Raw genomic sequence first — 282,683 nt, 5'->3', positions numbered from 1 at the left:
AAGCATCTTTTAATTTCATGGCTGCAGTCACCATCTGCAGTGATTTTGGAGCCCAGAAAAATAAAGTCTGACACTGTTTCCACTGTCTCCCCATCTATTTCCCATGAGGTGATGAGACCAGATGCCATATCTTAGTTTTCTGAATGTTGAGCTTTAAGACAACTTTTTCACTCTCCTCTTTCACTTTCATCAAGAGGCTTTTTAGTTCCTCTTCACTTTCTGCCATAAGGGTGGTGTCATCTGCATATCTGAGGTTATTGATATTTCTCCCGGCAATCTTCATTCCAGCTTGTGCTTCTTCCAGCCCAGCGTTTCTCATGATGTACTCTGCATATAAGTTAAATAAGCAGGGTGACAATATACAGCCTTGACATACTCCTTTTCCTATTTGGAACCAGTCTGTTGTTCCATGTCCAGTTCTAACTGTTGCTTCCTGACCTGCATACAGGTTTCTCAAGAGGCAGGTCAGGTGGTTTGGTATTCCCATCTCCTTCAGAATTTTCCACAGTTTATTGTGATCCACACAGTCGAAGGCTTTGGCATAGTCAATAAAGCAGAAATAGATGTTTTTCTGGAACTCTCTTGCTTTTTCAATGATCCAGTGGATATTGGCAATTTGATCTCTGGTTCCTCTGCCTTTTCTAAAACCAGCTTGAACATCTGGAAGTTCTCGGTTCACGTATTGCTAAAGCCTGGCTTGGAGAATTTTGAGCATTACTTTACTAGCGTGTGCGATGAGTGCAATTATGCGGTAGTTTGAGCATTCTTTGGGATTGCCTTTCTTAGGGATTGGAATGAAAATGGACCTTTTCCAGTCCTATGGCCACTGCTGAGTTTTTCCAAATTTGCTGGCATATTGAGGGCAGCAATTTCACAGCGTCACCTTTCAGGATTTGAAATAGCTCAACTGGAATTCCATCACATCCACTAGCTTTGTTCGTAGTGATGCTTTCTAAGGCCCACTTGACTTCACATTCCAGGATGTCTGGCTCTAGGTGAGTGATCACACCATTGTGATTATCTGGGTGATGAAGATCTTTTTTTTTTTTTTTTAGGATAGATTAGATTCAGGTTAAACATTTTGACATCAAGAATTTAATCAACAAGTCATGGGTGTTGCTGTTTGCTTTATCCTGTCTCGCACCAGGAAGTCCATGATGTCTTGCTGTCCCATTATTATTGATGCCAAGTCTGACTCCAGGGTAAGGTGGTGATCATGTCTCTCCCCAAATGTCTGTTTTTCCTCTTCCATCAGAACCTGGGGTATCCAGTTTCTTATCCATGGATGGTCCTTGACTGAGCCAATAATTGGAGGTTGAACCATGATTTTCTAATTTTGTCCTTTCACTTGCATTTCTCAGCTGGCATTCTTCATTTGAATTTCATTAATTATGAGTGGAGTTGACCATCCTCTCAAGTGTTTAAAAACCATTTAGATTTCTCTCCCAGTGAATTGTCTGTGTTTCCATGGGGACCTGGGCAATTATGGCACAGCGTGATGAGGGCTATGACCAGGGTAGGAACATGGGGTTGAGATAGAGCTGGGAAGGGACCATGGGTCTGCCCCACCTAGATGATGGACATGCCAGGGAAGGCTCTCAGGAGATGGAGGCTCCTGATATGGGTTCCTCCAAAGCAGACCTTGAGACAAGAATTGAAGGAGAAACAATTGATTTGGGTGATGAATTAAACCCTGGAGGCAAGGGGGGGAAATGAGACAGGAAAAGCAGCCAAAGAAGGTGTGTTATCAAGCAAGTTAGCACTGTGAATGTCTAGAGCTTAGTTTCCATGGGAAAATTCTGAGGCCATTGTAAAGTACCTTGGCATTATACACTAAAGGAAGAGAACTCTTGTAATTGTACACCAAGTCCAGTTCGTCATTGCTTAAATGTTTGTCCTTGGGGGAGAGTTAATTTCCCAGCATTTCAGGCCTGCCTTGAAGTTGGCAGAGTGGGCTCTAGTGACCACAAAAGCCCTCAGGCAACAAATGTGGGTGTTGCTAGCTGGGGTCAGCCAGCATGCACTGACATGGTACAAGTGAGGACCACTGGCTTCTGCAGGGATCTCTAAGCAGAGATTCTAAGGATGTGGAGACATGAGTCTGTTGAAGAGACGATGGGGAAAGGGATGCATGCTCCAGGCAGAGAGAGAGCAGCAGGTGCCAGAGCCCAGAGGTGAGAGTTAGGTGAGCCTGAGGGACCAATGGACTTTCATGTGGCTGCGGGCAGAGGTGAGAGGTGAGGCCGTGTCAGACCGGTTCAGCCACCTTTAGGACTTGTCACGTCAGGCCGAGGGCACAGGGGAGTCACTGGAGAGTTGGTTTTTAAATTTATTTTTGGCTGTTCTGGGTTTTTGTTGCTGCACACGGGCTTCCTCTAGTTGGAGAGAGCAGGGCTACTCTCTAGTTGAGGTTCGCAGGCTTCTCACTGCAGTGACTTCGCTTGCTGGCAGCGCACAGGCTCTAGGGCCTGCAGGCCTTCAGCAGTTTCGGCGCGTGCGCTCCAGAGCCCAGCTCAGTACTTGCGGCACACGGGCTTAGTTGCCTTATGGCATGTGAGATCCTCCCAGACCAGGGATTGAACCCATGTCCCCTACACTGGCAGGCAGATTCTTAACCCCTGGATCACCAGGGAAGCCCACCTGGAGAGTTGTGAGCAGGGAAGTAACATCAGTTTGGGTCCCAGAAATGTGGAAAAGCTCAAACTGTGCATACTGGCATGCCAATGGATTAATCCACATTGGAGGCTAGATGTTCCTTCCTCGCTAGTGATGGGACTCCTGTCCTTCTTCCATGACAACTAGGGATGGACTGGGCTTGAATGTGAGCTCAGGGCACAGTGAGATGGAGAGTCTTAGGGAAACATTTCACTTGGCCCCACTACTGGCAGATTCTAATGTATAATACATGTTTTTTTTAATAACAGCTCTGAGGGTTTTCCATGTGCCAGACACTGTGCTAAGCACTATATAGTCATTGTCTCAGTTGAGGTGATATTTTTGTCATTCTGATAACACAGATGAGGAAACTGATGCTCAGGAGGATGGAGTTATTATTAGGTCAAAGCCAGAAGCTAACAAACACCCAAGTCCATAGAAAATGGAATTATGATTGAGACAATTAAGGATTAAATATATGAGTAAATCCTTACAAGGGGACAATTTATATTCATTATACGAGGAAGGTTACAATTAAAAACAAGTTACAATGATATAAATTACTGTAAATTTTCTATTTAGCTTAGATTACTATAAATGTAAAAGGGAAAGAAAAAGCAGGTTAACAAAAAATTATGTAGAATTCAATTTTAATTTTAAAAATATATGAATCATGGAAGGATAGTCAATAAAAGTGGTTCTGTGGTTAGACTGGGGTGGGTGGAGACAGGCGCAAGAGAAAATGATGAGTGATTTTTTTTCCTTCTTAATTGGATTTTCTGGTTTTCCTACCATTATTGTCTGAATTTTGCATCCCCACAAAATTCATATGTTGAAGCCCTAACCCCCAGTGTGACCGTATTTGGAGGTGGGGCGTTTATTGAAATAATCAAAATACCTAATAGGACTGGTGTCTTTTAAGAGGAAGAAACACCAGATCTCTCTCTCTCTCCTCTCTCGAGCACCACGGAAAGGCCATCTGGGGACACAGTGAGAAGGTGACCTTTGACAAACCACAAGAGAGATCTCACCAGAAACCAACCCTGGCGGGACTTTGATCTTGGACTTTCAGCTCCCAGAACTGTGAGAAAGTACATTTCTATTGTTTAAGCCACCAATTTGTGATGCTTTGTTAAGGCAGCCAGAATAGATTAATACACCTACAACAGATTAATATACCTATATTTTCAAAAGAATTCGAAGTCAATTAAAAAAAAAGATACTACTGGATTTCCCTTTACTCCTGGAAGAAAAACTAGTCTTGGTTCCCACACTACAGGCTTCAAAGAGGAAGGAATTAACGTGGTCTGTGTCTGACTTTTTGCAACCCTATGGACTGTAGCCTGCCAGGCTCCTCTGTCCATGGGATTTTTTGGGCAAAAATACTGGAGTGGGTTGCCATTTCATACTCCAAGGGATCCTCCCCACCCAGGGACTGAACCCAGGGATCAAACCTGCATCTCCTGCATCAGCAGTCGGAGTCTTTACCACTGAGCCATCTGGAATCCCCTCTGTGTTCTGTAGCCAGACCCTTTACAGAAATCCCACAAGAAGAGTACTAATGTCCACACTTGACAAAAGGGAAAACAGGCTCAGCAAATATGAAATGCCGGACCTCACATCACTATCTAGGGGCCAGCCGAGCTCATGCTGGGCTCCAGGTCTACCTGATCCCCAGATACACCTGAGTTCTCTTCCCCTCCTGCCACTGTCTCCATGGAGCAAGTGCTGAAATGGTCACAGACATGGGTGGGATGGAGGTGGCCGACATCCTTCGGCCAGTAAGCATCAGTCAGGAGATTTTCCTTCCAACTTCTGGGCAGGATGAATGGTTCTCCTGAAAGTTATTAATAGATGTCACCTGAAGGAATTCACTGGGAAAAATCCTAACAGCAAATGATTCTAATGGCTACATTTATTACATCAGGAGCTGCTGACTCAGGAAGCTACAGGGATCAGAGAAATGCCATAAATGCCGTAAATATGAGGTTAACCAGGTATGAACCCACAGGGTGGGGTAGAGGCTGTGGTGAGTCATAGACCACAAGTCCCACCCTGTGGGGCCAGATGCGTCCTATACTGCCTTACGGGAATGCAAACCCAGCTGCCAGTTATTCTGGGTTTTCAAGAACCTGGAAATGCAGATGTTCATGGGAAATAGTTCAATTAAAATTTTTTTGGTAGATTAAAAAAAAAAAGCCACAGGGAAGGCATAACAAAATGACTTGTGAGTCAGAGTTAAACTCTCATACGGTTAGTTTGAAGCCTCTGTTTTTGATAATTTAATTTTGCCACAATCCTGGAGGCAGTGTGTTAGTTAATGTAGCACTAGCCACTGTAACAGCTAAACTGCCAAGTCATAGGGACTTTACGCAGTTGAAGTTTATTTTTTCACTCATATTGATCCAGTTAGCAGCAGGTGAGGAGAGAGGCAGGGAGTGCAGTCAATCTACCTCGGTGGCTTCAAAGATCACCCAGGCATTGACATCCAATGGGCATTGATCACTAACGGGCAGATAGTGAAGAGAGAAAACAGAAGACCAGATGAGCACCCCTCAGTCTGCCCACCTTCATTGGACAGAACGCTGTGGCCACCTCACTTGAACACAGATCAGAGCTGGGTTTGTAAGCCCCTGGCCTGTGACAGCCACTTTCCAACAACTCTATTCTGCAGACCCATCCACAGATCTTATCCATCCCTGCCTCAGGCAGTTATTATCATCTCTGGTTTATCAGTGGAGATCCAAATCCCAGAGAGGCAAATTGACCCATGAGAAGTCACATAGCCAGGAGCACTGTTTTTCTGACCCAACCGAGGGATCATTTTTCTACCTTAACCTTTCCCAAACTTGCCATCTAGTGAGCATCACTTGTTTAATATACAGATTCCTAGCCCTCATCCCAAACCCTGAACTGAATGTCTGGGGGGAGAATGTGGTAACCTGTACTTTCACTGAGAATCCCAGGATGCACCCCGGAATTGTCTGGGGAGCTTTGTGAAATGCTAATCTCTTGGTTCCAACCCCTAGAAATTCTCATTCAATTGGTCCATAGGGAGGGCCCCTGACATGGACCTGTTGTCAAGCTCTCAGGTGACTCTGATGTGCAGCCAAGACTCAGAAACACTGCCTCTGGTCCCCAGTCTAATGGAGCTGGGGGAGATTTACAAACTAAAGCGGCAAGAAAGAGGAAGGAAGGAAGGGAAGGAATGAGGGAGGAAGAAAGGGAGAGATATCACGTGATTCTCAATCTTCAGAATCAGCATTTAAAAAAAAAAACTTTTGGCCACACCGCATGTGAGATCTTAGTTCCCTAAACAGGGGATCAAACCCATGCACTCTGAAGTGGAAACATGGAGTCTTAACCACTGGACCACCAGGGAAGTCCCAGAATCAGCATTTAAAAAAAAACTCTTCAAATGATTCTAACATGCAATCCATGTTGCGACCTACTGAATAAATGGACCAGAAGATTCTGATTCAGTAGATTTGGCATAAGCCAAACTTTCTGTATTTTTAAAGTGGAGACTGTGATTCCACTGCCCTAGGGCTTTGCTACTCAAAGTCCGATCTGAAGTATCAGTGCATCACTGGGAACTTGTAAGAAGTGCAGACTCCCAGGCCCTACCCAGGACCTGCTAAATCAAAACCCACAATTTAACAAGACCCCTAGGAGATGAGCATGAATGGGGGAGGCACTGCTCTCAGGCTCACAAGCTTTTTGCCGGGAGGACAGCAGTTTAGTCCTTCAATCAGGGTCGGTCCAGCTTTTCTCCCATCTCCACTCACCCCCTTTTGAGGCTGCAGAACCTTTTCTAGTGTCACCAGCATAGTCTATCCTCAAAAGATAGACTGTTCTCAAAGGTCTGGGCCTTGCTGCCCCCATACCATGGGCATCTGTTCGTGGATACTTTGTTAGAAGGTCTGGGCATGCACACTGGTTGGTGACTCAACAGGGGGCTTGCAGGTGCCTCCAGCCAGAGCAGGACATCACAGATGTGAGGCATTGACTTGAGCACCAGATCGTGGGATTGGTTGCTTCACAGGAAGATCTCTTTACGGACTGCCCTGGTGGTCCAGGGAGTAAGAGTCCACATTTCCAATGTAGGTAAGCCTGAAGTTCAACCCCTGGTCAGGGAACTAGACCCCGCATGCCGAAACTAAGAGTTCACACGCCACAGCTAAAGATCCTGAGTGCTGAAACTAAGACCTGGTGCTTATAAATTAATTAAAGAAATATTTTTTAGAAAGAGGAAGACAATTTCTTTAGATCTGCAGGTTGGAGAAGGCAGACTTGTTTTGTGAGGTTCTGGGACCAACCAGAGTCATAGGGATGGAGGGTGCAGTTCAATAGAAGGAAAAGTTTCAAATGAGCAGGAAGGGCCTGAGTCAAGCAGAGGGAGCTTCTTGTTCCTGGAAGTTGAATGGCCTTCGTTCAGAGGCACCTAGATGCAACCTCTGGATTGGACGTGAGCTTGGGGGAGACCCCTGGTGGAGGCTGAAACATATAGTGCCCTAGAAGACAGGGAGGCTTGGTCAGGAAGTGAGAGGACCAAGATAAATTAGGGTTCCATTGTGCCCGTCAGTCATGAAGGCCATTTGGCTAAATATAAACTATTGTTGGTGCATGAAATAATTTCCCTGTGGGTCCCCGCTAGCATGAAAGCTCAGTGAGGACACTGGCTGGGCTGCTGGTGGGGTCCACGGCAGCTGACATACAGTCTGGCATATGAGAGCATCAGCCCAGTAAATGTTTGTTGATGTAAATGTAAATGGCTGAAAGTGAAAATGTTAAAATGGCTGAAAATAGGTTTAATCTTTTCTGTTTGTGAATGGTAATTTTTGTGCACTCCTTTTGTGTCCTTTAAAGCGTTTTTGTCAGGTGTTCCGATTGAGTTTTTCTTGTTTTCTCATTAAGTTCGAATTCTTTTTCATCTAGCCTCTCTCTACATGGTGTTCATTGTAAAGGTAAAACAACTGAAATATCCTAAATTGCCCATGAGAGGGAGTTTGCTAAATCATCGGTAGGGGGGCAGGGATTGGGGAGGGAACTTCCCTAGCGGTCCGGGGGTTAAGACTCCACACTGCTAATGCAGGGGGGCTTGGGTTTAATCCCTGGTCAGGGAACTAGATCCCAAATACCGAAAGTAAATATCTGGCATGCTACAGCAAAGATTGAAGATCCCACATGCTGCAACTGAGACCCAGCACAACTAAATAAATAAATATTTTAAAAAATTATTCCTGAACTCTCTTCCCCCAAAGGCTATTCACCAATACACATTAAAAACTTCCGAGCTGGAAGGATCCCAACAAGACATCAACAGCATGGTCTCTGGATGAATGATAGTATGAGTGTTCTCTAGGAATTCTCTATGAACTACTTTCTGCTTGGCTCTATCTTCTGACTTTTTCTGTTCTGAGTATCTGTTACTTTTGAGTAGGAAAAACTAGCCAACAGGAACTGGACCTGTTCTAAACTTGATTATCAACCTCTCATTTATTTTAGCCAGCTTTATCTAATTGACTGTATATTGTCACCCTGCTTATTTAACTTATATGCAGAGTACACCATGAGAAATGCTGAACTGGATGAAGCACAAGCTGAAATCAAGATTGCTGGGAGAAATATCAATAACCTCAGATATGCAGATGACACCATTCTTATGGCAGGAAGCGAACAAAAACTAAAGAGCCTCTTGATGAAAGTAAAAGAGGAGAGTGAAAAAGTTGGCTTAAAACTCAACTTTCAGAAAACTAAGATCATGGCATCCGGTCCCATCACTTCAAGCAAATAGATGGGGAAACAGTGGAAACAGTGGCAGACTTTATTTTTGGGGGCTCCAAAATCACTGCAGATGGTACTGCAGCCATGAAATTAAAAGATGCTTGCTCCTTGGGAGAAAAGCTATGACCAACCTAGACAGCATATTAAAAAGCAGAGACATTACTTTGCCAACAAAGGTCCATCTAGTCAAAGCTATGGTTTTTCCAGTAGTCTTATATGGATGTGAGAGTTGGACTATAAAGAAAGCTGAGCACCAAAGAAATGATGCTTTTGAACTGTGGTGTTGGAGAAGATTCTTGAGAGTCCCTTGGACTGCAAGGATATCTAACCAGTCCCTCCTAAAGGAAATCAGTCCTGAATATTCATTGGAAGGACTGATGCTGAAGCTGAAACTCCAATACTTTGGCCACCTGATGCGAAGAACTGACTCATTGGAAAAGACCCTGATGCTGGGAACGATTGAAGGCAGTGGGGAAGCCTGGCGTGGTGCAGTCCACGGGTTCTCAAAGAGTCAGACATGACTGAGCGACTGAACTGAACTGATCTAATTGACAATGTTTTTATTTGTGAAAATTGCACATTGGAAAAAAAAGTTAATGTTACCAATAACCAGTGAGCAAGGAAGCTGAGAGCCAAAGAAGTAAAGGGCTTTCTGTGCGCCAGAGAAGCAGCCGGTCGGGGCAGAACGCAGGCCCTGTCTCCCTCCCTCTCTCTTTCATTAAGTCACAATGCAGGGGTGTTTCAGGCATCCATCATCCATGGCTTCACAGGCTGGACATTCTGCTGCGTGGATGGTCTGCATGGATTCCAGAGACCAGGCAGAGTCCTTAGCCCAGGCAGCTTCTTTCGTCTGCCCTTTGCTGTGCTGTGCTTAGTCGCTCAGTCGTGTCCGACTCTTTGTGACCCCATGGACTGTAGCCCACCAGGCTCCTCTGTCCATGAGGATTCTCCAGCCAAGAATACTGGAGTGGGTTGCCATGTCTTCCTCCAGGGTATCTTCCCAACCCAGGTCTCCTGCACTGCAGGCAAATTCTTTACCGTCTGAGCTACCAGGGAAGCTCAAGAATACTGAAGTGGGTTGCCTATCCCTTCTCCAGGGGATCTCCCTGACCCAGAAATCGAACCGGGGTTTCCTGCATCGCAGGCGGACTCTTTACCAGCTGAGCTACCGGGGAAGCCCTCATCGGCCCTTACTTCCTGTAAAACCACAGCAGGCTGCAGAGCAAACGCACTGAACTGCTGACGGAAGTCCTGCCCACCCACCCAGCCCCAGGCCGGGAGCTGTCTGCCCACTTCATAAAGCTTTTTAAAAATGTGTTTAAAAAAAGCAAAATAAACAAACAAAAAAAATGTGTTTATTTTGGCCGCTGTGCACAGCATGCAGGATCTCAGTTCCCAGACCAGGGATGGAACTGGTGCCCCCTGCGTGGGAAGCCAGATTCCTAACCACTGGACCACCAGGAAGTCCTGTCTGCCCACGCTGAAAGTCTGCTTTTGGGAGATCTGCAAAGACTGAAGGCAGGCCTTTGTATTTCTGTCACCTGGGACGTTACCTGGGAGGATCCAGGTAATACTGACAAGTCCTCCAGGGGCATTTCCTCAAGGCTGGCTGTGGCTTGCTCTGAGCTAAGTGAAAGGAATGGGGCTCTTCTGTAAGGGTCCTTGGCATTTTGGGTTGGGCTTGGGATGGGGCTCTAGCCCTTTTTCCATTTGGGTAAGACCCAGTGGAGGTCAAAGCTAGTCAAAGCTATGGTTTTTCCAGTAGTCATGTATGGATGTGAGAGTAGGACCATAAGGAGATCAAATCAGTCAATCCTAAAGGAGATCAACCCTGAATATTCATTGGAAGGACTGATGCTGAGACAGAAGGTCCAATACCTGATGTGAAGAGCTAACTTACCGGAAAAGACCCTGATGCTGGGAAAGACTGAAGGCAAAAGGAAAAGGGGGTGACAGAGGATGAGATGGTTAGATAGCATCACCGATTCAATGGACATGAGTTTGAGCAAACTCTGGGAGTTAGTGAAGGACAGGGGAGCCTAGTGTGCTGCAGTCCATGGGATCATAAATAGTCAGATATTACTTAGCAACTGGAAAACAACGACAGTGGAGGGAACGTGAGAGTGTCCCTGCTGCATCAGAGCCCATGGCAGCAGCCCCAGGCTCTGCAGAAGCCCAGTAAAGGCTGACTATGCTGCCTGGGAGATACACGGGTGAGTGGATATCAGGTTTCACAGCTGAGAAAGGAGCTTGAGGATTTTTTTTTTTTTCCTGGCTTCTGGGCAGATGGGTGCATGGCAGGTGCTCTGGGGGCCCTAAGGTCAGCCTGGGATACATTTTGCCCTGGAGCCCTGGTCTGTGGTGAGGCGTGTCTCTCTGGGCTAAAATGATTCTTGGAGGCGGCTCCTAGGCCTGGGTGTCTGCTGGGAGATGGTGCTTTGGAAGAGCAATCAAGAAATTCTGAAGACAGAGGATGGGGGATTTGAACTTGAAATCCTGGCAGCTTTTCTGTTCTGAGCATCTATTACTTTTGAATAACAAAAACTAACCAATAGGAACTGGGCCTGTTCTGAACTCGATTTTCAATTTCTCATTTGTTTTAGCCAGCTTTATCTAATTGACCATGTTTTTATTTGAGAAAATTGCACCCATGGGAAAATGGACCAGGCAGGAAGCAAGTTAACACAGACATACAAACCCTATCCAGGGTTTGTGGGACACCTCAGTTAATTTATTAACGTTATAAAAGGTAATGTATGCGGAAGTGCCTTGGGCAGGAAACCATCTCCCATCAACTCAGAGAAATGTGTTAAATAAAAGTGACCTTATAAAAGGAAGGGCAGCCACAACAAGCAGACTTAAACACACTCATCTCACTGATGGAGAGGGTGTAGGGAGGTGGGCCTGAGTGTGTAAATGGGCGATAATCTTTCATTCAGGCAACTTATCAGTGTGTTACTAGAGACTTTAAACAGTTCATACTTTCTTACTCAAGTGTTCCAGGTATAAAATTCTACTCTAAACAAATAATCATTCTTACATACATACACACACACATGTTTTTATGTGTATGCATGCGTGTGTGCAAAGTCTCTTCAGTTGTGTCCAACACTGGGCAATCCTGTGGACTGTAGCCCACCGGGCTCCTCTGTCCAAAGGATTCTCCAGGCAAGAATACTGGAGTGGGCTGCCATGCCCTCATCCAGGGGCTCTTCCCAACCCAGGGACTGAACCCATGACTCTAATGTCTCCTGCAACGCCACCTGGGAAGCCCTTTGATGTGTGTGTGTGTGTGTTAGTAGCTCAGTCGTATCTGACTCTTTGCAACAACATGGACTGTAGCCTGCCAGGCTCCTCCATCCATGGAATTCTCCAGGCAAGAATACTGGAGAGGGTTGCCATTTCCTTCTCCAGGGGATCTTCCCAACCCAGGGATTGAACCCTGGTCTCCTGCATTGCAGGCAGACTCTTTACCATCTGAGTCACCAGGGAAGCCCCTTTTTATGTGTATATGCACACAAACAAGGGTTTTTCAGCTCAGAGTTCTTCTTATTTTTATTGTTATTTTTATTGAAGTATAATATACATACAAAAAAAAAATGCACATGTCCTAAGAGTACAGTTTGATGAATTTTCACAACTAGGAGGACCCATGGACCCAGCACCCAGATGGAGAAACCATATGTTATGAGAGTCCCAGACAGCCTTTCTGCTCCACTTTTCCAATCACTTCTGCCCCCCACCCCCACCATGTAACTTTGACCCTGACTCTTTTTTTTTCTGACTTTTAAGAGCATAGATTAGTTGTATTTTTTGCATTTTATATAAATGGAATCGCACGGTATGTGCTCTCTTTCGGAGTTCTTTATTATAGAAAACTCACACACATACAACACACACACACACACACCTGTCCAAAAAATAAAGCAATGGTTAACTACAATAGAAATTATAAGTATATTTAAATAATGGACTAGAATTCGATCATTAAAATTATGTTTTTGGAGCTTATTTTGTGCCATGGAAGATGCTTCCAATAGTTAACAGGAAAAAAAGCATAATATAAAACTGTATATAAGTTTATTGGCAATTAAAATAGATACATTAATAATTCATAATAATAATAACAGCAGTTGATATTTGTTGGACACTCACCAGGAACCAGGCAGTGTCCTATTACATCACTCGCTCAATTCTCTCCAAGCCCTCTGAGGTGGAGCCTCTATCATTAGCCCCATTTTTCAGAGCAGTAAATGGAGGTACCAGGCTTGGGCAGCATGCCAAGGCCACACAGAGGGGTGGACGTGGTGAAGTCAGACTTCTAACAAAGCCAGCCTGGCTCTCAGGCACGTGACAACACTATGACAAAATGCAGACGGGGGTCATCCCCGGGTGCCAGCACTGGGGGAGAAAGTCTGCCAACCGCCGCAGAGCCTCCCTGGGCTTCTCTCATCAGAACCCGAATCCTCTGCAGAGGGGCATGAAGGGGGGTGGGTCACAAATGCGTGGCATCTGATGCCCCAGAGATACTGCCTGCGAATTCCTGGCACCTGGGAAAGGCTCTGTCCCTAGCCTGATGAGGTCTGGCCGATTCAGCGTTTTCTTCTGTTGAGTGAGCTGACCGCCTTGCAGTCAATTCCTTTTCCACTCAAGCAAATCAGAGTGGATTCCTCTATGCTCTGACACAGGTTCATCCAAGGGAGTGAAGGGGAGGTAAGAAGCAGCGTGGTGCCGGGAGGTCCCGGCACGGCAGAGGGGCAGAAGAGGAACCTGGGGAGGAGATGGAACAGGAGAGGCAGCGAGGATGGCCCTGAATGCTGGGACCACAGAAGCTGGGAGGGGACTGAGTTAAGGAGGCCATGTCCAGTGTCAGATCGTGCACAGAACTCGAGCAACGTTAAGAACTGAGAAAGGGGCTGCTGGATTCAGCAGCAAGGAAGCCTCTCCTGCCCTTGGCCACAAGCACTTCAGTGCGGATGGAAGTCTGGTTGAAGAACGAGAATCAAAGGGGAAGAGACATTGACTGTGGTTCTAAAGGGGAGATAAGGACAGGTGTTTAAGGGAAATCCAGGTAGAAGGGGGCTTTGTGGGTTTGGGTTTTATGGGCTGTTTTTTGTTTTCATTTCTTTTTTTTAAATATGGGAGAAGACACATGGTGTGTTTACAGAAAAAATAGTGTGAGTTTCCCGAGAAGGTACGTGAGACAGGCACCAAAGTGACATTATGCTGGGGGCTGGTCTCGGAGGGAAGACCCTCTGAGGAGGAGGAAGGGGAAGAGAATGGCTGCAGAGACAGGCAAAGACGAAAGGATGAAGAACAAGATCTCCAGTGGTGTCTGTGGACACACCGAAAAAAAGGTGCACTTGTTTTTGTGTGAAACCTTTTCCTTTTCCCTCAGGCAGAATAAGATGCTCATGAATTATAAGTAAATGTCAACACTTGAGAGAGCAGACCAGGTTAGAGAACAGGCAGGGCAAGGAAAGAATTCTTGGGAGTCAAGGCTGAGCCAGGAATCCTTGACACAGCAACTCAAATGTATCAACAGAGTAAGCTGAAGACTCTTTATCGAGACACAGCTTCATTCAAATTAAAAAAAACAAACCCCGCCATTGTGAAGTTGGCAGCTAAGTATGAGAGCCTTGAGGCTTTAGCTCAATAGCTTCAGAGCAGGACTTTTTAAAATCTGCTGCTCTTGTTTTGCGTAGGGAAGACAGGGACAGGATTCAAAAATCAGAACACAAGGTCCAGGCAAAGAAGTCTGGCTGCCCCCGCCCCACCATTCTCTGACCTGCTTCTCTTGCTGTCCTGTACATACATATTTTCATTTTTTATTCAGACAGAAATAATACAAATAAATATTCCTAGCTTGCATTTTTTCTTTTTTCCTTCCTTCTTCCCTCTTTCTCCGTTTCTCTCTTTCCTTCCTTCCTTCCTTTCCCTTTCTTTCTTTTACCGCCTGCATCTTGGAGGGCTGTCCTAAGTCCACAGAGAGCTTCCCGCTTCCAGGACCTAGCACCCCTGCACGTGGCTGCCCCGCAGTTTGTGTCTAGTCTGTGCAGATGGACACCTGGGTTGTTTCCATACTTTCGCTTTTAACAACCAATGCTGCAATAGCTAACCTTTACACAAGTCATTGCATAGACGTACAGATGTCATCTGCAGGGTGGGGTTGCTAGACTTGTCACTGCAATCCCTCCAGTGATATCTGAGACAGCCTGTTGCTTACTGCCCCCATGGCCTACCTCCAAGCCCACCCCATGTGCTGTCAAACTTTGGGATTGCTGCCAACCAGAGGTTAAAATTGGTGTCTCTGTGCACTTTTAATAAGCATTCATCTTTTGCAAGTTAAAACTGAGCATTTTTTCATGTTTGTCATTTGAATTTCTTTTTCTGTGAACTATCTGTTTATATCCTTGGCTCCTTTTCTGTTTTGCTGCTGCAGAAGTTCTTAACCAGGGGTCTTTTTCAGAGGGTCTTGTGACTCAGATAAGGTTAAGAATTAAGGGATAAAAAGAACAGTCACCCTAATCCAATACATATCTTGTTATACTTAAGAGGATTTTTTTTTTAGTTTTAAAAACATTTATTGAAATTTAATACATACACAGAAAAATGTATTTATACTATGTCACAGCTTGATGAATCTTCACAAACTGAACACACTCCTATAATGGACATGAGACCAAGAAACAGGATTACCAACACACCAAGAAATAAGTAATCCTTCTCAATAAATAATCCCTCTGGTCCTCACCATTTACAGACTCTTTTCTTCTGTAGTTTCATTGCTTGATTCTATTTCTTGACCTTAATACCTTCCTGATGTCATCATTCAGTTTCCATGACAAAGCTGAATGAAATTTGATCAAGAAGGCAAGTGATTCACAACTCTCAGTCTTCAACAGTTCTGAAAACCCACTCTACTCTGTAAAAGAGTTTTATCACAATTACGGAAGCAACGATCTTAGGGCGGCCCCTGCTGGTGACCAGTTGCTGCTGCTGCTGTTACTAAGTCGCTTCAGTCGTGTCCTACTCTGGGCGACCCCAGAGATGGCAGCCCACCAGGCTTCTTTGTCCATGGGATTTTCCAAGCAAGAGTACTGGAGTGGGGGTGCCATTGCCTTCTCCGCTGGTGACCAGTAGTTACCAGGAAAAGCCTCCCGTTTCCTCTCCAGGCTCTCCGGGACTCGAGTCGCTGCAGACTTACTGTGAACCAGTGCACAGGAGTGTCAAGTACAAATTGCCACTTACGTCTACAAGGATTAAATTGTGTGCTGTTGCTGCTGATGATTTTCAACACTCCCTGAAAGGAGTTCAGGGTGGAGAGCAGAGATGAGGCACTCTGCTCTGGGAAAAACTGGCAGAACAGGTCTTCAGATAGTTGGACACTTTCAGGAGCCCACTTTATGAGCCCAATTCCTGTATCTCTTCAAATCTAGAAAAGCACTAAAATCCTTCATGGTGACAACTACTCCTCATGATTAGCAGAAACTTTCTGCAAAAAGTATGCACTCGATTGCATGTACACCAAAATCACATATATACTGACCTTCCCCCTGCCTCTCTGAGCCATTTCCCAGAGCTGTCTGAAATAGTGTCTCTTGGGCTGTAGTCCTCATTTTGCTCCAAATAAAACTTAACTCACAACTCTCCTGTTGTGCATTTTTTTAAGTCAGCAGAGGGATACAGTGAGGTCACTTAGCAAGGCAACTGGAAGTCCCCTTTCCCTTCCCATTCCCTCAGCCAACATCTGAGGAAGGCAACTATCAACTAATGGACCACAACAGCTTTGGGGGCTATGAATAGAATGACAGGGAAGTGCAGTTAATCTTTGCTTCCCCACCTCTTGCCTATTCCTCCCCAAACAAGGGACTGTTGTGAAGGGCCCTGCTGACTAATATTAACTTATCAAAGGAGCCAACAGCCCCAGTTACGGGTCTCAAAAGCCAGCAGGCAAATAATTATTTACTGAGCAAGATGATGGATTGATCAATTGGTGGGCTGTCACTCACTCAGTAGATTCTGTAGCGTGCTCTGTGCCAGGTACCCTGGCCACATGATGCAATCCCACTGATGATGGGCAAGTGTGAGGGCCAGGGGAACACCGGGTGTAGGGACATTTAACCTACATACCCACAGGGGCAATAGAGGCTGGGGTGGGGGGAAATGGGGGAAAGCTGGAGGAGGAAATATGCTTCTTGCTCTCTGGAAGCTTAGAATCTAGTTAGAGACACAAGAAATGTATGACTAAAAGGCTAAAAAAAAACTAACTTGAGGTGGTGCCTGGAGTTGAGAAATGTCACTTGGGACTCCAGGCACCTCATTTCGGAGCCCTGGAGACGGAGAGGAGCCCAGGGCTGACAAAGCTGACAGGGGGGAGACAGAGGAGCTGGAGGTCCTTCAGTTGCTGTGGGGGGCAAAAAAATAAAAAAGATGTCCAGGAAGCCAACAGGCCAGAGTGGGATCTCAGGGAGGAAAGAGCGGGGAGGGTCACCACCACTCAGGATATGTCCTTAGGGCTGTGGATCCAAGAACTCTGCCATGTCAGGGGCCCCAGAGATGAACAAATTCAAGGATGTGGACTCAATGAATATTGGCTGGTGACCTAGAGATCTGATGCCAGTTTATTCATGTACAAAGGAAAGATACCTTCCCCACAACTAGAACACTTACCGCTTGCCTCCCAGGGTTCCCCCCACCTTTAAAAAAAAAAAAAATTTGGCTATGAATGGCAACCCACTCCAGTGTTCTTGCCTGGAGAATCCCATGGACAGCGGAGCCTGGTGGGCTGCAGCCCATGGGGTCACGAGTCGGACAAGACTTAGTGTTTAAACCACCACCACCAGGAAGTCTTAGCACTGGAATTGCAAGGGAGTGACCCCCTGCCCCACTTGTTTCTTTCCTCGTGATAGTTCCCACCTCTCGGGGGGTGGGGCTTGCCCTCCCTACGGCTTCATCAGCCACCTGCGTGCTGACTTTACAATCTCTTTCCAGTCCAAATCTCTCACTTGAACTTCAGACCCGTGTCTCTTCCTGGTCCTTGGACACCTCCATGTGGCTGCCTCCAGAATCTCTCAAGGTCAATGTATGTAAACTGAGCTCATCATTTAGAAGTATTATATCACAGGAAGGCACAGCCCATGTGTGAGCAGACTCGAGCTTGAGCACCTCCATTCAAATTCCAAATCCAACACTCACCAGCTGTGTGACCTCAGGCACAAGTTACTTAGCTTCTCCTGGCTTCAGTTTCCTCATCTGGAAAATGAAGATGATAAGGATAATCACATGGGACCATTGCGAGAATTAAAATGAGTCTTCTAACACATAAGGAAAGCTAAAGAAGTACCAGCTTTTATTGTGATCTTCTACTTAATTGTGGTTCATCTGTCCCCTGTCAACTGGATTCGACAATGACATTAGAAACAGGCAACGGGAACTTCCCAGGGAGTACAGTGGTTAAGACATCACACTTCCAATGCAGAGATGAGGGGATGTGGACTTGATCTCTGGTCAAGGAACTAAGATCCCACATGCTGTGCTGTGTGGCGTGGCCAAAAAAAAAAAAAAGAGAGAAATAGGCAACAATACCCATTCAGTTGCTCAAACCAGAAAGTCAATTGTTATTGTTGACTTCCTTTCCCGGCCCCTACTGGTCACATGCAACTTCTGATTTTTTGAAAATCAAAAGCTTTGATTTTAAAATAAAAAAAAATTATTTTAAATCAAAAGTTATCTTCCTATATAAATTGTTTCTGCAGTATAATTTGATGGAGTTAAGTCTCCTCTATTCAATCACTTTCCTGGAGAAGGAAATGGCAACCCACTCCAGTATACATGCCGGGATAATCCCATGGACAGAGGAGCCTGGTTGGCTAGAGTCCATGTGGTGGCAAAGAGTTGGACACACCGAGCAATTGAGCACACACGCACGTTTTCCACGCCTTCAGTCACTTGTAAGATTCATGTAACAAGAAGGAAATCAACTGTTGGAGGAATTTGACAGCTACCTTAGCTTTCTGATGGGCTTCCCTAGTAGCTCAAACAGTGAAGAATCTGCCTGCGATGCAGGAGACATGGGTTCAATCCCTGGGTTGAGAGGATGCCCTGGAGAAGGAAATGACTACACACTCCAGTACTCTTGCCTGGAGAATTCCACGGACAGAGGAGCCTGGCGTGCTACAGTCCATGGGGTTGCAGAGTCGGGCACGACTGAGTGAATAACTTTCATTTCATAGATTCTGACTAGATGGCATTACTATGTGTGTTAATACCAAGTCAATTTCCTGAACATATAGTCTCCACATAAGTTCAGGGCCTTTTCTATGGCTAGAAAGATCCTGTGTTGCCGATGTAGGTGGCAGACTGGGATTCTGGTTCCCTCAGGTCACGTGTTTTGTGGCTTCTCCCTCATTCTAAGTCAGGAGGTACCACACAATGAGTCAGACCTATAACTAATGACTTGAAACTTCAGGTCACATCACTGAGGTCTGAGTTAACAGACTTTATTTCCTAGAGGCTCTCTCTCACCTTCCAAATACTCCCCGAGAAGTGAGCTACATCCTCAGAAAGCATCCAACTTTATGATGAAGACATGCTTACCTAAAACGAAGCATTTAAAACCACTTTTGTTTTAGTATTTTAATGCCATATGGGTATAAATAAGGTAAAATGAAGAATTCATCAAAACTGTATGGAGCACCTACTAACCTCCAGGATCTGTCTTAGGCTTTGGGAATTCAATTCATCTAGATATAGTCCTAGCCCTCAAGAATGTGTGGTTTTATCTGAAGCAGTATTTTCAAATGACAGCTTAAGAACACGTCTTTGGTCATGATGAAATTCACTTGGGAAATTCACTGAGGGAAAAAAAATGCATATTTTCCTGTTTCTTTCTTTTTTTTAAATAATTTTGGCCACATGAAGCAACTAGAGGGATTACAGTTCCCTGACAAAGACAAAACCCTGGCCATAGCAGTCCACTTTTGTTTTAGTATTTTAATGCCATGTGGGTATAAATAAGGTAAAATGAGGAATTCATCAAAACTGTATGGAGCACCTACTAACCTCCAGGATCTGTGTTAGGCTTTGGGAATTCAATTCATCTAGATATAGTCCTAGCCCTCAAGAATGTGTGGTTTTATCTGAAGTAGTATTTTCAAATGACAGCTTAAAAACACATCTTTGGTCATGATGAAATTCACTTGGGAAATTCACTGATGGAAAAAAAAACGCGTCATATTTTCCTGTTTCTTTTTTTTTTAATAATTTTGGCCACATGAAGCAACTAGAGGGATTACAGTTCCCTGACAAAGACAAAACCCTGGCCATAGCAGTGAAATGCCAAATCCTAACCACTAGACCACCAGGGATACTTTCCTGTTTCTTAATCTTTTCTAAGAGATGTTGAGAGATGTGCAGCAGTGGATGGCCAAGCTTTTGAGACTGTTTCAATCCTTATTCTGTCACTTTCTAGCACTGTATGACACAGAAAAATGGGCGACAGAACAAGTTATCTGAGTCCAAGTTATCCTCATCTGTAAAATGGGCAAAAATCACAAGAATATTAAATGTGCAAACATGTGCATGGCTGTTGCATAGTGGAGGACAGTCATTATCAGCATTATTCGGCTTGATGTTGGAAGTTTGAAATTAACAGGCTTTTTTCATCCGTTGTCAGTTACTGAGCCTCTCCTACTAACAAGGAGATTTAGAATGTTTTACCCAGCAACCATGGCAGGCTTTAACCACCTTATCCAGTGACCTGTACACAGGTCAGGCCTTCCAAGATCTAGCTGTAGGTAGGTTAAATACACATTTTCAGCAGCCTATCTAGTTAGGTGATTATAGCTAAGGTATTGGGGAGTGGGAGGGTCCAGTTTTGGTTCCGGTGACAACTTCACATAAAGGTTGGGCAAGGACCAACTTTAGCCCATTCTATTGAGGAGAGTCATCTTTTCCCATACAGCGCTGACAGGTGCTCTGAGAGATGCAGACGGGAGTTTGGGTGCGGTGAGGAGAGGTACAGTGAACTCCGCAGAACCACTCTTCCTGTTGGAGGGAGTGGCAGCTGAGGGGAAGCCCACCCCTTCTCAGCCTGTTATGAGTCATACAAATAGACAAGATACCTAAAAATCACCTACTTAGGTGACCTGCCCAAACCTTTTTGCAAAGTTTAGTATGCATGTACGTCTCTCTGTCGACAGGGTCTACAGATCTCTCCAGATTCTCAAAGGAGTCCATGCCTGGAAAACAAAAACAAAACAACAACAACAAAAAACGAGATTCGCTGAAATAGTCCGAAGGGAGAAACTGAGGCCCAGAGATTTTAAAGCGAGTTGCCTCAAGTCGAACAACAGGGATATACTAAAACAAAGGCATTTCAGTTCCGATTCCGGTGTCACGTTCACGGTTCTGACCGTGTCGAATAGCTCCTTGCTTTCTCTGCAGCCCTAGAAGATTCCTTGGGAGGCGAGGGCTCTCGTCGGAGTTCTGGAGATGTCGCAGGAAGTTCAATTCGGGCGTCGAGGGGGCTCTTGCCAATCGCTCAGACGGGGTCCATTGCCGTGAAGATCCCCACCATCATGGCCTCACCCCCGAGGAATCCCGCAGCCTTGTCGACTACAGGTACGGCTCCAGACACCAGGAGACCCGAAGTTGAGGCGACTGGCTGGTGAAGCACAGCCACTCACTCACCTGACCAAGGAGGAAGCGGGCAAACCCCCAAATCCCAGCCCCAGCGAACCCTTCGCGGAGGGAGGAGCCAGTGAAGAGAATAACAGGAAATGACGTCAGGCGCACGTGTTTCGTGAGCGGCTGGCGCCAGGCTTTTGAGACGCGCGGCCATGGCCTGGCGCCTGCGCAGCCGCTGCCTCCCGCGTCGCCGAGTCCCCGAGATGGGAGGAGAATGAGAAGGGGGCGGGGCGCGTGCCTGGGGGACGCAGGCGCAGTGCGACTTCGGAGGCGCTGGTCGTCCCTCCGCGGATTTGGATCCGGGTCAGTCAGGCGCCGCGATCGGGGAGAGACGTTCTAAACTGACCGGACTGGCTTACCGGAGCGCCCCTGCTGCGAGAAGGTGAGTATCCTGACGTGACGCGGACGCGCCGCGTCACCGCGTCTGGGCCTCCCGGCCCGGCCTGGCCACGGGCGTCTTCCTCTGGGCCCTCCCGCCTCACGTCTAGCCGCGTCGCCCGCCGGCGCTGGCCGCCTGGGCCGGGCCGTCCGGGCCGGGCCTGCGCCTCTCCGCGTCCCCTCGGCCACTACGGCCTGGCCCTGCCAGAGGCTTTTCTCTCTCGCCCCTTCCCGCCTCCGCGGCCCCCGCCCCGTGCCTACGCCCTCTCCCGCCGGTCCACAGCTTCCCCTTTTCGCTCTCCTCGGCCGCCCTTTGCCCCTTCCCGCCCTTTCCCGCTGGTTCCCGAGCCCTAGTCTCGTTGGCTGCCTCTTCGGCTCTGTTCCCGCCTCCTTCTGGATCCTTCACCCCTTTGGCCCGACGCAGGCCTCTCATCCTGGCTGGGGGAGTATCCTCAAGGGGAAACTTTGCAGCGGGAGAGCCCGGGCGGGTTAGGGCGCCGGACAGCTTCCCACTTCCCGAAGCCCCCCAGGCCCTGACCTTTCCCCACCCCATCTTGTTTAACCACCGACCCAGTTTCTGGGTGAAAAGAATTAACGTTGTGCTCTAGCACCGAGGGTGTAGAAGTTGAGTGGGTAGAGAGAGACGTGAACGGCCGATTGTTGCAACTTCGTCTTGTTTGCGTCTTTCAGAGTTGCTGGACAGGATTTTCTTTTCCCGGACTCCACGCTTCCTGCTGGGCTGGGAAATTTTCTAAAAGCTTTATTTAACATTGTGATGACACGCTTACGCGTGGATCCTTTATTGATCGTTCTCAGGTCTTTTCAGGGTCCGGGAAATTTGGACCTAGGCTTGTGGTTGTTAAGTGGGCTTGGTTAAAACTGCAAGATATAAATAATATTCTGAGATCTACTCTTCGTTTAAAGTCAGAGAAAATTCAGGAATTTGCCCTTTTGATGAAGGAACTTAGAAGAATTTTGTGTTTTTGTTTTTTTGAAAGGTTAAGGGAAACTCCGAATCCCCGTGTGATTTGACTTAAAGTAACTTTAAAAGTTTGACCTTTGCGGGGATTGTTCAATTTCAAGAAGATAGTACAGTAAAAATCGGCAAGAACGCCTCCCACAAACTTAATGAAGATAAATCAAGTGTAAGATCCCCAGAGTTGGTTGTGCAGCTCTTGATTTGAGTGAATGGGAAGAGGGAGGAGCATGGTAAAGCCTTTTAAAATTACAAACACGCTACTATTTAGCTGTTAAGATCATACCTGAGATTCACCTTTGCTCTGGGTTAATTTAACTGAAGAAAAAGATGAGTAATCAAAATGCTCGAAGTCTGAAAATAGTAGATGGAACTTCATTCCTAGAGTTTTAGTCAGTAGCCAGTCTTATTCTGGCCTGTTTTGGTTTGTAAATGATGGATCTTTTACTGTGTCAGTAAGAATATTAGTGGAGTTTGTATTAACATCTGGAGGTCACCTACAGTATATTAAGTTAGCCCTGTATAGTTAAAAGCTTTATATGAGTGCAAAACATCCTAGCACAGTGTTAGGGCAGGAATGGGGTTCATAGTCCTGGTGTCAGGAATGGGGTTCATAGTCCTGGTGTCAGGTTCACACTTAGACGCCTAAGCATCCAGACTAGTGCTAAAAGTACATCGTAGTGATTCTGTCAATATTTGTGTAAGGAATGGATTTCTGCCCGAATGCATATGTAGATGTGATGTGTGCTGATCCAGAAGAGGGATTGTGTGGGGTCCACAGGAGTGGGGAGACTGGTTCAGATGATGTCTGTCTGTGAGGGCCAGTGTTTGACTGGTCATAAAGTAATTGAGGAAAACTAATAAATAAAAACTTTATTTTAGTTCTGCCAGCAGGAGGAATTTGTTTACAGCCTACAGATAGCACCGTTTTAGATGCTGTGGAGCTTCAAAAATAAGAGAATATCTGATCTTTGGTCACCCCTTTCCCCAGGTACATATATATATATATAGGACGTTATTGTGTATCTGGGAGAGGAGCCTCCTCTAAATCTAGAACTGAATTAGGAGCTAGTGAAATACGGAATCGACACGTTTCTTCTGGTTAAATAAACCAGCAAAATATATGTGGGGAATGTATTTCAGTATTTTGTTTTAAGAAGTTGAGGTGAAAACTAGATGAATTCTTTTGAGACTGTTTTCAATGTTCTCAGAGAAGTCTACCTAAAATACCTTTTATACATAAATAAAACAAATAGTCTTGATTCCTTGCTTCCTAATTCTGCCTCTGGTACTGCACGGTTACATTATCAAACATATCATGACACTCTGACCTTTAGAATATTAGAGATCTCACAATAACATCAAACCCACCCCTGAGAAATGAGGAGATATAGAATCAAAGAGGCTCCAAGGATCCAGGCACTGCTCACTGGGAGAGTGCCCAAGGAGGGGTGGGGGTGGGGGGATGGGGTAGCAGGTTAGAAATAGAGAAGGTGAATGCTTAAAAAAATTCCTCATTTTATTATTTTTTTGTTTTACTTTTTTCTTTCTGATTTCCAGTAATATGTTTATAGAAACTCATGTGTTTTTCATTCCGGATTTGGTATCAGGAAATTTTTTACCCTAAAAGTAAAAAAAAAACAAAAAAAAACGGTGAGATTAGAGTCAATGAATTGATTAACTTCTCTATTGTATCTTGTTGTTTTGGTTCGTCTCCCCCCCCCCCCCCCCCACCTTTTTGGTTTAAATATAAAAATCGGGGTGGGAGAAACGGAGAACTTTGGTTAATCAAACTAGTTGATTAGGTGGAGATCATTTAAAGGCTTATCTGTAGAACAATTTCAATTTTTTCCTTTACTTCCTATCTTTTTAGCTACCTTTAAGATTTTGAGTTACAAGTATAGTTCATCTATTTTTGTGAGAAAGTATTAGAAGCTAAAGAAAGCAAAGGTATCAATCTTATAGATGTGTGCGGAGTAGTCAATATCACTGAAACATGTTTGTAATCCTGCCTTGATAGTGGTAACAACTTGATACCTATCTGTGTGAATATTAATACAAGTATAAATATTGATAACTGCTTCAGGATTGCCTTAGAGAAATGCTGTCATGTGTCATGTAGTTACTCTTATCTGAAATGTTTAGAGTTAGATGAGACAAAAAATAGCGGGTTTTTTTGTTGTTTAAAAATTTTTGTTGAAGTATATATAGTTGATTTACAATATTGTATTAGTTTCAAGTACACAGGAAAGTGAATGTTTGCATATACATATATACACTTTTTAAGAGTAGCGTTTTAAAGATCAGAGTCTTGTAGGCTAAACTTTTCCCTTTTATTTCCAATGCAATGATCATCTTTTCTGTAGGTTTCTAGACTTCTACAACTGGAAAGATTTCCCTTCTTGTTAAAAAGTATACTGAAACACAGATTTTAGGTAATGTGATCTAATTTCCAAAACTGTGAAACAGAGTATTGGCATCAAGTATTTGGACAATTTAAATACCATCATAATAAACACATGTTTTCTGTATCATTTCATTTGTCTCCTCTTAAATAAAACCTGCAGTTTCCTAATCATTGAAACTTCCTTTTAGAAATAGAAATTTGCACTTTATCCCACTAAGAAGCAATGGTAGTATCAGGAATACAGATTTTAACCTGTTTCCACTTTGCTCATTTAATTTTTATTTTCTTTTTTTTAGTATTAACGGGAACATCCGTAGTATAAAAACTTTCACAATGAAATCGGAAGCCAAGGATGGAGAGGAGGAGAGTCTACAAACTGCTTTCAAGAAACTAAGAGTGGATGCATCAGGGTAATTAAATATGAAGTATATTATTGGGGAATTGTTTACTCGATTTAAATAGACATTTCCTCAGGGGAGCTCTTTCTCTTCTAAAGTTTCTTTTTATTTGTAGGAAGTATAAAATGTTAATAGTGTGATATTTTACCAAATTCTGTATAACATTGTTCTAAAAGAAACTCTTCTGTTAAATTTTGAGAAGTAGCTGCTCATTTGTATTCCAAGGTTGGGAATTATCCTTAACTTTGGAAGAGTACCGCTTTCCCTGCCCCCTGCCTCTTTTTAATCACACATTAGCAGTCAGTGTCGCAACAGAGAGTTCCTCCTACTCCTCTAGGGAATCACAGTATTTTTCACTGAAAGTGAGTTGGTTCAATAGGAATCTCTGCAGACATTGTCGATTTCATGGGCTCTGATCGCGGAGCCTATCACTATGGAAACCTCTATTCATTAGGGTTCTGTCACTGAGATCAATAGTCTTGGACCCTTTGGCCAAACTAATTAGAGCACCTGCAGACCAGCTGCTGTCTGAATGTTAATATTTCACCCTTTGCAGAATGTTTTATACAGGACTCTTCATCCCCATTCTTTGCCCCAGGCCAGAAGATATCTTAAATTTTAATGGATATAACAATATTTCATTTCATGAATGGAAACCCAACACTCAGCAAGACGCAATAATGACTATTAAAATTTATTACTCATTTTACTATGCCCTCAACACTGACTGAAGTACTCTGTACATATCATCTAATCCTCACTACCAACTTAGAAGATAGACAGCACAGAGTATACTGTATAGTTTACAGAGGAGCTACAGATGAATTGTCTTGTAAAAGGTCACATTGGTAAGACGTGGTAGAGCCAGAATTTGAACCCAGATAATTTTTCTCCAGAACCTCTGCTCTTAACCATTCCTTTTTATGGTACCTTGAAGACAACATGAAGAAATGCATTCAGTACCTGGCACATAGTAAAATTAAATAGATGTTAGTTGTTACAGCTGTCTGCCTATTGCTAATACTGTTTTTGGCCTACCAAATGAGAAAATTTATGCTCATAGATTTGCACAGTAGCTGTTACAGGTGCTGACATTCGTTTCCATGATACTGCAAATAAGTATCTTCTCCTAGTGATTTTGCCAATACAGTCATCTTGCTGTTAGAATTGATTAGTACTTGCTATTTGGGGAAGCAGAAGAACACGTAGTTCCTGACTTGAGTCATGGTGTGATTTCTGGTATAGACATGCAGCTTTTAATCAGGAAAATACTTATAAATGCACAGGTATACGTAAATCCCTTAGTGTATAAATTTACTTAGCTCTTGATACGCAGACTTTTTTCCTGGTTATTTTCCTTGGAACATAAAATTAAGCTATTTCTGTGCCCCTAAAAATTACTTGGAACATAAAATCTTTCAAAATACAGTTTATGTACAGTTTATGGTCCGATATTATTTGTTCATAGCTTGCAGTCTACTATGTGTAAAATTATAAAGAGAAGGAGCAGTGGAGAACATCTGAGAAAACCAAGTAAGGGTACGTGGGGTGAGTCATTACTGTGACTAAGCAGAATGCGGCTTGCATAGTGTATCAGACAGTCCTAGTTGGTGGTTTGGAATTGTTGCTGATTTACAAACGGAACATGTGAGGTACTGACTCATAAACTAACCAAGCCTTGCCAAGGAATTTAGTATGATCCTGTTGAACGGGTTTTGGTTTCTAATGGTATTTGTCTTATCAGGATAGACTCTGTATATTTAATTGCAAAACAATATAGTCCTTTTTTTCAGACTGTATATATATATTTAGCATAATACATGCTTGTTATGTATAAATCATAAAATGGATAAAAAAGTAAAAATCACAACTTACCATTACCACTGTTACTATCTAAATCATCTGTAATATCACTTTCTTTACACAGTCGAAATCATAATATATGTACAGGTATTCATCCATGCTGTTTTCCCTTAATATTATAAGCATTCTCCCATGTCATTAAAAGTTCTTTGTACACTTAATTTTTAATAAATTCCTAATATCCCATTGTATACCGAATGACAGTAATTTTATATAGTATGGTATTTTCTGTTATTAGACAGAAATTACAATTTAGTTATTGCCAGCTTTTAAATTATATTTCAGTGAGTGAACATCTTTTGACTTAGTAGACTGTCTCTTTCTATAGGATATTTGTCAGTACCACAGCATGTATAGTAGGAGCCCTGTGTACGTGTGTGTGTGTGTGTGTGTGTGTATATTGAAAAAGTCCAGAAGAATTTGATGTTAATGTTGATCTCTGGATTGTGAAATTAGAGTTGATTCTTTTCTCTTTTAAATTTTTTCATCTTCTTTACTGAGAACCCACGTTACTTGTGTAGTTTTAAACTGCAGAGGTTTAACTGAGTAATATTTCAGGTTTATTGGTTGTAAAAATCAGAATATTTTTGTATAAGTTGTATAGTATTTGAAAAAGGATTCATTTAGATTGAGTCTCCCAATGTTAGATTGAGTTTCCTGAAGTTTATCCTCCTGAACTTAGTTTCCACAGCTCTGTTTTGCCCACATAAAATAAGTGGTCAGTGTCATTAGCATTCTCCCTGGACATAAGGCCTGATCTGCCCCAGATAAACAGTCTATTTATATCCGACTGCTGGTTATACTTAAGAGTCATTCTTTGGCTTACGATTTTGCAACTGTGAACTCTTAGGGATCCTCCAAATTTGGTTTTGGAGGACAGTTTACAGTAAAAGCTGAGCAATTCTTGAGAAAAGCAAACAGCAAAGGCAATAAAGGTATTAACACAAGTTGCATTTGGGTTGGTGAGAGCAGTGTGTTCTCCTGGCGTGGTTTTCTAAGCAGTAAACTCTGTTCTTGTCTTCAGGTCCATAGCATCTCTGTCTGTTGGAGAAGGCACAAGTGTCAGAGCGTCAGTCAGAGCAGCAGCAGAGGATACCAAACCTAAGACCGTGTGTGCATCTAAAGACAGTTGGCATGGGTAAGAACTTCTCAGTGCAGATGGTTTTTATCCCAGCACCTTGACGTATTACTGGATTTTCTTTCCTGAAAATTCAAAAGAGAATGTCTTACGATACAGAACCCAAGATGCACCATTAAAGAAGAACCTTTCTTCTCATTGTGAATTTGCTGTATGGCCTGGTCCGTAGTCAGTTTTTATAAATGTTCTATGTGTGTTTGAGAAGAATGGCTCTCCTCTAATCATTCTTAGGTTTTATAAATGTCCATTAAAGTAAGCTTTTAAATGTCTTATTTACAGGATCTTTTTTCAAGTAATTTTTGTTGTTGTTAGCTTGGCCTATTAATAATTGAGGGTTTGTTGAACTGTCCCCCACTGGAGTACATTTGTTTATTTTCCCTGTAAGTTCTATATTTTTGCTTTATTGTTTTGAAGCTGTTTTGTTTATAGGCTAAGTTCATGCCAGTTTAGAATGTTTTCTTCCTGATGAATTGAGACTTTTACTGTATTTAGTGACCTTCTTAATCCCCCATAATGGCTTTTGTCATAAAGTCTGTTTTGTCTGGAGTTGATAAAACTAATACAGTTGTCTTTTAGTATTTGCCTAGTGTATCTTTTTCTATTTTATTTTCAACCATTTTGTGTTTCAGAATTTTTGGTGTGTCTGATATAAATATGTATGGCTTATTTAATTTTACTCAGTCTGATAATCTTTTTTTTTAAACTTACATTTATTTTGATTATTGATATATTTGGATTTGTTCTGTTCTTTTATACTGTTTGTCCTGCTTTTTCTTTTTTCTTTCTTTTATTCTCACCTTCCCTCTTCTCCCCATTTAAAAAATTGTTTGAAATATGTTTGTTCTTCTCCATACCAGTTTTCCTTTCATTGGTTTGGAAATTACATACTTTTGTTTCTCTTAGCCCTCCTCCTCAGAACTCTTTTGCTCCAGTCTCCTTCTGCGATGTGATGGCCTGGTACTTTAGTTCTGTCACTCATTTTTTGTCTTACCAGTTCAGTTTTATTTACCCTACTTCATTTTATTTAAATTAGAGAGTGTTTGTTTAGATTCATCTCATGTACACTTTCTTTACTCTCACCATTGTGGCATCAGACCTTCCATGTAGCATCAGTGTCTTCCTAAAGAAGTCTGTTATTTAGGTTAAAAAGGGGAGGGGGCTCTCTGTTAGTTGTCCATATAGAATGTTTCTCTGAAAATGTCTGTATTTCATCCTTTTTCTTGAAAGTTATACCTGATTTAATATACCTGAAATCATGGTCCTAGTTGACAGCTGTTTTCTCTTAGCACTTGAAGGTATTGTCTTCTGGCTTCCATGTTGTTGTTGCAAAGCCTACTTTCAGACTTAATTTTTCTTCTTTTGGCAATAATCCATCTAGTCTCTAGCTGCTTTTAAGATGTTCCTGTTGTTTTTGGTATTCTCCAATTGGTTGTCCTGCTTTAGCGTGTGCTTCTTGTGTTTGTAGATTCTTTTGCATCAATTTAGAAAATTGCTCGGCCATTATCTCTTTCAGATTTGCTTGGCAATTTTGAGCCTTTTTCTCTTTGCACAATTCTTATTAAAGACTTTTTATAAAAATTACATAATGTGCCTGATAATTCCCAATATCTGAAAACTTGAGAGTATCTAAATCTGTTTTTCAGCTGTTTCCAGTGATAGAAATGAATTCTAAATCTGTCGTTCTGTCGATCGAGTGACTGTTTGTAGCATTAGCGCCCCCCGCGATGGTACTGACACTGCCTTGTTCAGAGCATGCAGCCCAGCACTGAGGTTTTTCTAAGTTGTCTGTGCAAGGTGCTTCCCCAGACCACTGGTCAGAGGTTCCTAAGCCAAGGGTTGGGACAGGGCAGACAGGTCTTCTGCACCAAATGTTTGGTCAGAGAAATGTGACTTAAAACTACCCTTTACCAGTCCTGTAGTAAGGGTGTGTTGGAGTTTTTGAGATGCACAGACTCAGGCAGCTTGACAATGGAAGTGGGTACACGTCTTTGGGGAGAACTTACTTCCACTCAATCACCAGAGAGATGGCAATTTCCCAACCATGTTAAAGGATCTCTTTAGAAGAACTCTGTATCCTAACATCCTCTTGTGTGTTTTTTCCTCTTAGGTCTACTAGGAAGTCTTCACGAGGAGCAGTGAGAACCCAGCGTCGACGCCGTTCCAAGTCTCCTGTCCTTCATCCTCCAAAGTTCATACATTGCAGTACAATAGCTTCTTCCAGCAGCCAGCTCAAGCACAAAAGCCAGACTGACTCCCCTGATGGCAGCAGTGGGCTGGGAATTCCAACCCCTAAAGAGTTCAATGCAGGAGAATGCTCAACTTCTCTCGATACTAATCACACAGGGGCGGTTGCTGAGCCTTTGAGAACTTCGGTTCCAAGGCTCCCATCAGAGAGTAAGGAGGAAGATTCCTCTGATGCGCCCCAAGTCTCCCAAGCAAGTCTCCAGGCCAGTGATCTCTCTGACTTTCAATCGGTTTCCAAGCTAAACCTGGGCAGGCCATGTGCATGCGTAGGCCAGGAGTGCCAGTGTACGAGGTGGCAGGACATGGAGGTGTACTCCTTCTCAGGCCTGCAGAATGTCCCCCCCTTGGCCCCAGAGCGAAGATCCACACTGGAGGACTACTCCCAGTCGCTTCACACGAGAACTCTGTCTGGCTCTCCCCGTTCCTGTTCTGAGCAGGCTCGTGTCTATGTGGATGACGTGACCATTGAGGACCTGTCGGGCTACATGGAATATTACTTGTATATCCCCAAGAAGATGTCCCACATGGCAGAAATGATGTACACCTGAGAGTGAGAATCTCCTTCCTATGCTTTAACCAATGAAGGGTTGTCAGAGAGTTAGTTAACAGCAGACCTTGCAGCTACTTTGTGTGAGAAGACATCTCCTTCTGCTCACTGTGCTTGCAATAAAAACTTTTCTTGGCATCTCAGTCAGTTAATCTTCGTTCTTTAAACTTTCTGAGTTCTTACATACCCACCAAAGTGAGCAGATCATTTAGAAATGTCCCTGGGGGATGAACAAACGGTCATTGCTTGACTGGTAGCAGTGGGTTTATGGTGAAAGCCTTTGAAAAAACAGTGCATTTTTCAAATGTGTGTAAGATTTGGGTGCCAAGGAAAATGAAATGTGGTTTTGTAACTGGACTGAATATGTGTCATGCTGTAGTTGCCAGCCCAGCAGTATTAGAAGTTACACAACTGGTTTAAATCATCTGATTTACATGAGATTTATTGTGTCTTTAAAGGTTTCTTATGTTACTGTTAAGCCAGAGATCTAAGGTTTAGATTCAATATAAATAAACTGGCTGGCCTGCCCTATATTGTTTGAGAGAATCATTAACCATCACCAAGCAGACCCCTGGTGGTGCTATTCACCCTGAGACACATCACATAAAATTTCTTACATGAGAAGCAGCTTGGAGTGAGCTGCTTCATTGCGGGAGACGGGTGTGATGTTTGACATTGCTGTGTATCTGCTCCATCTCTAGCATTCTGGTATATATGGTATGTTTCAGTCACTTGCAGTATAGATCTCATACCTCAGTTTCAAATGTTCTGGATGGACAGTATCTCTTTGCACTGCCCTCCTACCCCAGCAGGCCCCAAAGAGAATTTTATCCATGCCATGTCCTGTAATTAGACGAGATCGGGTGCGTTCAGGGTGGTATGGCCGTAGACCATGTCGTGTAATTAAAGGCCGACCAGGCCACTGCTCCTCCAAAGTTTGGTACAAAAGTCTGTCCCCAGTTTCCACTGGAGGAAGAACTCTCTCTTTCCCGGGTGGTTCCAAAGTGAATTTTACATACGGCCATATAAGGCAAGAGTACTGGTTTGCCATTCCCTTCTCTAATTGAATATATCCAATGAATATACTCCAATATTCATTGGAAGGACTGATGCTTAAGCTGAAACTCCAATACTTTGGCTACCTGATAACGAAAAACTGACTCATTGGAAAAGACCCTGATGCTGGAAAAGATCAAAGGCAGGAGGAAAGAAGGGGACAACAGAGGATGAGATGGTTGGATGGCATCACTGACTCGATGGGCATGAGTTTGAGCAAGCTCCAGAAGTTGGTTATGGGACAGGGAAGCCTGGCATGCTGCAGTCCACGGGGTCGCAAAGAGTTGGACACAACTAACCAACTGAACTGAATCTAGGCCATTAGTGCTTCAGGTTATAAAGGCACCTATGGCCCCTCCCCCTACCCACTCCCCAACTTAACACAGCTAGCGTTTTGCTTTACTAGAAAGAAGTGGAGCAAATTGAGCTGAATGTGTTACTTGAATTAAAATAGTTCCTAAGTCTGTTAAGTCTTTTAAGGTTTTAGTTTGCTTTTCAAAGCAGCAGTCCAATTATTAATTCTGTATATTAACAGTCACAGGAGAAGGGTGAGTGATGACCGCTTCTTTTTTTGAGTTGTTAGGAGAGTCAGAACTGAAAAGGACCAAGTTCCAATGGCTGAGTAACCTGTTGGAGAAATCCACACTTGGACAAAAGCTTGGCAACCCCAGATTTGCAGGAACGAGTTGTAAGATTTACATCTCAGAATCTTCCTTTAAACGTAAATCTTGGAAGTCCAAGATCACGCCACTCAAAACCCAGTTGGGCCAGCTTTAATATGTGTCCCTAATTGGAACAGTTAACCATTTGTAAGTCCAACTTACGGGACCAATGTTTGTCACATGTATTTTGGAAGACATTCAAATTGTGGTTTGAGGGATTTTTACTCTGATGTTTTGGAAAGTAGCATCCTGACGTGTAACTTCATTGAACATTCATTCAAGAAATCTTTACTGAGTGCTGACCACACAGTCATGCTATACTAGGTGCTGGGAATAGGACATCATTTTATCCTTGGTGGAGAAGATGCTATGGAGAGAGAAGGATTAGGAGACAGCAAAGGCTAGGGCAGGGAGAGGGGTTGCTGTTTCACTTGGGGTAGTCAGAGAAGCTTCTGTGAGGAGGTGACATTTGAGCTGAGACCTGAAGATAACAAGAGTGAGCCATGTGGCTATTTGGGGGAAGAGCATTCCTGGCAGCATTCCTTGAAGCAGGTGAGGTCACAGAAGCATGGGTCACAGGCAGATCATGGATACTCGTGGGCCGTTTTAAAGGCTGATTTGTGAGGAGACAAGGGAGCCTTTGAGAGGGTTTGGAGGACAGGAGAGACGTCAGACTTGCCTTTTATAAAGAGCACTGGCTGCTCTGTAGACTAAGGGGAGCTAGGAAATGGAAAGGAAGGAGGCAGTCAGGAGGCTACTGCAGTGAATCAGACAATGGTTTCAAGTGGCTCGGACCCTTGGCAGTGCAGGAGAGAAGATCTATTCTGGAATTATTTTGAAGGTCGAGCTAAAGGGATTTGCTGATGGATATAAGGTGTGATGGATATGAGGATATGGGCTTCTCAGGGGGTGCTTGTGGTAAAGAGTGAGTGAATGAAAGTCGCTCAGTCATGTCTAACTCTGCGACCCCCTGGTCTGTAACCCGCCAGGCTCCTCTGTCCATGGGGGTTCTCCAGGAAAGAATACTGGAGTGGGCTGCCGTTGCCTTCGGGGATCTTCCCAACCCAGAATCAAACTCAGGTCTCCTGCATTACAGGCGGATCCTTCAGCATCTGAGCCACCAGAGAAGTTCAGTGTAAAGAACCCACCTGCCAATGCAGGCGACATAAGAGACATGGCTTTGATCCCTAAGTCAGGAAGATCCCCTGGAGGAGGGAATGGTAACCCACTCCAGTATTCTTGTCTGGGAAATCCCATGAACAGAAGCGCCTGGCAGACTTAAGTCCATAGGGTCTCAAAGAGTCAGACACGACTGAAGCAATTTAGCATGTGTGCACATAAGGTGTGAGGGAAGGATTGAAATTAAGGATGATTCCCAAGGTTTAATACAGTGGGAGGTGGCTGGAGGAGCAGATTTGGGAGGAGACTTTGGGAGTTTGGTTTTGATATCATGTAGAGATGCTGAGTCGGTGGTTGGATATGCAACTGAAGATCAGGAGCGGGACAGGTTGGAGATCCAAGGTTAGGAGCCATCAGGGTGTGGGTGTTACTGAAAACTCTACTACCAAAGGAGATCACCTAAAGAGTAAATGTAGGTATACAGTAAGAGGACCAAGCTCTGGGCCAATTTCCAAAGTCTAGAGCTCAGGGCAATGAGGAAGAACCTGCAGAAGACTTGTGTGGGAGCAGCCAATGAGGCAGGACAGAACCAAGAGACAAGCCCTAGGAGTAGAGTGAAAAAGCATCTCAAGACGGGAGTTGTCAGCTGCCAAATCAGAAGGAAAGATGAGGGCACGTAGTTTGTGCGGGTGCTGGGCTTTTTTTTTTTTTGGAATGAAGATAGTTTTTGCTTCAGACAGCTCATAGGTGGGGGAAGGAGTCAGCGTGTGGGAAGGCACGTAACCCAGCCAGATCACTTGTCTGGGGAGGTGAGGCTTCTTTAACTAAGTCTTCGGTGCTGAGAAGGAACGTGAGACCCGAGTAGATTTCTGTGTGCATTCCTTCTCTCTGTTCTGGATTTTTAGTCCCTTCCTCTCCTCCCTCCCTAGGAAGCAGTCATGCTAGAGAAGTTGAGAAGGAGACAAGGGAAGCAAGTGACTGCGCCTTCTGACCAAAGAACAACCCGGTGGAGTGAGAAAAACCTGCAAAAAAGAGAGAATGGGATAGCTACGTTTAAAAGCAGTTTAAAATTCGTTCCAAGTTTAGTATACGTTTCAAATGTAGAACTTGGTTTTTCTAAGAAAAATCTGTTGTAATGCACATATGGCCACAAGGGGTCTCCCTTTCCCTGAAACGCACTGGTTTAAAGGGAGAGGCAAAGAAGTGAGGGCTGGTCAGGTAAATCCGGTACCAAATTTGGCAAAAAATTTACTGAAACTTCTGGCTGTGCTGCACGGCCTGTGGGATCTTAGTTTCCCGACCAGGGATTGATCCCGTGCTCCCTGCGTTGGAAGTGCAGCATCTTTACTGGACCGCCAGAGAAGTCCTCACTTAAACTGTCAAGAAATCAGTGTCCCTTTGCCAATAATATAATTTATCAGTTTGAAAAGGGGAAAACCACAGGGCAATGTTGAGTAAATACCTATTGGGAAGAGTAAGGAGTGCTTCATTGTTAAGGTACTTAGTATTTAGGGGGTGATTCTTCCCTTTGGTAATAATTTTATTAAGCATGATAGTATGAAAAGCAACTTATTTTTTTAAATTTATTTTATTTTATTCAAGTATAGTTGATTTACAACATTGTGTTAATTTCTGCCTTACAGCGCAGTGATTCAGTTATATGTACACATGCATTCTTTGTCATATTCTTTTCCATTATGGTCCATCACAGAATATTGAATATAGTTCCCTGTGCTACAGTAGGACCTTGTTTCTTATCCACTCTATATATAATAGTCTGCATCTGCTAATCTCAAACTCCCACCGCATCCCTCCCTCACCCTGCCTGCTACCTTGACAACCATGAGTTTATTCTCTATGTCTGTGAGTCTGTTTCTGTTTCATAGATAACTTCATTTTTTGTCATATTTTAGATTCCACACATAAGTGATAACATGTGGTATTTGTCTTTCTCTTTCTGACCTACTTCACTTACTAAGTGATAATTTCTAGGTTCATCAATGTTGCCTCAAATGACATTATTTCATTCTTTTTATGGCTGAGTAGTATTCCCTTGTGCATATGTACCACATCTTCTTTATCCATTCACTTGTCGATGGACATTTAGGTTGTGAAAAGCAACCTCTCGTGTGAGGGTAATATTAATAATAGCAAACCTTTATTAGGTATTTAGTGTCTTCTGAGCCATTTTACAGGCTTCCACAGGTGGCGCTAGTGGTTAAGAAACTGTTTGCCAATGCATGTAGAGATAAGAGACCCAAGGCAGACTTCCTTGGGTTGGGAAGATCCTCTGGAGGAGGATACAGCAACCCACTCCAGTGTTCTTGCCTGGAGAATCCCATGGACAGAGGAGCCTGGTGGGCTATGGTCCATAGGGTCACAAAGAGTCAGACATGACTGAAGTGACTTAGCATGTGTGCACAAGTCTTTTTACACCATTAACTCACTTAATCCTCATCCAGCCATATAAGGTAGATACTATTATCCTTGAACCAGAATCCTTGGGAGCGATGTTCAAGAGGGAGGGGACATATGTATACCTATGGCTGATCCATGTTGGTATTTGGCAGAAAACAACAAAATTCTGTAAATCAATTATCCTTCAATTAAAAAATAAATTATTAAAAAAAAAAAAAACCCTGAGAATCCTATGCTGCTGCTGCTACTAAGTCACTTCAGTTGTGTCCGACTCTGTGCGATCCCATAGACTGCAGCCCACCAGGCTCCTCCATCCATGGGATTTTCCAGGCAATAGTACTGGAGTGGGTTGCCATTTTCTTCTCCGGAGAATCCTTTGAGATAGGTCCTTTTGCAGACAAAGAATTTGTGACTTAGAGAAATTAACAATTAGTCCAAAGCCACACAGCTTGTGAGGGCCAGAACTAGGATCTGAACACAAATCTAGCTCTGTGGCTATCTACCCTACACAACAGATGGTGAGTAAGTAAGGGCATGGATCTGTACATTATTAAGAAACTGTCTCTTAATTGAAAACCTACAGTGATTCTTTCCCGGGAATGAGAGTCAGATTTGTCCAAGGAGATTTTAAAAAGAATGCAAGTGCCGGAGCCTTCTCCCAGGACAATCCAGTAGGTTGGGGAGGGGGTGGGATTCCAGAATCTGTTCACGTTTTTAAGTTGCACAGGTGATTCTTACGTGTCCCCACCCTTGGGAGGGAACCGCTGTAGAGAGGCTTATGGATGAAGAGTTGCTACACTTGGAACAGCTTGCTAGGACACCGCAGCCAGCTACCCAGCCTTAGAACCGGATTATGCCGATTTGCCTGGCGTTTAAACTACAAAGGGTGTTGAACTCAGAGTCCTCTGGCTTCCATTTGGAGATGCTCTTTCCTCTCCCCTGGAGAGCAGAGGTGGAAAGAACGCGTGGCTTTCCAGGGTTGGTCAGAAGTGGCAACAGCAGAGTTCTATGGGGCCAGCACTGAGGTGGTCTCTGCAGTGAGCCGGACGAGCAGGCTGTCAGGCAACCTTCAGGGCAGGGGGCTGGGGTGAGTCAAAACCCAGACGAGACAGTCTTTATCTACTGCTTTTTGCTGCATGTCTGCTTGGCAAAGAGCTCCGAGGCTGGGTGTTTCTATCGGGGGGTAAAATGTGGGCAGAAAAGGGTTTTTTAAGGCAGGGTACTGAAGAAGGAAGGAACCAAGCGGCGATAAGAACCAGGATCAGCTAAGGGTGAAGGGAGAGAGGCTTGTCTATCCATTTCCTAAACAAGAACACATCTTTGGTGGTGACTTGAAGTGGCCTAAGTCATCATGGGATTCAGAGTATGACAAGTCAGTTTGAAGTCAGATAATAATAGTTGAATGTTCTCAAGTGCCTTCTGGGCTTTTTGTGTATGTGTGTGATTTCTATCCTCCTCACTGCCAACCCCCCCATCTTTCTCACACACACAGACACACACGTACACACAGCTTCCTGTGCTTGGCGGCTCCTATCTTTCACGGAATTACTGTGTTCCTATTAACCCTGGATTCAGTTGGGATTTCCATTTTTTAAAAACAAAACCCTAAATCTTGTATTTATTTATTATTTTTGGCTGCACTGGGTCTCTGTCTCTGCTCGAGGGCTTTGCTCAAGTTGCGGTGATCGGGCTTCTCGTTGCGGTGGCTTCTTGAGTTGCGGAGCATGGGCTCTAGGCGCTCAGGCTCAGTAGCTGTGTCTCGTGGGCTTAGCTGCTCCAGGGCATGTGGGATCTTAGGGAACCAGGGATCGAACCTGTGTCTCCTGCACTGGCAGGCGGATTCTTAACCACTGGACCACCAGAGAAGTCTGAAATTTCCATCCCTTGGTCTTGGCCACCGCCTCTCACCATGGAGATTTCTTTGTACCTTTTCCTGGAGTTCGGTGGGAACCCGAGGGCTGGTCAGCCCCTTTGCTCTTGACCTTGCCCTAGGAGCTTTCTGAAATATGGCCTCCCAGGCTGTTAGGAGAGCACAGCAAAAGAGAGTTTGGAAAGAGAATTAAAAAAAAAAAAAAAAAACCATGATCCTTGAGTATTTCTAGAGGATCTCCTGGCAATAAAACCAGTCATGCAGGGTCAGAACTAGAGAGCAGAGGGCGGGCTCCTCACCCTTGAGAAGAGAGAAAGGGAGTGATCCAGATGATGCTTCTTGCACGGGGCTCTTCCCGGGGTTTTCCCAGGGTGCGGGGGCAGGGACGGAACTGGGGCTGTCTTAGATCTACTTTATCTTCCCCACTCTGTTTCCAGAACTTCACCTTTCCTCCCGAGTTCCCTCCTCCACTTTCAAAAGCATATGTGACCCCATGCCCGTTCCTTTCTCTTTAGGTCACCAGATTCTTTTATGGGGTTGGCAGCGATGCTCTGATAGCCCCGGGTCCTGTCGGGGCATGTGAGTGGTGCTGGGGCTGAGGTTCGCCAGCTTCTACACTCAGGGGGATTTGAAAGTGTTTCAGGACTAGGTCTTCCTCTCCCCACCCTGCTGGACGCTCAAGGGACAGGGAAGGTGGAAGGGAGCTCTTCTTTACCCAAGAGAAGAAAAGCCGCCCGATCGCCCCTGCTACCCACACTTCGCTCTCAGCTTCCCTTCCTCATCCCTCCAGCCACTCCCGGAGTCTGAAGCACTAGCCCAGTTTGAAACACCCCTCCCGCTTTGAAGGAGGCTGGGCTGGCCTGGGGGTTATTTTGGGAGCAGCCTCTGAGATCCAATGGCCTTGTTAGGGCAACACTGACCTTTCCATCCCAGGAGGAGGGTAGGATTGGAGGGGGGCGGGGCAGGGCGCGGAATCACAGCCCGGCACACCCAGGGGGGTGGAGGAGAAGGGGGCCAGCCGGCTGCGGGAATTCAGCCTCTGGGCTGGGGGCTGTCACCGAGGAAAAGTTTTCCTTTTTGAAGACGGACTGGGGATCCCTCCACCCCATCCCTCCCATTGCACTTCTTAAAGGGATCACAGCGCTTTTCCCTTTGACTCCATGGAAGCCAGGTTGGGGACACTCCGTGGAGACTTCGAACCTTTCCTTCCCACTTCCTCCTTGGCTGGCAGCCTTCCTCTGGCCGACTGAGTGGGGGCCTCCCAGGCATGGCACTGACCGCCCGACCCAGTGCTGACTTGGCTCCTGGGTTCCTGCAGCCTCGGGTGGCATCTCGCTTCCCCTCTCCCGGGGCGCGGTGAGTTAGGGGGCGCCCAGCCCTGAGCTGCTTGGAGAGAGTTGCTGGCACCCCCTCTCCCCATCACCTTCTCCCCCAAAGCTGGAGAACGGTGAGGAGGTCGGGGGCTACGATGAGATGAGCGGGGGTCGCTTTGATTTTGACGATGGCGGGGCGTACTGCGGGGGCTGGGAGGGGGGCAAGGCGCACGGGCACGGCCTGTGCACGGGCCCCAAGGGCCAGGGTGAGTACTCGGGCTCCTGGAACTTTGGCTTTGAAGTGGCGGGTGTCTACACCTGGCCCAGCGGAAACACCTTCGAGGGATACTGGAGCCAGGGCAAACGGCACGGGCTGGGCATAGAGACCAAGGGACGCTGGCTCTACAAGGGCGAGTGGACACACGGCTTCAAGGGACGCTACGGGACCCGGCAGAGCAGCAGCAGCGGTGCCAAGTATGAGGGCACTTGGAACAACGGCCTGCAGGACGGCTATGGCACTGAGACCTACGCGGATGGAGGTGAGCCCGGCCTAGAGCCTGCAGACCTGGGGAGGGGCCAGCTGGGGTGAGGAAGGTGGTGGAGGGTGGGGCAGGAGGGGCCAGGATATGATTTGCTGTGTGGCATCGGGCAAGCAGCTCCACCTCCCTCTGCATCCATTTCATTGTCAGGAAAAGTGAGGCCAATAACGGAGCTGTTGAGAGAATTGGCAGACATGCTTGGTACAAGGCCTGCCATAGAAACACACATTCAAGACACATTCAATAAGACACCATTGCGACTGTGGCAGGCTCGGTGTACAAAGAGCTCTGGAATTTACTCCAGAAGAATTGGTACCTAATGTCAACTTTCCCATGAAAGTTATTTTCAGCCAGTAGATCATGAAGTGTTCATTCATTCATTCATCTATCCACCCCCCACCCACTTACCCATTTACCCATCCATCCATCCACCCACTCAGTCATCCATCCACTCATCCATCCATCCATCTATCCATCCATCCATCTATCCATCCAAGCATACTTTTGTTCAGTGACTATTTCTGTAGTACCACTTATTCACGAGGCATTGTAAAAAGGGTTAGAGGTAGAGAGAAATAGAATAAAGTCCATGGGTTCAAAGATAGGCTTGCAGACAAACAATTATACGCAAGTATTCACAGAGTGCTGTGGCAGAAAAGGGAAGTTAGGTCTGAGGAGGTCAGGGGAGGCTTTAGAGGAGACATCGGAACTGCATCTTGATGGGAAGAGTGTGCCTGTGAGGCTTGTAGACAGTGGCCTCAGGTACAGGTCGGGCTCCTGGCTGGGTTACCTACTGCTGGACATCTGGTGAGGGCTCAGCCTCAAATGCACCTGGACAGTAACAGGTTGTTAACAAAGTTTTCGTGGCACAATGGCTGGCTGGAGTTGGACAAAATCTGGCTCCACGTTTCCTAATTTGGTGACTTTGAGCTGTTTTTGGAACCTCTGCAATTCAGACATTTATACTGGCCACTGCGCAGAGCACTGGGGACGAGCAGAGAGCAAACCTCACATGTTCCAGTTACCAAGTGGAGATAGTTCCTGCAGGCTTGCTGGGCATCAGTGAACCAGGCAAAGTGGTGCAAATATGCATGTGCAGAAAGTTCCTTCCCTTCCCTACCCTGTTCCTCCTCCACACAGTGTGTGTGTGTGTGTGTGTGTGTCTTGGGAGCATGGATGTGAGTCACAGGGACACAGCAATATTTCTGGGAAACTACAGGCTGATGTCCCAGTATGTCTAAAACAGGGAAAACCCATTCATTCCTTCATAGAACGCCACTGATGTGTCAGGCGCCCTCCCGCAGCAAGTCCCAGGGTCCGAGGCAGTGAGCAAAGTCCTCAGGAAGCTCCCTGTCTAGTGAAGAAAACAGAAAGAAACAGGAAAACAAACACGGATGCAATTTCCAAAAGTTACCTGTGTTACGGAAAAACTAGCAGAGAGGGAAGAGGGTGATTTTTTTTTGGAGGGCAGGTGTCTGAGTACTAGGGTGGGGAGGATGGGAGAAGGAAGGAAGACCCCAGGCAGAGGGAATGGCGATTACAGAGGCTCTGAGGCGGGACTGGGCTTGGCATGTACGAGGAACAGCAAGAACGCCGGGGTGGTGGGAGAGGTGTGAATGAGGGGCACAGTCTGGGCTGCCAGGGCTGCCGCTGGAGATGTGGGCACGGGCCAGGGCACCAAGGTTTGCAGGGCCCGGGGTTTTAGCCTAGGTGTGTCCAGGAGCCCTTCGGGCCAGGTCATAGGGAGGTCTGCCCCTCTAGTTTGTCAGAAGCCCAGATTCTCCGCTTGGATGAGACAGCCCCACATCCAGGGGGTCTGGAAACCTCAGAGATCCTCTCCCCCGAGCGCAACCCTCCAAAATTAGATGTGGCTGCTGCTTCGGAAAATCTCCTTAATCAACCTGTCACCAGTTTTCCCAGGGGTTGTTAAGGACCTGCCCTTTGCCCCATCCTGGGTAGCACTGAGAGGAATGTGGACAAATAAGATGCTGGGATTAGGGACGGCTGGGAGCTGGGCAGCCTTGGATCACCACCGTGCCCCTATCGTATTCTCTTGTCTCTTGGAGCTTCAGTTTCCTCATCCCGAAGATGGATTTATACTAACCTCTCCTAAGCTGTCTCATGGGATGAATGTGCAGTTGCCATTATTACTATTAACCTATCACTAACTCATTCAGTAAATATTTATTGAGTGATTATTAGGAAGCCAGCACTGGGTGGACTGTTGAGGGGGGGGGAGGATGGGGAGAGTGTAGAAATGAACAGGATGGGAGAGGTCACCCTGCCTTCCAACGTAAGAAAAAATTGTGTTGGGTGCAAAGCAGGGACATGCTGGGGGCTAAGCGAGCAAGAAGCAGGTGGCTAACCAGACTGAGGCAATCAGGGAGGCTTCCTGGAGGAAGTGGCAAGTGGGGCTCTGAAGTACAAAGTGAGCCAGGTGACAACGGTGGAGGATGCTTGCTCCGGGTGGTGAGAACAGTGTACAAAGACTGAAGCCTAAGCTTGCTGCCCAGCGGAGATCAAGCTGAGATTTGCGTCTTAGTCTCAGTTTGAGAAGCATTGATCAAAGTGACATCACGGCTGCTTTCTTCCACTCCTTGGCTTACCTTGCAATCTGATGCTACAGGTGTCTGCCTGCTCCAAACCAAAGAGTAGCTTTCCAAACTGGAGGTGTTGACCCATTGGCCAAATCAACTTAGTGGGTTGTGACCTGCATTTTAAAAGAAATGAAAGAATAGAACAGAACAGAATAGAAAGTATCAGAGTGTTTCATAGAGAATGAGATTAGAGTATTGATTTCTGAAATGTTTGTTCAGTTGGAGATTATATATATATATATAGTGCATCAAAACATCTGTTTCTGTGTATATCATGATTCAAATGTATTTTTTGTTGCAGATCATGGTCAAAAAATAGGAATATTACTGTTCTAAAGTGACTTGACCTGACATCTTCATGGCTGCCCCCGTCATTCCTAAACCCACAGACCATCCCCTTCCCCCTCTGCTTTTCACTTTGGCTGGAAGTTCCAATTCTGTGGTGGGAAGGGGAAGGTAGTCCAGGCACAGGAGTCTTCCAAACCCTGCCCTAAGCCTCCTGGCACCCCTCCCCCTTCTATAGCCCCACATTCCTCCCCTGGCCATATATAGCAAAGCTAAAAATAACTGCTGACTTAAAGCCCAAAGCCAGCACACCCAGCCCTTAAGTAGTAATCCACAGCTGCATGGCTGCCTGGCGGTTCCCACCCGAGACCCACAGACTCCAGGACTAGAAGGGCCATTAGTGATCTTGGTTTTCCTCCGATCTTGACCTGGGCCTGAGCCTAGGATTCCAAGGCCCATGAATGGCCTGAAACTGTAGGACTCTGTGCGTGGACTCTGTTTTTCTGGGAGGTATTTCCTGCAAGAGCCATCAGATTCTACAATTTATCTGGTGTTCAAATAAATTCCAGGATGATGGATCTAATTCAATAATCCCCTCCCCAAAATGTGCAGCAGGAAAAACCAAGCCCAAGGTTGACTTCTTTTTCCCCTAAAGCTAATAATAGTTAACATTTTTGGAGTATGAACAATGTGCCTGGTGCTGATCTGGGCACGTGGCAAGTGTTGTGTTACTTAAACTTTCACAATAACCTTATGGGGAAGTACTATTATTACCCCTATTTTATAGATGAGGAAACTGAGATTGACAGTCTTCTAATTGATAAGAGGCCGAGATGGAATTTGATCATCATAAGTGACAATTAAATATTTTATGTTGTAAATCAGCATTTTAATAAATGATAAACAACTATACAAAATAATCAAGCCTGGCTACATACTTTAGGGACACGGTGCGAAACAAAAATGCGGGGCCCCTTCTTCAAAATTAAGAATTTCAAGATGGTGACATCAGAGCCTTAAGCCAAGTTCAGGGCCCTTCTGAGCTCACAGTCTTGTGTGACTGTACAGGTTGAATGCCCAGGAAGCTGGCCTTATCAAGACCAAGAAGTAACAACTGTCTTCTCCACCATTTGTTGAATCTTTACTAGTTTTTATTTTTTGCCTCCATTAGGTCTTACTTGTGGCACTCGGGCTTAGTTGCTCCAAGGCTTGTGGGTTCTTAGTTCCCCAACCAGGGATAGAGCCTGTGTCTCCTGCATTGGGAGGTGGATTCGTAACCACTGGACCACCAGGGAAGTCCCGAATCTTTATTAGTTTTTACCAGGCTCTGTGACAGTAGTAATAACCACGTCTACCATTTATGGAGTCTTTACTAGTCTCCTGTGCTAAGAATCATACATGTATTATATTATTGAGGCTTCTTAGTTCTCTCTTCTACTACACTAGTGGCTTTCAAATTTTTATAATTATAACCCACTTTAACATATGTATTTTCTATTATAATTCTGTGCATACATTTAAAAATGTAAAACTGAAACAAGTCATCATGAAGTAATATTTCTCTCCCTATATGCTATACTTGCTATTTTCTTTTATGTGATCTCATTAATAGAATTAGGCTTCCCTGGTGGCTCAGCTGGTAAAGAATTCGCCTGCAATGCGGGAGACCTGGGTTTGATCCCTGGGTTGGGAAGATCCCCTGGAGAAGGGAAAGGGTACCCACTTTAGTATTCTGGCCTGGAGAATTCCATGGACTGTACCGTCCATGGGGTCACAAAGAGGTGGACACGACTGAGCAACTTTCAATTGATAGAATTGTTATTTTCTCTTTTTGAGAGAATTAAATGATGCATTGTTATACATTAAATACTTAGAATTAGGCATGTGGTTAGTGCTTTGATTATTATTATTATTACATGCTGAAATGATGATATTTTTAAGTATGACAACTGGGTCAAAAATGAAACCTTCTACGCTCTGTATACAGATTTCTTTGTTCTTCCCAACGCTGATGGCTTCAGCTCATTTTAGCCTGACTGTCTCTGAACATGGGAGCTAAATGAATTTGCCAAGCTAGAGCCCAAAGTTGCTCAGCTGGTAAAGAATCAGCCTGCAATGCGGGAGACCTCATTCCATCCCTGGGTTGGGAAGATCCCTGGAGGAGGGCATGGCAACCCACTCCAGTATTCCTGCCTGGAGAATTCCCATGGACAGAGGAGCCTGGTGGGTTACAGTCCGTGGGGTCACAAAGAGTCAGACACGACTGAGCGACTAAGCGCAGCACAGAGCCCTGAGTAATATCTGCTGTCACATGACCTGGGCCTGTGACGTGTGTTCCTTGAAGAAACTTAACCTTCATATTTTTTTCTATATTCGTTCCCCAAAGGAACATCACTTCTATTGATCTATGTGTCTATCTTTGTGCCGATATCATAATGTCTTGGTTACTGGAACTTTAAAATAAGTTTTTATTTATTTTTGTTGTAAATTTTTCTTGGGGTATAGTTGGCTTACAATGTTGGTAGTTTCAGGTGTACGGCAAAGTGAATCTGTCATATACCCACTCTCTTCTAGATTCTTTTCCCACACAGGCGTTACAGAGTATTGAGCAGAGTTCCCTGTGCTATGCAGTAGGTCTTAGTTATCTGTTCTATATGCAGTAGTATATATGTGTCAATCCCAGTTTTCCATCAAACAAGTTTTTCAATCAGAGTAAATCCTCCAGCTTCTCTTGTTCAAGACTTTTCAGGTTATTCTAGATCATTTCCATTTCTGTATACATTATAAAACCAGCTTGTCAATTTCTACCAAAAAGGCCTGATGGAAATTGGATTAAAAATGCATTCGGTGGATCGTGAGGAAGTATGTTCAGCACAACTTCACAAGAACCAAAGGCAATTTGTAAAGAAGTGATTATGTTAACTCTTCACTAGAGAATTTGAGAGACTCATCCATACAGATCTATGCAAACTGTCGATCTTGTTGCTTTTTTAAAAAAATTATTTAATGTATTATTTTTGGCTGTGCTGGGTCTTCGTTGCCTCATGTAGGCTTTCCCTAGTTGTGGCGAGTGGGGGCTACTCTTCATTGCAGTGCCCCGGTTTCTCATTGTGGTGGCTTCCCTTGTTGTGAAGCACGGGCTCTAGACGTGCAGGCTTCAGTAGTTGCAACTCTTGGGCTCTAAAGCATGGGCTTAGTAGTTGTAGTTACTCTGAGGCAACCGGAATCTTCCCGGACCAAGGATCAAACCTGTGTTCCCTGCACTGGCAGGCAGACTCTTAACCACTGGATCACCAGGGAAGTCTTTTGTTGCTTTTAAATTCTCCTTTTCTATTTTTTGGGTCCTAGTTAGTTTTCTAACAATTGGATGCATTGTTCATACTGATGCATTCACTACATTCCTTTTATTCTATCAGTTCAGTTCAGTTTATTTCCTCAGTTGTGTCCGAGTCTTTGTGACCCCATGGACTGCAGCACAGCAGGCCTCCCTGTCCATCACCAACTCCCAGAGTTTACTCAAACTCATGTCCATTGAGTCGGTGATGCCATCCCCCATCTCATCCTCTGTTATCCCCTTCTCTTGCCCTCAATCTTTCCCAGCATCAGGGTCTTTTCAAATGAGTCAGCTCTTCGCATCAGGTGGCCAAAATATTGGAGTTTCAGCTTCATCATCAGGCCTTCCAATGAATATTCAGGACTGATTTCCTTTAGGATGGAGTGGTTGGATCTCCTTGCAGTCCAAGGGACTCTCAAGAGTGATTACAAGTAAAATAATTAAAGAAAAATGCATTTGATCTTTACATCAATTTGGAGGGAATAGACATCTAAACAGCAATGAGCCTTCCAGTCCATGGGAGTGGTATATATCCTTTCTTACTTACATCTTCTTTAATTTCACTCAGCAATGTTTTAGCATTTTCAGTATCTTGCACTTTTTTAAAAAGTAAAATTAGCAAGCATTTTATTTCTTATGATATTATAAATGGCACTTAAAATTTCATCTTTCCTATTGTTCATTGCTAGGTTATAGACATACAATTATTTTTGTACATCAGCCTTCAGTCCTTTTACATTACTAAATTAATTTCTTAGTTTTGGTGGGATTTTGGGGGGTTTTTTCTTCAGATTTAAAAGGAACGTCTTTTAATTTAAAAATTCTTGATTGCTACTAAAGCTTAAGTGTAGAAGGCCTAAGAGAATCTGATGGGACTAAAAGCATGTGTTACTTAAGTACTTGGGTCTTCAAATGGCCAGATCTGGGTCCAAGTCCAGGTAGAGCCACCTCTTCATTCTACAAACATGGGCACATCATGTGGCCTCTTTCACCTTGCATTTCCTTTTTTTCCACTAAGGATGTCAAAATCTCCCTCAAAGTATGACTAAAACAATGAAACGAGATAATCCATAAAAAGGGCTTAGTGTGATGCCTGGCACAGAGGAAAGGCTGAAATGTACAGCTTCTTTTCTGTGTTTCCTTCACAGACCAAAGGGTGAACTGATTCAGGATGGTCTGAACCACAGCTGCCTCTGGGGAAAAATATTTCAGTACAAAACCTAGCTTTTGATCTTGGAGCACTTAAGCCAAGACTTTGATCTGCTTAGTTTTGCGTTGGGTCCTGCCAGTGTAGATGGAAGCCACATCAGGTTGATTCCATTTCGAATGTAGAATCAGCATAATTTAACCTCATCTTGAAAATCTCACGTCCCAGTTCACAGCCAGGGGTCAGCGTGACAGGCAGCTGGGTTACTGTGATGGCAGCTTCTTGGCATTTATCTGGGACCCCAGGGGAGCAGAGCGGACCCTCAGTAAGACAGGGAAGTGGATGTCATTAGTCCTTCCTCTCTGCAGCCTTGTTTTCTGGGATGCATGTGTCTAGCTGGCCAAATCTCCCCAGACGTACCCCTGTCCAAGGCCAGGCCCTTGGCATTCATCAAGCTGGCGTTTTTCCAGCGCCTGCTAATTCCGTGTCCCCAGCAGCTGTTCCCTGGACCAGCCTTGGCTGCCACACCTTTGTGAGGAATGTCCAGTCTCATTTTCTAAGGGCCGTGGTTGAGGGCAGAGCGCGGGGCGAGGGAGACAGGCTTGCTTCCTGCCGTAGACCTAGTTCTCTCCTATCCCTTCCTAAGCTGGAGCCACAGAGTAGGTGGGCGTTAGGTCTGGTCACGACTGATTCCCCTACTTACTCCCGCATAGCTGGGATTCGAGTGGCCCAGAGCCGCCTGGCAGAATCCACAGGGCGACCCAGGGCCAGTAGGAACTCCAGAAGCGCCACCCCCCCGGCGAGGAGTGACCACCTCGTGCCTGGCAGCATTCAAGCATGTGATGTGGCGCCGACCACCGTTTGAACTGTGTGGAATGGGGCCCCCCCAAGGCCTGAAGGCGGCCCACAGCTCTGTGTTTAATGCACCATGTTTTTCTTCCTTTTGTTTATAATACAACTTGAATCCTTTATCATCTTATCAAAGTGATCAAATTTCACATTGCTGATGACAGGACAACCTGGCAACAGGGCCCCTTGGTGGGATGTACAGAGAAGGCTGTCCCTTCCCCTGTGTAACATTCCTGTGGGACAAGTGTGGAGAGAGGGAGGTTCATGCAGAGCCCGGGAGGCCTGGTAAGAATCTGGCTTTGATCCTGAGAACAATGGGGGCTATGAAGGTGACATGGTTTGGGATGGACAGGTACACACTGCTATATTAAAATGGATAACCCGTAAGGTCTTACTGTATAGCAGAGAGAACTCTGCTTCACGTTATGTGGCAGCCTGGATGGGAGAAGAGTTTGGGGTAGAATGGATACATGTACGTGTATGGCCAAGTCCTTCTGCTGTCCACTGAAAACCATCAGAACATGGTCAACTGGCTATACTCCAATATAATATAAAAAGTTAAAAAAAATTTTTTTAAAGTAATACGAGGGAATTTCCCGGTGGTCTAAAGGTTAGGACTCTGTGATTCCACTGCAGGGGGCACTGGTTCCATTTCTGATCAGGGAACTAAGATTCCTGCATGCCTCATGACCAAAAAAGAAAAAAGAAAAATGACTTGCTCTGACTTTGTTTAAAGGGATTGCTTTGTGTTGGGAGACCGAGGGAGGAGATGGTGCAGAAAGGTAGAAGCAGGGGGATCGATTAGAATCATTTATTGCAATGATACAGCTCAGATGCCACGATGCTTTGGACCAGCCTCCTGGGGCAGCCGAGGTGGGGAGAAGTGGTTGAACTCTGTGTCCATTCTGAAGGTGGGGCTGATAGATTGGCCTCATGGGTTGCAGAGAGGGTGTGGAGAGAAAGAGGAGTCAGGGAAGCTTCCAAGGCTTGAGCTGCAAAGGATGGCGTTGCCCTGAGCTGAGATGGGATGAGGATTCAAAGAGGGAAGGTCAGGAACTCAGTGTTGGATACCGAGGGTAACGGATGCCTTTTAGACAAGCCACGTGGGTGGAAGGGTTGTGCGCAGGCCTGCACACACACAGGGACCTCAGAGCGACCAGTGGGGCATCTGAACCCAGACCTTCTCCCCTTGATCCCTTTATGTCCCCCACCCTCAATTATTTCTGGCTTCCTAGGCCTTTAGCATGGCTGAACTGACCTAGGACCTGGCAAAGTTGCTTTCCCCCAGGCTCCAGGATTGTCAGCATCCAGGCAGTGTCACTCAATTAATCCCCTGCTTCTTGTACAAGCTAGGAGAGCAGCCTCTATGTGTGGGGGTAGTGGAACCTGCAGGCTACCGGGACTGTTACACACCCACTGCAAACCAACCCTGATTCCGGGAGCTGGTCACCCATGCTGTCAGCCCCTCCACTTTGGGTCCCCTGGCAGTAATCCTGGAAAGAGGAAGACAGGGGAACTTTGATGGGAGGGAGCATTTGGGGGCCGTGGGAAGAGACATTGGTGCCACCTTGCAGGCGAGCCAGAGAGCAAGGCCTTGGGATGGTTACAACAAAAACAGAATGTCGCCTATACAGTCACCCAAAGGGACTGTTCAGTCAATCCATGAGACCATGCCAGGAAGGACTAAAACCATTAAAAAGACAGAGGTCCAGTGGTTAAGACTCCATGCTTCCACTGCAGGGGGTGCAGGTTGGATCCCTGATCCAGGGAACATAATCTCGCATGCCAAGTGGTGTAACCTCCTGAAAAAAATAGAAGCAAAACTATACTTCAATAAAAACTTTTTTTTTTTTTAAAGAGAGAGAGGGGAGGAAGAAAGAGACAGATTCACCTATACTCATACAGAAAGGAATCTAAAGCATTTTAATCAAACAAGAGCAACTGGACGAATATTTATTGAGTGCCTACTGTGTGTGGGCAGTGTTCTCAATAAGGGGGGAGAGTGGTAGTGTGAGAAACAGCTAATCTTTTAGTCCACTTGTGCTATGCATAGGCTTGTAAATAAGCAGAAGAAATCCTGGAAGGACCAAAATTGTTAACAGTGATTACTCCTGGGGAGACAGTACAGAGTTTTTTTTTTTTTAATAATTAAAAAATATATATTTATCTATTTGGCTGCACCAGGTCTTAGTTGCAGCATTCGGGATCTAGTTCCCTGACCAGGGATTGAACCTGGGCACTCTATATTGGGAGTGCAGAGTCTTAGCACTTAGTGGGACCACTGGGGAAGTCCCAGTATAAGATTTTTTTAGTTTAAATACTGCTCAATTGTTTGAATTGTATGCAGTGAACCTGTGCGACTTTGTAATTTTTTCAGAAGTGCCCTCCTTTCAACAGATGAACAACACTTATATGCTGACATACTGAGAAGTCTTCAGGTACAAAAAGACTTTGGGAGCTCTAGGCAGAGCCCCCCAGAATCTAGGCTCAGATCCTAGATGGTTTCCCTTTGTTCCACCCCACTCTGGGGCAAGCCAGGCAGGTGAGCTGTTCTTCCGTCCCAGCTGAGCCACTGACGGCTGTGTGACCTTGGGCGGGCCCCTCTACCTCTCTGTGCCTGAGCTGCCTCTCCTGTATGAGGGGCTGAACCACACTTACCCCTAGAGGTAAGTCAATTTCTTTTATGTGCAACATCAGCTATTTGACTGTGGCTGCTTGGAGACGTGGTGAAGGGAGACTGCATGGCCATGTTAGGAGACAGCGTCATGATCGATGAGCAGTGTCTGCTGTGGACACAGGATGGATGGGAAAGAGGTAGCCCACGTGATAGGTGACTTGTTGCCTTGGACTAGATGCTCTTCAAGGTCCGCTCAAGCTGCGCCCTTCTTGGAACTGAAATAACCTCACTCACCCCCGCGTTGAGGTCATCTACGACCACATTGTGCATGTGCAGATAGCAGGATCACGACAGTTAGTATCAGCCACGGGGCTGCCACTAGCTCCTCCTGGTGCATGGCAGCCCCTTGTTAAGTTTTCAGGAACATTGCAAACTGGCTGTTCAACTGTTGGTAGCTTGATTGGCCATGGGGAGGAATATTTAGATGATGGAAATTGGTCAACACTGTGAATGAGGGTAGGGCTTCCCAGGTGGCACTAGTGGTAAAGAACCTGCCTGCCAGTGCAGGAGACGTAAGAGAAGCAGGTTTGATCCCTGGGTTGGGAAGATGGAGCCTGGTGGGCTACAGTCCATAGGGTTGCCAAGAGTTGGACATCACTAAAGTGACTTAGCACGCATGCACACACATGAATCAGAGTTGTTTTTCCAAGGCTACAGTCCATAGGGTTGCCAAGACTTGGACATCACTAAAGTGACTTAGCACGCATGCACACACATGAATCAGAGTTGTTTTTCCAAGGAGCTGTTTTACCAGCATGCCATGAACACTGTACTAATTAATATGAAATGCCCTTCTCTCCTTCTCATCCAGATTTAGGTGACCAACCCTCCTGATCTGCCTGGGAACTGCCCTGGCTTTGGTACTGAAAGTAATAAAGTTTCTTGGGAAACTCCTCAATCTCAGGCAAATGGGGAAGACTGGTCACTCTGCAATCTTCTCCTAAGAAGTGAAGGGAGCCAGTGTTTGTTGACAGTCTGAGGTCTCCCCTAGATAACTCACACTTTACTCACAGCAACCCCGAAAAGAAGCTGGCTCTGCCTTTGTTGGGTGGAGATACATCCAAAGAGAACTTGTCCAAGGCCAAGTACTCATGCACCAAATTGACAGTATCTGCTGAATGCCTTCCATGGTCCAGTCATCACACTGAGGGTTGGAGATGCTGTGATGAGCAAGGCAGTCTTGGTCCCTGCCCTCAGAGCGTACATGCTAACAGCAGAGACCAGCATCAGACAGTTACTTAATTACAACATGGTATTTATAATTTGAAGGGTAAGTAGAAGGGTTTATGAGCTGATGATGGGTGAACCTAATCTGGTTGGGTAATCAGAGAAGGCTTCCTGGAGGAAGTGATCTCAGCCTTGAGGCTAAGATCTGAAGGATGGGTGATCAGAGGACCACACTGCTGGTGCCGGGCAAAAGGAATATCGAGGACTTCCCTGGTGGTCCAGTGGTTAAGAATCCACCTGCCAATGCAGGGGACACAGGTTTGACTCCTGGCCTGGGAAGACTACTCCACATGCCCTGGGGCAACTAAGCCCAAGCACTGCAACTACTGGGACCCACACTCTAGAGTCTGCGTGCTACAACTACTAAAGCCCATGTGCCTAGAGCTCATGCTCCACCACAAGAGAAGCCACTGCAATGAGAAGCCCGCGCACCGCAACTGGAGAGTAGCGGCCCCTGTCACAACTAAAGAAAGCCCACATGACAGCAAAGACCCAGCTCAGCCAAAAATAAATACTTTTTTATAATAAAAGGAATGTTGAGTGTAAAGTCTTGGAGGCGGGAGCAGAGCATCTGTATTCAAGAACACACAGACTCAGAGGAAGAAGCGGGTATATGAGATAAGGGTTGGCAGGACCCAGGCCATGAGGGTTTCCTGGGTCACAACGAGGAGTCTGAATTTCATTCTTACAGGGGAGGCTGTGGGACACCATCAGACATCCCTCAGGACCAGGGTCCTCATCCCCCTATCTGCCGGGGGTGTGGGCTGCTGATGGCTCATAGCTGGGCACTGCCCTCTGCCAGAAGGAGGTGCCTCCCTCTGGGGGTGACCCATAGTTAACGAGTTGATGCTGGAGTACAAAGCCTCTTTGTTTCAATTTCAAACTACTCTGACGGTCATACCAGCTTCAGACCCCATGGGATCTGTTCAGCTTCTTCCACTTATGGAAACCTGCTTCCTTCCTTACAGGTGTTTGTCCTGAGAGTCCTCCTCCCCCCAAAATCACCCACACGCAGTCTCAGCCTCAGAATATGTTTCCTAGGGGACAATCCTCCCTCAAAGCCCTGGGAAGCCATCACAAACCAGGTTTTATGTGATCAGATCTGCATCTTAGAAGGGAGAGGACTCCGGTGGCAGCCAAGAGTGGACTGAAGTGGGTATCTGAGGAGGCAGAGACTAGGGAAGATGCTATTGTCATCACTCTGGGAGAACTGGGGCAGCTGGACTAAGTGGATGGGGTGGAGATGAAGAGAAGGGTGTTTTGGGGTATTAAAGAGAGATTCAGAGTCAGGTTTGTTTCTGAAGCCCAAGCAATTTCCATTATTCTTTGCTGCCCCAGAGATGCCTCAGGCTTGCTTGACTTGCTCTCGCTGGGACAGAGGGTCCGTGGTCATTACCAAGGTGGGTTAGAGCCAAGCTGGGATGGGTCCCCTCTACTCAAGAGCATCTCTGTGGGTGTCCATGGTGTGGGCATGTGTGTTTCCCATAATGTACATACCTGGTTTACCTGGTTTGATTTGGGGGTGCTTGGACAAGAGCCATGACCATTGGACTCCCTGGTCCTCACTCCCCTACCTGTCATGTACATGCATGAAGCATGTTGCTAAGCTAAGCATGAAGCTAAGTTGCTTCAGTTGTGTCCAACTCTTTGCGACCCTATGGACTGTAGACCCCCAGGCTCCTCTGTCCATGGGATTTCCCAAGCAAGAATACTAGAGTGGGTTACCATTGCCTACTTCGGGATCTTCGTGACCCAGGGATTGAACCTGCACCTCTTATGTCTCCTGCATTGGCAGGCAGGTTCTTTACCACTCGCGCCACCTGAGAAGCCCCGAGTTGTCTTCCTTTGAGCCTTGAGAAGAACTTGGTATGTGTATGCCAAGTCGCTTCAGTCATGTCCGACCCCTGTCTGAATCTGTTGATGAAGCTTCCATGGTCCTGCCCAGTGATCTTGAGCTAACTCCTAAATAGAGGACCTGGAGAAGGATCAGGGAAGGCCGGTGGACAAAACAGACAAGATATTGACAAGATAGCAGCTGTTAGTGGTAAGAAGTGATGAGAGTTTGGAGAAAGGAGGTGGCCTGGGTAGTTTTCTGAAGCAGGTGGCTTTGAAAGTGGGTTTTAGTGGATTTGGGAAGACAAAAACTGAGAAAGTGAGCTGGGACCAGGTTATGCAGACACTGGACTGTCAGTTAAGGACTTCCATGGACAGGGGGGACTCCCGGAGAGGAGCCTGTCCTGATCCCTTCCTTTCCATCTCTCATCAGTCCCTTAGGGACACTGACATTTGGACCTCAGACAGTTTCCTAGAAATAGGCAGGTGTCACTGGCCAGAGGGAATGGTTTTCTCAGTATCTAGTCTGTATTTGGAGGCAGAATTCATGGGCTGATCCACATATCTCTTCTCTGTTTCAAAGTGGACTCTGTCTCCTAGACTCCCTGTGAGTTTCTTTCTTTTTTTTTAAAATCACACTTTTATTTCCTTTATACTTTAAAAAAATTTATTTTTTATTGAAGGATAATTGCTTTACATCCCTGTGGGTTTCTGAATGGTTGCACTTCTCTAGGGCTGAGATTTGGGTGAGGGCTTCTGAACCTTTAACTTGTAAAGGGTGTTCTCAGGTTCTTAGAGGTGCCGAGGAGGCACTGGTCTGGATGCTTAGCTGTAGTCTCCAACAACTGCCACACTGGTATGATCATGAGCAAGTCATTTACATTTTTCATTTCAATTTTCCCAGCTGTAAAATTAGAATGATTATACTTGTATCTCTTAGGATATTTTTTTCTGTCTGTAAGTAACAGAAAGTGCTAACTTCCAAATGATCTAAAACTAACACTTCCCAATAGAAATATAATGTGGGCTCCAAATGTAATTTAAAATTTTCTAGTAGCCACATTTTAAAATGTGAAATCAATTTTAATCACTTTTTTAAAAAATTGGTGGAAAATTGCTTTACAATGTCACATCTTCTATTTAACTTGTTATCCAAAAAAGTATCATTTCTACATGTAATCAATATATAGTTATTAGTGGGATATTTTACATTCTTTTTTGTACCAAGTATTTTCAATCCAGTGCTCAATAACCACAGGCAGCTAGTAGCTACCATTATTGGACAGCACAGACCTTTTTTAATAAGGATATTTCTAATAGCACGTAACAACACTCCAGAGGTAGGGAAGTCTCACGATCAGTTAATTTGGAGGTGCAACAGCATCAGCAAGAACCCAGGCTCCTGCTATCTTTTTGCTCTGCCATCCACATAGTGTGGGTTTTGCTCTCAGCTAGTTACCCTCATGGTCCCAAAATGGCTGCCACTGCTCCAGGAGTCATGTCCACATTCAACAACATCCAGCAGAAAAAGAGGGTATGTTTCTCCACATGTATCTCTTTACAAGAGCTATGAAAACTCTCTTGTCTCCCTTGCCCCACCCTGCTAGCCAACTTACCCTCAAGTCTCAATGTCAGATTTCATCACACGCGCATGTCTAATCCAATCACTGGCAAGCTGGATAGACTTTAATGTTTGACTTATTGCAATCAGGATTTGCCCCTGGATTGAGAACCTCTCTCAGAGTCACATGGGAGGAGTATTGGACCCTTGGGCAAAAATTGAGGCTCTGTCGAACAAAGTGGACAATTGCTGTTGGGTCAGTAATTGTAATGTCATTTCCCAAAGTGGGTTCCATGGAATACTAATCCTGATAGATATTCTTCAGGACGGCTTTCTGAATAAATAGCAATACCACTTGGAGACTCATGGTCCCCAGGAGCACTTAAAGTGTAAATCAGGATTTACCCCTGAATTGAGAATCTTTCTCAGAGTCACATGGGAGGAATAGTGAAGAATTAAGAAAAATTCTTGAAGAATTCTTCTGGGGACTTCCCTGGTGGTCCAGTTGCTAAGACTCTGTGTTCCCAATGCAGGGGGCCCAGTTTGATCTCTGGTCAGGGCACTAGATCCCACATGTCCCAATTAAGACCCAGAGACTCAAGCACTGCCAAATATATATAAAATATATTTTATAATATATATAAAATAATTTATATAAAAGATATAAAATTATATATAAAATAATTCTTCTGGCATAGTCTCACAGTCAGAAAAACTCATTTCATTTAATCTCCTCAAATTGTCTTGACTTCAGAATCTTTTTTCATGATAAACTATTAACATCAGTTTTGAGAAACACATTTTTTGAGAGCCTGCCTTTATAGATCATTAGGTTGTATAGCTGGGAGAATCTTCTAGGCTATACATCTCTAGTTCGGCCTCTTGTGGTCTGAACAGAATGACCTGCACCTACCACGCTGGGAAAATTCCAATGGACCAGGTAGAAGACAGAGTCCCCAGTGACTCAGGTCAGAAGCATCCTTTACTTGAGAGAGAAAACAAAAGTGCAGTGTTGTCCTAAATAAACTCATCCAAACCTTGCATTCACACCCTATGGGAGAGTCACACATCAGGGTGTTGGCATACACCGACTTTTATTCTCCTTGTCTTAGTTTCAATTACCATCTGGTATCTTCTTTCCTGAGATGGACCCATCTCTTTGACACAGCAGATGTATTCACACTGATGTTTAAAACTAAAGTAGAAGCCCTCTAATCTGATGTCATCAATGCCAAACACAACTTGGTTAATTGAATGTTAGTGAGAGCAGAGAAAGATTTTTAAATGATTTATAAACCTTAAGATATTAATTTTTATTTATTTTCTCACTGCACTGTGTGGCCATTGGATTTTAGTTCTCTGACCAGGGATTGAACCCGTATACCCTGCATTGGGAGCTCAAAAGTCTTAAAACAACTGTACCGCCCGGGGGAAGTCTCTTGTGATATTTATTTTAATTTATATCACATTTAGGTATGTACTGTGTCAATTCTGTGACCCCATGGACTGTGATCCCCCTCCAGGGGATCTTGCCAACCCAGGGATCCAACCCAGGTCTCCCGCATTGCAGGCAGATTCTTCACCATCGGAGCCACGAGGGAAGCCCAAGAATATTGGAGTAGGTAGCCTATCCCTTCTCCAGGGATCTTCCTGACCCAGGAATTGAACCAGGGTCTCCTGCACTGCAGGCAGATCCTGTACCAGCTGAGCTACCAGGGAAGTCCCGTCACATTTATGTACCATGTGTAGATATTCAGTGGAGCTTCTCATTGTCTGTGTTCCATTCCTGTAATTTATCATTTACAATTTCCAGTTTCTGTTGGTTTCTTTAAAATGGAGCAAGAAATTAAATTTAATTTATAACTTAAAATTTTATAATTTTTCCCAGTCTTTTATAGTTAGCCCATTCATGCCAAGTTTGAGAGCGATTTTTAAGGAACTTTCTCCCTTATGAACATCCAAAAACATTCATCTTGTTTTTGGAGAAGTTAGACTCTCTTTTTCTGTACACTCATAGTCCACTGGTTTAGAGAACAAATGTTAATAAATAAAAATATTTCAATAATGAGTCCAGGGCTTCCCTATTGGTCCAGTGGTTAAGAATCTACTTTGCAATGCAGGGGATGTAGTTTCAATCCCTGCACTGGGAAGATTCCACATGCCTTGGGGCAACTAAGCCCGTGGACTGCAATTACTGAAGCCTGCACACCTAGAGCTTGTGTTCCACAATGAGAAGCCACCTTAGTAAGAAGCCTACCCACTACAGCTAACGAGTAGCCCTTGCTCACCACAGCTAGAGAAAGCCTGCACACAACAAAGACCCAGCGTAGCCAAAGATAATTAAAACAAGTAAATAAATAAGGCGTACAATAGAAGTGAATCGATTCAGGAACAGTTAAATAGACAACTCCACATGTGGGAACAGGGGCATGGATCTGCTAGAGCACTGGATGCCAAACGGGTACATCAAGGTGCTGAGGGCCTCAGTTTGCAGGCTTTACAACAGAGGGACAGAGCATGCTGGCTGACTGGAGGTCAGCGGAGAACTTAGACAGAATGCATATTACAATCATCTGATATGCTTTCTAGTATCCACGTCAATTAAGCCATAAACTCTGGCCCTGGGGGTTGGATCTTATACTATAGATGTGTCTTCCAGAAAGTCCTCCATTCTGATGAACAGATCCCCCAAATGTTCTTCCTCCCAAGGATAGAAGCTCTGAGGCCTCCCTGACTCAGGCGTGTCCCCAAACCAGCAAAAGCTGGGCATTCCAGGACACAAGCCCGCTTTCTTACAAGCACGCAGACCTAGGCAGAAAACCAGAGCTGGTCTCATTCTCTCCCTCTAAGTTCTCTCTGTCCTCCCTGGCTCCTCTTCATCTTCCCAGTTAATCCTTTCTGGGCCAGCTTTTCTGAGCAAGGACTTTGACCTGCCAAAAAGCTAGCCTTTATTGAGCACTTGCTGTGTGCTAGCTGCCTCACATAGAGTTCACTTAATCTTTGGTCAACCAACCCTCCTTACTGCACTGCCAACCAAGAACTGGATGGTCATCTCTCTGGATCACACTGCTGGGGCTGCCTAACGTTTATTCCTGTGATGATAAATCCAATCTATCACTGGCACTAGACTCCAAGCCCCTTGAGGGCAGTGACCACATCTACTTATTTGCATTGTATCCCCAGCACCTAGGCCAGTTCACTGCAAATACTCGATTCAAAGGGATGAGTGAAAAACCACAGGAAGTAGGTATCATTACCTCCATGTTATAGTTATAGACATAACTGAGACTTAACTGGCTTCAATACCTTATGCATGTTTTAGAACTCCCCAGTGTCAAGAGTTATGATTAAAACTCAGGTTATTCTTTTTTAATATAACTTTATGCATTTTTTAGTTTTGGCTGGGCTGGGTCTTCGTTGCTCTGCAGGTTTTCTCTAGTTTCAGAGAGCGGGGGCTACTCTCTAGTTGCGGTTCTCAGGCTTCTCATTGCGGTGGCTTCGCTTGCTGCGGAGCACGGGCTCTGGGGCGCGTGGGCTTCAGCAGTTGTGGTGCGCAGGCCCCAGAGCACAGGCTCAGTAGTTGCGGCACATGGGCTCAGCTGGCCTGCAGCCTGCTGGATCTTGCCTGATCAGGGATCGAACCCGTGTCTCCTGCACTGGTAGGCAGAGTCTTTACCACTGAGCCCCCAGGGAAGCTCCAACCCAGGTTATTCTATCCTAAACCTGAACGGGAATTGCAAGAAGGCAATATTTCGGTTTTATTAAACTGAGGAGTCTGGTCTGTATATTAGGATGGCATTTACTGTGGTTATAGCCTTCATCAGTTTTTTACAAATATCCCCAATAACTCCCAGAGTTAGTCGTGAATATTCTCAGCAGCCACTATCAGTCCCGACTGAGCACTTACTATGCGCTGAGTCATGAGGGAAAAGACAAGATATAGTTCCTGACGGTGAAAGAACAGCAGGGTTCATTCAGGAGATGCTCCCAGATTCACCAGGTGTTCATTCAGGGCTTCCTTATGCCTGGGTACTGTGTAGATACTGAGATCATAGCAAATAAGCTAGATAGGATCCCATCCTTCTTGGAAGCCACAGTCTGGTAGGAAAGGCTTAAGGTGACTAAACGATCATAATCGTTGTTTGTCTGTGACTGCACACAATGCCCAGAAGTACAGACGTCATGTGGCAGTACCTGGTTGGGGGGGGGGGGGTGGGGAGGGCTCAAGAAATCATCCTAGGTGAAGTCAGATTTAAGCTGAAGCTTGAAATGTCACTAGAAGTTGACTAGGGAGGAGAGAGGAGAAGAGCACGCCAAGAAGAAGAGGGAAGGCATGTGCCAAGGCCCTGAGGTAGGAAGGTGAGTGTTCCTGGAGAGCCATTCAGGATGAATCAGGAGAGGTGGGCAGGGGCGGCCCATGTCAGGCCTTGCAGGCTGCTGAGAATCGTGGTCCTTACCCTGCAAGCAAGCCCTATAAGTTCAAGTGAGGGGACCATCCCAAAGGGTATGAGGAAGCACTTCCATACACAGAGGGCTCCTCTCAGCCAGATGGCTATGGGTGGGTTCCCCTCTCCCACTCTGGATGCATTCTTCCCGTCCCCAGAGAGAACTGTCCTGTCTTAGAGAGAGTCAGGCAGGGGATGGCCCCAGCACTTGGCTCTTCTCCTTCCCAGGGCCCCGTCACTCCCAGCCTCCCCTGGGTGTCTGCGCTTCTTGTCACTTGCTTGTAAGTTTCCTAATATAGCCTGGCCATTTCCTCCCCAGCTGGAGGCCAAGAGCCACTCTCCTGTTGCAATCTCAGTTTTTCTTGGGCTTAAAGGGGCCACGTCAGCTGATCTCTTGCCAAATTTAAGGGAAAGGTAGATTGGTTGATTTGATTTCACAAACTTATTCAATTCAGAGATTAGCTGTCTTCTTTTCTTTCCTCCGGTTTACCATCTTCTCTGTCCTGTTCTTGTCTCATTGTCTGTCCACAATGTCCTGTCTGTTGTCCACTTCGCTGTCTCATTTTTTTCTTTTTTCTTCTGAGACTTTGGAAGGAGCACAGTCAGATATGGATGTGAGTTGTGACTCTGCATTTATTAACTGTGTCATCTTGGGTGAGTCTTATAGGAGTCATTAAACATCTCTCTGGTCATTTTCGCAGATCCGTTTTCAGCTGACTGGAGCAGAAAGAAGAGAAAATAGTTATAAAATGCATGCTATTCACGCACTCATTCTTTCAACAAATATCTATTGAATATTATTAACAATATTTATTGAATAATGTTATTATTTTAGGTACTAAGGATACAACAGTGAACAAAAAAGAATGGAAACCCTGCATTTATGGAACTTACATTCTACTAGGGAGATGTGCCATGTGTGTGTGTGTATGTGCTCAGTCATGTCCGACTCTCTGCAACCCCATGTAGCCTGCCAGACTGCTATCCATGGGATTTTTCGGGCAAGAATACTGGAGTGGGTTGCCATTTCCTTCTCCAGGGGATATTCCCGATCCAGGAATTGAACTCATGTCTCCTGTGTCAGCAGGTAGATTCTTTACCACTGAGCCACCAGGGAAACCCAGGGAAGACAGTCAAAAAACAAAAGAAAAAGCAGAATATATGTAATATTAGATATGCTATGAAGGAACAAAAAGCAAAGAAGGAAGGTGAAAGAAACCTGGGTAGGGGTTATCATTTTACTTCTTTTCACAGACATTTGTTTGTTTAGTTAGTTGCATCGGGTCTTGATTGCAGCACGTGGATCTTTGTTGCGTCACACAGGATCTTTTGTTTTGGCACAGGGACTTCTAGTTGTGGTCGCAGGCTTTGTTGCTCTGCGGCATGTGGGATCTTAGTTCCCCGACCAGGACTCAAACCCATGTTCCCTGCATTGCAAGGCAGATTCTTAACCACTGGACCACCAGGGACGACCCAGGTAGATTGTAATTTTAAATAAGGTGGTCAGGTAAGCCTCAATGAGCAAACACTTCAAGGACACTGGGAGGGAAAAGAGTTCCAAGCGGAGGCAACAGCCAGTGCAAAGGTCTGAATGGGAGCCTGCCTGCTGGGTTGACCTTAGGGGTCCCTTGGCAGCCATCCCGGGTATTTGTTGGGAAGCCATTTGGTTGTTTGGTTAGCCAGGGCTGCGTATCAGCTTGTGTTTAAAACAAAGGCTCTGAATTCCCCCCTCACTTCAGCGAACATGATGTGTCAGGCACTGTTCTGTACACTCCAGGCACAAAGATGGAGGCAGAGAAATGGTTTTCAGGGGTGCTGCTGCTGCGGGGAGAAAGATCAAGAAGGCAGAACAGGTGTGGGGGAGCGGGGAGGCAGGGTGACGAGCTGGAGATGCTGTGTCACATCTGGGGGCACCCATCTTCAAGGTGGAACTGCAGAGGGGAAGAGGTTGGGGATATAGTCAGGACAATCAGCAGGAGATAGGAGGCAGTTATAAAAGCACCAGATGATGCAATCCCCCAGGGAGGATGGGGTGGGGGGTGGGGGTGTTGGTGGAGGGGGTGGGAGGGGGAGGTCTTGGATGGAGCCCCAGGGAGCACAGCCTGTTAGGATGGGGGTGGAATATGAAGCTATTTTGTAGCTTTGTATCAGCTTGTTCGTGCAGCTAGGTGACCACACACACTAGCACAACTTTGCAGAATCACAAAATCACACGCATATCTTTTCCTTCATAGTTCATCAGCAATATTAACTTATTTAAATCTACAACAACCCTATGAGGTAAGAGGCAACTGTTACCTGTTTAATGGGTGAGACAGCTGAGACACAGAGAGGTTAAGTCACTTGCCCAAGGTTACACAGCTAGCAAGGGCCAAGGCAGGATTCAGAGCCAGCAGCCTGGCTCCGGAGTCTGTGCTTCTAACTACCACTCTCTTCTGCCCCTCTGTGCATGTCACAGTCACACGCACAGATTCTAGTTCCCAGGAGCTCATGTGTTCACACTCATGGACACGCAAGGCCTTCCTGCTAATAGCTCCCTGTACACGCCACTATCCTGTGTACACGTAGTGTCACACGATCTCAGTTTCATTAATGTGCCCAACCTCACAGCCACACTCAGCATCGGGTGTCTCAATCTCAGATTACTTTGCACTTTAACACTCAGGTAGCCTTGTGTACTCAGACCTCACACATGCCCGCAATGTCACCTCCACTAGGCACTCACACCGCGAGTACACACTGCATTAGACACACACAGCCTATATAGTCAAAAGACACTGATATGCATGCCCCTAACAGTCTTCTCTACCCATGGCCTTGCACAAATACACACTTGCCCATGCCCTCCAACATTCATACCACCATGAAACACCGCCTTAGCCACTCATGGCCTTGGATCTTCACTTCACGTTGAACACCAGGATAACCATGCACATTTAACCTCACATACTCACAAAACCTTGCCTGCTCACAAGTTTGCACTCTGATCCTCTAACACTCTTGCACCTTCACTCAACTTTACCTGTCCTTGCACACTGAAGACCGCAAATGCTCTCATAACCTTACATACATCTCATGACGACCCGTTGGTGTGATCTCGGTCACCCTCTGTGCACACACTGCCTTGCACACTCACACAAATGCAATTTTCACACTACTGCACAAAGTCACTGTCTTACCCACTCTTGCTCCGGCACTTTCATTTCTCTTGTGTGATTCCATTTCTATGCACACTCAATTAACTTCACACTCACAGAGCCTCACCTGCTCACACTTCACTTTAAAAAGCCTCTCTCAACCTCACTCTGTTTGGAACACTAAAGACCCTAGTGTGTTCCCACCAGGAGAAATATACACACCGTCTGCTCATGTCCTGGCACACTCGTGTAACTCCATGCACTCGAGGGACCCCGCCTGCTGGCACGGCTTCACACACTCATGCCCTGCGACACTCCACCTCACTCCATCTGGCATGCTCGTGACCTTGCCACGTTCCCGCCAACGGGACCATTCACAGCACTGCATCAACGCCTGCCTTTCAGGCATGTGTTCTCACACGCTCAGGCAACCTCAACCCTCGGAGGCCCGCTGGCTCCGGCCACTCCACATCCCCTGCCCCTCGACGGCCTGGCCCGCGGCACGGCCAGGCTCCCTGGCAGCCCTGGGGGCCGCACTGACCGTCCTCTCCTCGCCCGCAGGGACGTACCAAGGCCAGTTCACCAACGGCATGCGCCACGGCTACGGCGTGCGCCAGAGCGTGCCCTACGGGATGGCGGTGGTGGTGCGCTCGCCGCTGCGCACCTCGCTCTCGTCCCTGCGCAGCGAGCACAGCAACGGCACGCTGGCCCCGGACTCGCCCACCTCGCCGGCCGCCGACGGCCCCGCGCTGCCCGGGCCGGCCATCCCGCGCGGCGGCTTCGCGCTCAGCCTGCTGGCCAACGCCGAGGCGGTGGCGCGGGCGGCCAAGGGCGGCGGCCTGTTCCAGCGGGGCGCGCTGCTGGGGAAGCTGCGTCGCGCCGAGTCGCGCACGTCCCTGGGCAGCCAGCGCAGCCGCGTCAGCTTCCTCAAGAGCGACCTCAGCTCGGGCGCCAGCGACGCCGCGTCCACCGGCAGCCTGGGCGAGGGCGCCGACGAGGCCGCGCCCTTCGAGGCCGACATCGACGCCACCACCACCGAGACCTACATGGGCGAGTGGAAGAACGACAAGCGCTCGGGCTTCGGCGTGAGCGAGCGCTCCAGCGGCCTCCGCTACGAGGGCGAGTGGCTGGACAACCTGCGCCACGGCTACGGCTGCACCACGCTGCCCGACGGCCGCCGCGAGGAGGGCAAGTACCGCCACAACGTGCTGGTCAAGGGCACCAAGCGCCGCGTGCTGCCGCTCAAGAGCAGCAAGGTCCGCCAGAAGGTGGACCACAGCGTGGAGGGCGCCCAGCGCGCCGCCGCCATCGCGCGCCAGAAGGCCGAGATCGCCGCCTCCAGGTAGGACCCCCGGGCGGGCGCGGATGGACAGCGCCCCACTCCGGGAAGGGGTCCCGGGCCAGCGCAACCTAGGAGGCTCTGTTTCTGCCTCTTTCACCATCAGGGGTTCCCCCCAAGACTTTATATAGAGGGTTCATTGGCGGTGCTTCGGGATCTCATGTCACCCATTCACCCATCCATTCATTGTCCATCCATCATCCATCCATTTATACACTTGATTCCTCCCGTCCACCCAGTCCCTCCCTTCACGTAAACCTTACATTCACCCAACCTTTATAATATTGATCTAAACAACCATCTCTCTACTCAACTGACCATCCCACCCACCCAGCCAATTAATTTTCTGTTTACTCATTCTACCACCCAGTTACCCATCCAACTACCCAACAGTCCATTCAGTCACCCAGTTACCCATCCAACCACCCTGTTATTCGTCCATCCACCCAACCCCTTTGCTCACCTAACTTCTCTACTACCCACCTGAGCCATCCCTCCATTCACCCAACTCCTCTGTCCATCCGTCCACTCAGCCCATATATAACATCCACCTTACCACCCAACCATTTCTTCATCTGTCCATTCAACTTTCCATGTTTACACCCTCTGAACCAAGCACTCATCCACCCATCCATCCACAACCATTCTTCCAACCACCCAGACACCCGTTCAACCACCCATCCGTCCCCTCATCCCCAGCACCCACATTCATTCAACGTCTCCCATCCACTGGGCCACCAGGCATCCTAAATTCAACCATGCATCCATTCACCCACCACCTTCATTCATCTGATTTCCTCCATTTATCCAGTCACCCCTTTACCCAATCATGCTTCCGTCCACTGAAACAACATCTGCTTCTGCCACCTACCCAGTCATCCAACCATCCACCCATAATCCATCCATCCAACCACCTTCATCACCCAAACAGACCCAGCAATCCATCCACCTGTCCATTCTCTCAACCACCTCCACTGACCCATCCGCCAGCCCTTCATCCATCCACTCTCCATCCATTCAGTACCTATGCTTTCTTCCATATTCCAAGCCCCTGTGTGTCTTCTCACTGTACTTCAGGAAAAGTTCCAATGTTACCTTCAAACGTTTATAACACCTGCTGTGTGCTTGGCATTATTTTAAGTGGTTTACAAATATTGACTCATTCAGTCTCCTTAATGACTTTGTACTATTTTTATCTCCATTTTACAGATGATGTAAATGAGGCTCTGAAAGATAAAGTTGCAAATCACCCAGGTAGTGAGTGGCCAGGTAGTAAGTGGTTCCTACCCTCCCATCCAGCCTCATTTTCTACCACCCTGTCCTAGGACCTGGATTTTTGGCTCTGTACTAGTCATACTGGCCTTTCATCATTCTTCTCTAGTTCTTCCTATCCGAAGGCTTTTGTTCCTGATGATTCCTCTGCCTGGACTACTCTTCCTTCTTCTTGCTGCCCCTTAATTTCTATTCCTCCTTCAGAGATCCGGTCAAGTCTGACCCCCATATTGAGGCCCCATCCCCTGTCACAGCTTGACTCTCACTCAGCTGCATAGATGTCTTCTTACAACATTCGCAGTTGCAACTTTATGCTGCTTATATGATTTGTTTATATTCTAACACTTATAATGGGCTTGCTGTGAGCCAGTCACCATTCTGATGTCTTCATGTATGTGTGTTAGTTGCTGAGTTGTGTCTGACTCTTTGTGACCCCATGGACTGTAGCTCACCAGGCTCCTCTGTCCATGGGATTCTCCAGGCAAGAATACTGGAGTGGGTTGCCAGTCCCTTCTCCAAGAGATCTTCCCGACTCAGGGATCAAACCCAGGTCTCCTGCTTTGCAGGCGGATTCTTTACCATCTGAGCCACCAGGGAAGCCATCAGGGGTGTATAGTAACTCATTTAATTTTTACAAGATCATGAGGAGGTAGCTACTGCTGTTAATCCTGTTTTGCAGGTGTTGATGAACTGTGGGGGCAACAGAGGGTGTGGCAGGACAGCGGTGAGAGGTACCAGCCTGTCCCCGTGCCGAGAACCCTCCTGCTGGTGGCTCGAAATGGCCTGGGATGGAGGCTTTCACACTGTAGTCTTCAGGGTTAAGCAGGCGAAGGGCCGCGTCTTAGCTCTTTCATCTTTCAGCTCAGACGTGGGCAACTCAGTTTGCCCGTCTGAACTTCCATCCCCAGGCTGTGATGCCACCGTTTCTTAGTTGTATGTTCTTGGCTAAATCAACCTCAGTTGTCTCATCTCTAAAAAGGGGTTGGTCTGAGGGTTAAGAAACACAGTGCACGTCCAACGGTCCACACTTCTGTCATGGGACGAGTTCTCTTGGAAGCTGACTTTGAGATGGAGATTAATACGCAGGAAGTTCACGAGCACACTCTGAGGATCAATATCTGGGGAAGGGAAGGAGGCAGGGTTGGGCAGAGAGGGTCATGCTCGGCGGCAATGCAGTCTCCGCAATGCCTCAGCAGACCACAAGGGGCGCCCTGCAGTGGAGATGACCTTCAGAGTTCTCCCAAGTTGAAGAGAGGGAGCCGGATCTTTGGAGCCTCTGCATTGAATTCAAGCTGACCTCAAGAAGGCACATGACCTGGGGCTGGTCGGCTCTCTTTAGCTAGTGGCAGTCCCTGGACAGGACTGACAGTAGGCTGCACTCTGAGCAGCTGGGTTGAGGGCAGGAGGAGGGGAGAAATAAATCCGTGGTTCTGAAGGGGAAACTGGGGAACACATCACAGTGTCCACCGCCGTGCTGGACACCTAGCAAGGGCTCCATAGATATTGCTAGTCATCATGTCCTTCAGTGAATTCATTTTACAGATGTGGAAACTGAGACCCAGAGAAGGAAGACAGTATCCTTCAGGCCACCTGGCAAGCAAGTGAGAGAACCAGGGCTTCAGCTCCTACATTTCTGATTCCAAAGCTTTAACCAGCACATTTGCCTACTCTAAACATTGTAAACTTTGAGTTACTAGGAATGTGTGAATAGTTACTGTCATTAAGGCAGAAAGAAGGTATGGGTAATTTTCTTAAGATTTCTTGGTTAGGGGCAGAGCCAGATAGTCATATGATTTATCGGATGCTTTTATGAGCACTTTATAATATTTACTTGTCTGTGCAGAGTCTTAGTTTGCATCACACGGGATCTTCAATCTTTACAGCCTGTGGGATGTAGTTCCCTGACTGGGGGTTGAACCCAGGCCCCTTGCCTTGGGAGCTCTGAGTCTTACCCAGTGAATCACCAGTGAGTCCCAAGGGGTCACTTTTTAAAAATAGCACTTTGAGGTTGGAATCATTGTAGACTTACTAAAGAGCTGAAAAGGTAGTACAGAGAGTTCCCATATACTCTTAAGCCAGATTCTTCTAATGTCAGCTTCTTTCATTACAGTGACACATTCATCAAAGCCAACATACATACCTTACTGTTAACTAAACTTCAGACTTTAAGGTGGCGTCTGCTGGCTTTCTCTGCTGTCAAATTACCATTTTCTCCTTCTCCTATTTTAATCTTTGGATCCCAGACACCCAGTTCAGCACACACTCAGAAAGGGTCTGGAATTAACCCCTACCTTTTGGAGGGGAAAGTATCCATATACGTTATTAGAAATTCTTCTGTATGGAAGATTTGTCTCTTCTCTCCAAAGGAACATTTAAAGTTATTACGCCAAGTGTATATAGTTACAACAGGCATAAGCCAAGACTGTCCTGTGCCAGCCTGGGGCTCAAAAGAGCTTAAATGAGGTAAGAGCTTAAACTCTTGATTTGGAAGTCCACGAGTTGGAATTCTGGCTCTTGTGCTGAATTGCTGTGTGACCTTGCCCAAGTTGCCTCACCACTCTGAACCCTGGCTCTTCTTTCTTTCCTGGGTTTGTTTTGGGGAGTAGATGAGATAATGCCTGAAAAATACCTGGCACAGAGCAGCCAACAGTCAAAGCAGTCTTTGCCACCGTTTAGCATGTTCGATTTTAAAGATGATGAAATGGAAGCTTGCAGAGAAAGAGAGATTTCCCCAAGGTCTTCCCTTGCTGGGGGCAAAAGCTTGCCCCTGTCCACCCCCTTGCTTTCCCTACCCTCCCTGTCTTTCCTGCCAAGGATGTGCCCTTAAACATGAAGACACTGAGCTCCCTCCAAGAAGGCTGCCAGGCCCACAGCTGGGCACTGAGTCTCAGCAGTGAGGAGGTGGTGCCAGCTTCCTCCATGCGGTGCCACCAGGAGGGGAGGTTAGGATTCCTTATCCTGGATGCCCACAGGGCTGGTGGCAGTGGGGGGTGGGGGAGAGCGTGGGTAGCTGCTTGACTCGGTTTTAAGCTCAGATTGAATTTCCAATTAAGGGAATCTTTGGGTTAGGAGGAAAAGCAGAGTTGTCTTGCTCCCGGGGGCTTTGTTGAGTAATCAGGCTGCAGAGAACAGAGAGCCTTCCTACCAGCTTCCTTGGCCCAGGCAGCCTGGGGTTTCTCTCCACTGTGGCTTCAGATTGTCTGCTCCGGGCTTGAAAGGAGCTTCTCAGTTCAAAGTTGAGAGAACAGCATCGAAACATATATATTATCTAGGGTGGAACAGATCACCAGCCCAGGCTGGATGCATGAGACAAGTGCTCAGGCCTGGTGCACTGGGAAGACCCAGAGGAATCGGGTGGAGAGGGAGGTGGGAGGGGGGATCGCGATGGGAAATCATGTAAATCCATGGCTGATTCATGTCAATGTAGGAAAAAAACCACTACAATATTGTAAAGTAATTAGCCTCCAACTAATAAAAATAACTAAAAAAAAAGAAAAAAAAAAAGTCTAGGACCAGGACCGCTTTCCCAGGGAGAAGGGTTAGAGCTGAGATGTCTCACTCCCTAAGATGGGCTCTAGATTGAAGGCAGCTCTAGCTCTGCGCTGTCCAATATGGTGGCCCCCAGGCATATGCATCTGTCGAGGTCTTAAAGTGTGGCTGGTACAAATTGAGATGCACTATAAGTGTGAAGGAGACCCTGGCTTTCAAAGAGTTCGTAAGAAAAAAATGTAAAGGAACCTAGTAATAAATTTTTATATTGATTACAGGTTGAAATGTTTCTATTTTTGGGGGGTGGAGGAATGTGGACCATTTTTAAAGGCTTTGTTGAATTCACTACAATATTGCTTCTGTTGTTTATGTTCTGGGTTTTTTTTTTTTTGGCCATGAGGCATGTGGGATCTTAACTCCCCAACCAGGGGTTGAACCTGCAATCCCCTGCGTTGGAAAGCGATGCCTTAACCTCTGGACCACCAGGGAAGTCCTGAAATGATTATATGTTAGATAAAATGGGTTAGAGAAAGCATATTATTGTAATAAATTTCACTTGTTTCTTTTAACATTTTTGAATGTGGCAACTAGAAAAGTAAAAATAAAAAAAATTGCATGTGTGTCTCACGTTATACTTTTCTTGGGCAGTGTTGCTCCTAGACCCATTCAGGGCCCTAAGGAGATAGTCCAGCTCCTTCACTGACCAGATAAGGAAATTGAGGTACAGAAAGGGACAAAGAAAGGCTCATAGCCACTAGATGATCAAGGGGGAATTAGCTTCAGGGTTTCTGATTTTGTGACTACTCTCGCTTTTTGTAATGCCTTTTAAGGTCATGGATGCTGGGCCGTGGAGGGAAGCTGGGATGTTTGAGGAGGCATCTAAATCCTTCTGGTTGTCATGCCAACACCCTGATAAATGGCTCCCTTCTGGAAGGAGCACAGCGAGAGGTTTTGAGTGGAGCTTGCCCTCTGCTGCTGCTGGCCATATCTTGTCTTCTCTCCAGATTGCAATTCTCTCATGTCTAAAAGGAGACGAAATGTTTACCTCGAAACATTTTCACAAAAGTTAAACCAGATACTATACACGCAGCACTCAGGACAAGGGCCAGAAGCGGGAAGCACTCGATAAATATTAGCTGCTGTTGTCATTGTCTGGGATTCTTGTTGTTATTATTGTCGTTGTGCCACTGCAGCAGAGGCAGGGGCTGGCCTGCGGGAGTTCTCAGCCTCCCCGGGGTGGGACGTTCGCAACATCTCAGGTTCTGGACCATGGTGGCATCGGTGTGACCCTGAAGATAGGGTTCCCTGAACACGTGTGTTCTCTGCTCCTCCACGTCCCCACCCCGATTCTCGCCCACTCCCCGGCTGACCCTGGAAGTTCCCAAGTTGAATGCAGGGTTAGCGTTGGCGTTGTGAGTTGCTGGGAGGTGAATTTCTCAGATGAGCAGAAGCTAAGAGCTTGGCAAGCTTAGAGCCGAGAGCTTGGCTATGACATTGGACAGGTTCGGGTTTGAATCTGGGTTCAGCTTCTTACAAACCGTGTGACCTTAAGCAAGTTACCTCACCTCTCTGTGCCTCAATTTCCATTTCAGTCAATTGGGAATCACATTAATTCTCTTTCAAAGTATTGAAAGAGATAAAAGAGATAGCCCATGTAAAGGGCCTTTGCTGTGAAGGCGTGCAAGAAGGTGTACGCTGTTAACAATGAATGTGTTATAACGTGTCATTCTGTACTGATCTGAGTCTCCCTTGAGAATTACATTAATATCAGCTGGAGGGAAGCCTGTCTTCTCTCACAGTCCCAACAACAATTTTTCAGGCTTGTATCTTCTGCAGACCACAGTCCCAATTTTTGCTATATCCACGTATCACCTCTGTTTTCCAGTCTCAGTCGGTCATTTCAGTCACTCAGTCGTGTCTGACTCTTTGCGACCCCATGGACTGCAGCACGACAGGCTTCCCTGTCCATCACCAACTCCCAGAGCCTGCTCAAAGTCATGTCCGTTGGGTCGGTGATTCCATCCAACAATCTCATCCTTGTCATCCCCTTCTCTTCCCACCTTCAGTCTTTCCTAGCATCAGGATCTTTTCCAATGAGTCAGTTCTTCGCATCAGGTGGCCAAAGTGTTGGAGCTTCTGCATTGGTGTCAGTCCTTCCAATGAATATTCAGAATTTATTTTCTTTAGAATTCACTGGTTTGATCTCCTTACAGTCTGAGGGACTCTCAAGAGTCTTCTCCCACACCACAGTTCAAAAGCATCAATTCTTTGATGCTCGGCTTTCTTTATGGTCCAACTCTCACATCCATACATGACTTTTGGAAAAACCATAGCTTTGACTGTATGGACCTTTCCAATTTAATCTCTATCTTTAAATCAACTTACTTTAAAATATGTACACTTACTGAAAAGGAAGACTTTGGAACACTGTTAAAAATGAGAGACCCATATTGTGGGACGTTCTGAAAACAGAATGCTATTCAAGTCTGAGGTCAACCTTAAGGCCAAAGATGCTAAGCCTGAAGTCTGGTCCCTTTTTGCTGAAAAGAGACATTGGCTAGAGATTGACAGGTATGAGAGACCTGCAGGCACCTGACCAAGGTTGGTCCTTGACTAACAAAAGGAATGGGTCTGGTGCTATTTCATTTTTTGTTTTTTTTTATGAAGAGCTTTTATTTCTTGATTTAGTTTCGGCCCACCGGGTCACCGTTGCTGCTCACAGGCTTTCTGTGGCCGCAGTGAGTGGGCTTAATGTGGCGCTTTCTCTTGTGGAGTGTGGGCTCAGTAGGTGTAGCTAACGGGCCTAGTTGTCTGGTGGCACATAGGGTCTTCCCAGACCAGGGATCAAATCCATGTTCCCTGCCTTGGCAGGCGGATTCCTAACCACTGGACCCCCAGGGAAGTCCTGGTGCTGTTTCAGGCTGTGATTTCATATCTGCCAGCACGCATTACCAGCACCTCCCGGGTGTATAGACCATCCTGGGAAGAGGGGCTGGCCTTGGACTAGGGCTAAATTTGCCTATGTTTGTGCCTGATTATCTAATTTTTATTTAACAAGGATCTATGTAGTTCTTATTTTTAGGAACCAGAAGGATTCTAAGTACCTTAGTTATATTAACTCAATCCTCAGAACAATCCTATGAGGAAGGTACTATTATTCTCATTTTATGGATGAGGAAACTGAGGCACAGACAGATTGAGTATCTCAAACAACATCATTCCTCTGAGTAATGGCAGAGCTGGGAGTTGAGACCCCAGAGCCAAGAGATCTGATTCTAGAATGGCCTTAACCATGACCTAACCTTTAGCTGGTTTTCTTTCAGAACTGTTGATTAGCACTTACTCTGGGCCAAGCTTGTCCTGGGACACTGGACACCCAAATGATCAGCGTGGCTAGCATCCTCTGGGGACCCACAGCCTAGTGGACAGGACAGGCTGGAATTTGACACAATCAATGGTGTGTTAGAGGAGCAAAGAGTAACTACTTGCCCCAGAGGTGGTCTGGGAGATGCCCTGCAGGTTGTGGGTAAGTCTGCTTAGGAGTTTGCCAGGTGGAAAAGCAGGAGAGAAAGGTCACTCCAGGTAAAGCCATGGAGGTAGGAATGTGTGTGGTTTATTTTGGGAGCCATGAGTCATTTGCAGGGGTGCCGTGGGTGGGGAAAGAGATTAGAGATGAGGCTGGGAAGGCAGCCGAGGGCCAGGTGAGGATGGCTTTGAACGCCGGGTTAAGGAGTTTGGAACTTACCATGCAGCAGGCAGTGTTCTAAATGCTTAGCTAAATCCACTCGTCTAATTCTAACTGTGGCACATAGAGACTGTTAGAACATACTCAAAATCACATAGGTAGTAAGTGATAGATCTATAAATCTGGCCCCAGAGTCTGTGATCTTACCCAGGACAGTTTCTGCCACTTCAGATATGGTAATTTCTCTCTTTCCTCTTTTTCTTTTTTTAAACATTGTTCAGAACAGCATACTTGCTGAAATGTAAGGAAATTCAGAATTATAGAAGATAAAAAGTAATAAAACCTCTTTTCTACTTCCGTTTTGATTGTACCTTTAAAGTAGCCATTGTTAACAGTTCACTCACAGAATCATTCCGTTTACCTATTCTGGTTTGTGATTTTTTTGTTTTTATTTTCCACAACCAAACTACCTACATAATGTTCTTCATTTTGATTTTAAACTTAATTTGTTTTGAAATCTCTTCATCTTATGTACATACTGCCTTCATCTTTTTAATAACTGCATAATATTCCACAGTTTGGATGCAGCATGGTTTATTTAACCAGATCTCTCTCGACGGAGATCGAAAGCATTTCATGTTTTCACGATTACAAATGAGGCTGCAGTGAACATCCTTGGACCCATGTTCTTGCTCATGGATCTGGTTAAAGGGATGGCTCAGCCAGGTACCCTGTCCTATCAGGGCTACTCAGGCATCATTCGAATGCATTGGAAATATAAGGTCATTAGCCCAGGTCTTTGCAAGGGACTGACTCTTGACATTCATGGTCAAAATGTAAATTCAGTGGTCTCTCCCCTGGAAAGGTCTGTGGTACCCTTGAGTGGATTAACACAAACAAGAAAAAATCCAAATCACCTCTATCTAAGGTCCCACTGCCCCCTCCCCATATATGTTCAATAGATATTTAAGAGTAATCATTGCAAGGCGTGCCAAGTTGTTAGCCTCCTGGGATGCTCCCGTGTCTCTGCCTGTCATCCTTGCTTGCACAGATGTACTTTTATGGGTTAAATTCCCAGAAGTGGAATTGCTGAGTCAAAAAGAATGTGTGTTTTAATTATTATCAGAATCCAAGTTCATCTCCAGAAAGGGTCACACCAAATTTATAACCCACCCCAACAATGTATAAGAGGGAATTTTCCTCATACCATCACCAACACCGTGATTATCAGTCTTTTGCATCTTTGCCAAATTGTTTGAGGACGGTCGGGTGTTCCATGAACCCAGTGGTCCCTGTCAACTTGCCCAGGCTCACAGAAGCAGAAATTCTCCCTTGTTCTATTTCCAGCTGATCTCCAGAGATTCCTGGATATGGGGTTCCATCAAGGAGGATTAAATGCCCAGGGGGTGGCCTCGACATGTTGGAAAGGCCCCAAACCCTGGATTTCTGCCCCCCATCCTATTCCTCTTCCGAGAAATGCCAGATGGACAAAATCCCCTTGCTCCCAGAGACCAAAGCTGGGGATGAATGGAATTTCCTGAGTTGTCAGAGCTGGATTCTCATGATATACACGAGGCAGCTGTGACTCTAAGGCCTCTGAGCCCAGTGGTCTAGGGAGAGAGAAGAGATTGCCTGGGTCCCTGGCAGCAGGGCGATGTTCAGACTATAGGGCAGAGTGTTTGGTGGAGCCAGGCCTTTGGAGCTCGGAGAGTGGAGGTGCAGAGAAAACACTCAGCATCACTCCCATCAGTCCTCAGACAAAGCTGGTCAGAGGATGCCGCCCAGTGTGTTCATTTAGCGGATGGAGAAACTGAGGCCTCAAAAGGGGCAGTGACCCAGAGAGAGGAGCATGGCCACAGGACAGAGTGTGGGGGGCTCTTGCGAAACCTCACTTGGTTTCTGGGTCACATGTAATAGATCGACCAGGAAGAGGACAGGGATCTGGGAGGTGGAAAAGAACATTTTATCTCCCCCACCCCTGGCCCTATAAACTGTAATTCGGTCTGGCTCTGGAACCTTTCCAGCTTGATATGTCAGCCTAAATAGCAGTCAGAAAACAGACAGGCCAATAGCCTGCACTTTGGGGAGAAATATCACCTCTTTGTTCCAATGCCAGGGTTTCCGCATGTCCCAGTAGAAGGTCCAACCCTGCGAAGCCCCTGACCGTGCCACCTGAGCTGGGCTGCAACAGCTCCAGGGACTCAGGGGGTATCACCGGAAGGGCCTGGACACAGGGTGTTGGAATAACAGTAACAGTGAGAATAATAGTGGTGGCCATAGGGTAAGTGGTTGAGGGCTCAGACTCGGGGCCGGGCTGCCTGGGTTCTAGTTCTGGACACTCAGTAACCTTATGGGCAAGTGACTTCCCTCTAAACTTTGTCTCTCCATTTCTGTTTTTTTAATTTTTACAATTATAGTTTATTTTGTTCATTTGGCCACAGCATTTGGTTGCAACATGCAAGATCTTTAGTTGCAGCACGTGGGATCGAGTTCCCTGACCAAGGATCGAGTCCAGGCCCCCTGCATTGGGAGTGTGGAGTCAGCCACTGGACCACCAGGGAAGTCCCTCTGTCCCTCCATTTCCTCATCTCTAAGATGGGGATCACAAGGGGACCAGTCTTGGTGATATGAGAGGATCAAGCCCTTAGGATGGGGCCGGGCACAGGTCAGGGCCATGTTCTGACCACCCGGTACCAGACTCTGTGCTAATTCCCTTTTATACGCATCATTTCTTTTAATCCTCATGAAAGTGTTAGTCGCTCAGTTGTGTCTGACTCTGTGGCCCCATGGACTGTAGCCAACCACGCTTGTCTGTCCATGGAATTCCCTAGGCAAGAATACTGGAGTGGGTTGCCATTTCCTTCTCCAGGAGATCTTCCCGACACAGGGATCGAACCTGGGTCTCTTGCATTGCAGGCAGATTCTTTACTGTCTGAGTCACCAGGGCAGAACCAAATTCTCATGAGGGAAGTGCTATTTATCATAGTAACCCATTTCACAGATGAGGAAACTAGCCCAAAGTCCCCAAGTAACTAATACAACAAGGCTTCAGATTTTCTGATCTGGACTCTACCCTCCTAAGCACTGTTGGAAGAGAAAGTCTTTGAGTGCTAAATAACATTTCAGGTTACTATCCTGCCAGTCTGATATTCCGTGCCTTGACCTTGGTGTCTGGCCAGCCATCCTTTTGTATGGCAGAGCAGTTGAAAGCCTGGGGAGGTGAAGAAATTAAGGTTCGAATCCTGCTATTTCTTTCTCTCTCTCTCTCTTTTTTTTTTGGCTGTGCTGGGTCTTCACTGTGGCACAAGGTCTTAGTTGCCCCACAGCATGTGGGATCTTAGTTCCCCGACCAAGGATCGAACCAACGTCCGCTGCATTGCAAGGCAGATTCTGAACCACTGGACCACCAGGGAAGTCCCCCAGACATATGTCCTTTGTCCTTCCTGAGCCTCACTTTCCTCATCTGCAGAATGGGAACAGTTAACACCTTGGCCTCCCACATTGCAATGAGGACTAAATGAGAGGATGTGTGTAGAGGATTTTATGCAATCTCGGTGCTCAGTAAAGAGAGGCTGTGGCCAGCTTTATCATCATTCTTACCCAGAGAGTCAGGCGAGTGGAACTCAGAGAGGCAAGCTGGCGTTTCCTCCAAGCTTCATCCTTCCCCAAGTGCAGGCTGTTTCACTCCCCTGGGTTTCCAAAGCCCAGTCCAACTTCCACTTGACTTCCTAAGTCCACACCAGTGGGTCCCTGCCATTGGGAGAGCAGTTAAAAATAAAGCCCAGTCTTCAAATCCTTCAAGTAAACACCCAGCTCTCTAAAAATAGTATCTTTTTGCCACAGGTCTCCAGAGCCAGGGCGGGCTTGCAGGGTGGAAATTGGCGAGCCTGGTTCTCACAGACAGGCAGGCTGGGGCCAAGTGTCCATCACCCTGCCTTGCTGCTGAGCTTCTTGGCCTGAGGGGCATCCAAGGACCCCCTGGTGTCTGCAGCCTCAAACTGGCCGCCAGTGCCTCTTACTGCCCACTGTAAGGGCCCCTCATCCGCTCTTCAGTCTTCTTCCTGCCCTAGACTCTGCCCAGCAGCTGGAGTGAGATTTTAAAATGTAGACCTGGGGACTTCCCGGGTGGTTAAAAACTCCGGGCTGCCACTGCAAGGGGTGCAGGTTCGATCCCTGTTTGGGGAACTAAGATCTGGCATGCCCTGCGGTGCCGCCAAAAAGTAAAAAAATAAAATAAAATAAAATGTAAGCCTGACCATATGTATCACTCTAATGAGCAAAACTTTCATGGAGTCTTCAGTTTGGTTTCCCCTGAAGGCAGAGTCTGAAATGAGGATTTAGGGGCAGGAAGTTGATTTGGGAAGTGATGCCAAGAAGGAGGTGAGAGGAAGTGGGTGGGTAGAGTGAGACAGAGAAGAAGGAAAAGTGAATATAAATGTGTGTCATGGAGGCATGGTGGCAGCCACAGGAGCTGGGTTGGATGGGGACCTCAGTACAGAACACTCCTGAGACTGTGCCCCTGGAGTGTGGGGGGAGGGTAGGTGGGCAAGGCCTCACCCTCTGGCTCCAGTCTCCATTCACGGCAGATTTCTCTGGGGGCAAAGATCCCCTGTCCTTTAGGATGTGCTTGCATTTGGGGTGGGTTGAAGGGCCCTCCCTCCTGCAGCACTGAGGGCAGGCTCTGGGCAGAAAGCCTGGATGGGATGCTGGCCATGCCAGGGGCATCCTCCTCTGCGTGGAGCTGTCCCGAAAAGCTATGGGTGAAACTGGGGGTTACACTGAGGTGGTGTGATGTGGGCATCACGGGTGTCTGCCCTTAGGAGAAATTTCAGATTCCTTGCTTTGGCCCCCCAAGACCCTTCCTGTCTGGCTCAAGCTCACCCCCACCAGCCCTATCTCACACCACTCTCCCCATCACTCGCCTCCAGCCTAGGTTCCTCCAAAGGGCCATGCTCTTTCCTGCCCTTGGTCCTTTGCACATTCTGTTCCATGTGCCTAAAATGCTTTTCCCTTACTCTTGATCTTCTCATGGATCAGACCTCACCCAGCTCAAATATTTCTTCCTCAGGGGAGCTCTGAGCTCTTTCCTAGTCTGGGTTCCCTGTTACATGTTCCCTGTGCGCCCCGGTCTCAGCTGCCACCCTCACCATTGTCCTGACTCATTCTGTCTTCCCTGATGCTTTGTCCACTCCCAGAGCATGGGGACCCTCGTCGGCTGTGTTCACTGCCAGGTCCCAGCAAACCGCACAACACCCAGCACTTAGTGAGGCTCAGGAAGCCTTGCTGACTGACTGATAGGTAGGTCTTCAACAGCTCGTAAGGGGAGGCACCCTGCATTTGACTCAGTTAAGCTTTCAATCACATTCAACAAATATGCATTGAAAAGCAGAGACATCAGTTTGCCGACAAAGGTCTGTATAATCAAAGCTATATGTGGTTTTTCAAGTAGTCATGTACAGATGTGAGAGCAGGACCTTAAAAAAGGCTGAGCACCGAAGAACTGATGCTTTTGAACTGTGGTGCTGGGGAAGACTCTTGAGAGTCCCTTGGACTGCAAGGAGATCAAACCAGTCCATCCTGAAGGAAATCAGTTCTGATTATTCATTGGAAGGACTGATGCTGAAGCTGAAGCTCCAGTACTTTGGCCACCTGATACAAAGATCTGACTCACTGGAAGAGACCTTGATGCTAGGAAAGACTGAGGGGCGACAGAGGATGAGATGGTTGGCTGGCATCACTGACTCAATGGACATGAGTTTGAGCAAACTCAGGGAGTTGGTGAAGGACAGGGAGGCCTGGCGTGCTGCAGTCCATGGGGTCGCAAAGAGTCAGATATGACTTAGTGGCTGAACTGCAGCAACCTACTGTGTGCTAGGGAGTGTTGTAGATGCTTAGGGAAGAAAATGCCAAGATCCCGGCCTGCATGGAGTTACATTCCAGCTGGGGAGACAGCACAGCAGACCAGAAATAAATTTTAGAGCATGTGGGAGGGGGCAAATTGCCTTTCTAAATATGTGACATGAAAGAGTTGAACCAATTAGCTAATGGAGTACCTGAGGGGAGAGCATCCCAGCAGAGGACAGAGGTAGGAGGTGCGTGGAATGTTCTAAAAGCAGCAAGGAGACCAGCGTGACTGATGTGGAGCGAGAGAAAACCATAGGATAAGAGGCTGGAGAGAGTGCAGGGGTGAGGTGGGGACAGGTCACTCTGCCAGTGTGGGGGCCACTAGCCACGTGTGGCAGTTTATTCATTTACTTTTAATTTGAGGATAATGGCTTTACAGTGTTGTGTTAGCTTCTGCTGTGCAACAGCATGAATCAGCTCTGTGCTAAGTCACGTCAGGTGTGTCTGACTCTTTGTGACCCTATGGACCCACCAGTCTCCTCTGTCCATGGGATTCTCCAGGCAAGAATACTGGAGTGGGTAGCCATTCCCTTCTCCAGGGGATCCTCTTGACCCAGGGATCAAACCCAGGTTTCTTAATGTCTTGGATCAGCTATGCAGTGCTGTGTTTAGTCGCTCAGTCCTGTCTGACTCTTTGTGACCCCATGGACTGCAGCCTGCCAGGCTCCTCTGTCCATGGGGATTCTCCAGGCAAGAATACTGGAGTGGATTGCCATGCTGTCTTTCAGGAGATCTTCTCAAACCAGGGATCCAACCCAGGTCTCCCACATTGCAGGCAAATTCTTTACCGTCTGAGCCGCCAGGGAAGCCCGAGAATACTGGAGTGGATAGCCTATCCCGTCTCCAGGGGAATCTTCCTGACCCAGGAATTGAACCGGGGTCTCCTGCATTGCAGGCGGATTCTTCACCAGCTGAGCTACCAGGGGTCAGCTATGTGTATACATACACGCCCTCCTTCACACAGCACACACACACATCCGCTCCCTCTTGAGCCTCTCTTCCGCCACCACCCCCATCCCATCCCTCTGAGTCATCACAGAGCACGAAGCTGAGCTCCCTGTGTGATACAGCAGCTTCCCACTAGCTCTCTATTTCACACGTGCTAGTGTAGATATATATATGGGCTTCCCTGGTGGCTCAGAGGGTAAAGAATCTGCCTGCAATGCAGGAGACCTCGGTCCGATCCCTGGGTTGGGAAGATCCCCTGGAGAAGGAAATGGCAACCCACTCCAGTATTCTTGCTTGGAGAACCCCGCGGACAGAGGAGCCTGGCGGGCTACAGTCCACGGGGTCGCAGTGAGCTGGACATGACTGAGCACAGCAGTGTACATAAGTCAGTGCTGGTCTCTCAATTTGTCCCCCCCTCTCCTTCCCCTGCTGTGTACCCAAGTCCGTTCCCCGCGTCTGTGCCTCTCTTCTTGCATGCGTGGCAATTTAAATGGCAATACATTGAAATGAAAATGCCATTCTTCAGTCTCAGTAGCCACATGTCAAGGGCCCCCTGGCTACCGGCTGGGACAGCAAGATGTAGACTGTTGCCCTCATTGTTGAAAGTGTAGACACAGCCTGGGTGGGGCCTTTCAGGTCATCGCAGGGCAGCAACCTGGCCCGCACATGGCTGGGCACACATCCTGGGGTCCTTTCTTCACCTCTCAAAGTGGGTATGATTAAAGCATGCAAGCCCATTTGGTCCAGCCCCAGGCAATGTCAGAATGCCTTGCCCATCATCCTTGCCAAACGGCCCTTCGGTCACTGCCTCTGTGTCTCCAGGTGTAGGAAACTCACTCCTCTTGAGCCGGTCCAGGCCAACTTTGCATAGCCTTGGCTTTAAGATTGGCTCAAACCAGGAGAATGCTCTGCTTCTCTGTCACTGCAGTTCGTTGGTCCCAGTCCTGCCCTTGGGGACTGTGTGGGTTAGAAACGTGTTCAGCTGCAGGTCGCAGTACTTGTCTTAAGCACTCGACTTTTCTCCCAGAAGAAGGCCAGAGAGGCAGTGCAAGGCTGACATGGCAGCTCCAAGGCGCTCTGGGGGCCCACCTCCCCCTGTCTTTCCCTCCTGCTCTCCTTAGAAGGTGGCTTCTGGCCTTGTACTCAGAGGTGGCCATGGCACCCCTAGCTTCATCTTCATATCCGGTGGCAGAACACACCAGTGTCTCTTGATGTAGAAAGAATCCCAGCGGGGACTCACATCTCCTTCTGCAGAGTGGGTCACGTGGCCTTCTCTGAATGCAAGGAATCTGGGAAGGTGAATATTTTTAGCTGGACACATTGCTTCCCTGAGCAAGGTTACACTTCTGTTAGGAGGCAAGAAGGGGAAGAATGGATATTTGGTGAGCGATTATCTGTGCCTGCCCCGGACATCGCTGGGGAGATGCAAAGATTGTGATCTTAACACCTTCGAGAGTCTTCTCTGGTCTAAACATCTCCAGCCCCTTTCCTCAGCCCCTGTTTACAAGCCTTGTTGCTTTTTCCACTTTCCCAGGTGGAGAAACAGAGGCATAAGACATCCTTTAGTGATCATGAGCACAGATTTTGGGGTCAGATGACAACAGCTCACTCTTTTTGAGCTTCAGTTTCCCCGGCCTTGTAGTATGGTGGCAACTTCCGAATGAGGGCTAAAATGAGATGGTTGATGTCAAGTACTAGCCACAGGTTTCCCAAATGGTGCTAGTGGTAAAGAACCGGCCAGCCAGTGCAGGAGACATAAGAGATGCAGGTTGGATCCCTGTGTCCGGAAGATCCCCTGGAGGAAGGCACAGCAACCCACTCCAGTGTTCTTGCCTGGAGAATCCCCATGGACAGAGGAGCCTGGCGGGCGACTGTCCATGGGGGTCCCAAAGAGTCGGACATGACTGAAGCGACTGAGCATGCATGCAGCCTAGCCCCAGCGCCTGGCACACGGGTGTCACTCAGCAGCGGCAGTTGCCGTCATTATTATAACTATGCTTCCTCTTCAGTGGTTCCTTTGGGTGTTGTTGAATGAGGAACCAGAGAGCAACCCAGACCGGGGACAGCCGTTCTCCTCCCGTCTCCAGGAGGGGTGTGGAGTGGGACCACAGTCTGGGGAGGGGCTGCGTTGGGGATCCATCTCTCTAAAGCCATCTTTGGCCAAGCCGCATCCCTGGTAAGGGCGATCGCGTGACTGCCCCAGCGCTCTTCCCATCAGCCCCCGCTCTGTGCAACCCTATCTGGGAAGGGGGTATCACCCGAAGGTCATGGCAGCCTGCTGCCAACCCCGTGACCCCACAGGACTGGCGGCAGCCTTGCCAGAAGCCTGGCCAAGGCTGGGGGCCTCTGAGCTCTGACCCAGCAGGTAGGCTCAGAAATGTCACCGAGCAAGTCCTGTAGGTGGGAATTTGTCAGAGGCTCCCCTGGGACAGCCCCTACCCGGGTATCAGATGTACATAGTTCTTCCCTAAGAACCCCATCTGGCGTGGATATGGACACAAGCTTTCCGTGCCAGCAAAGTTGGCCCTGGAGCCCTAATTATTCATTCTTTTATATTTTTAATCGGTTGTACACTCATGTGGTTCAAAACCCCACATTTAGACCAAAATGTAAAGTCTCCCTTCTTCCCTTGTCCTTCTCTGGTTGCTTGCTCCACACTCCCCGGTCAACTGTTATTTGCCGTTTTTTCTTTTCCTTCCAGAGTCACTCTATTAAGGTGGAACTTATTTGACCTGCAAAATGGCAGTGTCACATGGTTCCATCTAATATGAGCAAACCCTATTTGCTATTTCCTCTTCGTAGGTTTCTGTTTTGCTCTCTCTGCCCCCAAAGGCAGCATATTATCCACACCTGTCTGAACCTTTTTTTTCTGCTTAATATAATTTTATTTATTTACTTATTCATTTATTTATGTTTGGTTGTGCTTGGTCCTCGACGTCGCTCGGGTTTTCCTCTAGTTGTGGCACGTGGGGCTACTTTCTGGTTGCAGGGCGCAGGCTTCTCACTGAGGTGGCTTCTCCATTGCCGAGCACAGGCTCCAGGGTGCGTGGCTTCAGCAGTTGCAGCTCATGAGCTCAGTAGTTTCAGTTCCCAGGGCCCTAGAGCACAGGCTCATTGGTTGCAGGTCGCAGGCCCGTGCTCTGTGGCATGTGGGGTCTTCCTGGATCGGGGGTCGAACCCGAGTCTCCTGCATTGGCAGGTAGATTCTTTACCACTGAGCCATCAGGGAAGCCCTGAACCTTGCTTTTTTCTCTTCGCTGTGTTTATATATCAGAGAGCTTTCCTGATCTTTCTAAGTAAAGAACTTTATCCGCTTTAACTCCTGCATAGTATTTCATTGTATGGCTGAATCATGATTTGTTGAATCAAGCCCCTGTTGTTGCACGGATTGTTTAGGTAGTTTCCAGAATTTTGCTCTGCGAGATAACGCTGTCCATTCATCATTTCACCCGTGGATCAGTATGTGTCTAGAATAAATTTCCTGAAGTACAGTTACCTGTCAGGGCCTCTGTCGTGGTGGTGCCATTCTGTCCTCCATCCATGTTGTGTGAGGCGGAGACGGCCTCTGCCCCAACCTGCTGAATGACCCTGGGCAAGTCCTGCTCCCCACTGGTCTCCGTGTCCCGGGTCGCCGAACTGTCTTTTCCTTGTTCTGGGGAAAAACAGCCGCCCAGATTTGCCTGTTTGGCTTGGCCTTTCCCGTGCCCGACCACGTGCACATTGTTACCGTGGCTTCTTTGGGAAATGACTTCAGCCCGCACCAAGGTCAAGGGAGCCTAGTGAGGTCCGCGTGGAAGAGCAGGCAGCGGGACCAGCCTGAGCAAAGGCCCAGAGGTGTGACCCTGGGGGGTAAGCCGGAGTTTCCCAAAAGCTGTTCACTGATGTACCTTCCCACGCCGAACCATGGCCGTATACCCTTTGGGTTGCTATTTCTTTACTATTTAAAAAAAAAAAACAAACACTTAACCTTCCTAAGCCTAAATTTATTTATTTTTAATTTTTCTGGACATGCACACACTACTTTATTTATCTATCTTTGGTTGTACCGGGTCTTCGTAGCCACACGTGGGCTTTCTCTAGTTGTGACGACTGGGGACTGTTCCTCACTGTTGTGTGTGGGCTTCTCATTGCGGTGGCTTCTCTTGTTGCGGAGCACAGGCTCCAGGTGAATGGGCTTCAGCAGTTGCGGCACAGGCGCTCATTAGTTGTGGCTTGTGGGCCCTGGAGCGTGTGGTTTCAGGAATTGCATCATGTGGGCTCAGTAGTTGTGGCTCGCGGGCTCTAGAGCCCGGGCTCAGTTGCTTGGTGGAATGTGGAATCTTCCCAGACCAGGCATCGAACCCGTGCCCCCTGCCTTGCCAGGTGGATTCTCATCCACTGCACTGCCAGGGAGGTCCGAAACTTATTTTCATAAAGGATCTTTAGGTCATTACCATAAAGAGAAATCCAGTGTTACATAAAGAGGAGTTAGTGGGAAAAAACAAAAACAAATAATACTACAAGGACGCCAGAACAACACACACACGAGAAAAAGAAAAAAATACAGTGAAGCAAAACAGCATTCAACCGTCCCCAGTCGGGTTGCCTACTAAAAGCTCAGATCAAGGCTACTTGCTGCTCTGGTCTTTCTCTGTTAAAAAATGGAATATAAGACTCATTAAGAATATATAAGGGACTTCCCTGGTGGTCCAGTGGCTAAGACTCCATGCCCCCAATGCAGGGGACCTGGTTTTGATCCCTGGTAAGGGAACTTGATCCCACATGCTGTAACTAAAAAAAAGATCCTGCATGCTGCAACTGAAAATCGAAGATTCAGCAAATGAGATCTGATGCCGCCAAATAAATAAATATTTACCAAGGAAAAAAAAAGATACATAAGCATGAAATGAGACTTTCTTATTGAAAAAATCAGAATGGTTGACTTTGAATTTTAAAGGACCAGTATTATCTGATGAATGTCCTGGTACCACCTATCATTTTTGGTCTTGTTAGTAGTAAGCTTTTGAGTCATTGGCCTGAAAGATTTCTCCCCTCCCTCTTTCCAGAGCCTGAAAGGGAGGGAAAGCAGGTCTTTAGAAGGGCAACTGGACTCTGGAGTTGTGGACAGGAGGAGCCCAAGCTTAGGCATTATACACGGTAGACGTTCATTAAATGCTCGGCAGTGACCGACTCATTAATGAGCCTCTGGGGCTCTTTTGAAAGAGGGATGGGAATTCAGACTAACGGTGCCTTCCTGAATCTTGTCCAAGAAGAGGAGGTGTCCTGCTCTCACTCTGGCCTCCAGTGGCGAACCGTTTACCTCCTGGCTGAGGCTTGCTGGGGGAGCCCGGGAACAGAAGCTCCCTCTCCCCCAGGCTGGAGAGAAGGCGCACAGGAGTCCCTTTGTTGTCTTTCCTCATCTGTTTCTATCCCTCTGTTTGTAGGAAACCAGCAAACACACAGACACAGAACACATCCAGCACAAGTTTATTTTTCTCTCCTGTAAAATCCAAAATGGGTACTCTTATCAGTGGGCAGCTGTGTTCCACGCAATGATTCAAAGACCCGGTCTCCTCCCGTCTTGTGGCTCTGCTGTCTTCCACACATGGCTTCCAAGATCATGCTCTTCTGCATCAAGCCAATGAAAAGGAAAAACGCATTGAAAGAGGCAGTGGAAGGTTCTTATTGGCCAGGAAGTAGGGCGCGTCATGTCTTCTCACATTCCATTGGCCAGCCTCTGGTGCCTGGCCACACTCCCCTGCAAGGGAGGCTGGGAAATAGTCCAGGCTTGTGCTCAGGAAGCAGAGGAAAGCAGTTCGGTGAAGTTCTGTCCCTCTTGACATTGTCAGGTTACTTTTCTCAGTTTCATGAAAACTGTGTGTGTGTTTTAAACACACCTTTCTTTGCCTTGACTCCTGCACTTCCCTCTGTTTAGACCATCCTTTGCTCCCTTCTTTCTTTTCCATCTGACCAGCTCACATGGACATGGAAATAAGACTCAAAATTGAAAATAAGACTTTGTCATTTTCCCAGGACTACAGGCAGGGAGAAGAAGGGATGCCTATACACAGCCTGGAGGGATGCCCTTCACTTTCCCAGCTCGTTCACAGAGCAAATTGCAGCTTTTATACACTGACGCCACCTGAGACCCACTCAGAAATTGTCCTGAGATAAACAGGGAGGGGAGATTTTGTGCTTGGAGACGGCAAATTTAAGTGCTTTTTGTCAAGAGAGCTGATAACGTGTTTTCCAAAGGGATGGGGGGTGGGGGATTGTCCAGGTAGGAGGTAAGACATAAGGACATGAGTCTGCTGAGACTGTTAACTTTTTTCTGGTTCATGTCTGTTCTGAGAAGCAGTGTACTGATTAAGTAGCTCTTGGAGGGGCTGATGGGTGGGAAACGGAGTTGGAGAACTCTGCTTCCTGGAGTTCGCCAGTTTCCATGGTGTAACCGCGGCTGTGGCTGATCTCAAGCTACCAGTGTCCTGTCAAGAGCTTGCCTAGGTCACCTCCAGTACATGCTTAGTACCAGCCTTGATTTCTCTGTCTCTTCTCTGTTTCAGGCTGTAGCTCAGAGCTCTCATCTGCAGGCAAGTTTACCATGTCTCTTCCTCTTCTGAGCTCCCTTTTTAAAAAAGCCTGAACTTAGGACTTCCCTGGTGGCCCAGTGTTTAAGACTGCCTTTCAATACAGGGAGTGCAGGTTCCACCCCTGGTCGGGGAGCTAAAGATCCTACATGCCTGGCAGCCAGAAAACCAAAGCATGAAACAAAAGCCATAATGTAACAATTCCATAAAGACTTTAAAAAAAAAGTCCATATTTTTAAAAAAAAGAAAAAAAATCTGAATTTTCTCAACTAGATTCTTTTCCTGTAGATTTTCTTTAGAGGTCTATAAGATCCTTAAAGCCAGAATTCTGGTTTTAAGTTTCTTTTTATCCCCATTATGTTGTCAGACACCTGCACTTATTAGGCACCCAGGGAATGCTTATAGAAGATAGGCGAGAAATAGGTAGGGAGGACGGAGGAGTTGGGCTTGAAGACCCTGGCCGGGAACCCAGATCCTGCTCTGTGACTTGCTAGGAGTATAATCTTAGGCAAATCCTTTCACCTGTCTCAGCCTGTTTCCGCATCTGTAAAAAAGCTCCTTTGTTTTTCTCCACTCCAGCTCAGCTAGGTCTATTACTGCATAATAATTATGATAATAATATTTATAATGACTGCTGTTTATTCATTCAGCAAATTTTTATTAAGCACCCACTGTGGGCCAGGTCCTGTTTTTGGTGCTGGCGATTCATCAGTGAACAAAACAGACAAAACCCCTTCCATTTGAGACGTGCGGTGAACTGAACGGAATTTTACAGGCATCATCTCATTTGGTATTCGGGCAACCCTGAAGGGCAAAGGTATCGTTTGCTCCATTTTATTGCTGTGGAAAGTGAGGCGATGTAGATTGTGTGAGTTGCCAGGGGTCAGCCAGCGCGTTAAGGGTGGATATGGACCTTGGACCCTCAATTCTGGTCCAAGACCTGGTTCTTAGCCATCACAGCACGCTCTTCCCAAGCCTGAGGTCCCCTTCCTGCCCACCTCTCTGCCTTTGCTCTGCATTTGATCTGTTCCCGTGGTTACATCCCTAGGGCCCACCCATGACCTGACCCCTCCCTGATGGTGTCTTTTCTGTCTTGAATCCTCTCCCCAAATCCTCTCTTATTATCTGACCAACCATGGCTGGTCACCGGGAATGGAATCCTTTACTTCTTTATTTTGCTTCTTTTGATGCTTCTTTCTCCTCCCCCTTCATCCCATGGCCCAGGCATGGACCCACATAAAAGGCTCAATAAATATCTGTTAACTATTGCATTGAAATCCTTAATGTTTTTCTTTGACTCTAGCTCAAATTTCGGTTTTACGTGTCTTCCTCCTGGGAAATCTGAAGGCCAGATCGGTGTGCTGGGTATGATGTTCACCTCTTGCAGGGCTGGCTTACAAAGATGACATATAGTCGCTGTTGGTGACAGTTGGCACCTTAGTTGTGGTCAAGTCTGGGACGACCACGCGGCCTCCTGTGCGCGAGATTGCCTTGGATCATGCAGGGTATACTTATAAACAGCTCCTGCTTTCACCCTCAGGCACCCTGGTTTAAATGGTAGGCTCTCCTGAACAAATCCTGAGGACATGACCTCCTCCTTGCTGCTCTGAGCACTTTGCAAAACCAGTGTACTTAGTCCTCCCAACTCTGAGGTGGGTGCTGTTATTCTCCCATTTCACAGATGGGGAAATGAAAGCCCAGAGTGGTTAGGTAACTTGTTCAAGGTCACACAGCTCGGAAGAAGCAGGGCTAGGATGGGAACTCCAGTCATCTGGTGCCAGAGTTCCCTTGCTCAGCCCCTGCCTCAGCAAGAACTCAAAGACGTCTTCCTGGGCCCCATGCTCTGGACTAGCTGTGTCTGCCTTCCCCCACCCCACCAGGAGCAGTTGTGACTTCTTGAGGCCTGGTGTGGGGATGGGGAGACCGCAGCGTGGTCAGAATCTCCGCTGGGGCCCTCACACCTGACACAGTGCCCGAGGCCAAAGATTATCTCTGGAAATGCTTTTCGAACCAAGGGATGCAATTTTCCAGGGCTGGGGCTGGGTTGGCCCCTCCCTGCAGTTTCTTCCTCTCCGTGTGGCAGCCGGGATGCCAGCCCCCAGGAGCAGATGGAGCTGCCTGGAATTCCTCCGGAAGGCTCCTTAGCAGTTATCAGAGCGGCCTGGGCCGGGGGAGGGGGTGTCGGGGGCTGCTCTGGGAAAAACTGGAAAGCCACACCTGGGGAGGGGCCGGAGGCGGGGGAGGGTGCCGGGCAGGCGGGCTCAGCTGTCACATTCCTCCGGCTCGCAGAGAGCTCTCCTGGGCGCCTTGTCCTTATTTAGGCAGGAGATGTCTGCTGACTCGAGCCTTGTGGGATGCCATTGCTGGCTGGCTCACCGGGGTTGGGGGTGGTGGTGGGGGTGGTGGGGGTGAGCCGAGGCGGGGGGGTGGCGAGTGGGGGAAGCAGAACACACCCAGACCCAGGTCACCAGTAGACCCAGGTGGGAAGACCAACCCTGGGGAAGAAGAATCACTCTCTAATAGTAGCAGCTACCATTTATGGGGTTCCACTATGCGCATGCTAGGCTAGCCTGTAAGTTCTAGGAGGTAAATTTCTTCTGTTATTGTTGTGCCCCTAGATCTAGCCCAGGACATGGCATGCAGTAGGCGCTTAGTAAATACTTGTCATGATCAAGTGAATATACACTTCACATGGCACAGTTCACAGTGTAGTTCTAGTGGCAGCTAAGTGCAATGACTAACCTGAGTTGTTGTTGTTGTTCACTTGTTAAGTTGTGTCTGACTCTTTGCCACCCCTTGGACTGCGCGCAGCACACCAGGCTCCCTGTCCTTCACTGTCTCCTGGTGTTTGCTCAGATTCTTGTCCACTGAGTCGGTGATGCTATCTTACCATCTCATCCTCTGTCGCTGCCTTCTCTGGCCCTCAATCTTTCCCAGCATCAGGGTCTTTTCCAGTGAGTTGGCTCTTCTCATCAGGTGGCCAAAGTATTGGAACTTCAGCTTCAGCGTCAGTCCTTCCAATGAATATTCAGGGTTGATTTCCTTTAGGATTGATTGATTTGATCTCCTTGCTGTCCAGGGGACTCACAAGAGTCTTCTCTAGCAGCACAGTTCGAAAGCACAATTCTTTGGCACTCAGCCTTCTTTATGGTCCAGCTCTCACATCCGTACATGACTACTGGGAAAACCATAGCTTTGACTATACGGACTTTTGTTGGCAAAGTGATTAACCTGAGTTACAGATGGCGAAACTGAGACTTGGAGAGGTTCCATGACTTGGCAAAAGTCATACAATTTGGACGTGAAGGAACTGGGGTTTGAAACCAGATTGTCTGACTCCAACACTAACACATGCCTCCTTTGTCTTATTTTGGTGTTAAACACACTGGAATTCTTGGCTTTCCTCCTTTATTGACTGTGTGAGTTGGACAGGTTACCTAACCCTGTCATCCTTAGTTTTCTTACTTGTAAAATGGGAATTGATAGTGATGTCTACTTTAGAGAGTGTTGTGAGGATTAAATGAAATAATACATGCAAACGTCTGAGCACAGTGTTGACACATAGTAGGTACTCAACAAGTATTGATTATACCATAACGTGATCAACTAGTTCCCCCTTCTTGCTTTGGCTTCATTTCCAGTATCTTGTTATTACAAACAGGATTGCAGTAAATACCCTTGTATGGGTGTCGTTTTGCACAGTTTGAGTATGTCAGTTGGTCGCATTCCCAGAAGAGGAATCACTGGCACAAAAATACATGGATGTTGGGACTTCCCTGGTGGCCCAGTGGCTGAGGCTCTGTGCTGCCAATGCAGATTGGTGTCAGGTTCAACACCTGGTCAGGGAACTAGACCCTGCATGCTGCAACTGAGACCCAGTGCAGCCAAATACATAAGTAGATACATATTTTAAAAATAGGTAGATGTTAAATTTCATGTTAAATTTAAAAAGAAAAAAGGTTGAGGGGTCTGAAATGATAAACATGAATATGTGGAAACACGAAAAATTATGTAAGTGAGAAATGTATAATAGCGAAAGCTAACACTTTCATATTACTATAGTATAACACTACTATAGTATACCCTGTATGCAAGGCACTATTCTAAGCCCTTTCTGTATATTAATACCTGTAATTTTCATAACAACCCCATGAAGTAGGCATTATGATCCCAATTGTATTAGTTGTCTGTCACTGGATAATAACTTATGCCCAAACATAGCAGCATGAAACAGCACACATTTCTTATCTCACAGTTTCCATGGGTTTGGTATCTGGGCCCTTTGGCTCAGGGTCTCCCACGAGGCTGCTGTTGGTCGGGGCTCTGGTCCCATGTGAAGGCCCCACTGGGGATGGATTCACTCCACCCTCATGCACTCGTCTGTAGGAGGATGCGGTTTCTTGTGGGCGTTTGAACTGAGGCCGTTGGCTCCTCACTGATGTTGGTGGGAGGCTGCCCTCAGTTCCTTGCTATGAAAGCTTCCCCAGCGTGGCAGCTTGCTTCATCAAGGCCAGCAAGAGTCTGCTATCAAAAGCGAAGTTGCCATCTTTTGTAAACTAGTCATGGAAGTGACGTCACCATTGTCATGGTCTTTTAGTTAGAAGCCTGTCACTGAGTTTAGCCCATACTCCGTGGTGGAAGGGTGGGGGCTGAATCCCATAAGGGTGTGAATACCAGGAGCTATCTGAAAAATCTTCTTGCCATGCTCACTTTTCAGAAGAAGAAATGGATGGACAGAGAGGTTAAGTGATTTGCCCAGGCTACACAGCTAATGTCTGACTCAGGGATTCACACCTGGGTAGCGTGATTTCAGATTCCATGCTCTTAAATTCTGGACTTTACAGTTAACAGAGTTGTTCACAAAAGGCTCAAAAGAAGGCTCAAAAGGTAACATGGCCATTGTTTTAGCACAGTGGGCTCACAGTGCTGTTGCTTTGAAATTACTGTTCTCATCATTCATAAAATGTGATTTTAAAATCTGGCGTAGACTTTTCATTTTTTAAAATATTTGTTTATTTATTTGGCTGCCCGGGGTTGTAGTTGTGGCCCGTGGGATTTTCGATCTTTGTTGTGGCATGTGAACTTAGTTGCGGCATGTGGGGTCTAGTTCCCTGACCAGGGATTGAACCTGGGCCGCCTGCGTTGGGAGTGCAGGGTCTTAGCCACTGGTCGGGGAAGTCCCTGGCACAGAATTTTTAAAAAGGAAGCTTCTCTGTACAGCCAACTCGTGCAGAAAAGGCCTCACTGCTGAGAGCTGGGCTTCAGATTGGACTGCAGAGCCCAGTCCCGTGTGGGGAGGGGAGCAAGGCCTCATGCCCCTCTCTCTCCCTTCACTGGCTGCCATGGTATAGCCAGACCTCAGTCACATGTAGTCAGCCAGGCGATCCCGGGTTCCGATGGACTAGCCTTTCACTGGGGAGGTTGACGGTGTCCCTGCTGGTAGCCACTAGCCCTGGACTCTCAGGCAGCAGGATGCATGCTAGGGCTGCCCAGGCCCCTGGGGGAAGCAGCATGGTTGTGGCCAGTTCCAGCTGCTGGGCTCTTCTGGCTTAACTGCAGATGAGTGGGTCAGCAAAGGCTCTGGTGCCAGACAGGCCTGGAATCGTGTTCAGGCTGGCTCTGGATCTGACTAGCTATGTGTATGTGGTTATGCTAGATCGCTTCAGTCATGTCTGACTCTTTGCGACCCTGTAGACTGTAGCCCACCAGGCTCCTCTGTCCATGGGATTCTCCAGGCAAGAATACTGGAGTGGGTTGCCATGCCCTCCTCCAGGGGATCTTCTCGACCCGGGGATGGAACCCATCTTATGTCTCCTGCAATGGCAGGCCGGTTCTTTACCGCTAGCGCCACCTGGCAATGAGCCATGGGCAAATAATTTCCTGAGCTTTCCTTTCTTCAGCACAGTGAGTTGTCTTGAGGATGGCATGAGATCACAGAGGTTGCTGCGGTTTCCTGTTGCTTCTGTAACAAATTACCACCAACTTGGGGGCTTAAAACAGCACAGACTTACTCTCTTACTGTTCTGGAGGTCAGAAGTCTGAGATCGGTCTCAGTGGGCTAAAGCCAAGGTGATGACAGGGCTGGTTCCTTTTGAGGGTTCTGGCAGGAGAATTCAATTCCTTGATTTTTTAGCTTCTTAGTAGCCGCTGCCATTCCTTGGCTTGTGGCCCCATCCTGCATCTTCAAAGGGCATCACTCTCATCTCAGTTTCCATCCTCACATCATCTTCTCCTCTCCTGTGGTCACATCTGCTCCTGCCTCCCTCTTATAAGGACATGTGTGGTTACATCTAGAGCCTGCTTGTCTAACCCAGGATAATTCTTGCATCTCAGGATCCTCAATTTAATCACATCTGCAAAGCTTCTTTTGCCGTATAAGGTAACATTCACTGGTTCCAGGGACTTAGGACCTGGATATCCCAGGAGCCGTTATTCAGCTGACCACGTAGGTCAAGTGTCTGCCATGTAGTTAGCACTTAGTAAACAGCAACTTGTTACTCTGCCTCCTGCTTAGAGACTGGGGGGTGGGAAAGGGTGTCACATACCCACTCACACATGGTGAAGACTTCCCAGATGGGCTGGTGATTCTTTTTCAAAAAGAGGAGAAAGGTCTTTGTAAAACATCATCTGGAAGAGTTCACCTCCACGGCCTGGGGATTTCAGGCTGGGCTTCCAAGGTGGGGAGGTTCTGCTTAAGCTCTTGGGGGGTGGCACAGCCCTCCAGACTCAAAACCCATGCCCCTCCACTTCAACTAAAACAAATCAACTTTTTAAAATTTTAAAACACTTGCATAGAGCTTTCTATGTGCCAGGTTCTATTCTAAATACATTATGTACGGTAATTCTACAACTCTTTGAGGCAGGGGCTATTCATATCCCCACTTTACAGATGGAAAAAAAAAAATCAAAGTACAGAGAATTTATGTCACCAGAGTTCTTATGTGAAAAAACTGCTCTTAACCACCTCACATACCAAAATATTTAAAAAATCTGTTTATTTTTCATATTTTTTTGTGCTGATGAAACCATATTATACTACATCTTTTAAAAAAGTATTTATTTGGTTGCACCAGGTCTTCACTGGGGCGTGTGGGATCTAGTTCCCTGACTGGAAATCGAACCCCAGGCCTGCTGCATTGGGAGCACAGAGTTTTAGCTACTGGACCACCAGGGAAGTCCTCTAGTACATCTTTTGTGTGTTCATAATATATGATATAAAAATTAAAAAATGAAAATTATGAACATGTAGCTCGCCACGTGGGCTTCCTCCTGCCCTGTAGCTTTCTGTTTGTTCTCAAAACTTTCCACCTTGTCTTATCTTTCCTACCAGACTCTAGATCCTCCCAGAGCAGGGGCCACTTCTGGCTTAATGTTCACAATAAAAATAAAGGCCAAGTGACTTAACCTCGCTGTGCCTCAGTTTCTTCATCTGTAAAATGGTTGTAGTGCCTGTCTCCTAGGGCAGTGTGAACCCTTAGTTTATTTCCCATTTTTTCTTATTAGAAGTAGTCTTCCTAGATCTAACTGTAAAAACTGAACTATAAAACTCTGAGAAGAAACGATGGTAGTAAGTTTTTGTGACCTTGGGTTAGGCAAAAGCTTCTTAGGTATGACACCATAAGTATAGTCAACAAAAAGAAAAATAGATAAATTGGAAATCATTAAGCTTAAGACCTTCTGTGCTTCAAAGGACACCATCAAGGAGTTGAAAAGACAATAGAATGGGGAAAATATTTGCAAATCCCATGTTTGATAAGGGACTTTTATCTAGAATATATTGAAAACTTTTACAACTTAAAAAAATTGAAAATAGGCAAAGAATCTAAATAAACATTTTTTTCCTAAGAAGATAACATAAATGGTAGTTAAACATTTAAAAACACGCTCAACATCATTAGCCATCAGAGAAATGCAGATCAAAACCACAATGAAATGAGCCTCACAAACCATTATGTGACTAAAATTTAAAAATGGATAATAATAAGTGTTGACAAGGATGTGAAGAGATTGGAACCCTCATGTTACTAGAAGAAAGTACAATGGTGCACTCAATTCAGAACCAGTCTGAAAGTTCCTCAGAAGTTTAAAAAGAGTTACCACATGAGCCAGCAATTCCAAGCCTTAAAGTGTACACCCAGGAGAAGTGAAAATATAAATCTATCCCCAAACTTGTACAGGAATATCCGTAGTAGCATTATACATAGTAACCAGATGGTGGAAACAATCCAGATGTCCTTCAGCTGAGGAACAGATGAACTAAATATGGTTCATCCACATGCACTGTGGACCATTATTTGGCAATGGAAAGGGATGAGGTACTATACATGCTACAAGGTGGGTGAACTTTGAAACAAAGTTTACATGACATATCCTGCTACAAGAATACCTATTTAAATACCAATTGTTGGCAGTCCTTAGATTTTTGGAAGAGAATTGCTTGTAAACTTTGTTATATGCCCAGTCACTTCAGTTGTGTCCGACTCTTTGTGGACTGGAGCCGGCCAGGCTCCTCTGTCCATGGGGATTCTCCAGGCAAGAAAACCGGAGTGGGTTGTCATGCCCTCCTCCAGTGGATCTTCCCCATCCAGGATCAGACCCGAGTCTCCTGTGTCTCCTGCATTGGCAGGCCGATTCTTTACCATGACCCACCTGGGGAGCCCCAAACATTGCTATAATGATAACCAAAACTGTAACAATAATGACAGCTCATATTTGTTAAGTGCTCAGTTTATGCTAAGCACTCTTGTGCGACCTCGTTTCAGACTCCCAGTAATTTTGTGAGGTAAATATTATTAACCCCATTTCACAGTTGAGGAAACTCAGACCATACAACAAAAGTCAGAATGTGATGGACTGGAGTTTCTACCCTTAACCCTTCTGATGAGGGGCTTCCCAGCAGGGCTTAGCACATGTTTGCCAAATGGATGCAGACCCGGCAAGACTGGATGCTTGACTCCATCCCTGCTGGAGGGCAGGGAATTTTCTCTGAGGGAGCTATCTGGGCAGCTACAGGCAGCCAGAGCCTGGAGCGAGGGGCTATTTTGGGGGAAGGCAGGGCAGTGGCTTCTGAAGCAACCTCCTCCTCAGGAAGATGCTTGGCCGCACTGCCCTTATCAACCACTTCTGCAGCTTCAGAGAGGCTGGCAGAGGCCTGAGTTGAGGGCTCTGATTATCTGCCTCTGTCCCCCAAACCTTCCATGGCCTCCTTGTTCTGATGAATTTTTGAAAAAATTTTAAGTGAGCAAATCAGTGACATTAAGTACTTTCAGGTTTTTGTTTCAGTCTTAAAAAAAAAAATGCTTCTTATATATATTTTATTTTATTTATTTTTTTAAAAAAATGTTTACTTATTTGGCAGCATAAGATCTTAGTTGCAGCACATGGACTTTTCATTGCATTTCATTCATTGTGTGGGGGCTTCTTTCTAGTTGCAACTCTCAGGCTTAGTTGCCCCGTGGCATGCGAGATCTTAGTTCCCCGACCAGGAATGGAACCCCTGTCTCCTGCATTGGAGGGCGGAGTCTTAACCGCTGAACTACTAGGGACGTCCCCATATATTTTATCAACAAGCACCTCCATAGCACTTCCTGTGTCCCGGCTACTATTCTTAGGGCCATATGAGTGTTTATTCATTTATACTCCTTACACCATTTCTCCAGGAAAGGTGCTGTTATTATCCCCATTGTACAGATGAGGAGACGGGGGCTCGGGGGGCTCAGGCTTGCCTGAGAGTATGAGGAGCAGAGCCAAGACCTGGCAGAGCTGCCCCTCTTAGCTGCGCCGCCATGTGGTTTAGCGGCCTTGCTCGGCCCCCGCCCCATCCATCCGCTGGTTTTCAGAGATGCTGCACAGTTGACTTGGCGGGGCTGCATTAGGCTGGGAGCTCTTCAGATGTCTGCTGGATCTAATTTATCCCCATCCCTAGTACCAGCATGTGGAGGACCTGGTCCAGTCAGTACCAGGAAAGCGCCAGCTCGGTGTAATGGGGAGGAGCTTGGGCAGATACACTTTCTAGCTGTGTGACCTTGAGAAAGTGACTTCACCTCTCTGAAGTCATGTGTGTAAAGGTGACCACAACGCAGAACTGGGCAGAAAGAGCTCAACCAGTAGTAGACTAATATTATTAATTAGAATAGTAGGAGAGACCATTGTTGAGTGGATGCATTAGAACAGAGGTGGGCAAACTTTTCCTGTAAAGCACCAGATGGTAAATATATTTGGCCTTGCAGGTCATGGGCTTCTGTGGCAACTGCTTAGATCTAGACAACAGTAAACAAATATGTGTGACTCTGTTCCAATAAAGCTTTATTTATATGGACACACATTTAAATTCTGTATAATTTTAATGTGTCATAAAATTACTATTTGGGTTTTTTTCCCCACAACTTTGAAAAGTATAAAAAGCATTCTTTTTATATATAAAAAAAGCTCACAGGTGATAGACAAACAGGCTGTTTGCCCTCATATGGCCTGTTGCCCTAATTTGCTGACCCCTGCAACAGAATGTGAGTTCTACAAGGGATTTTTAAAAAATCTTTATTTATGTTCTTTGGGCTTCCCTTGTGGCTCAGTTGGTAAAGAATCCGCCTGCAATGCGGGAGACCTGGGTTCAGTCCCTGGGTTGGGAAGAGCCCCTGGAGAAGGGAAAGGCTACCCATTCCAGTATTCTGGCCTGGAGAATTCCATGGACTGTATAGTCCACGGGGTCGAAAAGAGTCGGACACGACTGAGCGACTCTCACTTAATTACTTATGTACTTTGGCTGGGCCAGGTCTTCTTGTGGCAGGCAGGGTCTTAGTTCCCAGACCAGGGATCAAACCCGGGCCCCCTGTATTGGGAGCATGGAGTTTTAGTCCTTGGACCGCCAGGGAAGTCCCCCTACAAGGGATTTTTAGATACTTGGCTTGCTGTCGTAGCCACAGCACCCAGAAAAGTCCTGATGTATAGCAGGCATTCCATAAAGTTGCATTAACTGAATAAATCTGGAAGTCAAAGTGGGTCTGAAGCTGGCCCTTTAAGGCTGGGAGGTGGAAGGAGGGAAAGGAACATTCCAGATGGGGGAACAGCCAGAGCAGAGGAGTCAGGGGTACCTCCTGTGGGTGCCCCCGCTTTGGCCCAGTAAAGCCATCAGTGCTTGATGGAGATGCCTGGGCAACGAGGCCGGCTATTCCGGGTGGTGAGGGGTCCAGGGTGGGGACGGGCGGCAGGAGTGAGGGCCGACACTCTCGGGAGCGCCCCCACTGGGTTACGGCCCTGCCTCATACCTGAGCCACCACCAGCCTTATTTTTAACCTGCTGACGAAAGAAAATCTGATGAAATCAAGAAGGGTGACTGATCCCTGCCCCACCCCCTGCCCTAGTTACTGCTCCTTCCCTTCCCTCCAGAAGGGGCAGAGCCACCCTGGGAGACCCTCCCCAAGAGCCCCTCCCCCAGTGGTCACAGGGAAAGAAATGGTGTCTGCATTTCCCTGGGAGGCCCTGCATTCAGGGAGGGATCCTGGTGCTTGAAGGGAGACCCTCAAGGCTCCTGGGTGGCTGAGCAGGCTGGGAACTGCCCAAGAGAGAGCTGGATGTTTCTCTCTGTCCAGCACACGCTTCTCAAATTTTAATGAGCAGTGGAAGCAGCTGGAAGGCTTATACAACACAGATTCCTGGGCTCCTCCTGAGAAATTCTGATTCAGTGGATCTGGGGTGGAGCCCCCCCAATCTGCGTTTGCAACAAGTGCCCAGATGATGAGGGGCTAGGGGCTGCATGGACCACACCGTGAGTGCCACTGGACCAGAAGATAGCCTCTGGACTGCAGCAGTTCAGCCTGCCCTTTACCTGGTAAGCTTCCAGATACACCCCATCAGGGCTGCTTCAGGGTGAGAATCTGGGTAGCCTTGAAGGCTGTGCTCAGTACTTTGGACTTTACTTTCAGCAAGATAGGAAGCCTTGCAGAGACTGTCAGCAAGAGGTGAGGCAAGCAAGCTGCAAGTGATGATTTGTAGGGAGTGAGCCTGGAAGCAGGGAGGTTACAGAGGGGAGTGGGGGACCTGGCAGGAGGAGCCACGGAAAGATGGAGAATAGGCAGATCAAGAGCTTCAGGGGGAGCAGGAGAGACAGGAGTTAGTGGTGGTTGTTTGTGAATATTGAAAGATGAGGAAGGAGGGTGTAGGAGACACTGGGATTCCTGGCTTGAGGGCTAGGGAGCTGAGGGGCCATTTCTGAGATCAGAGGCATTGGGGAGGGGACTGGTAAGGTATTCAGTCAGTCATGGGTGCCTCCTTCAAACTCAGCAGCCTTTATTACCTTGGGCTGTGTGGCCATTCCCCTCTGACCCCTGTTCTGGTTGCCCTGGAGGGTCCATTGCTGATCCTCTAGAACCTTCCAGGGCTCAGTGTGAAGACTGCCATTCTGGCCTGAGGAGTCCGTCCTGCAGCACAGCCCCAGGAAACAAGCCTCATCCAGCTCACACAACCAAAAAAGGACATTTTCTCAGTTTGAAGGTTTGCCCAGTCTTTTCCCTCCTCCCCGACCCAACCTGGGGTTTCAGGTTTCCAGGGAAGTGTCTCTGAAAATTTAGATCTTTGAGTCACACATGCCCATGTACAGGCAAATGTGTGTCTGGGGTTGTGCATGTACTACATTTTTCTTTTTTTTAGTTTTTAATTGAAGTGTAGTTGATTTGCAATATCATGTAAATTTCAGATGTGCAACCCAGTGATTTGGTTATAGATATATGTGTGTGTGTGTATACCCCTTTTCAGATTCTTTCCCCTTACAGGTTATTACATAATAGTGAATATAGTTTCCTGTGCTATACAGTAGGCCCTTGTTGGTTCCACACTTGGTTTCAGTGTAACAAATGTTATCTTTCTCCTTCTTTTTCTCCTCCTCCTCCTTCTCTACCACTGCCAACACCCTCATCAACACCATCATCATCACCACCACCATCATCACCATCACTCAGCCCCATCCTGGGCTAAACACTTTCCTATGTTGCTTCTCAGCCATTTTCACAGCAACTCCAAGAGGGGAGAATTATCCTACAGACGTTGAAACTGAGGCACAGAGAGGCAAAGCCATTCACCCAAGGTCCTAGAGTCCTTGTAGGGTTGGGACTAGGGGGAGGCGAGTGAGGTGAGTCGTACAAGTGCAGGGTCTGGATCTGGACTCTGTTGACATTTTTTTCATAACTTGTTCATCAAGGATTATTGCTGCATTAATTTTGACTTTAAAAAATATTGCATTCAAGTACTATTTATCCAGACTACTGAGTTTTTTTGGTCAACCCCCTAAATTTTGAGCCTGAGGTGAATGCCTCATTTGCACCCTAGCCCCAGTCGTGGCTGAGCCAAAATTAGAGTCCAGGGCTGCTGATTCCAAAACCATGCTCCTTATTCTCTATGCTGCCCGCCTTGCTCATACAGATATCCATGTATGTATGCATGCATTCTTTTATGTATCCTTTCATTCAGTATAATACTGTTTTCTTCAGTAAACATTACTGTGGCAGTGGAGAGGGCAGGGGCTTAGAAACCAGACAGTTCTGGGTTTGAACTCCACTACTTATTATTATTTCGGCTGTGCTGGGTCTCTGGTTGTGTTGCACGGGCTTCTCCTTGCAGAGAGTGGGGCTTCTCTTGTAGACCACAGGCTCTAGAGCCTCTGGGGCTCAGTAGTTCCTGTGTGTGGGCTTAGTTGCCCAGCAGCATATGGGATCTTAGTTCCCCGACCCTGCATTGGAAGGCAGATTCTTAATCACTGGACCACCAGGGAAGTCCCCCACTACTTATTATTGAGTGGACGGACAACCTGTGACAAAAGGCCCAGACTCTAGACTCAAGAAAGCCTTTGTTTGAAACCTTGCTTTCACTTGCTGGTTGGATAAGTTTAGGTGGGCTCCTTAAGCCTTCTTATGCCTTGGATTTCTCCTTTGTAAAGAGGGATGGTGATGATAACATTGGCCACAAAGAGTTACCGGGAAAATTAAATGGATAAGTTTCTATAAAGCTCTTGGCATGTTGTAAATGCTTTGTAAATGTCAGCTGTTACTTGGCATCCTTGAGTAAGGTATTGCTCTGAGTTTCCCTACCTGTGGAGTAGAGTCAGTGAAAGCTACCTCCCCGGCAGTTTTGAGGCTTGCAAGGCATAATGTAGGCAAAAGACTTGGCACCTGAAGGGAGCTTAGTAAACTTTGTCTCTAGATGGGGCTTAATTCCGTGCTGGAGACACATGCAGATCAAATCCCCAAGGAAGTGACTCATCTGCCCATGGGGACACTGACTGGATCTTTCAGTTCCCCAAAGGCATGAAGCTCGTACCCCCTTTCAGGACATTTGCACATGCTCTTCCCTCTGCTTGGCTCACTGTCCCCGCCTCACTGCTGATGGGCCAATGGATATGTCAGTCTCAGGTCTCAGCTGTCACATCCTTGAGGAAACCTTACCTGACCCCCCCCTCCACCACCGATCTACGTCAAGTCTTCCTGTTGGACGTTTTCATCTTCCTCTTCTGTCCTCTTCCTTTATGGCATTTCTCACAGTTGCACTTGATTGTGCTGTGCTTAATCGCTCAGTCATGTCCGACTTTGCGACCCTACAGACTGTAGCCCTGCAGGCTCCTCTGTCCGTGGGATTCTCCAGGCAAGAATATTGAAGTGGGTTGCCATTCCCTCCTTCAGGGAATCTTCCTAACCCAGGGATCAAACCTCGGTCTCTTGCATTGCAGGCAGATAGATTCTTCACCGTTTGAGCCACTAGGGAAGCCCAAGAATACTGCAGTGGATGGCCCATTCTTTCTCCAGGGGAACTTTGGGACCCAGGAATTGAACAGGGTCTCTTGCATTGCATGTGGATTCTTTACCAGCTGGACTACCAGGGAAGCCCTTTTATTTGATTACATTATGTTAAATAATTTTGGTTGTTTGCGTCCAGCCCATCTTCTTTTGACAAGCCTTTGTCTTGTCCCTAGGAATCTCGGCTCCTGGCCAACCACGGCACACACTTTAGAGCAGCACAGGGTCTGGAATCATGTTGCCTGGGTTCAAAATCCCAGTTCCTGCACTTAGGGACTCTGTGACCTTGGGCAAGTTACCTACCCTGCCTGTGCCTCAGTTTCCTTTTCTGTAAAATAGGGACAATAATAAGAACACCAGCTTCCTAAGGCATCATGATGATTACATGAGATAATCTTTAATTTCTTTACAATGAAGCCCATTGGTTATTGGGGCTGTTAATATTTTCGCAGATGCTTTTCCTAGTCAGGTTAGATTAACAGCTGAAATAAACATCTCCCAAATTTCAGGCACTTAACGCAGTAGACATTTAAGGCTTGCTGAGTTTAATGTTTAAATTTAATGCTCAAATGTTCCACATTTAATATGGGACTGTGAGGGAGGCGGGCTTTGCTCTATGCAACAATCATTTGTGGACCCAAGTTCCTTCCAGCGTGTTTCTTGACCCTGGGGCCCACAGGGGAGTTCTGTGGATGGAATTCAGCTTGTCTGTGAATCTGGATGCTGCCTTAGGTTAGATTCCCTAGAAGCTGAGTCTGAGATGAGGATTCTTGCTTGGGCAATTTATGGAGCAAGTGCTCTCAGACGCGAGGGGGAGGGAGAGAGGCAGAATGGGACATAGAAGAAGACAAGCAGCGATGTGTTCTGGAGTTCTGCTTCAGCCTCATCCCGTGGTGGGGCTTTGGAGCCTGAGTTATACCTCAGGACTTGGTTCCTTTTGGGGCAGGAAGGGGCTGGCTGGGGTCAGGAGTCATTGGTTATAGGCTCCCTGGGTTGCGGAGGGGTATGGACCTTTGGAACAAGGTGGCTTCTATTGGTTGCAGTTCTCTGAGAGAGCAGTGAGCCATCAGCAGTCATTCGGCAGCTAAGGGTGGGTCCTAGTGAAGGGATCTTCATGGAAAACCACCTCTCTATTTTTACTAACGTGTAACTGAAATTTAGTATTTTCTTCAACTATAGAAGTCGGCGATAAATCACAGTAGTATTAGCAGTATCTCTGACTTTGTCACTCATAGGAATCACATATATTTTCATGCCACATTCCTGTTGTTGCTTGTATCCTTGAAATATCCTTTATGCTAATTTATACTTTTAAATTATGGTGGTCAATAGGCCTGCTGAATATTTTGTCTAATGTGTTAATAAAGAAGAATATACATTGTTATATTACAGATTTATCCCTTTAAATATTCTGGTAACAGTGTGTCAGTGTAATTGCATCTCTTTGTAATCCTGTGTAATTTATGCATTTTAAAACAATATACCAAGAAAGGGTCCACAGGTGTTACCAGATTGAAAAGATCTGTGACACAAATGAGGTTAAGTCCCCTCCCCTGTTCTGGGGACTTGGCTTCTGCATTTTACCAGCAACAGGGGAGAAGAGAGAGGACATTGTGGATTGCAGGACAGGTTTTTGTGCACCATGCCTGGAAATGGCAACGTCCTGTCTTCCCACAGTGCTTTAGCCAGTCACCTGACCACACCTAACCCCAGGGAGGCTGGAAAATGTAGTCTGTCTGTGTGCCCTGAGAGAAGAGGAAATGGTCTGGGGGACGCACAACAGCCTGGACCACAGGGCTTAATAAATATTCATTGACAGCCCAAATGAACAAAAGTGTTGTCTAGGGTGTCTCTTTGTGGGTTGGGGAGGAAGGGCAGAGAGGGTTGGTTTTCTGGAGGGATCCTAAGACTCCACCATGTCGTCTCCTTAGGACAAGCCACGCCAAGGCCAAAGCTGAGGCAGCAGAACAGGCTGCCCTGGCTGCCAACCAAGAGTCCAACATTGCCCGCACTTTGGCCAGGGAGCTGGCTCCAGACTTCTACCAGCCAGGTAGGGCCAGCCAGGGAGGGGACTGGCCTGGATGGGGTGGGGGAGTTGGGGTGGGCCGCGGGGTGGGGGTGGAGAGGTGGACCCTTTTTCTTTGCTTGGTGGAAAGCTGAGATGCTCGGGTGGGTCCACACAAGCCTGGGAGCATCTGTGGGGCGTGGTGCAGGCATGGGATGGGATGAGTCAAGGGGACTCAGGCTGAGATCGGGGTGGTAATATCAGAGGCTCCCCCAACTGCAGCCTGTCTCTTCTCTCTGGGAAATGAGGCTGCAGAGTGAGGAGGACCTCCTGGCTCTGATCCAGACTTTGCCCTTGAATAGAGTGGTGGGAGCCAATCAGGGTGGGCGACTGGTGCTCTCCACGTTGAAGGGTTTTTAGGGAGACCTAAGGGAGGCTAGTGGAGAAGGCAATGGCACCCCACTCCAGTACTCTTGCCTGGAAAATCCCATGGATGGAGGAGCCTGGTGGGCTGCAGTCCATGGGGTCGCTAAGAGTCGGACGCGACTGAGCGACTTCACTGTCACTTTTCACTTTCATGCATTGGAGAAGGAAATGGCAACCCACTCCAATGTTCCTGCCTGGAGAATCCCAGGGACGGGGGAGCCTACTGGGCTGCCGTCTGTGGGGTCGCACAGAGTCGGACACGACTGAAGCGACTTAGCAGCAGCAGCAGCAAGGGAGGCTAGATGCAAGACCTCAGAGTGCAGATCTCTGCCTGGCAAGAGTCGCGCGTCCCATCACAGTGCGCCCCCTGCTGGTCCCAGGAAGAGCGACGCTGGCTGGCAGCCTCCACCTTGGGTGGTCATAGCAACAGCTGTCACCACGTGTCAGGTTCTGCGCTCAGTATTTTACAGGCATTTTTTTTCCCCACCCGATTAATCCTTCAGTTAGTATTTATGAAATAGATATCATTAGGCCTGTTTTTCAGATAAGAGAATGGAAAGAGGCCGGTGTGACCATAAAGAGCATAAACTCTGGAGCCAGACTCAGCCTGGGTGCCAGCCCCGGCCCTGCTCTTGGTCAGCTGGGTGACTTTGGGCAAGGCATTTTACGTCTCTGAGCCTCCTTTTCTTCATCTGTGCAGTGGAGGCTAAATAATAGCATCCACCTCATAGGGTTATTCAAAGGAGTAAATGAGTTAGTTTTGGGGAATGGCTTTAAAAACAGCGCTTTTGGCACCTGATGGCTGCAGGTCAGTGCTGGCTGAGTATGTCCACGAGACTCAGCGGGGCTGGAGCGGCTTGCCCAGGGTCACCCGGTGCGGGGACCCGGCTTCGAATCCCGCCTCCCCGTGTGGTCCCCTGGCAGGTCCGGAGTATCAGAAGCGCCGGCTGCTCCAGGAGATCCTGGAGAATTCGGAGAGCCTGCTGGATTCCCCCGACCGGGGCCCCAGCGCCGCGGGCCTCCCGGAACGGCTCCGCGAGAGCCCGGAGCTGCACGAACGGGAGACCCCGGCGCCCGAGGGTGGCCCCCCGTCGCCGGCCGGGACACCCCCGCAGCCCAAGCGGCCCCGCCCGGCCGCGGCGTCCAAGGACGGCCTGTTGAGCCCGGGCGCCTGGAACGGTGAACCCGGCGGCGGCGGCGAGGGCAGCCGGCCGGTCACGCCGTCGGACGGCGCGGGTCGCCGCAGCCCCGCCCGGCCGGCCAGCGAACGCATGGCCATCGAGGCGCTGCAGGCGCCGCCCGCGCGGCCGGACGAGCCGGAGGTGGCGCTGTACCAGGGCTATCACAGCTACGCCGTGCGCACCGCGCCGCCCGCGCCGCCGCCCTTCGAGGACGAGCCCGAGGCCCCCGCCGCCGACTCCGCGCCCCCGTCCCCGGCCGCCGCCGCCGCGCCCGGGACGGCGTCCCCGCCCCGAAGCCCCGCGCCGGCGCCCGAGAGCCCCGCCAAGCTGGAACCCAAGCCCATCGTGCCCAAGGCCGAGCCCAAGGTCAAGGCCCGCAAGACGGAGGCCCGAGGGCTAACCAAGGCCGGGGCCAAGAAGAAGGCTCGGAAGGAGGCCGCGGCGGCGGCAGAGGTCGAGGTGGAGGAGGTGAGGCTGCTGGTGGAAGTGGGGAGTGGAGGGGGGAGCTGGAGGTGGGATTCGGGGGGCAGATGACTGGGGGGCCAGGGTGATAGCACAGTGCAGGGCTTAGTTAGGTGCAGCCTGACCCAGGGTTACAGGGCAGAGTGCCGCCACCGCAGGGGCAGGGGCCGGCCTCTGTACTGTTGTCTGGGCGCTCCTTTGGAGGAGGCGACTGGGAGTCCCAAGCAGCTAGGCTGTGGGGCGCCCCGGTTTATGGAGGATCTAGGCTGAGCTCCAATAGCCTGTACACGGTGTAGCAGGGAGGGCTTTGGGGGATGGAGGAGCGGCCCAGTAGGGGGCTGGGTCCTGGCCCTCTGGCCTTGCTATGGGAGCCGGGGGCTACAGTGCCAAAGACTGAAGCTGGCTCAGAGGGACTGAGGGATGCAGCCCCAGAGGAATTAGCAGTGGGCACGGCGGAGTTCTTGGATTCCAGTCCCAGCTCTGCCAGCTGTGTGCCCTGGGATACGTTCTCGATCCTCTCTGGACCCTGAGCAGTTTGGTTGGTTATTCCGCCAAGAATCTTTCCAGCTCGGATGGTCTGTCCAGGTGCTGGAAACCTCCGAGGGTCGGGGTTGGGGAGTGTGCTCTCCTGGGGGCTCAGGCAGCCTCTTTCCGCTGTTCCTAGGTCCCCAACACCGTCCTCATCTGCATGGTGATCCTGCTGAACATCGGCCTGGCCATCCTCTTCGTTCACCTCCTGACCTGACCTCGTCCCCCAGGTGCAGCCGGGAGGAGGGGACGGCAGTCTCAGGGGAGGAGAGGAAGGGCCTGCTGGGCCACCATCCTGTGGTTAATTAGGCCCATCCCCCAGCAGGAGCAGGGACGTAGAGTGTGGATTTGAGAGATCATGTCTCCCCAACACACACACACACACACACACACACACACATGCACCCTCGTTGACTCAACATACGCAGAACACTGGCTCTCTGTCAGATGAACACTGGGTGCTTCATTCATTCATTCACCAACTCATCATTCATTTGTTGTGGTTGTTGTTCAGTCCCTAAGTCGTGTCCAGCTCTTTTGCGACACCACAGACTGTAGCCCGCCAGGCGCCTCTGTCCGTGGGATTTCCCAGGCAAGAGTACTGGAGTGGCTCTTTGCTGGAGTACTGGAGAAGCCATTTCCTTCTCCAGCGGATCTTCCCCACCCAGGGATCGAACCTGCGTCTCCTGCATTGGCAGGTGGATTCTTTACCACTGAACCACCTGGGAAGCCCATTTAACCACCCTTTACTGAGCACCTGCTCTGCTGGGAATAGGGATACAGCAGGGACACATTCCTGCCCTAAGAAATGAGGTGAACGTGAGAGTAAACCTTTAACTTATGGCTCATTCTGTAAAAGTCTTGCAGTTTAAACATTAAGCAAAATAGTTCCTGACTCCCTCCCCACAGAGCCCCGGAAGTCTAGCCTGAGGTCCCCTGGGATGGCCGGGTCCTCTTTCCCTGTCCTCCAGTTCTCTCTTGCTTGCACTCCACCCCTTCCCTCGGTCCTCTTCCTGAATCCTGCTGTCAGTCCGTCAGTTCCATCAGCTGGTTTTCTCCCCGTGATGGAGCTCAGGGCCTGGGTAAGGTCCGATGAAAAGGACGTGGGCAGAGCTGGGGCGAAGGAAAGTGGCCCTCGCTGGTCTCGGGGTGAAGTAGCCACGTGCATGCGTGCTAAGTCGCTTCGGTCATGTCCGACTCTTTGTGACCCTGTGGACCAAAGCCCGCCAGGCTCCTCTGTTCATGGGATTCTCCAAAGAATACTGCAGTGGGTTACCATGCCCTCCTCCAGGGGATCTTCCCTACCCAGGGATCGAACCCATAGTCTCTTAGGTCTCCTGCATTGGCAGGAGGGTTCTTTACCACTATCACCACCTGGGAAGCCCGAAGTAGCCACAAGACAAATCAAATCTTTCTCCTACGAGGACCAGCCTTCACACTGTAAGTCCTGTGCTGGGTGCTGCTCACGAGTTTCTGCTCTTGCCTTAGCTCCCCTCAAGATCCCCTCCCTTGACCCTAGCTTAGTGTGGGCTGGAGGTTCCTACTCCGTCCCAGACGAGAAGGAGAAGGGTAAATAGCCAGGGACAGTATTAGCCTGGTAGGTGCTGCCCTGGGAGTGGATGCTGGCCCCAGCGGGGTCCACGTTTCCTAGGGGATCTGGGAACAGTTGCAGCGGGGACTGCCGACTTCCTGGTCTGAAGGATGGCGGGGGGTGGGGGGGTTGGTAGGGGGGTGGGGGTGTGTGGAGTGAGCCAGATGGCAGTGAGGGAGGGGAGGAGAGAAGGGCAGCCTGTACCAGGCAACGGGAACAGGCAGAGGCAGCCTCCAGCAGGGCCTTGCATGGGCCAAGGAGGGGCCTCTGGGACTTGTCTCTGGTCCCACTGAGTCAGAGCCCAGGGCCAAGGCTGCTCTGGGGGCTTGCAGAGGCGGGGATGGTGCTGGTGATGGAGATCTTGCCCCAGAGAGGATCAGGCCTGCGTCTTGAACCCTGCCTGGAGCCTGGTTCAGCCTTGCCCCCACCCCCACCCCTGCCTTCCTCCCTCCTCTATCCTTCCCTCACCTGGATCTCTTTTCTTCTTTTTGCAGAGCCAGGAGTTCCTGCTGAGGACGCATGGACCCATCTTTTGCAGTGCCAGGCAGGGTGGCTGAGGAGGACTGGACCTGGATGCTGGGGGTCCACTTGCATCCACACCACAAACGTTTAAGGAGGCTTCCTGTGGCACCTGTGCCCAGATGCAGGCGGTGCCCAGAGGAAGAGAAAAGTGCTGGGCACCCTCCAGGAGCTCTCTGCCCAGCGGCAGGGAAAGCCCTGAAAGAAGAACCCTGGTCTTGAACTCCTCGATCTGCTCCATCCCCCATCCCCATCCACTCCCTTGCCTCCATCCCTCCCCTAGGTCACCCCCATCCCAGGCTTTTTTTTGTGTTTTGGGAGAAGTCACCAAACCAGGATGTTAAATCCCAGACCCCCTCCTTCGTACCCTCCCTGGCTTTATTTTAAACTTCTGAGGCCTCCCAGGCAAGCGGAGGAAGTGACGAGATCCCCGTGGTGGGCCGCGGAGGGTGATGTTCTCAGCCCACCAGGCCTTCCTGTTTCAGTCCCGACCCCTCCCACACTCTGTCCCTTGCTTCCAGATGCTCAGGATGACAATAGAGGAAATGGACGTCTTCTGTTTGAATATCCCAGAATACAGTGCTTCTGTCTCCTCCCAGCGGTCCAGTTAGCTTCCCTCTGGACCAGCAGGAGAGGGGGAGACGAGAGGGTTTGGGACCTTTGGCTGGGAAGCCACTGACCAGGTGGCCAGGGGGTGGGAGGGGGTGTGGGGAGAAGGGCCGAGGGGTAGTTAGGATGGCCCTGTTTCTGAGGGCGCCTGAGCCTGAGGCTGGCATCACACGTGGGGGCTTTGAGGATACAGAGGGTGAGGAGAGGTCTCCCTGCAGGAGCCATGGGGCCGGTGAGATAAAGCCCCAGGGATGCCCCGGGAACTGATTTGTCTGCTTCCGCTCCCAGGGGCCACCGCAGGCTTCAGGGGCAGGGTGGGATGGGGCGGGTGCTGAGCATGAAAGCCCAGACAGATTTCGCTGGGGCAGACTCTCAGGCCCATGCTGAGGACAGGCTGCTTGTCAGCCAGCGTGTCCCAGGGAGAGAGGAGCAGGTGTGGGGCTCCCGCTGGGCTGTGATAAGCTCCTCGGCTTGCTTGGCAGGAGCCGGTCTTTGCATGTAGCCCCTTTCCGATGTGCTGTGTACCATGCTGGTTTCCCGGTCCCTGGTGCTGGCTGGGGGTGGGTGGGGGCTGAGGGCTGTGGCCTCGGCCCGGGGAAGGATGGAAGGCCAGTGGTCCAGGCCCCTTTGAGCCGGGGGAAGGATGTGACCAGGACATCTAAACCGAGCTGGAGGGGAGCAGCTGCTTTTCTGTCTTTGGTTCTCCGCTCCTTGGGGGCTGGGGCGGGGGTAGTCTGGCCTCCCCACCCGGGCTTGCTCTTTGACTTGAAGTTTGTTTCTGATGGGGTCAGCTTTCCCTTTCTCCCTCAATACTTGGGAACCTTCCCCCTGGCTCCACACTTACTGTTTCGAGCACCGCTGGGGCCTTGAGGTTGTTGGATTGCATTTCTGCCGAGAGGAGCCTGTGGGTTCTGCGGTCCTCCAGGGGCTCCACTATCGTGTGTGGGCTTTTCTGGACTCTTAGGGCAAGAGGGAGGTGGGCTGGGGGCGCTGCTCAGGGGAGATGGGCCCCAGGCCTGGGCTCTGAGGTCACTGTCCGGGGTTTTTGGTCTGGCTCAGGGTTGGGGATAAGCCTCTGACTGCCAGGGCTCCTGGGTGGGGCCTTGTTTGGGGCTTGTTATTTGGGGTGAAGATTCAGGAAGCTGCCGTCTATGCAATAATAAACTTGCATCTGCTCACAGGCTCTGCCTGGGCTGCGGGGTCTGCTTGTGAGCTCAGGACGGGGGACTGGTCTGAGGAGGAAGAGGGAAGCTGAGGACCCTGGGTCATGCTGGGTCAGGCTCTGCCTCTCTCTTAAAGTTTCCATAATACCTCCTGTGTGTGCGTCTGCTCAGTTGTGTTCGACTCTTTGCAACCCCATGGATTGTAACCCACCAGCCTCCTGTGTCCGTGGGATCAGCTCGGCAGGAATACTGGAGTGGGTTGCCACTTCCTTCTCCAGGGAATCTTCCCAACCCAGCGATTGAACCCATGTCCCCTGTGGCTCCTGCATTGGCAGGCAGATTCTTTACCGCTGTGCCGCCTGGGAATACCTCCTGAGGGGTGGCTGAAAGGCTTCGGTCCTGACGGGCTCCCCAAAGGCCACAGACTTTCTAGGGAAGACCCTGAGTTTGTCAAGCAGACTTCTAAAAGATTCCCTGAGCAGCATATAGCAAAAGAGCGAGCTTGTCTTTTGGAAAAAATCTTTGGTCACCTACCCCACAGGATCTTAGTTCCCCAGTCAGGGATGGAACCTGTGGCCCCTGCTTTGAGAGTCTTAACCACTGGGCCTCCAGGGAAGTCCCAAAAGAGCCTGTCTTTTGAGATTGGCCCCCCCTAGGCTCTAGTCCTGTTTAGGATACTTATTTCACTTCTCTGAGTCTAAATTTCTCATCTAGAAAACAGAAAATACTACTGCTACCTCCTGGAGTTGCAGTGAGGATAACTTTAAACAATGAAGCTTATGTAAAGCCCAGCAATTGAGAGTGGTAAGAAGTGCAGACCTCCCGTTTTGGGGTCATTAGTGCTGTTGCCCTGAAGTACAGTCATTAGCCCTCTCACAAGCCTCTTGCATTTTAGTTGAGGCCCCAGAAACCTCAAAGGGGTGGAGATGATTCAGGCTCCTGTCAGAAAGTCACAGAGCGTCTCAGTCAAAGGAAGGACCTAGAGGCCATCATCATACTCTCCAGAGGCTTAGACAAGAGAAGAGACTTGCCCAAGGTCACCCAACAAGCCAGGGGCAAGAAAGCACTTATCTTGACTTATTTTTGAGGGTAAGTCAAGCCAGCAGCCCTTATGAGATAGTTGGAGGGGAGGGTCCCTCACCAGTCAGTAAGCATGTTCAGGCAGGTTCTGGAGTGCTTCGGTGCTCAGGAGTCCTGGTTCTCTGCCCAGCGTCATCACTGACTTACTGCATGCCAGACACCCCCTCTTTCTGGGCCTCAGTTTCCTCTTTTGCCAAGGAGACCGTCATCACTGCCCCATTGCCTTCTTTACAAGTATCGTGGTTTTGAGCATCCGATAAGGTAGATCATGAGTGGTAGAGAGGTTGGCAAAACCCTGGAATAATCCAGGGGTCCCAAAGAGGAAGGATGGACTTGGAGGGACCTCAGGGGCGATGGAGGGGGTGGGAGTGAAGAGGGAAGGGTCCTACTCTGCGGAGGTTTGAATAAAGTGCACCAAGAGAAGGGGGGGTGGGAAGCCAGCCCAGTTGGGGGAATTTGCAGACTGGCCGTGTGTGTGTGTAAAGTGGGAGTGTGGGGTGAGGGGGCAGGCAGATGACAGCCTTCGAATCCTCTTGAATGGTTTGGGGGAAAAAGCTCATTCTAGAGCCCACTGGAACGTCCGAGTCAGGTAAGGTTGTTTTGGAGTCGGGCGCCCCCTGGGGGCCGAAGCGCAGCACACAGCCTGGCTGGTCCCCTTTTCAGCCTTGGTCACTGACACCTCTAGAAGTTTGTCCTCCTCTGCCAGGTCCAAGATCCTTTGAAGGTGTCTTGTGCCATAGGGGAATTTAAAACCACCTCGTGGATGTTACCGGGGCCTGTGATTACTACCACTGGCTTAGAGTCTTGGCAGGACTCTTCCAGGTCAGAAAAAAAAAGACGGGGGGCCTGGGAGCTGTGGGATTCAGATGAGGGATTTGTGGCAAGATGAAATTTTTCATGATTTCTGATGAACCCACAAAGGATCTGACTGTGCTTGGAGAGATGAAGGCCCAGATGATGACTTTTGGCAGCCTCAAGCCTGAAAAAGTTCTATGGTGCCCCCTCAAATATGTAGCTCAAAATAAACACAGTACCAAAACTGTAAAACACAAAACTTGCATGTATGCTGAAATTCAAATAGTTCTTTTCTTCTTTGTCCAAAAGTCTGTCTGTGGAGGTGAAACTTCTCCCTCATTAGTGTTTCTTGGCCATATGGCACCTCCTCTGAAAGCGAGCAGATTACTTCCTTCAAGGTCAGCTGCATCAACGTGAGCTGTTGCCCCGTTCTTACTTCCCCACTTGGCAGTGGGACAGGATGCCCAGGGAGCAAGTGGAGGCTCCTCTTCCTCGTTTTTCAGTTGGAAGGGGCTTCTGTTTGCCAGAAAAAGAGCTCAGGACCTTGTAATAGGTATGAGCAGGATATGGGAAGAGAAGCAAGGCTGACAAGGGAGAAACTGTTTCAGAGGGGGGCTGGAAGGGGGGAGACCCTATAGTCTGAGCCCGGGTCTTGCCTCGGGCCCTGCAGTGGGGGGATGTGGAGGGGGGAGTCTCTCACCCTAGGCCCTTCCTAATTTCTGGTCACCTTGGCCTTCAGTGGCTTGTAGTGAAGCTCCCAGCCAGAGACTGAGGTCAGGGCACAGCTGTGAAGGCACCAAATACTAGCCATTGGATGAGTGATTGGGCTTCCCCAGTGGATCAGGTGGTAAAGAATCTGCCTGCAATGCAGGAGACCTGGGTTCGATCCCTGAGTCAGGAAGATCCCCTGGAGAAGGAAATGGCAACCCACTCCAGTATTCTTGCCTGGAAAATCCCATGGACAAGAGAAGCCTAGCGGGCTTCAGTTCACCAGGTCACAAAGAGTTGGACACAGCTGAGCGACTGAATACACGTACAGACTAGTGATGATTGACAAGGCCCTGGCCCTTTGGCTTTGCTGGAAAATAATTCCAACAAAGATGGAAGATAATGAAACAAATGAAGTATTTATTAGAAGAGAAGAAAGAGTATGTGTGGATAGACACACAGGCAGACTCAGTTGCAGAGTTGCACCCCCATGGCAGTTTAAATCACTTACATGGAGCATTTCTTCCAGTTTTCCTTTGGCTAGTCATTTTGATGTGCCTGGTTCCCATTTGGTATATCTCAGCATCCTCCCATGTGTGCACATGCCTTTCTTAGCCAAGATGGAGTCTGCTGAAGAAGCCTGTGGGTAGCTTGGCATCAGCATCACTCCCCCTTTGACCTCTAAGAACCCTCTCTGCGCAGCTGTAGTCAGGGAGGTCTTGACATCGAGAATGAGAAATATGTGATCTGTTATCTTCTGTCTGGGCAGGGCCCGGCCTCCTCTCAATTGTCCTGCCATTCTCATCTTGAAGTATCGGTCCACAGGGGACGAATCTCCAATTGCTTTCCCCTGGGTGCAGGGGCATCTACCTCCTGCTTCACTCCTTGCCTTTGGACTCTTGAGAAGGAAGGAAGTCCCCTCTCCAGGCAGAACAGCAAGTAGGATGGAGGGGGTGTGTGGAGTGGGCGGGAGGAGGTAATGACCACGCAAAGTGTCTCCCAGGCCCCTCTGGTCTGGGAGGCAAGAAGCTGGTTCATTCATCCTCACCTGAGCATTTGACACAAGGATATTAGTTATTCTTCCAGGGGAGTTTTCACTTGAGAAGTCTGGAGAGAGCAATGCATTATCCAAAGGAATATTTTACTCTAGAAAAATTTCAGGTATCTTTGGGGTATCTTTTTTGGCCAGGTGCTCCAACCCAAAGAAACAGCTCCTCACCCCCACCCAAAAGAAGAAAAAATAATAATCACCCACCCATTTCCCTTCTCACATGAGAGAGGGATATTAGCAGTCTGTGGCCAGTGGTGTTCTGGGTGCTAGGGTCATAGCCAGCACTTATTAAAAGCTAGTAATATCACTTGCATGCCAAGTGATATTATATCGTCTCATTAAATTGTCAGAGCTATGGGCTTGCTTGGTCTCGTGGCTAAGACTCCGTGCTCCCAATACAGGGGCACTGATTTCAATCCCTGATCAGGAAACTAGATCCCACCTGCTACAACTGAGTTCACATGCCACAACTAAGGCCTGGTGCAGTCAAGTAAATATTAAAAAAAGAATAGAGCCACTCCATGGAATCGTAACTGTTGGGAGCAGGGGATGCAGGATAAGGGTGAAGGTAAATGACCTGTGTTACCTACCTGTATCTGGCGGATCTGAATTCAAACTCCTTGTCTATTTGACCCTAAAGACCAGCTTGGCTCCTGATCGCACTGTTAGGCTGGCTACATTGCCCTGAAGTTCCTGATCATGACCACCACTCCACACGTGAATGCTTTCATAAATGTGCTCAGAGAACGCTGCTTTTATTAAAACAAACAAACAAACAAAAAAAAACCCATCACCATTGCCATTCTGTGATTCACTATAACAATGAAAGCTACTATAAATTAAACACTTACTATGTGCCAGGCTTTGCCCAAGCACTTTACATGCATTATTTCATATATTCCTCACAACTGCTCTGTGATTTCAAATGCCACTGTGTTCCACAGATTAGAAACTAAGATTTAAACCCAGTTCTGTCTGTCCCATCTTCAAAGCCCATATGCTTAACCATACCCTCAATGGAAGGCACAAACTAAATGCTTGGAGGGTGCATTTGGCTGGCAGACTTTTTGTTTGGGCCAGACTGGTGCCTTAAAACATTAAATTTAAATGCTTTGGGGCAGGGCGTCAGTCTACACTTGTGGGCTTCCCCAGTGGCTCAGCAGTAAAGAATCCACCTGCAATGCAGGAGATGTAGGAGACCCAGGTTCCATCCCTGGGTCAGGAAGGTCCCCTGGAGGAGGAAATGGAAACCCACTCGAGTAGTCTTGCCTGGGAAATCCCGTAGCCTGTGGCAGGCTACAGCTGTGGGGCAGCAGAGAGTCAGACACCACTGAGCGACTGAGCGCACACACAGTCCTCACTTAGCCACAGTCCTCACCATTCCCCGTTGTCTCTCCTTTGTTTATCTTATCTGCCCAACTCTGACGTCATTTGAATTTGCAACTCCATTTATGCCGATGACCCTGTTGACTCCATTTATATTAATAATATTTGGTGGACTGGAAAAAAAAAAAAACTGGGTGGAAGCTTAGAGTTTTAGGAAGACAGCCAGGAAAGGTGATAAATGGTCCTGGCCCAATGTCATTCCAGAGATGTGGGAGGCAGCACTGTCCTTCAGTGCTGTCCCCGGATGTGTCGGTAAACGAGTAACTGCAGTGTGCGTGGCACCACGTCAGATGTGTCCGTTTCCTGGGACAGACGACAGCGAGCTGGAGGTGGATGTGACACATTTTGACGTCACAGCATCCTCCCAAGCAGGGCGATCAGGGTGATTGATTACTTCATGGACCCATGCAGAATCTTGCCCGATTTGTGTGTCTTTTTGGATTTCCATTTGCTTCCATTTGGATTTCCATTTGCTTGACCCAGTGGTTGGACTTCATCAGCATGGTGGGGTTTCTAATTGATATCAATCACTCCATCTGTCAAGGAGTGAATTGTGTCTCCCCTAAAATTTGTGTGTTGAAGCCCTACCCTCCATACATAAGAATGTGATTGTATTTAGAGATAGGGCCTTTGGAGAGGCAATTAAGTTCAAACGTTAGGCCATCAGGGCGAACCCTCAGCCAGTTTGAGTGGCGTCCTTATAAGAAGAGGAAATCTGGACAGAGTTGGGGGAAGCAAAGGTGGAGACGGATGAGCCCTAAATCCTCTCTTTTTCTACAAAAAGCGATGACTAAATTCTTCAAGGTGAGGTGCCCAAACTGTCTGACCTACACCACAGTCCCCACCAGCTACACCGGCAGCCGGAGGCCAGCTCTGAGGTTCGCAGGTTAAGACGGGATACAGAAGGAACCTCCCCCGCCTCCACCTTGCCCCCAGACTCCGCCATACCCTCCAGTTTGTCCTTCCCAGCTCGGACAAACAGCCTGTAGTGGAGGGGCCTGGAATTTGTGTCTAGACCACTTAGTTCAGATGTCCAGATCTGCGCACCTCCCTCCAGCCTCAGCAACACCCTGGGCCACCTCTCAGGGGTAGAAGGACATTCTCCAGTAGCCAGGAGAACTGGCCTCAAGCCCGGGCAGGCCGTGGGAGGCAGAATGTTGTTCAGAAAGGCGGAAGCTCTAGGTAGGCGTGTCTCCTTGGCTCCATGGACCTCTCACACTGCAGGGAGAGCAGTGGCCAGAGAGGGGGGCCCTCAAGAGGCCAAGCCTGGCTCCCCACCTAAGGCAGCACCAGTCCACAGCAACAAGACTTCCAGCCCAAGCTTCCGATACATAGGTGGTTCTCAGCTGGGGGTGATTTGGCCTCCCAGGGGTCATTGCAGCGTCAGGAGGTATTTTGGGTTGTCATTAGTCAGGAAGAGGGATGTCACTGGCGTCTAGTGGGTACCGGCCAGGGATGCTACCTAACATCCTGTGATGCTCAGAATAGTGCTCCTCCCCTTCCCCCGACTCCCATCCAATGAAGAATTATCCAACCCCAAATGTCCACGTGAGATGGTGGAGCAACCCTATGACGTGTGAGTAAGTATGAAGGCTACAGGCTTGGGGTTCAGACCCTCCTCGGCCACTGACTTGCTCTGGGATCAATTATTTTTTTCATCTCTCTTGGCGTCTGCTTTTTTCATTTGGGAAATGGGGTTAATGGCAACTATTTTACAGAGTTGTGTGAGAAATAAAATGGACTTTATATAGAAAATGCCTGGCACAGAGTAGGTCCTCAAAAAGTATTGTTACTGACCAGGGTTTTGGTAGAAATTGATCAGAGGCCAAATTCAGGCAAGGCTTTACCGGGGCTCCTAAAGCATTAAAGTTTCCCTTGCTTGCTCCCCAAGGCGGGGCAAGCTGGTTCCTTATGTGGGGTGAGGGTAGGGGTGTGGTTTAGGTATTTTGCACCCCCCCTCCCTTAGGGGGTGTTGTGTGCAGGGGATATGCACAGTACCCTGCTTTTGCTCCAGGCTCTTCAAAAGCAGCAGTTGGGATTTTTTTGGTCTCTTTGTATCTTTCATCTTGCATTTGCCCCAACTCCACATGTAGGCAGTTATTTTTAGTCCCATATAGTTTCTTTGTATTTTGATGCTCAAGGAGTAGCGATGTATCCAGGTGCAAGCACTACAGCAAAGGATGCCAGATCCCAGCTTGTCTCATTGTAAGTGTCCCTTAGATGGAGGGAAAGAAGTGAATAAATAATATTTTTTAAATGGATAAATCACAAAATAGCAGTACAACCATATTTCTGTGTGAAGCCGCAGAGGAAATACTAAAAGTGTTGAGGGTATGGAGGGAGGTGGTAGGAGTTGGGGCTGGAAGATGTGGAGAGCCGTGTTGTTACAAGCTGAGTGGTAGTTTGACTTGTTAAGCTCCATACATGTATGATTGGTTTAAATGTTGAAGTCGAGGACCTTGAATATTAACATCCTTCCTCCCGTGTCCCTGATAATTGCTGTTAGGAGACAGCATGAAATTACTGTGGACGTCCCACCGGCAGGATTTCATGCCGCCGAGCCCTGCCCGGTTCTGCACACTCCAAGCGCTATGGGGTCCTGCCCCTGTTTTCCTGCCCCTCCAGAGCCCTAACTAATTCTCGGGGCATAGCAGTCAGTTTGGGCTGCCGTGACAAGCACCGCAGACCGGGGGGCTTCAGCCACAGAAATCGATTTTCTCACAGTTCTAGAGGCTGGATGTCCAAGATCAAGGTGCCACCAGGGTCTGATGAGAGCTCTGTCTTGGGGTGAGGACAGCTGTCTGCTCCCTGTGATCTCTGCTGGCAGAGAAAAAGGGGGAAGGGGAGAGGGGAAGAGGGAAGGAGAGGGAGGAGAGAGCGAGAGGAATTAATTACCTCCTCCGTGTCCCTTTGTTGTTCAGCTGATAAGTTGTGTCCGACTCTGCGACGCCATGGACTGCAGCACATCAGGCTTCCCTGTCCTCTACCACCTACCGGAGTTTGCTCAAGTTTGTGTCCATTGAGTCTGTGATGCCATCCAACCATCTCATTCTCTGTTGCCCACTTCTCCCCCTGCCCTCAATCTTTCCCAGCATCAGGGTCTTTTCTAATGAGTTGGCTCTTCACATCAGGTGGCCAAAGTATTGGAGCTTCAACTTCAGCGTCAGTCCTTCCAATGAATATCCAGGACTGATTTTCTTTAACATGGACTATTTGAATCTCCTTGCAGTCCAAGGAACTCTCAAGAGTCTTCTCCAGCACCACAATTTGAAAGCATCACTTCTTCAGTGCTCAGCTTTTTCTATGGTCCAACTCTCACATCCGTTCATGACTACTGGAGAAACCACAGTTTGATTATATGGACCTTTGTCGGCAAAGGGATGTCTTTGCTTTTTAATATGCCAAGTTTGTCATAGCTTTCCTTCCAAGAAATAAGCATCTTCTAATTTCATGGCTGCAGTCACTGTCCGAAGTACCTCTTCTTACAAGAGCACTAATCCCAGCATGGGCACCCCACGCCCCCGCCACAGAACCTCATCTCAACCCAGTCACCTCCAAGTACTATCACCCAGAGGTTTAGATTTTTAAATTTTTATATTTTATTTTTGGTTGCACTGGGTCTTCATTTCTCTAGTTGTGGCAAGTGGGGATTACTCTCTAGTTGGGGTGCGTGGGCTCTAAAGTGCACAGACTCAGGTGCAGGGGCTTAATTGCCCTGAGGCATGTGGAATCTTCCTGGACCAAGGATGAAACCCATGTCCTCTGTGTTGGCAAGTGAAGGTGAAAGCGTTAGTCACTCAGTCATGTACAGCTCTTTGTAATCCCATGGAGTGTAGTCCACCAGGCTTCTCCATTCATGGAATTCTCCAGGCAAGAATACTGGAGTGGGTAGCCATTCCCTTCTCCAGGGGATCTTCCCAACCCAGGGATCAAACTCGGGACACCTACATTGCAGGCAGATTCTTTACCGTCTGAGCCACCAGATTCTTAACCATTGGACCACCAAGGAAGTCCTCAACATACAATTTTGAGGGGACATAATTAAGTCCATACCCAAGGGCAACAGCCAAATCATTGCTGGCCTCTATGTCCACTTCTCCTCTGACCAGAAGGCCTTCATAGTAGTTTCTTTAACTGCTTCGACGCTGCGGTTGACCAAGCCCTTTCCTGCCCAGTACTCTGGTTCTGATTCCTTCCCAGCCCTCAAAGTCAATGTTAATCCCACGGTACACGGTGGGACCTGGTGAATGTACGGCAGGGCAGAGATGGGCTGAGGTTCCTACGAACTGGGCTATGAACTCCTTGCCCCGAGTGCTGCTTCTCTCGGCCAACAACTGTCCTTGAGCCACTACACCTCGAGCCCCCATCCCTTCCAGTGACAGAGTGCATCTGAGCCATCTCAGTCCCTCTCGTCCACTGTCACTAGCCTGTCTGATGTCGCCACTGTTCCTGCCCTGGATGACCGCACAGCCCCCCTGACGAATCTCCCCACTTTCACTTCCCACCCCCAGTAGCCAGAGGGACCTTGTGAAGAGGCAGTGTGGATCATGCCCCTCCTCCACTTGAATGACTTCCTACTGCCTTGACCACAATGTCCAAATTCCTTGCTGTGGCCTAGTAGCCCCATCAGGCCATCAGCTGCATCCTCAAACCCATCTTGGTCCACACGCCCTTGTTCATCCCTCAGCCACACTGGTTTCCTTGCTACTCCAGAACAAGAAAGCTGCTTCTTGCCCCAGGGCCCCTCCACGAGACTTTTCTTCTCTCAGGAAATCTGTCCTCTAAGATATGGTCACTGCTGCTTCCTCTGCCTTCTCAGGGCTCTGCTTGGCCACCTCCATTCCCTGTCTGAAGTGGCCACAGCTCCCCCCACCCATTCCTCTCGTGTCACCCTATTATGTGGTCTTTGGAGCATTTGTCACCGTCTCCGACTATCCTTCTTATTCATTAAGACGTGTTAGTTGATCAGGCGTGCCTGACTCTTTGCGACCCCATGGACTGTAGCCCACCAGGCTCCTCTGTCCATGGGATTTTCCAGGCAAGGATACTGGAGTGGGTTGCCATTTCCTTCTCCAGGGGATCTTCCCGACCAAGGGATCAAACCTGGGTCTCTTGCACCTCAGGCAGATTCTTTACCTACTGAGCTACTAGGGAAGCCCTCTTAGTCATTATTTGTATAAAATATGTTGGCTGGAGGGAACAGCTCCAATGGCCCAGAGTGGGTGACCAGTGCTACCTCTGAGGCGTATGTGTTAGAGAAGTTGATTCGGGGCCAAACATCACCATACCCAACACACTCATACGCGGAGCTCCTGAAGAAATGGGTGAACGGACATCTCCTAGAGCCAGCATCCTGACACCGTCCACAGCTGCATCCCGTGGGAGGGGATGACTGGAGCCGTAAGGGCCGCCAGGATCACTTCCTCAAGAGCTCTTTCTCCACCGCTTTCTCCCAACCTAACATACCACCATCTGCTATTCTTGAACGGAACAACTATTTTGGGGCCCTTCTAAGAGGACTTATTCTTGGGCTTCCTTTGTGGCTCGGGTGGTGAACAATCCGCCTGCAATGTGGGAGACCTGGGTTCAATCCCTGGGTTGGGAAGATCCCCTGGAGAAAGACTACCCTCTCCAGTATTCTGGCCTGGAGAATTCCATGGACTAGTCCATGGGGTCACAAAGAGTCGGACATGATGGAGCCACTTTCACTTTTACTTTCTAAGGGGCCCTACCAATTGATATCTTATAAATACTGGTGAAAGGAAAGAAGGAAAGTGAAGTCACTCAGTGGGTCTGACTCTTTGTGACCCCATGGACTATAGCCCCCTCTGTCCAGGGGATTTCCCAGGCAAGAATACTGTTGTGGGTTGTCATTTCTTCCTCCAGGGGATCTTCCAGAGCGAGTGCTAATTAACCCGCTTTGTATTTAATAGTAACCTCTGGAGGGCAGTCTTCCTCCACTGCAGGGTCTAGCTCTCCTGCCCGAAGGTCAAGCACGGACAAGGTCGGATGGACAGAGGTGGGTGGGTGGGGGTGGGGGTGGCTTCTGGCAGCAGGCACACCCTTCCTTTGGAGAGAAGGGAGGCTGGAGGCCCAGGTAAGCCCTAAATGTGGGGTGAAGCTCAGAGAGATGAAGGGCTGCCGTGCGCGGTGATGACGGACAGATCAGGCACAGCTTGCCTGGGAGAATATTGGCTCTGCATCCTACGAGTCCCATGACCTCGAGCAAAGCTCCTACCTCATTTTCTCATATGAGACTTGGAGTAATAGTCTCCTCTTCAAAGAGCTGTTGTGAATAATAATGAGCTAATACATGGGAAGTTCTTTGAAGTTATCATTATTGTTGTTATTTAAGCTCTACACAGGAAGGTAAAGTTTCTCGTATTATGTACTAGCCAGGATGTACTGGGGTGTATGCATGGGCCTGGTGGGCACGTGGTATGTGATGTGTGTGGCGTGTGTGCCCGTGTGCTATGCATGGGTATACATCTATATTCTTTTCTTTCTATTCTTTTCCATTACAGGTTATTACAATATATTGAATATAGTTCCCTGTGCTATACAGTAAATCCTTGCTGCATATCTGTTTCATCCACAGAGTGTGTATCGGTTAACCCCATACTCTGAATTCATCCCTCCCTGCTCCCCTTCACCTTTGCAGAATCACAACCACAGAGTCAGCCTCTGAGGTCAGGATCAGGAAAATACGGCACTCTTCTGACACAGGCCAGTCCTCCAGCTTGTCCTGGTCACCGGGCAGGGCACAGTCCAGGTGTCAGCTACCCAGGAAGCCTTGGCAGACTCCCAGCTGGACTGGGGGCCCCTCTTCTGCCTTCTCCCAGCTCCCTCTTTTTGCACTGGCCACATAGTAGTTTTAAATGCATATATTTTTAAAATGATTTATGATTTGAAATTATAAATTGAGGGTTAATTTAATATTATTGGTTTTATTCTCTGCCTCCCCAACTTGCTGTAAGCTCCTAGACAGGCAGACTCTGTGTCCGATTCCACTTGGTCTTCCGGGTGCTCAGCTGAGGGCCTGGCAAAGAGTAAACTGTGTACTTGTTTGTATTCCTGCTGAATGAATAAATTGAATTTTAGCATCCTGGACTCTGAAAATTCATCAGAAAGCCCATCCAGGCCATGTTGCCCACATTCTGTCTAACGTGGAAATTCAGATGTAGCCCTAGAGGGAGGGATTACCGCTGGGCAATCTCAGGACCAGCCATGCCTTCCTTTCGGGATGAGAGGCTTGGCCTTTGCCCCTGCTGTGGCCCCTGCTAGGATTCCAGGGTTTTATGGGGGAGCTGGAAGATGCAGGCAGCTGAATCAAGCATTTGGCACTTGGAAGGGCAAGCAGTTTTGGTTCCTAGGTCAGCTCCATGGACAGGGGATACAGGTGGGGGAGGGCGGGCTGCAGACAGGAGCTGAGGGTCCTCACCAGGTCAGGGGCCCTGCACTAGGGACCAAGCAACAATAACATGTGACCTCGAGGACTGGAGGGTCCAGGCCACAGACTGGCCTTGGTAGATCGGGGGCGCCATGGCTGCAGCGGTAGCTGGTCTGTTCTGAGCCTAGGGTGGCAGCTTTGGGGGCACAGGGACAGGGTGAGGGCATCTGTGAAGAAGCCTCAGTGCTTTTACAGTGGGTGTGGCATCGGGCTTCCTGGGGCTCCATGGGCCGAGCCAGCATCATCTCTGGACAGAATAGGAAAAGGTAGCAGACACTGATTCCTGGAGAGAGGACTTCCTTGGGGAGACAATTTTTCTTTTAAAAATATTTATTTGGCTGCTCCGGGTCTTAGTTGAAGCACGCAGGACCTTCGATCTTCATTGCAGATTACGGGAGCTTTAGTTGTGGCATGTGGGATCTAGTTCCCCAACCATGGATCAAACCTGGGCCCCTGGGATTGAGAGTGTGGGGTTTTAACCACTGGACTGCCAGGGAAGTTCCGAGGATTTCTTTGTGAACGTGTGAGCACCTAGATCTCCCCTGCATAAGGCTTGGGTTGGTTTCAAGGGCTGAGTCTTATATTTGAAGGCAGGACCAGAGCCAGGGAAAGAATATGGAACGTTACTGGTGTGGCCCCGCTCTGCTCAGCTAGGATCGTGGGTCCATTGTCTGAGAAATAAGAGCCTGAGATGGGGTTTCTGGGTTAAGAAATTTACCAGGCAGGTGCTCTGAGTAAGGGAGTGAGGGAAGCAGGGCAGGGTGGAGAAGGAGCTAAGCAAAGATGGGGACCCGCTGCTTTGGGATCCCACGGAGCTCTGGAGCGAGTGGTACCACAGAGTTGGCTGCTCCATTATTTGGTAATGAGGGCAACTCTGGGGTGTGGGGCATCCCCTCCTGGTCCAGTGCAATGACCAGGACAAAGGGGGCCGCTGTGACCAGTGAACAGTCAACACTCGGGAGCCAGCCCATAAAGGGGTCTGGGTGGGGCACCAACAGTTTCCCCTATAGTAGGTATCATGGACTTCCTCGCCCTGAAATCAACCTTCTTGTACCTTCCACTATCCATGCATTCTGCTTCCACTCTCTGGGCCCACGGGATGCGCCCACTTGGCCACCCCCTGATATGTGTGGGCAGGGTATTCAGACTCCGTCTGGGTACCTCCAAGCATCCTTGGAGCTGAGAGAGAGGCCAGCATCAGCACATGGATGCGGCCAAAGGAACTGTGAGATCCAGATGCAGCGATGTGGGGTGGTGGGGAGAGCAGGTGGGAGCGTCCACTTCAGCAGCAATAACCCAATAGCCTAGCACTCTTGTTATTTGGGACTGTGTGTGTGGATCCCAGTGATCCAGTAATGTTGCTTTCTCCAATGTATTAAGAGAAGCAAGAGTCGAATATTAAACTTCCTAAGTCATCTGTGTGTTACTGACAAGCTCCACACAGGAAATTGTAACCACATGAAATATTTATGCTTCACACTACAACGATGCTACTGACATGACAGCACATTGTTTTTGTTTGTTTGGCTAGGTTTTCTTTTTTTCTTTTTCCAAAGTGGATTACAAGATGCCCTCCAGTGAGGAAACAGCTCAGAGAAATTGTGCCTTATCCCAGGAGTTGTCATCTGGGTGAAGCAGGGTTATGTGATTGGAGAATGAGGGGCCAAACCCATGGGTCACGGGCCTGGTTTGGGCTGCCTGCACCTACCCCTCATCTCAAAATAGCTGTGTCATGAGGCCCAAGAGCTAGTTTCCCCATAGCTCCTCCACACCAGGCAATGGTGATTTTTCCAGAAACGGTTAAAATAGTCACATAATTATTACTTTATTTTGAGGTTATCACCCCTAACATCTGTTGGGAAAACCAGTTAAGAGTTCCCTGACGAGATGCTTGTTATACTCGGGTTTAGAGGAGTCCCTCTGCCCACCCTCGGCTCCTGCTGCCCTGAACTCACCTCTCATCTCCACCAGACCGGAAACTTCCGGAGGACAGAAGCTCCATCGGGGGCAAGGGAGTGGTCGGGAGGGGCTCACTGTGGTCACCTGCCGATGGGAGCTCCCTTTGTGGCCAGCACACAAGGCCAGAGCACCTTGAATCATCATGGGAACCTACTTGCTGGTACCATCATCACCTCACTTCTACAGATGGCAAGACTGAAGCCATCGGGGCTCTGCTGCCCGTAGAGACCGTCGGGGATGGGGAAAGGGTAGGTGGGACTTTGCCCTCAACCTAACTGACACCAGGGGCTCTGTCCTGGTGAATCCCACCACCAAGGACCACTGCAGAGGGCCTGCCCTTGGCTTACCAAGTGTAAAGAGAGACAGGCTTGTTTCCAACTTTTCATCAGTTTTATTATAAAGAAATTCGAGAGAAGCACTGGGCACCAAGACAGACATTTGCAGGGTCAGAAAACAGCTGCAAACATTAAGAACCCAAACCCAAACCAGTCCCCCAAAGCACACACACTTTATGATAGAAACTGCAATTTTGTTCTCGATTGTTCCTGGTAAACAGACAGAAGTCCTTGCTGGCTGTTTTAAATAGATGAATGTATGATTTAAAAAAAAAAAAAAGCGCAATGTCTCTGAGTGTGGCTATAAATTGTCCAGTTCCTGCTGTACAGAGGGTGAAATGGTTTGGCAGCCTCTTTTGTGCACGTCTCCCTTAAGATAAAACTTAAAAAAAAATGTGCTAAGGGTCATATAAAATGCTTTTTTTTTTTTTTACCTTTAAGGAATCTACTTTCCGCCCCACCCCATCCCAACAAAATAATCTTACAGGTGTCTTCAGCACAGCTTCTAAAACACGTAGTCAACTAATACTTACATGGAGCCAACAGTTTATAAGTGTCATAATGTCTTGTTCACACTGTAAAACCGGATTTGCACGTCTGGCGCTGAGCCGACCCCGCCCGGCGCATCTGGGGGTGGCTTCCTGCGGCAGGGCCACCGGTCCAGGGGCAGCTCCGGCGACCGTGGGCTCTGGCGCCAGACGACCAAACGGAGGGGACGGCGGCAGGCGAGGTGCGGGGTCCACAGGAGCCCTGGAGCAAGCGGTCAGGGGGCGGGAGGTTCCAGCAGGTTCTTTGGGCTGGCGGTGGGCGGCGGGCGGCCTCTGCAGAGTCTGCCGGGAGGTGAGGAAGAGCCTCAGCCCTGGGCCCGGGCGTCTCACTGCGCTCTGCGCCGGCGCCCTGCTTCCTGCCGAGGCCTCTTTTCTGCTGTCAGCCCTTCAGGCTCTGAGCAGCGCCCTTCCAGCAAGCCTCAGGGAGGACAGGGAGACGGGCTTAGGTGAGGTAGAGCGATTTATCCCTGGGGAGCAGGCTGGGGAGAAAGGAGGGGCTGTCAGAGCTGATGTGACCCCCATCCCCGTCCAGGCGTCCCCTGGTCCTCACGGGGCTGGACACGGAGCCCGAGTGCATGGGGACAACTGCTCACTGGCCTTTCATCCCCTCCCCGGACTCGACGGCCCCTCGGAGGATGCGTGAAGGTCTGGGCCGGTCCCTCTTGACTATCCACCGCGGGCGTCGCAAGGGTGTGTGTGTGTGTGGCGGTGGAGGGCTCTGTGTGTGTGTGTGGCGGAGGGATGGGTGTGTGTGTGCACGTGCACGCATGGAACCAACACCCCTCCTCTGTGTGTGTGTGTGTGGCGGCGGAGGGGTGTGTGTGTGGGGGGGGGGGGGGGCGCAGCGGCGGAGAGGTGTGTGCGTGCGTGCCCCGTGCGGAACTAAACACCCTTCCTGGAATCCTGGTGGGAGACCACCCGGTCCTCAGCGCTGAGGATACAAAAAGCTAGAACTGTTTAAGGTTGGGACCAAACCTCCCTGCTTCCACTACAGGAGCTCTGGTTCAATCCCTGGTTGGGGAACACAGAATTCTGCATGCCACCCGGTGCGGCCAAAAAACAATAAAAAATTATTTTGTTTTAAAAAATGGGACCAAATCTGTGCTGTGATTGGAGCCCAGAGCTCCCTGAGATCAGGCCAAAGCCAGAGAGAATAGCACTGAAGCATCTATATCACCATATGGGAAACAGATGACCAGTGCAAGTTGGATGCATAAAGCAGGGCACCCAAATCCGGTGCTCTGGGACAACCCAGAGGAATGTGGGGGGGCGGTTCAGGATTGGGGGGACACATGTGTATCTGTGGCCAATTGATCTTGATGGTAAAAACCATCACAATAGTGTGAAGTAATTATTCTCCAATTAAAATAAATAAATTAAAAAATAAAAGCCAGTCTCTGGCTGAGGCCATGCCCTTGCTAGGCTCCTCTCTGCCCCAGCCGCTGCCCTACCCCCACTACTGGTACAGGTTCTCCCTGAACAAATATACATCATCAAGGGCACCCAAATTCCTGCTTCAGGCTCTGCTCCTAGGGAAGCTGACCAAAGACAGTCGCTCTGGCCATGAATGTCACAAGGAAGTACTTGTGAAAAAAGAAAACAGGGTGGAGACATCCCGGTGGTCCAGTGGTGAAGAATCGCTTGGCGGTTCGACCCCTGCTCCTGGAAGATTCCACGAGGCATGGGGCAACTAAGCTCCTGCGCCACAACTACTGAGCCCGAGCTCTAGAGCCCGGCGAGCCACAACAAAGACCCAGTGCAGCCAAAAAGAAAGAAATCTGCCCGTGGAATCCTCCAGGCAGGAATAACTAGAGCGGGGTGGCCATGCCCTTCTTCAGGGGATTTTCCTGACCCAGGGTCAAATCTGGGTCTCCTGCACTGCAGGCAGATTCTTTACCAGCTGAACCACCCGGGAAGACTAAATAAATAAATAAATCTTTAAAAAGAAAAAAAAAAGGAAAAGAAAAATAACAGGATGGAAGGAAAAACAGCAAAAGCGAAGGCAGGCCTCAGTGTCCCCCCCAGGCCTGGTCCCAGACAGCTGAGTCCCTTTGGGTCCTTGCTTTGTTGCACTTCCTCTCCTGAAGATGCCGGGCACCTGGTGCCCACGAGGTCCTCCTGCAGGGTGACAGTGATCTATAGCGTCCCCCTTGCCCTTTCCACCGTCCCCCCATCCTCATGCTACTCACATCAGCAGCGCCCACCGCGGGCAGGGGGGGCCCACCTGCAGGTGCTGACGCCACACTCGGTGCTGGGGTAACTGCTGTCCCAGTCTCCGCTGCTCGTGGGGTTGGACGGGCCAGGGGAGCGGGATCCGGAACCGCTGGGGAACTCAGAGATGTGGGGGAAGTCCTGCCGAGGCGGAGGAGGAGGCGGTGAGCAAAGGAGAGTCAAAGGGGCGCATCTCAGGCAGCAAGGAGGGGAGGGGGCTGTCTGCAGAGACACTTCCCCAGCTTATAAGAAATTTCTGTTCTGCCCCTCTGCCTGGACCACTTCTTTCTTTTCCCTGGTAGAGCACCTTCTGGAAAATCCAGTCCTTGTCTTAGCTGCAAGGGTAGGGTGCTGGTGGTGAAGAACTTTCCTTCCCTGGACCTCAGTTTCCCACTCTGTAAAATGGACTTACTGGGCCGAGTGACCTCCCAGGGTCAAGAAGGCTTTGTAATCCCCAGTGTCCATGGAGCACTTAGCAGGGGTCAGGCTTCAAAGGCTTTGGGGAGGGCCAGCAGCTAAGGCTCACTGGCCTCAGCCTCTCCAGCCAGAGAGCAGGAATGGACAGAAGCTGCGGGAGGAGGGCCCGGGATGCCCTAGGAATCTGAAGAATCTTCCTGGCGCCTTGCCAGCTATTCTCCACAGCCAGTGCATCTCAGGTGAGGTGTACTCATCCCATTTCACAGATGTGGTCACTGAGGCTCAGAGGGGTGAAGTGCCAAGGCTGAGGTTTCACAGGCCGAGAGTGGCAGGGCCAGTATTTGGAATCCCAAGCTGCCTCCCCTTTCCGCAAATGGGTCCCCCAGGGGCACATTCTCACTGGGTCCTGCTTACCTGTGGCCCTGGAGGTGAAGGGCTCACGGCCAGCTGCACCTGGAGTGCCATGGGCGCGGGCAGGACGGGAGGCTGGGGGGCTGGGGACATGCTGACAGGTGGGCTGAGGAGGGTACCCTGGGCGTGGGGTGGCAGCGGCAGCTGCTGGTGCAGGGGTGTGCTGAGAGGGAAGGAGGGGGGCGGCGGCGGGGAGGCGCTGAGGCCGGGCAGCAGGGACTTGGAGCCCAGCGTCCGCGCGAGGCTGGCGGGGGAAGCCCCGCTGCGGAAGGCCTGCAGGTCAGACGGGGTCAGGAAGGAGGCCAGGCCCGGCATGGCGTACATGGGCTGCTTAGGGGGGAGCATCTTGGCCGGCGGGTTCGCCTGAGCGCTCTTGGTCTCACCCTGGTCAGGCGAGCTCTGGAAGGAAACAGACACCAATCTGGATAAGCCGGAACCAACATGGATAAGCCTGAACTTGGGCCACGAAACCCACGTGGTTTTGTAACCCACTGGCTGGCTCTCGGGTCCCTCAGGGGAGAGAAGGGGGCTCACCAGAGATCACTCAGGACCCACCACCCTTGGCTCTGACCATCCAACCACCCCGTATTTTAATCCCTGGAGGTTCCCGTGCCCGTGGGCGAATCCATGCTTTTCAGCCTGGCTCGAGGCACGAGCATCACCCAGCTGGGTTATCCTCTCCGTGGGCTTCTCCCAGCCTCTGTGCCTCTGCATGGGCTGTTCCCTTGATTTGGGACACCCTCTTTGCTTGACCCTTTCTGGCCCAATTCAGAAACCACGTCCTCTGTAGCAGCTGCCAGACCACCTCCCTCCCCAGCTTGGACCACGCAACCACCACCATGCTGAGCCTCCTGTGATGCTGGTGTCGACAGAGAAGGCTGAGCGTAGGACAGGAGAAAAGGCCAGTTTTGAAGACAGGCAAAACTGGGTCTGAATCCTAGTACAGCCATTTAACAAACTGGACACTTCCAGGCAAGTTGCTTAACTCCTCTGTGTACTGGGTTCTTGTTGGAAGAATCACGTGAAATGAGATGCGTGTAAAGTACGCAGCATGAGCTGGCACACAGGAGGTGCCCTGGAGAAGGGACCGCGTGCGTGTGTGCTAAGTTGTTCAGTTGCTTCCGACTCTGTGCAACTCTATGGACTGTAGCCCTCCAGGCTACTCTGTCCATGGGGGTCCTCCAGGCAAGAATACTGGGGTGGGTTGCCGTGCCCTCCTCCAGGGGATCTTCCCCACCCAGGGACTGAACCCAGGTCTCTTCTGTCTCCTGCATTGGCAGGTAGGTTCTTTACCACTAGTGCCACCTGGGGAGCCCGGAGAAGGGGCCATATTGGTCTTAAACATCCCTTTCAAGACCTGTGCTGTTGACTGTTCCCATGGACTTCGGTTCTTGCACTATCCCTCAAGGACTGGGCTTAGGGATCCCAGCTGTTACCTTGGAAACAAGGCTGGCCCTGTAGGCTGCCAGAGCCTTCAGATACTCCTTCTTCGCTGCTTCAGTCTTCCTCTTGTAGGCCTGAAAGATCCAAGATGTGGGTGATATCGGGGAGAGGTCAGGTGGTCAGCCTGAGCTCACAGGGCTGGTAACTGGCGCTGACCTCTGAGCTGGATCTGCTTCTATCCCCCCTGCAGGCCCTTGAGGGGAAGCCAGGGGCTTATGGCCAGTGGGTAGGAAAGCTGTGACCTGGACCCCAGACTTTCAGAGTTGGAGGCACACGATGGATGGAGATGCTTGTTCCCGTTTTACAGATGAGGCAGCAGAGGTCCAGTTTCCTCCCCCACTTAACCATGTCGCTAGTGAATGCAGCTACAGAACAGCCAAATGGGACCAGCCCTACCTCCCCAGTTTACAGATGGGCAAACTGAGCCCAGTAGAGTCCTCAGCAGAGGCTGGGCAGAGGCTGGGCCTGGTTCCAGACCTTCCAAGTCTGACTACAGAGCCTTGGGGGATGGCCCGGAGAGGGATGGGGGCTCACCTGCTTCTGCTCCTCTCCCAAGCTGTCCCACATGGAGGCCACGATTTTGGACACATCCCCGAAGGTCGCGCTGGGGTTCTGTCCCTTGATGGCGGCCTGAGTGTCTCTGAAGAAGAGTGCGTAGGCTGACACGGGTTTCTGCGGCTCATTGGGGTCCTTCTTCTTCTTCTTCTTTGGGTTCTTGGCCTTTTTGCCAGGATCGGTTGAAGGTCTCTTTTCTCCCGACATCTGCCCGGGTGAGGGTAGTTAGAAAACCAGAGAAGCCCAGGACCTCCAGCTAACCGACCCAGCTTAGGCCGAGCTGGACCTTCCTTGGCTTTTCCCAGCTTGCCCAGCCCTGTCCACACATCAGCAATGCCCTGGCCACCCCCCGGGCTTGAATACACACACACACACACACACACACAAATCACACACAAGCGAGCGCACACACATGCCCTGGATACGAGCCCTGGGTTTTTCATTCAGAATGATGGTAAAGTTCATTAAAAAAAACACAAGAGAAAGAAATAAGTTACTGCCCTATAGAGCAATAAAACTATCACCTCTGGGCCTTTAGTCTTTTCTGCTGCACAGAAGTCATTTGTGTCTCTACAGGGAAAAATTAATTTGTCTTGTAATCAGACAAAAATTGCTCACCTCTTCATCATTTCCCCCCTGCCCCAAGTTAACATCTTCCTTTACAGAATGTAAAAGAGCTCCCATCAATAATGAGGGAGGAATCAAAAGGAAGGTATAATCTCCCAGAGAATCATCAGATAATTCTTGAGCCTGTTCGATGAGGCTGTGATATGCTATTGAAAGACTGCAGTTATCTGTTTTGGGACTATTTCCAAGTTTTGGATATATATATATTTTCTTAACACCTCCCCCTTCTTGTGATCACAAATAATCCCCAAAGATTACCCTTGATTGAATAAGACTGGTCTCTTTCACCACATTTCAGCTATGCAACTTGGGGCAGATGGCTTAGTCCGCCTGACCCTCTTTGAAGTTGTTGGATGGGAGTGAGGTTAATGTAACTGTCACCAGGGTGACCTCACCCTGGATACCTGGCCTCTAGTGCAGTCAGACTCCAGGACCTCAGTACTTTGGGCACCTGGCTTCCAGGATGGAGGGGGTGGGCATGTCCCCCACCGACTAGGACTCCCAGGCCACCCAAGGACCAGGGATTTTGGCCAAAGGCCGTGGATCCTGCCATGAAGACTGTGGCTCTAATGCTCCAAGAAAATGAAGGTAATATCATAAACTGATAAGGAAACCACGGGCTGGACTCAGGTCTGTGGGTCTGAGGGACAGTGAGGGGCAGTCTGTGACCACATCAGTCCTGTTCTTGAGTGTTTCTCTGCAATCACCCACCTCTCCAAGCCTCAGTTCTGTCTGCCAAGCAGATGGGGCGTTGAGGGTGGTTTAGAGTACGTATGCTGGAGCCAGACTACAATCACCTTGGTTTAAATCCTGGTTCTGTGACACCTGATAAGTCACTTAACCCCTCTGTGCCTTAATTTCCCCATGTGCCAATCAGAGAAAATAAAGGCACTACCACATAGGGTTGTGATAAAGATTATATGGATTAATACCTGTCATGTCCTTAGAATAGTATCTGCCCCATGAAAGTGTTTTAGAAGGGTTTATTAAATAAAATAAAATTAAATTAAAAGCACCTCCTTCCTGGACTACAGTGGTGACCAAGTTACCCTGAGGATGAAGCTGGACCAGGATCCAGAGGCGCCCACCCCAGCCAGGAGGTCAGGGTCACTGATGGATGCCACAATTACTGCCCCAGGCCTCTTCAGGGACACCACATGGAAAGAGGTGAGAGGCCCTTATGAAAAAGAAAGGCAGGCAGGCAGGCATTGTGGGAGCAAGTCTTGATTTTACCAGCGGCTCACTGGGAGATTCCGGGCAAGCACAAGCATCCTTGGCCTTTCTAGGTCTCTCTTTTCTGCTCCAGTACAACAAGAAGTTCTTTGACTGGGAGGGAGGCTTGGGGTCGGTGCAAAGAAAGGACAGGAGCTGGACAGGCAGTGAGCTCTCATTCCCTGGCATGTTCTTGAAGATGCAGGACAACCCCTGGTTCCAGGGATATGCGGGGGTCATGTCCCCAGTGGGGGGTTGTTTTTAGTGCTCCCTCCCACAGTGACGCCCAGAGGTGCCCTCTGCTGGATCACACATCTCTGTGATCCTCCTGAAAGGTCAGAATGGCCACAGGATGTGGCCTTGAGGATCTTGCCAATGCCATCAATGCCACCGAAATGACCCACTGGCCATTGAGGAATAAGACATCATCATGTTTTTCCAGAATTTTCCTTGTTTTCCAACAAAGGGGACAGTTACACTCTTGTAGTCTTTTCTAGAGGTAGGTGATGCCCATTTCCTCACAGGGCCTGTCCCCTGCTGACGGGAAGGCATTCTAAGGCATCTGAAGCCTTTGCATCTCCATCCCCACTTACCTTGAAATGCGCCTCCGACTCCTCCTCCTGAGTTGAACTGGAGGGAGAGGGGGTCGCTGACTTGCTCCCTGGGGGTGACGGGGAGCTGTGGGCGATGCCGCTCCGGATGCCCATCTGAGAAATGAGCTGGGACTGGCTGAGGGCGCTCATGTGGCTGGCCAGCATCGCTGGGCGGCCCAGCAGGGGCCCTGGTCGGCCTGAGTCATAGGCAGCAACCTCCGAGTGGACCATCTCCTGGATCTAAGAGGGGAGATCGCGTGCTGAGTTAGAAAGGGCCAGCACATCTGCGTTGTCAGACTCAGAGGAGTCTGAGCTGTGGCTCAGCTGTCCACTCTGAGCTGTGGCTTCCTCAGGGACCCCTGCACGATTCGGTGTACCCCTGGGGGGCGCCATTCTGCTGACAGTCACCCTGGACAGACGGTCAGCATCTCAGCCCTTGTGAGAAAGCCCGGGTCAGTTGTGAATAAGTCATTTGATGATATTGGGTCTTCCCCCCTGAAACACGGTATATCTTTGCATTTATTCCCTGTGCAGCATAACAGCAAAGAGCAGAGATACTGGAAGCCGCCTGCACTTTGAAATCTGGTTCCGCTTGTACGCTGGGTGACTTTACTTAAGTTACTTAACCTCTCTGTGCCTCAGTCTCTTCATCTGAAAAATGTGGATAATGATTAAACCTACCTTCTAGGGCTGTTAAGGATTAAATATGCCTGCACACAGTAAGCCCTATATTGTATAAGGGTTTGTTAAATACAAAGAACAAATAAACCACTAAAGAAAGGTTGCACTTTCCCCTCACCACCATAGGTCAGTAGTTTTCTCACTATCTATTCCCCAGGATATTTTCTAACTGGTTATTTTTGGAATATAAAGAAAACTACTGAGTTTTATATACAGGCACTTCCCGTACTAATCATATTTAGAACAGTGTGTATTTTTCACCTAAAAATTATACATGTATATAGATACATACACACTGTTCAGTGAAGCATACAAATTTGCATATCCTTATAATTATTTTTATATCCTTTAAATTTGTGGTCAAATTATAATTTCTAATATCTAGTATCTGTGTTTTCCTTTTACTTTTTATTAGAGAAGTTCATCAGTTTTTTATTTTATTTTGTGAGATTTCTTTTTTCCTCCTTAAAAGATTCAAATCTCAAATTTGTTTATCAGGTCTACTCTTTCTCTGCTTTCTAATTCTTTATTTTATCTTTATTTGCCTCTTTATAGTATCTTTATCTAATTCTTCTACATTTATTAGTCTCTTCTGCTTTTGCAGATTGGTTGGCTTCCCCCTCAATTCTGAGTAACACTGTCAATTCATTATTTTCATTCTCAATGTTTAGAAATACTTTTCATGCTATGAATTTCCCTCTGAACATGACCTTAGCTTTTCCCAGAGTTCATCTCATGAGATTTTCGTTATTGTTCTTTTTGATATACTTATTCCTAAATTTCATTTTTAATTTCTTCTCTCACGGAATCGATGTTTAATAAGACTTGAAATTTCTGAGGTTAAAATTTTTTGTTGTTTCTTTCCTTTTTGCTAGTCATTTCTCATAACAAAAGTGATCAAAGAATATAATCTGTACTATTTGTACTTTTGAGAATTTATTCAGGTTTCCTTGGGGACCCAAACATGCTTGTTTTTTAACATTCTTTTTTTATTGTAGTAAAACATGCATAACATGAAACTTACATTTTAACTATTTTTAAGTCTACAGTTCAATGGCATCAAGTCCATTCACACAACCGTCACCACCATCCATCCACAGAACTCTCTTCATCTGGCAAAACTAAAGCTCGGTACCCCTTCAATACCCCTCCCCATTCCTGCTCATTCCGCCCCTGGTAACCACCATTCTACTTTCTGTCTCTATGAGCTTGACTATTCTAGGTACTTCACTTAAGTAGAATCATACAGTATTTGCCCTTTTGTGTCTGGCTTATTTCACTTAGAGGCTTCCCAGGTGGCTCAGTGGTAAAGAATCTGCCTGCCAAGCAGGAGACATGGGTTCGATCCCTGGGTCGGGAAGATTTCCTGGAGAAGGAAATAGCAATCCACTTCAGTATTCTTGCCTGGGAAATCCCACAGAGGAGCCTAGGGAGCTACAGTCTATGGGGTCGCAAAGAGTCGGACACGACTTACCAACTAAACAACAGTATTCCACTTGGCATAATGTTCTCGAGGTTCATTCATGTTGTCCCATGTGTCAAAATTTCCTCCCTTTTAAAGACTGAATACTAATCCCCTCGTATGAATATACTGGACTTCCCAGGTGGGTCAGTGGGTAAAAAAATCCACCCGCAAGGCAGGAGGCACAGGAGACGCAGGTTCAATTCCTGGGTTGGGAAGATCCCCTCGAGGGGGCATGGCAACCCACTCCAGTATTCTTGCCTGGAGAATCCCATGGACAGAGGAGGCTTGTGGGCTACAGTCCATAGGGTGGCAAAGAGTGGGACATGACTGAAGTAACTGAGTACACACGCATGCATGAGTATGTTACATTTTGTTTATCCGTTCATTCATCATCCATTTGGGTTGTTTCTACTTTTTAGTTATTGTAAATGATGCTGCTATGGACACTGATACACATAATGAATCCCTGCTTTCTTTTTTAAAATTTCTATTGGAGTACAGTTGCTTTACAGTGTTGTGTTAATTTCTGCCGTGGAGCAAACTGAAATCAGTTATACGTACACATGTATACATATACCCGCTCTCTTTAAGATTCCCTTCCCATTGGGGTCACCACAGGGCACTGAGTAGGGTTCCCTGGGCTACACAGCAGGTCCTCACGAGCCATCTACTTCATACAGAGTAGTGATATGTCAATCCCAATCTCCAAATTCTTCCCACCCCCCAAATATGTTTAAATTTTGTGTACATTTCACAGTATTTGGAGCTGTGTTTGCAGATTAATATAGTGTAACATTTCTCCGTCCTGTCAGTGGTGATTATTTCGATTCCTTTGGTTTGTTTAAAGTGAAGGTGAAAGTCGCTCAGTCGTGTCTGACTCTTTGCGACCCGGTGGATTATACAGTCCATGTAATCCTCCAGGCCAGAATACTGGAGTGGGTAGCCTTTCCCTTCTCTAGGGGATCTTTCCAACCCAAGGATTGAACCCAGGTCTCCCGCATTGCAGGCAGATTCTTTACCAGTTGAGACACAAGGGAAGCCCAAGAATACTGGAATGGGTAGCCTATCCCTTCTCCAGGGGATCTTCCCAACCCAGGAATGGAACCAGGGTCTCCTGTGTTGCAGGTGGATTCTTTACCAACTGAGCTGCCAGGGAAGCCCCTTGGTTTGTCTAAGTTGCCAGTAACATTTCTGCTTCCATCAAAATCTTTCTTTGAAGCTTTTGTTTGGGAATTTGATATTGGTTTTTACATTTTACAGTGTTGTTCAGCCACAGAAAAGGAAACTCTGCCTTCTGTGGCAGTGTGGACAGTCCGTGAGGGCATTGCGCTGAGTGAGATGAGCGAGACAGAGACAGACAAATCCTTTGTGTTCTCACTCATACGTGGCTGGCGCAGTTGGTAAAGACCCTGCCTGCCAATGCAGATAGATACAAGAGATGTGGGTTCACGCTCAGGGTCGGGAAGATCTCCTAGAGTAGAAAATGGCAACCCACTCCAGTATTCTTGTCTGAAAAATTCCATGGACAGAGGAGCCCGGTGGGTTACAATCCATGGGGTCACAAAGAGTCAAACACCACTGAGAGACTAAGCGTGCACACACACACACAAATAGTGGAACGGTGGTTGCCAGGGGGTTGGGGGAAATGGGTGAAGGTTTCCAAAGGTTACAATTTTCTAGCTATATAATGAATAAATTCTGGGGACCTCATGTACAGTATGGTGATTATAATTAACAATATTTTGTTATATAGTTAAATGCTATTAAAAGACTAGATCCTAAAAGTATCACCACACACACACACATGTACACACACACACACTTATTGTGGTAATTATTTCACATTCCCTGGTGGCTCAGTTGGTAAAGAATCCGCCTACAATGTGGAAGCCCTGGGTTCGATCCCTGGGTTGGGAAGATCCCCTGGAGAAGGGAAAAGCTACCCACTCCAGTATTCTGGCCTGGAGAATTCCATGGGCTGTATAGTCCATGGGGTCGCAAAGAGTTGGACATGACTGAGTGGCTTTTACTTCACTTCACTTCATACACATGCATCAAATCATCATGCTGTATCCCTTAAACTTAAATATGTTAAATCTCAATAATATCTCAATAAAGCTGGAAAGAATTTTAAACACTTTTAAAAAAGAGTAGGCTTTAAAATTTATTCTCTAAGCACCTCTTATCCATTCCAACGTACACACTTTTCTTTCCATGAATTTTAAACAAGGGCCTGATATTATTTCTTCAAGGGCAAAGTAGCAGGGGGCTCTGTGTTTAGCGCTTGTTGTTTCTTTCTTTCTTTTTTTTTCCTTCCTGGCTGCCTGCTTTAGAATTCTTCAACCAGATATTCCTAACTCAGGAATTTAATAATATATAACCAACACTTGATAATGGCAGACTTTGGATTTTTGCAAATTTTCTAAGTCTGAAATGCTCCCGAAGTTGTTCTAATTTGCACTGCCCTGTTTACTAGAGAAGTCAAACATCTTTTCCTTTGTTTCCTGGACACCTAGATTTCTGTTTATACTACTGGTGGGGGTGTAAACTAGTAAGATACACACTTTAGGAAGCAATCTGATGATATATATCCTATAATCTAGCAAACCTACCCCAAGATATTTACTATAAAGAACTTTCCCACATACACAAAAACACATATATACTGCAGGAAATTTTAAAGACTTTGAAATGGGCAAATGAATGCCCTTTCAATGGCATCCTAGGTGTCGGCTTAGGGTCATCTGTTTCTACAGGAATGTATACTTTTGTCTTTGACTAAGCTATGGGCTTCCCAGGTTGAGCTAGAACCTGACTGCCAATGCAGGAGACATAAGAGAGGTGGGTTCGATCCCTGGGTGGGGAAGATCCCCTGGAGGAGGGCATGGCAACCCATTCCAGTATTCTTACCTGGGGAATCTCACAGACAAAGGAGCCTGGCAGGCCACAGTCCATAGAGTTGCAGAGTCAGACACGGCTGAGTGACAGCATGCACACAGGTTATTTGCTGTTTCACAGATTTAGTTGTGATGCACAGGATCTTTAGTTCATATAAACTTCATGGTGGCATGTGGGATCTAGTTCCCTGACCAGGGATTGAACCCAGGCCCCCTGCATTGGGAGTGTGGAGTCTTAGCCACTAGGCCACCAGGAAAGTCCCCCTTTCCTTTTTTAAAAATATAAGGTGCTTTTATTTTATTTGGTTTTTGGCTACGTGATGTGTGGGATCTTAGCTCACCGACCAGGAATCAAACCCGCACCCCCTGCGTTGGAAGTGTGGAGTCTTAACTACTGGACTACCAGGGAAGTCCCTATTTTACAACTTTGTAAGCTGTACGAAAATGATATTAGTGCAACTTATTTTTTATCATTAATTTTTTTAAAGAAATTGTGGTAAAATACACATAGGATTCCCCAGTGGCTCAGCAGTAAAGAAACCATCTGCAATACAAGAGACCCGAATTCGATCCCTGGGTTGGGAAAGATCCCCTGGAGAAGGAAATGGCAACCCACTCCAGTATTCTCACCTAGAAAATCCCATGGACAGAGGAGCCTGGTGGTCTACAGTCCATGGGATCACAAACAGTTGGACACAACTGAGCACACACACCCACACATAAGATTTACCATCTTAACGATTTTAAAGTACAGAGTTCAGTGGCATTCAGTGTAGTCACACTGCTGTGTTACTGCGACTACCATCCATCTCCAGAGCTATTTTCATCTTGCAAATCTGAGACTCTGTATCTATTAAGCCATAACTTCCTGATTCCTTCCTCGCTGAAGTCCTTGGCAACCATTATTTTACTACTATGAAATTTGACTACTATTCTATGAATCTGATTACTCTAGGTACCTCCTGAAGTGGAATCAGACAATTCTTTTTCTTTTGTGACTGGCTTATTTCACTTAGCATAATGTGCTAATGGTCATCCATGTTGTAGCGTACATCAGACTTTCCTTCCTTTTAAAGGCTGAATAAAATTCCATTGTATGCATATACTGCATTTTGTTTATCCATTCATCTACTGATGGATACTTGGTTGCTTCCACATTTTGGCCATTGTGAATAATGCTGCTATGCCCGTGGATATCCAAATACCTCTTCAAGACCCTGCTATCAATTCTTTTGGATATATGCCCAGAAACAGAATTGCTGGATCATATAGTAATTCTATTTTTAATTTTTGAGGAGCTGCCATATTGTTATCCTAAGGGCTTGCACGATTTTATATTCCTACCAATAGTGAGCAAGTGTCCTAGTTTTTTCACATCCTTGCCAACACTTGTTTTCTCTCTCTCTCCCTTTACTTATTTATTTATTTTTTTGATAGTAACCATCCTAATGGGTGTGAGGTGGAACGCAACTGACTCTTGTGCATAAAAAGGCAAAAAATGTTATCTGGTAGAGATACTAATTGATCTTACCATGTAGAAAAGAAGAACCTTAACATTATATTCTTGCTCTATAGATATCAATCAGTTTTGCATTTATTAGAAAATTTATTTCAGCACTCTTGGTTGCCTATATATGTATTTATTCATCAGATTCCCCTTTGAGCTGATTATAATATTTTACTGGCTTTACTAATGAATAAATTAAATAAACTGATGTTTCATTTTATATTTATATGAGAGTTATGATATTACCTTTCAAAAATTACACATTACAACAACATTTGTTATGGCATTTTTTAACTTCAGAAAAATTGGAAATAACCTGAATGTTTGCTAGTTGGGAAATGGTGGAAATCTGTGATCTAGTCACACAATGGAATTCTGTACAGAATTCAAGCGAATGGCATGGAGGCACACCTACCAATGACGATGAACTCAAAACAATACTAAGTGAAGAATTTCAGAAGGATGCACACAGTAGAATAGCTTTACATATGCATTCAAGACATAAAACACCACTATAAAGTGTTTATATAGGATCTGAATAGAGATTTTTAATTGTATCCAACTCTTCATGATCCCATGGACTACAGCCCACCAGGCTCCTCACTCCATGGAATTTTCCAGGCCAGAATACTGGAGTGGGTAGCCATTACCTTCTCCAGGGAATCTTCCCCACCTAGGGATGGAACCTGGGTCTCCTGCATTGTAGACAGGTTCTTTACCACCTGAGCCACTCAGTTCAGTTCAGTTTAGACACTCAGTCGTGTCTGACTCTTTGTGACCCCATGGACTGCAGCACATCAGGCCTCCCTGTCCATCACCAACTCCCGAAGTCCACCCAAACCCATGTCCATTGAGTCGGTGATGCCATCCAACCATCTCATCCTCTGTTGTCCCCTTCTCCTCCTGCCCTCAATCTTTCCCAGCATCAGGGTCTTTTCCAATGAGTCAGCTCTTCACATCAGGTGGCCAAAGTATTGGAGTTTCAGCTTCAACATCAGTCCTTGCAATTATCACCCAGGACTGATCTCCTTTAGGATGGACTGGTTGGATCTCCTTGCAGTCCAAGGGACTCTCAAGAGTCTTCTCCAATACCACAGTTCAAAAGCACTTAGCTTTCTTTATAGTCCTACTCTCACATCCATACATGACTACTGGAAAAACCATAGTCTTGACTAGATGGACCTTTGTTGGCAAAGTAATGTCTCTGCTTTTTAATATGCTGTCTAGGTTGGCCTAGGGAAGCCCATAATGTATTTAGAGACTTATAAAAATGTAATAAAGGCCTAAAAACGCCTACACAGCCCTCTCTGTCTGTGGTGCAAGTGTGCTGAAGTCTTCCCTCTGTGGACCTTGATTCCTTCTCCTTCAGTAAACAACACACAAAAATCTTTGTCTTAGGCCTAAGGCATCCTCCATCTGGTCAACTGGTCTACCTTTTCTGGGGCAACATCTCACTGGCATTGAATCACACTCAGTTCTTTCCCATCTTTAAGTGAAAATCTCCCTTATTTCCAAGGCTCCTAAAAACTTCTGCCCCAACTTTTTCCCCAGCACAGTCAGCTTCCTCACTGTCACTAGGAACACCCCTCCCATCCACAGCTGGTCATCTGGAGTGTACCCTCATTACTACCTATACCACTTAATCATCTTCATCTTCCTCACTACTGTCCTCATCAGGAGGAAGAGGAGGAGAAACTTTTGTTAAGCAACTAATATGTGCCAGAAGCAGTGCTAAGCTTTTCCGTCTGTGGCCCATTTAATCATCAAATGAGGTGAATAATATCATCATCCCCACTAAAGCCAAGACTCAGAGAGGTTCAGAGGCTCACCCATGATTACACAGTTACTGCAGGTGGAGCCGGGTTTCCCCAGATGGTTGTACTTTCTCTCTAAGCTATGACACGTTCCCCAAAGACACCCCTCAGTCCTTGACTCCAAGAACTGCTCCTCTCCAGGCAGCCCTCTTCCCTCTGTCCAGGGCCTGGTTCCTGGTTGCCCAACTACCTTACCAGTCGCTCCTTTCTGGTCTTTTCCAGCCCATTCCTTCAACAGTGGCATTCCTCCAGCTTTATCTGACCTTCCCTCCTTTCTTCCAGGCCCCCTGGGTGAGTCGTAGCTTCTGCATGGATGCCTACAAATAGGGGGCATTCCCCAGAGGTGATTCCAAATTCCCATATCCTGCCTAAGAAAGTGTTTTGGTTAAAGCCAGTTTTAGAATTTGGAAGAAGAAAAGGTGAGCTCACAGGAGCAGTACACAGAAGGTCAGGCAATGTCAATCCCTCCACACATTCTAGAATTCTCCATCAGCTCACAGGACACTTTCCCCAATCAGAATTCACCTTGGTCTGCCCAACAGGTTGGACAACCATTGCCTTTTGTCCTAATCAGCTACAGCAGATGCTGTGAGGGGCCTGCCTGTTTGCCCCTGGCCCACTTTGGAGGTCCCCCCACCCAAGTCCAAGGGTTATTGCACCTACTGATGGCTTCCTGTGTCTCCCTTCCTGAGAGTGTTCTCTGTCTAAAGAGGCTGGAAGTGCTGAGCCCAGAAGTAACCCTCAACCCCCGAGGGACAGCAGTTTGTGGATAAAACCTCAGCATCCCCCGCTCAAGAGGACAATTCTGAGTTGCATCGCATGCACTTCTTGGAGGGTCTGGAACAGGATTCCAGGTGGTCACAGCTCACCACCCTGCCCTTTCCTGGCTGTCGTCCCTTCCTGTCCCTCTTCCCTTCTTCCTTCCCAGCGCATCCTGGGATTACCCCCAAGCAAACAATGTGTACCCAAACATTTGTGTCAGAGTCTGCTTTATGGGGGATCCCAAATAGGGGTCCCAAATTAAGACACCAGCCCTCCTCTTGGCTTCCAGCATGGCTTCCTCAAGCCCAGGTGCTCTGCTGGCCACCAGAGTGACCCTTCAGGAGTATAATTTGTCTCTTCCCTGCTCAGAAGCTTCCAGCAGCTCCCTCATGACCTGCTGGCACCCTTGTAGGATGCCCCCCACCCTCTGCACCATCTCATTCTGCCCAACCTCTCCAGATCCTTCCCAGAGCTTCCTGGGACATGCGGTCTTCTCCCTAGAAAGGAGACTGCTTCCCCCATGGCTCATTGGTCCTTTCCTCTGTATCATCATCTTCGAGGTTAATCTGAAACATCACCTCCTCAGAGAAGCCTTCCCTGACCTCTCCCCACCTCCCTCCTTCAGCATGCCTTTTACCTGGGCCTTCCCCAGGGCTTATCACGGTGGGGAGGGAGCATCTGCCTATGTGCAGAGATATATAACGTGCTTCCCCAGCACCAAGCAGGTGGCCCAGGCCACAGCTGGCGCTTATGAGACGGCTGGTAACTAAATGAACCAAGCCTCCTGCTCGTCTCATGGAAACATATGGTCACGTCCAGAAGCCACATCTGAGCCTCTCCCGGAAGGATGAAACAGAGGAAATGGAAAGGCGGCGGCGCTGTGAACATAATTAGGTTCGCCTGGCTTAATAGATTCTCAGGGCTGCAGGACGCAAAGGTGTTTTTCTGCAAAGCTTCATTTGCAATCTCTATGGAGAGCACCCCAGATGCCGAGAGCACCCCCACATAGCAGGGGGAGAAGCAATCACATCCGTCTCCTTCCCGCTTTCTGCTGATTCACGACCACACATCCGCCCTGCTTCCTCTGAGGCAGGGACAAGGTGTCACTCAATACGACCCCATGCTCTGCCCAGGGACTTGGAGCTTTTTTTCCGGAGGCGACAGTGGCTCTGCTTAATTCTCCCACTGAAATCTCTGCCTCAGCTCCAGAGGATCTGGAAACTTCTCCTTGTTTCTGAGCACAATGAAACCTCAACGGAAAATGAACAAGCCACTGACCAGCATTTTTACAATCCCTTCCATAGTCTCAGAGGAGCTCTTTCCAACAGATACTAATATCTCTGCTTCATAGAGGATGGTAAGAATAGTCATAATGATACCAATACTTACTATCATAGTTAGTGAGTGCTGTGTCCCAGGCCCTGTGGTAGGAGCTTCATGAACAAACTTTGACATAAAGCCTCCTATCGCCTCCATTTTATAATAAACATGCTAAAACCCACAGAGGGTAAGTGACTTTCCCAAGGTCACACAGCTAGGTAGTGGGAAAGTCAGAATTCTTGCTGTCTTCAAAGACTGAGACCATTTTACTGCATTCACTGATCTACTTTTTTTTCATGTTTTTAAATTTTGTTTATTTATTTTTGGCCCTACTGGGTCATCAGGGCTGCAGGCAGGCTTTTCTTTAGTTGTGGGGAGCAGAGCTGCTCTCTAGCCGTGGTGTGCAGGTTTCTTACTGAGGTGGCTTCTCTTGTTGCAGAGCACAAGCTCAATGGAGCTCAGGCTTCAGTAGCTGCAGCTTGAGGGCTCTAGAGCATGGGCTCAGTAGTTGTGACACACAGGCTTAGTTTCCCTGCAGTGTCCCCACAGACCTCAACAGCTCTAATATGGGTGGAGGGTAATGAACCCGCTCTCACAGGGCAGCTATAAGGAGCCAGTGAAAAGAGAGCATTGTAGAGAACCTGGCACATAGTAGGTCTTCAACCCGAGAGGTTTCCTTTCCTTCATGCCCTCATGGACTTGCTCAGGGTGTAAGCGTGACTTGGATCTCAATTGGGCTAAGAGGGCAGAAGCAATGGCAGTTTCTGGAATACGAGAGAAATACACAAGAAGCCAAGAGGAGGCGCTGATGACAATAAAAATAACAGCACAAGGCCTGGCACAGGGCTGGTGCTTCAAAGATATTTGTTATAGTTGTTAGATCAGGAGTTGGGAAACTTCTTTTGTAAAAGGCCAGATATTAAATATTTTAGGCTCTGTGGACCAGATGCAAGTACTCAATTCTACCATTATAGCACAAAAGGCAGCCACAGACAATAAGTCAATGAATGGGCATGGCCACGTATCAATAAAACTTTATTTATAAAAACAAGTGGAGGGCCAGGTTTGACTTACAGACATGGATTGCCAACCCTCGAATGCCATTAAGTAAATAGAAATGGTGACAGAAGCACCTCTCTGTATTTGGCAGTTAACATCTGCCAGGTACTGACCTTCTGTCTACATTTCATTCTCACCCAGTCGTGGGAGGAAGGTGTGTTTACCAGGAGCATTTTACAGAGGAGGAAGCTGAGGCTCAGAAAAGTGCCTGAGGTCAACAGTGGTAAGTGGCAGAGCTGGGATTCGAATCAAGGGCTGGCTGGCTCCCAGGCCTGTGTCTTCAGGTACTCCCCCACCCGCCTGCCCAGCCCTGTCCTAGGAAACAGATGCTCAGCGTGCTGCTCATCCCTGCCCTGGCCACCAGCTGGGCTCTTGCTCTGTCTGACTCACATCACAGCCTCTGTTTCAAATCAGAAAGTTCTGGAAGGGCGGCACAGACCTTTGGCCATTGTCCTCTGACTCTGAGCTTCCATGGCTGTCTTGAGCCTCTTTCTCATGTCCTCAACTGGGCCTCTGCCTTCAGCTGCCCTCATCAGAACTGCCTCTGTGGTCCTTTTACTTCTCTAGTCCTCCTTCTGTTACTCATTCACTCAACAAACCTTCCCTGAGGGCTGCTATGTCTGAGATCCTGGGATAGAACCAGGGGACTAAAAACACCCCACCTGGAGGGCACAGTCTGATGGGGGAGGCAAAGATGCAGCCACACAGTTTCAACCGGTGCAATAGCATGGTTGTATAGCAGGATCTGGGGAGGGGGGACAGAGAGGAGCCCCTCCAATGGCTGGAGAGCCAGCAAACCTTCCCACAAGAAAGACTCTGAGCTGGTTCTTGGAGGGGAGGTCTGCAGAAGACAAGGAGGGCGTGGATGGTGCAGACGCATATGGGAAGGCACAGAGGCACGGAGCAGTGTGATGGGTCATTCTATTAACGTGTGTCCACTTGACTGGCCACAGGGCACCCAGACATCTGGCCGAACATTATCCTGGATGTGTCTGTGAGGGTGTTTCTGGATGAGATTAGCATCTGAACCAGCAGACTGAGTAACTAGCATACTTTCCCCAATGTAGGTGGGCATCATGTAATCAACTGAAGACCCAAACAGAACAAAAAGGCCGAGAAAGCTGAATTTAGAAAAGGCAGAGGAACCAGAGATCAAATTGCCAACATCCACTGGATCATCGAAAAAGCAAGAGAGTTCCAGAAAAACATCTACTTCTGCTTTATTGACTACGCCAAAGCTTTTGACTGTGTGGATCACAACAAACTGCAGAAAATTCTTAAAGAGATGGGGACTACTAGACCACCTGACCTGCCTCCTGAGAAATCTGTATGCAGGTCAAGGAGCAACAGTTAGAACTGAACATGAAATAACAGACTGGTTCCAAATCGGGAAAGGAATACATCAAAGGTGTATATTGTCACCGTGCTTATTTAACTTATATGCAGAGTACACCATGCGAAATGCCAGGCTGGATGAAGCACAAGCTGGAATCAAGATTGCCAGGAGAAATATCAATAACCTCATATATGCAGATGACACCACCATTGTGGAAGAAAGCGAAGAAGAACTAAAGAGTCTCTTGATGAAAGTGAAAGAGGAGAGTGAAAAAGTTGGCTTAAAACTCAACATTCAGAAAACGAAGATCATGGCATCTGGTCCCATCACTTCATGGCAAACAGATGGGGAAACAATGGAAACAGTGAGAGACTATTTTCCTGGGCTCCAAAATCACTGCAGATGGTGACTGCAGCCATGGAATTAAAAGATGCTTGCTCCTTGGAAGGAAAGCTATGATCAACCTAGACAGCATATTAAAAAGCAGAGACATTACTTTACCAACAAAGGTCCATTTAGTCATAGATATGGTTTTTCCAGTAGTCCTGTATGGATGTGAGAGTTGGACTTTAAAGAAAGCTGAGCACTGAAGAATTGATGCTTTTGAACTGTGGTGTTGGAGAAGACTCTTGAGAGTTCCTTGAACTGCAAGGAGATCCAACCAGTCCATCCTAAAGGAGATCAGTCCTGAATATTCATTGGAAGGACTGATGCTGAAGCTGAAACTCTAATACTTGGGCCACCTGATGCGAAGAACTGACTCATTGGAAAAGACCCTGATGCTGGGAAAGATTGAAGGTTGGAGAAGGGGCTGACAGAGCATGAGATGGTTGGATGCATCACCGACACGATGGACATGAGTTTGAGCAAGCTCCGGGAGTTGGTGATGGACAGGGAAGCCTGGCATGCTGCAGTCCATGGGGTCGCAAAGAGTTGGACATGACTGAGCGACTGAACTGAACTGAACTGAAGAGGGAGCCTGCCTCCTGAGTGCTGGGACATCGGAGCCACACCGCCTGCTCTCCTGGGCCTCCAGCCTGCTGACCACAGATCCCAGGAAGAGCAGGAGATGAGAATGAAGGGGTAGCGGAGGCTAGGTCGTGCAGAGCCAAGATGTGAGGACCGTGCCTGCCAGATGAGAGCTTCAGGCAGAGGTGAGTCAGAAGCCAGGTCTGTGCACCAACAGCCGTCAGGGTGTCCTGTGATTTCCAGCAGGACCGCCTTCCTGGAGGAAAGCTGTCCCAGGGCTCTGAGAAGCAGCAGAGACCCTGTGTGGCAGTTTCCCATTGCTGTTGTAACAGATTACCACAAACGATGGCTTAGAAGAACACGAACTTGTTACTGTACAGTTCTGGAGGCCAGGATCCGTCTCACTGGGCTAAGGTCAAGGTGTGGGTAGGGCTGGTCTGTCTCCGTGATTGTTTCTCTTTAGGATGGATGTGGTCCTTACTCCTGGGCTTGTGGCTCTGTATCACATGGCCTTTTCTCTCCCTGCTTCCATTGTCACATCAGCTATTCCGAATGCTGGACCCTCCTGCCTGCCTCTTATAAAGACTCTTGCTTACATCATTGGGTCCATCCAAATAATCCAGGATAATCTCCCCATCTCAAGGCTTAAACTTAATCACATCTGCAAAATCCCTTTTGCTGTATAAGGTAATATATGCAAAGGCTTCCAAGATTCGGACATGGCCATCCCGGGGCGGGGGGCGGTATTCTTTAGTTACTGCACCCCAGAATCAATGATGTGGAGAGTTGCAACCAAAGCTCCCCCAGATGGACAGTCCCAGGGATACAGCATTCTCTGAAGCTTCCTTGGGCTTTAAGAGTCAAATATCAGAAAACTCTTTTCTTGGCCATGCCACGTGGCATTCGGGATTTTAGTTCCTCAAGCAGGGATTGAACCTGTGTTCCCTGAAGTGGAAGCACAGAGTCCCAACCACTGGACAGCTAGGAAGTCGCAGAAAGCTTTTTTTTTTTTTTTTTTAAAGAAAAAAACTCCAGCACAGAGACTTCCCTGGTGGTCCAGTGGTTAAGAATGTCTGCCAATGCAGGGGATACAAGTTCAATCCCTGGTGGTGGAACTAAGATCCCACATGCTTCAGGGCAATGAAGCCTGTGTAGCATAAACTACCGAGCCCACGCTCTAGCCCCCACAAACTGCAAGAGAAGTCACTGCAAGGAGAAGCCCGTGCACTGCAACTAGAGAGCACCCCCTGCTTGCCTCAACTAGAGAAAACCCGGGAGCCGCAATGAAGACCCAGTGCAGCCAAAAATAAATAAAGTATAAAACTCCAGCACAGAAGAGCTAGGGAGCCAATAGGAAGCATTCCTCAGAGCCTGCCTCTTGCCCTGAAGCCTCATCAGTAAGTATTTCTAATAAACTTTCATGCTTGGCGGGAGATCCGTCACACACTGACAAATTTCTCCAGAAATCTGAGATGTCTTGTTCAGAGTAATAGCTACAGTGCCCAGGTGCCCAGCTGCTATTGTAAAACCAGTAAGCATTTAATTGAAACAAACGACTATAATAATAGTACATTATCCCTGCAGGCCGAGCACCATCACAGTTTTAATTATTGAGTTAAGCGTCAGACTAATTTATCCTTGAAAGCAACAGCCCCGTTCCTGGTTACAGTGATCATCCCGTTATGAATATGAAGGCACCAGCAGGGAAGGATCTAAATGGAGCCATTTGTCCTCTTAGGGGATGGTTTTGTCTTTGAAGAAAGGTTTGCAAACATAGGATGCTGAGACACTGGGATTATCCTGCTGGGGGTGTGAGATTTCTGCTGGGTTGGGATTTCTTCTGGGGAGTGTGGTCCTTAGGCTTCCCCTCTCTAGGAGGTAGACTCTTACTCCTCTGGATGGAGCCTGCACTAGGCACCAGCTTCACTGTGAGCTAAGGCCTGAGTCTGAACCAAGTCATATGCTTCTGGACCCGGAGAAGAGAACGACAACCCACTTCAGTATTCCTGGGGCTTCCTGGTTCAGAGGATACAGAGTCTGCCTGCAAAGAGGGAGACCCAGGTTCGGGTCTCTCTGGGTCAGGAAGATCCCCTGGAGAAGGGAATGGCTACCCGTTCAGGTATTCTTGCCTGGAAAATTCCATGGACAGAGGAGCCTGGTGGGCTACGGTCCACGGGGTCGCAGACAGTCGGACACGACTGAGTGATTAACACTTACATTTCACGCTTCCGGAACAACCCACCACCATCACTGCCACCCATACCACTCTGGTCTCTCCCTTTCGCTTTTTCCTCATTCATTCCACTCCAGCACCCGTACCTCCTACCGTCCCTTGCACACCCAAGCTCAGGGCCCTGCTCTAGCTCAGTGTGATGCCCCCTAGTGGACACCTGCCAATATTTGGAGATACTTTCAGTTACAACAGGAGACCTGGGTTGGATCCCTGGGTTGGGAAGATCGCCTGGAGAAGGGAAAGGCTACCCACTCCAGTATTCTAGCCTGGAGAATTCCAGGATCGCAAAGAGTCAGACACGACTGAGTCACTTTCACTTTTTTTCCAGTTAACGACTAGGAGACGCCACTGGCATCTAGTAGGTTGGTTGCTGTTCAGTAGCTAACTTGCGTCCAACACTTTGCGACCCAATGGACTGCAGCATGCCAGGCTCCCCTCTCTTTCACCATCTCCCAGAGTTTGCTCAAACTCATGTCCACGGAGTCAGATGTCCATTGACTAGGTCAGGGAGGCTGCTAAACATCCTACTAGGCATGGAACAGCCCCCCACCATGGAGAACTACCCAGCCCCATACGCCAAGAGTGCCAAGGGCAGGCCTCCTGGGAGTTAGCCGTTGCCTTTGTTCAGGATGTTCTCCCCACCTGCAGGAACACCTACCTGCCTTACTCCCTCATCTTCCAGTCTTCGTTCAAACCTCCCCTTACCCGAGGCCTTCCCTGACCATCCCATCTAACACTGCAACCTATCCCCATCCCCACGCCTCCTGCCTTCCCAAGCCCCTTTGGACCACTCTTCTTCGTCTTCCTTCCAAAGCACTGACCACCGGTGAACACACCATCTGACTTCTTCGTTAAGGGTCTTTCTCATCGTGCTCCCCCTGCCAGGGTGTACTTTCCACGTGAGCAGACAGCTGTGTTTTGTTCACAGATGTCTGTACTAGAAAAGCACTTGCCACAGAGCAGAATGCTGGCTGAGTGAATTGTCTGCTCAATCCCCTTCCTTTACCTCCTCCATCTTCTCCGCCTCCAGGTCAGGCAAGGCTACCTCCTCCTCATCTCCCACATCCACCCCTCTTGCCCAGGTTAAGAGCCTGGGATAATTAATTTTATTTATTTACTTATTTGGGGGGCTGCACTGGGTCTTTATTCCTGCTCAAAGGCTTTCCCAAGTTGTGGCAAGCGAGGGCTACTCTCTAGTTGGGAGTGCGCAGGTTTAGTTGCCCCGGGGCATGTGGGATCTTCCTGGACCAGGGATCGAACCCATATCCCCTGCATTGACAGGCAGATTCTTAACCACTGGACCACCAGGGAAGTCCCTGGGATAATTAATTTTGTGTGTCAACTTGACTGGGCTAACAGATGCCCAGGTGCTGGTAAAATGTTATTTCGGGGTGTCTGTGAGGGTGTTTCCAGATGTGATTAGCATTTGAAATCTGTCTGTTGAGTAAAGAAGAAGGCCCTCCTCAACATAAGTGGGCATCAGACAAACCACTGAGGACCCAAATAGGACAAAAAGGCAGAGGAAAGGCGAACTCTCTCTTCTGGAGCGGGGATATCCATCTTCTGCCTTCAGTCACTGGGGCTCATGATTTCAGGTCTTTACACTTGGACTGAATTATATCATCAGCTTTCCTGGTTCTTCAGCCAGCAGACAGCCGATTATGGGACTTCTCGGCCTCCAAAGCCACAAGAGCCAATTCTTATAATAAATTTCCTCTTCCATGTATCTATCTACGTCCTATTGGTTACGTCTCCTTGGAGAACCCTGACTGGCATGTAGCTCATTTCTTTTTCCTGGACAATGAAACGTCTCTTGCTGGGCTGCCCAGGGGTGTCTCCAGCAAGCGTTTTGGGGGTTACTCCCATGTGCCACAAGCCATGTTCTTGGTTCCTTGAGGGCAGAAACTGAGGCCTGTGATCTGTCAAAGTCCCAGGGTCTAGAGGGCACTGCCTCTGAGCCACAGACCCTGGGATACAGGGAAGGCAGGTACAGGCCCTGCCATTCAGGAAAGGCCACCAAATCCAGCAGAGGGACAGCTGAGTGAACCATGTGAATCAGTGATTTACTATTAACGCACTCGCCCATTCAACAAGTGCAGTGTGTCCCCTATAACCTGTGCTCCCGGAACACAAACTACCCCATCCCTGTGAAGGGGTGGAGGGGGACCACGTGGAAGCCCTGCTCATGCACAGGTGATTCTTCTAGAGCATGAATATTTTGTGCCACCAAGGAACAGCCTCAGAATGCAGACGATGCTAATCCAGCTGAACTCAGCGAGCAGTGAAGGAGTCAGCTGTACTCCCCTGGCCCACGTGCGCCACCATCTAACTCTCTGTCTGGCCACACATCCTGGCATGAAAGTGTCTCCCAGTCTTTGTGCATTTTGCTGTAACTCAGTGGTGAAGAGGTATCTTTACACACCCTTCCATCAAGCCACCCTCCTAGTTCTCACTGAGAGTTCATGTGGTAAGACTTTAACACGGATCTATCCACCATGCAAGAATCTGCATTAGGGATCATCACTATTCTCTAACTACAAAGCTGCAGAGGTCTTGAGAGCCCTGCTTTTCCCATAAGCTCTGTTTTTAGGATTTTGCAGCATCTCTCATCACAGCAGAACCATCTATATTGATTGTGTGTGTGCATGCATGCTCAGTCGTGTCCAACTCTTGTGACCCCATGGACTGTAGTCCGCCAGGTTCCTCAGTCCATGGGATTTCCCAGGTAAGAATACTGGAGTGGGTTGCCATTTCCTACTCCAGGGGATCTTCCCAGACCAGGGATCAAACCGGCATCTCCTGCATTCAGGCGGATTCTGGACGGGTTCTAAGACACACAGGAAGCCTGTGTGGGGGATTCACAGTGACTAATACAGGTGTGGTTCCTGCCCCACAGAGCTGACGGTCTTATGGAGGAGACAGACATCAATCAATTCCACGCCTAAATCAATAAGCAGTCACAACAGTGACGAGTGCTGAAAGCAAAGCCAAGGCCAGAGGAATCTAGTTTGAGGCAGACTGGAAATCCGGAAAGGAATCCAGAAAGGATTCCGGAAAGCCTGGCTGGGGTGAAGGAGAGTGGGGAGGGGTGAGAAGGGCAGGGAAGGATAAGACTGAGATGCAAGAAGGGGCCAGGCTGGAGCAGCACTGGAATGCCAAGTGAAGACCTTCAGATTTCGTTCCATCACTGAGAGTCTAGAAAAGCAGATCAGCAACTTGAATTTTACAAAGGCGAGCTTGGCTGCTATGTGGCAGGTGGCAGCTCCTAGGTAAAAAGTGACACAACCACCATCACAGATTCGGGTAGATGGAAAATAAGAGATGGCTATCAGAGACACAGAGGGAGAGAGGCAGGATTCGGGACAGGTCGTGGCAAGGGGTCAAGGATGACACTGGACAGCCAATGATGTTCCTGGGCTGGTCACGAGGGAGAAAAGGCAGGTCCACGCTATGGAAAACAGTGTGGAGATTCCTTAAAAAACTGGAAATAGAACTGCCATATGACCCAGCAATCCCACTTCTGGGCATACACACTGAGGAAACTAGATCTGAAAGAGACACGTGCACCCCAATGTTCATCGCAGCACTGTTTATAATAGCCAGGACATGGAAGCAACCTAGATGCCCATCAGCAGATGAATGGATAAGGAAGCTGTGGTACATATACACCATGGAATATTACTCAGCCATTAAAAAGAATTCATTTGAACCAGTCCTAATGAGATGGATGAAGCTGGAGCCCATTATACAGAGTGAAGTAAGCCAGAAAGATAAAGAACATTACAGCATACTAACACATATATATGGAATTTAGAAAGGTGATAACGATAACCCTATATGCAAAACAGAAAAAGAGACACAGAAATACAGAACAGACTTTTGAACTTTGTGGGAGAATGTGAGGGTGGGATATTTCAAAAGAACAGCATGTATACTATCTATGGTGAAACAGATCACCAGTCCAGGTGGGATGCATGAGACAAGTGCTCGGGCCTGGTGCACTGGGAAGACCCAGAGGAATCGGGTGGAGAGGGAGGTGGGAGGGGGGATCGGGATTGGGAATACATGTAAATCCATGGCTGATTCATATCAATGTATGACAAAACCCACTGGAAAAAAAAAAAAAAACAAGTCAAAAAAAAAAAAACTATAGTCCACCTAGAGGGATGGGATGGGGGAGGGGGAAGCTTCAGAGGCTTGGGATATATGTAGACATGTCTGATATATGATGTACAGCCGAACTTAACATTGTAAAGCAATTATACTCCAATAAAAAAAATACTTTAAAAATAAAAAAAATAAAAAAACAAAAAAAAAAAAAAAAGAAAAGGCAGGTCCAGCCAGGTGGGGAAGGGCAGACAGCCATGAACAGGCTGAGCTCAGGCATAGCACTGAAGTGGGGTCTCCACGTGGGGATGGTCGATTACATGGTCTGACAAGAAGGGGACCAAACAGTGGAAACTGGCCTGGGGTCCTAGAGGTACCCAGCCACAACGGAGGGTCAGGCAGGGCGTAGGGGGCCGAGATGAGGCCTGGAAAGGAGACGGGGAGGGGGTGCTCAGAGCAGTGAAGGACCCCAGGAGCCTCGCTGTCACACTGAGGAAGCAGAGGAGTGGGGGTATTCCAGGAAGCAGGGGTGGTGAGTTGATCTAACTGAGCTAAATATCAGGTGTTGGCTTTGGCAACGCGGAGGCCCCAAAATACTACCAGGTTTCATATTCGGGGTGGGGTGGGCGGAGGCCAGAGTGAATTTGAGGGGAAGGAGTACAGACAACCTGGGCCAATGACTCCTTCTGGAAGCTCTGCTGGGTGAGACGGGATAGCAGGACAGTGTCAAAGGATGACTTTCTATTTAGATGCCGAAGCGCAATCGTGGAGGGCGGGTGTTCCTGTCACAGGAACGCCCTCGCGGGGACCTTCGCTGCAGAACTGATAGGGGACATCCTGGCTCTGCCACTCACGGGTCACCTTCTCATCCCGTCTCCAGTGATCCTTTTAACAGCCGGGTGAGGCAGATGCTGCAGCCTCCACTTTACAGAGGAGCCCACCGAGTCTCAGCTGCTCCACCTCCACAGCTCAGACGGAGCAGGGCCGGGTCCCACGGGTCCCACCCCAGGTCTGCCGGACCCCACATCTGAGCTCTTCTCAGTACTGAGGGTGGAGGGTGCAGCGTGGGCTGGGCAGGCCCGGGGTTAGAGTGCCCAAGGGAACAGTTCTGTTATCTGCCTTGTTTTGACTACTGCCAGACTCCTCTGTGTCTCTGGGAAGGACTGGGAGGGAGTGACTATCCACCAGGAGACTGCTATGATTAAAGCAAGACTGGAGGCAAAGCCTGGGGTCTGGAGTCAGCACGATGGTCATCCCTGAGCCCCAGGGCACTCCTAGGACTGGGTACCTACTGGGGTCAAGGCAGAGATGCAGCTCGGTGAGCCCCCAGGGGCACATGAGAGGTGATGAGGGTTTGGTCCTGCAGGTGGAGGAAGCCTGGGTATCTGTGAGCAGTAGACAGCCCGGCAGATTCCCTGTGCTCAGGATAAGCACCCAGAGGTGGGGTCAGGAGGTAGGCAGGGCAGATGTGATGGACAAGGGAGAGCTGAGGAAGGAGCCAGCACCCTCGGTCATGGGAGGCCGATAACCAAAATGACCTGTCCAACTGTGAATCCTCCATCTTCCTGAACTTGATCTTCAGTTCCTACTGGAAGGAGGCCTGGTGCCCCTGCCCACAGCCATGGGGCAGAACCTCTGGGAAGGTTCTGGGAAGATGCCTCTGCTGAGCTATTAGCCAGCCTCGGCTTCCCCATCTGGGGGGCAGGAAGGGTGTCTTTTACTCCCTTATCTCCTTGTCGGTCTCTCTGTCTACCCCACTGGATGTAAGCTCCATGAATCAGGGACTGTCATCTGCCCAGGGCTTGGGAGCATGCCTGGTACATAGTAGATGCTCAATAAAAGCATACAGAATGAATGAAAAAACACAAGAAAGAATCCTGATGAAACAAAGCTGAGAAATTTTCTATGTTCTATTCAAAGTCTTGCAGCTTCAAGCACCGGAGTCAAGATTTAGGGCCAGAAAAGGGGGCTATTTCCTCCCAGCAATGAGTTCCCTGTGGACAGACACCACTTCTTCATTCCTAGTCCAGACCCCACGCCTGTTACCAGCTCAGGCCCACCCCCACCCCAGACCACGTGGCGGGGAGTCCGCCAGACCGCCATCCTCAAGCACCTCCCTCTGGGGGTGGGGCAGCTCTGACCTGCGGGCCCAGCTCCCTCTGCTGGGAACCCAGTTTGCCTCCCAAACCCTGACTCGCTTTACAGGACTCTGCTCAAATGTCGGCACCTCCAGGGAGGCCTCTCGGGCTCTCCCACCTAAACCAGGGTCCCCGGGGGGTTGCCTCTCAGGCATCTCGCTATTTTTTTCCCTTGTCATGCCCAGAATCACATTCACCAGCATGTGGACAAGGTCCTGGTCATGTGCTCCATCCGTGAAGGCGGGGACCGTGGCTGCTCTCCTTGGAATTGTTTCCCCAGTGCCCAGGCAGCCCCAGGCCTGGCACCCAGCAGGCACTGGGTAGATGTAGGAGTGAACCAAGGAGGCCTGGGAGCTCTGGGCTCCACAGTGGCACCCTCCAGAAGCCAGGCCCATGGAGGCTGAGCGCCCCATGAGACCCACCTCCCACGTCCTTCCTCTCCAAGCATCGAGGCATAGCTAGGTCCCCGCCTCCTTCAAGCCTCTCCCCGCCCAGCTCCCCGATGGCTGTCCCCACATGGCAGCTTCCTTCTTCTTTGCCTTTGCTTACGCTGTTCCTTCTGCTAGTGGTGATCTCGCCTATCCCCATGGGTCTAGAGACTGGCCGAGGTCAGCCAGTCCCGGTGTGCCCCCGCAGACCCGAGTGACCTTGCTTAACCGGCTTCCTCTCTCTGGGCTTCCTTAATTAAGGGGCTCCAGATGAAATCAGACTTGCATTTCAGAAAGCTGCACTAGCTGTCCTGGTGGTGAGGAACCAGCTCATGAATGAACCAGAGGGGGAAAGATGGAGGCAGGAGACAAGTTCAGAGGCTTCTGTACCAGACCCGGCCCTGACTAGGGGATGCTGAGCTGGGGTGCGGCAGTGGGCCTGAAGCCGGGAGCAGTGGAAGTAAGAAGGACTCAGGAGGTAGGCCCAGCACGGCTCAGAGACTGCTGACAGGTGGCGGGACCCCAGGTGAGAGGGAAAGAAAAGGAAAGGGAAGGGTTACTCACTCCCCTCCCCCTGAATGGGGAACATTCTACATTCTGAATTAACACATGTGCTAATTAAAACCATCTTTCCAAAGAATTTGTGATAGGATATTCCAAGCTAATTATGAATTCTCTGTAGCAGATCCTGAGCGGTGTGCTAATGTGGTGTTGAAATCTCTCTGGCCACCCTCGTTTAAATTATTCATCAGGCCCTGCAACAGTTGTGAACTGTAATTTAAACAGTCAGCTCATGAATATTCAATTAACACAACAAACACTGGCATGTTTTACTGCCTTGCTGCTCAATATTTTGTATCCTCGCCCGTGTTTACATGTTTTTATGAACTCTCGAGAACAGCGCTGCCTGTTGAAGTTCCCGGTTAAGGGAAGATTGAAATGCTGGGAAAGGGGCGCGAGGCAGCCGACATTATTTCTGATGAACTTTCTCAGAAGAGTTGTGGGTGATCAGGCTGGAAGGGTCCAGAGATGGGGGGCCCAGAGAGGGCAAGGACTGGCCCTGAGGTTGCACGGTAGATCCAAGGCACAGAAGTCCTGGGTGGTTCCCACTGACTAATCCAACACAAATTAACTGATAAAGTGGGTCTAAAGACATCCGGCTTTGAGTCAATATGAGGGACAGAGGAGGAGGCCAGGCCTTTCCTGCTCCCCAGCTTCCTAAGGGCCATGGCCACATGCTGCCAAAGCAGGTACAACCATTCAGGGTTAACAGGCTGGATTAAATCCAGGCTGAAACTCAGAGCTCCCAGCCCCCTCCATGGCCAGGTCAGAGGAATATGTGTCTCCCCTCCCCGCTGTGAGCCCCTACCACCTGTAAATAGTTTTGCAGCTTTCACAGATGGCTCCTCCTTCATCCTCGCATCCTCCCATGAGGCAGGAACTATGGTGATTCCCATTTTATGAGAAGATTGAGACTCAAGAGGACTTGCCCAGGGCAGAGTTCTCCTCTCCCTCCCTCTCCTCCAAAAGTCATTTTCACAACTCCTTAGGAACCCATTCCAAGATGGTTTTATAATAGAGAAAAGTCAGAAATAGCCTAAATGTCTATCAATAGAATACTGGTTATTCTATTGGTTATTCTCTCATTGGTTCACAATGAGATATCCATAAATCAAATGTTAGGCCACCAGGAAAAATAAGGGCACGTCCTATAATTATCAGCATGGAAATACATGCACTGCCTACTGTTGTAGAAAATCAGCAGGTCACAGAACAGCTCCAACAGAAGAGACTAGAAGCTATAGGAAATGGTACCGTATTATGGTCCTTTATATGTAAATCACATGTGCAAGTCACAAGTTCAGTTCAGTTCAGTTGCTCAGCCGTGTCCGACTCTTTGTAACCCCGTGGACTGCAGAACGCCAGGCCTCCCTGTCCATCACCAACTCCCGGAGTTTACTCAAACTCATGCCCATCGAGTCGGTGATGCCATCCAGCCATCTCATCCTCTGTCGTCCCCTTCTCCTCCTACCCCCAATCCCTCCCAGCATCAGGGTCTTTTCCAATGAGTCAGCTCTTCGCATCAGGTGGCCAAAGTATTGGAGTTTCAGCTTCAGCATCAGTCCTTCCAATGAATATTCAGGACTGATTTCCTTTAGGATGGACTGGTTGGATCTCCTTGTAGTCCAAGGGACTCTCAAGAGTCTTCTCCAACATCACTGTTCAAAAGCATCAAGTCTTCGGCGCTCAGCCTTTTTTTTTAACAGTCCAACTCTCACATCCATACATGACTACTGAAAAAAGCATAGCCTTGACTAGACGAACCTTTGTTGGCAAAGTAATGTCTCTGCTTTTTAATATGCCATCTAGATTGGTCATAACTTTTCTTCCAAGGAGTAAGCGCCTTTTAATTTCATGGCTGCAGTCACCATCTGCAGTGATTTTGGAGCCCCAAAAAATAAAGTCTGTCACTGTTTCCACTGTTTCCCCATCAATTTGTTATGAAGTGATGGGATCAGAGGCCATGATCTTAGTTTTCACAAAGCTATGACTAAAAGGATACTCAGCGAACCATTAGTCTAAGCATGGTTATCTGTGGATGGTGCAGGTTTTCACTGTTTTCTTGGCCGCACCACACAGGTGGTACCAGTGGTGAAGAATCCTCATATCAATGCAGGAGACTTAAGAGAAGCAGGTTCGATTTCTGGGTTGGGAAGATTCCCTGGAGAAGGAAATGGCAACCTGCTCCGGTATTCTTGCCTGGGAAATCTCATGGACAGAGGAGCCTGGAGGGCTATGATCCATAGGGTCGCACAGAGTTGGACACAACTGAAGCTATTTAGCCCACACACAGCATGTGGGATCCTAGTTCCTTGACCAGGGATCAAACCCGGGCCCTCAGCTGTGAAAATGCAGAGTTCTAACCACTGGACCACCAGGGAATTCCCAATGATGCTGTTTTAACAGTCTTATTTCTTCATTATATTTGCTTGTGCTTAATATTTTTACTACAACCATCTGCCATTTATAGAAAAATGGATAAAGCTATGTTTTTGACGGAAAGAAGTAAAAAATATAAGAACACTTCATTTCAAATTTATAGGGTACAGCCAAAGCCATACTCAGGAAAAAGGTACAGCCATAAAGTTTTTTATTATGAAACAATAAAAATAAAAGCAAATGAATTAAAGAATTTAAAATGGAAACTCTAAACGTACACAGGAAACAAGGGAAGGGATTAATAAACATACAAGAGGAAATGAATACGAAAAAAGAAAAGTAAAAAAAAAAAAAAAGAAAAGTAAAAGAATTGAAACATAACTCTGATGGTTCGTTCTTTGAATAAAATGAATAAAACAAAATTATAAACCAATAATGTGATTAAAGATGAGCATAAAAAAAAGAAAAACTACAAAACACAGCTTTTGGAATATGAATGGAGTATAATTAGAGGTACAATGCTATAAAAAATATAATATTACACTAAATACGATTTAATGGTAATGACTGTATAGATCTCAGTGAGATAACTATTCATTTTACAAAGATGATATAACCTGTATAGTAATTATATATGATATAGTTTGTATTTCAGTATAGAAATATGAGAAAGCTATCTTATAAAAAGAAAACTACAGACCCATTTCACTATAAAAAAAGCAAAAGAAACATCTTAAGTAAAATAGTACAACATTAAATTGAGCCTCATATTAAAAATATATGTGTGTATGTACATATATTTAAATATGTATGTATACAAGCATACCATACCCAATCAGAATATATTAATAGGTACCAGGAACCTATTAATAAAATTTATTAACTCAATATACTAAGAAAGAAAAATGCATATGATTATCTCAATGCACACCTTAGAGGCATGTGATAAAACTCAACCAAAATTATGTGTAAGCTCAAAGATTAGAAATGTCTTTTAAAGTATGCTAAAGAAAACTGACCTTATGCCAAGGTGTATTTTTTTCGTATTTTTAAAATTTATTTGGCTGCACTGGTTTTAGTTGCAGAATGTTGGATCTAGGCCCCTGACCAGAGATTGAACCTGGACCACCTGCACTGGGAGGTCTTAGAGAGGAGTCTTAGCCACTGGACAACCAGGGAAGTCCTGCCAAGCATGAATTTAATTCCCATTAAATTGAGGGAGAAAGTAAAGATCACTGGTCACTGATATCGTCCCTATTAAGTGAAAGTTTGACCCAACGTGATGAAACAAAAAGAGATGAGAGATGAGTTACAACAACAAAGAAGATGGAAAAGCTTCTTCTTTGTAGATGTGATAGCATTTCTAGAAAACCTCAAATTTTTACAAAATCAGAATTTGAGACAGCTAAATAAAGCTAAACATAAAAGATACACTGATTTCTTATTTACTCTCCCACACACAAAAACAGAAAACATAATCAAGAAGTCCTAACCACGAGAGCAATGCAAAAATATTCAATTCTAAAAAACAAACGTATATGAATATGTTGGATCCCTATGTGTGGGTATATATATATGCACACACACAGCTATAGAGCGAAAATTATTTAAATAAATGGAGACACCCATTGTTTCTGAAGGGGACAACTCATGAGTATATTGATATAAAATCCCCCCACTTTAACCTGTAGATATAATGAAATTCCAAAATAAAAAAGTATATCCGGGATCAAACCCAAGCAGGAACCAGAGGGCATGAGTCGGTCACATGGGAGCTAGCAGACCACATATCACGCCACAAGACACAGGTGCACTGGTGTCCCTGCCTCAGTTCACACGCCTGGCCGTGACGAGGAGGAAAAGTCCGACTCAGCCAGCACCACTCTCTGGGGATGGACGGAAAGCCTGGTCCGCAGGCATGGACCTGGCGTAGCATCCCACCAGGGGGCCCACTTCATAAAGACAGAGGCAGGGGGATGGAACTGTCCCCAGGGGATTATGGCTCACATGACTTATCAGCCCAGCATCTGGCCTCTAGAACGCAGGGACGGCCTCCTACAGAGGCAGAGGAAGCGCGGGCTTGGAGATGATGCTCTGGGAAGATGGGGCGCTAACCCCGAAGTCGTGGTATTTGCATTCAACTGGAGACCTCCACGTGGTTCTGGGCAGCACACGTGGGTCGAGGAACCCAAGCTTGGAAGCAGGAGCGCCCCTCCTCCTCATCACTCCCAATGCCCCACGAGGGGATTATCCTGACCCAGCAGCGCCGGGCTCTGCCGGGCTGGATAACCTAGCACCCACGGAGGGTGTGTTCCTGCCAGAGGACACAGGAGGTCCTGGCTGCTGTCAGGGCACTTTGGGCTTCTTACGTCTGGGGCTGTGGATGAGAGAGGAGAACTCACCGCCAGGGCAGGAGGAACTGGCCCTGACTGGCGGGAGGCGGGAGGCCTGCCCTGTGGGGGCAAGGAGGGGACCGCCACCTGCCATCTCCTTCCCGACCGCGACTCTACACGCTAGGTGCGGCGACCTGAACCTGAGAAGGGTGAGTGCCAGGGACACAGAGTTCCTGGGAGCAGGTCACACATGCTAAGTCACCAGATCAGCGGGGGTGATAGCTGAAGGGGAGGGGAACTTAGCCGAGGCCGGCCCAGGAGGATAAGGACTGATCACAGTTCCCAGCACAGCAGGCTGTCATGAGTTCCACTACATTTCCTACAGGAACAGAGGTCCAGGCAACCAGGGAGATGCCGCTCCCATGCCTGCGTGGAGAAGCAGGTCTCTGTGGACTCTGCTGGCCACAGAAATGCTCTGAGAGCCCAGCTGTTCTCTTCTGGCTCCATGAATGTGTCCTTGCCACGGCCGCGCTTTCCACAGGCCACCCCACCTTCCTTCCTTCTTTTCTTCCTTCTATGGATGTAGGATTCTGGCATCACGGTCTGGAATTCCACCTCCCCACCCGCCACGTCCTGCCTTCTTTTTCTCCCTCCTCAACAAATCTCTTCCATGTCCCATCCCATCCAGTGCTGCTTCTTGGCGCACTCGAACTAATGCCAACCAGAATCCCTCTCTGGGAGCAAACTGTCCCTGTTTGACTGTACTGCATTGAGAAATATACCAATGTCTTGCTCAGGGTGGAGGGTGGACCCAAGGATGCTCAGTTCAAACCAAAGGGGCCCTGAACTAACCTCCAAGGAAGGCAGGTCCTATTAATGGAGAAATCTTCTTGAAGTTGAGCTCAGAGGTACGTCTGGATCTGTAGGTCTGGGGGCATATGCTAAAACTGAGGGGATTATGGTGTGAGAGAATCAAGAGGATCATGACACTTCACACGCATGCCATGAGGGCAGAGATGAGAGAGACAAGTCATCACAGTGTCAGTGTGGGAAAGAGGGGACTTGGGACCACAGACATGTCAACTGTCTGTGATGGAGACCCCCCCCCCCCCCCCGCTGCCAGAAGGCCCCCAGGGAAGTAACTTTGTCCACCAGTACTTTGGCATGTGGATTTTTGGGGGGATACTAGGAAGGATACAGAGTCCTCCATGTGGGTTGGCAGAGAAAAAAAAAAACAGGCAGCTCATACACGAAGTGCTTAGAGACAAATAATAGCATATTTATGGCTACCATGCTGAGCATTTTATAAGCATTATAACATTTAATTTTCAAAACAAGCCCATAAGGTGAGGGTTATTAACATATCCATTTTATGCATAAGAAAACTAATGATCAGAGTATGTGAATAACTTGTTCAACACAGCAAGCAACTGGAGGAACTCAGATTTTTTGCTGGGGCGGGGGGTGGGGGGCGGCACTTGGGATCTTAGTTCCTGAATCAGGTATTGAACTTCCCCTGCAGTGGAGTCTTAACCACCGGACTCCTGGAGAACTCAGATTTAAATCCGGGTCTCTGGAAGTCCAAAGTCAGAGATATTAATTTTTGCAAAGTACCAACCCCCTTTTAGCAGGGCAGTGGTCAGGGGCACAAAGACACAATGCAAGTGTACAGGGTAAGGGGCTAAGCCCCTGTCCCAGAGGACCATTTTGTTTCTAGTGTCATTGGCTGGCCATTGGTCACTTGGGCTATGGATGCCTGCGGGGGTGGCAGGCTTCAGCCCCGTGCTGGGGCGTAGAGTTATGGGAAGATACATCACTGTGATCAAGGTTGCAGGGGAGGGGGGACACGCAGAGAAGGGCTCAGCCAATGCGCTGGCTGGAGTTAGCCTGACTCTGCTAGCAGGGCACAGCAAGCAAGCACACATCAAACACACAGGCAGGTAAAAGGGGCGGGGAGGAGGACTCTCATGTGCTAAGGCAGAGAGGCCAGAGGCCCGGGGTTCCCAAGTGAGGAGTCCTGTGGGGTGGGGGAGTGACCGTCTTGGGCTGACCCTTTGGGCCCAGGATCTTGGGCGGGAGGCCCGTGCTTCGCTGTCACCCTGCGCCTCTAACCAAAGCCCAGTTCCTCGGGCCCAGCTGCGGCCAGCACTGCACTGTCTGCTGGAGTCTTTGTGTCCAACTCCTCATACTCGGTCCTCTCGTGATCTCCGAGAACAGGCTGCCCTGATCACCCTTCCTCAGGCACCGCACTGTCCCCCAGACCCTGCCTCCCAGTCACACAGAAGTCCCAGTGACATCCCCTGCCCGGGGTTCCCTTTCTTTACCCCCTACTACATTTTGTTTCTAATCCTGCATAGGCCCTTGGTGCACAATTACCCGTGAAGCCTCACAATCTAAGGAGACGTGGCCTGGAGTCCTTCTGATCCCAGGGGGTGGATGGTCCTCACGCCAGGGTGTCTGCTTCGAGGCCTAGCCAAGAGGAGGCAGGAGGGGCTGGGAGGAGTCAGGAGTCACACAGACGTGTGGATCCTCTGCATTCTCTGGGATAAAAGGTTTGCAACTGTCACAGGTGTGATGAAATTCTCAAGACAGACAGAAACAAAAGTGACAGTTCCAAGGGTCCTAAAACAATGGAAACCAGGATTCAGCTGAGGCTGACAGCCATCCAGCGGTTCTGGGCAGGATCAGAATCTCCTGGGGGACTGCTTAACAAAGGGTGAGAGGTTTGGGTGGGACCTGAGGATCTGCATCTCTTAACTTCCCAGGATCTTGCAGACCTTGTTGTCTAACTGCTAGGTCATATCTGACTCTTTGCGACCCCATGGGCTATAGTCCATCAGGAGCCTCTGTCCATGGGATTTCTCAGGCAAGAATACTGGTGTGGGTTGCCATTTCTCCCTCCAGGGGGTCTTCCTGACCCAGGGATCGAACCCACATCTTCTGTATTCTCTTGCATTGCAGGCGGATTCTTTACCCACTGAGCCATGATCCCATTTTTGATGGCAATACTGCCGGAGTCCCATAGAGATCGATTCTTGGGAGTGTTGGCTGCCAAAGGTTCCCGGCTGCCTCCTTCTCTAAAAACTGCCCTTGGCCAGTGGGAACCATCTTGCCTAGGAAGTTATGCACAAGCTCCACCCAGCCTGGCCTGTGACCAATGCCTGATCACACCGCACACAGTGGTCTGATTCATGCTTGAGAGCTCCCTATGGAACCAAGCAGACCTCCCTCGAGCACAGATCTGGACACCATCTAAAATATCTCATTTACTCTTCACAACAATCCCGTGAGGAAACTGCAGCAGAGAGGGTGAGTGGGTGGCTGAGATCACACAGCCAATCAGACATCTGACCTCGGAGTTCGTCTCGACCCCCACCCCCAGCCATTGACAACAGCCCCAGGGACAACAGCCCCTTGCAGGGCCCATTCATGAAACACTTTGGGGATATTGTCTCTCTTGATCCTCTCCACAGCTCTCCCTGGGGTGGTCCATTCAACACATGAAGAAAGTATGGCTGGGAGGAAAGGGATTGCGTTCCATCATCCATCAGTGGTGGAGAGACAGGCCATGAACCTAGGTTTCCTGCTTCCAGGTCTTTCTACCAGTTCTGGAGTGATAATAAGAACTAGCAATGTCTTATTTGGAAGGGATTCCTCGGGGCCCAAAATTTCATCCAACCAACACAACCCAATGACAAGTTCTAATTACTTTTTCTTGCTACCAAGAGTCTGGAGAAAGAGCCAATGCTTTTGCCCCACCCTACCCCCATCTCTGTGTCCGGTGAGAACTCTGACCACAGGCTGGGCAAAGGATGCTTCTGTGCAGTGTTGAGGGCACAAAACTTGGGGTCAAGGGAAGAAGGTTCCTATCCTGCCTCCACCACTTCCTGGCAGTGTGTCTCTGGACACGCCCCTTGTCCTCAGGGACACACCTGTAAGTGAGATTAACTGTCTCCCTCCAAAGTTGATGGGAGGGTTAGATAAGGTGGGCCATAAGATGAAATAGACTATTTTCAATAGAATAGAAAATAGAAATAGGGTCCTCATCTGGCTTACTTAACCAGCAATAGCGTAGGCAGTGCTCTACAGTTTGTGAAGGGTTTACCCCGGCACCATTTATTTTTCATTCATTTACTCACTCACTCACTCAGTCATTCAACAAACCCATATCAGACACCTGTTACATCCCACACAAAGCTAAGCATCAGGAGTATCCAACAGCACAGGTGGTTCTCACACACTCTGGGCGGGCGGGGGGCGAGGGGCAGGGTAAACAGCATCAGCTCCATCTCACTTGAGGCTCAGAGAGGAGGAGTAATGCCCAAGGTCACCCACCAGGGCAGAGGAGGAACCCCAGGACTCCAGACTCCGTGTTAAGTGCTACTGTTTGGACCCTGGGCTGCCACCATCGCAGCTGGGGCCACAGCCCAGACCAGCCAGTGTGCCGAAACCTCCCCCAGGACACCTTGGCCTCGAGAGTAATACAGCGATGCTCTCCTCTGGAGCCTTAATATTTTGATGAGTTTTATTTTTCTTGCCACCTTTTATAAAGACTCCGAGTACTAAATGGACAAAGCCGCAAGACGAGAGAAAGAGGGCAGGGGACCGACTGACTTTTCATTATCCAGCAGAGCCGGGGGAAAATGACTCCAATAGATCTCAAGTTTTATGTGCTCCAGACATTCTGCGGAGCCAGAGATGGTTTCTCAGCAATGCTGATGGTACATTAAAAGCTCATTTTCCCAAACGTGGTACTGAATATGCACTAGGAGGAAAGAGCCATTATCCTGGGTAATATCGAAGCTGCAGCTGACGAATGTTGCTGAGATTTTCCGTGAGTTTTCCCTCGTGACTCGGGAGTAGGTCTCAGACAGAGAGGTACTCTGCCAAGCTGGGCATCTGGCCCAGAATGGAAGTAAATGCCTAGTGGCCCTTGCACCCTTCTGGGCCAGAGGGTCACAGCTCTGACTGGGAGCCTGGCAGAGGGTGGACACTAGAGGGCGCTCAAGTGATCTATTAATAAAACCTCACAATCGTTTTGTGAATCCCAGTGGAACAGGTGGCAATTGGGTCTGAACAAGGAAGTCCAGGCAGGTGTGAAATTTCCTCCTCCTAGGCATCTGCTGCTGTTGTCTGGTTCCCAAGGCCCAGGCCCTAGGATGCCACCTCCAGGAAGTCCTCTCTGCTACCTCTCTCCTCCGAGCTTGTCAGTACTCATCTACTCCTCATTCTGAACTAGCACCTCATGCTTCATGCTGTGGTTACTTGTGAACGTGAACGGCTTGACTCAGAGCCGGTTAAAGTGGGTCTCAGGCCTGGCTCACTCACCCCCTTGCTTATTCATAAATTCACGTGAAGGTTGTACCGGTTGTTGGATACTGAGTTCACAGGCAGGCAGCACCTGGGTTTCAAATCTGGGCACCACCATCTGGTGGTTGTGTAGCCAAGTGGTTTTTCTCTCTGTGCCTCTGTTTTCTCATCTGCAAAATGGCAATAATAATAGTACCTCCTTCTCAGGACGAAGGACGAAATGAGGTAAATATAAAGGGCTTAAGTGGATGTCAAGCACATAATACATGTTTTAATAACTGTTAGCAGATTACAGATGAGCCTGGCGGGCTACAGTCCACGGAGTCACGAAGAGCCGGACACGACTGAGTGACTAAGCACAATGTCCACACATTTAGAAAAAGCTCACCTAGAGGAAAGTGAAAGTGTTAGTCGCTCAGTCGTGTCTGACTCTTTGCGACCCCATGGGCTGTAGCCCACCAGGCTCCTCTGTCTAAGGAGTTCTCCAGGCAAGAGTACTGGAGTGGGTTGCCATGCCCTCTTCCAGGGGATCCTCCTGACCCAGGGATTGAACCTGGGTCTCCTGCATTGCAGGCAGTTTCTTTACCATCTGAGTCACCGAGGAAGCCCCACCTAGAGGAAATGGGGGTCAAATGAGGAGTATTCCTTGCCCTCCAAAGGCCAAGATACAGAATCCATGGCCACGGGAGCATTGATGGTGCTCCAGGAGGCTCATCGTCACGGTTCTGTTCTAGGAGAAACTCTGCGTCAGTGAGTTGCTGCCTCTTGCCTGGCACAAGGCTGGCGGCTGCATAAGTCAGCCACCGGCAGAGCCTAGTGGACACCAAGCTGAAATCACAGCTGCTGTTCCCTTTCCCCCTCCCCCAGGCCGGGAGCACCCCAGGGCATCTTTGAAGGCCCTGTGACTTAGATACCACACTGCAGGCAACCTTGATTCACTCCATACACAGCCTGAAGGGTGCAGAGGGCACTGGGCTTCGAGGCAGAGACTTGGGTCAGAATTCCATCTCTTCCCTTCTTTTCACTGTGTGACCTTGGACAAGTAATCTCTCTTCTCCCGTTATTTCATCAATAAACAGAAACTGAATGTTATCTGCAAGCCAGGCCCTTTGTTAGATGCTAGTGCAAAGCAAAGCATAAAGCACAGATCCAGCCTTCAGGCTGTGCCAGGCTGGTGGTGCAGAAGGCATCTAAATGGACAACCACATTTCCAGGAATTTAGTCAGATACCACCTTTATTTAAAATTTTGATACATGATTCATCATATTTTTGGTGGCGATTCTGCTTTTTAAAAATGCTGCATGAAAAAAGGACTTATCTTGATTCCTGAGTTTTGGCACATGCCCTTAAATCTTGTGATGGAGGCAAATGCCTCACCTGCCTCTCCCTACATCCAGCTCAAAGGATCCAGAGAGCCTCCGAGAGAAAATGACTTCTGAATCGGGTCCTAAGGCAGGAATAGGAGACCACCAGGTTGACAAGGGGGAAGAGGAGTCCAAGTAGAGGGGATGGCATGCAGTGGTGCTCAATCAGGGGTGATTTGTTCCCAGGGAATATCTGGCAATGAGAGGAGTTATTTTAAAATTTTTATTTTGACTGAGGATTGTTCCTAGAGGCCAGGAATAGTGAAAGGAAGCCAGGGATGCTAGACATCCTACAATGCACAGAATGGCCCTCCACATCAGAAAATATCCCTCCACCAATGTTGGTTGGGCTAAGTTGAGAAATGCCATACTAAAACATCAAGGAGTGGAACATCATGGCATCATGCTACCGTGGGCTGACTCCTTGACTTCTCTAAGCCTCAGTTTCTGGATCTGAAAAATGGGGATAATAGTGGTACCTACTTTGGAGGGTTGTTGGGAAAAGGCAGTGGCACTACACCTGTACACAGCAGGCGCTCAATAAATAGCCCTATCTTTTCTGACTTAAACTTCAGAGCAAACCCTTCTCAAAAGAAACAGCTTCCCCGGGTTCCAAAGAAAACTGGGACACGGAAAAGAACACATTTTGTTCTTTTCTGACCTTTCTCTTAGAGAAAACCACAAGTCTTATCTCTCAATAGAACGTGAGCCTGTTTGCAGGGAACCAGCCTGTGTGTTGTTGGCTTATCACTGGCCTGAGTTTTAACAGGGACTGAATTTTTATGACTGCATTATAAACCTTTGCAAAACCCACTTTTAAACTAAAATACGCCGACAGGTTCTTAACTACTATAGCTACTAAATTAAGCATGAGGGATGGAGGGAGGTGCAGAGTGCAAAAGAAAACAAAAGTGCCCTGAAAGAGTCAGTGGAGGTAAAATAATGTTCATTAAAAATAGAAAAACAAACACACAAAAAAATCTTTTGTGTTCAACTTCACACTCGTACATCATAATGTTCCAGTAAAAGGCCATTTCCCCCTGAGATAATAAAAGAATTGAATTTTTCCTTATCGGTCATCTATTTTTCTAGCTGAAGCTATTACTCCCGCTCTGGGGTTGCTAGGCAACAAGAAATATTAATAGCAGCTTTTATTAGCTTAGCTTTTGCAGCCGAGTACCAGAATGAGAAAATGGGAAACATAAATGTGTTACATAAATCTTTCAACCTTTCAGAGCTGGTGTTAGTCTCTGTTTTCATAATGATTTATTGAAGTGATGGTTCATTTATGAGAAAAAGGAGTGCAGGATAAGAAAACGGAACAGTCCCCTGCAGGAGTGTTTGAAAATAAATAATTATAGCAGGAGAGCAAAAGCTGTTTAAAGCCATTTTTCTGAGTTTTATAAAATGTAAAAAGACATATTTCTTTCACTTACTGCCTCTAAAAAACAGGGGGAGGGAGTTTCATCCAGACTCTGTGGAATAAAAAGGAACCTCTGGACCTCTGGCCCACCGCCACCCTGTGTAGGATTCTCAGAGGTCCATTTGGGAGATAAATACCCCGACTCCCACTCCCCAGAGGGAAATTAGCCAAAAACATGGCAGCCAGGAGAAGCTCAGCTACAGAAGCCCTTATGGATGCCTTTGTTGTTGTTCAGTCACCAAGTCATATCTGACTCTTTGCAACCCCATGGGCTGCAGCATGCCAGGCTTCCCTGTCCATCACCAACTCCTGGAGTTTGCTCAAACTCAGGTCCATCAGGTCGGTGATGGATGCCCTGCTTTTACCAGAAGATGGATCCTTCTCCAGGTCATGTAGCCAAGAAGAGTTGAGTTCGGGTCTCTCACTTTCTTGGAAAGCAGGAGAACTGTCACTTTTCTGTTGCTCTCAAGCTCTGAGCCTTGACCGAGGTCCTGGTTTAATGACCATGCCCATCCCCTGTCCACCCCCAGCTGGGGCCCACTCCCCACCCACAGCCACCCCACCTTCTGATCTGCCTTCCCCAACACCCACTTCTTGGACCAGCAAGCACTGGCGAGTCAGCCTGATGACACCTCCAGCAAAGCCAACCCTGGGCAGGTCAGGCTGGACAAACATAGATACCCAAACCTTATCAGTAAAATGAACAAATAGAGTGGCTTACATTTACTGAACGCCCACTGTGTGCCAGGCACTGGGGACTTGCCTACATCTGATCACTGAATTCCCTTAAGTTCCCATAAGACCTTGTAGCTCAGATGGTAAAGAATCTGCCTGCAATGCAGGAGACCTTGGTTCGATCCCTGGGTCGGGAAGATCCCTTGGAGAAGGGAATGGAAACCCACTCCAATATTCTTGCCTGGAGAATTCCATGGACAGGGGAGCCTTGAGGGTTATAGTCCACAGGGTTGCAAAGGGTCAGACACAACTGAGTCACACACACACACACACATTATCCAGCACTTAGGAGCACGGGCTCTGGGGTTAGGCCAACCTAAGTCCAAAACCCAGTTCTACCATTTGTTACTCTCCACCATGTGACTCAGAGCAAGGGGTTAATTCCCCCATGCCTCAGGTTTTTTTTTTCATCTGTAAAATGGAGGTAATGTTACTTGTCTTACGGGAACTTGTGTGTGTATTAGTCTCTCAGTCACGTCTGACTCTTTACAACCCCAAGGACTATAACCCGCAAGGGTCCTCTGTCCATGGAATTCTCCAGGCAAGAATACTGGAGCGGGTTGGGCTGCCATTCCCTTCTCCAGGGGATCTTCCCGGCTCAGGGATCAAACCCAGGTATCCTGCAATACAGGCAGATTCTTTACCATCTATCTACAAGGTCTTAGAACTGTTGGGTAATATTAAACATCAAGAAAATAACACACACACAAATGACCACAAATTCCTGCCCTTGCTGCATCTATACCTTTCTGCAATGTTACTCAGCCATTTCTCTCTTTGGGGTCTATTTCTGGGCTTGGCCATACGACTTGCTCTGGCCAAAAGAACATTAAAAAATGTGATGTAAGCAGAGGTTTTGAAAAGTGGTTGCATGTCGGAGCCTCTTTTTCTTGATGCTCTCAGGGGCCCTATCACCATCACCATGTGCACAAACCCAGGTCACCATGTGAAGAGAGACCTGTGGCCACATCACCTGCACAGACCCAGCCAACTGCCAAGATGTGAACAAAACCATCCAAGGCCATGCAGCTCCAACCAAGCTGCAAGCTGACCCCAGAAACCAGCCAAGCCAGTGCAGATCAAAAGAACTACCTTGCTGTTCCACAGAAGAACAGGAAATAGCAAAAGTTCATTGTTTGCTTTAAGCTACTAAGTGTCGGGGTTTAAGCCACTAAGTGTTGGGGTAGTTTTGTTACACAGCAAAAACTAACTGATAACAATGGTAAAACAAAACAAAAACCAATTTATGCGCTAAGATCAATAAAATTAATAGGATGGACAGGGTGATGGGTCTCCACTGGCCCTGCGGCTCAGAAGTCCAGAGGATCAAAGGTTGGGGGCCTTTGGTCCCTTTATCTCAGACTCCAGAGAGGATCTCCTGCATCTCAATTTGTGAGAATCATTTAGAGGGAGACCAAGTCTTCTGGGTGGAAGACGAATAAGTCAGGGATGGGAGGAGGGGAGGAACAGGAGATTGGAGGGGAAGAGTGAGAACAGGAAGAGAAGGGGGAAGGTGATGGGGAGATGGATATGAAGGACCTCCCCTCCCTGGGTCAACACACAGATCCTGCCCCGAAGCTCTGAGCCCTGCCCTCAGGCTCTGGAACCTAAGCCAGGGCTGCAAGCTGTCTCGTGGGAACCATCTCTACGGCAAGGGGGTGAAGTACAACTACGAAATTGCTCAGCTCTCTCCCTCAGCCTACCCTAGGATTCTAGCCAGGAAAGATCCTTCACTTGTACGCCCCCAGCCCTCTCTGTGGAGGGAGAAGGTCCAGTCTTGGCAAGATGCTTTGGGACAGGGACTCGGAACACAAAGAGTGTAAAGCTACCCGTCCAGCACTCAGGATGTGAATCTACGCTGATGAGCCCTGAGTCCCCCAGGCCAGTGGCATGTGTGGTGGTCCTGGTCGCAGAAGTCTATCCAACCTCAAACCCAGATACTTCTTTAGTGTATCATAGCTGACAAAGCAATCACTCCCATCTTCCTATATGTGAGTTCACCAGATCTAGAATTCCAGTCTCCATCCTATTGATGGGAAAGAAAACTAAGGCTGGGAGAGAAGTTACTTACTCAAATCCCCAGAGAAAGCAGTAAATAAGAGTCAGTGCTAGAGGAGAACGTTTGAATGATGACTATGTGCCACTCTTGTGCTAACTGAAGCCACGGCTGGACCACAAAGTTCCAGTGACCCAGAGGATGGCCCAATGATTAGGGCTCATCTTAGGGAGACCCCATATTGCCACCAGAACCCGTGGCTGATTTTGCCAGAACTCACTTCCCATCATGGCCCGTCTCCACCTGCTCAAGGCTCTCCAAGGAGTTTCTCTGGTCTTGAAAAAGGAGCAGTTTCCCTGAGAACTTATCTAGGAACATCAAGCTTTGTCCCTTCCCAGGATAATTCCTCCCCTGGGTAAGCCAGGATGGTGAGCTCAAACATTTCCCAAGGACGACTCCAAAATAAATTATTTCAGACTTAACAGAGGCTGTTTAATAAATTCCACTCTTCTAGTTTCTTTGGGTATTTTAGAAACTGATTTATACACACAATATCTCTCTCAAAATGAGACAATCAACACAGGATAAAATTATTGAGTTATGAAAATAGGGGTCAGATGGAGGTGCAGCGCTTTAAATTAAACTGGCAAAATATATCTTTCATACTAAATTGACTCTTTTTGTCTTGGAAATGAATGTTTAATCAGTTAAGATGCTGAAGTCGAGGGAGAAGCCTTAAGCATATTTAATTTTGTAAAAGGAGCCTGAAGCCAATATTGTACAGGCCTCCTGCCAGCAGCCACACCTTTAAAACCAAAGAACCAACTCCCACACAAGCTGGGAGACCACGTGGGCTGGGCAGGGGACCAAAAGGAGCTGGTGACCTCTGGCATCAGAGCCAAGAGGGCCTGGTGTTAATGAGAGGACTGTCAAATGCCTCGGTGTCAAATGCCACTGCTCCAGGGACCACTTCCTTGACACATCGCGGCCTAAGCAGAGGTCACCTGGTCCTTGGGCCATTCTCTGTGCCCCCGGTGGCCCTGTAGCCAAGCTGCTTCACCCCTTGGGCAGCTGCTAAAAGCTGAGAGTACGTGGTAGGGGACAGAGCTGGGGATGAATCTTGGTTTGGGGACTGAATAACTATGTTATACTCATTCATTCATAAAGCACATAAATTATTAATACCAGGATCAGGTTATCACTTCCCCTAGGAAGCAATAACCTCACATCTGAGCCAGGTGCCTCCTCTTTGTGATTTTAATTAATTAATTACGCTGCATCATGTCTTCAATGCAGCACGTGGGATCTTTGTTGCAGCATGTAAACTCTTAGTTGGCAGGGTGCCTCTTCTAGCTGCATAGAGCAACATGCACTGATTCCATCAGAGGATTTACTACATGTTCAGAAGTGGGCTCCTCACCTGTCTCTCTACCTGTACTAGTTGTTCCTCAAGGACATCTTGTAGGTCCAGAGTTCAGAACAAGGTCTGGTACCTAGTTGGCTCTTAATCAAGACTGATCACTGTGGTTAAGCCCCAAAATAGCCCCTTTACGATATCAGATTCTAATCCCTGGAACCTGTAAATGGTTCTGTATTTGGGGAAAAAAAAGAGTCTTTGCAGATGTGATTAAAAGTTAAGGCTCTTGGGATAGGGAGATGATCCTGGATTAACCCTATATGTTGTAAGTCCCTAAGCACCCTTATAAGAAAGGCAGAGGGAGATTTCACTGACAGAAGAGAAGGCGATGTGATGACAGACAGAGACTGGAGTGATGTAGCCACAAGCCAAGGACAGCCAGCGAACACAGGAAGCTGGAGAAGCACGAGATAGATTCTTTCCCAGAGACCCCGGAGGAAGGTCACCCCTCCCGACAGGTTTCTTAGTCCAATGATACCGATTTTGGACCTCCATCTTCTAGAGCTGTGAGAGCATAAATTTCTGTTGTTTTCAAGCCACAGTTTGTGACAATTGTTACAGCAGCTGCAGGAAACTAACAACCACCTACCTGCTCTAAGTCTCCATTTCCTTATTGCAGTTGTTCCTGCCTCACTTGGAACTCGGAAGTGTTATGTGAGACAATGTGTGTAAAGCTCCCTGCATGGTGCTTCACATCTCGGGGGTCTGACACAAACTCCAGCATTACCCACATAGCATGCATGTCCACACACACTCACACGCACACACACACACCTTCAAGCTTCAGCTCAGACAAATTTAAAACAATTGTTGGGCTTCCCCGGTGGCTCAGTGGTAATGAATCTGACTGCCAATGGAGGAGTGTGCATGCAAATGTGTGACTGCTCAGTTGTGTCCGACTCTTTGCGATCCCATGGACTGTAGCCCACCAGGCTCCTCTGTCTATGGGATATTTTGGGCAAGAATACTGGAGTGGGTTGCCATTTCCTACTCCAGGGGATCTTCCTGACCCAGGGATCCAAACTGTGTCTCTAGCATCTCCTGCAATTGGCAGGTGGGTTCTTTACCTCTGATGCCAATGCAGGAGACACAGACTCAATCCCTAGTCTGGGAAGATCTCACATGCTACAGCGCAACTAAACCCGAGTACCACAACTTCTGAGCCCACACTCCAGAGCCAGTGCTCTGCGGCAAGAGAAGCCTGAGAAGCCATGAGAAGCCTGTGCACCACAACGAGACAGTAGCCACCGCTCGATGCAACTAGCGAAAAGCCTGCGCAGCAAGGAAGACCCACCACAACCGAAAGTAGATAAATAGAAGTATTTTCTTAAAGACACTTTTTTTAAAACAACTGTCTTTTTAGCATATGGTCCCAATGGATGGACATGTTCTTAATTGGTTTCCCACTCGGCCTGGCAGCCTTCCTCTGGGTAAGATAGTTTGGCTTACTTTTCATTTCATAACGAGGGAATAGAAAACCCAGTGAACCGTTGATAACTCTCACTAATGGAAGAATTAAAGCAATCTGAATTTGTGAAGCATCTTAAACATGCACTAGTTTTAAAGGAATCTGGAAAATGACTGCAAAGTGCCTATCTGGACTAAGCCCAACAAAGGCATTTCCTAGGCGAAGGGATCAGGGGGTCATCTCTGATAAACAGATAATCTCCTTTGTAATGATCAGAGCTCTTATAACCAGGTGACCCTACCAAGTTACCTGTGAGTATCTAGAGCCTATTCCTTTAGGTAAGTGAGCCTTATGGGAAAACACTACCACTGGTTACAGTGGGAACTCATTTTTATGACTAATAATGACAATAGCAAATATTCCCTGATTGTTTACTCTCTGCTAGACATTTGCTGAGACCTTACATACATTATCTCAGATACCTGTCACTGCAAGAAAAGAGGACTGAAGCTCAGGAGCTGGGGCTGGGGTTAACCGTCTGTGGGATGTCAGAGCCTGTGTCCGCACTGTGTCCGCTGAAGACTAGCATCCCAGGCCAGTGACACTGTGACCCAGAACCCCAGGCAGACGCACCCCTGCATCCATGGGCCTCCCCAGGGCACACGACAGAGATGTCAGTCGGGCCCTGCCCTCACCTGGGTTACCACAAATCCCGAATTGGGACCGTCTGGAGTCGTAAAGTTTTTGCTAGGAAATTAGCTGGGCAAGCAGTTAAGGCAAAAGCATTATAACAAATTGGAATTAAAACCACACATTGTGGAATATGCAGGTCTCCGAGAGAGAAGGGGAAGTGGACGATCTGCATTATTGATGGGCTTGTTTCTCAAGAAATGGAGCAGCAATTTCCACTGAGCACTTTAGTGAACAGTAGAAAATGTGGGCCTTGAGTTGGCTTCCTCCTGCCCTCCCTCTCTCTCATCTTCCCTTCTATGTCTCACCTAGCTTCACAAAAATAAAAGTGATGTGGCTCTTGAAAATACATAGAGTATGCCAGGTTGTTTTTCTTTTTATTTTTAAGCAAAGAGATTTGGTGGTAATAAGAGTAAACAATAAATAAATAGAATATAGTCAAGATTGTTAGATGATAAACAATATAAATGAAGGTCTCAGACATCTGATAAAACTGGGCCACAAATTTGGCTGTGACCTCTGAACAGCCTTGGTAGGGATAAACATGATCCATCCAACATCATGTGATTCTTACAGAAATCAATTTAGCGGTCCCTCCTGCCCTCCCACAGGTGTGTTTCTGACAAAATCAAGGACTGTTTTCCTCCTAGATACAGTGGTTGGTCCACACATGCTGTCATGGTCCTCCTTGGAAGACTCAAACTACCACCTGCCAGAGACATCAGAGAAGATGCTGGCTGCCTATAGCCGTCATGCCTGCTGTGTGGATGATACTAATGATATTGCTGGAGTTCCTGGATCCAGCCATGCCTGAAACCCTCTGTCCAGCCCTCAATACCTAGATATTTCAGTCTTTTTTTTCCTGCATCAGCTTCTTTGAATTTTATTCTTGTCACTTAAGAATGAAGTTAAGAGGTGTTACTATCAATATAATATTAACTGCAAAGGAAAAAGCAAAAAGAAACATATACCCCAGTCATTCAGAAGAAGTACTAGAATTCCCTTAAGGAGATTTTCCCCATTATACAAAAGAATTCTCTACTGACTTTCTATAGGTCTTCATTGTTCAAATGCTGAAAAATCACACCTTGCCCAGCATGGGATTCAGGATCTTTACGATCCAAGTCCTACTGATTCTTGCACATCCTCTCTTCCTATGCAACTCCATTTTCTTTCTCTCCAGCCCAGTAAGAATGACCCACATGCCACGCCTGAGCACGACATGAGCCTCCTGCTTCTTGCTTTTGTACATGCTGTTCCCTCAGCCTGGAAGGTCCTTTCCTGCGCTGGTCTGCCTGCCAAAGTCCCTCCTATCCTCAAAACTCTAAGTCAGTCATCACACCTTCTTCCCTGCCAGCTGAAACAAGACACAATATTTTTAAAATAATATGATTCCACTTATATGAAATTTGCGGAAGAGGCAACTATATAGAGACAGAAAGTAGATTAATAGTTGCCGAGGGCTACAGATGGGGGTGGGGTTGGGAATGATGACTAAGGGGTATAAAGTTTCTTTGTGGGGTGATGAAAAGGTTCTAAAATAGCTTGTGTTGATGGTCACACAGCTCTGTGAATATTCTAAAAGCTACTGAACCGTATACTTTAAATAGGTGAATTGCATAGTAGGTGAACAATATTTCAATTTCAATAAAGCCTTTTTTTTGACCTTGCCAGGTAGCTTGTAGGATCTTGGTCCCCCAACCAGGAACTGGACCCAGATCCCCTGCAGTGGAAGCATAGAGTTCTAACCACTGGACCACCAGGGAATTCTCCTTCAGTAAAGCCTTTAAAAGGTGAGACTATACTATTAAAAATAATAATAAAACAAATGATACCAAGATATTATAAACAGAGCTTCAGAAGCAAGTAGCATGACATAAACTTCCCTCCATGCCCACCCCCCATATTCTGTGGACCCCCATGCAAGTAACCGACAGAGCCCAGACCCTGCACCTGAGCAGAGGGTCCTCCTCAAGGCACTGGCATTCTGCTCCCTCTCGACTCCCTTCCCTGCTGTAACCTAGCAGGAGCCGTGGCGGGTGACAGGGACTCACCGTGGGCAGCTGGCCCGAGAGCAGGTGGCTGTCCTGGGCCAGCATGTTGGACACCATGATGGCTGGGAGGTCCATGGCCTGGTAGGAGTAGGCAGGGAGCAGTCCGTTGGGCGCGAGGCCGTGGCACAGGGAGTGGCAGCCGGCTTCGTGGTCCCCCAGGTGCAGGAGGGATGGCTCAGGTAGGTTGGGAGGTGTTATTGGGGGGATCTCATAGTCTTCGTTGCTCTCGTTCTGGCTGTTGAAGCTCTAAAACATCAAAAGGGCAGGTTGTTGCAGGTCAATGTCATACAACTGCAGAACAGGCTTTTCAGCACCAGTGAGAGTAACAATGAACACCCCTTAGCAAAGCAGAGAGGGGACGGTCCCTCTGCAAGGCACACAGTCAAGATGATGCAGTCAGACTCCTGACCCATCCCCAACGGGTGCTTCCTCCTACCGGACAGTCTGTATACAGAAACCTGCGCTCCTGGAGAGTGGGGCCACCACCTGTTCACCTGTTTTTCTGTTTTCCCACCAGATCTGGCCACTGCAGCCCACCATGAATCCATCTGTCTACATCCACCTATTTTACAGATGGAAGAACTCAGGTCCTGGAGGAAAGTGGCTCAAGCAGGATTAGCAGAAGAGCTAGGAGCAGAGCTGAAGTATCCTGGCTCCATGCCTGGCGGTCTTCCAGGGAAGCTGGATGACTTCCTCTTGTGTGTCCCCAACTGTGTCCTCTCAACAGGTCTTCTCATCTCGGTAAATGGTACAAACATTCCCCCAGGAGCACAAGCTATTCCCCCAGGAGCCACACTGGACACTTTTCTTTCCAAACATTATTTGTTCATCTTCCCCACCTCATTCCACTGACCAGGAAGCTCCAGTACAATGCTAAATAGAAATGGTAAGAGTGGACACACTGCTTTTTTTTCTTAAGTATCTCAATATTTTACCACTAAGCACCCAGGTGGTGCTAGTGGTAAAGAACCTGCCTGCTAATTCAGGAGGCATGATCCCTAAGTAGGGAAGGCATGGCAAGGAGGAGGAAGAGGGCATGGCAACCCACTCCAGTATTCTTGCCTGGAGAATTGCAAGGACAAAGGAGCCTGGCAGGTTACAGTCCATGGGGTTGCAAAGAATTGGACATGACTGAAGTGACCCAGCATGAATAACGTTTGCCATAGATTCTTATAGGTATTCTATAACAGGTTAATTGTACTCCTTCTTTCAATTAGGCATCACATTTTAATTTTATTGAATTCTCTTCCCCTGCATCTACTGAAAGGCTCAAATAAGCCTTTTCTCCTTTAATTCAGTTAAATATGGTAAATTGCTACACTTAGTTTTCTTAATGTAAAAGCAACCGTGTATTTCTGCAATGGACCCTACTTGGTCATAATATATTACTATTTTATCCGTTATTAAATTTTGATTGCTGATATTTTGTTTAGGATTTTTGCATCTAGCTCATGAGTGGGATGGGCCTATGATTTTCCTTTTTCACACTGCTCTTATTGGGTTTCAGTAGCAAGGTTATGTTAGCCTGGAAAATCATTCTTCCTTTTTTATGCTCTGAGAGTGATTAGACCTAGGAGAAGAGTTACATGTGAAATGCAAGATGGATCTGAGAAAACATGAAAGAGAAGTTTCAAGATATAGAGGAAAAAGTGAGGAAAAAACGGACATCTCTTCAATCAGCAGACTGGAGGGAGCAGAGGAATAACTGAAGAGACAATGACTGGGAATATTCCAGAACTGATGACGGACCCTAGAGGTACTGGTGGATATGATGGTGACCTGTGGTCCCCTGTCGATGACAAAGGAGGCAAGACCATGTAACGGGGGAAGCACAGTCTCTCCAATAAACGGGGCTGGGAAAACTGGACAGCTACATGTAAAAGGATGAAATTAGAACACTCTCTAACACAATACATAGAACAAACTCAAAATGGACTAAAGATCAAAATGTAAGACTGGAAACTCTAAAACTCTTGGGGAAAAACATAGGCAGAACACTATTTGATGTAAATTGCAGCAAGATCTTTTTTGATCCACCTCCTACAGTAATAAAAATAAAACAAAAATAAACAAATGGGATCTAATTAAACTTAAAAGCTTTTGCACACCAAAGGAAAACATAAACAAAGCAAAAAGACAACCTTCAGAATGGGAGAAAATATTTGCAAATGAAGCATCTGGCAAGGAATTAATCTCCAAAATATACAAATAGCTTATGCAGCTCAACATCAACAAAAGAAATAACCCAGTCAGAAAATGGGCAGATCTAAACAGACATTTCTCCAAAGAAGACATGCAGATGGCCAGAAAGCACATGAAAAGATGCTCAACATCACTAATTATTAATGTTAGTGAAATGCAAATCAAAACTACAATGAGATTTCACCTCACATTGGTCAGAATGGCCATCATCAAAATATCTATAAACAATAAATTCTAGAGCGGGTATAGAGAAAGGCAAGCCTCTTACACTGTTGGTGGGAATATAAATTGATACAGCCACTATGGAGAACAGCATGGAGGGTCCTTAAAAATCTAAAAATAAAACTAGCATATGTACCAGCAATCCCACTCCTGGCCATATATCCAATGAAAACCATAACTCAAAAAGATAAATGCAACCCTATGTTGAAGTTGAAACTCCTGATACGAAGAACTGACTCATTGGAAAAGATCCTGACACTGGGAAAGATTGAAGGCGGGAGGAGAAGGGGACGACCGAGGATGAGATGGGTGGATGGCATCACTGACTCAATGGACATGAGTTTGAGTAGGCTCTGGGAGTTGGTGATGGACAGGGAAGCCTGGCGTGCTGCAGTCCATGGGGTTGTAAAGAGTCGGACACGACTGAGTGACTGAACTGAACCCTGTCTTCATAGCTGTGCTTTTTACAATAGCCAGGACATGAGCAAATGAAATGTTCATCAACAGACACATGGGTAAAGAAGATGTGGTACATATATACAATGGAATATTACTTAGTCATAAAAAAGAACAAAATAGTGCATTTGCAGCAACATGGATAGACCTAGAGATTGTCCTATTGAGTGAAGTAAGTCAGACACAGAGAGACAAATATCATGATATCACTTATATGTGGAATATTATTTTTAAAGGGTACAAATGAATTTATTTGCAAAACAACATCAGATATGCAGATGATACTACCCTAATGGCAGAAAGCAAAGAGAAACTAAAGAGCCTCTTGATGAGGGTGAAAGAGGAGAGTGAAAGAGCTGGCTTAAGACTAAATATTAAAAAAACTAAGATCATGGCATCTGCCCCCATTACTGCATGGCAAATAGAAGGGAAAAGATGGAAATAGTGACAGATTTCCTCTTCTTGGGCTCCAAAAATCACTGTGGATGGTGACTGCAGCCGTGAGATCAGAAGACAATTACTTCTTGGCAGGAAAGCGATGACAAACCTAGACAGTGTGTTGAAGAGCAGACATATTACTCTGCCGACAAAGATCCGTATAGTCAAGGCTATGGTCTTCCCTCTGGTCACATATAGTTATGAGAGTTGGACCAAAAGAAGGCAGAATGCCAAAGAATTGATGCCTTTTTTTAACTGTGGTGCTGGAGAAGACTCCTGAAAGTCCCTTGGACAACAAGAAGATCAAACCAGTCAATCTTAAGGGAGATCAACCCTGAATATTCACTAGAAGGACTGATACTGAAGCTGAAGCGCCAGTATTTTGGTCATCTGATGTAAACAGACAACTCATTGGAAAACTCCCTGATGCTGGGAAAGATTGAGGGCAGAAGGGGAAGAGGGCATCTGAGGATGAGGTGGCTGGATGGCACCACTGATGCAATGGACATGAAGTTAGGCAAACTCCAGGAGATGGTGAGGGACAGGGAGGCATGGCCTGCTGCAGTCCACGGGGTCACAAAGAGTCAGACACGACAGGGTGACTAAACAACAACGATGGTGGGAGTGGGGACCACATGGTCTCTAAAACCCCTGCAGGGTGTCAACAGCTTTCTCCTCGGGTGCCTGTGGTTTGAACCTCACCACAACTTGTGGGGAAGAACTCTAGACTGTTCTTTGAGGAGCATGCAAGCATACTCAGTCATGTCTGATTCTTTGCAACCCCATGGACTGTAGCCTATGGACAGGCTCCTTTGTCCATAGGATTTTTCAGGCAAGAATACTACAGTGGGTTGCCATTTCCTTCTCAAGGGGATCTTCCCAATCCAGGGATTGAATCTGCCTCTCCTGTGCCTCCTGCATTGGCAGGCGGATTCTTTACCACTGAGCCCCCTGAGAAGCCAGACTGTCCTTGATATTCACAGAAACATGCTCTGAGAGGATACTGCCTTGCCACATTCATGCCCAGCCCTTAGACCCAGACCCCAAGCCACCTCTTGCTCATTGGCTCCCTCTGCAGGGATGTTGTGAGATTATTTCATATTACAGTCAAATAGCAGTTCAAGAAGCAGTGATCCTGTTGGTGGGAAAGGGCACTGGCAGCCCTACGGAATAGGACTCAGTCTTCCCACACCAAGATCTGGCTCTTTCCTACCATCTGAAGTTGCTTCCAAGAGCTGGGCCAAGCTCACATGTTTGGGGACCAACCTCTGCCTAGCTGCTCTATATGCATACATCCAAAGTTACATCTCTCTTACTGCACGATCTGAGGTTATCATCGCCTCTCTCTGCGCTCAGTTCTCACTCTTGCACCAAGAGGGACAGGGGATGGGCTCATCCATCTCTCAAGTTCCATGGCTAATTATATACATTGGCTATTCAATCAAATCGACGAGATTTCAATCCAACTCGATGGGAGTCCCACAGCTGGTACCTGGTAGTAACAGAAGGGCAGAAGAGGGGACCCAGGGAAGATCCAGTTTCTCCTGATGAAGCTTGACACATAAGGGGAGGCCGTATCCTGGTAGGTCTCAGTTCTACTGAAAACAACTTCCTTGAGCATTTTTTCAATTAGGAAATATAAATAAATAACATTTACTGAACATTTAATATGCTAGTTGTGAACATTTTACAGACAATTAATGTATTAAATTCTTACAACCTCTTTATGAAGGAGGTTCTGTTATTATATGCCCATTTTACAGATACAGAAACTAAGGCACAGAGAATGGAATTTACTTGCCCAAAGACACACAGTTAGAAAAAGGTCTCACTCCCTCCACTGTCTGCAAAGGAAGGCAACGTTTTCTAGTCTGTGACATGGGTCCTGGGACTCTGGGTCCTAATAATCGTTAGAGGCTGTGCCAGTTTATGGCCAAACTGAGGGCTTAAGCACTAAAAAACAAATTTTGGTCCAGCCATGATAACCATAGCTATCGTTGTTAGTGTTCACTCAGTCACGTCCAAACTCTTTGGGACCCCATGGACTACAGCACGGCAGGCTTTCCTGTCCTTCGCCATCTCCCAGAGTAGCTCAAACTCATGTCCATTGAGTCGGTGAGTCCATCCAACCATCACGTCCTCTGTTGCCCCCTTCTCCTCCTGCCTTCAACCTTTCCCAGCACCAGGGTCTTTCCCAATGATCTGGCTCTTGGCATCGTGTGGCCACAGTATTGGAGCTATCATATCATCCCAGAAAGCAGAGTCCCAGGAGGTCTTCCCCCAGCCCGCCTACAACAAGATTCCCCCTTTGCAGCCTCACATGCACTCTCCGAGGCTTCTTAGCGCCGGCAGTGATTTGTGACTCTTTCCTTTCTTTCAGTTTATGTCCCCTTCCTCCAGACCCCAGGCCAGGGGTTAAAGCTATTGCGTCACCAGTGCTGGGCACACAGTAGGTGCTCAATTAGAATGTGATGAGTGAGCACATGTAAGAGGGTGATGCACCAGGCTTTGGGTTTAGACTTCATCTGCGTATTTCCACATCTGTCCCTCCCAACAGACCGGAAGTCCCTCAGTCACCCACTATTCACGTCTGTGGGCGCCGATTTCCTTTCTACTCCCCGCACCCACAACAGGTGCTGTCATGAGGCACATGACAGTGAATGCCAAATGACTGCTTGAGTCCACACCTTTCATTTAAAAACCAAAACCTTAACACACTGGAACCAGCCCAAAGGACCAGAAGCCTTTTGCAAAACTAAGCATATGTTATATCAAAATACTGGAATCACACAATTATGACAATTCATTTAAAGAGGCAATTAGCACACTTAAAAATAACTACACATGCAAACACGTACATGCCTCCTCTGAACGCAATTAAATTCTAAATGCATGACACCTGAATACCAGCCCAGCCGGCTATGGATTCATACTGTCTGTCAGTCGCTGGACCCGGCATTTCCGCATTCACTCTCCATTTAACTCATGAGTTCTGCAAAGAAGTGACTGTTCTCTCCGTTCTGTAGATGAAGACGATAAGTTTAGCGAACGAAGGTGTCACAAGCAATTCTTGGTTGGAATTCAAGCCCAGGTCTTATGACTGAATCCATCATTCTCCCACACTGGGTCAGAGACTTCTTCAAGATTCAAGTTCCTCACTTCCTCTAAATAAGAGATGGGCCACTCAGTGATGCCTAATTTGCTCTTCAGCACCAGGGTCCTCATGAGAATACAGAAAGAGATGCCAAGTTGTAAAAGCTATAGAAGCTAAAAATATTAGCAAAACCTTACAAGGAAACTTCTGGAAAGAGCTGACTCTTCCTATCCATCCATCCTCTCTCAAACCCACTCCAACCACATTTTCATCCCACCATCCACCCAAACTGTTTGTCAAGGTCTTCAGTAACCTCCATGTTACTAAGTCCAATGGTCAGATCTCACTGCCCTCTTGTCCTCCTTGACCTTTTCAGCAGCATTTGACATACCTGGCCACCCGCTTTCTCCTGGGAATAAATTTCTTCAACTGTTTCTAGGACATCACAGATGTTGATCTTCCTAAATCACAAGTTATTTCTTCTCCATGCCCTTTGCTGGTTCCCATTCTTTCCCTCAACCTATTAATGATGTCACAGAGCTCAGATCCAAGACCTCTCCTCTAAACACACTCAGGCATTGAGGATTTCATCCAGTCTCCTGGATTTAAATACCATCTATGTTCTGCTGACTCCCCAGCTTATGGTGTCCAGCTCAGAACTCTCTTCTGAACCACAGATTCATGGACCCCACTGTTATTTGACATCTTTGTTTGCGTTTTAATGGACATCTCAAATTTAATGCATCCAAAAGAGAACCTGTCAACCTATGGTTTTCTCTTCCTTAGCTAATGGCAGGTCCAACCTTGCAATTGCTCAGGCCAAATGCCTTGGAGCTGTCCTTTGTTTACTTTCTTTCTCTCATATCCAACACCAAATCTGTCAGGAAATCCTAACGGCCCCACCTTCAGAACAGAGACAAATGGAGCCACTACTGCCCAAGCCACCATCCTCTCCATCCTGGAGGACTGCAGTAGTTTCCTACCTGGCTTGCCTACCCCTGCTCTTGCTATGGTCCATTCTCACTCAGAGGCCAGAATTACATGTTAAAATGTAAGTTCATGTAATTCCTCTGCTCACCACCGTCCAGGGGTGCTCTTCTTACTCAATAACAGAGTCCTCAGCAATTCCATTCCTGGTTATAATATAGAAAAAGCCAAAAATACTAATTCAAAAAGATACATGCACCCCAGTGCTAATAGTGGCATTATTTACAATTGCCAAGGTATGGAAGCAACTTAAGGGTTCATCAACAGATGAATGGATAAAGAAGACGTAGCATATCTATACATACACACACACACACACAAACACATGTGTATGTATACACACACACACACACACACACAGAGGAAGGCTACTCTGCCATAAAAAGAATGAAATTTTACCATCTGCAGCAACATATATGGAACTGGAGGGCATTATATTAAGTGAAATAAGTCAGACAGAAAAAGACAGAGACTGTATATCACTTACATGTGGAATCTAAAAAATACAATAAATTATAGCAAAACAAAAGTGAAAATAGAAAAAAAAAAGGAGCAGACACAAAAATATAGATAAGAAATTAGCGGTTACCAGTGGGGAGAGGGAAGTGGGAAGGGGGGAGTACAGAGTACGAGAGAAAAGGGTTATTATGGGATGATAGGGAACCATGTTTGTGAGACTTTTGAAAACTGTAAAGCACTGGAGAATTTGTTTTTATATTTATTTATGGCTGCGTTGGGCCTTAGTTGTGGCACAAGCTTTCTTGTAGCATGTGGGATCTCAGTTTCCCAATCCTCGATCGAACCTGTGTCCCCCATTCTGGAAGGTGGATTCTTAACCACTAGACCACCAGGAAAGTCCAGCACTGCAGAATTTAAAGAATCTTTCATTCAATAAAAAAGAACAAGGGTCTTATAACGGCTACATGGCCCAGCTCCCCCACTCCCACCTACATCCCTTTTACCTTCCTGACGTCACCTCTTAATATGTTCCTTCTTTGTGCCACTCTGGCCACACTAGGTACGGTTATAAGCCTTAGCGCCTTTGCACTGACTGTTTCCTCTTTCTAGCAGATTCTCCTGTTAAATATTCACACAACTCATTCCTTCATCCCTAAGGTCTCTACTCAAACATCCGCTTCTCAATGAGGTCTATCCTCACTGTTCAGTTTAAAGTCACAAATCATCAGCCATGTTCTACAATTCCCTTGTTTCTATCACTTACTAAACGGCAACTCACTCCAGTATCCTTGCCTGGGAAATCTGGTGGACAGAGGAGCCTGGTGGGCTGCAGTCCCTGGGGTCACAAACAGTCGGACACAACTGAGTGACTGAGCACGCACACACAGCATTTAATGCTTTCTAACATCCTACACATTTTATTGATTTATTATGTTTATTATGTATTACCTTACTCCACTAGAATATCTTCATGGAGGAGATTTTCACCTGTCTTGTCCACTGCTGTATCCCCAGTTTCTTCAACAGTGCCTGGCATGTAATGAGTGCTCAAAAAGTCTTTGATAAATGAATGAATAAATGAACAAATGAACTGCTCAGCAAATGCCTGAAGAAAGAGTGGTAAGAAGATGAATGGACTGGCAGACCACGAAGAGTCCCCCCTTCTAAGGAGAAGGCTTACTCTAGGCTCTGATCCAAGGCTACGACACAAGCTGTTTGAATCAGTCCAACATTCCCCCCTTCTCAGAACTGCTGCATGAGAATCTGTAAGTGTCCTTTGTGGGGAGCGGGTGGGACTGGGGAGAAAGAGGCACTGAAGCAAATAGCAGGGCTAGGAAGTAGGGGCTTACCAACACACAACATCTACCATACAGAGGTGTGTTAGGAGGCTGCCAAGTCAGCTTGTTTCTGAACTCCTCCCTTTGTGCTTTTCTTTCCAAATCAACTAAAGAACAAGTTAGTTGAATCAACTAAACTCAGGGCAAAGCAATAAAGATGGGGCAGAAGGGGCATCCGGGAGACTGTCGGGTTTTTCTCACACCAGTTCCAGGAAAGGAAGACTACTGCACTGACCCAAACGACCTTTGTGGCTTGCCCTTAGGTCAGAAGGCTAAGTCTTCTCAGGGAATTCCTAGGAGGAAGAGTCTTAATTAAACACGGAAGCTGATGACTTCTTGAGGTAGGGGAACAAACAAGCAAGGGTGGGGAATGGGCCCTGGGCCTTGAGAAAGTGATGGAGAGGAAGGAGTCTAAGAACATCCAATGGACCAGAGCCTGTTGCAGTGACAAGCTTATGTTCCATGAAATTATCAGAATAAACTCATTTGCTTACCACGATAAAATAAAATGACAAACGAATCAGTTCAGCCATAGGAACTAACATGGTTCTAATATAGGAAGTAAAAAAGTAAATATGTGTGTGTGTACGTGTGTGTGTGTGTGTTCTAAGTCGCTTCAGTGGTGTTCAACTCTGCAGCCCCGTGGATTGTAGCCTGCCAGGCTCCTCCATCCGTGGAATTTTCCAGGCGAGAATACTGGAGCGGGTTGCCATTTCTTTCTCCAGGGGATCTTCCTGACTCAGGGGTCAAACCTGTGTTTCCTGTGTCTCCTGCTTTGGCAGGCAGATTCTTTACCACTGAGCCACCTGGGAAGCCTATATATATATATTCTTCTAAATAACCCTTTCTGAAGCAAATATTCAAAGTTCAAACCTAGAGAATGATAAAAAAAAATCAAGAAAAGGATTCTAGAAAGAGTAGTGAGCTGAAAAATTACAATGTATATTAATTCAAAATAGCTGTCCATAAGGTGACTATAGTATTCAATATGTAATTTGACTATATTGGTTCCTAAAATAGAAAAGGTACAGGATAGAATTATAAAATTAACAATGATCACAAACTAAAAATCTAGAGGATTTCATTAGAACCTATGCCTTCCCTTAAGATTACAAATATTGATTAGTAGTTTATATTGCAAGGAAAATGTAAGTTTAAATACTTCTATTATAATTTTAAAATTTTTATTGAGGTGAAATTCACACAACAAAAAGATAATTCTTTTAAAAATAACACTTGCGTGGCATTGAGTACATTCACTCATAATGTTTTGCAATCACCGCCTCTATCAGGTTCCAAAATATTTTCATCATCCCCAAAAGAAAACCCCATACTCATTAAATAGTTTCTCCCTACTCTCCTGGCCTCAACCCCTGGAGACCACTGATCTGTGTTCTGTCTCAGTGGATTCACCTATTCTGAATAGCTTAATATAAGTGGAACCATATAATATGCGATTTTACCTTCTCCTTTCATTTAGCATAATGTTTTTGAGCATGATGTACATTATCCACAATGTAGCATATATCAGTAGTTGATTTCTTTCTGTGGCTGAACAGTATTCCGTTTTATGTATATACCCAATTTTGTTTATCCATTCATCCACTGATGAACATGGGCTGTTTCCACCCTTTGGCTACTGTGAATAGTCCTGCTATGAACAAGTGTGTACGTATATTTGTCAGAGTCCTTATTTTTAATTCTTTAGGGTATACAGCTAGGTGTGGAATTGTTGAGTCATATGATAATTCTATGTTTAACTTATTGAGGACCTGTCAAGCTTTTTCCACTGTGGCTGCACATTTCACATTTCTACCAGCAATGTATGAGTGTTCCAATTACACCACATCCTTGCCACCAACACTTAAATTCCATTTTTATTATAGCCATCCTAGTGAGTATGAAATGGTATCTTATAGTAGTTTTGATTTGTATTTCCCTAATGACTAGTGATGTTGAGTATCTTTCCATTTGTTTTTTGGCCATTTGCATATCTTCTGTGGGGAAACATCTAGAACTTTTTTGTTCATTTTAAAATTAGGTTGTCTTTCCATTGTAGTGTTGCAAGAGTTCTTTATATATACTACATAATAGACCCTTATAAGATATATGATTTGCATGGGATGGAAAGTGGGAGGGAGGTTCAAGAGGGAGGGGACATACATTTAAGTATGGCTGATTCATGTTGATGTATGGCAGAAACCAACACAAAGTTGTAAAGCAATTATCCTCCATTTAAAAATAAATAAATATTCTTAAAAGCTAAGCACAGAGTTTAAAAACAGATATATGATTTGCAAAATATTTTTCTCCCATTCTGTAGGCGTTTTTTTTTTCTTTCACTTTCTTTATAATGCCCTTTGATACAAAGGAATTTTTAAATTTTCATGGAGTCTACATTGTTTTTCTTTTGTTGCTCATGCTTTTGATGTCCTGTCTAAGAATTCATAGCCAAATCCAAGGTCATGAAGAGTTACCCTAAGTTTTCTTCTAAGAATTTTGTGGCTTTAGTCCTGAGACTTGGGTCATGGATCCCTTTTGAAATAACTTCTGTATACAGCATGAAGTAGAGTCCAGTTTTATTATTTTGCCCATGGTTATCCAGCTGTCCCGAAAAGCTATTTGATGACGAGACTGTTCTTTCTCTGTTGACTGGCCTTGGCACCCTTGATGAAAATAATTGCAACTGACCACAGACGTAGAGGTTTATTTCTGGACTCTTATTCCTATTCCATTGATCTATATGATCTATATGTACAACCACTGCAGATGATGACTGCAGCCATGAAATTAAAAGATGCTTGTTCCTTGGAAGAAAAGCTATGACAAACCTAGACAGCATATTAAAAAGCAAAGACATTACTTTGCCAACAAAGGTCCATCTAGGCAAAGCTATGGTTTTTCCAGTAGTCATGTATGAATGTGAGAGTTGGACCATAAAGAAAGCTGAGTGCTGAGGAAATAAATGATGCTTTTGACCTGTGGTGTTGGAGAAGACTCTTGAGGTCCCTTGGAAAGCAAGGAGATCCAGCCAGTCAAACCTAAAGTAAAGCAGTCCTGAATATTCACTGGAAGGATTGATGCTGAAGCTGAAGCTCCAATACTTTGGTCCCCTGATGTGAAGCCACTGGAAAAGACCCTGATTCTGGGAAAGATTGAAGGCAGGAGGAGAAGGAGATGACAGAGGATGAGATGGTTGGATGGCATCACCGACTCGATGGACATGAGTTTGAGCAAGCTCTGGGAGTTGGTATTGACAGGGAAGCCTGGTGTGCTGGAGTCCATGGTGTTGCAAAAAGTCGGACATGACTGAGCAACTGAACTGAACTGAACTGAATACTTCGAGCACACTGTTCTGACTGTGGTGCTCTTGTAGGAACCAGGAAGTGTTATTCAACTTTGCTCTTCTCTTGTAAAACTGCTATAGCAATTCAGGATTCATTGCAATTCATATGTATTTGAGGATTAGTTCTTCTATTTCTTCTAAAAAACTTGACAGGGATTGCAATGCACATGTAGATTGCTTGGATAGTACTGCAACCTTACCAAAATTAAGACTTCCGATTCACAAACACAGATGTCTTCCTCATTTGTTAAGCTCTTCTTTAATTTCTTTCAGCAGTGTTTTATAGCTTTCAGCATTCAAGTCTTTCACCACCTTGGTTAAATTTATTCCTAAGTATTTTATTATTTTGGATGCTGTGACATATGAAACTGTTTTCTTAGTTGTTTTTTTTTTTTTTAATTGTTTGCTGGTACATGGAAACACAGCTGATTTTTGAATATTGATCTTACACCCTGAAACTTTGCTGAATTCATTTATTATCCATTTATTATAATTTTATATAAAAGCAGAAATTCCACACCATTAGAGGAACAAAAACAAAAATAAAAACAAATGGAAAAGAAAATAGAACCTGATCAATCTAACAAAAATATGAAAAGAAAAAGAAAATAGAAATTAGTTATGAAATATGATAACCTTCATAAAATGAGAGTATTAAGACTACTAGTAATCACAATAAATAAAAATGATTTCAAGTCCTTTATTAAAATATAAAAATTAAAATTTTGATGAAAATAAATGAATCCAGCATATGACATTTATAATAGGCATGTCTAAGATAAAATTACATAGAAAGTTAAAACTAAGCAGATATATCAGGCAAATAAAAAGCAGAAGTGGCAAAATTAATAACAAGTTAAGCACAATCTGGGGACAAAAAGCATTAAAGAGACCAAGAGCAATACTTAAGTTGATAAATGACACAATCCACTAAGAAGAAATGACAGACATAAACTTTTATGTAGACGGATAAACCACAGGAATATAAAACGTTGACAAACTGTTAGAAGTACAAAGAGGATTTAATCAAACCATAAACATAAAGAGACACTAGCACATTTCTTCAAAAACTGACAAATCAATCAGATAGAAATGAGTAAGGACAGAAGATTTGAATAACACAATTTCCTCTCTTGATCTGTCTCAATTTTAAGAACACACATTCTTTTCAAATGTGCATGGAACACTTAAAAAACATGACCATGTACTAACTACTCAGATAATTACAAACTTTTCAAAAGGTAGAGATGACATAGGCCACATTCTATGATCTAAATGCACTAATCTAGTTTTTAACAACAAAGAAAGAAGAGAGAGAAAGAGGGAGCAGAAAAACATGGAGGGAGACAGACCCTCTAAAATACTTGGACATTTTTTTTCATTTATTTTTATTAGTTGGAGGCTAATTACTTTAATATTGTAGTGGTTTTTGCCATACATTGACATGAGTCAGCCATGGATTTACATGTGTTCCCCATCCTGAACCCCCCTCCCACCTCCCTCCCCATCCCATCCCTCTGGGTCATCCCAGTGCACCAGCCCTGAGCACTTGTCTCATGCATCCAACCTAGACTGGTGATCTGTTTCACCCTTGATAATATATATGTTTCGATGCTATTCTCTCAGATCATCCCACCCTTGCCTTCTCCCATAGAGTCCAAAAGTCTGTTCTATACATCCATGTCTCTTTTTCTGTCTTGCATATAGGGTTATAGTTACCATCTTTCTAAATTCCATATATGTGTGTTAGTATACTGTATTGGTGTTTATCTTTCTGGTTTACTTCACTTTGTATAATACTTGGACATTTTAAGAACAAATCTAGTAAATTTGGGGTTAAATAGGAAATTACAACTGAAACTACAGACAATGAAAATACCACCCGACAAAATCTGTGAGAGGCAGACAATGAAAAATTTATAACTTTTTACCTAAATGAATTTATTAGAAGACAAGAAAGACAAAATAGATGAATTCAGCACTCAAGAAGCTAGAAACGAAAACAAAATAAACCAAAAGTCGTTAGAAGAAAGACTAAAAAAAGTACTATAGAAGACAAATTTTACATAAATATGAGTAGGAAATTTTTTTTGAAGAGGTTAACAAAATAATAAACAACTGACAAGAAAAAAAAAGATGCCTCAAAAAGGAATGAAAAATACATAGCATCTTTGAAAGTTATCGTTGAGAATTCCCTTGTAACAGAGTATAAGGCTAATTTTCATAAATGTTTATTATTTTCAGCTTAATTCTGTTGTGTAAATCTTCTACATAACTATTAGTTGTGTTTTTTTTTCTGTTTGAACTATTGGTTTCTGAGACAGGTAGGTCAAAAAATTTCCACCATGATTGTGATTTTATCAATTTCTTCCTGTATGTCCATTTTTGGCTTCATATATTTCAGAGCATTGTTATGTATTTGCAAATTAACAATTATTGTATTTTGGAGAAGTATACCTTTCAATATTTAATTGGTTTATCCAATTAATGCTTACTAGAAGGTTGTCTGGCTGACATGTGGATTACCAGTTTCCATCGCACACCCCAATGGTGTGTAAGGCAGAAGATTCACTGAGGAGGAATCTATAGGAATTGAGGGTGATTTGGCTTTTCTCTCATCCTGAACCCCCACTTTCAAGCCAAGTGAGAAAGACCTCTGTCACCGGTCAGGACTTGGAGTGCAACACAAAAGGGGCGGTGGCACCTCATTTCCTGGTGAAGTCTGGTGAGAAAGAGCTCTCAGGAGGACTCAAATTGTGTCTTCAGAGTCGAGAGGCTCTGTGCCTAGGAGGTTCTGGAAGGTGTGGGGAGAGCCGGAGCCGCCAGAAGAGACAGCAACAGGAAAGAGTCAGAGAGCGATCTTCACGTCCACGGTGTGGCAAGCTCGGGACGTATGAGTTGCTGGGGGCAGATGAAAGCTAAGGACAGCGGTTGGCTGAAGGTATATAAAGAGGTTCACCCAGGACAGCAGCCTGATGGGTGGGGGGGGTGTCTTACCAGCAGGAGGTATGGCAACAGGTATGCCCCCTGCAGAGCGGACCCCCAGTTCAGTGTGCCCCATGGGAAAAAGCCCACGTGTGAGGGTCTGCTACAGCAGCAGACACAAAGGCGAGGATATCAGCAAGACTAGCTAGCGTGACGTTCTGATCCTGTTCCTTAATCCTGCCTCAGCCTGTCCTGACTCTGAAGCCTCCGGCAGCACATCACAGGACACGGGAGTGGATGCAGAGGCAACAGGCCACCCCCTGCCCACTGCAGGTTTCCAAGACCATGAGCCGGGAAGGAAAGGACAAGGGTGGACCTCTGCTTTCCTGAACCCTGTGGAGTCCAGTCTGCTGGAAAACCCGGAGTGACAGCAACACCTTACGCTGACATAGGACTTCAGGCTCCAAATGCTTTCATGTATTTGAAATACTTTTCCCACAAAAGCTTGAAGATTCTTGAAATATACAATCAGTGCGTACTATTTTAAAGAGCACTGGCTTTGGACTTAGACTGACCTGGGGGAATTCCAGTCCTGCCACTTACTTGCTGAAGGACCTCTGGCAATTCATCCCAACTACCTACTCCTGGGTATCTTTATCTATGAACGAACCCCACCTCACCGCTGAGAGAATTATACAAGGAAACGATATGAAAACACAGGGACAGAGGTCAACACATCCCGGCCCCCGCCGCCCGCATACTCAAGGAAGCCAAAAAAAAAAAAAAACACCTCAGGGTGTAAGCACTACAAGTGTTAAATATCTTTTCTATTTTGGAAACTGAGGTTCAACATGGAAAAATGACCTATCCAAAGTCACGCAGGCAGTATTTACGGTAACAAAACAAGAAACCCTGACTGACTGGGGCCAACACATGCTCTACCATTATTCACGCCCGTCCCAACACATACATCCATCTTGATTAGCCCAGAACTGTCCTGCTTTATGCCTCTTGTCCTGGGTAATTCCCTCTTTCACCTTAAAATTGTCCTGGTTTGGACAGTAAATTATATGGCCATCTACCATCTTAACAAATCAAACCCAACCCTGTAAGAACATCCCAGATAGAGGACTGCCATTCAATTCAGCGTTTCCTGACTCTGTTTTCAAAACAAGGAAAACAGCATCTTACCCAAACCTAAAGCCCCGTCAACTGGATCAGGGCACCCAGCGCCATAACTTATTATGTGTACAGTGATTTTATGAATTCAGTAGGGAATGAAATGCAATTTTGTCAGGCTTGTCTGTGTCCATAATGACTGAGTCAAATTAATCATCTTGGATAATACCCCTGTGTCACCCGTCCCAGAGATGTTTAATAGAATTTTTCTGATTCATGTCTTGCAGTCCATCAGATCCGGAGTATTGCCACCCTTCTGAAAATCAGTACAATTATGCCTTCTTGTTGGGCTATCATTTTCCAGGGCTAAAAATGCTTCTCAAAAATAAATAAATAAAAGCCCATGCCATATATAAGCGAAACGGGAGTGAAAAACCATATTGTTAAAATTAAATGTGGATTCTGGTGGCGGCGGGGAGGGGAGGAGGATATAATAGCTTTTTAAGCCTTTATTTACAGGCAGAACCTCTGAGCCATGGCAACGGGGATGGAGGAGACCGTAGAAAACTCTCCCACTGGTGGTCCTGACCCTGAAATGCTTAGGTTGCAGCAGACAGAGGCGTCATAATGTGACAATGACAACCAGTCCCACTTGACATGAGTTTTGTTTATTAAAACAGTATCTGGGAACAAACATAATAATCCCTGCAGGTTTTTTTGCTCAGGAAATTATCTGAGTCACTTTAAGGTTCAGGCAGCTTTCCAGACTGATCCACTTGTGGGGGATGTTTCTGGAAAAATGAGCAATTATAGTGGAAAGGTTTCCTTCTTCTTTAGGAGAAAGCAATTCCAGGAGAACTGAAGTAGCAAGGCTGGGAATAACTTGGGGTCACAGCTTTTGAGTGAGAGGGTATGGCCTGAGCACCATCATTATCCCATTTTACAGATAAGCAGGCTCTCTTTTCTAATAACAGGCAGAGGTTTATTTTAATAACATATATATATATATATATTGCAATCACATACCCAACTGCCTCTTTGACACTTTCCCTTTGTATGTTGTAAAGGCAAGGTCTGCAAAATTTTTTCTATGAAGGTGGAGATAATAAACCTTTTTGGCTTTGTGGGTTAAATAGCCTCTGTCACAACTATTTTACCTCTGCTTCTGGAGCATGAAAGTAGACATGACAGTGTTGAAACTAATGAACATAGCTGTGTTCCAATAAAGCTGTATTTACAAATGACAAGTGGTTGGCCAGATTTGGCCCATGGGCCATGGTTTGCTGACCCTTGTCCTAGAGATGGTTTTTCTCCTCCTTAGAACTTTTACCACTAACACACAAAATTCTTGACTTTTTAAAGGTACTTATTGCCTGTTCCAGAAACCTGTATGTGGGTTAAGAAGCAACAGTTAGAACTGGACACAGAACAACAGACTGGGAAATGGAAATAGGAAAGGAATATGATAAGGCTATATACTATCACCCTACTTATTTAACTTACGTGCAGAGTGTATCATGCGAAATGCCAGGCTGGATGAATTACAAGCTGGAATCAAGATTGCCAGGAGAAATATCAACAACCTCAGATATGCTGATGATACCACTCTAATGGCAGAAAGTGAATAGGAACTAAAGTCTCTTGATGCAGTTGAAAGATGAGAGTGAAAAAGCTAGCTTGAAAATCAACATTCAAAAAACTAAGATCATGGCATCTGGTCCCATGACTTCATGGCAAATAGAAGGGAATAAGTGGAAGCAATGACAGATTTTATTTACTTGGGCTCCAAAATCACTGTGGATGGTGACTGAAGCCATGTAATCTTGCTCCGTGGAAGGAAAACTATGACAAACCTAGACAGTGTATTAAAAAGCAGAGACATCACTTTGCCGACAAAGTCCATATAGTCAAAGCCATAGTTTTTCCAATAGTCATGTACAGATGTGAGGGTTGGACCATAAAAAAGGTTGAGTGCCAAAGAATTCACACTTTTGAATTGTGGTGCTGGAGAAGACTGCTGAGAGTCCCTTGGACTGCAAGGAGATCAATCCTAAAGAAAACTGACCCTGAACATTCATTGGAAGGACTGTTGCTAAAGCTGAAGCTTTAATACTTTGGCCACGTGATGTGAAGTGGAAAAGACCCTGATGCTAAGAAAGACTGAGGCAAAAATGAGAAGAGGGTGGCAGAAGATGAAATGGTTAGATAGCATTACCAACTCAATGGACATGAATTTGAGCAAATTCCAGGAGATAGTGAGGAACACTGTAGCCTGGAGTGCTACAGCCCATGAGGTTGCAAAGAGTTTAGGCTTCCCTTGTGGCTCAGCTGGTAAAGAATCTGCCCGCAATGCAGGAGACCTGGGTTCAATCCCTGGGTTGGGAAGATCCCCTGGAGAAGGGAAAGGCTACCCACTCCAGTATTCTGGCCTGGAGAATTCCACAGACTGTAAAGTCCATGGGGTCACAAAGAGTCAGACACGACTGAGCAACTTTCACTTAGCGACTGAACAACAACAATTGCCTGTCCCCTTCTCTAGAATGTAAATTCCACTGTTTGGTCACTGATTATCCCAAGGGCCAAGAACAGTGCCTTGCACATAGTAGGGCCTCAATAAATATTTGCTGAATGAAATAACACATGAATGAATGAGAATAGGGGTTTTGGACTGTTGTGTTTGCAGCTGTGTCTCCAGCTCCTAGAACAATGGAGTAAACATTTTTTAATGCATGAATACATGAATGAATTTACTAATAGCCCACTGATAGTACAGAGGGCCAGCTCAGCACCATCTTCCCTGTTCTAAGAAGTTCTAAGAAGTCAGCAAAGATCTGAGGTGGCCTTCTCCTTAGAGACGCTGCTTAGCACAAAGTAATTCTCTTGGTTCCCTGTCCCCACCTTAGAAATCATCTTCCTGCAAATGTGTCTGAATTCCAGCTCTGCCCTTCATAGTCTGTATAACTTTAGGAAACTCACTGCCACTGCTGCTTCTGGATCTCAATTATACCAACTGTGAAAAGAGGGAGTTGGACCAATGGATTTTTCAAACCCAAATTCAATCCATGTATGTGTCACCGATTCACAGGTACACAGGCAGACATGAAGCAGCGTTGATTTTAAAAGCATTTTAAAATGATGAGTAGGCTCTCTAGTCATTTCCGTGTTAAAAGAGCTTCTGGGGAAAAATTATGTCTATTTGCAGCTTTTTTTCTTTTCCATTTCTACCTTTTGAAAACTACACAAGCAGCATCACCTAAAAATGTGCCACGCCAGCTGTCTGGGGCTGAAGGCACTGAAGTTCTCAGAGACTGGTCTCTGTGAGTGTTCCGAGGTCCTGTGACACTGGGATAAGCAGGGAAGTCCCCCAGTTTGCGTTGCTCCAGGAACACTGCCCTGTCAGACCCTTCTGAGGCTTACCTGCCTTCAGAGCAGGGTTCCAGTGCCCGTCTGGCATCCAAGGACCCCTGCACCAGACCCTACAGCACCACCTGACACCAGGCACGGTCAGCCCACTGAAGACCCCAGACACTGCATGCTCCGGTATCATCAGGCCCCTGGGCATGCTAGACCCTCTGCTCAGGTCCTTGTCCTCCCAGTGACACTTGCTCATTCTCAGAACAACCACAGTACCCTTCTGCCTTCCCAGGTGGTGGCACCAAGGACGGAGCCCAGCACCCTAAGCCTGTTCTGTACAGAATGGAGCAAGGACTCCTTCTACAGCCTGGACCCCATATTCGCTCTAATATGCCCCAAAAGTCCCATCAAGAGACTGCAACCCAGAGCTCATCCACCCTGCTAAGGTTTACTGTGCCCCCTCTGTGAGCCAGCTTATGCTGTTCCATTTCTCTGAAGCTCTGTTTGAATAATAATAACAGCAAAACATCTATATAGTACTTACCATTTACTCAGCACATCCCTGTCCTATGACTTTTCATACATGAATTTATTTGTCTTCACAACAACTCTAGGAGGTAGGGCCTACAATTATATCCATTTCACAGAGGAAGAAAGGGAGGCACTGAGATTTGAAATTTGTTGAAAGTCACAAAGCTGCGAAGGGTTAGGACCAGGATTCTAACTTGAAAGTCTGGCTCAGGGGGTCTGAATCCTTCCAACAACGACTGATGAGCTTGGAAGCAAATCTCCCTTCAGTTGGGCCTTCAGATAAGACCACAGCCCTGATCAACACATAAGCTGAAGTCTCCTGAGAGATCTTGAGCCAGAGGCATTCAGCTAAGCCACACCTGGATTTCTGACCCACGAGAACTGTAAGATAATGAATACATGTTGTTTATATTTAAAAGTCTAGCTCTTAATCTCTGTGGGATTCTGCCTCTTTATAAATAGGAGGGACAGGCTCCCTCAGGAACGATGCTGAAGGCCTGTGTTGATTCTGTCTCCATGGGCAGCTCCCAACTGTCTCCTCCCTTATTCTCTGATCTCTCCTCTCCAGCAGTCCTCAGGTGGGCATATGTCTGTGTCCCACCCAGCTGGTAAGCCCCTTGAATGTGGACCCCCCCCTTAATGTTTGAGGGAGACAGTGTATCCCAGGCTATGCCTCTCAATCTGTAATATGCCCAAAAACCACCTGGGGACCTTGATAAAAATTCAGGTTTTGACTTAGGAGGTTAGGGTGGGACCTGAGATGCTCCATTTCCAACAAGCTCCAGGGGATGCTCCTGGCCCATGGGTCACACTGTGGATAGCAAGGCCTTAGGTATTAAGAGCATAGACTCTGACCCAGGCAGACCATGGTTCAAATGCCAGTTCTGTCACATCCCAGCTTGGAATCCTTAACCTCTGAGAGGTGGGAAGACTTACCCAAGATCACATAATAAACGTGGAGCCGTGAACAGAACCCTTGTTCTGACTTCTAGTCCAGAGTCTCAAAACTGCAGCTAGACACCCACTCTCCTGATTCCTGGGCCTGGACATGGCTATTTGGGTGTGTGCATGTATATGCCCTATATATGTCAACACATGTGAATGGGTGTATATGCAGATATGTATACATGTTTAAAAAATGTGTATGTGAATGTGCCAAAAGTTAGCATGTGTGCCAGGGCATTAGTGAGAGTTGTTCATTCACTCACTACGTCACCAGACATTAACTGAGCTCCTACTATGTGCTAGGTCCCTACTCCCGTGAAACCAACAGTCTAGGAGGGAGGCAAACCATCCCACAAATAAAAATATCATTTGTGTGTGTCTATATGTGTGTGTACTGTGCATAGCAGTGCCAACAGCTGGGTGCTCTTATTGTCTCCATCTCGGTGAGGAAACTGAGGCACTGAGAGGTTGAGGAACTTGCCCAGGGTCACAGAATGATGCTTGACGCTTGCGAAGTTGTGTATCAGCAAGCATGACAGGGTGAGTGTGATGTGCATATATGCTTGTACTTGTGCATGAATGACTACAGACAAGCGTGGGTGTGGGTGTGGGTGTGTCTGCTGGTGTGCTGGGTTGTATGTGGAGGCTGTGGGTGTGGGTGGTATCTGCATGTGCCCAGAGGCACTTTTCCACAGATAGCTCTAAATATTCCATAAACAAGATTTTCTGACACCACAACATAGCATCACTAGGACACACGGGTACACAAACATTTTTTAAGATGTTTGTGTTTTCAGAGTTCCTAAAATTCTGTCCATGGAGAAATGGGAGTGAAGGTCAGGGCCAGCAGAGCACAGAAGATCCAGGGAAGCCCAGACCCTTTTCTCCCCTGGGGTAGCCCTGGAGCAATTTCACAGCTCATCATCCATTATGAGGCTAAAAGAATCCTGCCCCTCCCAGGAAGTTAAATAAATTGCTCAGGCTGTAATGGGCCAGTCCCTCCACACTCCCAGTGGGAAACGTACTACCCTGGTGAGTGGATTGACACAAGATACAAATGACCAAACCTGGCTAGGTTCCCTTCTCCATCATATCACATCTCTAAAAACACAGACATCTATACAAATACCCTGATAATTCTTTTTCCTTTTTGTTGAAGCATAGCATATCAATAGGAAGTGCTGAAGTCCTATGTGGACAACTCAATGACAAATCTTCACAAAACAAAAATACTTGCGTAACTAGCACCCAAACAAGGACAGAAAACCTACCAGCACCTCCAAAGCCCCTCAAGGCCCCTCAGTACCCGCCCTGCCCCCACTACCAGGGTAATCACAATTCAGATCTCTATCACCAGATTAACTCTGTCTGTTTCTGTGCTTTATGTAAATGGAATCATACGGAACGCTCTGTTTGGGTATTTGGCTCCTTCCATTCACCCTGTTGTTTGTGAGATTTATACACTTGGTTATAAATTGCTCTTCTCGATGCTGTGTGGTATTTCACTGTGTAAGAGTATTCTGCAATCATTTATCCAGCCTGCTGTTGATAGGCATTTGGACTGTTTCTAGTTCTGTGCTTTTACGAAAAGTGCTGCCATGAACATTCTTATACATGTCTTTGGATGATCAGACGAATGCATTTCTGTTGACTGAACACTCAGGAGTTGAATTACTGGGTCATAGAGCTCTCGATACTGAGAAATGGGTTTTCCAAAGTGGTTGTACCAATTTATGCAGCAATGTATGAGGACACCAGGGCTTCCCTGGTAGTTTAGCTGGTAAAGAATCCACCTGCAATGCAGGAGACCCTGGGGTGATTCCAGGGGTGGGGAGATCACCTGGAGAAGGGATAGGCTACCCACTCCAGTATTCATGGGCTTCCCTGGTGGCTCAGACGGTAAAGAATCTGCCTGCAATGCAGGAGACCTGGGTTCGATGCCTGGGTTGGGAAACTCCCTTGGAGGAGGGCATGGCAACCCACTTCCAGTATTCTTGCCTGAAGAATCCTGTGGACAGAGGAGCCTGGTGGGTTATCCATGGGGTCGCAGAGTCGGACACGACTGAGTGGCTAACACATACATGAGGGCACCAATGCCTCCACATCCTTGCCCAATTTGATTTCTTCTATTTTTTCCACTTTCTACATTCTGGGGGGAATATTTAATAAAATGTCAAAATGCTTCCTCATCCCTTCTCCTGCTCTCCTATTGCTGTCTGGCAAATGTTTGCTAAGGCTGGCAGCAAGTGTAAAACCATCAATGCTCCATGTTCATGTATCACACAGACACGATCTCCAGCCACAACCCGCCACTCTAGAGGGCCATCCCAGCACAGGAAATAACCCAAAGGAGCACAGAGTGACTTGAAAGGCCTTGAGCTGTTACAGGAAACTTTAAGGTTTTCTTGAGGGGCCTTTGATCAGGTCAGGCCACCTCACAATGCAAAGAAGGCTTTCACAGGCGCTCCTCCATCTCCCTCTCCAAAGGAAACACTCATTACTACGGACTATCTCCCCAACCTTCACCGGCCAGGCACACCCTCCCCTCCAGGCTGTGCACCCCAGCTCCCCAGGCTCCTGAGAGCCACCATCTTGCTCCACGTCCCTGGGCAGTTGTTCAGACTCTGACACCAAGCCAACAGGTGCATCCACAAGGCGCTGGTGCTGGCCTGGCTTGAGGGTATCTGGGCTGGATTCCTGTTTACCTGAAACACAAGCCTCATCTAATTCATGCCACCCTGGCCCTATGTGAAAAAAAAAAAAAATTTTTTTTTTTTTCACCAAAAACTGGAGCCTAGCTCCAAACATTTACCTAGCTCCTTCACTATTTCACTTCTCTACATGGCACATTCTAACAACAACAAAAACAAAAACATATTCAGCACTGGCCAAGTAGGGTATCCTAGACCCATTTAATCGGTCCTCTTAACTAATGTACACCCCCACTTAACCAGTCTAACTCAACTGAACTACTTAACTAAGCTACACCCGCTTCTAGTTTTTTTAGCCTGCAGGGTAGGTAATGCTGCTTGCTGCCGCTAAGTAGCTCAGTCATGTCCAACTCTTTGCGACCCTTTAGACTGTAGCCTGCCAGGCTCCTCTGTCCATGGGATTCTCCAGACAAGAATACTCAAGTGGATTGCCATTTTCCTCCTCCAGGGGATCTTCCCAACCCAGGGACTGAATCCCTATCTCCTGTGTCTCCTGCAGGCAGATTCTTTACCTGCTGAGTCATCAGGGAAGTAAGGCCAGTAATAATACTGGCCTCATTTTACAGAACCAGAAAGTTAAGACAAGAGAGGTTAGTAATTTGGTCAAGGTCACACGGAAGAACGAAACAGAGGTAGGAGTCCCAGGGAGCACAGATCTGCCTCTTACTCTAACCTGACTCCCTGAGTCCATGGCACTCCACACTTTCCCAGGGGCTGGCAGGGGCAACCATGTCACACCCAGGCCTTTGTTTCCCATCAGAGTCTCAGGCTTTGACTATAAGAGAGACAGAGACACTGGCTGCCTGGACCACATGAAGGCTTTTTAATGATAATGAGAGGAGGCTTGGCAAACCCAGCCTGGGGCAGCAGACTGGGGCGTGGTCAAATGGAAGGGGTAGGGGAGGGGTCACACATCTTTAGCCGACTGGCAATTATCAGGAGGCATCTTCTATTTTTGTGATGGGGGAGGCATTTATTGGTACATTTTAAAAGCAAGACAGTTCCAATATCATCTTTTCAGTTTCAACCCTTCATATAATTTGATTGGCATTAGATAAAATAACTGACTGGCCTCCTCTTTGCTGATATTTCTGATGCTGTTTTTATCTCCTGTGCCCACCACATCCTGGGTGGATGACTTTGGCAAGTTGTTTCACCTTGCTGAAAATCAATTTCTTCATCTGTAAGACATAGCACCTCATGCTATTGTAACCCTGCCACGTACCGAGCACTGTAATAAGAACTTTGGGTATAAATGCATCTTGTTTACTTCCCCCCATATCACTTTGAAGAACCTCTAAAGACAATATTGAGGCTCAGAAAAGTTGGTTGACTTATCTATGGTTGCCCAGTCATGAAATGTCAAGACTAGAACTTGAGCCCGGCTCAGTCTGTCTTCCCCTGTCATTACTTTTATAACTCATCTGACCAACAGCATCTCTTTATGGTTGCCCATGGTGGGCTAGAACCTCATTCAGAGTCATCAGACTCCATCACGGGGGCCCCTTCAGCCTGGGGGCGACTTTAGCCAGCTGGGGGAGGCCAGTCTCTGGTTAGTTGAAAAGACCACTGTCCCTTCTAGGGTTCAGGCAGGGGGTGGAAGATGCCAACTCATCTAAAGACATAACCCTCAGAGACATCCAATCAGCCCCCATTCACAGATGCAAAAACCAGGGCTCAGAGAGAGCACATAAACCACCCAAGGGCACACAGTGAAAGAGGCTGAAAAGGGCCCCAGCCAGGCTCCGGAACCTCCAGCAGCCAAGGACCCAGCACTACTCTGGAAAGGTCCCACATCTGGCCCATTTCAACTTGCTAATCCCTGGGTGAGCTTGCACTGTAACAGTGAACAAGTGTATGAAATCAGGGATTCTCCCATCCTCCCCAGAAAAGACTCAGGCCCTACAGAAGATGTTGAGCTCCAGGTGGCTGGGAGTGGGCAAGGGGTGTTGTTTTCAATAAAACCCTTGAAATTACGTTTCCAGTGCAATGCGTGTTCCCTCCCCCAACCCATAAACTTCCTGCACCATCTTCATTGTTTCCATCCCTTTTAGAGAGAGTGAACGTTTCCTGGGATTCAATTTCTCTCATAATAGTTGGAAGGAAACAAAACTACATGCTGTAAACATTCACTTCATTGTCCAAAAAATATCAGGATTATGGGGGAGGCACAGTAAGTGCAGTAAGTAAGGTCCTCCCCAACCCCTGCCCCACAAGTGTTCGTTTCTCTGTTGTGTTTGACTCCAAGACTCCATGGACTGTAGCCCGCCAGGCTCCTCTGTCCATGGAATTCTCCAGGCAAGAAATATTGGCATGGGTAGCCATTCTCTTCTTCAGGGGACCTTCCCGACCCAGGGATCGTATCCGGGTCTCCTGCATTGCAGGCAGACTCTTTACCGTCTGAGCCACCAGGGAAGCCCCAAATTCTGCCCACAAATCCATGCCCTAATGCCTCCCATGCCTGTGCCCTCAACTATTTAAACTTTTAACAGCCAGGAGGCTAGAGCTTGAAAACAAATATATCTGTATATATATATATAGATATAGATTAGCTCTTGCAATACATAATTAAGACTGGTGAGGTGTAAGCACCGACTCTTTCTCAGCAGTTTTCTCTCAATGAAAACAAGAGAGGTTGGTCGATTTTTCCGAGCACATGTGTAGGACACATGAGGGAGTGTTCATTAGTTCAGCCTGACATATACTCAATTCTCTCCATATACATAGCTTGTGTGTTTTTTTTTCCCCCCTTTCATGCATTTTCTTCTCCAGCTGTGAAGTGATATTAAATTTCATCAGATTTGAACACAATCTCTAGTCTTGAAACAGTTTCCTTTAAGGCCCCTCATATTTATTCAGAATTCATGAATCATGTTCCGATAACCCAACCATAATTATTTTTAAAGTGTGATGTTTGTGGCTTTAATAGGAAATGCTTGCAAAAGGCCTTTTCTCTTTGATTGTTTGTAATCTTAGCAGTAATCGCTGCCGTTCCCTTCTCTGCACCAACAGCAGGCAGGACACAATTTCATTTTCATATGAATCGGGAGCTCTTCACCCCGGTTTTAATTAAAGCAATAAAAGTCATGTCATCTTTGCCCTTTACAATGTAGACAGACTCAGGGGCCGGAGTTACTAAGCCTAGACTCTTAGATTTCAATAGTGGCAAGAGGTCTTCTGTCTCCTGGTACATTTGCTGGAAGTACTTTTGTTTGCTTCAAAAAGACTATGGCTGTAGTGTCTTCCTCTGTAAAACGGGAGAGCAGCCTTACCTACCTGAGAGACGTGGGGAACACGGAGCCCCCGAACCTGAGCCCAAGGAAGTGCCTGGTAAATGTTCATTACTATCACCAGCAGCAGCACTATGTAGGGCTGGGAAAAGCCAAGAGACCATCTTCCTTCATTACTCACATGAGCCAACTGAGGCTCAGAGAGATACCAGTGCAAGGTGAGGGGAACAGGGCAGAGCAGAACCGAAAACCCAGTCTCCCGGCTTTTTCCCCATTCCAGGCACCCTTCACTGCCCCCTGCTGGAAGGAGGCTGAACCTTCAAGACAGGGACAGTGCCTGGGGACTGCAGATCTGACCCTAACCAGCAACCTATTTTCTGGCCTCCAGGTTAGACCATCGACCTAGTGGAGGTCGATGCTTGATCCAGGTGGTAAGAAAAACAGACCAGGCATCCCTGGGGATGGGGTTGACATCCTTCTCTTTGTCCAAGGTCCCAGGCAGACCACTGTCTGCCTCCCCTACAAATCCCACCCCAGCCTATTCAGATTCATGCCTCTCCAGCGTGTCCCTTTTCCCCAGCCTTTGGCTCTGGCTTCCCATCCATCACGCCCCAGCATCACCTCAAGTCCCTCCAGCTCAGCCATCATGCTGATGATGCTGGGCTGCCAGCTCCTCACCCCCAGGGATGCCTTCTCCACTCTGTCAATGCCCTCTCCCCAGAGAGGAGAGCCTCCATCGACGCCCACGGCTGCTCAGCTTCGAATCACCATTCATGTCCCACTCTGTGATGTAGATGTCCTAGTGTCCAGCTACTCCCCCAGGGGCTCTCTGAGCCTAGGGTGCCCTCTCTTCTCTCCTTTCCCAACTTGGACTTCCAAGTCCTTCATTTCAGACCCTCTTTTGGGCAACAAAGCTTGGATGTCCTTCTGGTACATCTGCTTGGAAAATCCTTGCCCTGGCTTCACTCTATTAATATCTGCCCCGATAGCACCTGAACCAAGAACTCAGTCTTCCATGAAAGTGAAAGTGAAGTCGCTCAGTCATGTCTGACTCTTTGCAACCCCCATGGACTGTATGTAGCCTACCAGGTTCCTCCGTCCATGGGATTTTCCAGGCAAGAATACTGGAGTGGGTTGCCATTTCCTTCTCCAGGAGATCTTCCCAACCCAGGGATTGAACCCGGGTCTCCCGCATTGTAGGCAGACGCTTTACCGTCTGAGCCACCAGTCGTCCATAACCCACCACAGATATCGCAGACCTTCCCCACCCTCTCCAACCTCCAGTGCCCTCTGGGCAGGTGACCCACCCACAATCTCTCTGAGAATAGCTGCTTACTGGTACAGACGCCCTCTGCTCCCAGCCATCCTATCTGTAAAGCAACACTCCTTTGCTCCTCAGTCCGCCTTCTGGCTGAAAGGCCAGAGCTTCCACCTCTGGGCAGTGGGGGAACGGTACCCACGCCCCCCACCCTCTCCAAAACCTTAAGCCATCGATTAACTCCCCCCTGTCCTGAGCTCTCAGCATTACCCTTCCTCCTAGATGCCTTCTATTGAGATGAATTCTAAAGAGTCTCTTGTCGTAAAAAAACAACCCCTTCTAAGGAGTCCTCATCTCGTTTGAGCTATGGTCCTTGCTCTTGCCTTCCCCACTAGACTTCTCATACACTATCTAGACTTACCATTTATGTCCTCACCTCATACTCCCTCCTCCATCCACCCTGGGAACGGGTAGGACATCCCCTACACATCAGAGCTGGTCCTTCTGAGGTCCAGGGTGACTTTCTCTTTGCTAAAACCATCAAATGAATCTCAACTCCCTCCCCAACCAACCCTTCAGAAGCATGGACCTTCTGCTTCTTCTTGTTTAAATTTATTTAACTTTTTGAAGTGATAATAAGTCATCATGGTTGAAAACCCCCAAAATGTAAAAAGGTACAGTGAAAACTCTCTTCGTTATCCTTGTCTACCTTGTCTACCCAATAACGATAACACACACATACAAGGTACAAAGTCACTTTTACTAGTTTCTATATATTCTTCCCTGGTGGCTCAGACTGTAAAGAATCGTGTGCAATGTAGGAGACCCAGGTTCAATTCCTGGGTTGGGTAGATCCCCTGGAGAAGGGAATGGCTACCCACTCTTGCCTGGAGAATTCTATGGACAGAGGAGCCTGGCGAGCTACATTCCATGGGGTTGCAAAGAGTCAAACACGACTGAGTGATTAACACTTTCACTTTTATATATCCTTCCAGAGTTATACAAACACACAGAAACATACATTCTTACTACACTTTCAGCATAAATGGTAATATACTATACTTACTGTTCATTGCTTTTTTCAGTAAGTAATGTGTCTAAAGAATTCTATCACTTCTGTTTCCTCATTCTGTCTCTACAACCACACAGTACTCCACTTGCTAGATGTACATAATTTCTGCAAATAGTCCCATATTACTGAACTTTTGATTTTTTTTCCAATTTATTGCCATTATAAACAGTGCAAAAATGAATAAGCTTGAATACATCATTTCTCATGTATGCAGATACATCTGTAGGATATATTTCCAAAAAGTGAATTCCTAGGCTAAAGGTTGATGCATTTTTAATTTTGAAAGATGCTGCCAATTTGCCTTCCATAAGGGTTATACCAATTTACTCTCCTTTCAGTAAGGTATAAAAGTGCCTCTTTCTCCCCATGGGCTCCAGCAGAGTTTGTTATCAAATCTCTGGATTTTTGCCAATCTAATAGGTGAAAATGTTAGTTTTGTTCCTCTCATGCAGTATTTTTAGCATTTTTCATATATTTAATATCTGTTTATATTTATTTATCTGTAAACTATTGCTCATTGGGTTTTGAATTGATTTCTAGGAACTCTTTATATATGAAGGGAAATCAGTCCTTTCACTATATCATAAGTTGAAAACATTCTTGCCCAGTTTTTTGTTTGTCTTTTGACTTGACTCATGGTGTTTTGGTCATGTCAAAGTTGTGCTTCATTTTAATTTATGGTCAACCTTTTGATGCCTTTTCTTTTAAGACTGAGTCACGGAAACACCTTTCCTACTCCAAAGTTGTAATGGGTACTGTAAAGACTTTTTTCTAGTGCCTTTATGGTTTTCTTGAGTACATTTAAAATTTTAATTTATTTAAAGTTTATCTTTTGATGGGGAAGTGGCTGGGCCCAACAGCACCTTTCCCCAGATCTCCTCCTTCCTTCTTTGAACCCTGACCTTGGCTTCTAAGACTCCACGGTCCCTACTTCTCCAGCCACTGGTTTTCAACCTATCTCACAGTGTCTTCTCCTCTATTTTGCTTTCAAATGTTAGACCTCAACACTTCGAGAATCATTTGCCCTCTGGTCTTCTCACTCCCTTCTCCCTCCGTAAATTTCATCCTCTCAAGGTTTTAATACCCTGGGCAAAAGACTTTCAAATTCATTTCCACTGTGAGCTTCAGACTTGTATAAGCATCTACGTACTTGGACATCTTTACTTGGATAGACATCTCCAATGTAACACATCCAATTCTGGCCTTATCAAACTTGCATCTCCCCAGACGATTTCCAACTTAGAAAACTGTGCCATTGTGCCGGAAAACAGACTCACCACAGAAGCCTAAGAGTCATCCTTTACTTCTTTATCTCTCTCTCCCTCTGCATTCATCATCATCAAGACCCTCTGACTTTATTTCCAAAAACACATTTCCGATCCATCCACTTCTTCCCATCTCCTCTGCCTCTACACAGTCTAGGACAACACATCATCCTTCACTTCGACTATTACCACACTCGCCCATTTGGTATTCCTGTATCCAGTCTTGCCATTGAGAATTTTTAAGCCCTCTGTGAATCTGATCACATCATTCAATCTCGGTCTCTCTCTGTCTCTCACTAACAAAGTCTAGTAACTTGCTTTGACTAGTAAAATACGCTGGAAGTAGTCATGTGCCAGTTTTCTCTCTCTCTAACACACACACACAAACATATACACAACTCTTTCAATAATTCTTAAAACAAAGTCTGAAATATTTAGCAGAACTGCTGTTTGTAGATAGCCAATATGCACATAAAAAAGATGCTCAGTATCTCTATTAGAGAAATACAAATCAAAACTACAGTGAGGTATCACCTTACACTGGTCAGAATGGCTATCATCGAAACATCTACAAATAACAAGTGCTGGAGAGGGTGTGGAGAAAAAAAGGAATGCTCTTATACTGTTGGTAGGAATGTAAATTGGCACAGCTGCTACAAAAAACAGTATGGAGGTTCCTTAAAAAAACTAAAATAGAATTGCCATATGATCCAGCAATCCCACTCCTGGGTATATATTTGGAGAAAACTCTAATTTGAAAAGATACATGCACCCCAATGTTCACAGCAGCACTGTTCACAATAGCCAAGAAGCAACCGATACGTCCATCGACAGATGAATGGATAAAGAAGATGTGGCATGTATGTACCCAGCAATAAAAAAGAATGAAATAATGCCGTTTGCACTAACATGGATGGACCTAGAGATGATCATACTAAGTCAGAAAGAGAAAGACAAATACTGTATGCTATCATTCATATGTGCAATCTAAAATATGATACAAATGAACTTACTTACAAAGCAGAAACAGACTCACAGACATGGTTACCGAAGTGGAACTGGGGTGAGGGAGGGATAAATTAGGAGTCTGGGACTAGCAGATACAAACTATTATATATAAAATAAACAACAAGGACATACTGGACAGCACAGGCAACTATATTCAATAGGCAGTAATAAACCATAATGGAAAAGAATATGAAAAAACATATATGTACGTATATAGCCAAACCACTTTGCTGCACAATGAAAAGTAACACATTATAAATCAACTATACTTCAGTTAAAAAGTGGTATTTACAGGCACAAGACTGGAAAACTCTACCCACAGCCAGGGAGGCTGTAATGAGGAGGTGACACTTCCAATGGCCCTGAAAGAACAAACAGGTATTTGCTGGGTGAGAGTGGCCAGGGGATTCCCATCAGAGGAAACCCTGCACACAGAGGCACAGAGCCGTAAATGAGCACAAGAAGTGACCAGAGGCTCACCTCCTGTGACCGAAGCATTATTTACAGTAATAAAAACAATAAGAAGAAGACACAGCTAGTTTTTTTTGAACACTGGTACTTTACATCCTCTCTTAGGTTAGGTTCTCTTGAAGTGGCACTGAGATGGGGATTCCCATGAGAGTGACTTACTGAGAAGCGACTCTAGTGAAGGGGAAGGAGGGAAGCAGGACAGGGCGGAGAGGATGGAGCTGAGGCAGGATGCCGTCTCAGCTGGAGTTGCCCAGAACTCCATGGGGAGTGGCCCAGTTGGTCCCTCTAGGGACAAGGGGCATGGCCCTCTAGACCATCTCCCATTCCCCTTCCTGATTCATGGTCCCTGTTTGGCAGAGAATTCTCTAGGGAAGGGGCAGCTGTGGACAGGTAAAAGCCAACTCACAACACCTGGGCAATGGATGTCTTGGGCAGGTGAAGGGAATCCTCGGGGGAGGTACCAGTACAATCCACATCACACACCTCATTTAGTTCTCAAAACATCTTAGGACAGAGGTCCCCAACCTGATGATCTGAGGTGGAGTTGATGTAATCATAATAAGAATAAAGTGCACAATAAATGTAATGTTCTTGAATCATCTCAAACCCTACTGCCCACCCCTCCCCCACCACCACCACACTATCTGTGAAAAAACTGTCTTTCAGGAAACTGTGCCCAAACCGACGGGAACTGCTGTCTTAGGAGGCAGGCATTATTTCTCCCACTGGACAGAAAGCTGACATAAATTAATAAGGGCATTTGGCTGGCATATGGGAAATCTGGAATTTTTGGTAATCTGGAAATCTGGTATATGGAAATCTGAATTCAGGTCTGCTAAAACCCAAGCCCAGTTCTTTTCCTCCTCACTCTCATCCCAGGCAGGAAGGGGGCAACTCTTTCTGGGTCACTTGACCAGGAACGATCAATCCCTGTAACTCTTCAATGGGGTATCCTCTCAGGATGGGGAAGAGCTGATCTCTACCAGGCCTGCCACCCCTAGAAGCTACTGATGGGCCAGAAATTATGTCTGACTACTGCATCTCAGGCTCAGACCACCCAGTAAAGTCTGGTAGCAAAGAAACTCAAGGTCCTCAAGGAAGGGAAGAAAAGGGATAATATATGGAAACTAAGGCTGCTATGCAGGAATTTTGTAGACTTGCAAAAAAGCAAACAATGAAGCATGCATTTACAAAAGAAACGTCAAGCTATGAGAACCAGTTTGAAAGGTTTTACGAGGGGACACAGTTGGCTAACATACATCCTCTAGGAACCTCTTTCTCAGCTACAGAGATAAGGAATACCATGTTTCAGGAGAAGGTTACCTTAAAGAGCAAGGTTTTTAACATGATGAAATTGGACTTTCTGGAAGGAAACGTCTTACACGTAGAGCTTTTGCACATAATAAGTGCCCAATAAACATTTGGTAAATAGATGTTGCGTGTATTTAACTGTATTTATAAAATACAGTTGTATTTATAATAATACAATGTAAAAACAATTTATTTTACACATATAAATACAATTATTATAACATATTTATAAAATGCATTTCATGCCATTTCAAGTGTTTATCCTCTGAATCCTCTATTAGCTATGAGGCCTTTGCTTGCCCACATGTTTATGTCCATCCCTTGATAACCGGGACGATACAATTCCTACGGTTGATAAGACCACACACCATGGCTGGTTCTCATGTACAAATGTGCATGTGTGGTTTCAAGCAAGCATTCCAGGGAAAAGACTGGAAGGAAAGACACAGAACTTTTGCCATTAAGAATTAGAGGCCTTGTCCTATTCAATAGATGTCCTTCATCTATTCAACAGATGAATAGATAAAGAAGATGTGGTGTGTATATATGTATCTATATATATATGCATATATATATATATAATGAATACTATGCAGTGATAAAAAAGAATGAAATATTGCCACTTGCATTGTCATGGATGGACCTAGAGAATATCACTCTATAATGAAGTAAGCCAGACAAAGACAATACCATATGATATTACTTATATGTGGAATATAAAAAAATGACACAAATGAACTTATTTATAAAACAGAAATAGTCTCACAGACATAGAAAGCACATTTAAGGTTACCAAAGGGGAAAAGGGAATGAGGGATAAATTAGGAGTTTGGGGTTAGCAGATACACACTACTATATATAAAACAGATAAACAACAAGGACCTACTGTATAATACAGGGAACTATATTCAATAGCTAGTAATAAATTATCATGGAAAAGAATCTGAAAAAGAATATATATACATATATATGTGTGTATGTATGTATAAAATAACCAAATCACTTTTCTATACACCTGAAACTAACACAACAACATAAATAAACTATACTTCAATAAACAAAAAGAACTAGAGGTCAGTGGAACCCTACCAAACCACTGAGCTGCAGGTCTTATTTTTAAGTAAAATTAGCATGTACTACATCCCACATGTTTCCCATATGTGACAGTTTGTTAAAAGACCATATTACTTTGCAGTGCTTCCCATCAACAGAGTCTATTTTCTCATTCCTTGACTCTAGACTGACCCTGTGACTTGCTTTGATCAACAGTATGTGCTAGAAGAAGTCATATGCCAGACTTCAAGAGGTCTTGCAGCTTTGGCTCTTGCTGCTCTGGGAACCCTTCTCCCACCAGGTAAACAAATTTGGTCTAGCCTGCTGGAGCAGGAGAGACCATCTGAAGTAGAAGGGAGTCACCCATAACAATTAGCCGACAGCCTACCTGGCTGCTGACAGTTGCACTTAAATGATCCTAGCCATGACCAGAAGAGTCACCCAGCTGAACTCAACCAAACTTCCAAGCCATAGAATCATGAATTAGATGAATATTTGTGTTTTAAGCCACTAAGTTTGGGGGGTGGGGTGTGTAAGTTATGTAGCAAAAGCTAACTGATACACTTTAAGAAGTCTAGACTGTAATTGCTAAGTCTGCTCAGGCCAGGGTTAGCTTATGCCACCATATGGACTCTGGGAATCCTGATGTCTCCTTTATAAAGTTCTAAGTTAGGGAGACTCTCTGAGCGACAGTGCGTGAGACCAGGAAGGACCCTTAGGGGGTCCAACCACATTGTTCCACTGTTAAGGAATGCATTCATCACATAAATGTTTCCTGAATGCCTCCTTTGTGGCAGCCAGTATGGCCCATCAGGAAGGCACAACAAAGAATAAGGGAGACCAGATCCTTCTCTCAGGGAAGTCACAGTCTAGGGTGGAAATCAGATGCTAAACGAGTCATTACACAAATAAGCAAAAACCACAGTAACAAACGCTGTGAACTAAAAGGACGTGGTACCACGAGAGGCAATTATGGAGAAGGGACCTACTTGGATTCAGGGCTCACATAGAGTGCTCTAAGGAAGTGACACTTAGGCCGAAGCAAGTTGACAATAGCCTTGAGGTGGGAACGGAGCTCTCCACGAACACAATAAGGTAACGCGAAGCTCTGAGTCCCAGCCGTGCAGATTCACATTCCCTCTCTACCGCTCCCTGGCGGAGTCAGTCAACATCCCAGAGCCTCAGTCGCCTGTTCTATGAAATGTGGTTAATGATAACATCTTATTTTTTCATGACACTTCTCAAAGCTGTCGTGAAAGCCCAGTTGAAATAACCATATTTGTTTGTCCTGCAGCTCCCCCTCGAGGGGCTGTGCCCCTCTGCCCAAGCCTAGAGCAGACATAGAACTCCTGAGGTTCACTTGCCTTTCCCGGCGGAAGTGCAGTACCAACCCTCTCCACTAGGGACCGAGCCAGAGCAGACTCCTGTGTAACACAGTTCTGAGTCAGGATGTTGGCAATCCAAAGTTTTGGCCACCTGATGCGAAGAGTGGACTCATTAGAAAAGATGCTGATGCTGGGAAGGACTGAAGGCAGGAGGAGAAGGGGACAACAAAGGACGAGATGGTTGGATGGCATCACCGACTCAATGGACAGGAGTTTGAGTAAGCTCCAGGAAATGGTGAAGGACAGGGAGGCCTCGCGTGCTGCAGTCCATGGGGTCGCAAACAGTCGGACACGACTGAGCAACAACAAATCGAAACACTGTGAAAGGACTCAGATAAGAGGTTCAGGAGTAAGCTCTGGTTTTTGAACCAACCACATTTCCTAGTGGCTTGTGGACAATTAAATGACTTCTGTGATTTCTTCCAAAATAGGCATTTCCAGAATTGGAGTCTTACCCAGCAGCTCTTGCAGCTTGTCAGTGCAATATAAAGGCAGCTTTTCAGCAGCCCCTCAGGTGCTCACATGGTCACAGACCAGAGAAGGGGATGGCATGTGGGCCCACAGGCGCCTTGCTGCAGTTGCCAGGGGGTGGGGTGGGGGTCGGGGTGGGTGTGGGCTCCAGTGCCCTGTAACAGAGTTTCCACGCCACGCTGAGACGTAGTCTCTTTTCTTGTCAGTAGTGTTCCCCAAGAGCCACAAGCCCATGTCTTTCTCATCTGTGTCCCCAATAGGACGTCTCACGTAGCAGGGCACATAAATATTTGTGAATTAATAGGCTTCTGTTTCTCCAACTGGAAAATGTGATCCCAGCCACCCAACTGCCATGACTGCCACGATTACACAGCCAGAGAGGCCACAGCAACTCCAGGGACAGGCTTGTCTCCCAGATCCATCAAGTCTGTCAATGGCTATGAAACCCCTTCGCCCTCTATCCAGCACCCCGAGCTGCTGCCACCCAGGAGGCACCATTGGGGAGCATCTTCCAGGATCTTTGCAGGGACCCTCCTTGGGGTCCCAGACTTCAGTGAGGACCCTCTGTGGCATCTGAGTCTAGAGTGAGGATGCTCCTGGCTGAGAGAGACCTTAATTTTCAGAGACCAGGCTAGTAGTGGAAAATCTGTCCAACTGGTGTCTGGGACTCACAGGGGGCTGGACTGGGGCCAGGGCTGGTCTTCCCTGGGATGACTCAGCTCCCGTCCCCACCAAGAAAAACTGCACAGGAAGCTTCCACTCTCCTCCCTTTCCTCCACGTCCACAACCCTCCCCAGAGCATGAGACAACTCCAGGTGGGCAGGAGAACCCTGAATGCTGACGTATGGGTGTGAGCGCCTAGACACCAGCGCCTGTCCCCATGGGTGCTGTGCTGTGGTAAGAGGCAGGGCCACCAGGGCCATGTGACATGTATATTTGGTGCTGCTGAAAATCTCCCCTCTGTGTGTGGAGAGCGCAGACAACACATTTCGAGTTTTATCAAGTTTTCAATGATGTCAAGAGTAGCCAGGTAGTTGATTTACAGGAAACACTACAGTCCCAGTTTGTCCATTTGAAGGAAAACTCAATCGACATTGCTTTCTAAAAAAATTCAGAAGTTTATAGACTTGGTTCAAAAAAGCTTATAAAGGCTTTTTTTTTCTGTTAAACAATTATAGTCTAATTTGGAAAGTTACCAGTAGAAGAATAATGACATTTATGATTTAGACAAGCTTCTTAACAATTAGATTTTTTTTGTTTTTTTAATTTTTTAAAATTTTTTGCTGCACACAAGGCACCTGGGATCTTAGCTCCCCAACCAGGGACTGAACCCATGCACCCTGCATCAGAAGTGCAGAGTCTTAACCACTGGACCACCAGCCAAGGCCCTAACAATTAGATGTTACAATCAATTTATATCCTTGATCATTCTGAGAGAGGACAGTAGGGGGCTATGCCTCCAGCTCTGCACCCCTGCCAACCCACCCTGAGAGCAGCTCAGCTCCAGCAGCCCAAGGGAGGCTGGGCACCCACCTGGCTGGTTGATAGGAGCTCTGGGTTTCCGTCACTCATCCCCACGTAGGCACTCTCACCATCAAACTGGAACAGAGAAACAGAGAGGCAGCTCTGATGAAAATGTTCTCCGGAGGGGCCCAGGAGAAGCCCAAGGAGGTCAGGGGACTATAGTACTGAGGGGAAAAGACTGGAAGCTGGAGGAGCAAAGACTGAACCCAAGATGCCCAGTCTCCATTTCAGCAGAGCTCTCTCTAGGGTAGAAGGAAGCGTCCTTATTCCATGACCTTCATGGCTTGGGTTCATCACACTCAGGATACAGAGAGGAATACCTTTCTGCCCTTTACACCTTGTCCATAGATGTGACAGACTGCTTTGTCAGATACTGAGCTCCCCATCTCTGGAAGTATGCAAATATTTCTCCTGTTCAAAATGACATCAGGCACTCAGCTAGAGCTGGAATTCCACATGCTGGAGGGAGGCCAAGATCTTCAGAGCCCTGGGATCAGGACAGCCTGCCCTCGACCCATCCTCCAGGTATTACCATCCCAAGGGGCTCTGTCCCCTTACCCTTGCTCTTCAGGCCGTCCCTGACCACAGGCATTGAGGACTGTGGTAGAAACCAGCTACAGGAACTACAACCCTGTGTTTTGAGAAGCTGCCAGGGCTGGGCTTGGGAAAATCTGTCTGCAAGAGGGAGCAGGCGTAGCTGGAGAAGCGGGGGTTCTGGAGCCTCTGGCTCCCCTTTCTCAAGATGTGTGATCTTGAGCTGGAGACTAAACTCTGGAGGTGCCTGTCAAAAGGGGAGACAACGGTAAACCTCCCTCCAGGGGATGCTGCACCAGAAAGTGCAAAGCTGTTGGCTCCATTCCAGTTCCCTTCACTTGAGACAAGCGTCTGCGATCGGGTTCTCTAGAAGCAGAGCCTGAGACGAGGATTCAAAGGTATGTGATCTTTGAGAAGTGCGCTTTAGGAATAACCTGTAAGGGAGGGAGGGATCAGAATAGGGTAGGGGAAGAAGCGAACCAAGGAGGGGGCCCCAGTGGGAGGCTTGCTGTAGCCTTATCCCACCACAAGCTTGCTCGGGGGCAGGGATGGTACCTCAGAGCTGTCTCTGCATGAAGCCAGGGGTGGGGCTTCTGTAGCCCATGCGCGTCAGTTCGTTGGCCGTGGCTTAAGGGACAAAAGGGAGCCATGACCTGAGAACGGTGGCCCCCGTTTGGCCCAGGACATTTCTGCAGAGAACTGTGCCAGCGGTGAGCCATTTTCGGCCTGTGCTATCCTTGGTGGCTCAGACGGGAAAGAATCCGTCTGCAATGCAGGAGACCGGGGTTCAAACCCTGGGTCAGGAAGATCCCTTGGAGAAGGGGAAAGGCAACCCACTCCAGTATTCTTGTCTGGAGAATTCCATGGACAGAGGAGCCTGGTGGGCTACAGTCCATGGGGTCACAAAGAGTCGGACACAACTGAGCAACTAATACTTTCCCAGCAGATGGGGGACAATATTGTCCAGCTGTGCTGGACAATAAAGGGATCTGGGTGGGGTATCAACACCAGCTGTCCATTTTATTGTAATTGAAAAGAATTTTTTATTAGGTTATATTCACATGATTTAAAATTCCCAAAGTACACAAAGAGCAACAGAAGGAAAAGTCGCCCTCCCCCACCTCCCAGGCACCCACTGCCCCTCTCCAGAGACAATCACTGCATCTACCAGCTTTCCATACATCCTTTCAGAGAAAGTCCCTGCATACACATTAGAGTCACTTCTTTTCTATAAATGACAATGCTCTATACACACCATTTCGCACCTTATATTTCTCCTAGCAACACATCCTGGAAAGTGTTTTATATCAGATCATAATTTTGTCTTCTGGTGTGCCCTAGCATGGCTGTAACATATATATTGAACTACTTGAGCACATGGGCCATTGATTTGTTTCCAGGTTTGTGCTGTTCTCACATTGCTCTGGTGAATATTTTTGTACATCCGTCATTTTGCATGGGTGTGAGTCTATCTGTGGGATTAGTCCGAATAATCACTGCATCCAACAGTGGGTGCATCTGTAATTTGGATGGACATCACCAAGCGGTCCGTATGGAGGTTGGAAAAGCTCACATTCCCGCAATCATCAGTTCATCCAGACCCTCTTTGCTCAGAGAGGTTTTCATAACAAACTGGCTCAGACACCAGCCTCCGACCTCGGTGGGCTCCGAAGCCCAGCACACCCGACTCCCCTTGCCCTGCTCACCCTTGCTCATCGTTCCATCGCCCCTTCACCTTCTAGCTTTCTATGTAATTTACTTATTTACCACATTCATTGCTCACAGTTGGATTTCCCCTATGAAAATGAAGGGCTTTTGAGGCCAAGGGGTCTTAGTCTTTCTGTACACTGATGATGCCTCCCAAATATCTAGACTAGCACCTAACACAGAATAGGTACTCATATAGGTACTCAATAAATGCTTGTTGAATGAATGAATGAAGCAACCACTACATCACTTGCGTTGTCTTTTACCAGACCAATCTTTTCATCAGTGCAGTGGCATTAGGATTTATACCCAAGTGCCTTCCCAACACAGGGATGGACAGTCCTTCAGTGACTGCTGGATTCACAAAAGAAAAGGCTGTGCCATGCCTAGAGTCTGGGCATGACCCCAAATGCAGGGCTTCATCCACCACATGAAGTTCAGGCTTTAAGTCTCTGCTCAGAAACTACCTCCTCCGGACATCATTGCTTTTACTTCCTTCAGCTGTCCCTCTAACAACCTAGATTGTCTCTACATCTATCGTCTGTCCAGCGTGGAGCAGCATGAAGGCTGGAACTGTGTCCTGATGGTTTCCCAAGCCTCCAACACCCGGCAAGACTGGTATCAAGGATAGGACTATGACTTGGGCAGCATAGAGAGTTCTCAACAAAAGCTCCTAGGTTCTATCTGATAGGTCACTGCGGCCCTATATTTACTCTTTGATAAAAATTAGACCTTTCTAAAAATCGCACATAATTGATACGTATGTTCTAAAAGAAAGAGGGCTTCCTTTGTGGCTCAGCTGGTAAAGAATCCGCTGGCAATGCGGAAGACCTAGATTCGATCCCTGGGTTGGGATGATCCCCTGGAGAAGAGAAAGGCTACCACTCCAGTATTCTGGCCTGGAGAATTCCATGGACTTAGTATAGTCCATGGGATCGGGGAAGTGGAGGGGGACTAAATTTTTTAAATGATTAAATAATAACGAAATATCTTTTAAAAAATTTATTTATTTTTGGTTCATTTCAGTTCAGTCAGTCAGTTGTGTCTGACTCTTTGCAACCCCATGGACTGCAGCACGCCAGGCCTCCCTGTCCATCACCAACTCCCGGAGTTTACGCAAACTCATGTCCATTGAGTCGGTGATGCTATCCAACCACTTCATCCTCTGTTGTCCCCTTCTCCTCCTGCCTTCAATCTTTCCCAGCATCAGGGTCTTTTCCAATGAGTCAGTTCTTCGCATCAGGTGGCCAAAGTATTGGAGTTTCAGCTTCAACATCAGTCCTTCCAATGAATATTCAGGACTGATTTCCTTTAGGATGGACTGGTTGGATCTCTTTGCAGTCCAAGAGACTCTCAAGAGTCTTCTCCAACACCACAGTTCAAAAGCATCAATTCTTCGGTGCTCAGCTTTCTTTATAGTCCAACTCTCACATCCATACATGACTACTGGAAAAACCATAGCCTTGACTAGACGGACCTCTGTTGGTAAAGTAATGTCTCTGCTTTTTAATATGCTCTCTAGGTTGGTCATAACTTTTCTTCCAAGGAGTAGGCGTCTTTTAATTTTATGGCTGCAGTCATCATCTGCAGTGATTTTGGAGTCCCCCAAAATAAAGTCTGTCACTGTTTCCATTGTTTCCCCCTCTATTTGCCATAAAGTGATGGGACTGGATGCCATGATCTTAGTTTTCTGAAGGTTGAACTTTAAGCCAGCTTTTTCACTCTCCTCTTTCACTTTCATCAAGAGGCTCTTTAGTTCTTCGCTTTCTGCCATACGGGTGGTGATATCTGCATTTCTGAAGTTATTGGTATTTCTCCCGGCAATATTGATTCCAGCTTGTGCTTCATCCAGCCCAATGTTTCTCATGATGTACTCTGCATATAAGTTAAATAAGCAAGATGACAATATATAGCCTTGACGTACTCCTTTTGCTATTTGGAACCAGTCTGTTGTTCCATGTCCAGTTCTAACTGTTTCATCTTGACCTGCATACAGATTTCTCAGGAGGCAGGTTAGGTGGTCTGGTATTCCCATCTCTTTCAGAATTTTCCACAGTTTGTGGTGATCCACACAGTCAAAGGCTTTAGCACAGTCAATAAAGCAGAAATAGATGTTTTTCTGGAACTCTCTTGCTTTTTTGATGACCCAGCGGATGTTGGCAATTTGACTGCTGGTTCCTCTGCCTTTTCTAAAACCAGCTTGAACATCTGGAAGTTCATGGTTCAGGTATTGTTGAAGCCTGGCTTGGAGAATTTTGAGCATTACTTTGCTAGCGTGTGAGATGAGTGCAGTTGTGCGGTAGTTTGAGCATTCTTTGGCATTGCCTTTCTTTGGGATGTTTCTGGTTAGGCTGGGTCTTTGTTGCTGGGCTTTCTCTAGCTGCAGTGCACGGGCTTCTCATTGCAGTGGTTTCTCTTGTTGCCGAGCATGGGCTCCGGGCAGGCGGGCTTCAGCAGTTGTGGCACGTAGGCCCAGAATGCAGGCTCAATAGTTGCAGTACATGGGCTTAGTCACCCCGCGGCCCGTGGAATCTTCCCGGAGCAGGGACTAAACCTGTGTTCCCTGTATTGGCAGGTGTACTAGGGAAGTCTGACCGAACTAAATTTAACAAGGTATTTGAAACATTCTTTAAGGCAATAGTCATCAAGCTGTATGGTGTATGTTAAAAATTCAGGGCATCTTTTAATGTAGGTTAAAAGATATGCCCCAAACTCCGTGTAATATCCCATTTATTAACTGCTGGCTAGAATGGAGCCACCCTGGTCTGCTCTTTCCCCCCACCCCCACCCCCATGCACAGCAGGAGATGAACAAATACCTGGTAAGTATCTGTTCATTAGGTGAATGAATGAATATACTTGGCACCGAGCAAAATGCTTTCCATAAAAGAACTCATCTAATCTTTGCAACAACCAACATTTCGGGCTTCCCTGGTGGTTCAGATGGTAAAGAATCCGCCTGCCAGTGCAAGAGACTGGAGTTTGATCCCTGGGTCGGGAAGATCCCCTGGAGAGGAAACAGCAACTCACTCCAGCATTCTTGCCTGGACAATCCCATGGACAGAGGAGCCTGGTAGGCTACAGTCCACGGGGTTGCAAAGAATTGGACACGACTGAACGACCAAAACAACAACAGCAACCAATGTTTCAAACCAAGGAAATAGGCTGAGAAGATGAACAGTTGTCCAGGATCACACAGTTAGGGGGACGCTGCACAGCAGTGGTCTCTTTGCTTCTTGGGCTTGGTCTCTCCCACAAGCGTGTAAGCTCCTTGGCAGCAGCAATCATGGCCTGGCTGCAGCCCTCCTCCCCAAACATAACCAATCAGGGGTTTAATGTGTATGTGCCCGGGGTTGGGCAGGGGATTCCCATGAGGTTATCAGAGCCCCTTCAAGTGGGCTTATTCACTTGCCCTTTATTCACACAAGAAAGAGCAGCCATGTGGCAGAGTAAAGCTTGCTTCCTGCTTCAAGGAAAAGTCTGAGAATTTGGCAGAAGCTCCAAGGCAGGGCTGGGTCAGCCTCCGCTGGGTTCCCCTCTGGGAGCTTTTCATGGTGTGCTGGAGCACAGGATTCAGGACCGGCTACTGAGCAGCCGTGAAGAGAGGGCCCCGAGTTGGTGGTCTGGGGGCTCTGCTCTCTGCCCACCTCTGTCCAGCGTTCCACCACCTCTGAGCCCCTCACAGGGGAAAGGAAGGAGGGGAGGGGACCCTGAAGCCTCCCGGGCTTCCCTGGCGTGGCCCCCAGGGCGAAGGGGAGAAGTCACAGAGCCTGGACACAGCAGAGCCACCTCCTCCCCCACGTGCACAGAAAAGCTCCGAAGCGCCCGCGTGGACACCCGGCGTACAGCGGCGACGCCGCGTGAGTTCATGAACACACAGGGACGTGATGCACACAGTGTGCCCGGCACAGTGGCAACATATGCAACACGAACTGAGTGTTCAAGACAGCACTCAGTTACACACACACACCACAAGCATGGGTGACACCAACCATCACAGACAGAGGTGTCCGGGGCACAAGCGTGAGTGCACACAGCACAGACCCTTGACGTGGCTGGTACACAGCACCCAGAGTCTGCACACAGGGAAGGGAGGGGATGCCCAGACGTGCGTAAATACACCATCCATCTGCGACTGAACACGCGTGTAACTCACGGAAACGTGCACACAGATGACAGGAGCGTGTGCAGACACACACAGACACCCAAGAACTTAAATTCTGTGCATAGTTCAGCTTCTCAATCCCTCAGTCAAAAATCTTTTTTCATATCACACAACCTTCTGTACACTTTAAAACATGAAGAAAAAAATGTGTGTGTGTGGGAAGGTGGGGGACAAGGGCCTAAGTATTTCCATGAAACGCCAGGAGAACATCTCTCACCACTGACTGGAATAGATTAATTTTCCCCATTTCATATTCTAATTATAATTCCTTTTCCCATCGCCATCTTCAGTCGTCATTACAGCTGGAAGATTGTTCTGCAAAAGCCAGCCCTTCATCTTCTCTTCCCAAGAGTTTTGTCATGGAAATGAGTTTGGGAATCTGAAAGAATCCACATTTTTGCAAACAGCGAATGTGTCAGGATAACCCTTTCATGACGGCCACCAAGGAGATGCTTCTGAAGGGTCTGTCTCTCCTCAAAACGTGTGGTCCCTTTGGTGAGAGGGGTACCCAGTCCTCTAGTCCAACAGCCATCCCCCACATACCCCAAGAAAAGGATACATCCCTTTTCTATCTTTAAGCAAGCTTAGCAAATAGGCAGGCAAGGTGAAAGGCAAGACACCCTGATTTTTGCAAGTCAGATGATGCCAGCTCCATCTGTGAAACCTCTCGCAAGCTCTGTAACTGCTTGAATCCTCAGTTTCCTTATTCTTAAGACCCACAGAGCCACTGATTCATAGTAGATGTGAATTAAATATCTGTGGAACAGACAAATGTGATAACTGCGTAGATGGATGGATGGAAGGAAGGGAGGGACTGAAGGATGGGAAGGATGGATGGATAAACGGATGGATAAGTGGATGATGGATGGTACAAGTCAGTACAGTTCCACAGCAATGCAAAGCAAGCCACAAGTGTAATATAAAATTTTCTAGTAGCCACAGTCTAAAAAGCAAGTATAAACAGGTAAAATTAATTTTAAAGACATTTTATTTAACCCAATATATTCACATTATGATCTCAATGCATGATCAATACAAAAAAAAATCATAAATGAGATGGTTTACAGTCTTTTTTTTTTGGTACTGTCTTTGAAATCTGGTGTGTATTTTACCTTCCACTATGGCTCAGTTTAGACTTAGCCACATTCTGAGTGCTCAAAAGTCACCAGTGGCTGGTGGTAAATAGAGATGTAAATAGCTGGAATGGGCAAGATGAGTGGATGGATGGTGGGGAGGTATATGGGTGAGATGAATGGATGGATGGATGGCAGGGGAGATGAGTGGTTTAGGGAATGAATGGGACAGATGGGCCAGTAGGTGAACAAAGAGATGACTCAATGGTCAGGTAGATGGAATCAGAAGGTGGGATGAATGGATGGATGGGCAGATGAGTGGCTGAGATGAGAGGGATGAGAGATGGATGAATGAGCTGGGATGGCTGAGTGATGAAGAGACGGGTAACGGGAAAATGCTTGGGATGGTGGGTGAGATAAACAAGTAGATGATTGGCATGGGTGAGTGAGATGCCTGGGTTGATGGAATGGGTTGAACAGGTGGGTGGGATAGATAAGTCTGGTATTTACTCCTCTATTCACTTGCTTTGGACAATGAGCTTGAGCAAGCTCCAGGAGTAGGTGATGGACAGGGAAGCTTGACATGCTGCAGTCCATGGGGTCTCAAAGACTCAGACCCGATTGAGCGACTGAATTGAACTGAGTTGGTGGCTTCTTAGAGTTGCCACGTGTCACCGACTCTGAAACACTCATCTTCAGCCAAGCTACCTCCAGATTCCAATGCACAGTTTACACCTGAACATTTTCCCATTCGGTTCATGTGCACCTCAAATTCAACACACCCAACACCTAATTCATGACACATGGATGAGCCTGCTGTTTCTCTGGCGATCAGCTATCATGAGATGTCACCTTTTACAGAGTTCCCCTGGGGTGACTCTGGACCCCTTTCATCCTACATCCTCCTGATCCAATCACCAGCAGAAGTCTACTCAGCTTCCTCCCACCCAATCCATCTTCCTTCCACCCTGGCTATCACTAGCAGTCTTTTGGTAGTCATTTCACTGCTCAGATCAAAACCCTGCAGTGACTCCACATCACTAGTTCTGGCATCTGGGACCCTCCATGACAACCAGCCCTGAGCCTCGGCTCCCGTCAAGGCTGCAGAAACCTCCAGAACCTTGAAGCTTGCACATGTTTCCCCATCATCAGCCTGGAGCACCCTCCTCCTCCCTTTCTCTACCCACTGAAATCCAACTCTTCCTAGGTCTTTTTTTTTTTCTGGCTACACACTCCAACCTCAACCAGTGCAGCTTGCTTCTATAAACCCATATTCTTGGGCCCAATCTTAAAGTCCCCATCTCAAAACAGCTTTGGAATTAATTCATCTTCCCTGTATGGTGTGATATCCCGGTCAACAGCATTGATTCTTGAATAGAAGTATTGGTTCCAACACTTTCTAGCTGTGTGTATGTAGCCTTGAATTTAACTTCTCCTTGCCTCAGTTTCATCACCTGTAAAATGGTAATGATGGCAGTTATTTATTACTGCCTTATAAAGTTTTTTTATATCTGTTGCCAGATATTAGATATGAGCTAATACTCTATAACATAATACTTCATAATGGAGATAACTTTAGACAAGTGTTTAATAAATGTTATCTTTTATTATTATATGCTAGATAATAATCTAGCATCAGCCCCAGTAGCCCTCAGTCTTTCAAAGAACCATGTCTCCTGTGTCATAGAGGCCATCAGATATCCCCTCAACTCTCTCCCTTCCCCTACTTTATTAACATCACATCCCTCCTGACATCCTTTCCTTTAGTCTAAATAGGTGAAGTGTCTCCCTTCTGTTGAAGGTGAGCCCCTTCACTTTGACCTCATCCCCCTCATGTCTTCCTCTCATTCACTCCCACTTGTGGTCTTAGGTCTAAGACCTAATTTAAATGTGCTGAGGCAAAATGAAATCAGTTAAGGCCCTTATATCAGGTGCCAAGCACCTACAATGTGCTGAGTAACACGTCTCCCAACATCGAGGGTTTATGATAAACAAAGTTGGTCACAGGGCCCTGAAAAGAGGTAACAGCAAAGGGCTTCTGAGGTCACAGAAGGGGCAACAGTCATTGTTCATTGACTAGTATCTAGTGATTGTCTATCATGTGCCTGACATTGTACAGACACCAGGCATACTGTAATGGTAATGACAGCCCCTAAGGAGTTCCCAGTCCTTTGGGGAAACTTGGGCGAATAACACGTTCCTATTCTCCAAACCTGAGAAGTGAACACAGGCCATTCTTTGGCCACTGTCTCACGACAGGAGCAAATAAAAACCTTGTCTGAAGCTTGTCCTAATTGGTCAGTGACAGTTTTGTACCCACCCAGCCTCTGAAAGTCAAGAGATCAATTAACAGTCTCACTACCATAGCTACACGTCCACAGGTGGGGATCAGCCCGTCTCAAGAACCTCCTGCTTCTGAAAAGTCTCCTATCCCAGGACTCCATGCCTCCTCAAACCCTACAAAACTCAGCTCTTGCTTGATTTGGACAGACTAACTTTGCAAAGTACAGCAATGAATTCAGCATCTTGTTTCTGATATTGAATGGCAGCCTCATCTTTGACAAATGTGACCATGGTGGGATAAAGTTATCATAGAAGAATGGAAGAAGAGAGACGGGTCTTTCAAGAGAAGTCTCCTGAAAAGGGTAACCTGGAAGCCCCATGATGGAGAACACACAGGAGTTGGCCAGGCAAAGAGCAGGGAACATGATTATCTGAGGCTGCTGGGAGCACAGGCCAGTGGGCACCTACTCTATTCCAGACCTTGTCCCAGAGCCATGCCTGGTCATCTCATTGGATGACCAGCCCCAGAATTTCCAAGGCTGCATGACCAGCCCCATTGTAGAGGTGAGCAAGGCAAGGCTCAAAGTGGTTGGTAGCTTGCGCATAGCTCTCCAATCAGTTCCGAATCTACCCTCAATTGTAGGTACCAAAGCAACAGTTGTTGTGTACAAGTTGCTATCCCTCCCCTCTGCACAGAGACACACATCAAAGACCAAAGATGCACAGTCGTCAGCCCGGCCAGTTGCAGACACCAAGAGATGTGCCTCATGGAGATCTAAAGAGGAAACAATCAAAGCAGCCTACACGGCTCCTGCCTGCCCCCACGCCGGGCCGTGAGAACACTTGTTCTGCGCAGATAAAACACAGTTCAAAAGCAGCGAGGCAGCAAATGTGGCAGATGCGCCCTGGGTCCTGCCGAGAGTGCGGTTTTATGTGGAAGTCTCACAGAGAGATACACCTCGGAGCAAGGAGGTGGTGGAGGAGGGGCAGAGAGGCCCTGCAGAGATGCAACTGGATAGGGAGAGGGCCTTGGGCTCAACTCCAACCAGATCCCGTACGCTCAAGTCCAGGCCCACCATCTCTTAATGAAGGATGATGGCACCATGGTTACAAACATGGGCTCGGGTGCCAAGCTGCCTGGGTCCAAATCTGCTGGCTTTTCAAGCTGTGCAACTTTTTAACTAAGTTATTATGTCTCTGTTTCCTCATCTAGAAAACGCGTATGACTATCGTTTGGATTAAATAAATTAACTTCTATGCTTAGAACATTGCCTGGTACAGAGAAAGCACTCAAAATTGTTAGCTATTACATATATATATATATATATATATATATATATATATATATATAAAACTTATAAGGTAATATTATATTACTTACACTGTTTAATCCTTACAACAACCCTAGGAGGTTGATATAATTGCTTCTCTTCTGTAGATGAAGAAAGAGAATGGGGTTTCATGCAAACCTTTGAGGTCTTAAGCATGGGAAAGATCCTTTCCTGCCTGCCATATGTAATTTGGTGCCCACCTGCCATTTGTAATTTGAAATAAAATTTGCAAACTAAAATCTTTGTCAGAGTCTAATGGGGTTTGTTTTTCCAATGATGATGACCTTCATGCTTTGTTCCTAAATATCAAATATCAATTTCTCTCCAAAGAAAAAAGTTTTTCTCCTTATCAGTCCTTTGCACATTCTTATTCTGCCCACGAAGAAATCCAGGGCTCCGATTGAGGCCCAGAGAGGTCAGGGGATCTGCCCAAAGCCACACAGCCAACAAGGGCCCAATCTGATTTCTGCAGTCCAGGCTGCTGAACCCCCAAAGCCCATACTGGCTTCCTACCTCAACTGTTTCTAAGCTGGGTGAACCAGAGCAGGTGACCTCATGACCCTGGGCCAGGGACTCTGTCTACCAGGAAGGAGAGACAATGCCTTGGATATGGCCTGCTGCGAGGCTGGGAGCCTCTGGAGCAAGTTTGGTGTTGTGGTCGCTGCCTCCCCACTACTGACAAGAGTCACGTAGGATGGTTCCATCTGTTTCATCAATAAAAACTCTCAGGAGGTCGGGAGAAAAGACAGTGAGCAATACAACTTTGGTGGCAGAGTGTGCTACCAGGCACTTGGCTCCTCCAGAGATGAGAGTTGTTGCCCCATTTTACAGACAAGGAAGTAGGGCCTTTCTAGCTGGCTCTAACCTTGCTTTTTCTGGACCTGGGCTATAACAGTGCCATGGTCTGTGAGCACTTGGAATGTGACTGGCCCAAACTGAGAGGTTTGGACACACCAGGTCTCAAAGATTTGGAACAATAGCAAAAAAGACTATAAAGATATATTTATATTGATTATATGCTGAAATGATAACATTTTGGGTATATGGGGTTAACTAAAATATTTTATTAAGATTAATTTCAGCTGTTTCTTTTTCCTTTTTTAAATATGACTACTAAAAAATTGAAATTATATAGGCGGTATGCATAATATTTCTATTGGACAGTGCTGGTCAAGATGCTGTCCCAGCCACTACAGTTCCAGACTCAGAACCTTAGAGATAGCAACAGCTGAATCCAATTCTCCACTACAGAAATGGGGAAACTGAGACCCATAGAGGGAGAGTGATGTTTAAGGTAAGAGGCTGGCACAGAGGCATTCATTCACTCAACAAATGTTCTTGTTCACTTGCTAAGCCATGCCCAACTCTTTTTGACCCCATGGACTGCAGCATGCGAGGCTCCCCTGTCCTCCACTATCTCCTAGAGTTTGTTCAAATTCATGTCTATTGAGTTGGTGATCCAACCATCGCATCCTCTGCCTTCTCCCCTTCTGTCCCCTTCTCCTCCTGCCTTCAATCTTTCCCAGCATCAGGGTCTTTTCCAATGAGTTGGCTCTTTGCATCAGATGGCCAAAGTATTGGAGCTTCAGCTTCAGTCCTTCCAATGAGTATCCAGGGTTGATTTCCTTTAGAATTGACTGGTTTGATCTCTTTGTTGTCCAAGGAACTCTCAACAATCTTCTCTAGCACCATAGTTTGAAAGCATCAATTCTTTGGTGCTCAGCCTTCTTTATGGTCCAACTTTCACATCTGTACATGACTATTAGAAAAACCTTAGTTTTGACTATATGGACCTTTGTCGGCAAAATATCTTTGCTTTTAACATGCTCTCTAGGTTTGTCATGGCTTTCCTTCCAAAGAGCAACTGTCTTTATTTCATGGCTGCAGTCACCGTCCACAGTGAGTTCTAAGTTCCAGGATACAGCAGAGGACAAAATGTGGACCCACACTCCAGACCAGAGGTGACAAGGTGATGATGCGGGTTTCCTTGCCTGGCCCAAGACCCTAGGGTAGCCAGGGTAGCCGGACTTGCACCAACCCCTTGGGTCCCCATTGTCAGCTCAGACCACAGAGCTCAGCGATGGGAAGACACAACAAAACTCCAGCTCTGACCCAGAGCAGATCCACCTCAAAGACCCCTACCGAGCACCCCCAGCAGCTGCCGGGACAACCTGATGGACAGAGTGGCTCAGTGGGCACAGCCTGGCCGCCTGGCAGGCCTGTGATTCTACCCCTGGTGGTAACTTACACACCGTCTGCGTTACTGCAGATTTATGGCAAAAATTATCCTCTCTCTCAGCTCCATTTAAAGCCATTTGGAGCTCACTCCCATCCTCGATTATAAATCTAATTGCACATTCCAAACAGACAAGCACTCATTAAGCTTTAATTATGCACATGTTGTTTTCAACAAACATTTTCATTTGGCCGCTGTGAGGGAGAATGGTTCCCAGGGGGCTGTCAGTGCTGCCTGTGGCTAGAGGGAGCTGGGGCCTGAGAAGTGGGTCAGGGTGGGGTCCAATGGGGATGTCCAAGAGCAGGGCCAGGACCCCATCAGACCTGGCTCATGACCTTGATGGTTTCCCACCAGGTGTCCACTGCAGAAGATGCCAACATGTATGTTCTCAGCCCCAGTGAGCCAGAGTCTCATCTAAGCTGAGGCCAGTGGGCGTCTCTAGGGTGTGAAAGGGGACCCACACTCCCACCCTTGAACGATAAGCCCGCCCCCCTCAGGAGCTGTCCCTGCTCTCACCCACCCCTCGCATTACACCTGGCACCATCTTTCTCCAGAACCTTCCATGCCCTCCTGTGTCCACTCATCTATTCCACAATGACAGACTATGCACAGACTCAGTCAGGCAGTGAGGGGCCAGTGGAGATCATGACAGATGAGGACCCTGTCTGGTTCTGTCCAGGTGACTGTCCGTCAGGGTCCATCTTTCCCACTGTGGGGGTGGGGAATCAAAATGCTTTACTGTAGCATTCAAAGCACTTAAGGACCTAAGTCCTGCCAGCCTGACCATCGAGGCTGGCCTCCCATCCCTCTCTCACATTCCTCCCTTGATCTTTTGGAGATGTGTGGACCTCCCTGCACGAACCATGCTTTCCCTCCCTCTTGGCCTCTGAGGCGCTGAACTCTCCACCTGAATCTCCCTTCTCAATGTGTTCCTTGCTGTCTGCTCCCTTTCACACCCACACTGTACCTTCCAGAAAGCCATTGCTGATACCCACTCCCGGATCAGGCGGGCTGCCCTTCTGCTGGGGGGAAGCTATGGAAGCATTTATTGGGCCCTGATGCTGTAACTGGGCTTCCCTGGCGGCTCAGATGGTAAAGGATCTGCCTGCATGGGAGACCCGGGTTTGATCCCTGCATTGGGAAGAGCCTCTGGAGAAGGAAATGGCAACCTACTCTAGTATTCTTGCCTGGGAAATCCCATGGACAGAGGGGCCTGGTGGGCTACAGTCCGTGGGATCATAAAGAGCTGGACACAAATGAGCAACTAACATAACAATACTGTATCCAGCTGCCACGCATCCGGCTCCTAAGACCAGCCTGCCCCACTATTTCCACATAGCACCCTCTGCTCCAAGGGTGGGGAGGAGAGGCACCTACTCGTTGTGTGACCCTGAACAAGGCCTTCTTCTCTCTGGGCCTCAGTTTCCCCACTAGGACATGGAGGGGTTGAATGGGTGAGGCTCTCTGGGCCCCTTGCAGTGCAGTCAGTTTTAAGTTTTGTGGTTTGTCCAGGAGCTAAGAGATTTCTCTTCCACACCTAAAGAGTGGTCCTGAAGCCACCAACCCCCATTCAAAGGTTCAGCCAGGACCCTGGGAACAGAGGGAGCTTGCCAAGCCAAGCCTGGAGTGTGCAAAGGGCACCCGCCCAGAGATGGGGACAAGAGGTGGTGGAGAACTCTGAGGCCATGCCTCAAAGAGCTTCTGGAAAGACAAGGGAAATAAATGCTTGCTTTAAAATGCATATCAAGCTCCATTCACATCTGATGATGAACTGATGTTTTAGGGCAAGTTCCGTACAAACAGACTCAGAGTGAAATCTGCCAGCTGGATGTTTATTGGGGAGCACTATAGAAGAGCAAGGGAAGTTGGTGGGCAGAGGGCAAGTTGAACTGTGATGCAGTCAAAAAGAGAGGCTTCAGTCTGTCCCAAGGAGACTCTGGAGCTGGGACGGCTCTGCAGAGATGAGGCAGGAGCCATTGCATTCCCAAGCGGGCCAGCCATTGGGTCCAGGCTGTGGCAGAGAAGGGTGTTTGATAACCTTGGACAAGGCTCCTCCTTCCACCAAAGACAATTAATACCCAGAGAGAGACTCCACTGTGAGTAGCAGTAGCCACCACTCCTCACAGCTGGCAGGATAAGCATCTTAGTCGGGGAGGGATCTGGGTGATTTACAACAGCTTCCACTACAGCTATGATCATCTGTTCATTGTAACTAAACTGTGCAACATTTACAGCCTGCTTAAGATGTCCGTGAAAGTGTTAGTCACTCAGTTGTGTCCAGCTCTTTGCGACCCTGTGGACTATAGCCTGCCAGGCTCCTCTGTCCATGGAGTTCTCCAGGCAAGAATACTGGAGTGGTTAGCCATTCTCTTTGGGTGTTTTTAACTCACATAATCCTTACAACAACTCTGCGAGGTGAGCTGCTACTTTTTTAACTGGAGTAAAATTGCTTTACAATGTTGCGTTAGGTTCTGCTGCACAGCAGAGTGAATCAGCTTCATGTACACATACATCCCCTACCTCTTGCACCTCCCTCCCATCCCCTCCCACTGAGTTACCACTTCTAAGGCTCCCATTTTACAGATGAGGAAACTGAGGTCAAGTGAGGTTAAGCAGCTTGCCTGGGAGGCCACACAGCTAGTAAGGGGTGGGAGTCAGGACTCTCAACAGCCAGGATGTCCACCTCCAGAGCCCAGGGTCTCACGACTGGGCTGGGCTACTTCCATATGGCTTTGGCTGCCACTCACAAAGGCACAGAGCTACCTGCCTCCAGCCTGCTGCCCAGCGGCTGGGCTGTGGTCAGCAGTCTAGAGCCTCAGGCTGCCCAGAGTTGCCAGTATTTGTGCCTGACAATTATCCATCATCTGAGTGGTTGGGAACAAGTCCCAAAACTGATCCTTGCCAAAGACAATTAACTAAAAGCCACATGAGCATACATCGGGGGGAGGAGGGGGACTGTGGCGTGGGGATGGGGGGGGGGGGCGATGAGTGTGACTGAGACAATGAGAAGCAGATGATTTGGAAGATATTTTCTCCCCAGCGCTACAAAACAAGCCCTCAATCATGCCACAAAGGGCTGGTATTGTTGGAAGGGAACTATGTCAACGACAGCGTTCAATCGTGGGGCGGTTAAAAAAAAAAAGAAAAAAAGAAAGGAAAAGAAAAAATATCTTTTGAAATTGTGATTTGACCTAGAAAGGTTTTCTAGGTCACCTGAACTTGGCACCGATGCCTCTAACCCCAAAACCTAACACAGACAAAGTACCAAGTTCACTTCCTTTTGTCAGTACCAGATAACCCAGGAAATGATTTTTGTAAACACTGCTGCTGTATTTTTCAGTGTATGAAAACCGGCCCTCGGACTTGGGAGCCAGGAGGACACTGGAGCAGGGCGGTTTTGGAAGCCCTGGCTCTGCACTTAGTTGCTGTGACCTCAGTTCTCTGATTCTCATGTCTCCCCTGTAAAATGGCAATGGGACTGGCAGGACTATGTGTGCTGCCTGGCAGTGTGTGGGCACACCGAGGTGCCCGAGAGAGGCTAGATCCTTCTGCTCCTCCTGCCTAGGCTGAGGGCCACCCTCTGTTCTTGACTATGGAACCCCTACGCCCCAGGTCTGGACTCTTGCAACACAGAAGCCAGGAAGGCAGTTAGAAGCAGTTAGAATCTCTGTCTTAACAGGGCTTTTCTCCCCAGACTCAGGGAGGGACAGCAAACCCCATTCCAAGGCGGAGCACATGCCAATGAGTTCTTCAAATTCATCTTCACTATCAGGCCACCCAGTAGGAGATAAATTATAGAACCTCAGGGCTGACAGGCTCTCAGACCTCCTCATTATCCCCCTGGGGAAAACTCAGGCTGGAAGATGGCCCCCAGTGACTGGCAACGGCATGCCAACAGTTGCAATCACCACATTCCTAGGGTCTCTGAACCCTATGTTCCCAGAAAATGACAAAGTCATCCTGGTTACCCTCAAAATCTAATGTGGTATCAGCATATCCGAATTCCCCAACCCCCAACCTGAGAATCTATGATGTACTGGCCATTGCCAGGATCTGAGGGTAGCAGGGACACAGAAACGATCCCCAGGGAAGCTTTGGGTCCAGAGGCGGTACAGACACCAGCACTGATGACAGCTAGAGCAATGAGGTAGAGACAGGCCAGGTGAGTCAGCTGATACACCCCTGCCAGGCAGAGGAGCCACAGGGACCAGAGACCTGGGATGTGAGACAGCTGGGAGGGTGAGAACACTGGGGGGGGTGTGTGTGTGTGCGCACGCACGAGTGTGTGTGTGTGTGTGTGTGCGCGCGTGAGTGTGTGTGTGTGTGTGCGCGCAAGAGTGTGTGTGTGCGAGTGTGTGTGTGTGTGTGTGTGTGTGTGCAAGTGTGTGTGTACCTGTGAGGTTGGCTATATAGGGCAGAGTGCACGGGAAGACTCAACACTCACTGAAAAAAAACAACAACAGTGAGTCTGAAACAATATTCCGAAGAGAAAAGGGGCTGGTGGGTGGAGTGCCATCCAGTTTGGCCAGAGATAAACCATTCTGCGAAGCAACAGTTAAATAATTAAAGCAGCGGGGCAGGGATGTCAAAGGAGAACTTCACATCAACGAAACAGAAGAGAAAGTGCAGAATCAGACCCAGCTCTGTATTGAAACACATTACATTACGGTTACAGCCGGCACTTACTCTATGCCAGGCACAGCATGGACTGCTTTACCTAGGATATTTCAACAGCCTTTGCAAGGAGCCTGAGCCTGTAAGGGAGATGCTACGACCCCATTTTTACAGAGGAGAAAAGCTCCATGTAAGCAGAGTGCTCAAGGTTACGTGGCTACAAAGTGACAAAATCAGAATCTTAACTCTGCTAGCTCCTGCCCATAACAGCCACTCTATTTTGCCTCTCCTTTTGGAAACAAAGAGACAAAGACCAATTATTTCATGAACAGAATGAGGGGTTATCCTGTTCCCACTTAGGAACACTGGACTAGATACCCATCACAAGCCATCCACCAACACGTCCTGAGAACAGAGTCTAGAGTTAAGTATAAAAAGTCACGTTACAGGGAAATATCAGAAAACAGACAGAATGCTGCTTATCAGATCTCTGGCGGCAGGATAACTTCCTCAGTCCTCAGAGCAATCACGGAGGGAGGGAGATTGACAGATTCAAATATATACGCATTCATATCTTCTGTTGAGGGAAGCATAATAAAACCAAAATGAAAAGGACATCAGACTAAGGAAATATCAGCACCAACTATGAGACAGTTAATGTACACAATGCAGAAACGGCGCAGTCAAATTAAAGAGACAGCAAGGTGCCAACAGACAAAAAGACACAGGACACGACCAGGAACGTCACACAGGAGTCAATCTAGCGAGAGACAAGCACGCAGGGAAAGACTGTGCGCTTAATGCTGTGAACATGGGAGAAATGTACATGAAACACACCTACTCTAATGAAACTGGGATACTTCCTACATTGCTGCCCCGGAAAGCAGCTTCCAGCCTACTGGAAAGGAACACAGCAGCCACCCTCAGGCAGGCAGCCAGCAGGAAGCAGGGTAGATGAATGCCCGAGACCCCTGCCGCTGCCTCAAGAGTCACCCCCTCACCACACCGCCCATTTGTCTCAAGTCCCCCGAGTCTTCCTGGGAGCAGCTTCTGTTCTCCATGCTGGGGATGGTACCAGTGATGGACAGGCCACAGTCTTCGTCCTTCTGAGCATCTGGTGTAGTGAAAGGGAAAGACCAGCCATTATAAATGGGTGATAAGTGAACTGGGAACCAGGGCTCACAGGAGCCTAGAGACTTCTCGGAGGAGGGTGGTTTCTAAGCCCACCTACCTGCAGGCTGAGCAGAATTAGTCAGGTGAGGGAGAAACCACCAGGTGGGAGAGGGTGGTGGGAATAGCATTTGCCAAGGCCAGAGGGCAGGAGAGGAGGACCCACTTAGGGGAGGCAGTGAGAGCTGAGCTGCTCAGGCAAACAGGATCTGATGAGGCTTTTCAGGGTGACATGGGGTGGGGGTGTGAGGTGGAGACCTAAGTCCAGATTGTGAGCTACATTTTATTTTTTTTACTGATTAATTTTTATTGCAGTATAGTTGCTTTAAGATACTGCATTAGCTTGTTGTTTCATCACTAAGTTATGTCCAACTCTGTGACACCATGGACTGTAGCCTGCCAGGCTCCTTATGTCCATGGGATTTCCTAGGCAAGAATACTAGAGTGGGTTGCCATTTCCGTCTCCAGAGGATCTTCCCAACCGAGGGATTGAACCTGAATCTCCTGCAATGCAGGCAGGTTCTCCACCATGGAACCACCAGGGTAGCCGTGTTAGCTTCTTCTGCAGAGCAGAATGAATCAGCTCCACATATACATATACCCCTTCTCTTCTGGATTTCCCTCAGATTTAGGACACCACAGTGCAGTGAGTAGAGTTCCCTATAGTTTTGGAAGTCCAAGCCACAGCAATCAGAGAAGAAAAAGAAATAAAAGGAATCCAAATTAGAAAAAGAGGTAAGACTGTCATTGCTTGCAGACGACATGGTACTATACATAGAAAATCCTAAAGATGCCACCAGAAAACTACTAGAGCCAATCAATGAATTCAATAAAGTTGCAGGATACAATATTAATACATAGAAATCTCTTGCATTCCTATACATGGACAACAAAAGATCAGAAAGAGAAATTAAGGAAACAATCCCATCTACCATTGCAACAAAAAGAATAAACTTACCTAAGGAGGCCAAAGACCTGTACACAGAAAACTGTAAGATACTGATGAAAGAAATCAAAGACGACACAAAAAGCTGAACAGATACACCATGTTCTAGGATTGGAAGAATCAATATTGTGAAAATGACTATACTACCCAAAGCAATCTACAGATGCAGTGCAATCCCTATCAAATTACCAACGGCAATTTTCATAGAATGAGCTGCATTTTAGAAACTGGCCTCTGGCCTTGGGTGGAAAATGGATTGGAGGAGATAGGATTGGAGCCTGTCTAGGGAGCCAGGCAGAAGCTTCTGTGATGATCCAGGGCCAGCGCCTGAAAGCAGGACTCTGAGCAGGGTAGAAACACTTGCTAGAGAAATAATAAGTAAAAGAGCATGGCAGTGATTCAAAAATAGAAATTTATATTGATGGTTAGAAAGGGAAGCAGGGTTGAAGTTAAAATAAAACCACGACAATCTCCAGTGTATTTTCCAAAATTCAGAACTAAGAGTCTCAGAGATGAATGAAACCTGCCAAGAGCAAGGGATCACCCAGGAGTCAGAAAAGGGGTGACTCACACAGTTTTGCAAACCCTAATTTCCTCTCCTTGGTCACACACTTCCTTCTGATTTCTTTTTCTGATGATTCATAAGAAAAAAAAATTTCCCCATTTAAATTCAAACCCAAAATGCTTGAACTCCGGAGCTTACCCTGCCCAAGCCTTAACCTCTGCCCCTCAGCCAACAAAACTCAGTTTAACCCCAGGTAACTAAAAAGACATTTGGCTGCCAAGAAACCAAGAGGAAGCTAGAGGTTTCTAGCTTTATTGTGGCTGTCAAAGGCCCCGTGGGGCCTCTGAGACCCCAGGAGGGTCTTCAAGCAGCAACTCACATGCCCAGGTCCACAGCCCTTAGCCAGGACCCACAGAGTTTCAGAATTCAGAATTTGTTTGGATTTCATAAAAGTGAGGAAGTGATAATTCCACAAATTAGGTAGTAACCTCTGTGCGGTCCGAGTTAAGACACATTCAGATTTCTACAGTAAATCCCTAGAGGGCTAGGTAGAGATTATGTCTGTCAGTTTAGATCAGACTTGGGAGCCGAATGAGTTTGCAGCATATTTGCAAAATAACTGCTGGTTTCAGAGGCTTCTGGATTTCAAATAAGGCAGTTTAGAGTTGACTCGAGCACTGGGCACACATGTGCTAGGCCCTTGGGTATACCCATCTTACAGATGAGGAAACTGAGGCTCAGGAAGGTAAAGGAAACTGCCCAAAGTCTCACAGTTATTAGGCAACTGAGTTAGGATTTGAATCCAGATCTCACATCCTTCCACAGGCACACATGGATCTACCAGGCTGCTGAAATGCCAGGCAGAGCGTTTAGCATTACAGGGAATATGGGTGGCATTGGGATCCAGTTAAGACCAGGTGCAGACTTCCCTGGCAGTCCAGTGATTAAGAATCCACCTTCCAATGCAGGGGGCATGGGTTCCGTCCCTGGTCGGGGAGCTGAGATCCCACATGCCTCGGGGCAACTAACACAGCCAAAAATAAATAACGTAAATAAATATTTTTTAAAAGACCAGGTGCAACAGAAATTGGGTTGCCTGCAAGATGTGTGTCTCCTCAGGCAGGTCCAGGAGCATCGACCCTCCTCACAAGCCCAGAGCTCCCCGCATCCACTGCAGGTATGGTCCTGGCCCCCAAAGGCCTCAGAGTCTGCTGGGGGGCAGGGGGGAATTTAAGAAAGGAAAATGGTAAATGTAGTAAGTCATATACTTAGTATGTTGGATGGTTCTAAGACCTATATGAGAAGAAGAAACGGTGGGGGCAGGTGAGATGAATCGGGAGTGGTGAGAGTTTGAACAGGGTAGTCAAGGGGGGCCTCCCTGAGAAAGCGCCAGTCAAGCAAAGACTGGAAAGAGGTGAGTGAGCCAGCCGGGCAGGTATGTTGGGGGCAGGCCCGGCGAAGATCCAAAGGTACGTGTGTGCCGGTGGAGACCACTGAGGTGGGCAGAGCTAGCAGGGGGGAAGGGAGGGGAGGCCAGAGAGGTTAACAGGGGAGAGAGTGTACCCCCAGATGGCACTGAGATTACCCCTCCCCGGAGAGAGGAAGGCAGTACTTTTTCCGCCTGCCTTATCTGATGCTGTGGTTGGAGGAGCGGGTGAGGGCAGGCGTGAGGGCTGCACACACAGCTCGGCACATCCGAGGAACCTCAGAGGGGCCCCGAAGCAGCTGACATCCGCTCAGCCTGCGGCTTCTTCCTGTGGCTTCTGCATCTCAGGTTGCCCCGATGGCTGCTATTTTTGCTCCTGTTTGGGGTTCAAGGCAGGGCTCCTCTGTGCACGGGGCCAAGGGCTGCTGGGCCCAGCCCCTCTTCAGGTTTGCTCTGCTCAGAGCAACAGGGAGGAGCCGTTTAATTGTTCCAAGTATCTTTGGGGACATTTCCTGTTCAGTAAGTGGGAAAGAAGTAGGAATTTATTATAGGTATCATCCTGTCAACCTCTTGACCCTCTAAGCTCAGAGAGGTTGGGTAGCTTGTCTGAGGTCACACAGCCAAGTCAAACCACAGGCTGAGGATTCTGATCCAGTCAGTCTAGGTCCGAAGGCTGTTAATTTGCAAGGGGCTCTCTGCATTTACTATCTAAAGTAATGTTTACCAAGCAGATAGTCTGTGCTATCCAGACTTTTAGAAGGCATGAGAATAAACGTACATCATCAGTTCAGTTCAGTCGCTCAGTCATGTCTGACTCTTTGCGACTCCATGGACTGCAGCACACCAGGCTTCCCTGTCCATCACCAACTCCTGAGGCTTGCTCAAACTCGTGTCCCATCAAGTCGGTGATGCCATCCAACCATCTCATCCTCTGTTGTCCCCTTCTCCTCCTGCCCTCAATCTTTCCCAGCATCAAGGTTTTTTCCAATGAGTCAGTTCTTCGCATTGGGTGGCCAAAGTATTGGAGTTTCAGCTTCAATGTCAGCCCTTCCAATGAATATTCAGGACTGCTTTCCTTTAGGATGGACTGGTTGGATCTCCTTGCAGTCCAAAGGACTCTCAAGAATCTTCTCCAATACCACAGTTCAAAAGCATCAATTCTTCAGCACTCAGCTTTCTTTATAGTCCAACTCGCACATCCATACATGACTACTGGAAAAACCATAGCTTTGACTAGATGGACCTTTGTCAGCAAAGTAATGTCTCTGCTTTTTAATATGCTGTCTAGGTACATCATACATGCCTTCAATCACTTCCGCGCATCATAGCACTGATGGGAAGGGCTGTGATACAGTGGGCACAGGAAAGGCGCCTCTGGATCAGACTGTTGGGGGTGGGATGAGGTAGCAACCAGAGAAGGTTTCTAGGGAGCAGTGATACCACAACTCTGTCAGCAAGAAAAGGCAGGAGGGACTTGCCTGGTGGTCCAGTGGTTAAGAATCCACCTGCCAATACAGGGGACACAGGTTTGATCCCTGGTCCAGGAAGATCCCACATGCCAAGAAGCACTGAAGCCCGTTCACTACAACTACTGAAGCCTGAACACCTAGAGTCCCTGCTCTGCAACAAGAGAAGCCACCGCAAGGAGCCCACACACTGCAGTGAAGAGCAGCCCCCACTCCCCACAACTAGAGAGAGCAAGCGCACGGCAACGAAGACCCAGTGCAACCAAAAATAATGACTTAATTTTAAAGTGAGTTAGTCACTCAGTCGTGTCTGACTCTTTGAGACCCCATGTACTGTAACCCTTCAGGCTCCTCTGTCCAGTTCTCCAGGCTGGGAATGGGTAGCCATTCACTTCTCCAGGGGATCTTCCCAACCTAGGGATCGAACCCAGGTCTTCTGCAATGAAAGTGACTTTTTTTTTTTTAAACCATCTGAGCCAATTTATTAACACAAAAAGAATAGGCAGGAGTTTGAGGGGTAAAGGAAGCATATTCTGGACAAAAGAGTCTGGGTGCACAAAACCAAGAAGCATGTTTGCTCGGTTAGTGGGGAGGAGCTTTAGGAAGCAGGAGGGCAGTGATTCTGCCTGGGAGGGAGGAGGCAGAAGCCAGCTCTGACTGCAAAGCCTGAGATCCAATAGGGGCTCCAGCCCCACTAGCAGGCATATGAAAGATTTCAGAACAGATCCAACAGCTCCAAGTGACCAAGGCTTCAAGCAGAGGAGCTGTTCACGGAGATCACACTAGGGGGTCTGTGAACAGAGCAGACTCTAAGAGGGAAGGCGCAGCCAGGGAGTCCTGGGCAGAGGCTCCTGTGTCGCCCAAGCACAGGCGATAGAGAAGCAGGGAGACGTGGCTGTAGCCCAAAGATGCAGTCATCAGGAAGTAAGGCAGAGACAGGGGTCAGGGATGAGTTAAGCCAAGGACCGGAAGGCCGCGAGGTTTACCAGGATGGGGTGACGAGAGAGGGCATGTCTGGGGACGGGCACACGTGCGTCAAGATAAGGACAATTCAGAGCCACCGTCTCCTTCAAATGAACTTTCTGGTGGCTCTGGGGATGCGCAAATCAAGGCTGCCTCTCTACACTACTTCCCGATCCTTAGTGGGTGGCGGTTCCCACGCTTCAGTTGTAAGACCTGCAGAAGGTGAGAATGTTGCCTAAAGTTTCAGAGTCAGAAATCACGAGAGCAAAGCCTGCCCATCCAGGCTCACCTATGCCCATTCCAATGCCCAACTCAACAGACACTCAATGGCGGGGGACCCTCACACTCTCCCTGGAAAATGGCACCACAGGGTCTGGGAGAAGCTAGGGAATCCAATCCCATCTATGATAGTTCAGGACTTTGTCATTGTTCCACACATGTGAACACCTGCCAGGCCCCCTGACTAGACAGACACCATGACTCCTGGATAGCCCTCGGGCCCCCAAGACAGTCACAGCGGGTGCCACAGGGGCGGCCCCTCGGGAAACCCCACACCCCTGCCTCTGCTCCTAATTTCATTAATTACTGGTTTGTGGCTGCATGAGGAGGCCGTTGCAGGGGCTACTAATCATGAGAAGGACATTAATTTCAAATACACAGTTCATCCTCTTCTGGAGGGTCCCCACAACAACCCTGATTTCCAACACAGAATAAAGCATCTGGAGTTTCTGGGACCAGCCTAAATTATTTCTCTGAAGGAATCAGGGACCAAAAAAGGTGGAGAACTTGCCCCAGATCACGAACCAATTACTTAGTAGGCTACATACAGGCAACTCTGGTTTCCCACTCCTGGGCACCTTTGTTCTTTCCGTAAATTTTCAGGGGTGCCTGCTGTGTGCCACACCCTGGCAAAGGCTCTGCAGGGTGCCTTCCTCAAGAGAGATGAGTATTTTTATTTACTGAGCACCAACGAAGTGCTTGTTTAATCCTCCTAACAATCCATCACTTTGTAGGAGAGGAAACTGGCTCAGAGAGGTAAGGTAGCCTGCTGAAGATCACACAGCGAGCAGGGAGCTCACAGCCAAGTCTTAAACCTGGGTTCAGCTTCTGTTCTCCCAGTTCAGGGCGGGTGTGGGTGATACTCTAGCCACACCCTCTCCTCCAAGACCACTCCTCCCTCTCTCCCCAGGTCTTCCTCCCTGACCCAGGGTTCTCAGCAAACACTGGTTTACTAAGGGGACTATTGTCTTGAGATCTCAATTGTATTATACAATGCTGGGTGACTGGTATTCAGTAAGCCTTCAGGAAGTGTTAAAAATAAGGGTCAGTTCTGTGTTAAGACAGCCAGTAAACCCCTGTAATTTACTCCTCTCTCCGTCAAGAGCTCATGGGTGTGATCAGAGACATAGAGAAATTTTATCAGCCAGGGCCACAAAAAACAGACTGTGGCCCTGCATTGGAGCTCCCTAAGAAGAGAACCAGAACACAGAGCCTCAGGCTACAAGCACAAAGGGAGAGCTCCCCAGGTCATACACACCTATGCATGCACACACACACACACAATCATCACAACACAGAAAAGTAGGTATCATTGTTCCCATTTTATGGATGGGGAGACTTGAGACCTGCAAGGCTCAAGAAGCTTGCCCAGTGTCACAGACTGTATTTGAGGCAGAGCTGACATTTGCAACCAGTACCTAATCTGCCCCTGGCACACACTGGGTACTCAACAGCTTCTTCCTCCATGGATGGCTGGCTCCAAAGCTTTCTGAGCAAAGCCTGTTGACTGCCTGCTTTGAGACCCAGTGTGCAGAAAGTAGAGATCACACACTTCTTGGTTTCAGTTGACCTGGGATATTCCGAGCCTGGGAAAGAAGGCCTGAGAGTGTGGCAGGGCTTCCATTTCTCAGACGCACATTCTCACAGCTGGATTTGCAACACTGACAGTGACTGTGATGAATCAGAGCGCCAGAAGAGGTCAGGCCTCCCACTCGCTCGGCTCAGCGGGGTGCAGTCCCGTCAAGTGTAACAAGCCCCACCTCCAGCTCGGCCAACTACTATCACAAAGACAATCTCCCCAGGGACAGTGGGGAAAATGCCATGGATGCTGGGTTTCTGCATTCACATTCCCGGTCACCTGTTACGTGTGTATGTGTTCACCCTGAAATCTGTCACCGTGTCCTTTCTCATTTTTTGCTGTCCTCTCAACTGGTTGTCTCTTCAGTATCATTAATGGAGAGAAGGAAAAGGAAGCACTCACCACAATGGGCGAGGGCTTTTCACTGATTCCACAAACTCCCAAATCCAACGGAGGAGGCAGCTCAAACTTTCTTCCTGGTGACATCCCCGGCTACCCCTCACCCCTCCTGCCTTGAAAGGCCCTTCCCACCCCTCATCCCAGGTATCTGCTGGGCTCCTACCATGCCATGGGCCAGCTCCATCCTTGTTTCAATCTGAGTTAGCCAGATCGCCCCATCATACCTGGCCAGGCCTACTGCAGGGCGTGCTAAATGGACGGATGAATGAAAGAACAAATGCTCTCTGAGCATTTAGGCACCAACACCTACTCTCCAGGGGTTGGTACCAGCCACTGCCAGAATTCCTTTTTAGAAAGGAGTTGCCAACTACAGGCCTCCTGGACCTTCCAAAGCATCTTCATTTTACAACGTGACAGACACCTGTCCATCCCTGGCGGCCCCCACCCAGACATTGTCTGTCTTCACCCTGGCAGTGCCAGCCTGACCACCTCTACCCCAGGAGGCGGCGGGCGCCCGCTGCTTACCTTCCGCTGAAACACACCTGCAATGCACCAGCGTCCTGTAAGTAGTAGGAGCCCGAGTCTCATTCCACAGAAGCCCAGGCAGCAAGAGAACGCGCCCGCGACAGCCTCTGTGCAATTCTGCTGCATAATCAGCAGAGAAAGAGAAAAAATGCCAGAAATAGCAAGCTTTATAAGCCCTCCTGACAACTCTTGGTCCTCTATTGGCTGGAGGCCCGGCACCCCCGCCCCCCATCCCATTCCTATAAGGTGAAATGGAAAAACCTGTTATTTAACCTCTTTTATCAAAATCCATCTTCTATCCCAATTTGGGCCTGTGCGTTCGGAGCTCCTGGCGGCAGTCACCACTCCAGGTCTCAGGGAGCGGAAGGGGAGGCAGCCCGGCTCCACATTATTTGTGGCTTCAGAGCCTTCCCCACTCATGTCGACTGCCCTGGGAGCGGGTGCTGGACTGCAAGGGCTTTCAGAAGGCAATTTGGCAGCACCTGTCAACGTGTGAAACTTGCACGCCGTTTCATTTGGCAATTAGACTTCCAAGTGTCCATTCTGCAGAAATACCTGTACCTGCGTGCACCATGCAAGCCCACTGATGTTGCTCATTACAGAGCAGAATTAGAGGCAGGCTAAATGTCTAAAACGGGGTCAGGCTGAATCGACTGAAGTGCATCCGTTCTATGGAATATGATGGAATGGGGAAGACGTGTAGGTGCTGACTTAGAACCGGTTGGGAGAAAGTCAAGGACATGATCTCCTTTTTATAAGAACCATAATTGCGTGTGTATTTGGATACGCACTGTAAAAGATGCCAAACTGTTAATAGTGCTTACCCTGGGGAGTAGGAGAAGGAGGTATTTTCAGCTGCTGCTTTTTTTCTTTTTTTCTTTTCCACAAGCATGTACTACATTTGTAGTTTAAAACAAAAACATAAGCGCCTCCCTGGTTCCTTTCCCACTCCTCTGAAACCAGCAGGCCAAGCAAGGCCCAAGGTCACCCACCACAAGGCGGAATTAAGCCTTGGGACAGTGCTGCCCCGAAACACTATGGATCCCCGAGCAGCCTCACTGACATTCACACAAACGCAGTTAAATTAGGGCTCAGTGAAGAAGGTGGACTTTGGAATAAAATAGAACTGCGCTGAACTGCTGCGCTGCCTGCTGGAACAGTTAACTTCTCTGAGCCTTAGTTTCTTCATCTGTTAAATGGGGAGGACAGTGCCTACTAAATACCATGTAGTGTGTGGGTGCTATGAAACCAATTTTCATCTTTTGGACATTACAGAACCATCAGAGGCTGCTGAGAAAGCACCACAGAGCTGAGGGCATCCAGGACTAAGTGAGGGGGTCCTGGGGGATCACCCCATTATCACAATAATAAACCACGAGACAGAGAGAAGGGCCTGGGCAACAGCAACTGCCACACGGTAATGGGCGTTGCTGCCCAGCACGTCAGTAGTAGGATGGGTTGAGAGGATTAGAAAAGGCTTCAGAGAGAATTCCCTGGCAGTCCAGAGGTTAGGACTCCATCCTTCCACGGCAGGGGGCACAGGTTCGATCCCTGGTTGGGGAACTAAGATCCCACATGCCACACAGCATGGCCGAAATAAATAAACAAATAAAAATAATTTCAAAAAAGAAAGAAATGAAAGGCTCCAAAGAGAAAGAAGTCCTGTTTCTGCCTCTGTCAGGCAATTCATTGCAACATTATTTTTGAGAATATGGAAACAAAAATAAAATCCACTGGGAGGGGACTGGTTCAATCATAGCTCTGTTGGAGAGTGGAATACTAGGTACCTATGAAACGGTCAGCATTCACTGCTATGGAAAGAAAGCTCACGTTTGTTGAATGTTAAACTCGCTCACTGGAAACCACAGACACTGATAAGTAAAAGGTGTAACTGACTGGCACATAGAGAGTATGAAGGTAAAAATCCTTCAATTATCATGTGTTCATTCATTCACTCATTGAGCATGTTCTGTTCCCTCTGCCTAGGTCCCGCATCAAGAAGGGCGGGGTTCCAGACACCAGGGCGATGTGTGAGCAGGGCACTGTCTGTGTCATCAAAAAGACATCCCAGGGGCGTCCCTGGTGGTCCAGTGGCTAAGACTCTGCACTTCCAATGCAGGGGCCCCAGTTCAATCCCTGGTCAAATAAACTAGACCCCACACGCAACTAAAAAGAGATCCCACATGCCACAACTAAGACCCAGTGCAGCCAAAATAAATATTAATAAATGTTTTTAAAAATTAAAAAAAAGACACCCTAGCTCACGCATGTAGTGAAAGGTTCTGGTGGAAGGAAGACAGTGCTCACAACTAAGGGCCTAGGGCCATGGGCTGAGTGAGGGCTTCACAGAGCAGCTGTCATCGGGCTGGGATTTGCAGGAGGGGCCAAGTGTGGGTGCACAGAGAAGGGAGGAAGCGTGTTAAGAGGGGGGCTGATACGGGATAAATGCAGGAAGTCCTGACATTCTCCATCAAACACAACTCCACCACGTGTTGGGGGAAGGGAGGCTGAGTCTGAGCACAGAAGACTCTGGATGTCTTGGAAGGAGGAACGCTGGGGTTGTGACCATGCTGTCCTCAATGTGCAGTGACAGAGCAGTGTCCCAACGTGACTCACTCACCCTGAAAGTCCCAGCCCCACGGGGCAGACGGTGCTGGGTGGGGCAGGAGCGCCCCTCTGGCAGGTTGGGTACCGGCAGCTCAGCTAGGTGAACCCCAGCACCTAGATTCCAGAAGGAGGGCTCTTGGCTCGACGCTGAGTACTTGGCCCAGCAGTGCAGGGTGACGGGGGTCCCAGCTCGAAAGATCCTCTGCTCAGCTGCCCGTGATGCAGAGCCAGGGAGGGGCCCCTGCACCATGACAAAACTCAGCATTTTTTTAGCTTTATTTTTATTTTTCAGATTTTCGATGGTTATGGTTCAAAACAAAGAGAGATGACTCAGCTTCCTGTGAAAGGGCTGCAGCCCTTTTGGAAAAGGTGGTTCTGTTCTAATGCTTCTTTCTTCCCGGTTCTCCAGGCAGCTCATCCTGGCCGTCTTGTTTTCCTTGATGATCAGCTGCTCCCAGAGTGGGGACAGGGACAAAAGTCAGGCTCGGGGGGGGGGGGGGTGTTGGGGGGAGTCAGATGGCCTGAGTCTGAATGCTGACCCAGGTCCTTACTCGCTGAGAGGACCTGTTCAAAGTTAAACCCTCTCTGAGCCTGCGTTAAGAATCTCTCACAGGATCTATGTACAAAGCAGTGGTCTCCGATGGAAAGGGTCTTGGTCTGGTGCCTGGCACAAAAGAGGTGGACTATAAACATCACTGTTAACAACAGGAGGCACCCGTGCTGAGGCCCTACTGTACCTACATTATCTTATTGAAGCCTCACACCTGCCCAGCCCACGTTCCTATTTTACGGATGAGGAAACTGAGGCTGAAAGCAATGAGGTGCCTCGAGTTCCCATCTTCCCGTTTCCGAGAACCAGGGCCCACATCCCAAGCCAACTGAGAATTGAACCTGTGGGAGCTTATTCCTTCCATCTGACCCTCCCAGCCAAGCACACACCAGCCCCTCACTGCCTCACTCTTGACTGGCAGCATGGAATCATTGTTCTCAGATGGTGGAAATTTTCAAGCCAAGGCTTCATAAAAATAATTCCATGAAGGGCTCAGAAAGAAACCTTCAATAATAGCACATCATTTCTTCCCCCCGGGACTAGGAATCCACAAAAGCTGCCCGTGTAGCATCCCAAGGAGATGCAAGAAGCTGTTAGGAAAACCCCTTCAGAGTGTAGAGAAAACTGAAAAGCTGAGAATGAGGTGTGAGCTCATGCAAATAAAAAGGAAAGGACTCTAAAAAGGACCCAGATTTCAAACGGCCACCGGCCACCCGGCACCACAACAGGGTGGGGTCTCTCAAACCTTTGTCCTAGAACTAATGGAAAAAGACAGATCTGGCACAGATGAACACAAGGTAACGCAAGACAGCAAGAACCCCACTTTCCAAGGCTCTTTCCCCTGCATCACCCCAAAGCATACACTGACAGAGCAACCTTAATAGTAACTGACTAATTTTAAACCCTGCGATTACCAGGGTTGATTTCCATGGAACCTTCCTTTCACAGCACCGAGACGCGCTCATGAGCGGTAATTGCCAAGTTCAGTTTTAGCTCTGTCATACCCAGTCATCGGCGCTTACTAAGGCGGCCGCTCCCTTGCCAGGTAAGCTGGTAATGAAGTCGGCTTTGCGGCTGAATTTCACAATATTGTGATGCCGCCGTCAGCACCTACAAGTGCTGAGAAGCTAAGGAGCTGCTTTGAGGTGGAACAAATCTCGCCCCGGGGAAGTGACTGGAGCCACTCTGAGCCTCTAAGGGGTCCTGCCTGGACCCTCACACCCACCAGGGATTGTGGTTGCTTAATCCCATGTGCCGCCTCGCTGGAAACGCTGATCACCGCGGGGCCACGTTGCACATGTCGGGGGTGCTCCCTGCCCTGCCTCCCGACGTCCTCTGCAACTGCCTCCCTCTTCCCCCTCTCCGTCCCGACGGCCCTCCCCACACTCAAACTCACGTCTGATCGCACAGTTTCACCCACTGGGCCCTTGCCGGTCCTCCAACCACTGCATGGACTCGCCTGCGGTGAGTTCTGCACCATGCCACGTGCCAGTCTCATTTTATAAACGTCCCCATTGGCCTTGGCCGCTGACCTGTTTTTTTACTATTTACTTATTTATTTGGCCGTGCCGGGTCTTAGCTGCAGCACGCGGGATCTAGCTCCCTGACCAGAACCTCCTGCAATGGGAGCGCGGACCACCAGGGGTGTCCTGTGATTAAACAGTTGCCGTGCCCCACACACAAAACCCTCCGCCGACTGTGTTCTGATGGCAGACCTGCACTCTAGATAGAGCATGGGCAGGTATGTGTGCGCTGACCTCGTGCTGACTTCAAACGCTCACCCAGACACAGAGGTGCCGCTGCGATGGGACACAGGCCTGAGAACGACGCCCTCTAGGCGCCCGCTGCACGCCCGGTGTGCACGCGTACCTATGCCCACAAACAGCCAGACAGGCGAGACAGCAGGGGCTCATTCTCTCCCTGGGGAAGCTGAGCCCTGAGAACGTCCATAAAGCAGGTCAGAGGGGTCTCTCCTCGTTCCAAATGCCGGTTAAAGCTGAGGCGCGGCCAAGCCTCTTCCCCTGGTAAAGAAATGCTGGGATAAATTTATTTCCCTTTTCACTTGTCCACCAGGAAGCCTGGACAGCCAGATGTGTATGCCAACTTCAATAACTATAGGACCCAAAGCCAACATATCTGTTTTCATTTTCCACCTAGAATTTGTTCTGTTTTATATTTTCCTTGGCTCTCATTCTCTTTCTATTGGAGTGTAAGGGTTTTATAATGCTGTGTTAGTTTCTGCTCTTTAAGGAAGTGAATCAGCTACATGGATACATATATCCCCTTCCTCATGGACCTCCCTCCCCCCCACCACCATCCCAGCCCTCTAGGTCATCACTGAGCTGAGCTCCCTGTGCTATATAGCAGCTTCCATTAGCTATCTATGTTAGACATGGCAGTGTCCATATGTCAACCTTAATCTCCCAATTTGTCCCACCCTCCCTTTCCTCCCCCTGTGTCCACATGTCCGTTTTCTACGTCTGCGTCTCTATTCCTATTTTGCACATAGGTCCACCTGTAGCAGTTTTCTAAGTGTATTATACATACTTTTACATCTTTGTATGTGTTCCTGTGAAAGAATGACCAAAGTTAAGCAACCACCAAAAGCCAGACATGGAGAGGTAAGACACCCATGGGTGTCCCAGGGTCCCACAGCTGGTCCAGGAGTCTGTCTACCCAGGTCCCCTCCATACTGACCCCATCTGCTTCCTCCTTTCCTCAACCAAAAAGCTAACAGTGTCTGAGCGTCTGATTCCTGCCAAGCACAACAGGTCCTGCTATGTCCACACCAACTTCCCAGCAACCCCAAGAGGTAACACTAGTAAAAGCACATCCTGTGTCCCAGGTACTGTTTCCGCACATTTACGAACAGTGTTCCCCATGACAACCCTATTAGGCAGGTATGGTCATTATTCCCATCTTACAGAGGCATGAACTGAGGTACAGGTTGGGTAAGTTACTGGAGGTGCACAGCTAGTTAGATGTCACAGAGAGGGCTGGAACTAGGGTTCTGGGCTCTATCGCGCATGCTCCCAGCAGGATGCTGTCAACTGAGTCCCTCATTTTATAGATAAGGACGTGAGGTTTCGAGAGACCAGTGGGTCGCCGCACTTGGGGTCTGACTGTCCAGTCCAGATGGCTGCAGGCACAAAGGGAAAAGCCAGGGGCTCCAGGAAACGCCTCTCCCAACTCCCGGCCAAGCCAAGGCCATGCTTCTAGGAGTCAGGGCACAAGTTCACTCCTGCCAGAGATGCAAAGGGAGACTGCCAGGGAGAAACATGAGGACCGGAAGGCTTTCCTGGTCTTCCAAGGCCACCTCAGGGCTTCCCCGGTGACTGAGTGTTAAAGAATCCATCTGCAATGCAGGAGACTCGGGTCGGATCCCTGGGTTGGGAAGATCCCCTGGAGAAGGGAATGGCAACCCACTGCAGCGTTCTTGCCGGGATAATCCCATGGACAGAATGGCCTGGTGGGATAATTCCATGGACAGAGGATCCCAGTGCATGGGGTCGCAAAGAGTCAGACACGACTGAGTGCACACACACACGCATGCATGAAGGCCACCTCAGCTGTCTCTCCACCACCGCCCTGGACCCCTGTGCTAGGGGCAGGCATCCCAGGCCACCCACCCCCACTCAGGGAGCTCAAAAACTCCCTGTTCCCTGCCACACTAGTGACTGAGTGCCCAATTCAGTCAAAGGCAGTATGGAAATTAGGGGTTTTTTTGTTGCTGTTGTTTTGTTTTTTTTGGTATTTTTAACTTAATTTTTTTAGGATTTTTTTTTTTTTTTAATGTGGACCACTTTTAAAGTCTGTATTGAATCTGTTACAATGTTGCTTCTGTTTTATGTTTTGGATTTTTTTTTGCCAGGGGGTGGGGGGGGGTGCTGTGAGCCATGTGGGATCTTAGCTCTCTGACCAGGGGTGGAACCTGCACCCCCTGCATTGGAAGGCGACAAAGTCTTAACCACTGGACCACCACAGAAGCCCCTGGAAATGAGTTCTGAAGCATGCAGAACCAGGTTCAAATTCCAGCTTTGCCACTCACTAGCTGTGAACCCCGGATGAGGGTGAGCCTCTCCATATACTGGGTGTTAAAATCACCACCTCACTGCATGTCTGGGGAGACTGGCAGAGCCCACTGCACCCATACCCTCTCTCCCCGAGTAGATCTGCCACCAAGTGGTGGCTGCCTTGCCTCCATTCTCGTCCTGGCAAACCCTTCCAAGGCCTCCATCAGCAGATGCCAGAGGCCAGGGAGGTTTGCTCCAACTTATCTCATTCAAGACATGCCTTCTGGAACAAGATGGAAAAATAAAACTAAGTAATAAAATTTGAGTTTGAACAGAAAACCCAAATCAGGACTGATCTTTCCAGAACTTCTCCATCCTACCTCAGGAAGGGAGAGGGGTCAAGGAAGTCCCTGGGGGTCACCCCACCTCTGGTGGGCCTCAGTGACAGGCCTTCCTCCTGGCCATCCGCAGCGGGATGGGCTGCTGGCCCACGTGACACATCCCGGTTGCCATGGTTTCTGTTTATTCTGGGAAAGACAGCTTCCCTGACATCCAGGCCTGGTAAAGCCGAGTGTTTGCTACACTCTGACCATGTAATCACCGAGGTCCCTTGCTCTGTCCTCAGTTGCACACAGGCTAGAGCGTGAAAGCACAGAAGCAAAGGCACTGATGGTAACTCAGCCCCCCCAGGTCTCCCCTCCAACCCAATCCAGGGTGGATGGAACCAAACCCCATTTTCAGATGAGAAAACCAAGGCTTGGGCTTGGGCCATGACTTGCCCAGGGTCAGTGAGAGGCAGGGATTCAAACTTGGATCTGTCTAACCTGTCCCATTTTTTCTAACTGTGTCCTGGTTCATTTATGATCATTACTCTGACTCCCAGGAAACTCAGGCCTTTTCCCAAAACTGCACCTCCTGATATGCCTTGAGAGGACCCTATCCAATGCTCAGAGACATCAAAGGCAGCTCGCAGGAGTGAGCAGGGAGTTCCCCAGGGGACCTAACACTCAGGTCCCCACCCCAGATCTGACCACACCATTCTCAGTTCATGGTTCAAAGACCGCTGGCCCACGGAACTAAATCTAAGCCTCCTACTTAACCAGCACCCCACACATCCTCAGTTCTATGCCTATGACCCCTTCCTCGCTGTCTCTTTGCCCTTTCCAATGCTCAGATCCTTTCTCTTCCATTGGGATTTCCTGGATGCCCACGGGAGCATCAATGCCCCCCTCCTCCCAAAGACCACCGAGTCCAGCTGCCCCTGCGAGTGGGCCACCCATGGAAAGGTCTAGCCCCACTCCCGTGTGACATGGGACAGCCATGAAGCAAAAGTTCCATTCTCAGCGCAAGCCTGCTGACACTGAAAGGGAACTGGCACTTCACTGGGAGCTCAGACGTGCCAGCTTCTTCCCTCCACAGGGCCTTTGCACAGGCCATCCTATATGGAATGCTTCCCCTTTGTCCCTACCACCTAGCAACTCCTAGTTTTCCTTCAAGTCTCGGTTTAAGGGTCATAGAAGTCCTCCCTGACCCTCCCTGTTACCCAGTCAGGCAGACTCGGGCAGCCCTCCTAATCACACTTGTCATGGTCACATTGTGTTTCATTATGTGATTATTTATTAACTAGACTAAAAGCCACGTAAGTGCAGCACTAGGTCTGTCTTGTGTTGGGGTCTCTGGCACAGTGCCTGGCACACTGCAGGGGCTGATCAGTGTCTGCTGTTCTGAAAGAGCGTGGGCAGCTGCGGTGGACTAAAACGATACCACAGGACCTCAGGCTTCACAGGCACCCTCTGCACTGTAAAGCTACACCTCCTCCCATCGAGCACCCGAGTCTGCCTGTGCATGCCTTGAAGGCAGGCTTAACCATGTGACTTCATTTGGCCAACGAGACGGCAGCAAATGTGCCATGTGCTGCAAGCAAAGGCCTGAAAAGCACTTCTGCCCCAGGACGGGCTCACTCGCTGCACTCACAACCCGGGAGCAGCAGATGATTACACCAGAGCGAGCTTGCTAGAGGAGGAGAGACTCTGGGAAGAGCTGACCCAACAATCAGCCCCCTACCTGTCATCTGCCAGACACATACCTCAGCGAGGCCATCCTCAACCAGCCAGCTGCCGACAGACCGGCCAACTGACCACAGATGCAGGACAGAGCCTTGAAGAGGTCAGCCTGGCTCGGAAAGCCCTCCAGCCAACCCACAGATTGTGACCAAATAAAATGGTGATTGTTTTACAGCACTAATTTGGGGTGACTTGTTACGCAGCAAGAGGTAGCTGATACAGGAGCTAAGATATGCTCACAGCCAAACAGCGCAGGTCTGATCAATACATCAAGCTGAAAACAACAAAAGCTTCTTGGGAGGTGGAAAGCAGCTGGGGGGTGAAGGTCAAGTCTCTGGGTTTGAGCCCTGCTGGTCTGTGACTTTGTCTTGAGCCTAGACAAGGTGGGCACTGCCTCTGTGCCTAAGTCTGCCCATGTCTGCAGTGAGAACGACACATCCCAAGCCAAGTTTCCCCAGGAGGGGTGGTCTGAGTCTAAACAGGGAGCGGATGTGAAAAAGCTGCCCAGAGGAAGCTAAAGATTCTTTGGAAGACACGTGCTGCAGAAGAAAGATCACAGCTTCAGAGCAGACAGATTCCGGATCCTGATTCTCTCTGCTGCTGTCAGGCTGAGCGACCTTGGGCAAGTTTCTCAACCTCTCTGAGCTTCAGGAGTCACCTGACACATGCCACCTGACCTGGTAACAATACATAATATGCAGGGCTGTGGTGAGGGTTAAATAAGACAGTATACAAAAGACATGGAACACAGCCTGGCACATAGGAATAGTGTAAGTAGTAGCTCCTCCTCTGTCCCATCACCTCTTTCTGCCACCCCGCCCCATCACTCCGCGTGGAGTAAGAGTTCCCATGTTTCAGATCAATATCTGGTGGCAGGTGACAAGTTGGGACTATAACTTACATAACATCGAGAGAGAGAAAGAGAAAGGCTTGCTTGGAGGATGAGATGGAAAGAGCTGCATGTTGGCAGCTCTGACAAAGGGAGAAAACTCAGGCTGTGGTGAACAGCATAAAGAAAAGTGGAGATGGTTGAGAACTGAGCCTCTGCCCTGAAGGCAGACACACCCCAAGCCCACATCTGTCTTCATCTGGGATGATTATCTCTGGTCCTTCCTCCATTCACCGCCAAGGCACCAGCAGGCAGCCTGGAACTGGCCACTCAGGAAGGATGCAGGTGGGCACATCACAGAGGCAAGAAAACCAGCTCTGAGACCCCTGATTGATTCCTAGGCTGCTGTCAGCAACTTGAGCTTCCCAAGTGTCTTAGTGGTAAAAAAGAAAAGTACCCTCATACCAATGAAGGAGATGCAGGAGATATGGGTTTGATCCCTGGGTCGGAAAGCTACCCTGGAGGAGAGCATGGCAACCCACTCCAGTATTCTTGCCTGGAGAATCCCATGGACAGAGGAGTCTGGTGGGCTACAGTCTATGGGGTTGCAAAGAGTTGGACATGAGTGAGCATGAGCACGTTGGCATCTTAGCCTGGCCTCTGTCCCACAATGCACCTACCACAAAAGCAGAGGCCCCTCTACCCCAAGGACCCTGAATGTCAACAGGAAGGCTCCAGGGTGGATTCAGCAACTGCCCACCCCCCGCCCCAACACACACTGATGAAGCTGAATGCAGGGAGGGCTGACATGTGGGGGAGCTGGCCCCACATGGGGACACTGGGTGACTCCCCCTGCGAGCATCTACACCTCACCATGGCCTTCCATGGCCCCCATTACAGGATCCAAACCCTGGGGGCTGGCACTCCAGGCCCTTCCCAAGCCCCAAACCCATATACTTTGGCCACCTGATGTGAAGAACTGACTCAGGGAAAAGACCCTGATGCTGGAAAAGATTGAAGGCGGGAGGAGAAGGGGACGACAGAGGATGACATGGTTGGATGGCATCACCGACTCGATAGACATGAGCTTGAGCAAGCTCCTGGAGTTGGTGATGGACAGGAAAGCCTGGCGTGCTGCAGTCCATGGGGTCACAAAGAGTCGGACATGACTGAGCGACTGAGCTGAAACTGAAACCAATCCACCCAACCCTAGCCCAGGCCCCAGCACAACCTGAGTATAGGGACCAAGGACCAATCACAACCAAAACCCTGTGAGGCTACAGCACAAAAAAGCAGAAGTGGCTTACCCAAGGTCACACGGCGAGCTCAAACAAGAGCCAAGAGCCCTGTCCACATCCACACTCCTGAAGGTCACTGTCAGGCCAGGATACAGTGTGGGTGCTGATGGGGTCTCCCCTCCCACCCCGATCTTCCTTTTCAGGCTGTGCACCCACTCCTCAGCGACAGTGCAGGCTGTTCCCTGCAGAACTGCTCTTGGCTGAAAGGAGACAAGCCTAGGGGGCATGACCCAGCTCCCCCACCCCTCCTGAGGAAGCCCATGGCCATGACCACCAGACATGGAGGTATAGAAGACCACCCTCCATGTCAAGACGGGACCAATTCTATAGCATCATTCATGCTTCAGGGATCCCTGTAGGATGAAGCAAATCTCCAGGGAGACCACCTCCTTGCTCACCTTCTCCCTGCCCTGCTTCCCCGACTCCCCTTCTCACGAAAGCACTCCCCACTGAATCTCTTTCACAAGAAGCAGCTCTGCTGCTAGGGAGCTCAGCCTGACACAAAGTCCTCAGTCCTCAAATTGTGGTCCACTCACCAGCAGCAGCACAGCGTCACCTGGACCTCAAGAGAAATGCACGCTCTCCGACCCCACCCAGATATACTAAATCAGAAACCGCCTTTTTATAGAAACCAACTTGCATGTGATTCCCATGCAAGTTACAATTTGAGACGCTCTGGCTTAACAGAGATAGTTATCCCATTGTGGGGATCATCCAACCCATCTGCCCATCTCTTGTGGCAATCGTATGGCTAACCAGCTATGTCATCTCCATGCTCCACGCTCTGGTTGGATGTGAGCTCCAACATAACCGAGGTAGAATCACCACGTTCTTCTGATTTGAGCTCCAGTCTCATGCACTTTACACGGTAACCAGAATTCTGCTTTTCTTTTATGCCCCCAGAAACCAGTCCCAGTGCTTGCTTAGTCAATTAGAGAGCTTGCCTCCACTACCTTCTTTTATCAAAAATTTATTTAGTTATTCATTTATAAATAAACAGGCTGTAGGGGTCTTTGTTGCTGCTCGGGTTTTTCTCTAGTTGCAATGAGTGGGGTTACTCTCTAGTTGTGCTCACACTTCTCACTGCGGTCGCTTCTCTTTTTGCAGAGCACGGGCTCTAGGCGCACCAACTCAGTGGTTGTGGCGCACAGGCTTAATCGCCCCATGGCATGTGGAATCTCCCAGACCAGGGATTGAACCCATGTCCCCTGCATTGGCAGGTGGATTCTTAACCACTGGATCACCAGGGAAGTCCTCTACTGGCTTCTTGAAGGGACCCCAACCCAACACCAGACAGCTAGGAAATTTTCCTCAAGGGCACTTTTAGGGGAAGATGGTGCAAAGAGGTCCAGATTCCCCAGGGCCCGGGAGGGTGGAGGGAGGGGGAGCAAGGCCACTGATGTTACTGCCTTGGAAGAAGAACATTCCTGACCAGCCATGAGTCAGAAACCCCTCTTCAGAGGCCCCATTGCAGCCCACCCCAGGGAATGAGCCCCACAGAGCCCCTCCAAGGGGAGGCCTATGACCTTTGCAAAAGGAAAGGCAATAACCAAGTCCTACGTGCCTAGTAGACCCCAGGGCCATTCCCGGAGTCTGCAATAATCCTTCCGGGTGTTTGGACAGGAGCAACGGTGCAAAGCTTGTCATCTCTGCCTGTTGCCTGAGGAGGGAAGCGGTTCACCTTTTGCTAATCGCTCTAATTCATTTTTTATTACTAACTTTCCTGTTTTCTATTTGCCATCTGATTGAAGGTATTACCGAAGGCATTTAAACAGCATCAGGCCGTACCACAATGGCAAACATAACTCTTCTGATTGAAATCTGCATTAATATACATATAATTCCCTGATCACAAAGACCTCATGATCCACATGTTAGACCCCAAGTGAAGGCGGATTTGGCAAGAGACATATACACAACTGAAGGTTTTTCAAAGGCAATCAGCTGTGCCAGGAGGCTGCCTTAAGATGGGTGCTTTCTTGGGCTGTTGGTGGACATGGCTGACCCTTTGGCACCACATCCTGAATCCAGAGATGTAAAAACATTCACTCCTTTGAGCCAGGAGTTCTACTTTAGCCGTGGCCAACAGCCTAGGTCTGAACCTTGACACCCCATCTCGAGCATACCCCATAGCCAATCCACTCCCAAATCATACATATTCTACCTCCTAACATCTCCCATATCCTTCTACTTCTCTCCACTTTCATCCCAGCAGTACAGTCCAAACCAGAGTGGTCCAACAGAACTTTATGCAATGACAGGAATGTTCTATATCTGCACTGTCCATGGGGCATATAGAGAACTTGAAATATTGCTTGCATGATGAAAGAACTACATTTTATTTGATTTTACTTTAAATCTCAATAGTCACGTGTAACTAGAGGCGACCATATTGCAGTGTGCAGCCCTAAGCTATCATCAATCCTCTTCTAAACCACAGTAATCACCTCCCCACTGTCTCCTTGCATCCATTCTTTGTCCCATCCATTGCTTTCCCCAGAAGACAGCCACAAAGATAAATGCAACACACCTCAACTCTCACTACCATTGAGACGAAGTCCAAACTCCTGGACATGGCCTTCAGGGCCCCATCTCCTGGAGCAGAAACTACTCCAGTTCTCGGGAAGGCTATGGTGTGCCAGGTACTAGAGTGGGGCAAGCAGCAAAGGCCTCCTGGAAGAGGTATCACTTGAGCAGAAACTTAAAAGACATGTCCATAGGAATCTGCCAAGCAGGATGCCCAAACCAGAGGCACCACAGTGAGAGCTGCCCTCGTAGCTATGTCCATGAGCCACCGGCAGAGAGCCAGCCCTTGTGAAGCTGATAATCTAGTGGGACAAAAACAATACACAGAATGAATCAGCAAATGACACGTGAGAAGAGAAAAGAAAAAGATGGGTAGGGGTTTCTTGTGGACTGGGTGGAAGGGAGAAATCAGCAGGATTAAATTGTAAGGAAGGAAAGGGACCAAATACACATGCTCTTGAGTCTGTGTGGTTGAACAGTAGTGGGTGGTTTCTTCCCCAATCCTTAAACATCTTGGCAGGGAACACAGTCTTGACAATTTATAGTTTAATGAGAAGAAGCAGGTGATTTTGTGTGACCACACTGATTTTTTTATAGAAGTGTATTTTTTATCTATTTATTTATATTTATTTGGCTGCCTCAGGTCTTAGTTGTGACAAAACAGGGGGCTAAGATCCACCAGCCTGTCCCCCATCTAGTCAAAGCACTGATGAAAAATCCTAAGGGTTTCAACCACCAACCCTCTTGACTCCCATTTCAACCTTCTTCCCTAGGCTCGGCATGTCTTTATGATGTGAACTCACGTAGGATCTTTCGTTGTGGTGCACAGGTTCTCTAGCTGCAACATGCTGCCTTAGTTGCTCCATGGCATGTGGGATCTTAGTTCTCTGACTGGGGATTGAACCCGCGTCCCCTGCATTACACAGTGGATTAATCACTGGACCACCAGGGAAGTCCCCAACCACACAGAGATCTTGATTATAGCCTGATGCCACCACTTAGAGGAAGACCTTTAGCAACCTTGGTAAGGGGTAGTGCGTAAACAGTGGAACCTTTCTCTACAATATCTGTCATTCACTATGGATGTTTACACTTCAGTTAACTGTGATTTTGCTCTACATGGTTTATTTTACAGGGTGAATTTAGTTTTTCACAAGTAATTAAAATCTTTCCTTATAAAGTAAAAAAAAAAAAAAAGTCCTGCCTGCCCAACAGAAGCATTCCCATGGACTAGAGAAAGATTTCCTTATCTCTGAAGGTCAGACTGACTGCACTCCAGCTCCCCCAACCCAAGCAACTGGGAGTGATGCCTCCCTCCTGAAAATGGCAAGGTCACCACCCACAGGGAGACCGGAAGTGGACAAAATGGGGCTGAGATCCACCAGCCCTTCCCCCAGAAAGTCAAGCATTGATGAAAAATCCTAAGGGTTTCAACTGCCAACCCTCTTGACTCCCATTTCAACCGTCTTCCTTGGGCTCAGCATGTCTTCACACTGTGAACTCACACTTATTAACATTTGCAAAGCCCCAGACACTGTGTCTCTCATATTTATGCATTTAATCCTCTTGGCAACAATGCACAAAAACACAGTGGAGGCCCAGAGAAGGTGACACCAAATTATTCTTGGAAACACAGCCTGGGATATGTTATGAATGCTATCTCTGGCAAATATAACCACCACACTCATTCATTCATTCTTTCAACAACTTTTCACTGAGCACCTACTACACAGCAGACCTCACATTTAAGTGCTGGGGACTCAGTGTTGAAAGAAACAAGCGTGACTCCAATGGTTGGAAAGCTTACTGTCCTCAAGGTGGAACAGGCACTCAAGTCACCTTACAGATCTAGCATGCAAGGGGGAAAAACACACTGGGGGCTGAGACAGAAAATAACAGTGTAACTGCAAAGATGAGGGGGTCAGAATCTTGGAGAAGGTAAGGATAAAGCTGAGACCTGAAGGATGAACAGGAAATAGCCTTGTGCAGAATGAAGACAAGGACATTTCACACAAAGGCAATGGCATATGCAAAGACCTTCAGGCAAAAATAAGCATGCGGGTGGGGGCACCTGGGGAAAAGCAGAAGGTTGGGGTGGCTAGGATGGAGTCAATGGAGGCTGGTTTTGCTCCCCATCGTATCCCGACTCAAAGCCCAGGGCCTCGGACAGAGCAGCTGGGAGTGAGGCTGGAAAAGCAGGTTAGATCACACCAGGATATCTGGACCAAAAAAGACAATTAACGTTACCTACATACCCAGGGGAAGCACTGGAAGGTTTTAAGCAGAGGTCTGATTTTGGTTGGGCAGAGTTCACGAAGCTACCACAGAGACCCATGAGCAATTCTGCCCAGAAAAATGACAGGATCTCATTCACAAATCAAACAAAACCCGATCACGGTCGAGGTGGCTACTCAGCGCATCGTGCTGTGTGACTCGTGGCCATTGGATAGTGACTGACCCCCAAAGCTAAGTGTCCCCAGCTGGTATGTGGGAGGTGGCCACCTTTCGGAAGAGCAAGATAAAGCAGCAAGTGACAGGACCTGTTGACCGAGCATGGGACAGAGGCAAGGCCATTGGCAGAGAGAACACTGTGCCAAAGATGCTGCAACAGGGCCGTGGCTTGTTGTTAATGTGAAGCCATCAGGAAAACACACTTCTGTGCTTCACTGATACTGTAAGACATAATCTAAGAGACTGTGCAAACATTTAGTGCTCCGTTCACAAGGTAAGTAAAACAGCTAACAGAAGAGCCAATGGAGGAAATGCATTGTGCAGGTAGGAGGACAGGCCCTTCAGGTTAGGAGTTTTTTTCCTCTTTGTCTCATTTAAAATCAAACTTTGGCTCTTAGACATCCATAAACAGATCTGGAAAGGGAAAAAGAAATTAGGTATCTCAGATGCTTAAACACACTTTATTATTCATTTAATTTAATCAACAGCACAGTTAATTCCATATTGCAGAGGAGGAAACTGAGGCCCAGAGGTAATAAGTAGGTTTCCAAATGCCCTCTTAGCCCCTTCTATGCCTTTGCACATGCTGTTCCTTCTACCTGGAATGCTCTTCCCTATCTTCTTCACCTGGCCAATTGACCTCCAAGCACAGGCCAGGTGTCGGCTCCTCTGAGAAGCCTTCCCTGACTCCCCTCACCCCACTCCACCCTCTGCCTGGCCGGGCAGTCTCACACCCATTGGGATTGTTTCTTTTTGCCTGTCTCTCTAATATAACAGACTGTGGCTTCTCAAGGACAAGGACCAGGTGTTCATCATCTGTTCATGTCTGGCATCTACCTCCAAGGCCTACATACAGCAGGCAGAGAATGTTCTTTGCTTGGCTGAACGAATGAAGGAATAAATGAATTAGCTCTAAGTTTCAAAGCCAGAATTTGATTCCAGGTCAATATGACTCCAAGGCCTATCTCTTGACCAGAGTGTGAGTGTGTGTCTTTATATAATCAATCAGAAAACATACAAAAACATGGGATACATTTCAAAACATACTAAGAGCTTCATTCATCCCTCTGAAAGAGCTACTGAAAAGCGACACCACTAGGGGAAAAGAGGATGGTGAATGTGGATAAAGGGTTCACCAAACCCTTTTGCAAGAGCATTTCACCTTGGTTAATAGTCTAGCATAACTCCCCTGGAAACCTGAAGAAGGCAGGATGCTAACTGTGTTACTAGGCAACTCTGCTTATGGTAAAAATGACCCTTGACTGATAAATTGCATCTGGGCTGGAAGGAACTATAAATAAACTATAACTATCTGATTAAGAGGCTGTATTTGGGACCTCCCTGGTGGTCCAGTGGCTGAGACTCTGTGCTCCCCACACAGAGGCCCTGAGTTCGACCCCTGGTCAGGAAACTAGAGCCTGCATGCCGCAGCTAAAGATCCCACATGCCTCCACGAAGATCAAAGATCCTGAGTGTTGCAACTAAGATCTGGCACAGCCAAGTTAATACATATTTAAAAAAGAAGCCACATCTGAGGTTTCCCCCGAGTGTAATGACTCTTGTAACTGATGTGCCCCTTGCAGGGAAGTAGATACTAGAGAATGAGATGGTCCTTTGGGAACTGAAGCTTTTAAGTCAGGTGGTTTCCAAAGCCACCTACTGAGGCTCTCTTTCTCTTGCATCTGAACTAAAACCTGGCACTGGGGGGAGCTGACAAAGAAAAGAGAAGTCCACCTCCATGGACAACGTCAGAGACCTCTGCTGGAACTTCTCCTGCAGAGGAGGCACAGAGCATGTGTCCTGCTGGTCAAGCAGTGGTTCTTGTTCCAAGTCCTTCGAGGAGACAGGTACCAAGGGTCGCCCAAGTGAGTCTTATGAAGCTGAATATTTCATTGAACCTTAGAGTCTTTGTGAGAGCATCCATGAGAAAGAAGAGAGCTGATGGAGAGGAGGAAAGAGATGATCACAACCAGAAACACCACTACACTTATTCTGAACTTGAAAGCTCCTCAGAGCTCTCCTTTACAAAAGACATGAAAACCTGGGATGCGGACTGCCCTGGTGATCCAGGGATTAAGAGAGGGTGTGGATTCAATCCCTGCTCAGGGATCTGAGATCCCATATGCTGCGAGGTGCAGCCAGACAAAAAAAACTTGGGATGCCGCCTATGCTCACTGTCCTTCAAGGGCCCAGATGACCTGAACACCACCCAGGACTAGAACAAGGGAGGATACGACTTACTTGATTTCCCAGAGACCTCACCACAAACCTGAGATGCAAATAGTTTTGTGAGATAATTGAGGCTCAGAGAGGTTAACTCAGAGGTCCAAAGTCACACAGCTTGTAAGTGCCAGGATACGAACCCAAGTACTTCCACAGAACTCCAAAGTCATATTTGAATCCACTATTTGGTTTTGCACAAAAATTCACTTACAGCTCAGGTGAACGTATAGAGCAGAGAATGCATGGGGTAGAGGGGGGTTGCTGATCAGGTCATTTGGGCCCTTGAAGGACAGCAAGGAACCATCCCAGGTTTTTTTTTGCAGGGGCACGGGATAAAGGGATCTCCTTAAATAATGTAGGTAACACCCAATAGGTGCTTATTAAATCTTTGCAGAACAAATGAGCAATGAAAGGCCCAGGGTCCACCTTCCACATCATCAAGTATGAGTGTGTAGGCTAAGTCACTTCTAGACTCTTTGCTACTCTATGGACTGTGGCCTGCAAGGCTCCTCTGTCCATGGGATTCTCCAAGCAAGAATACTGGAGTGGGTTGCCATGCCCTCCTCCAGGGGATCCTCTCAACCCAGGGATCGAACCTGAGTCTCTCATGTCTCCTGCATTGGCAAGCAATTTCTTTACCACTAGCACCAATTATCAAGTATAGTTCAAATCAAAACACAGCACAGTGCAACAACAAAATTTATGCATGAGATTGACCCTGGGTCAGACTACTGAGGTGGATTCCTTTCCAACAAGTTTCTAAATCATTCCTACAAATTAGGCCCAACTTCGAGATAAGCACGTTTTAATTAGCTCTAATGTGAAGGCATTCTACTACCAAATGCTGTTTGAAGTTGAAAACCAAGGCAGGAGGCCCAGCTGGGAATCCCCTGACCCCTAGAATAGACAATGCCGAAACAGTTGAAACAAGGGGTGAGCTGGCCCACTCTTGCATCCCTGAAGAGGGAGGAAGCTCTAGCTGGCACCACGGAGGCTGCAGGAGATAGGAGCGGGGAGGGCAGTCCGAACCCCAGCTCCGCCAGCCAGCTCCTCTGCTGCCTTCTGTAACGTGACTTATTAGGACCTCAGTCTTCCCACCTACACAGTGGGGATGTGTGTGTCTAGCACAGTTCTTTTTTTTTTTTTTTTAATTTTTTTAAATTTTTTTTATTAGTTGGAGGCTAATTACTTCACAACATTTCAGTGGGTTTTGTCATACATTGATATGAATCAGCCATAGATTTACACTTACTCCCCATCCCGATCCCCCCTCCCACCTCCCTCTCCACCCGATTCCTCTGGGTCTTCCCAGTGTACCAGGCCCGAGCACTTGTCTCATGCATCCCACCTGGGCTGGTGATCTGTTTCACCATAGATAGTATACATGCTGTTCTTTTGAAACATCCCACCCTCACCTTCTCCCACAGAGTTCAAAAGTCTGTTCTGTATTTCTGTGTCTCTTTTTCTGTTTTGCATATAGGGTTATCATTACCATCTTTCTAAATTCCATATATATGTGTTAGTATGCTGTAATGTTCTTTATCTTTCTGGCTTACTTCACTCTGTATAAGGGGCTCCAGTTTCATCCATCTCATTAGGACTGGTTCAAATGAATTCTTTTTGACGGCTGAGTAATATTCCATGGTGTATATGTACCACAGCTTCCTTATCCATTCATCTGCTGATGGGCATCTAGGTTGCTTCCATGTCCTGGCTATTATAAACAGTGCTGCGATGAACATTGGGGTAGCACAGTTCTTACAAAGACTTAGTGAGATGATATAAGTAAGAGAGCCTGACTCTGAGCTTGCAGTAAATGCTCAGAGAATAATTTGTGCTTATATAGACCCTGCTTTTCTCCATAAAACAGCACAAATATTAGAAATAAAAATCTGTGAGACTGGGATTTTTTTTTCAAGACGGTGGGTAGAACACATAATTTTACCTCTCCCCTTTTCTAAACCCCACTAGACTGGGGTTTTCTGGTTTTCGGTTCAACCCTCTTTCTCTTCAACATCTTACTTTCCAGCACCCTCTCACTGTTTCTGATGCCCACTCCTTTCTTGTTTTCTTACAGACCCTTTTGGAGTTATTCAGCTTTCATCTACCTGAATTATGAATATATATGTGTGTATATGAATTATGAATATCTGTGTTGTATCTGTCTCCCCTTTTTTGCCATTCTAGTGGGGTTCAGAAGAGAAAAAGCTACAGGAAAAGCTATTTTCTTAACCGAAACCCAGAAAATCCCAAAGAACAGGCAGCAAAGGCTGAAAGCCCTGGGAGACTTGACCTTTGTGTTAACCTATAGTCCTCTGCAAGGAGATCAAACCAGTCAACCCTAAAGGAAATCAACCCTGAATATTCACTGGAAGGACTGATGCTGAAGCTGAAACTCCAATACTCGGGCCACCTGATACAAAGAGCTGACTCATTGGAAAAGACCCTGATGCTGGGAAAGATTGAGGGTAGGAGAAGGGGACGAGAGGATGAGATGGTTGGATGGCATCACGGACTCAATGGACATGAGTTTGAGCGAGCTCTGGAAGTTGGTGATGGACAGGGAAGCCTGGCGTGCTGCAGTCCATGGGGTCGCAAACAATTGGACACACTTAGTGACTGAACAACAACAGTCCTCAGAGAAGCTGACTGTTGGCTTTAACCTAGGGTAAGCCAGGGAGAAGAACTCTTTAATTAAATAAGAAGTCTGTCTCGGGGACTCCCCCTTGCTATGGATGGGCATGATGCAGGAAAAACAAAGTGCACTAGTGCCCACGGGTAACTGCTGGCTGATAAGAGAGATAGAGGTCCCCACCCAACTGCAAGTGAGCTTGTCCCATGCTCTAGCACAAGTCCCCAGCTTCAAATGTCTACACATAGACCATACTCAGGGCACCGAAAACCAACATTTGCATTGCCTACCTACATGCTCGTGGCTTTCACAGATGTTGAGGAAACTTACAACCACAGAATAGATCAATCCAGAACCTTGTTTACAAATAAATGTCAAGCAAGAGTTACCAGGCATTTGTAGAAAATATCAGCATAAAAGAGGGCCAGGAAGTGAACCGAAGAGCTAGTCAACAAGAAAACAGAGTTAATGCAGCAAACAGAAAATGACTTTTTTAAACAACTGAATTATCATCTTCAAAAAGATTCAAGATGTTCATATATCCATTTAGAAAAGGATGCGCTACTATAACATAAGATCAATCAAGAAACAATACAATATTCTGGGAAATGAGAAAGTGATTACAGAAATAGAAATGATGCTTATTAGAAGCATTGAACTAAAGAATGGTTATGCCTGGAAGTATACGCACCACACTTCACTCTGTCATTAACCCTAGGGAGCAGGGCTGAGAGGGCAGTGGGGAAAATGAAAGAGAATGAGAGGCTCTACTTTTTTTTACTCTTAATATATTTCAGTGTATTTTATAGAGAATAAAAACAATCTTAAAAAAGAGAGAAAGGCGGGGAACTTCCCTGGTGGTCTAGTGGTTAAGAATCTGCCTTCTAATGCAGGGGATGCAAGTTCGATCCCTGGCTGGGGAATTAAGATCTTACAAGTCTCGAGGCAACTAAGCCCATGCTGCAACTACTGGGCCCACACACTGCAATGACGAGCCCGTGCCTCTGAAGGAAGACCCAGTGCAGCTAAAATTAAAAAATAAAAATAAAAAATAATATTGGCTTCCCTGGTGGCTCAGAGGGTAAAGCATCTGCCTGCAATGTGGGAGACCTGGGTTTGATGCCTGGGTTGGGAAGATCCCCTGGAGAAGGAAATGGCAACCCACTCCAGTACTTTTGCCTGGAAAATCCCACGGATGGAGAAGCCTGGTAGGCTATAGTCCATGGGGTCGCAAAGAGCCGGACACAACTGAGCAACTTCACTTTCACTTTCAGGACAAAGAGGGAAATGACAGAATGAAATGAAATTGGGAGTGAATTAATGAGCAAAAGATGTCCCATGATATCCTATGCCATGCCTACAAGTGACCCAGGCATTTGCCTTTGAGCTTCTTGGTTGCTCAGAGAAGATGAAAAATTGGTAAGGAGACCACCATGGCTGCTGACTTACACTGGGGCAGGGCAAAGAGGCTCTTGAAGAAAGCGACAGGACTTCAGTCCAAAGCGAAAGCCAGATGTGACTCACGCAGGCAGGACCCAGAAGCTCCTCAGGAACCAATGTGGTAGAGTCTTCCCCACCACACAGGAAAATGTGTGACATCTCAAAGCAAAAACTCTGGAATCTTAGCAAGGAATGTGTCAGAGAAACTTGCTGGGTCCCAGAATATCCCACTAATGACCATTTTTCTTCATTTGGTCCTAAGAAGCAGTTATCCGCCAGTTCTCATTCACAGCATGAAATAAAGAAGAATCCAGTCAGTGACTCAAAACTCTCTAAAAATTAACAACACGCTGGCCCCTGATTTCTTGGGCTCCCTGAAATGGATACTGCAATGCTTCCCCTTCCACTCATTCACCCCCAAACTGCTGGGCTCACAGCTGTATGTGGGGGCTGCCTGAAGCCAGTGAGCAGAGGACACAAGAATTCGAGGAGTGGGCAGCCCCCTTGCCTCAGTTTGGGACAAACTGGAGCCCAGCTCCAAAGCTCCCTGTGGGTCACTTTCAACATTAAGTATATTCCAGGCCAGCACCGCCCTCTGCCCAGTTGCGCCTCCCCTACTCTGTTCAAGGTGCACCTCCTGAGAACTTCCCTGCAAATACACCTTCCACAGGCAATTCTCCATCTCAGAGTCTGTTTCCAGGGAGTCCCATGTAAGGTTGTCTCCCAGATGAAGGAGACACTCCCCCTGACCCACAGGGGTCCTGAAGAAGGCAAGAACCTCAGGGACACCTGACCATGTCCAATCCAGGCTTACATGCCCCAGGCCAGCAGCACACCCCTACTGCCCTAAGCCAAGACACAAAATTCTCCCACAGTCTAGACGAGAGCCGGTTCTCTGAGTGTGCTCCCTAGGCTAGCAGCACTGCCATAGCCAACTTGTGGGCAGTGCACACCTTCAACTCCTCCCCAGACCTACTGGATAGGACTGTGGGATGGCGGAGGGGGCGGCACAGCACCGCATTCTGAGCTCTAACTGCCCGCCAGGTAATTCTGCTGCACGGAAGTGTGAGAAGCAGAGCATCTCTGACTACTGGGGGAAATCAAACGTAAGTCATTAAACTTTTCCAGAGCAGAATGTAAATTGGTGCAGCCACTATGGAAAACAGTATGGAAGTCTCGTAAAAAACTAAAAATAGGGTTACCATATGATCCAGCAATCTCACCCCTAGGTATACATCTGGAAAAAATGAAAACTCTAATTCAAAAATATACATGCACTCCAATGTTCATAGCAGCATTATTTACAATTGCTAAGACATGGAGGCAAACTAAGTGTCCAACAAAAGAATGGATAAAGAAAATGTGGTGTGTGTGTGTTTATATACATACATATATATATATATAGAATATTACTCAGCCACAAAAAATGAAATATTGCCATTTGTAGCAACATGGACAGACCTAAATAATATTATACTAAGTGAATTAAGTCAGATAGAGAAAAATATTATACGACATCACTTATATATGGAATCTAAAAAATAACACAAATCAACTTATTTACAAAACAGAAACAGACTTATAGACATAGAAAATAAACTTATGATTAACAAAGGGAAAAGGAGGGGAGGGATAAATCAGGAGTATACAATTAACAGATAGACACTGCATGCACGCTAAGTCACTTCTATCGTGTCTGACTCTTTGTGTTCCTATGGACTCATAGCCCACCAGGCTCCTCTGTCCATGGGATTCTCCAGGCAAGAATACTGGAGTGGGTTGTCATGCCCTCCTCCAGTGGATCTTCCTGACCCAGGATTGAACCTGCATCTATTACATCTCCTGAATTGGCAGGCAAGTTCTTTACCACTAGCGCCACCTGGGAAGCCCAACAGATACACACTACCACACATAAAATAAACAAGGATTTACTGTATAGCACAGGGGATTATATTCAGTATTTTGTAACCTATAATGGAAAAGAATCTGAAAAAAAAATACATATATGACGACTAAGTCACTTTGTTGTACACCTGAAACTAACACAATATTGTAAATCAACTACACTGCAATAAAAAGGGAAAGAGGATGCCAGATCCATATAAGTGAAGAATGTTTTACAGACATTTATAATAATATTAAACCCTCTACCTAAAACAAACAAAAATTTTCCTACAGCAGAAGACCAAGAGACGGTCACCAACAACGGTCTGGATCCAGCAACAAGGAACATTTCATACTGAACAATAACTGTGGCGACCCCGCATCTTTTCACTTAAAACCTAAGCAGCTCGAATTCGGCCCTCCGTATAATGACCCCTACTGGTATTCCTCTCTCCTGCAGGCCGGTCTCCCCAACTTAAGCTGACAGTATCCCCAGACCACCTTGCAAGAGCTGCCCCTCTGCCTAGAAGATCTTCCCACCACTCTGCATGCACCCCACATAGCCCGCTTGGTGTTTCCTGTAAGACTCTGCTGTATGAAGCCTACTCACACCTCTGACACTGTCATTTCCCCAGACGGTTATATAGTTAATTGTGACTCTGCATTCTGAGCCAAAACATCACGGATCCACATGGTCTTTCATCTAGGAGAGCCTATTGAGTCACTGAGCCTTCGGGACAGGGCTGAATCCCCTAGCACACAGTAGGCACTCAAGAAAACTTGTTGAGCATCGGAAGAACCCAGCAGAAAATCCAGCCTTGTAAAACCACAAGCCTGTTGCTCCTTCTTGCAGGCACCAGAAACAGCAACTGTACAGTAGGAAATTTAAGCCTCAGGATAATTGATCAAAATTTATTATCCTGTGTTATACAACATGTTTTCACTAAGTTATAAAATTACAATTTACCACGACTCATTAAGTTAATAATTACTTACCATATGTTTTTCCTGCTGTTCCCAAACCATGCTGAAACATCACTACGTAGGTTTTTGGTCCATGTAAACAAATAAAAAAGGATAATGGCCAACCATGTGGATAAAGGATTTGCTGACAGGGAGACACAGGACTAAAATACCAGACAGAAAATGTGAACCTCAAACTCTGCCACTCTCATCACGATCATCTCCTAGTTTACCTGCTCCACCTTCTAGATCAATGGTTCTCAAACAGGGGTGATTTTGCTCCCCAACCCCCAGGGAACACTTAGCAAAGTCTGGAAACATCTTTGATTGTCATGACTCGAGGGGAGGTGCTATTGGCATCCGTTGGTAGTGGTCAAGAATGCTGCTCCACATTCTATCAAGCATGGAACCACCCCCACATCAAGGAATTGTCAGGTCCAAAATGTCAATATCGCTGAGGCTGGGAAAACACTGTTCTAGATTACAGGGAACCTCCACATCTTTAACCTGAGCAATTCCTAATTACTTTAATCTGAGCCTCATAGCAACAATATGAGGAAGGCATTATGCCCCCCTTGTACAGATGAAAAAAACTGAGACTTGGAGAGGGTAAATGATGTGCACGGGTCACCAGTCCTAGCCGGTGAACCACGCAGCTGCAATTTGTACTGGTCTTCTCTGCTTCCAAAACCCACCTTCCCTCCCACACAGATTCAAAAAGGGGAAAAAAAAAAGATGCAAAGGAAGTGCACAGCTCCTTGTCCCTCCATAATGCTGTACAGAGACCGCTTCAAACCGGAGGCCCGGGAAAATCAGATTCAGAGAGCATGCATGAAGAGACCTCTCGTTAGGAAGACCCTTCCCCCAGCAGCCTGCGCCGAAACTAGATTCCTCTTGCATTTTAACTTTCAATTGTGCTGCTCTTTGTGAATAGAAATGAAAGCATTTCCTGCTTGCGCTGAGTGCCTTACAAGCAGGATTTCTAGTCCTCAAAGCAGCCTTATGGGGGTTGAGGGTGGGAGGGAAGTATTGATGTGCCCATTTTCCAGATGAGGAGACTGAGGCACAGGGAGGTGAAATAACTTGCCTGCATTGAGGATCAAAGCCAAGTCTGCTGGGTTACAGAATTTACACTGCCTTTCTAACCTGAGACCAGCACTGGGAAATCAGAGGAGCAAAATTAGTGCCCTACAGAATCACACGGGGCTGGCAGCTGTGCCACACGGGGATCCTTGGGATAAGGGTAAGGCTCTTCTCAGCTTACTGGCTGCTCTCCATGTGGGCTCAGTCCCCTGGGCCTACGCAGGGAAGCTCTTCTAGGAATGTCAGGTCAGCCAAAAGACTCTTGGCCTCTGCCCTGCCCTGAACACCATGCGCTCAGTGCAAAAGTCTTCAGATTATTAGAGTCAAACAGATGTTAAGTTCCTCAAGCCACAGGGAACAACAGGCCAGCCCTGAATTCATTCATTCAGCAGCTATTTACCTAGCATCTATGTGCCAGGCCAGCTCTGGGAACACAAAAGTAAAGGGAGACAGAGACCGTGGTTCCTACCTACTGAAGTATACGAGAGCCCTCATATACTGAAGTATATGAGGATTACGCTCTCTTCAAAAAGCATAATCCTCATCCTCGCCAGGGGGACCACACTCTACAGTTATAAAGGACATGCCCAGACTTTATTTCATTATATTTCCACAGCACAGCCCCCCATCTCACAAGGCCAAGGGTCACTAATTTGCTCTCCTTTTTGCACAGAGGGGAACGCAGGCCCAGGGTAGGGCACTTTCACGCTCAAGGTCACCCAGTAGACTGGGGACAGCTGTGCCAGACCTGGGCTGCTACTCCTGACATTGGTAAGGTACAGAAGTGTGGTCCTTGTAGAATCTTTGGGACAGGCTGGGGGAGGACTATAGAGAACATCCTTGGACAGAAGTGCAAAAGCCTCCTAACAGAAACACAGGCACCCTTCCAGAGTTCCCCCAGGACCAGCCAGCCCAGGGCTCCTCCCCCAGGGACCCGCCCACAGCCACCAGTGTCCCAGCAGAAAGATGCCGTGGGGACCTCACCTACCAGGGATGCTGAGCAGGCCTCTCCAATCTCAAGTCTGGGTGAAGGTGGGACCAGCTCCTCCCACTTTGTGGATTTTCGTCACAAGGAGCCGCCAATCATTCACTACCCAAGCTTGTCTATATTCCATCCAGGGGCAAGATGCTGTGCCCAGAGCTGTGGGGGTGGATAGTTGAATCATTCACCCACCAGCACAATTTCCTGAGTAATTATCGGTCAGGCACTGTGCCAGGTGCTGGGCATGGTTCCTGCCTGGTGGGAGCCCACAAAACCCTGTATACAAACAACCGAACCGCTGCTACATAACATGTGGTCTCCAGAGTGGCAGCGGCAGGACTGGGAGCTCATCAGACACGCAGACACTCAGGACCCCAGCACCAATTAGCTGAATCAGAATCTCAGGGAAGGAAGGGGTGCCCTGGAACCCGTGTTTCAAATCTTGCCAGATGATTCCTATTGCGTACATGAATTTGAGAACTCCTGGTCTAGACCACAAGGCCTACCCCAACCTCACTACTTAAAATGGCAAACCAGTCCCTGGACCTGACACCCCTAACTCTCTTCCCTGCCTCCTTTTTCTCCATAGTTGTACTGACAGCATCGGTCACAATACCATAAAAATCTCATCCATATTTTTATGACTTCCCATGCTGATACATAAGCTCCAGAGGGAAGCAATTTGAGTCACTTTGTTTCACTTCTGTTGCCAAGTACAGTGCCTAGCACAAAGATGTGCTCCATAACTGTTTGTTGACTGAATGATGGATGGCAGAACATGCCAAAACCCATGTAGTAACCAGTTCTTGGGGGGAGACCTGGAAAAAGACAGAAGGTTGCTGACCATGGAGCACTGCATGGAGAAAGTGGTACCCAAGTTGGCCCTGAAAGATGTCTGAAACAGGGATGAAGGATATGTGGAACACAGAGATGCTAAGCCTCTTACTGGAATAGGTCCCAAGTGGTGGATACCATTGTTATCTAATTAGTAGCCGGTATGTGCCAAGAACTTTTATACCCTGTATCAACTCAATTAACTCTCCGGAACCTCAGAAGTAGACAGTGTTGTCCTTAAGAGGACACTGAGGCTCAAACATATTAAATAATTTGCCCCGTTCACAGAAACTTGTATAAGGATGTTCACAGCAGCTTTATTTATAACTGCCCCAAAATGGAAACAAACGCAAATGTCCATCGGCAAGGGGAACAAATAAACCAATACAATGTAATATTACTAAGCAATAAAATAGAACAAACTATGGATATACACAACATAGATGAATCTTAAGGACACTTCATTGAGCAAAATGAACCCAGATGCAAAAATGTATATGCTTCATATGAAGGTCTAGGACTTAAACTGACTTAGTACACGTAAACTGAATTTAGATAAACCACTGATAACAGAAATCAGGTAAGTAGTTTCCTCCAGAGGTAGGGGGTATTGACTGGAAAGAAGCAAGAAGAATTTTCTGGGGTGACAGAATGTTCTATATCTGGATAGGGATAGGGGTCACAAGGGTGGTTATATTTGTCAAAACTCATGGAATAGTACACTTCAAATTTCCATTTTATTGCATGTAAATCATACCTCAATGAGCTAAAATCATTTGCCTTAAGTCACAAAGACACAAGCGGAGATTTGAATCCAGATTTGCTCAATGCCACTGGCCAGTTTCCACTAGTCTGCCACAGTTAAGCAGGGAGCCCCGGGCAATGCGCCCATCCTGATAAAGCACCTTGGCAAAACCCAAGTAAAGGGACTTCATAGTTACCCTAGAAGGATATCATAACTTCTGACTCTCAAACCATGACAGAGACCTGTGGGGAATACCAGAGAAGCATCAAACTGGGAGTCCAGGAACTTGGGTTCAGGCCTCCGCTGCGCTCTTCATTTGCTATGTAACCTATGAGTATACTACTCCATGACTCAGTCTCCCCTTGTGTGAAGGAAGAAGGAAGGGATCAGTGGCTCCCAGTCGGGAGACACACATAGAGCTACAAGGCCACAAATCCCTATGCTCAACCAGGCACCAATACTACATGAAATAAGTAATGTGCCTGTTTCATATCTTATAAGCTATTTTTCAAATGTATGCTAATAATATTGTGATTAATAAAATAAACATCTATTTCAAAGCAAAAATGAAACCATAGCAGCTTTGTCATTGTGCATTTTCTCAAATAAAAGATACCAAAAGAACAGCCACTGCTCATGACTTTGGTTTAAAGAGGCTGGAATCTCTGTGTTAGAGAATTGTTAAGGGGACAGTCACCAAGGGAACGGTCGCCATGGGCCCTTCCAGGTCAACTGCCCCATGGTTGTCCAGCATCACTTGGCAAAGGCTTGTCCTTGTGTTTCTCAGGTTTGGGTCCTTGTGGGGACCAGGCTCTTCTCTAGACTCCAGTGACCAAGCCCCCAGTGTAGGTCACGTCCTGCCTGTGCACCCCACTCTATAGATCCCAATTGTGGTCATGGCTGCATCTTGGGTGTGTCTCCCCTCAAATCTGGAGAGTGACCAGGATCTCCCCAATCCCTCCTTGCTGTACCAAGAAGCCTGGTAGAACAAGGGGCCTCAGTTCCTTGGTACAACTTGCACCACCACCCCCAACCACTAGCACAGAAGGCGAGGGCCCATTGGTGATCTGCTACCAACAGGCTTCTGACTCGTCCCTCTCTGAGCCAAGTGACATCCTCTGTCTCCCCCTGCCACCAGGCTGCAGGATTGAGAAGCAGATCCCACATCCAAGTAGAAAGTCAGTCCTGGTTTTCATCTATCCTAGTGACCCAACTGCCACCCTCCTCCCATCTGGACACACCCTCCACTCTAGGCCAGGGGTCCGGAGATCACAGACAGAAACCAGAATCACCAGCTTCTCCTTCCCTGAGTGGTTTCCTCCTACCAGGGTTTCACACTGGATCTTGGTGCTGAGTCAGAGCTTTACAGAACATCAGAATAAAGCAGGGGCCTCGGCTGAATGCCACCTCCCAAAGGCCCCCTTAGGAGACCACCCCACTCTAAAGGGGCTTACAGAAACACCACCCTGCAAAGGAACACTGCAGGCGACAGGCACCCACCTAACCAGACTTTGAGGCACACATCCCCAGACTCACCCATGCCCCCAAACCAGAGGCTGGAACCTTGGCAACTTCACATTTTAAAAAATTACAAAGCCAAGGGCAGCAGATAGACCACTGCCCCCGCCACATCCAACTGTCTTCTCCATCCTAAAGTCTCCACTTGCTACTTCTCATCAATTTTCCCTCCATCAGATGGAAGCGCCCAGAGAATCGGCCTTCTCTTGAAGACACCATTCTCCTATTCTGCTTCTGACTTTGCCGGTCACTGGACGAACGATAAATCGCCCCATCCTACGCGCGATCTCACTTACCGCCGGTCCCCGCCCCAGGTCTGGGGGCCCCGGACCCCACCCCATGCCCCAAGGGAACTGCGCTGGGCTCTGACCCTAGACTCCAGAGCCGCTCCCCAAGGCCTGAAGACGCAGCCAGCGAGGCTCAGCCTGGGCGGCCCCCAGGTTCCGCGCGGGGACGCCCCCTCCCCGCAGCATCCCCATAGCAAAAAGCTCGATGAAGAGCCTGCGGGGTAGGGTTAAGACCCTGGAGGGGCGCCGACCCAGCCACGGGACTGGCACTCACCACGCAGCGCCACGGAGCCCGCGCGTCTGCGCCTTGGCCGCGGGAAACCCACGCGCGCCGTTCAATCCGGGCTCCGAGTGACGAAAAGCCGCGCTCGGCTCCGGCCGGCCAGGGACCGACGCACCGACCTGCGGACGCACGGACCGTCTGGCTTCCTAACTTAAGTTTGAAAGTTCCCTCCCGGGCGAAGGAAGAGTCTCGGACTGCGCCGCTGCCCTACAGGATCCGGGGCTGGGCTGCGAGCGCGGAGTGGGGTCGGACGCCGCCCGTCCGGACTTCCAGAAGCGCGAGCTCGCACCGCGCCCGGGCGGGGCAGCGCGGCGGGGACCTGGCTGTGCGGGTGGGACCTGGTCGCGGGTGGGGGTGGCGATCTCGGGAAAGAAGGGGCGCCCCTCACCACAACTCCAGCCGGGAGAGCGCTCTCTCGCCGTTCCCGGGAGGGGACAGGCCTCGATGGGCCATTGCCTGCTCGGAATCCGAGGCCCCGGCGGGCGATGACAACCGATTCGTAAACGGCCTAATTCGTGCGCTTCGGCGGCAAGAAGTTAAAAATCCCGACGCGCGGGTGTGGACGGCCGGGCTGGGGGGAGAGGGGGCGGGATGCGGCTGCCCCTGGGTGTGACCGCGCGTGACTGGGTGGCTGTCGGGGTGATTCGTGTGCCTGAAGTTCACCGTCCATGGGGTGGGTGGCTGTGGGTGACAGCGTGCGACCGTGGGAGTCACTGGGAGCGCGGGCGAATGACTGTCGGAACGACGTCTTTGTGTGCTTGTCCCCAGCTGTGGCTGCGTGTGGCGGCGTGGGGGCCCGGGACGCGGTGTGCGGCGGCGGCGCGTGAGAACAGTGACTTGTACGTGGCGAGGTGACAGTACAGGCGCGCGCGTGACTGCGTGTGGTTGTGTACGGATGAGGGTGACCTGTGTGGGACAGGAGTGTGAGCAGGTGCATGGCTGGGCGACAGTGGGTCACTGCGCGTCGGCTCGTGAATGCAGGCGAGGCCGTCAGGGGGGACGTGGTGAGTTTGTCACCGTGACTTCGTGTGAGCAACTGTCGGGTGACTTCTGCCTGTGATCCCAACTCTGGGCGTTGAGTGTCCCCGCCAAGGGGATCGGCGTGATTGGCGTGTGTGCCCGTCGGCAGGGCTGGGGGGGTGCGTGTGTCCGCGCGTCCTCACCGCCGGCATCTCCCCGCGCGTGGCCCCGAGAGCGCCCGCGTCCCGAGCCGCCGGGTGACCGCTGCCCGCGCGCTCCAGCCCGGGACGCTCCCGCGCGGCGCGGGGTCCGAAGGCGCGGGCAGGCCCCGCCCGCCGGGCCCCCACCCCGCCCCCGCCTACCTTGCCGCAGTGGTAATAGTCCAGGGGCGCCAGGCCGGCCGGCTCGGCCCCGGGCCGCGCGCCCACCGCGGGCGCCGAGGGGTACAGGCGGACGTCCATGGCGGGCGCGGCGGCGGCGGCGGCGGCTCCCGCGGGCAGTGCCTGGGCGGGCGGCGGGTGGGAGCCAGTGTGCGAGCGGGTGTGCGAGCGCGGGGGGCGGGCCGGGGGCGGCGCCCGGCGGAGCGCCCCGCCCCTGGCCGCCCGCCCGCCAGCGCGCGCTATTGTTCCGGCCGCGGGCGCCGCGGAGGGCCGGGGGCCTGGGCCCTGGGGGGAGACCGCTCCCGCGGTCCCGGCAGCCGCCAGTCCCCCGCCCGGCTCTCCGCCCCCGCGGGTCCCGGAGGGTTGGCGCGCCCGTCCAGGCGGCCCTCTCCCGTCCCGCCTTCCGCCACCAAGGGTGAGGGGAGGGAGAAAGCCGTACTACACCCCTCCCCAGAAGTGGGACTCTCCCCGCCCTAGATATCAGGGCGTCGCTGAGCCCTGAAGGTGGCAGACGAGAAGGAACACTTTCGGAGATGGATGCTGCGTTACCCGGCGTAGCCCAGAGCCCGAGGCCGGCCGATCGTAGGGTGTCCTCGCTCTCGGTCCCACTGATCAGAGTCACTGAGAGGGGTGGGGGCTGCTGCTTAAATCCTCACTTTACAGGTGAAGAAACTGAGGCAAGGACTTGTGGGATCGGTAACGGAGTGGGCTCCACGGTGTCCAGAGGATCCAGGACTGAAACCACCTGGAGGAGTCTAAAGCATCCTTTAATGACAGAGAGAGGGAAGGGTCATAGAAATAATAGACTAGAAAGTGAAGTTCTGGGGAAGCGGCCAGAATCGACCACCCCCATCACCACGACCAACGACCACCACTAACCACCACGGTCTCCTGGAGTGAGAGACCGGAGGTGAGACGGCTCCCACAGTGGGGCAGAGAGGTGACTGAAACGGGCTCCCCCTCCCACAAAAAAAGCCCCTAACTCCTCCCAGCACCTGCAGGCAGCTAGCCTGTGTTGCTCCTCCCCTTCCCATCTAAGAATTGTCTACTCGGAGGGCCTCTCCTCCCTCACCTTCCACGGACTGGGCCACCACCCCTGCCCTCTGGCTCCTAACTCTGGCTCATTCAGGCTGCCTGGCTGGGAAGCGTCTGAGGCCAGGAGCGGAAGCAGGTCAGAATGGGAGTCTTGAGTGGCAGCAGGACATGCGATGGCATCGGGAGAAAAAGGAGTGAGCCTCTTGCTTGGAACTTGGCTCCCAACTGTGATCTGGGCTTTGCTGGTCCTGGCTTCAAGCTAGGACCACTTATTTATGGCCATAAGGATCCCCTGATACAAGATAGGTGAGGGAAAGAGGCTTTCACTAAAGGTTTGGGAACAACAGAAGGAAATTACAGCTCAGAAAGGAAAGAACTTCTAAATACATTTCATCAATCATTGTTTCTAAAATTCACTGTCATATCTCATTAGAATGAATTTCCCACTAGCCCCTCTCCTTTTTTTCCATCTGAACAGCCAACTGACCCAGCAGCGTTTATTGAAAAGATTGCCTTTCCTCACACATCTCTGCAGTGTTAACTTTGTCAAAAGCCAGGTAGTCCATATGCTCATCAGATGGTTTCTGAATTTTCTAGCGTGTTCCATTAGCCTGTTTGTCTCTTCTTGAGCCGTTGTCACGCTGACCGAATTTTTGTAGCTTTCAATAAGTCTTTAATGTCCCATAGAATAAATCTACCCACTTTTCCTCCAGAGTGCCTTGCCTATTCTTGACATTTGCACTTTCATAAAAATTTTAAAATAAGGTTGTCTGTTTACACACACACTGGCACACACACAATCCTGCTGAGATTTGATTTCTATCACATAGAATCTTTAGGTCAATTTGGGTAAAACTGACATTATTAAATATTGTCTTCCTATCCATAAACATAGTATGTCCCTTCATTTATTTAGGTTTTTTAAAAAAGTCATCTCAGCAGTGTTTTGTAGTTTATGTATAGAACTTGCACACGTTTTAATAGATTTAGTCCTGGATATTTTATGGTTTTGGTGCTATTATCAATGGTTTTTTTACATGTGAGGTTTTTTTTTCTTAATTTTCTGTTTGTTGCCAGTATAGTGTGGTGGTTTAAAATACATCAACAATTATTTGATACACTCCCAAATGGTGGAGCCTAATAACCTTCCTCTTTAAAAGTGTTGGTCTTAATGGTTTTTAACAAATTGAATGTAGCAGTAGTGATACAGAATTGAGTCTAGGTTATGAAAGTTGATATATCTTTTGCCTGGCTCTTTGTCTTGGGACATTTGTCTTTGGAACACTAAGCACTATGTAAGAAGCCCTAGGCTGCTGTGCTTTGAAGAAATCTAAAGTAACCCACACAGAGAATCCATATGCAGTGGCCTTAAGACTAAAAAAAGAGGAAAATGCCACCAGTCCCCTGCCACTCTAGCTCCATATGCTGACTGACTGTAGTCCTGAAACAATGAAAAACCCTGAAACATCCAGCTGAATTCTTCCTCAATCCAAAGCACACAGAAATCATGAGAGATAATAAAGTATTATAATTTTAAATCATAAAGTTTTGGAATGATTTGTTACTTGGGAATAGAGGTCTGGAACATACATAGAAATAGATTTTTGTGCAATGTCTTTATATCTAGCAACACTGCCAGACTCACTTATTCTAACAATTTTTCTGTAGAATGTTAGGTGGCACAGTGGTAAGAATCCACCTGCCAATGCAGGAGACCCAGGAGATGCAGGTTTGATCCCTGGGTCAGGAAGATCCCCTGGAGGAGGAAATGGCAACCCACTCCAGTATTCTTGCTTGAAAAATCTCACGGATAGAGGAGCCTGTGAAGTTACAGTCCATGGGGTTGCAAACAGTTGGACACGACTGAGTATCTGAGCAGGAACATGTGCACACAGGCAAACATTATATTTCATCTACAAAAATGAGAGGTTTCATTTTTCCTTTTCAATCTTTAAACATTTATTTCTTTTTCTTGCCTTGGTGCACTGGCTAGTATTGCCAGAACATTTTGGAAAGAAGTAATAGTAACAGGCATCCTTATCTCATTCCTGATCTCAAAGGAACGCTATCAATATTTCATCATTTATTATCTTTCTTGCTGTAGTTTTTTACTTGCTTTTTTGTTTAATTTCATTTTGTTTTTGCAGATTGAGGAGGTCAATCCTCACAGCAAATCTTCTGGGTCAGGAAATAAGACTGCTGTGGCCATTTTACAGATAAGAAGTATGAGGCCTAGGGAGGAATCCTCAGTATCACAGTGTTAATAGCTGGACTAATCAATCAGTGGTACCTAAGCCTGGAATCCCACTTTCCATTGCCCATATTTCCACAGTCTTGGTCTCATTGGCTCTGGTTGGGGCTGTAGAAGAATAACCACCAGAGTATGGAGGCCCAGGTGCAATGGGTCAGCTTCGGGAAGCAGCTCAGCCACCCTGTCAGTCGCCTATGTTCATCCCTGTCAATCACCTATGTCCATTCCCTTCCCTCAGGCGAGGTCAGCACCAAAGAGGTCTCTGGGCAGTCTGGCAATGGAGCCCAGCAAGGAAGCCATGCAGACCCCAGAGCTTGGGCTTGCCCATTTTTCGTTGGGAGTTGATCAGATAGGAAGTCAATGACTCATTTCCCACAAAGAAATGCCTCAGCCTCATTTGTTGTTCTCAGGACGGGAGTGGGGCTTCTCTTCCTCTTCGAGACGGGAGTCTCACAGCTGGTTGAGGCTGGGTTGGTCTTGCCCTGCCTGCCACAATCCAGCTTGAGGACCCAGAGTATCTGCTTTTGCGTCTCTCAGTTCTCAGTTTCTGATATCATCAATAGCTGAGATATCAGAATATGGATGTGTCTTAATAAGTTTTATTATTATTTAGCTATGGTAAGGAAGATAGATCGGGAAAAAATTGCCATTGAAAAGATAATTTGTTGCTCACAGTTTCCAAGACAAGAGGCAGGCCATACTGTAGGGGCCACATGGGGAAACACCAGCGTCAGTTAGGAGGCAAGGGAGAGGGAATAATTGTAGGCAAAAACATTTATTGTAGTTTCCATGTGAAGAAACAGGCTTTCCCGGTATCTCAGTGATAAAGAATCCCACTGCCAATGCAGGAGATGTCAGGTCGGTCCCTGGGTCAGGAAGATCTCATGGAGGAGGAAATAACCCACTCCAGTATTCTTGCCTGGAAAATTGCATGGACAGAGGAGCCTAGCGGGCTACAGTCCATAGGGTGGCAAAGAGTTGGACATGACTGAGCACACACACACACACACACACACAAGTGAAGGAACAGCCAAAGCAGCATAAACAAACTTAGGATTGGCTAGTTTGCATCATTTCCATATGGACACGTGGTAGAATTGTACTTCCCTACCCACAGGTACTTAGGTATGTGACTTGCTTTAACCAAGGGAACATGAACACAAGTGGTGCGTGTCACTTCCAGGTGGGAGATTTAAGTGTCTGGGCATTCTTAACCCACTCCTCTTCTCCTTCCACCACGAAAACCCTAACAAGTTCTAACTCATTCACTAAGACTCAATGAAAGTAACCCCTCTTCAGTGAAGACTTCTCTAAGAATCCAACTCATTGCTCCAATTTGCTGCTCCAATAACTGTCTGCACACAAGACTGTTAGTGTTAGATTTCACCCAACTGTAATAACACAACTGCCCTAAGAGTACCTTAAGGAGGGATGATGGCTCATTCATCTTGGTACCTCTAGTGACTAACACAGGATGGATGTTTCATGCCCACTTCCAGGGGAGGTAGAGCTCTCAAGGGATTTCCTATCTATACACACATGCACACACACACACACACACACACGCACACACACTCACACTCAGGAAGAAGCAGCCTCTGAATTGTTCAGATTCCAGGGAACAGATGGGCTACATTTGCCAGTGAGGGGAGTCACAATGCAGCACATGTGGGTGGCTTCCAGCAGTGTCTGCACCTCTGTCTCTTCCCTCCCAGTGGCCGCTGTGCAGAAGATCTGACTTGGGCTTCGATGTGATGGGATATGTTAAGCTGGGTTGGGGAAAAGCTCACCTCTTAGTTGGAATCTTCCAAAAGCTGATTCTGAAGCAAGCATCCTAGTGCATGTAATCTACTGGAGAGGGATTCCAAGACACATGGGAAAGGGGGTGGAAAAGTGATCCCAGGAAAGAAAGACAGTCAGTAAAGGGCACATTATCAAGCAAATTACTACTGCAGGCGAATGGAGCCTCACTCCACTGGGGAATTCTGTAAAACAGTGTAGAACACTGCTGTAGAGTCATTCCACTTGAGGGGCAGAGACCTGGAGTCTTTACCCACCAGCTCCTCATAGTCTTGGTTGAAGGTTGTTCTCAGAAGGCAGTTCAGCCTGGAAGGCAGAATGGGGCTCTGGCAACCAGAGTCAATAGGCAAAGAGATGCAGGGACCAAGAGCTGGAAGTTCGGGCCTCATGCACTGGAACGGTGAGTTTCTGGGGATGTGGGCAGAGCCCCAGTAGTGTCTGCCATGGGGTTCAAGTCCATCTAATAGCAGAGCAGAACTCTGCTTTCTTTAGGTACTCTCATGTCATATGTGTGTGTGTGTGTGTGTGTGTGTGTGTGTGTGCATGCATGCATCTCCTTCAGGAACTTGGTTGAGGTGGATGGCTATTATCTGGTGCATCTGTTAGGCATTCTTGGGGCCCTAACCATTGTATCCCCTCAACAGTATTCCAACCTAAGATTTCTGACCACTGGCCAGCCAAGTCAGCCCACAACTTCCACTAAAATGTCTGCTGGATGAAAGATCAAATGAACCAAATGCATGTGTGGCAGAGACTTTAGCACAGGATAATTCATTCAGGCCCTGCATGTAACAGCACTGAGACACCAAAGGCTCTGAGTTCGAATCCCCAGTTCTGCTCAACTCCCTGTTTTGCCCTATCCAAGTCAATGTACCTCTCTGAGCCTCAATTTCCTCTTCTGAAAAATGGGAAGGTAGTGCCTACTCCACGGGTTTGTTGTGAAAAGCAATGAGAACATTGACAATAAAACATTTCTAAAACTTTGAAGCACCACTCAGCTGTGAGTCACTGTTATTAAGGCATGTTTTCCTAGTCAACAACTCTAAAGTCGCCTCAGTAATGGAGGGAACTTCACCCTGATGTCCCACCCGTGAATCCCTCTCCAATTTTCCAGAGGGGCAGTGCCAGCGCCCATCTGGGAGACTTTACACTCTTTGGACTTTCATGGGGAGAGGAGGGGGTGCTGGGAGGAAGGAGGAAGGGTGGAGAACCCTTGGGAGGAACCCTTAGGAGGGAACTAGAGCTCCTGGAGCCCTGCTGTGGGAACCAGCACATTATCAGATTCCCCCACCAGCCTTCATGGTGGACATTATTATCAACGGACTTTTTACAAATGAGGAAACTGAGGCTTAGAGAAAATTCCCTAAACCTCAGACACACAGCCAGAATTTGGCAGAGCTGGGATTCCACATGAGTACTTGGAATTCATGCTCCTTCTGCAACAGCATACTGCACGTGAGTTTAAATTACATCGTGCAGATTGTCTTACAATACAAAGAGCTTGTAATGAGTGAGCTATCTGGAACACATTCCCTGAGAACGCTCAAGGATTCCTTACCTGTCTCTGCTGTGTGCACACCTGTATATTACCATGCACTGGTTACAGAAGGAGAGAACCCAGAAAAATAAAATGTGAATGAACCCCACTCAAAAAAGAAACAAGAAATCTAAATAAACCACTATCTGCAATTCTCTAAGAAGAAATTAAGAGAAGTTATAACAGCTAAAAAGTACCGAGTACCAAATGTGTGCCTGACTGTGTTAAATGTTGTACATATAATACCACGGTTAATCCTGACAACAACTCCATGAGGTAGGTTCTACTCTTATCCCTATTTTACAAATGAGGAAACTGAGGCATAAAGAGACCATATAACATATTTGTAGTTAGCACACAGTGTAACCAGGATTTTCAACTAGTTAATTTGACTCCAAAGCCCACTCATAACCACCAGACCTCGTTGTGTGCGTGTTTAGTCGCTCAGTCATGTCCGACTCTTTGTGACCCCATGGGCTGTAGCCCGCCAGGCTCTTCTGTCCATGGAATTTTCCAGCCAAGAATACTACCCAAGGATCAAACCCAGGTCTGCCGCATTATAGGTGGATTCTTTACCAATTGAGCCAGCAAGGAAGCCCACTAGACCTCACTATATCGCTCTAATCTTACATGTAAATTTCACCTTATACAAAAAAGAAAACTCTGTTAGTGTTTTATTGGAATTGTATTTAATTACTAAATTATATACATGGTCTTCCCTGGTGCCTCAGTGGTAAAGAACCCACTTACCAATGCAGGACACATGGGTTTGATCCCTGGATCGGGAAGATCCCGTGGAGAAGGAAATGGCAACCCACTCCAGCATTCTTGCCTGGAGAATCCCATGGACAGAGGAGCCTGGCAGACTACAGTCCATGGAGTCGCAAAGAGTCAGACTCGACTTAGTGACTAAACAACAACAATGACATATAAAGGAATACTATTAAAGTTGTGGATGAATATCTTGTGTCAACAAAACCAACTAAACTCTCTTATTTGCTCTAACAGTTTTTCTGCAGGTTCTCTTGAATTTTCTGCATGAATGGTCCCAAGATCTGTACAAAGAGGATGGGAGGGAGATTGAATCTGCTTTTCTGTTCCAATCACCTTATTGGTTGTCTGTTTTTTCTTATTGCATTGTCCACCTTCTCTAGAATCAATGCTATATAGAAGTGTTGATATCAGGAATGCTTGTCTTGTTCCTTACTTTAATAAGCACATAGTTTACATTTCACCATTAAGCTATTAAGTAAAACACTTACTGTAAACTTTTGATAGTACTCTTTATCAATTAAAAAGTTTCTTTTTAGTTCCTATTCTGCTAAGAGATTTTTCTGGGGAGCATGGA

The 282,683-nt window shown here is 47.6% G+C and overlaps 3 protein-coding genes and 1 long non-coding RNA gene across 15 annotated transcripts; 2 read left to right on the top strand and 2 right to left on the bottom strand.

Annotated features, from left to right (window-relative positions):
- Positions 1–15,006: 15,006 nt before the first annotated feature.
- Positions 15,007–18,525, bottom strand: LOC122681738. Its single transcript, XR_006337095.1, has 3 exons — positions 17,789–18,525; positions 17,641–17,697; positions 15,007–15,648 (listed from the first exon to the last, which is right to left on the bottom strand). It is a non-coding gene; the product is annotated as an uncharacterized LOC122681738 (long non-coding RNA).
- Positions 18,526–21,247: 2,722 nt separating this feature from the next.
- On the top strand, positions 21,248–31,226 carry OSER1 (oxidative stress responsive serine rich 1). 4 transcript variants are annotated; one of them, XM_043883816.1, is made up of 5 exons: positions 21,326–21,514; positions 23,369–23,477; positions 25,190–25,303; positions 28,179–28,292; positions 30,400–31,226. In XM_043883816.1, the coding sequence occupies exons 3-5, from the start codon at positions 25,227–25,229 to the stop codon at positions 31,082–31,084; spliced, it is 876 nt and encodes a 291-aa protein (XP_043739751.1). In that variant the 5' UTR covers positions 21,326–21,514; positions 23,369–23,477; positions 25,190–25,226; the 3' UTR covers positions 31,085–31,226. The 4 variants fall into 4 exon arrangements, with proteins under 4 accessions (XP_043739750.1, XP_043739753.1, XP_043739751.1 ...); XM_043883817.1 differs by lacking the exon at positions 21,326–21,514 and adding an exon at positions 22,471–22,655; XM_043883815.1 differs by lacking the exon at positions 23,369–23,477 and having other exon boundaries at positions 21,248–21,514.
- Positions 31,227–39,167: 7,941 nt separating this feature from the next.
- On the top strand, positions 39,168–111,753 carry JPH2 (junctophilin 2). The gene is made up of 6 exons (XM_043882893.1): positions 39,168–40,060; positions 63,714–64,494; positions 103,067–103,185; positions 104,491–105,215; positions 105,874–105,967; positions 107,823–111,753. The coding sequence occupies exons 1-5, from the start codon at positions 39,682–39,684 to the stop codon at positions 105,952–105,954; spliced, it is 2,085 nt and encodes a 694-aa protein (XP_043738828.1). The 5' UTR covers positions 39,168–39,681; the 3' UTR covers positions 105,955–105,967; positions 107,823–111,753.
- A 12,663-nt stretch (positions 111,754–124,416) lies between these two features.
- TOX2 (TOX high mobility group box family member 2) lies at positions 124,417–274,864 on the bottom strand. 9 transcript variants are annotated; one of them, XM_043884582.1, is made up of 9 exons: positions 274,695–274,864; positions 214,971–215,036; positions 176,788–177,033; positions 132,401–132,640; positions 129,948–130,175; positions 129,407–129,487; positions 127,974–128,369; positions 127,156–127,283; positions 124,417–125,410 (listed from the first exon to the last, which is right to left on the bottom strand). In XM_043884582.1, the coding sequence occupies exons 1-9, from the start codon at positions 274,791–274,793 to the stop codon at positions 125,374–125,376; spliced, it is 1,521 nt and encodes a 506-aa protein (XP_043740517.1). In that variant the 5' UTR covers positions 274,794–274,864; the 3' UTR covers positions 124,417–125,373. The 9 variants fall into 9 exon arrangements, with proteins under 9 accessions (XP_043740517.1, XP_043740515.1, XP_043740520.1 ...); XM_043884580.1 differs by having other exon boundaries at positions 124,417–125,213; XM_043884585.1 differs by lacking the exon at positions 274,695–274,864 and adding an exon at positions 273,761–273,848 and having other exon boundaries at positions 124,417–125,213.
- Between the last annotated feature and the right edge of the window lie 7,819 nt (positions 274,865–282,683).

This window comes from Cervus elaphus, chromosome 23 (assembly GCF_910594005.1).
Source record: "Cervus elaphus chromosome 23, mCerEla1.1, whole genome shotgun sequence".
NCBI lineage: Eukaryota > Metazoa > Chordata > Mammalia > Artiodactyla > Cervidae > Cervus > Cervus elaphus.
Note: the sequence above shows the minus strand (reverse complement) of the source record. Positions and strands in the feature narration are given on the sequence as shown.

Bases quoted from the DNA above. Each gene is read 5' to 3' on its own strand.
- OSER1 (XM_043883815.1), top strand. From the start codon at position 25,227: ATGAAATCGGAAGCCAAGGATGGAGAGGAGGAGAGTCTACAAACTGCT. The intron at 25,304-28,178 runs GTAATTAAATAT...TCTTGTCTTCAG, and splicing joins CTAAGAGTGGATGCATCAGG to GTCCATAGCATCTCTGTCTG. The intron at 28,293-30,399 runs GTAAGAACTTCT...TTTTCCTCTTAG, and splicing joins TCTAAAGACAGTTGGCATGG to GTCTACTAGGAAGTCTTCAC.
- JPH2 (XM_043882893.1), top strand. From the start codon at position 39,682: ATGAGCGGGGGTCGCTTTGATTTTGACGATGGCGGGGCGTACTGCGGG. The intron at 64,495-103,066 runs GTAGGACCCCCG...TCGTCTCCTTAG, and splicing joins GCCGAGATCGCCGCCTCCAG to GACAAGCCACGCCAAGGCCA. The intron at 103,186-104,490 runs GTAGGGCCAGCC...GTCCCCTGGCAG, and splicing joins TCCAGACTTCTACCAGCCAG to GTCCGGAGTATCAGAAGCGC.
- TOX2 (XM_043884579.1), bottom strand. From the start codon at position 242,287: ATGCAGCAGAATTGCACAGAGGCTGTCGCGGGCGCGTTCTCTTGCTGC. The intron at 128,370-129,406 runs GTAACAGCTGGG...GTTTCCTTCCAG, and splicing joins GGGCCAGCCTTGTTTCCAAG to AGCTCGCCTGACCAGGGTGA. The intron at 125,214-127,155 runs GTGGGCCCCCCC...ACCTCCCGGCAG, and splicing joins TGTGGCGTCAGCACCTGCAG to ACTCTGCAGAGGCCGCCCGC.